Source organism: Schistocerca piceifrons, chromosome 2, assembly GCF_021461385.2.
Source record: "Schistocerca piceifrons isolate TAMUIC-IGC-003096 chromosome 2, iqSchPice1.1, whole genome shotgun sequence".
NCBI classification, from domain to species: domain Eukaryota; kingdom Metazoa; phylum Arthropoda; class Insecta; order Orthoptera; family Acrididae; genus Schistocerca; species Schistocerca piceifrons.
The window spans coordinates 806,427,226-806,715,583 of NC_060139.1; the positions used below are offsets into that span (position 1 = coordinate 806,427,226).

The window sequence follows — 288,358 nt, forward strand, 5'->3', positions numbered from 1 at the left end:
CCTTTCAATCTGTGAATGGTTACACATATTAAAATGCACTTTTTGGCAAATGTCAGAGTTTCAAGGGGCACATATGTTTTTGTTTGGTTAAAGTTTTTAGTGCTGGTATCAACGGAGACATTGAAGCAAGAACATTTTTTTAAATGGAACGATTTCCTTTTTATAGCTGCATTTTATAGTTCTTGAGGAGACATTACAGTGATATAGTGTTTGTCAATGTTGACACTGAAATCTGTCGTAAAAAATTTCAAGAAACATTCATGAATGTGACAGCATCATGGCTGGTAATGGCATTTGCAATGCAAACACTACCAAGCAGGCATCTCAGACCAGGCTGCATAGTTTTATACCATAAGGTAGGCCTGCACTATGAGAATAAAACTTTATTACCCCTTGAACCATCTTACAATCTAGACGCAGGTTCACCCGGAAATATGACATAGGCCAGAATCCAATGTATCACAGTGGGCTTCAGAAAACTATTTCACATTCTCTTTCCACCCAAATTTACGTGAGCTGAAAACAAGAACCCAACTGTTCGTTCTTCAAAAATAAAGAGATCTTATACACCTCAAAAAGCAGCTATAGTATTACATATCTAAATTTTAGAAGGAAGAGTTGACCTATCTTTTCCTGTAATAATAATAATAATAATTTTATTGTGATTCGGCTGATTACAGCAATAGACAAAGTCAAGAACATATATTTCTACATTAACTACTATATCGATGTAAATTGATTTACATAAAATAGGCACATGTTAGAATACAGTATTTTCATCTTCAAAAATTCATCAATGGTGTAAAACGGATTGTTCACTAGTAGCTTGTATAATTTAGCTTTAAAAATATCTACAGGCAGTTCTTTAAAGTCAGCACTTAGTCTATTAAACATCCTTAGTCCAAAAAAACAGGTAGGAGTTCTGCAATTTTGATAATCTATGATATGGCATGTCTACAGATGTTCTGTTTCTAATCTTGTGGCTGTGAATATCACTTCTCAACACAAAATTATAGACATTGTTTCTACTGTACAATAAAACATTGTAGATGAATAAGTTTACTACTGTAAGACACTGTAATTTAATAAACAGAGTTTTACAATGTTCTGTTTTATCAGAATCCATTATTATTCTTATTACTTCCTTCTGTAAAAGTAAAATGTCATTTACTTGACAGCTACTACCCCACAGTAAGATAAGAGATGATGCTTTGGAAGAAGGCAAAATATGCTGATCTCACATACTCATTGGGAACATGTCTTTTTAAATTTCTAATTAGATAAATAACTCTTGAAAGCCTAGCCAATATATTTTTAATGTGTGGTTCCCATGTCAATTTATTGTCAATAGTAACACCTTGGAAATCTACAGATTCTAATTCTTTGTAGTTAGGAATCTCTTTGAGGCTAAAGTAAAGTGTCTGGGTTTTGTTTTCCGTACATGGCTGTGTGCTTCTTAGAGGTAAAATACTTGCTGTCAGACAACTGTCTCTACCTATACTGATCTAAATTATATCATATGTGGTACATTTGTTGAACTAAACAATTTATTAGAAACAATTTGGTGACCACTTGGACATCACAGAATAAATATTCTTCTTAACAAAATGTCATCTCATGCTGAATGTTGGCACTAAATGACAGTGTTACCAACTATGCACAATACACACTGTCAACTTATTTGACATTGCAATGCAAGTTCATACTGATGTAAATGAAATAAACAATTTATTAACAATGATTTGGTAACCACCCAAACCATGTAACATAAATTTTGTCTTCCAAAACAATAATTTTATCCTTTATTTAATCATGTGTTCAAACTGTTGACCAATGGACTGAAAGGCGCAATTGCAAGTGCCATTCAAAAGAACAATGAGCAGATGTAATTACAGTGGATGACATGGTAGAGTGATCCCCAAATAAAGAAATCAAGAGGAATCAAATCCTGGGAACTTCCAGGCCATTTAACAACAGAATTTCATCCTAGCAAACACCCAGGAAAATTCTCATGCAGTTTTTGCATTGCTACATGGGACGAGTGAGCTGGACAACCATTCTGTCGCAGCCACATACATGGTCGAATATCCCAGGGGACGTCTTCCAGAAGAAGCAGCAGAATATTCATCAGAAAGTGTGTGTATGATTTAGAAAGCCTGAGATGAAGTAAGGTCCCACAATGACAGCACACCATACATTTACACTCCATGGCCATTGATGTTGCACCTGACAAAGCCAGTGAGGATTTTTAGCTGCTCAGTAGTGCATGTCATGAAAATTTACATTAGCATGATTAATAAATGTTACTCGATCAGTAAAGAGCAAACACTGATAAACATAGGGCCATCTCTCAGTTGCTGAAGGGAAAACCAACAAAGTTTTGTACAACATTCAAAGTGATGGTTGTCTAGTGTCTGATATGTTGACAAATGACATGGATGGAAATACTGCCGATGCAGGATACATATGACACTCGTCTGGCTGATTCCACATTCCTTGGCAATATGTCTTGGACCACAATGCTGATTCCTTAGCATTGTAGCCAGAACAGCTTCTTCTTGTTCTCTATCAGTTGCAGTCTTCTTTGTTGTCCTATTTCTGATGTTCAAGCAGCCTGTCTGCACTAGCACCTTAATAATTTGAGCAGCTGCCTAGCGTGTCAGACACTGGTGATCTGGACAGATAGCTCTATGTCACTGTACTGTTTTTATGGCATTTCTTTTACATTCACCATATAAAATTGGTATATCCAACTTCTCCTCATTGGTGTACATGTCTGCGGGCAACAAATGTTGAGGCAAAAATGAGTACTGCGGGCAACAAATGTTGAGGCAAAAATGAGTAGCCTGCAGTGTAGACAAGTAAACAGGCAAATGAGTTGACAATCTGACACAGGGTAGTACAAGAGCTCTGCTTGGCTAATTGTGACTCCAACCACCATGCTCTCAAATTTTTGGACATTTCTTGAATCTTTTTATGACATGTTTCAATGTCAACACCAACAAATGATATATCACTGTAATTGTTTTCTCAAGAGCTTTTAAATCTAGTTATAAAAAGTATATGGTTTAATTTAAAAAAACTTACTTACTTCAATGTCTCCATTGACACCAGGGCTAAAAATATTAACCAGACAAAAAATATGTGCTCCTCGATGCCCTAATATTTGCCGAAAACTGCGTTTCAATATGAGTAACCGTTCATGGAAAAAAAGGGGTGTTATGCATTATGTGCGTTACCCCATATGTTCCTGCAAGCAAGAATGTATTTTCCAGGTCAGAAGCGTGTGCAGTTTATTATTCTCCTTGATCATTGTACTGTGGAAACATTTGTAATGTTTCCCCTTGAACATTCAAACAATGCTACACCTAAAATCTTTCCATTTACTTTTATAAATACAAAAGACATGTCAGATTATTCAGTAATCAGGTACAATTTAACAGGCACAAACAGACTCCTGTCTTACAGTTCTTTACCCCACAATTGACCAATTCAGTGCACACTTTACGTCATCGACAATCCGTTAATCTACATCTACATCTACATCCATACTCCGCAAGCCACCTGACGGTGTGTGGCGGAGGGTACTTTGAGTACCTCTATTGGTTTTCCCTTCTATTCCAGTCTCGTATTGTTCGCGGAAAGAAAGATTGTCGGTATCCCTCCGTGTGGGCTCTAATATCTCTGATTTTATCCTCGTGGTTTTTTCATGAGACATATGTAGGAGGGAGCAATATACTGCTTGACTTCTCAGTGAAGGTATGTTCTTGAAACTTCAACAAAAGCCCATACTGAGCTACTGAGCGTCTCTTTTGCAGAGTCTTCCACTGGAGTTTATCTATCATCTCCGTAAGGCTTTCGCATTTACTAAAATGATCCTGTAATGAAGCACGCTGCTCTCCATTGGATCTTCTCTATCTCTTCTATCAACCCTGTCTGGTATGGATCCCACACCAGTGAGCAGTATTCAAGCAGTGGGCAAACAAGTGTACTGTAACCTACTTCGTTTGTTTTCAGATTGCATTTGATGGGGTTTCATGACCCCATTCCTTATGAGCTTTGGCTATATATTGGTTTACTTTGACTTACCTACAATATTAGTAAGCATGAACCAATAAGTAACAAATAAGTTTGGCATATCATGCAAACAACTATTTGAAAGTTCTGTTATTCTATTGTTTTTGTTGTTGTGGTCTTCAGTCCAGAGACTGGTTTGATGCAGCTCTCCATGCTACTCTATCCTGTGCAAAGTTCTTCATCTACCAGTACCTACTGCAACCTACATATTTCTGAATCTGTTTAGTGTAGTCATCTCTTAGTCTCCCTCTATGATTTTTACCCTAAAAGCTGCCCTCCAATACTAAACTGGTGATCCCTTGATGCCTCAGAATATGCCCTACCAACCAATCCCTTCTTCTAGTCAAGTTGTGCCACAAATTTCTCTTCTCTCCAATTCTATTTAATACCTCCTCATTAATTATGTGATCTACCCATCTGATCTTCAGCATCTTCTGTAGCACCACATTTTGAAAGCTTCTATTCTCTTCTCATCTAAACTATTTATCATCCATGTATCACTTCCATACATGGCCACACTCCATACAAATGCTTTCAAAAACTTCTCTTCTTCAGAAATGCTTTCTTTGCCATTGCCAGTCTGTATTTTATATACTCTCTACTTCGACCATCATCAGTTATTTTGCTCCCCAAATAGCAAACCTCATTTACTACTTTAAGCATCTCATTTCCTAATCTAATTCCTGCAGCATCACCCGATTTAATTCGACTACATTCCATTATCCTCATTTTGTTTTTGTTGATATTCATCTTATATCCTCCTTTCAAGACACTGTCCATTCCGTTCAGCTGCTCTTCCAGGTCATTTGCTGTCTTTGACAGAATTACAATGTCATCGGTGAATCTCAAAGTTTTAATATCTTCTCCATGGATTTTAATTCCTACTCCAAATTTTTCTTTTGTTTCCTTTACTGCTTGCTCAATATACAGATTGAATAACATTGAGGATAGGCTACAACCCTGTCTCACTCCCTTCCCAACCACTGCTTCCCTTTCATGCCCCTCAACTCTTATAACTGCCATCTGGTTTCTGTACAAATTGTAAATAGCCTTTTGCTCCCTGTATTTTACCCCTTCCACCTTCAGAATTTGAAAGAGAGTATTCCAGTCAACATTGTCAAAAGCTTTCTCGAAGTCTACATACACTAGATTCATAGGCTTGCCTTTCCTTAATGTATTTTCTAAGATAAGTCATGGGGTCAGTATTGCCTCACGTGTTCCAACATTTCTATGGAATCCAAACTGATCTTCCCTGAGTTCAGCTTCTAGCAGTTTATCCATTTGTCTGTAAAGAATTCGTGTTAGTATTTTGCAGTCATGGCTTATTAAACTGATAGTTTGGTAATTTTCATATGCCTCAACACCTGCTTTCTTTGGAATTGGAAATTATCTTCTTTAAATCTGAGGGTATTTCACCTTCCTCTTGCTCACTGGATGGTAGAGTTTTGTTAGGCCTGGCTCTCCCAAGGCTGTCAGTAGTTCTAATGGAATGTTGTCAACTCCCACAGCCTTGTTTTGACTTAGGTCTTTCAGTGCTCTGTCAAACTCTTCACGCAGTATCATATCTCCTATTTCATCTTCATCTACATTCTCTTCCATTTCTATAATATTGTCCTCAAGAATATCACCCTTGTATAGACCCTCTATAAACTCCTTCCACCTTTCTGCTTTCCCTTCTTTGCTTAGAAAAGGGTTTCCATCTGAGCTCTTGATATTCATGCAAGTGGTTCTCTTTTCTCCAAAGGTCTCTTTAATTTTCCTGTAGGCAATATCTATCTTACCCCTAGCAATATGCACCTCTACATCCTTACATCTTTCGTCTAGCCATCCCTGCTTAGCCATTTTGCACTTCCTGCCGATCCCATTTTTGAGACGTTTGTATTCCTTTTTGCCTGCTTCATTTACTGCATTTTTATTTTTTCTCCTCTCATCAATTAAATTCAATATCTCTTCTGTTACCCAAGGATTTCTATTAGCCCTCGTCTTATAACCTACTTGATCCTTTGCTACCTTCACTATTTCATCTCTCAAAGCTACCCATTCTTCCTCTACTGTATTTCTTTCCCCCATTCTTGTTAATTGTTCCCTAATGCTCTCCCTGAATCTCGCTAAAACCTCTGGTTCTTTCAGTTTGTCCAGGTCCCATCTCCTCAAGTTCCCATCTTTTTGCAGTTTCTTCAGTTTTGATCTACAGTTCATAACCAATAGATTGTGGTCAGAGTTCACATCTGCCCCTTGAAATGTCTTATAGTTTAAAATCTGGTTCCTAAATCTCTGTCTTACCATTACATAATCTATCTGAAACCTTTTAGTATCTACAGGCTTCTTCCATGTATACAACCTTCTTTCATGATTCTTGAACCAAGTGTTAGCTATGATTAAGTTATGCTCTGTGCAAAATTCTACCAGGCGGCTTCCTCTTTCATTCCTTACTCCCATTCCATATTCACCTACTACGTTTCCTTCCCTCCCTTTTCTTACTATCGAGTTGCAGTCACCCATGACTATTAAATTTTTGTCTCCCTTCACTATCTGAATAATTTCTTTTATCTCATCATACATTTCATCAATCTCTTCGTCATCTGCATAGCTAGTTGGCATATAAACTTGTACTACTGTGGTAGGCATGGGCTTCGTATCTATCTTGGCCACAATAATACGTTCACTATGCTGTTTGTAGTACCTATTTTCCTATTCATTACTAAACCTACTCCTTCATTACCCCTATTTGATTTTGTATTTATAACCCTGTATTCACCTGACCAGAAGTCTTGTTTCTTCTGCCACCGAACTTCACTAATTCCCACTATATCTAATTTTAACCTATCCATTTCCCTTTTTAAATTTTCTAACCTACCTACCCAGTTAAGGGATCTGACATTCCATGCTCCGATCCGTAGAACGCCAGTTTTCTTTCTCCTGATAACAACGTCCTCCCGAGTAGTCCCCGCCCACAGATGCGAATGGGGGACTATTTTACCTCAGGAATATTTTACCCAAGAGGACGCCATAATCATTTAACCATACAGTAAAAGCTCCATGCCCTCAGGAAAAATTATGGCTGTAGTTTCCCCTTGCTTTCAACCGTTCGCAGTATCAGCACAGCAAGGCCGTTTTGGTTAGTGTTACAAGGCCAGATCAGTCAATCATCCAGACTGTTGCTCCTGCAACTACTAAAAAGGTTGCTGCCCCTCTTCAGGAACCATGTATTTGTCTGGCCTCTCAACAGATACCCCTTCATTGTGGTTGCACCTATGGTACAGCTATCTGTATCACTGAGGAAAGCCAGCCCCCCACCAACAGCAAGGTCCATGGTTCATTGGGGTGTTATTCTAATGGTAGAGTTATGCCCAACATGTCTGGCTTTATAACTTTAATTGCAGTTGATTCTGGATCAGGGATCCTTATCTTCAACTGATACATTTGCCCTTCATTTTTATCCTCTACAGCAAAGTATTCCAGCTCTACTACCCACCTACAGGCAGCCGAGTGCCAGTGCGGAGCAGCGAGCAGGGTGGGCAGTCAATCAGTTGGGTGAGCTGATAGGCATCACAGGCAAGCTGATAGATGCCCATGCCCCCTGAAAAAGTGTTGGAACATCATGCTCTAAGGCCTGTATCATAACCATATAAACACTCTGCAGACCACATTGACACAACAACAGTCATGTATGGCAGTGTGATCAGCATTGCTGGTGCTGGAGTTGGGTAATTTCATGACAATTCAACAAACCACCCAGATTTCTTTCAAGCATGACGCATTCAATGACCTAGATAACAGATGAAAAACTACTAATTTGCAGAGTTGTATTGCACTCACGAGGAAAGTTACAGGTCTGCAAAGTTTAGAAATTGTGTGAGACTTAAATGAGTCTGTCTCAACATAAAAGACTATAATTATGTCTTTAATCCAGATACAGCAATGAAACATATATTATAGTAAAGTTAATGAGTAGAGCTTTATGTTAATATGCAACATCGCGGGTTTCTAAGAATTTTCACATGAAAGGTTATTGACCTTGATCTTGAATATCTCAAAACACCCCACTTTCATTATTTTGAAAAATGTGTGTTGTATTGTTCCGGTATGTTACTTGTTTAGTGATTTTGAAAAACTATAGACTGGTGCTGCATAAATGAGTGTGACAGGAACTGTTGTAAACTCGATACAAACACCTCCTAGAAATCTTTTGTTGATTTTGTTGTAGTCTCAAGAGCTACCCTGCCTGTAGTTAATCAACACATATGTAGTTTCAACAATGCAGTTCATAACAGACAGTTCAAACAAATACTAACAAAGAGATAGAGGGGCTGGCGAGTACTTACCTCAGCTCAGTACAGCCGATAGATACACATAAAACAGAACTGAAAATTTACATTCCTAGCTTTCGGAACAAATGTTCCTTCATCGGGGAGGAGAGAGGGGAAAGAAAGGGAAGAAGGGAAAGGAGATTCAGTTACTCACAACCCAGGTTATGAAGCAACAGGGAAAGGAAAATAGGGAGGGTAGCAAGGATGGAGGCATGGTTGTCAGAGGGAAGCCAAAGATATTCTACTGTAAGTACTGTGCCAGCTTCAAACCAAAGAGGATGCATACAGAAGTAAAGAGGTATATAGTATAAAGATAAACACAACTATGTAGGATGAAAAGATGCGTGAATGGCTAAAGAGGAAAGGGAAAGAGGAGAAGACTGAAGAGTGAATGGGAGTGAGGTTGTTTAACGTAGGGTCAGTCCAGGGGGATGGCGGGATGAAAGGATGTGTTGGAGTGCAAGTTCCCAACTCCGCAGTTCAGAGGGACTGGTGTTGGGTGGGAGAAGCCAAATGGCACATACGGTGTAGCAGGTTCCTAGGTCCCTAGAATTATGCTGGAGGGAATGCTCCGCTACTGGGTATTGGGCATCTCCTAGGCGAACAGTTTGTCTGTGTCCGTTCATGCGCTCAGCCAGTTTAGTTGTTGTCATGCCGATGTAAAAGGCTGTGCAGTGCAGGCATGTCAGTTGATAAATGACATGTGTAGTTTCACATGCAGACCTGCCTTGAATTGTGTATGTTTTACCAGTAGCGGGGCTGGAGTAGGTGGTTGTGGGGGGATGCATGGAGCAGGTTTTGCAGCGGGGTCGGTTACAGGGGTAGGAACCGCTGGGTAGAGAAGGTAGTCTGGGAATATTGTAGGGTTTAACAAGGATGTTACGGAGGTTAGGGGGGGCGACGAAAGGCAACTCTGGGTGGTGTGGGGAGAATTTTGTCAAGGGATGATCTCATTTCAGGGGTTGACTTGAGAAAGTCATATCCCTGGCGGAGTAATTTGTTGATGTTTTCGAGGCCAGGATAATATTGGGTGACAAGGGGGATGCTTCTGTGTGGTCTGGGGGTAGGAACATTGTTGTTGGACGGGGAGGAATGTATTGCTCGGGAAATCTGTTTGTGGACAAGGTCTGCAGGATAGTTGCGGGAGAGGAAAGCACTGGTCAGGTTATTGATGTAATTGGTGACGGGATTCGTCACTGGAGCAGACACGTTTGCCACGAATACCTAGGCTGTAGGGAAGGGAGCGTTTGATGTGGATGAAACTAGCACAGTTGGTGACGAAAATATTTATTTATGTATATATAAAACACTGAAGAAGAGAAAGTGTTAAGATGACAGACGTAAGTGATAGCTAACAAAAGGGACAAAACAATGAAGGATGTGGACCATATAGGTGATCTAAATGATTAATGGAAAATCTCATATAAAGATGTGTGCTAGTTTCATCTTCCTCCTATTATCTTGTTCCGTTTATAGTCCTCTTCTCTTTTTTATTTATTGATTTATTTATTCAACATTCCATAGTTTTAACGTTCGTTATTCGCTGTTTCCCAGCCAACAATCACTGCCAACAATCTCTTCCACACCTACCAGTATCATCCATTTCCGTCGATTTCTTGTTGCTGGCGATATTTTTGCGCCATTGGCTATCTTTCTCCGCCACAAGAAAACTTTTTGGGACATTTCTGCGGCACGCGCGATCTTTTTTGCGGCACGCGCGATCTTTTTTGCGGCACGCGCGATCGCTTTTGCGGCACGCGCGATCTTTTTTCGCCACTCGCTATCTCTGTTTTTGAGCAACGTGTGTTCTTTCCCCCTGATCTGGACACACTTGCTTGGTCTGGTCAACTTTTTCCGTATTTTTCTTATTTAGTGGTCTTCCTTTGGTATTGAACATTACCAACACAATTTCTTTCCTTCTCGTCCTTCCCTCCGTGTTTTATTCCTTCTTATGATTACTATTTCAATTTTAGTTATTTAATTTCCCTACCCACCAGTTACCCACTATGTACCCTAATCCTATACCACATTATTTACATTCATTCCGGAAACATGCATTCACCGTAGCCAAACTGCAATCCTACATACTTTTCCTCCGGTCCTGCTTAACCTTTGGAATTACCCCTAAAGGGATTACCTTAAAAGTTCCCATCTCCGGGTGCAATTCCTCCTTCCACCAGTCTCTCCTGGACTTCCAGAACCTTCAATCCTTAGCCCTTACCCAACTTGTCCTGAATCTCTACACTACTTCATGTAACCACCACTCCAAACAGCTCCTATCTCTCTTCAAAGTCCTCCACCTCTCAAACCTTTGCTTAGAGAACACACTCGGGAACATCATCCTAGAAGCCAGCTGCAAACTTGAGTTCCATGCCACACACCACCTGAAAAAACTATCCACAGTGCTAGTGCAACACCTAAGAAGTGGGGTCCCTCTCCCTATCCCTCACAAACACCAACCACAACAGAACCTTCAACAAACCCCCCTCATAGCCAACAAACCTAGCCTAGCCACCCTACTCAATCTCCCCATCCCAGCACATACCCCACACAGACCAAATCTCAACTATAACCACAGTCAAATGCCACATATCACCAATCCCAATTCAGTCCTAAACCTCTCATCCAGATCCCTCTCTCCTCCAGAGACATCTGTTCTATCAAAAGGCTTAACCTTTAGCCCCACACCTAAATTCAACCACACTGCCGTGGTTAAAGATCTTCTCTCATTCACCCGGAACCTCAACTGGAAATATCACTTCACTACCCAAACACAGCCCCCAAATACTAGACCCAGTGTTGAACCCTGTCTAGAACAGTTCCGACTGCCTTCTCAAAGGGATCCTCCTCCCCTCCCCCAAAACCATCCCTTGCAGACATTTCAGGAATTCCTCACATCCAGTGTTGCCTCCCAGTCCTTCTTGAAGAACATCCCGACAACCCCCAACATCACCCCAGCTGAATCCCGTGCCATTAAGGAGCTGAAAATAGACTGCTCTATTGTCATCCTCCCGGCGGATAAAGGCTCCACAACTGTCGTACTTGACCGTGTGGAGTATGTGGCAGAAGGACTGCGTCAACTCTCTGACACCTCAACCTACAAAGCTGTTACCCAGGACCCCATTCCCTCCATCCAGACTGAGCTGCAAAAAATCCTAAAAATCCAAGGTCCCTCACAAGGCCTCACAACGGCTTCCATAGACTTACTCACTCCACCTGAGCCACGTACCCCTACCTTCTACCTATTACCCAAAATCCACAAAGAGAACCATCCTGGCCGTCCCATTGTAGCAGGCTTCAAAGCCCCAACCGAACATATCTCAGCTCTGGTAGACCAGCACCTACAACCTATCACCCGCAGACTCCCATCCTACGTCAAAGACACAAACCACTTCCTAGAACGCCTCAAATCCATTCCCACTCCTCTCCCACCTGAAACCTTTCTTGTCACCATAGATGCTACATCCCTCTACACAAACATCCCACATACCCATGGTCTCTCTGCCCTTGAGCACTACCTCTCCCAACGCCCACCCGAAGATCTTCCAAAAACCTCGTTCCTTATCACACTTACCAACTTCATCCTCACCCATACTTACTTCACTTTTGAAGGCCAGACCTACAAACAAATCAGGGGAACGGCCATGGGAACCAGGATGGCTCCGTCCTATGCCAACCTCTTCATGGGCCACATGGAGGAGGCTTTCCTGAAGACCCAACAGCTGCTTCCCCTGGCCTGGTATAGGTTTATAGATGACATCTTTGTGGTCTGGACTCATGGTGAAGAAACACTCCTTAATTTCCTCCATAACCTCAACTTCTTTTCGAATCTGAATTTCACCTGGTCCTTCTCCAAAACCCAAGCCACCTTCCTGGATGTTGACCTTCATCTTGTTGAAGCTCACATCCACACCTCTGTCCATATCAAACCCACAAACAAACAACAGTACCTTCACTTTGATAGCTGCCATCCTTTCCACATCAAACGCTCCCTTCCCTACAGCCTAGGTATTCGTGGAAAACGTATATGCTCCAGTGACGAATCCCTCAACAATTACACCAATAACCTGACCAGTGCTTTCCTCTCCCGCAACTATCCTGCAGACCTTGTCCACAAACAGATTTCCCGAGCAATACATTCCTCCCCATCCAACAACAATGTTCCTACCCCCAGACCACACAGAAACATCCCCCTTGTCACCCAATATTATCCTGGCCTCGAAAACATCAACAAATTACTCCGCCAGAGATATGACTTTCTCAAGTCAACCCCTGAAATGAGATCATCCCTTGACAAAATTCTCCCCACACCACCCAGAGTTGCCTTTCGTCGCCCCCCTAACCTCCGTAACATCCTTGTTAAACCCTACAATATTCCCAGACTACCTTCTCTACCCAGTGGTTCCTACCCCTGTAACCGACCCCGCTGCAAAACCTGCTCCATGCATCCCCCCACAACCACCTACTCCAGCCCCGCTACTGGTAAAACATACACAATTCAAGGCAGGTCTGCATGTGAAACTACACATGTCATTTATCAACTGACATGCCTGCACTGCACAGCCTTTTACATCGGCATGACAACAACTAAACTGGCTGAGCGCATGAACGGACACAGACAAACTGTTCGCCTAGGAGATGCCCAATACCCAGTAGCGGAGCATTCCCTCCAGCATAATTCTAGGGACCTAGGAACCTGCTACACCGTATGTGCCATTTGGCTTCTCCCACCCAACACCAGTCCCTCTGAACTGCGGAGTTGGGAACTTGCACTCCAACACATCCTTTCATCCCGCCATCCCCCTGGACTGACCCTACGTTAAACAACCTCACTCCCATTCACTCTTCAGTCTTCTCCTCTTTCCCTTTCCTCTTTAGCCATTCACGCATCTTTTCATCCTACATAGTTGTGTTTATCTTTATACTATATACCTCTTTACTTCTGTATGCATCCTCTTTGGTTTGAAGCTGGCACAGTACTTACAGTAGAATATCTTTGGCTTCCCTCTGACAACCATGCCTCCATCCTTGCTACCCTCCCTATTTTCCTTTCCCTGTTGCTTCATAACCTGGGTTGTGAGTAACTGAATCTCCTTTCCCTTCTTCCCTTTCTTTCCCCTCTCTCCTCCCCGATGAAGGAACATTTGTTCCGAAAGCTAGGAATGTAAATTTTCAGTTCTGTTTTATGTGTATCTATCGGCTGTACTGAGCTGAGGTAAGTACTTGCCAGCCCCTCTATCTCTTTGTTAGTATTTGTTTGAACTGTCTGTTATGAACTGCATTGTTGAAACTACATATAAGTGTTGATTAACTACAGGCAGGGTAGCTCTTGAGACTACAACAAAATCAACAAAAGATTTCTAGGAGGTGTTTGTATCGAGTTTACAACAGTTCCTGTCACACTCATTTATGCAGCACCAGTCTATAGTTTTTCAAAATCACTAAACAAGAACTCAGTATAAATGAATATTTTGTTGTTTGTGGTTTTGCAGAGAATTGTCCCTTCACCATTCAAAATGAAGTATAAGGATTCTACTAGAACAATTCACAGGTTACAGCTAACCCATTTGTAGCTTGCTACATAGATGCAAACATTATAGAAATACATCATGTGTTGTAAGTGGAATTATCTGACTGCCTTCAGAATGATATGGAGTGTATGTGTATTCTTACCAGGGCAATTTCTTCAGTTTCTTAAAAATGTTATTTACCTACTACAAAGCACATTTATTACTTGCTGCCCAATACAAAAAACAGAAAGAATGTCATGAAGCTGTTCTACCATCAAGAAAAATTTAATGTTACAAGAGAATGGCATAGGGTTGCAGGGATTGGTGAAGAGATTAGCCATACTTCACAGCTTTAAGGGAACTCATGAAAACCAGATTTTGACCCCATGAAAATTAGTTCAATGATTCAATGAAAATATTCATGCCCGTTCTTTCCACTATACATATGCATCCAATCATGATGAAGATATTGCCAAGCTGAAGCAATGTTTGAAGAATACACGCATGATTCTAGGTACCCATAAGTTTCATTGCGTAAAGATATAAATAAAGACATATTCCACTTCTTTGGTGAGCAGAAAAGAGTCAGTGACTTCTATGGTGAATGAAATTCTGTTAACTGATATGTATGGATTTGTTGTCTGTGTGTATGAAAGTCATTGGTGGATTGCACATGGCTTACAAACTTATGAAGAAACGGATGAAGCTAGAGTTCTTGCAACCACATGGACTATCCCCATCATTCATGTTTCCTACCAAAGCAGAAACTTGTGTTCTCAGAAGATGTGACATTCCCAAAAACCGGATCCAGTGACACCAACTGAAGGATATGGACTCTCCCTGCATCAGATCTAATGAACATTAATAATTTAACTGGAGAATTGTGAGACCAGTTGTAACTAGACTTTATTACATGTTCACTGAATCTGCACTGTAAATGGTTCATAATACCACTACAATGATGTGAACTATATTTTCATGTTACATTAGTTACAGACTGTACTTTTTAATAATTTGTGTTTCATATTTATGTGTTACTGTACCTTCTGCATTTTGATAATGTACTGAAGCGACAAATTTTTGGGCATGATGCCTTTGTTGTGCCCTCTTGATATTTACCATGTTTCTAATAACAGACATTGGCAATACAGTAATTTTTCTTAAAAAAAAAATTGATGGTTGGGTGTTCTGAGATATTTAAGGTCAGTGACCTTCATTGTGAAAATTCTTAGACACCTGCCATGTTGCAATGCTGCACACAAATGTAAAGTTCTAGTCGTCAGCTTTCCAATGATTTATGTTTCATTGCTGTATCTGGATTAGAATCAGAAATACAGTCATTTGTGTTGAGACAAAAACATATAAATTACACACAATTTCCAAAATTTGCACACCTGTAACTTTCTTCACAGTTGTCATACACCTTTGCAAACTGGTAGTTTTCCATCTCTTACCTGGATCACTGGATGCACCAAATTTGAAAGAAATCTGAGATAATCTTGTTGAAAAAAATGTTACTTTCCTGGATCGAATGGATAAGGCATTACACAGTTAGCAAAGAACATCGTGTAGACGAAAGACTTACAGGTTAAATTTCACATGTACACTCATGATGATCCAAGCTTTCCTTATTAACAACTTGCCTTAGTGTCACTGACTACCTAGACACAGTGATTTAGCAATATGTTCATACACTGAAAATGTGACTGCATTGCAATTCATTCACTTAATACCTACCAATCTAAAAGAAAACTAATTAAGAAAGGTGTTCCACAAAATTCTATTTTCTGCCCAGTGTTGTTCCCGACTTTTATCAATGACCTAGAGTCATCCAGCAACTCCCAAAAAATATATAACATTTGCAGATGATACAAATGTATTGATAAAAGGCTAAACTGCTGCAGAAGTACAAGATGAAATACAAAATTGTACCTCACAGATTGCAGAATGGTTCGCCACTAACAATGTTGTCAACACAGAAAATTATTGTAGTGAACCTTCATACCACACAAAAACAAAAATCCATTAAACTCCACTATAAATCTCTTCAATAAACAATCAAAAATTGGAAACTCAACAAGTGTGAAGTGGGACACACACATCAATTACTTTGAGTCATCAGTCTTCTGACTGATTTGATGTGGCCCACCACCAATTACACAAGCAAGAAGCAAAGCTTGGTGTGGTATGGTGTAAAACCCTTGCTAGGTGTAAAACAAAATAAATATTTTTAAACAATTTGTATTATGCCCAATCAGAATCACTACTGGGATGCAGGAATACTTTTTTGGGGCAACTCGCCAATTAGCAAAAGCTGTTTCATAACACAAACAATGATCAATCATAGAAGCAACTGAAAATATTGCACGAAGAAACTCTTGCAAGCCACTTTCTAAAGCACTCCAGACACTACCACTGCTATGCCTATACATTTTGGAGTTAGTTAGTCACTTACATAAAGAAAATTTGAGAGGCTAAAAAAATTTAGTACTTACAATTCAAGCTGTCTGCACATACAACACCAGGCAAAAATTCAGTGGCAGCTGGTTATCATATACTAATTTACTACAGCACACTGTACATACTACACTAAACTTAAGCCATTCACTTCAAGTGTGAGCCAGAAATTGCAGTAAAATTACAACATTTCTCTTCGAAAGTGAGCCAAAAATCACACTAAAATAAAGCCATTTCTCTTCAAATGCATGATGGTATGCAAATAAAAAAAAAAACAGACAAAAACATGTTTTGTAGCACTCTCTACATTATAACTAGAAATCAGTGTTGAGTGCTGAAATAACTGTCAGCAACACTATGATCAGCTGAGAGAAGCATTGTAGCTATCTGTTTCTACAGTGCATGCTCTGATGCGAAGTCATTCCTTCTGGCACTATGAATGCTGAGTTGCTCACAGCACCAGATTAATATATTTTTTTGAAACTGCATGTAGCACATTGTGCTAGCGTAGAGTTGAGACATTTTTAAAGCTTCACTGTCAAAATTCCACTGTGCCAAGTGTTGCCATCATGGTAGCTCAGCATGTTTGGTCAGAGGGCTGGCTGTGCTCTGTAATAAAAAAAATCTAAGTGAAGTATTCGAAGATGAACTTCAAGGAGTGGTGTCCGCCCACTCCAAATGCCAAGAACAATTACGAAAACAAAAACAGAAAAAAGTAGCCCAGTAATAGACTGGTAATCCTTGGACCTGTGGCACTTCTTGGGGATAGCAGTTTTTTATATTTTTTCCTGCTTGCGATGTCAAACTATTAATTATGAAGTTTAAACATATTTAAGAAGTTCATTTTATACACATAGAATTAATATATTCAATTTAGATCTGATTTCTAGTATTGTAAGACGAAGTGTTATAGTCCATCACATTGTAGCACGATGGCATAACTTTGCATGAGCCATCACTGCGAAAATTGGACCTTCACAGCAAGTATGCAAACACAGCTCTCACAAGGAACCCCACTGAGTGAAGGCCCCTAATGGCCAATGACATATACAGCCTTTGATGTCCCACATATTGTCTACCATGTAACTGCAATATTGGCTCACATTCAAAGAGACATGGCAACACATTATACACCCATGGTCTAGGGGTAGTGTCTTTTATTAGTAATCAAAATGTCCTCAGTCCCAAGTTCAAACTATGCCACCACTTAAATTTTTAATAAAAATCATCAGTAATGGAGGTCAAAGACTTTCAGCATAAGAAGTCACCCTCATTCAGCCAATAGCATTGTCAATGAGAGTAGAGGAGCAGTCAGAGGTTCAGGTCACTCTCTTGCCCTCAGGGTGGGAAACAGCCTATAAGGGCAGAAGAATCAGCAGGAAACAGCCCATAAAGGTAGAAGGATCAGCAATGAGCAACAGGATTAGGATGCAGAAGGTAATGGAAACCACTGCACTAAAGATACATAATGTGTATCCACAGGAAATGTGCCCTGTAATTGAAAAGGTGTCATGATGATCTCTCCATTGGCAAAAGTTTCTAGACTAGTGCCCCATTCAGATCTCCAGAAGGGGGCAGCCAAGGAGGTGGTGATCGTGACAAAAAGACTGAATAACCAATGAAAGAATAACATTCTACAAGTCAGGGCATGGAGTGTTAGAAGTTTGAACATAATAGGGATGCTATAATATCTGAAAAGGGAAATGCTAAGACTCAATGTAGATATAGTGGGGTCAGTGAAGTGAAATGGAAAGAAGACAAAGATTTATGGTCACAAAGTACAGTGTTATATCAACAGCAGTAGAAAATGGTATGACCGATCTAGGATTTATTATGAATAGGAAGGTAGAGCAGAGAGTGTGACACAGTGAACAGTTCAGTGATAGGGTTGTTCTTAGACTAGTGCCCCATTCAGATCTCCAGGAGGGGGCTGCCAAGGAGGTGGTGACCATGACAAAAAGACTGAATAACCAATGAAAGAATAATATTCTTTGCTGTTGTTTCTTAGCAGAAACAATAGCAAACCAACACCAACAATGATAGTTCAGGTATACATTCCAACATCTCAGGCTAAAGGTGAAGAGAGAAAGTAAGTATATGAGGATATTGAAAGGGTAATATAGTATGTAAAGGGAGATGAATGTCTAATAGTCATGGGGGACTGGAATGCAGTTGTAGGGGAAGGAATAAAAGAAAAGCCTACAGGAGAGTATGGGCTTGGGGCAATGACTGAGAGAGGAGAAAGATTAATTGAGTCCTGTAATAAATTTCAGTTAGTAATAGCAGATACCCTGTTCAAGAATCACAAGAGGAGGAGGTGTTCTTTGAAAAGGTCACGAGATTCAGAGACATTTCAGTCAGATTACATCATGGTCAGGTAGAGATTCTGAAATCAGACATTGGATTGTAAGGTGTACCTAGGAGCAGTTAAACGTTCAGAACACAATTCAGTATGAAAAGTAGGCTGAAGTTAAGAAACTGTACAGGTAGAATCAATGTGCAAGGAAGTGAGATACAGAAATACTAAGGAATGAGGATATATGCTTGAAGTTCTCTGTAGCTATAGATACTGTAATAATGAATAGCTCAGTTGGCAGCTGAGTTGTAAAGAACTTTACATCCCTAAAAAGGGCAATCACAAAAGTTGGAGAGAAAAACATAGGTACTAGAAAGGTAACTGTGAAGAAACCATGGACGACATAAGAAATACTTCAGCTGATCAATGAAAAAAGATAGGGTGACTGACTGAGGGGAGTTATGGGACTAAACGGTGAGGTCATCAGTCCAGCAATTCTACAGTTATGTGCATAAGATAGAGGCATTCACTAAAAGTGAGTAGATCCAGAGGGGTCAGACTATAATGTGAGGAAGCTAAAAACACACACAGTAGAAGGGATTTAAGGATAGGCCAAACCTAAAAACTGGAAAAATTGAAGGAAAAAAGATCAGTCTTTGCATGGGGGAGTGATCATGGGTCCCAGACCCAGAAAACATGAAGAGAGGCACTAACCACAACAAGCCTGCTCCAGGAGGAAAGCAAAACCTTATAACTGAAAACACAAAGCACTTGCATGAAGGGAAGTCAGGACCAGTTCAAGCATCAGTGAATCACCTGCTTATATTAAAGGCAAGGAATCTGGAAGGTTATACTCAGTATGAAGGAACAAAAGAAGGGGACATTCTGCCAATATATGGGATACTGTCAGTCTTGTTCCACAACCACATTGTGGTGATGGCTCATTACACAAGAGAAAACAATAGGTGCGCTTCATATGACTGATCTGTAGACAACATAAGACAGTGGACTTCTTCCAACAGAAGCAGAAGGAAGAGTGCCAAACTGTGGTAGTCTCCTTGATTGTGCAGAGTTTATTACTGATAGCAGTAGTACATTGGATGTCATTCCACTTTTGGGCAAAAATAAATTTTATGTGAATCTGCATTTGTGCACCTGGGATCATGAAAGGGACTGGTGGTATGTATCTGCCTCTCTAGCCAAATGGCCAGCCCGTTCATTCACTGGGATGCCCGCATGTTTTGGGACCCAGAGAAAGACAACTGAGCATGCGGCACAGCCAAGGGCAGAGAGGAGGTCATGGACAGCAGAGACCAAAGGGAGATGAGAGTAACGTTGGTCTATTGCCTGCAACCAGCTCATTAGTCAGTTCATATTAAAACACAGTAGAGGGAGGCCTGAGTAAGAAACTGGAGAGCCTCTTAATAGCTAGCAGTTCTACTGTGAACATGCTACATAATTCCGGCAGTAAATGATGCTCCATGCCAGAAGGAAACTAAAAGCGTATTCTGCCTTATCTATCAATTTTAGAGCCATCAGTGTAGAAGATGGCAGCCCCTGAAACTCTTCCAAGGATGGAACATACAAGATGCCAGAATGCCATAGGTTGAAAGAGACCTTAGGATTTAGGAATAGATCAGTCCTAATCTGTGGTTGAGGCACCATACGGGGAGCTTGGGGGGGGGGGGGGGGGGGGGGGGGGGTAGGAGGGAAAAAATACACGGGGCACTTTCCAGTGAGTGGAGGTGGAGATCCCAACAGAGGGAAGTGAGACACATTCCAACCGGTAATCCTGCCCTCTAGTGAGAGACATCCCTCATTTGCAAAGAGGGTGGGGTACACGGGATGGTCAGGGAATCATCTAATGGTGATTGTGTAAGAATCCAGGAGCTGGATCCATCATACTTGTAGGGGGAGAAATCCCTGCTTCTGTGAGGAAACTGTTGATAGGACCAGTGCAAAAGGCACTGATAGCCAGATGCACCCCTTAATAACGATCAGAGTCAAGTAGTTTCAGAGTGGGAGGAGCCACTGAGCCAAAAACTTGACAATCTAGTCTAGTCTGGACAAAACCAGAGCACGGTAAAGATGGTGAAGAGCAGTATGATCTGCACCTCAAGATGTGTGAGCCAGGAGACAGAGAACATTGAGCTTCTGCATGCATGAAGTCCTTAGGTGGCATATCTGGAGCACCAACATCAACTTTTCGTCAAAAAGAATGTCCAAGAAACAGGATTATGCCACAAAATCTAGGCGCTTGTCACCTAAATAAAGTTCTGGATAAGGTGTACTATGGACTGATGGCAAAAATGCATAACCCATCTTTTGGAGGGAGAAAACTGAAAGCCATGGGAAAGTGTCCATGCAGATGTCCATCGGATCGCACCATGAAGCTGGTGTTCAGCAGATGCTAATGAGTTGGGAGCTGCACCTGATGTGAAAATCGTCAACATACTATGCTGGGGTAACCAGAAGATCAACAGAGGTTATTGATGATGATGAGAAAGAGTGTGACACTTAACACAGAACACTGTGGGATACCATTCTCCTGGATTTGAGGGCTGCTGAGTGAAGTGCCAACTCGAAGGCGGTAGAGCTGGTGGGATAAAAACTCATGAATAAAAATTGGAAGAGGGCCATGAAACCCCAGTCATGGAGGATAACTAAAATCTGGCGGTGCCAAGATGTGTCATATACCTTATGTAGGTCAAAGAAGGTCGTGGCATGGTGTCCTCGGTTAGTAAAACCGTGTCGGACTGCTGTCTCCAATCTGAGTAAATGGTCAGTTGTAGATCGTCCTTCCTGGAAGCCACACTGATATTGGGACAAAAGGCCCAACATTATCAGAAGCTAAATATCCTCTCAAGCAGTTTAGAAAATATGTTCGTTAGGCTAATCAGTTGGTAGCTGTTGAGAGATGTTGAGTTCTCCACGGGCTTAATGATGGGGATAACTATGCTGCCTCGCCATTGTGAAGGGAAGGCACCTGTGAGCTAAATGCTGTTGAAGAATATGAGTAGATGTTGCCTCAGTGTAACATCCAAATGTTGGCTCATCTGGTTGTGGATGGAGTTCGAGCCTGAGGTCATGTCTTGTGAAGAGGTAAGGGCCTGAAAGAATTCCCATTCAGTGAAGGGTTCATTATAGTATTCACATTGGTGGGGGTTGAAACAGAGGTAGGTTTCTTCAACTCATTGTTTCTGCAGGAGAAAGGTAGCAGTATAGGAAGAGGATGCCTATGCTGTCACAAAGTGTGTCGCAAGGTGTTCTGCAAGGACTGATGAATCAGTACACAGAGTACCCTGTAGGATAACACCCTGGACAATTAATTGTCACTGGCGGCCCAGAAGGTTATGGAACTTGGAACAAACCTGCAATGGAGAGGCATACATCCTCAGGGAGGAAACACAGCACTCCCAGCATTCCTCTTTGCTCCACTTAATAAGGTAACGAGCCTTAGCATGGAGATGCTTAAAAGTGATAAGGGTTGTCTGTGAAGTGTGTCTTTTAAATCATTGCAGTGCCTGTCAATGGTCCTGGATAGTGACTCCTATATCCTTGGTCCAGCACAGTACTGGTCAATGATGAGGGGGGCCTGTTGATAGGAGGATAGCAGTGCCAGCGGCACGAAGAACAGGGGTAGAGGTGCCTTCCACAAGCGCATCAGTGCAGTCCTAGAGAGAGGAGTTGCAGTTCACAACAGACTATATAAAGCCCAATTGGCCCTGCAGAATGTCCAACGTGAAGGCATGTCTGCCTGGCAGTGGCAGAGCAACAATAGAATCGCCAGGAAGTCATCACTATCACAAAAATAATCATGGAGTGACCAATGTAGGGAAGCCAAAAGAGCTGGGGAAGAGAACATGAGATTGACAACAGAAAATGTGCCATGAATGGCACTGAAGTGAGTGGGGAAATCATCACTGAGGAGACACAAACTGAAGTCTGTAATAAGTTGGTCAATTAGAAGACCCCTAGCCATCAAAGTGGTGTTCACCCTCAGGGAGTGGTGTGCATTGAAGACCCCGAGGAGGGGATATGAGGATGGGAGTTGCTGTATTAAGGGGCAGTTCAATGTAAGGAAGTGGCATACCTGGATGGAGGTAGACATTGCAAAAGATGATTGGTGGGGTCAATTAGACTCATACTGCTTGTGCTTCCAGTTTGGTAGGAAGGAGGACCCAGTCACCAAAGACATCGGTGCGAACCAAAGTGCAGATCCGTCCAGCTGCTATCCCAGGGCCAGCACGTTTTCGACAGAATTCCCAATAACCATGAAATATTGGATATTAATCATCATGGAAGTGCATTTCTTGAAGAGCAAGACAGGATGCAGAATAAGAGGAAACAAGTTGTTGTATTTCCAGCAGGTGACACTAATATCCATCGCAATTCTACTGCTTTATCATGTGGTGAGAATCCAGGTTAGACATAAAGAAGCTGAGGGAAGATCTTGTGACCAGGTCAGTGATTGTCATTGATGAGGATGGGCTGACATCCATAAATAAGATGTCAGACTGGGGTGGGGTGGGGGGGGGGGGAGGCTTGTCTGGGACTTATGTTTCTTCTTCTACTTCTCCTCCTCCTCCTCCTCCTCTTTTGGAGGAGGCACCCAGACAGTGCATCCCATGGCTGAGTTGCGATAGCAGGCTTCCAGCCTGAGAGATGCTGGAGGAGGGGGGTGGGGGTCCCAGGGGGAGGAGCACCATCACTGCAGTGCACCAAAGAAGGGGGAGGGCCACTACTTCAGCCTAGGAAGGGTAGTGGCACACACAAGGGAGGACATGGGAACCGCAGATTGGGGGGGGGGGGGGGAGGATGACGGAGGGGGCTGGGGTAAGGAAGAGATAGGAGAGTGAAAGGATGTAACTGGGGCAAAAGTAGAAGAAATCAATAAGGGGTGGGGTCGTCCATATTTCTGGTGAGCCTTAGCATAAGATAGACGATCCAGGGGCTTGTACCCTTGGATCTTATTTTCTCTCTTGTAAAGCTGGGCAATCTGGTGTGCATGCAGTGTGGCAGTCATGACTATTTACACACAGGTGGCGAAGTGCAAGGGCTTACCTCACGGAGTGGGTGTCCACAGCCACCACACAGAGGGTCCTCTGTACAGCAGGAAGACATATGCCCAAAACGCAAGCACTGAAAGCGCCTCATGGTGGTGGGGCGTCACATTCAGGTCACATCAGTAACACATAACCTTTATCGTCTCTGGGAGGGTATCTCCCTCAAAAGCCAGAATAAATGTGGAGGTATCAGTGCAGTTGTCTTTATGACCCTTCTGTACATGTGCAACAAAATGAACCCCGCATCACTCCAGATTAGCCTGGAGTTTCTCATCAAATTGCAGGATGGGGCCCCTATTGAAAATCACTCCTGGACCACATTCAGAGACTGGTGAGGGGTAATAGACACCAGGACATTACCACGATGATCACAAGCGCAAAGAGCTGCAGATTGGTTGGCAGAAGAAGCTCTCATCAACAGGGAGCCCAACTGAATCTTACTGAGGGACCCCACTTTGCCAAACTTGCCCTTGATATTCTCCAAAAAAAACAATGGCTTTGTAGGAGTGAGTGTGTCCCCATCCATCCTAGTACAGACCAGGCAGGGTAGTGGATAAAGTGTTCCATCCCAAGACAGTGAACCTGGCCCTCCTGCCAGAGTGTAGCCAGGGAAGGGAAGTCTATAGGGCCATATGAAGTAGCATTCAATGAACCTTTACCACTCAAAGGGGCGGCCCTTTGAGAACACTTCATGCACCAAGCATCTGACCTGAGACCACCTATTCTGATCAGGCTCTCTCCATGGGTGCCACCCAGCCACAGAAAGGGCTGTCTGGCACGGCAGCAGTTGCTGGGAGTTCTGATGCTCCAGGATGACAAGCAACCACTCCTCAGTGTACATGGGGAAGCAACACCTCAGGTATCAGAAGTGTGATCCCTGTGTTGTCAGGAGGCTCAGACAGATGGGTACATAACAGCCCCACCACATGGACTGGCTATACATGCTAGTGGCCTAGCGAGGTGGAGGGAGGCTGTGGTGGGAAAGGAAGAGGGGAAGGCAGAGGGGAGTGGAATCCACACTGTAGACACTGGGGAGGGAGTTTTTCCCCAAATGGCTCACACTAAAGACAGAGAATTTAGAAGTGGAGGTCAAACCCCAAGGGGGTACCAAAATGCCAGAAAGGATGAAAGAGAACAGGCAAGAGGAACATAACTGCAAGGAATACAGTGAACCAGACAGATAGCTAGGTTGACATAAATTACAACACCGAGAGGGGGGAAGGATGGGGAAGCATGGAAGAAGCAAGGATGGGGGGAGGGACACGGTCAAGGAAATGCAGCCTGGGAATGAAGAATAGGCTGCAATAGCTAGGGCCCTTGTATGCCACACATGACCTCACATAAAAACCGTGTGCCCCCTGAGGGGTCGATGAAAGAAGGAAGCACAAAAATATTCAGGGATTCAGAAATGTAAGTCACCTAGGAATGAAATACAGAGGAAGTGCAGAGAAGCTAAGGTGAAATGGCTGCATGAAAAATGTGAAGAAATTAAGAAGAAATTTCTTTCGAAAGGGCTCACTCAGTATGTATAGAAGTCAAAAGAACCTTTGGTGAAATTAAAAGCAAGGGTAGAACATTAAGAGTATGATTGGAGTTTCAATGTTAAATACAGGGGAGAGAATGGATAGATGGAAAGAGAACAATGAAGCTCTACAAGGGCAAAGACTTGTCTGATAATGTGAGAGAAGAAGAAACAGGAAACAATATAGAAGAGATAGGGGGATCCAGTAATAGATATGAGTTTCAAAGAGCTTTGAAAGACTTAAGATCAAATAAGACAGAAGGGATAGACAACATTCCATCAGAATTTTTAAAATCGTTAGTGGAAGTGGCAACAAAATGACTATTGCCGTTGGTGTGTAGAGTGCATGAATCTAGTCATATACCATAAGACTTTTGGAAAAATATCATTCACACAATTTTGAAGTCTGCAAGAGCCAAAAAGTGCAAGAATTATCACACAGCCAGCTTAACGGCAAAAGAAAATTAAGGATGAATTAGATGACAATCAGTTTGGCTTTAGGAATGGTAAAGGCATCAGAGAGGCAGTTCTGATGTTGTGGTTGATAAAGGAAGTGAGACTAAAGAAAAATCAAGACACGTTCCGGGATCTGTCAACCTGGAAAAAGCATTCAGTGATGTCAAATGGTGCAAGATGTTCAAAATCCTGAGAAAAATAGGGGTCAGCTATAGTGAAAGATGGGTAACATACAATGTGTACAAGAGCCAAGAGGGAATAGTAAGAAATGAAGACTGTGGATGAAGTGCTCAGATTAAAAAGGGTGTAAAACAGATATTTCATTATTGTCAATGAAAGAGATAAAGAATTACAGGATCTGCTGAATGGAATGAACAGTCTAATGAGAACATAATATGGACTGAGAATAAACTGAAGAAAGGCAAATGTAATGAGAAGTAGCAGAAATGAGAACAGTGAGACACTTAACATCAGGGTTGGTGATCACAAAGTAGATGAAGTTAAGGAATTCTGCTACCTAGACAGCAAAATTACCCACAATGGATGGAGCAAGGAGGACATAAAAAGTAGGCTACCACTGACAAAAAGGGAATTCCTGGACAAGAGCAGCCTATAGACCCTAATTAGAGGAAGAAGTTTCTGAGAATGTATGCTCTGAGCACAGCATTGTACGGCAGTGAGACATGGACTGTGGAAAAGTCAGAAAAAAGAGAATTGAGGCATTTGAGATGTGGTGCTACAGAAGAAGGTTGAAAATTAGGTGTATTGATAAAATAAGGATCATGGAGGTTCCCCAGAGAATGGCAAGAGAGGAATATATGGGGAAAAAATGACACAAAGAAGGGACAGGACTATAGGACATTATGGAATAACTTCCATGGTACTAGAGGGAGCTGCAGAGTGTAAAAATTATGGAGGAAGACTGAAATTGGAATACATCCAGCAACTAATAGAGAATGTAGGTTGCAAGTGCTACTCTGAGATGAAGAGATTGGCAAAGGAGAGGAATTCATGACGGGATGCATCAATAGTCCTACAGGGGTGGTATTGATACAAAGCAGAGCAATGGCATCATCAATAAACACAGCAAACATTGCATTACATCTACAACAACAGTTGCTGGAACTGATGTTTTGACCGAGCGAGGTGGCGCAGTGGTTAGACACTGGACTCGCATTCGGGAGGACGACGGTTCAATCCCGCGTCCGGCCATCCTGATTTAGGTTTTCCGTGATTTCCCTAAATCGCTCCAGGCAAATGCCGGGATGGTTCCTTTCAAAGGGCACGGCCGACTTCCTTCCCCATCCTTCCCTAATCCGATGAGACCGATGACCTTGCTGTCTGGTCTCCTTCCCCGAAACAACCAACCAACCAACTGATGTTTTGTCAGAAAGGAACCCAAAGAATTTCACAGGGTGAGACAGAATTGGCAGATGAAATATTAGCATTTCTGCAAGATGAGTCAGTGAAATGTATGGTGTCATATACACTTGACTGTGTAGGCAATGCAGATGAGGAGTGCAGACTTAACAAGTGAAAGTGATACTGAAACAGGTGCCAAGTCTTGTAGTTCATCATCCACATTGGACAAGGAGCCACAAATTCCATCTCCAGTGAAATGTAGTAAAGAACAATCATTGTCCAAGGGGCAACTACTTAACATAACTATGTACATAGCAGATCATTTGCAGCAGAGTAAAAAAACAATTATGAACAGATTTCAAAGAATTCAGCAGCAATATGACCATGTAGTGCATATGAAAAACTACTGATATTCAAGGGAGGAAAAGACGCACTTGTTACAAAATTGGTGTTTGCAATTTTCAAGGATTCTTGATACAATTTACAGGATGTGCATGATAGTGTCCCACTATGTTATGCACATCCAATTGCATGCAACATAGATTAGAGTGATTTCAAGGGAAGCAGTGGATGGTTGCAAAACTTCAGACAGTGTTACAAAATTGGAAGATGTAAAATAATGCAACTTCAGTCAACTTGATGCACAGCAATCTGTGGTATCGGCCTGAAAAACTTCACATGAGATAAACAAACTTATCTCATCATTCTGTATCGAATTTGTTTTCATCTCTGACCAGTTGGGATTTGAAGAGGAAATTCATATGAAAGGAACTCTGGAAATTAAAGAGAGGGTCTCAGAGAGGGTGCGGGGGCAACACATGGCAACACGGAACTCGTATGCGGGCCTTGTATGTATAAACACCACCCTGCCAGCCACAGGAAGAGCGCCCGAACTCTTCCAAAGGGAAATGGAACTATCGGATCTTCGAACAAAGTGGGATTCTCGCGCCACCTTGCCTTTTCCAGTGTAGCTGCGAGCGAACTATTTCCTGTGCATTGTGTTAGTTATTTTAGCGTGGGCTACAGTGAATTTTGAGGCTCAAGTGACAAGTGAATACGTGAAATAATGAATCAGGTAATTTCATTGCTCTCTGAACCCTTCAGTTCATGGAAGTTTAAAGAAAAATTAGAAATCAAGAGGCTAGGTAGGCCGACTCCTGCTTTAACAATTTCGCAGACCGTTAAAAAGAAAAGTCGTCAATTCAATAGGAAATTTAACTCTGAATTGTACAACAAGCATGAATGGGTTTGTGGTTGTGACATGAAAAATGCCTTATTTTGTTTTCTTTGTTTATTATTTGGAGGAGATCTTTCATGGTCTAAACACAGAGTCTGTGACATTCAACACTTCCATGACAAAATTAGAAAACACGAACTTTCTTTAGTCCATATAAATAGCGTTTTGAATATGGCAAGTCTAGGCAATGTTAATATAGCTACCCAATTAGACAGTGGGTACAGAGGGTCCGTGGCATTACACAATCAAAAATTTACCGATAATAGGTACATAATTAATCTAACTGTTAACTGTATTCGTTTCTGTGGTGTGTTGGAACTTGCCCTTAGAGGACATAATGAGACTGACTCATCTTCCAGTCCTGGTGTTTTTCGTTTCTTGATTAATTTTAGTGCAGAATGAGACTCTGCATTAAAATCGCATTTAAAGAAAGCTACAGTTTTCAAAGGAACCTCAAAAACCACCCTGAATGAACTCCTCCAGTGCATGCTTCAAGTCTGCCAAGAGGAAATTAGAAAGGAAATTAAGGGTGCTGAGTTTTTGGCCTTAATAGCTTACAAAAGCAGTGACGTAGCCTGTATTTTCCAGATGGTTATAGTATATAGGTACATCATTAATGGAAAACCAACTGAAAGATTTTGGGACTTCGTAACACCAGAAAAGCATGATGCCCAGTCCTTGGTAACGTCCATCATCGAATAGATAAATAATCATTTGGGGAATTGTCCACAATAGCGCAAACTTATGATGGTGCAGCAGTCATGAGTGGTAGGTCACGTGGGGTGCAGGCTCTTGTTAAGGGAAAGCTTCCCAACGCTTCATAGATTCATTGTTATGCCCACCAGTTGAACCTCGTTACGCTTGAAGCCGCTTCCATTAATAAAAATGTGCAAATATTCTTCACTAAACTTCAGCGACTTTGCAGCTTCCTTTCAGCATCTCCTCAAAGAATAGCAGTTCTCGGCGAAATAGTACGAAAACGACTGACACATTCTGTGCCTACTCGGTGGAATTTTCAGTCAAGGAGCGTCAATACCGTTTTCGAATATAGGGAAGATATTGTCACGTGCATAAATAATATGAACCAGGGAGAAAAACTGTGTAACGAGAACACGATCCTGCAAGTGGCTTAGTAACAGTATTGAAGGTTGAAAAGTTCATTTTTTGGCTTTCATTTTTTCGTAAAATCATGAGCCATGTGGATATTTTGTATAACCAGCTACAAAAAGGGATACTGACCCAACTTGCGCGCAAAATCAGCTGACAGTTTTTGAGTGTGAAATTGCAAACTTTAGGGAAGGAGTGAGTGAAAATTCAACAGGTTTACACAAGTACCTACCATAAAAGAGGGAGAACTGAAGATGGCGCAGCGATGTGTAATCTACTGCAGGAGGCAAAAGAAGTAGGTGATGTCATAAGTTACGAGGCAAAAGAAAGATTCAAGTTCACTGGACACCTAGTTGCAGCCCCTCTCTTTCTACCAGAGAAATTCGCTACTTACTCTTCCAGGTTTCTAGAAACTTCTTTCAGAGCTGCTATTGAATGCTACTCTTTTATTTATGGAAGAGAGGAGTTCAAAGACATGTGTGGAGCTTTGAGCTTTCTGGATTCACAACAGACAATAATCTTTGTGATACACTGACGCGAATCTGTGAAGCTCCTGAAAGTGATAATTACAATTCCAATGACCACATCAGAAGCAGAACGTTGCTTTTCTTCGCAGAAACGCTTCAAAACCTTGTTGCGGAATAGTATGGACCAAGAAAGACTATCAACGCTCTCTATTGAATGAGACTTCATTTTACAAATTGGAGACTTCAATCAAAGACCGATTGAAAGGTTTGCAAATATGAAGGAAAGGAGGATAGAGTTCCTGTACAAGTGATCACCACCACATCCAAATTCAGGGATAAAATCGAACTGCGTTAACATCAGTCCCTCCGCCCCATGAACCATGGACCTTGTCGTTGGTGGGGAGGCTTGCGTGCCTCAACGATACAGATAGCTGTACCGTAGGTGCAGCCACAACGGAGGGGTATCGGTTGAGAGGCTAGACAAACGTGTGGTTCAGGAAAAGGGGCAGCTTGCTCTAGTTTGGGAAGTAGGAGACGAGGTACTGGCAGAAGTAAAGCTGTGAGGACGGGGCGTGAGTCGTGCTTGGGTAGCTCAGTTGGTAGAGCACATGCCCGCTAAAGGCAAAGGTCCCAAGTTCGAGTCTCGGTCTGGCACACAGTTTTAATCTGCCAGGAAGTTTCATATCAGCGCACACTCCGCTGCAGAGTGAAAATGTCATTCTGGAAACATCCCCCAGGCTGTGGCTAAGCCACGTCTCCGCAATAGCCTTTCTTTCAGGAGTGCTAGTTCTTCATGGTTCGCAGGAGAGCTTCTGTAAAGTTTGGAAAGTAGGAGACGAGGTACTGGCGGAAGTAAAGCTGTGAGGACGGGGCGTGAGTCGTGCTTGGGTAGCTCAGTTGGTAGAGCACTTGCCGGCGAAAGGCAAGGGTCCCAAGTTCGAGTCTCGGTCCGGCACACAGTTTTAATCTTCCAGGAAGTTTCATATCAGCGCACACTCCGCTGCAGAGTGAAAATCTCATTCTGGAAACATCCCCCAGGCTGTGGCTAAGCCATGTCTCCGCAATATCCTTTCTTTCAGGAGTGCTAGTTCTTCATGGTTCGCAGGAGAGCTTCTGTAAAGTTTGGAAAGTAGGAGACGAGGTACTGGCGGAAGTAAAGCTGTGAGGACGGGGCGTGAGTCGTCCTTGGGTAGCTCAGTTGGTAGAGCACTTGCCCGCGAAAGGCAAAGGTCCCGAGTTCGAGTCTCGGTCCGGCACACAGTTTTGAATCTGCCAGGAAGTTTCTACTACAGTAGTACAAGTTTATATGCCAACTAGCTCTGCAGATGATGAAGAAATTAATGAAATGTATGATGAGATCAAAGAAATTACTCAGGTAGTGAAGGGATACGAAAATGTAATAGTCATGGGTGACTGGAATTCGATAGTAGGAAAAGGAAGAGAAGGAATCGTAGTAGGTGAATATGGATTGGGGCTAAGAAATGAAAGAGGAAGCCGCCTGTTAGAATTTTGCACAGAGCGTAACTTAACCATAGCTAACACTTGGTTCAAGAATCATGAAAGAAGATTGTATACATGGAAGAACCCTGGAGGTACTAAAAGGTATCAGATAGATTATATAATGGTTAGACAGAGATTTAAGAACCAGGTTTTAAATTGTAAGACATTTCCAGGGGCAGATGTGGACTCTGACCACAATCTATTGGTTATGACCTGTAGATTAAAACTGAAGAAACTGCAAAAAGGTGGGAATTTAAGGAGATGGGACCTACATAAACTGAAAGCCAGAGGTTGTACAGAGTTTCAGGGAGAGCATAAGGGAACTATTGACAGGAATGGGGGAAAGAAATACAGTAGAAGAAGAATGGGTAGCTTTGAGGAATGACATAGTGAAGGCAGCAGAAGATCAAGTAGGTACAAAGACGAGGGCTAGTAGAAATCCTTGGGTAACAGAAGAGATACTGAATTTAATTGATGAAAAGAGAAAATACAAAAATGCAGTAAGTGAAGCAGGCAAAAAGGAATACAAACGTCTCAAAAATGAAATCGACCGAAAGTGCAAAATGGCTAAGCAGGCATGGCTAGAGGACAAATATAAGGCTGCAGATGCATATATCATTAGGGGTAAGATAGATACTGCCTACAGGAAAATTAAAGAGACCTTTGGAGAAAAGAGAACCACTTGCATGAATATCAAGAGCTCACATGGAAACCCAGTTCTAAGCAAAGAAGGGAAAACAGAAAGGTGGAAGGAGCATATAGAGGGTCTATACAGGGGCGATGTTCCTGAGGACAATATTATGGAAATGGAAGAGGAGGTAGATGAAGATGAAATGGGAGTTATGATACTGCGTGAAGAGTTTGACAGAGCACTGAAAGACCTAAGTCGAAACAAGGCTCCGGGAGTAGACAACATTCCATTAGACCTACTGACAGCCTTGGGAGAGCCAGTCCTGACAAAACTCTACCGTCTGGTGAGCAAGATGTATGAGACAGGCGAAATTCCCTCAGACTTCAAGAAGAATATAATAATTCCAGTCCCAAAGAAAGCAGGTGTTGAGAGCCTCTCCCCGATGCTATTCAGTCTGTATATTGAGCAAGCAGTAAAGGAAACAAAAGAAAAGTTCGGAGTAGGTATTAAAATCCATGGAGAAGAAATAAAAACTTTGAGGTTCGCCGATGACATTGTAATTCTGTCAGAGACAGCAAAGGACTTGGAAGAGCAGTTGAATGGAATGGACAGTGTCTTGAAAGGAGGGTATAAGATGAACATCAACAAAAGCAAAACAGGGATAATGGAATGTAGTCGACTTAAGTCAGGTGATGCTGAGGGAATTCGATTAGGAAATGAGACACTTAAAGTAGTAAAGGAGTTTTGCTATTTGGGGAGCAAAATAACTGATGATGGTCGAAGTAGAGAGGATATAAAAAGTAGACTGGCAATGGCAAGGAAAGCGTTCCTGAAGAAGAGAAATTTGTTAACATCGAGTATTGATTTAAGTGTCAGGAAGTCGTTTCTGAAAGTATTTGTGTGGAGTGTAGCCATATATGGAAGTGAAACATGGACGATAAGTAGTTTAGACAAGAAGAGAATAGAAGCTTTTGAAATGTGGTGCCACAGAAGGATGCTGAAGATTAGATGGGTAGTTCACATAACTAATGAGGGGGTATTGAATAGAATTGGGGAAAACAGGAGTTTGTGGCACAACTTGACTAGAAGAAGGGATCGGTTGGTAGGACATGTTCTGAGGCATCAAGGGATCACCAATTCAGTACTGGAGGGCAGCGTGGAGGGTAAAAATCGTAGAGGGAGACCAAGAGATGAATACACTAAGCAGATTCAGAAGGATGTAGGCTGCAGTAGATACTGGGAGATGAAGAATCTTGCACAGGATAGAGTAGCATGGAGAGCTGCATCAAACCAGTCTCAGGACTGAAGACCACAACAACAACTACTACTACAACAACATATTTAATTTTATGTCAAACAAAACAGTCCTGCTGAAAAACGTTAGTAAGGCATACCTACCACTTCTTGAGCACATAGAGCTGCAGTTAATTCCTTTTATTCTGTAAAAGTAATACTCTTTTCTGTGTACACCTTTTGTTTTTATTATGAGTAGCTGCAGGAGTGACATGTGCGAGCGGTCTGTGTTTATCAGGCATTACAAAAACATGGGCAGTGTACTGATTTTCTCTCTTTTATTGATGTTTTCTTCGTGAGCAAAGTGCACCACCATCTTCTTTGGTTTCGAGGCGCCTCTGTTCGAAGGTATGAACGAAGTTTTTGCATCTCTTTTATCATGTATTACACTTTTTAGCTTATTTTTACAGTTTTTTCTCGGAAACCCAAAACACGTAAGTATGGTACATTAAATGGAAAGATCGAACTACATCGACATAGAATCGAATGTTTCGAATGAATGGGGGTCCATTCTAGCGTACGATTCCACTCGTCGGTTTTGCGCAATGACGTCATATCTAAGGCAGAAAGCCTACATAGAGGCGATTTTTGAAAGCAACTAATAATTTTCGTAAACAAACGAATTTACCTTACGATAAAATTACAATCACAGTTCATGTGATTAATTACTTAGCCACAAAGTATATCGACAATAATTAAAGGTAACGAAAATAAATAAGAACAGAAGTTATATGCCCGAATTAAATTATTACCGTAATTTATGCAAGTAAGAAAAGCCGATAACCTTTAAATACATTACAGTATAGCGGATGATGAATTCATAATACTGTGAAATAAAATTAACTTTTAATAATAATTATTAAATCTAACGAGACTAGTATATAAGAAACGAAAATTCCCAAATGTTTGGTCTAGCAAACATTGGAATCGGTAGGTAGAATTGACCTATATAGGTTAATTCTAGCTACCGATTCCAACCACCCCCAGTTCGTTATTTAGACCGTTTTAACGTCAAGTGTTTGCACGAAAGTGTTACAGGATTTCTACAAATGTAGGGGATAGTGGGGGAAATATACGGACCTAAGGAAAAATCGATGTGAACCATTCCTTACGTCATTAAAACCTACGAAAATAATTACATACCATACAGTGGACATTTCTCCAAATATTCCAATCGTCTGTAAATAGTTATAAACAGTATCTTAATTTTGAACATTAAAAAAAAGTGCAAATGCGTGGTATTCCCCACCCCTGGGGGTAATGACAAGCAAAGTACTGGGTAATAACACGTAAAACAAACAAACCATAAAAATGTACAATACTTGCTGCTTTTATTTTCTTATTAGTTACTACAAATAGTAAACAGTATATTTAAGAACTAAATAATGTGATTCTACAAACATCTCTTACAATTTTCGTTTTTTACATTTTTATTGGTGTGAAAAGAGTTCATTTTCTCACACAGCAAATATCGCACTTGTAACCTTTTGGAATGCTCCAGCCACTACATTCTTCATGACTCCATCTGCTACAAGAAATACATCGGTACCATAGTTTTCCATCTTTCCCAAACTCTCCACAAACTAAACAGACATCTGCTGAAATCGCCAATGGCTCAATATCATCCATTTCATCGTCATCACAAATGTTCTGCAAGTCCAGATTTAGGTCATCCTTGCTGCTACTTTCACTTTCTTGGTGGTGTTTCTTCTTATATAATGTCTGTTCCTTCTTCGAGACTTTTTTAAGTTGCAGATTTCTGCACTTATCTGCTTTATCCTTAAGATTTCTTGTTTCCTTCGGCTTTCTTTTCTATGGCTTCTTTTTGTTTCTCTATTGATAACTCCATTAGCAGTTTATTCTTCTCTGGAGTTGCTGTAAGTATCACTGACTTTCCCTTAGGCTTTCCCTTGGCTTGTTTTGTCTTAGGAAGAACTTGTTTTTTGTTTTGTAACAGGAGATATGTCAAATACACTAACGTGCTTGACACATGCACTTTTAGTTGATGTTGTTGTGACCTCTTCTAGGCCTACTAGAAGTGGAATATTTTCTGCTGAAGATCCAGGAAAATGTTCTTGACTCCTTTTGGGGATATGTTTGTAGTTGCAACCACTTCATTTCCATTTGTTGCATTCAGAACCTCTTCATCTTCAAGGACAACATCTCTGAAGATCTCACACTGTAGTTAGTCGTTATACTGAAATTTGTTTGGATTGAAAGGGCAAATCCCACATGCCTTAAACCCTGACAGCCCTTTGTCCATGGTAGCGACCTTAATATATGCCTTATTAAAAAATTCTGCTAACTCATATGGTGTAATTTTTTGATTCATCTGTGACTTCATATACATGTCACATTGAAGGCTGATTTCAAGCAAGAAAAGAATGTAACATAGTGGTTGAAGCTTGTGAGAATTGTGTGGAGGTATGGTCACGATTGAAGGCTGATTTCAAACAAGAAAAGAATGTAACATAGTGGTTGAAGCTTGTGAGAATTGTGTGGAGGTATGGTCACCATGACAATAGAATGTTTTTTACAAAATTCAAAAATATCAAGTGAAATGTGGCTGCTGTGATTATCTAAAATCAGCATGACAGGGTCATCAATAGTTGATTTTACATTGTTCTGAAAATGTTGGATCCATTCGAAAAATAATGACTCATTGGACCAGCCATTGACGGAACAACCATATATTGCTCCAACTGGTCCACCTTTAGTCTTCCTGGGGAGGATAAACATAGGGAGGATGTAGGTACCAGCAGCACTGAAACAAAATATCACAGTCACGTTTTTCCCCCTTTCCCAAGACGTGGCCCCAACTATTTGCTTAACACCTTTAGGAGCCAAAATTCTCTCGGGCTTTTGTACAGTATTTATGTCCATTTCATCGGCGTTGAACACTCGCCCCTCTTTAAATTCATATTTTTCAAAGATTTGTTCTAAGTTTTTAAAATATGCATAACCTCTTTTTCATTAAATGCCTGTATTTTGTTAATGCTAGTTGCTTCAGGTTTTCTCATGCTGATACTTGGGTTTCTTTTTAAAAATAGAGCTATCCAATCCTTTCCAACTGACCTAGATGACTTATCAAAATTGTTTGCAATTTTGTTAGCCTCTGCATACTCAAATGCAATCTTTTGCAGCTGGATGCATTTAATGCCATAGAACAGCTTGGCCATTGTAATAACATGATCCCTAATCTCATTTTCCTGTTCTGTCGAAAATGTTGGGTTTCGTCCAAGTTTTGGATCCTCGGTATTTTTAACGTTCATTCTCGTTCGCAGAGTAACTTCATAAATCCCGAAAGCCCTTGATATTTCTCTTATTTTTCTTCCAGATTTCATGGCATAAACAGCCTTACAAAGTTCCTCTTGCGTCCAATTTGCTTTCTGGGTTTTTCTTTTATAATATCTACCCATCTGAAATTATATTAAAAAAAAAACCTCGTTAGTATTGAAAATATAACCTGCAAGGGGGAATACCACGCACTTCAACAGCTGCGTGGCATTATCCCACTGTAAGTTCGATGACTAACCTAAGCATAACTCAGCACCTAATTCAAATAGTGGGACAAATCTACAATTAAATTAAAGGTTTCATCTAGGGTTAGTAGTTGATATGCAACAATTACATTATAGCAACTTATAGTAGCACTTACCTTGCAAAATACAGCTGTCCAAAATTACATGAGACACTCCAAAAATAAACAATACTTCACTGTTCCAACAACGCCACTGGAAAATGGTTAGCATAAGCCGCGTAGTAGTTGTTACTCCTGCCGGCAGGGTGTAGCACCAACTGGGAACAGCTTGCGCCATTCAAACAGCGTAAATCAGCCTGCATGGGATTACCCACATGTTGTAATTCCCCCACTTTCCCCTACTAATCTCTTCACTACTTTGAAAAGGAGAAAAATTTGGAAGCTGTACCTACAATATTAATTATCTTTTCGTAGTAGCTCTAATATCAATAAGAAATCTAGATATCCTATAAAAACATAGTCCATAGATCTACTGCAAAAAGTCCAAAATTGTGAACCACCGAATAGTTGGATTCGATATCTAGAACTGACCTCCTATACAGGTCAATTCTAGTTACTGATTCCAGCCATTCAGTGATGCATTAATTAGTTTTTTCAGTAGGTGTGTGCACTAAAATGTATGCTAACGGAATTTCTGCACTTGTAATTGCTCTCTGAACCACTGCAAAAAAAGTTACTAATATTGGAATCGGTAACTGGAATCGACCTGTATAGAAGCTCAGTTCTAGTTACCGATTCCAGTTTTTGCTACAGACCGCAGTAGTTTTAGAGAGTAATTAGAAATGCTATTACGTTTCAGTGCATACAACTCCTGTAAAAGTAATTTACATATGAATCATGGAGCGGTTGAAATCGGTAACTGGAATTTACTTACGTAGGTTCATTTTAGCTATCGATTACAATATTCATTAGCTTTTGTAGATATTCGTTAATTGTGTATTGACTTTTCTTTTAGAATTGTGTCTCGGTTTCCCCATATTTCATCCTACTGTTTCGTATTTGATGCCATTTCATTTTCCCTGTTTTTCTGTTACATTTTAGTTTCTCCCCGCCCAAAATCCCGACTTTCCTGCCTTCTTACATTAGATTCAATAATTAATAGCAAACTTAACGCTATTTTATAACGGTATGACTTTACCATGCTCTTTGCTGTAATGCAATTTAAAGGTCCTGTCTTGTTTTCTACTAGCATAAATTACGAGAAAACTTCTTATCACACATGAAAATTTGCTTTTAATTCTTGCTTTCAATTATTTCTGTTATCTTCAATTCGTTTGAATATAATTCATGATTAAGTAAATAACTGCGTGAACTGTGATTGATTATCGTATGCTACATTCATTTACGTGTACGATCCATTGCTTTTATAAATTGCTATTCGTTACGTCTTTGCCTTAGGTGTGACGCCATCGCTCATAGCCGACGAGTAGAATAGGACACTAGACTTTATCCGAAATAGCGGTATGGTACTTCCAAATTTATTAAGCACAACCTTGTAATCCCGTCTCTAAACATTATGTAGTAATTTTATGTTACCAAATAATTCAAAAAATATAGCTCTTATGTTCATTTTTACTTACGCGCCTCTGCTTCATGATGAATTCCTCCCAGTCAAACTCGAGCATACCACGAATAACAGGTTTTGAGAAGAGGTAAGGAAGATGGCGATGTAGACGCTAAAGAAACAGAAGTTATTAAATAAAACAATTTTGAATTGCGCAATAATGTTACTGTATGCTACCAACTATTTTCCATGTTCTAAATACTATAGCATACAGTCTTTTGAACAGATGAGCTTCAAACATTTTCATGGAAGCATGTAGCTCTGTCTCTTTCACTGTGTTAGCTTATATAAAGTAATAGGAGTCCATGATTAGTCACCATCTGACCACAAATCACGAGGACTGGTCAGGGTTATTCTCCTCGACAGATTCCGGGACGTGCTGGGACGGCTTACTTCTTGGGACAAACAAGTGCCCTCGTGCCAGTGGAGTATTGATCGAACAATTCTGTCACGAACTTCAATTACACAATGTCTCACTGATAGCACAGATCCCAAAATAAAGTTAACCAAAACGTAAGTGCACGTTATTAACCCCGATAAACCTTTAAAGAGTGACAGGCCTAATTTAATCGAAATCAAATATTCGTCAGACAGTAATATTGCCCATAGTCTCATGCGCTTTTCGAAGCTATGTGCCACTGGCATACACTACTATATATATTGTATAGTAACTCGCATTCCTGGTGAACTTTGCCCTTTCTTACGCCGTTTGGATTGGAACAGGGTGCTACACGGTCTGCTCAGGGATTAAATTACCGCGACTGATATCACTAATTCAAAAACTAAGCACACTTTTTGTTTACTTGTTTGTTTGGAAATTTGGTCGTTAATATTAAATGTTGCTTGTAAATATATAAACGACTATATTGTAGAACGTGACAACAAAGGATCAAGAGCCTGACAGACAGCTTTTAACATTTTCAGATTTCGCAAACTTTATATACTTACCTCGACACATAATTTGGCTTTCTGATATTCCACCGAAGTGATTAGACCAATAACATTTATCTGCACGGCAGTATTGTCTTCTGACTCCATGGCAAGCACTGTACATTACTTCTATTCTTCCTCCTCTTGTACCAGGATAAACAAACAAAAACAAATGATTTCGGAGAAGACAAAAAATCCATGGAAATTTATTGTTAGCCCCGCCCCCAGAAAAATCAAATATTTGTGCGTTCTGGGTTGATTTATTCAGGTTTATCTTAGGTGCATTCTGATTCTTTTATTTATTTATTTTTTCTGTCTCGGTCGGTTGAACCCAGAGAACAAAGGACCTCGTTCTTCCCTCTTTCCTCAAATCGAATTAGAAATATAAATTTTATAATAGTAGGGAATTTAGGGTTGTCACCTATCCCGATTTCGCAGGGCACTTTGCTGCTTTACTACAAATGCACCCTGTCCCTGCATGAGTATGACGGGATTCCCTCAAATCCCGATGTTTTTGGTTTACTTTTACGGTTTTACTTTTTATGTCATATTGTTATTCTTGTTAGCCAAAGCCAATATGTTTAAAATACACAAAAGAGCAACAAAACAGGTTTAAATGCCAGTTCTTCCACAGCCACGTATTCATAACAAGAAGTGGTTTTATTTACTGTTGTTCAGTGTTTGTAGTTTAGTTTTGGTGTGAGGATAAAAACTGACGAACATTAGTAAGAATGGCCTGCTTAATACATTAAGTGCTACCTTTTGTTTGAATTTTCCTACTTTTGACTTGCAATCCTAGTTGGAATATTTGCTCCATCGACGCCGCCACAGTCGAGTGGTTATTTACCAAGAAACTTCGAACATGTCATGAAATTCTGCTATGGAAAAATAACTGCTAATCTTTTCTTGAAACTAACAGCTGTGTTTATGGAATAAATTCTAGAAATAAGAATAAATTTCACAAAGATTTATCACTTACTTTGGTTCAGAAATATGTCTAGTATTTAGCAATACATATTTACAATAACATGCCAGCAGCCATAAAAAGTTTACCTAATAATAAAGTTTAGTTTCAGAAGAATTTAAAGGGTTTATTGGTCGCCAACAATTTGTCCTCCACTCATGAATTTCTTAGCAGAACAGATTGATGCGTGTATGTTAATAACATCACAGAACGTGAATATTGCGTACAATCTGACTTCTGTACACATTTTGCGCAGTATTATGTACATTGTTAATAAGTACTGAAAAAAGTTCTTTTTGTACGTGGCTACAAATAGCCTGAGAATTATGAAAAATGCACCTAAGTGTATTGAATATTATTTTAAATGTAAATACGCTTAAGTTGGAAAGATTCCACATCCCCAATGGGAATTTCATTAGGGATCTGTGGAAGACCTTTGCATACCTGTTCTAATTTTGTTGGCTGGTTGAATGATTTCGGGGAGGGGATCAAACAGCGATGTCATTAGTCTCATCGGATTAGGGATTGTTTTCTAACTTGTTGCACATCCTAGAGGATCTCCTTACCACACATCAGCTGGAAGGAAAAGTATAACTAATAAAATCTACGACAGTGGCAGCTGATCAGCGTATGTCGACAAAAAATCGTAAAAAAAATTAAAAATTACAGGTATCAAATTTATTAAATTTGTTCTGCAACACTTTTCTTTGGGGATTGTAAGCTATCGTTATTTTACAGAATACACTACATTTCTCTTCGGGACCAAGTATATTGCGTACATCACGTTTTAAATTCCATGATTTCATTTTCATTGTTTCACGGAAATGAAATGAGGGTATGGCATTTTTGGCATTTCAGTCGACACCACATGGGGCGACTTGCGTGCCGGTGATGAGGATGAAATGATGATGAGGACAACAAAACACTCATTCCACGAACTAAGAAAATCTCCAATCCGGCCGGAAATCGAATCCGGGCCCGCTTGCATGGGAGACGAGCCCGTTACAACCCAGCTAAGCAGGCGGACGTCTTTTCACGGGTACAGTTCCATTCAACTTGACACACCGGAAAGGGCGGAATGGAACATTAAAACATTCAACAATACATTTCAGCTGGTGGCATTCACACATATCAACGGAACGGAACGGGATATAAAATTCTAAACTTTCTCTGAATCAAAGTTTTGATGTCGTCAACGGTGAGGGAACGGTGTCGTCGTCTATTAATGTCGGGAAGTTAATCAATTTTCGCCGCCCTCACTCATGTTATAATAGCAGATTTCGTGCTTTTGCGACTTCACACTCATTTTGATTTGTTTTCGTGACACATAACAAATGTCCCACGACATCTTGGATATTTTTCACACTGAATATTCTTCCATTAAGAGAGGTCATATATCTGAAAGTGAAATATGATTTAGGTTTTACAATAATTTAAAAGAGCTGATAACCATACTATGTATAAGGAAGAACATAAGTTGGCGAACCGATTGTCATTAAATAACTTTTTTTTTTTTTTAAGTGAAAAGTCATCTCTATTGGAGGAGAAAAATACGGCTGATTCTGACGGTATTTGCTACGTAGCGGGGTGGGAGGGGCGGAGGGTGGGGGGGGGGGGGAACCACAAGTGATAATCAGGCTGTATTTATTCCCTTATAAATATTGTTTTTATGTGGGTCTTGTACTGAGGTGACAAACGTCATGGGATACTTCTTTAATAATATCGTGTCGGACCTCCTTCAGACCAGCATAGTGCAGGAAATCGATTTGGCATGCACTCAATAAGTTGTTGGAAGTCCTCTACATAAATGTTAAGCCATGCTGCCTCTATAGCTCTCCATGACTGCGAAAGTGTTGCCAGCGCAGATTTTTGTGCAGGAACTGACCCCCTGATTATATCCCACAAATGTTCGATGGTATTCATGTAAAGTGATCTGGATGGCCAAATGATTCGTTCAAATAGTCCAGAATGTTCTTCAAATCAATTGCGAACAATTGTGGCCTGGTGACACGGTGCATTGTCATCCACAAAAATTCCATCGTCGTTTGGGAACATGACGTCCATAAATGGCTGCAAATGGTCTCCAAATATCCAAACATATCTATTTTCAGATAACGACCGGTTCAGCTGGACCAGAGGAACCAGTCTGTTCCATGTAAACACAGCCCACACCATTAAGGAGCCACTATCAGCTAGCAAGTTGCCTTGTTGACAACTTGGGTCCATGGCTTCATAGGGTCAGCGACACACTCGAACCCTACCATCAGCTCTTACCAATTGAAATCAGGACTCATCTGATCACGCCACAGTTTTCCAGTTGTCTAGGGTCCAGGTCCAACCAATATGGTCGTGAGCTCAGGAGAGGCGCTGCACATCATGTCGTGCTGTTAGCAAAAACACTCGTGTCAGTCATCTTTTGCCACAGCCCATTAACGCCTAATTTTGCAGCATTGTCCTAACAGAAAAAAATGGTTCAAATGGCTCTGAGCACTATGGGACTCAACTGCTGAGGTCATTAGTCCCCTAGAACGTAGAACTAGTTAAACCTAACTAAGCTAAGGACATCACAAACATCCATGCCCGAGGCAGGATTCGAACCTGCGACTGGAGCGGTCTTGCAGTTCCAGACTGCAGCGCCTTTAACCGCACGGCCACTTCGGCCGGCTGTCCTAACAGATATATTTTTTTGTACATCCCACATTAATTTCTGTGGATATTTCACTCAGTGTTGCTTGTTTGTTAGCACTGACAACTCTACCCAAATGCTGTTGCTCTCAGTCATTAAGTGAAGGCCTTTGGCCATTGCATTGTCCACGATGAGAAGTAATGGCTGCAATTTGGTATTCTCGGCACACTCTTGACACTGTGGACCTTGGAATACTGAAATCCCTAACGATTTCTGAAGTGGAATGTTGTTCACATCCAGCTCCATTTACCATTCCACATTCAAAGTCTGTTAAATCCCATCATGCGGCCATAATCATGTTGGACGTCTTTTCACATGGAGCACTTGAGTACAAATGACAGCTCTGCCAATGCACTGTACTGCTCTTTTAAAAACTTGATTACGCAATACTACCGCCATCTGTATATCTGCATGTCGCTATCCTATGACTTCTTTTAGCCCCTTGTATAGAGGGTGTCCATAGTTAAAAGTTCCCGTTTCAAAATGCTGTAGAAAGAGAACAACTGCTCAGAATGACGCCAAATTTGAACAGCGTATTATTGATAGAGGGAGAAACGTCATGGAAGAAAAGAAAATTAACGAAAATTTGACCAATAGATGGTGCTGTAAGCATGAGCATATACATTCCAACAGCAGCCCCTAAGTTTGTGTTTTGAGACACCCAACATGACTGTATCCATGAAGCACCACGTGCTGCTGGTAAAGCTCTTTTACAATAGCGGAGACTGTGTGCCTGCATAACTTCCAGACACAGAAGGGTATGAAAAAATGCATTCCACGTCTACATCTACAAAGATACTTCGCAAGCCACTGTATGGCAGTGGGTCGCTCATACCACTATGAGTCATTTCCTTTCCTGTTCCACACGGAATAGATTTGAGGCAAAAACGACTGTCTGTGTGCCTCCATATGAGCCCTAATTTCTCATATCTTCATGGTCCTTATGCACAATGTACAGTATGTTGACAGGAGTAGAATCGATCGAGAGTCACCTTCTCAATAGTGCTCCTCGAAAAGAGCGTCATCTTCCCTCCGTGGATTCCCATTTGAATTCCTGAAGCATCTCCAAAACAATGACAAGTTGTTCGAAACTACTGGTAACAAATATAGCAGCCCACCTCTGAATTGTTTCGATGTCTACCTTTAATCAAACCTCATATGGATCCCAAACACTCTAGCAGTACTCAAGAATAGGTCACATTAGAGTCCTGCATGTGGCCTCCTTTACAGATGAAACACACTTTCCTCAAATTTTCCCAGTAAACTTAAGTCAACCATCTACCTTTCCTACCACAGTCTTCACATGCTCAGTCCATTTCATACCACATTGCAACATTATGCCCAAATATTTAAATGACACAAGTCTGTCAGACAGGACACTACTAATGCTGTATCCTAACATTACAGGTTTGTTTTTCCTACTCTATCACACTATCTTACATTTTTGCATATATACCACTAGCTGCCATTCACACCAACTACAAATTTTGTCTGTCATCTCGTATCCTCCTACAGTTATTCAGCTTCGATACCTTACTGTACACTACAGCATCACCAGCAAACAACCACTGATTACCACTCATCCTGTCTGCCAAATCATTCATGTGTGTAGAGAACAGCAGCAGTCATATCATACTTCCTTGGGGCATTTCTGATGATACCCTTGTCTCCGTTTAATCCCTTTGATCTACAAACAAACCAATGAATCTTGTCTCTGATGAACACTCCCTGTTGATGACAACATACTAGGTTCTATAACTTAAAAACTCTTTGAGCCACTCACACACCAGTGAACCTTTTCCATATGGCCGTACCTTCATTAACAGCCTGCAATGGGACACCATGTCAAATGCTTACAGGAAATCTAGAAATATGGAATCTGACTGTTGCCCTTCATCCACAGGGCAACATGAGTTTTATACAAGGGATGCTTTCTAAAACCATACTGATTCTTGGACTTAGCTTCTCAGTGTCAGGAAAATTTATATATTCAATCCTAGAACAATTCTATAGGATTCTGCAGCAGACTGAAGTTAGGAACATTGGTTTGTAATTTTGCAGGTCCGTTCACCCTTCCTATATACAGAAGCCACCTGCACTTTTTTTCCAGTTGCTTGGGACTTTGCGTTGGGCAAGAGACTCATGATAAATACAAGCTAAGTAAGGAGCCAATGCTGTAAAGTACTCTATGTAAACCAAACTGGTGATGTATTTGCTTTCAAATCTTTCACTTGTTTCTTCGCGCCATGATTGCTTATTACTATGTCGTCCATATGGGAGTCTGTCCAATAGTCAAATTACAGTATGTTTGCATGATTCTCCAACGTGAATGATTTCTTGAACACAAATTTTAAAACTTCAGCTTTCATTTTGCTATCTTGTTATGGAGTGTTGTGGTGGGGTAAATCTGAAACAGTGAATGTAAAAGGCATACAAACTCTTACTGAGAAGATTAAGACGAGCAAAGATAGTAAAGATGTAGTTTTGGAGAACAGTAGCCTACCTATGTTATTGTTCATGAAAAGTGCAGAAAATCTTATTACAAGGATAATTATGCTAGAACAGCAACAGTGGAAAATGAGTCCCGCATTTATCAGTCGCCAATTCGAAAATTTTACCTTTAAAGAAACTATTTTGTGGAGAAAATGTATCAGAGGATTACATGAAAAAATAGGTGTAAGAACTACTTTAAAAAAATTAAGTTCATTACTTTGTAAAAAGTTCTTCAAAATCAAGAATGGAAAATGTGACAAAGTGAAGTTGTATTTTTTGTATTTGTATTTGTATTTTTTTTTTTTCATGGAGACACCAACTGGTGTCTTTTGCAAACGTCATAGCATTTTTTTACGAGTTTAGTACAATATATATATATATATATATATATATATATATATATATATATATATATATATATATATATATATATAATTTATTTTAGTTTAATATTAATATTCACTTAAAGAGTATAAACATTTGTCGATCAAGAAATGTTTCAGTTTCACTTTGAATAAGTTCCCTTTGTGGCACCTTATAGAGCTTGGTAATCTGTTGTACCATATTTGACCACTAATGCATGGACTATGGTCTGTTGTTTTTAATTTTGTTCTTTGTCTCTAGTAGCAGTCTTTATTTCTTGTATTATAGGCATGCATATCAGAGCACTTTGTTTCTTTGTTTTGATGTGTCACAAAAATATAATTAATTTGTAAAGATACAGTGAGTAGACTGTGAGGTATTTATGATGAACAAAGATTTCCCTGCATGAATCTCTATACCCTAATCCATGGATAATTCTGATTGCTCTTTTCTGTAGGGTTAATATTCTGTTCATATGTATGTCGGCAGCACAACCCCATATCTCTATCCCGTAATTAATCTGTGGAAAAATGGTTCCATAATAAATTGTTTTTAATGTCTGATGTGGAACTAGTTTTGATAACTGGCTGATTAGATGTAATGAACTGCTGATTTTATTGCATACAAATTTGATATGGTTTACCCATCTTAGATTTTCATCTAGGGAATACCTAGAAATCTGCAGCCTTCTGTGTCCACTACTTCAATTCCACCTATGTTACTGATAGAGGTTTGGTGTGAGTTTGTAAGTTTAAATGGCAATAACTGAGATTTACTGATATTAACTTTCAAACCTTGATCTTGGAAATAAGCAGTTATTTGCTGTAGTCCCTCAGTGGCTACCAACGTTAACTCATCATTTCGTTTACCAAGAAATAACAGTGAGGTATCGTCTGCATAGGTTACCAATTGGGAGTTGAAAGGTTGCTCTATATCATTTATGTACACTAGGAAAAGGAAAGGGCCCAAAATTGAGCCCTGGGGTACACCTTGTGTGACTGTCTCATATTTGGACTGGAAATTAATGATCTGATTATTGATTTTGTAAGTCAGCATTGTACACTGCATGCGGTTAAATAAATATGTAGCCAGCAATAGCATGGATGCAGCATTTACATTGTATGACTCAAGTTTACTTAAAAGTAACTCATGGTTTACCGAGTCAAAGGCTTTAGTAAGGTCTAGAAATATGCCAGCTGTTTGCATTCCTTGATCAAGGGCACCATACGTTTTGTGAAGAAATTCCGTAATTGCTGTGATAGTACTATGATCTTTTCGGAATCCGTGTTGTCTCTCTGTTAGGAACTTATTTTTCAAGAAATAGTCACTAAGTTGTGTCAGCAGCACAACTTCAAATACTTTGCTGAAGACAGTTATTAATGATATGGGCCTGAAATTTGAAACCTCTTCCTTGGATCCTTTTTTATGCACTGGTTTAACTGTGCTCCATTTCAATACATTTGGAAATGTATGTTCTCTGATACTGCAGTTTACCAGGTGGGTGATTATTTTAACTAATTCCTTATTACATTTTTTAATCACGATACTACTTAAACCATCCCATCAAGATGAGAACTTATTCTTTAGGTTATTTATTATCCTGCCTATTTCTTTTTCACTTACTTGTTTGAATTCAAAAGGCGGCTCTTCAAAGGGGCAGAGCTTTACCTCACTACTCACAACTGTGTTATTAATTGGACTAACAGCTGCAGATATAAAGTATTTATTGAAAACATTGCAGACTTTATTAGGATCTTTAATTGTGTTTCCTTCATGTCTTATAATTAAAATTTCAGTTTCTGGCTTCGGTGCAGCTTTGCAAAATTGATTTACAATTCTCCATGAGGTCTTGGCTATATTGTCTGATTGAGCTATTTCACTGCCGTATATCTGTTTTCTTAGATTTGAAAGCTCTTTCTTAAAGATTTTCTTGGCTTCGTTGTATTTGGCTTTAAAAACCTGCAGGTTTGTTGACTTGTGTAACACATCCAGGTCCTGGATGTTTTGCCTGAGTTTTATCATATTTGCTGGAAGTATCAGTCTGTTGGTTTTTGCACTTTGGTTATGGTGAACACTCTTTGTATTTTCTTAACAGGGCAGCATCTGTCAAAGTGTCTTAGCATAGTATCATAGAATTTGGCCCATTTGTTTTCAGATCCTTCAGTCTGGTAAACCACATCCCAGTCCTCTATAGCTAATTTATTTCTTAAGGCAAGGATGTTACCCTCTTTTAGGATTCTTTTATTTTCGATAACTTTTGTCATTTTTGGGATGCTTGTGTTTACATACTCTACAAGCTGGCATTTGTGGTCAGAGTAGTGAAAATCCATATTCCAGCACCTAACACTGTCTTTAATATGTTTACATAGTATAACGTAATCAATTCTGCTAGATGTGGACTTTGTTACCCTGGTATCACTATTTACGAGATTATATGAGTTAAGAGTATCTATTAACCTCATATTACACAAACTGGAAGATTTTGCCTCAATATTCAGATCACCAAGTATAGCCACAACGTCCCACTACTCTACTAAATATGTCTATGAAGCTAACTACATCAGCCTTTGGTGGATGGTAAATCCCAATAACTTTATGTTTTCTCATAACCTCTCTACACTCTTTGGTGTGGAATTCAATGCCTGTCACTTCAATCAAGCCTTCTTTGTTGTACTGGTCTAGATAGTTTATTTTCTTGTACTCGAGATTCTCACTAATGTAAACTGCCACACAACCACCCTTATGTTGCTGTCTACAATAACTATTTGCTAAAGAGTAGCCCTCTAGTTTACAGTAAATAATTTCATCAGATTTTAATCCATGCTCAGTTAACACTACTATATGAGGTGACTGTTCACTTAAAAAAACCTGTAATATATTAAGCTTATTTCTAAGGTACTGTATGTTTAGGTGCATGAGCCTTAGTGGTATTTTTAACTGGTCACTCTGATTATCTTCCTTTAAAATGCACTGAGTTGGTTCACTTACATAAGTTCTGGATCCAGGCACTAAAAGTGCTCCTGTTCTTTGGCGATCTTGCATTTCTTGATCTACTACCCAACCTGGCTTCTGTCTGTCTAGTTGTCAAGGTAGCTGTTGAGGTGCCTTCTTGCTCCGTACAGTCCGAGGAGGTGCCGAGCTGCCTGGTGTTGCGGTAACTGGAGTTGTATACTCCACCACATTTGATTGAGTAAGTGATGCTGAAGAGTCTGCAGTTGATGCAACAGCTTCTGTTGTTTTAACTAGCTGGCTTGGCCAGTTGTTTTTACCCAGTCCTGGGAATTTGTTAGTTGCTTTACTTTCCCACAAAAACATGTCACTTTGAACTCTGGGTTTTATTGGTCTTGAGGATCTTCTAGGAGCACAATGTGTTTCTGGACTTTTGAATATCCTGTTCCTGCAAACTGATCTTCCTACTCCATTGTTCGTTACTGTCCTCTTGACAACATTGTGGTTGATTTCTGGTACTGTAATTTTTTCTTGCTGTGGTATTATTTGCTCAGTTCCGTCTGGATCCTTCCACTCAAGTGATATTGCAGGCTTTAGTTAATGAAGGTAGATACTGGTACCATGATATGTGCAGAAAGGTTTTTCAAATATTATGGTGCAATTTGCAGAAGCGTTGGACAATCAAAAGACGATTAGGTATCTGCCTGGGTGAAAATAATTGAGAGCACTGGGAAGCAAATGAAAATTAATTACAAAAACAGCTGTTGTAAAAGTTCTACGAAGATCTGTTATTCACTGGAAAAATAAATCAGCTAAAAAAGCATAATATGCTTTCAAAACACAGTCTATTCCAGCTTATCTAATATATGGTATGAGACCAGTAGCAAACACCAACAAGAGGAATGCATCTCAATTGTTGAAACTACTGCCGTAATCTGGAGGACATTAGATGACAAGTTTATGAAATAAGAGACATATCTCCTGTCAGACACATTCTTGGCTAGAATTGAAAGCGACATCCAGAGTCACTGAAATTACTTATCAGAATGTTCATTTGTCCAAAAATAAAAAAGAAAGAAGACCATTCAGAGTTAAAGATGACAATCAGCTGCCTTCCACATTCTGTTATTTCAGCTGCAGGATCGAGATCCTCCTTTTCTGCTACACATCTAGGGCTCGAGAAAGTGGTATAAAAATTTGGATCAAGAGATCTTGTAGATGTGCTATCAGCTTTTGAATTATGATGATATGAGGCAGTTTGAAGTAACCAGTACACAAAAAGCAGTATAAATCTGTCAAAGACAATTTTTTCATCAAGTTTGAATTCAATAGTGTGGAAGTCCATAATGACACAATAATAAAAGTAACTAATATCCATATAAGCAAACTTTTTGTCCTTTAGTTCATATTATTTGTAAATTTTAGTGTCTCCTACTATCTTAATGCATGCGATTTTTATTAAAATGATAAATGACAATATCTCCTTACCAGCCCCTAGGTTTTCATCAATTTCTTAGACTATTTGAAAACCCATTTGGTGTGCTACAACTTACCTCTTATACTGATTTGCATCAAACTGGCCAATCCTCAGATATTGCATGTATCATATAAATGTAGAAAAATAAAATAAAAAACAGATTACCATGTTGCGCACACTGGGCATTCCTCTCCCTTGCTTAACATTATTTGTAAGAAACATTAAGAAAAATACTTACTACGATAACAATAACAATTTATGTAGTTTCCAGGAAGCATGATGATGATAGTTCTAGCCTGCTGCCGTGTGAACAAATGTCTTCTCGCTGCACCTGGCCTCAGCAAGTGGGACAATTAATGTAGCTCTCACATGAGACCATGCTACCTGGACTTTTCCACTACAGACAAACCACATTCCTTTGAGGCTCAGACCACACACTGGACGCAACATTGTCACCTACGTTGGGTCATCACTGCCATATTCACTTTGCGTACTATGTGGTCATTTTTACTGTTCGCTTTTTATTTTAGCCTTGTCAATATTCTGGGGGGGGGGGGGCATTTAATCCCAAAAACTTCCCACTGGCTACACCCATGAAACGTATAATAATCACATAGAGATTTGTTAATGAATAGTTAGCAATTAACCAACACTGTTTTGTCAGGACAATGTCTTGTGATTTCGTCCCTGCATCCATTCCAACTAGCAATTCTAGAAAATTTTGGGCTTTTCCAATGGATCCACTGAAGGCTGAATTACAGTGTCAGTTGATGAGTGTATTTCACAGAGAACTAAGATCTTACTTAGTGACAAAACTGTAGCATTTCTTCGCTCAAATGAAGTTATAAAACTCCCAGTATTTTCTGCTGAAGTTATCCATTAATTCTTCTTACACTTCTCCTAATGCTATCAATTTGCCTTTCACATTCACTTATCCCTTGTCATTTTTCCCCCTTTTTCTGTCACACTCCCCAGGTACTTCAAAATTTCCACCATTTTCAGCTTCTACCCATCCAGTCAACTTTCTTATGATGTGCCCCTTTTTCTCGTTGGGACGACCAGCTCATTCCTATCTGCATAAACTTTTATATCTGTTATCGTGCACAATTTCTACCCTCACATCTAATTGCTTCTGTGTTATCTACTGTTTCAGCACAACAATCAATAAACAGTATCACTGTCATCCTGTCTCTTACCTTTCTTATTACACGTCATTATACCACTCGTTATCATATGAAGAATTATGGAGATAGTGCACATTTTTGTTTTAAGACCATTTCACTGCTCCAGCCATTTTGTTTTCTCCTTTCTTGCTCACACACAACTTACACTTTCCCAGTACAATTATTCTATCCTCAATATAGTCTGCTTCTCTATTCCTCTCCTCCTTACTACCTCCAAACCTTTCTTCCGTGTACAGTTGTATACATTATCTAACTCAGGAAGACCACCCATGGGTGTCTTTCTTACTCCCAGTGGTGTTCCTGTAGCTGTCTCACTGTAAATATGAGATCTACTGTAGATCTTAACTGGCCATAAGTCATGGTGTTCCTTCTTTCAACTGCTTTGGTACCATTCTTGGAATTCGTTGTCTCCAGTATATTCTCGAAAAGTTTAGCACTGTGCCATGTATGGGTAACATCCCTATAGTTTTTAAAAATCCTGTCAGCTTCCCTTCTTGGAGACAGGTACCATTATTCCTGTCTTTCAGCCTTCTGCTGTTTTCACTACTTCTGCTTGTCCAGTGATTTTCACATTTAGTTTGTTCAAAGCCAGTGCCTTTCATGTCCTTCAGTGCATTCTCCACGCCTATTCACATTAGATGTTCTTCCATTTACAGTTATTTCCTCCTTTCATGTTGTCCAGAGCCTTTCCATGTGTATTCACATAGATCTTTTTCCATTTCCAGTTAACACTCTCAGAATATGATTAAAACATTTCCTCCACAGCTCCTCGAGATCTTCTCCTCTACCTCAATCCTATCTCTAATATTACAAAAGGATTGATTGCTACTAAATGTGTTATCTAACTTGACAGTGAGTAGCAATCTATCCTTTTCATAACATTGATATTCCAGCATAGACTTTCAATTGTTCCATTCCTATCTTTCCATTACTTGATGGAGAAATACATCAGTGGTAGAGGCATGCGACCATTCAGATTTGGCACAACTTTGGAATGTGCAAAGATCTTAATCACACAATTCTTTATTAAGTGTTGGTAAGTTTCAAAATTTCATCATCAAACAGAAGCTGTGACAAAGCATACAAAGGAACTAGCTATAATAAATATACACATATTAGTCATTCATATACAGAATTTTCAATTAGTATTATACTTACATTTAAATCGAACTTTTGTAAAACACTCACAAAAGTGAGGACATAGATGGAGTATAATTCAGTCTATGTGCTCAATTTCATGAGCTTTTACTAAAGTTTGATTTAAATGTAAATATAATATTAACTGAAAAATCTGTATATGAATCACTAACATGCATATTTATGTTAGTACGTAAATATTTGCTATCATTAATTCCTTTATCTCACAGCTTCTGTCCGATGAAATTTTGAAACATGTAATGCTTAATAAAGAATTGTATGATCTAGACCTTTCCATATTTCAAAGCTGTAACAGTTCTATCTTTATCACCATTTTTACATATGCTGTCATTCCATACAATATTATCTGAGTTCCTTTCCTAACCAATAACATCATGATAGTCCATTTTTCCATCCACTTTTTGGGCCTTATTTTTCCTCATTTCATATCATTTCCTTGCTTCTAGTTTGTTTTGTTGGGAAAAAAGTACTTACTCTTCTTCAAAACTTAGTTATTATTCTTCAAAACTGCTTTTTAACTTCTCATGTGGACATCAGATGGCCTCGTGCTGGATGCTGCTTGAAAGCACTTCCATGGCAGGCGAGTAGTCAGATGGAATGCTGCTGACTTAAAATCAGACAAGAACAGGTATGTGTCACAAGAGAAACTGCTGCTGGGTGGTTTGTAGCAGTTCAACTGAGTGCTGGATATATTATGGCACAAGTCGTTATTCTTCTAATACAGGTTTCCAATCAGCCTGGAAGCGTATCACTGTAATGCACCTGGAACTTACAGTAATACAAGACTGGCAGCACTAACAAATACACACCTCCGGGGCTCTGGGTTTGCCATAGCTCAACACAGTAAATTTGTTTAGGACCAACCAAACAGCATGCACTGCTTAGGAATGCTACTTACATTATCTCAACTATCTATCTTTGAGACAGGTTTTGACAAATGGCAGAAAGGAAGATAGATTAGGTTTTAATATCCTTATTCTGGCAGTTTCTTGAAATGATTTGGAAACCACTGAAAACCCAAAGAAGGCTGGTCAGATGAGAACTTGAAACCCCCTTTTTTTGAACTCATGTACGGAATGCTACCCTCTGTGAGAACTAACTTGGTAGATTAACAGAATGAGACAAAATTCTGTTTCATCATATAAAATGAAAGACATGACATCCCAAATTTAGATATTGTTTTATTTTCACTACTTAGGAGTTCACAACAAAATACACAATTTTAGATCTTTAATTTTCTGAAAATTTTCTCACAATTATTGTAAAGCTATATCTGACGACCATGAAGCCTCAGTGCACAACCAATCATCAGATTCAGTAACACATGGTGTCTCCATAAGCTGCTTTTTCTCAGTTTTTAGGCTGAATGGGAATTGAAATTACAATTTCAGAAGATTGTGATGAAATGAAGATGACACAGTACAAAGGGACAATAGACTAGGGAAGAGAGTTCATACAAATTATAAATACTTGATATGTTCTTTACATTACTAACAGTACAGTATCAGTAATGAGCAGCATTAGACAGCCAGATTAATTTCATCATGGAAATATATTTTGTACATTCAATAATTCCTCAGAATAAAGATAATTTTCAAAGACACAACATACATAAAACATTAGTTAATACCTTTCAATCTCGAGGGTTTTTATTGACTGCACAACTAGTGTCAGCAAACACTTTGAATTGTGCTTATTAAACACATACACGATTAATAGAGATGCTGTGCTTCTTGAAAAAATACTGATATACAATGTCTGGTTTATCTTATAATTAAAAAGTAATATTACAATCATTTAAAATTATGTACATTTAAATATTATGTACAGTTGTTTAAATTTTACAGTAATTATGATACAAAACTGTGTTAAAATGATGTGTAAAAAGACGTTGGCTTTTTCCCCATCATGATGTCCTCTATGAGCCGAGTTACCTGGCATTCTTCAGGTGTTCCTTTCCCCTCAAAGAAAAATTAGTTTATTTTTGCAGATGAGGAAAGGGATTCTTATTAATACAGAAGAAGATATAAGAATAAAACAGGATCATTATATTAGCAATTTGCACAGAAGACTAGGAAAATAAATAAAGTAATTGACTTCTACAGGAAGAGACGTGGCTAACAGTTGTACATAAGTAAGGGACAACAACATGTAACTACTTTAACACACCTGTCATTGCTGAATCATAATTAATGGAAAAAAGAGAGAATTTCTGTTAAATTTCCACAACAATGTTAAATGTCGTAAGAAGAACAACATAACAGCCACAAATGCTTACATGTTTAATTATGTTGCATTCTGTTAGTCAGGTATAATGAAGATAATTTATTATGTTTTACTCAACCACAGCTCTCAAAGCAACACCTCATAACCACTCCCACTACACCAGCAATTGCTACAAATGCACTGCCTATTACAGCTGTAACAACTAACACAATCATCAGCACAAGCTAAGTCATGTACTCATAGAATATCTAGTGTTGTACCACAAAGATTTTGTTCTTAAAAGTTTTCCAGTTTATGTATAATGTATGTCACTAAGAGTGTTTGTTGACAATACAAAGAGTCACTAGCATCTCACACACAAATTATGATGCTATGAAATGCCCTGAAAATATTTATTGTCATGTAAAAGAACCATAAATTAATACTGTAGCAGTTACTTCACTGTGATGACAACTGTGGACTATTTTCACATCCTATTTTTCTTTGGTGCTGTTAATCAAAACAGAAAAAAATGTTCTGAAATGAAGACTATGAAATACACTGAAAGTTCAATAAGAGTGAAAATACTTATCTAAAAGCTGATGTAAGCAGAGTTATAAAAGGATTTACATTACACTATCAGTTAGGTCACATTACAAAAATGGCAGAAAAAATATTTAGAAACCTATAACCGATCTGTCTGTAATGCAACAATATAGTTCAGGGAGAAATGCATAGGACATTTAATCACAATACCAAGAAAGGAAGCACTGTTATTATTCAGATCTGTCATTTACTTTCTTTGTATCTTTAACATAGCCCAGACAATGTGTTTGAATTTAAAACTGAATGATGACCCCAGATATAAATAATCTGCAAAATAAGTTCCTTAAATTTAATCACTGCATCAGCTAGACAGTTTGAAATTGTTGCTCGTTTAAAAAAAAAATACACACAATGAAAAAGACATTTCCTTACAACATTTAAACTCTCCAGTTTTGTTCTTACAATGAAAAGTACAAATACACTGCAGAAATAAACGTATCACTATTCCAGATTACAACTATTACTCCAAGTGTCCAGCTTGTTGTTCATTTTTCTAATTACTCCACAGACACTGTACTGGCTGTAAACAGCACTGCACACAAACTATCATGCCTTTTTCACTGCTTCAGTGCTCTTCAACGTATAAATTTTTTTAATGAAACAGGAAAAGTTAATACAGCAAACAATTTGAACAGTTTTTTTTTTCTTACTTTTCAACTAAAGGTGTAATATCACTACCATTTATCTGAGAACTTTGTTACACATGAAAAAAATATTTTGAATTATTATTTGTGATCATAATTAATCACAGATCTTCAGTAACATTCAACAACTCTTCTCATTTTTTGCTAATGCTTCTAACAATCCAAAAGTCTGAAAACAGCAATAAAGAGATAACCAAGAAATGTGTCAACCAGAATGCTTTGTTCAAGATAACAACACACTGTTGCAAGAAAAGTCAACCTTAGAACTTACACTAGTCTATACATTCAGAGCAGAACAGATGAAAAAGTTGCAAATATACAAATGAATTTTTCCTATATAAGTTATTAGGTTTTGAACAGTTTCTTGTATTTATCACTTATATAATAAATTTGTTAAAAAGGGTTTAAGGTGATTTCCAAATCTTATATGATATTACAAATATATTAGCTGACTTATCTTGTGTTACCTTGCAAATTTTCATATGGTCAGTGACACATACGATTAGAATGAACACTGTATTCCTAATTATCAATGAAGACCATTCACATTTAAGGAAAACTATAATAAACCAAATCTTAAACAAGCCACAATATTTGAAGATTAAATGGTAATTAATTATCTTCTAGTCATTATGCCCTACAAATCTGAACAAATGCAAGTTGGAAATTGATTGAAATGTCTGCAAATATTAGTTTACCCATCAAATAACAGAATGTCATCTCGTACAATACTCCCTCTTCTTCAATTATTCAACATTTAATGGTGCTAAAGGAAACTGGCATTATCCGCACACAAGTTATTTGTTGCTATGTGTGAACTGTGTACAGTTTAACGTCTAAAATTTAATATTTTCCAGAAAACTCTCTAAAAACATTTTCACGCCAGTACAACTGTGTATTAAAAATAACTAATACTGTGTAGTTCCAATTAGTTTCTCCTGACTTTTCCACACTATGCTAAACACTTTATGAAGCTTACCGTAACAAACTTCATGGTCTACAAATACCTAACTACTAGTGTTATTCAGTTTTTAAATTTATTTATTCAACATTGATAAATTTCCTTTATTAAGCAAATTTAGCTTCATAACTTGTACCCCTGAATGACTGCTGCTACCATCCTTACCAGAACAAAATAGTTCAGAGCACAAGAAACAAAGTAATAAACATAAAAAAGTTACAGTAACTGAAATACGTATTTACTGCTATCAACAAAAGGAATTCCAGTTTCTCTGTCCATTAAGATGGCAAAGTTCATTACATTTTTTGGCTGGTGCACGACATCACGAATAACACACGAGGAAAAATTAGTTTTAATAGATATCAAAACAATTTTTTTTTTAAATTGTGTATCACATTATTGCTTGGAACTTGAATATACTCCACCAGAAACAATAAGATAGAAGTAAAACCAACACACGTACAAGAACTGAGAAATCAAACTTCAGTTTCACTATAATATAGGAGCTTTAACCAACTAACAAATTTAGGTGGCCTAAAAACACAAATAATAATTGCTATCTGCAGAGCTTCTCAAGTGTAGATGTCCCAGGGAGTTCATCAGGTTATCTTCCTCACACACACTTAATACAAGTTAAATAACAGTTTCATGAGCAGTTAGATTGGTTTATTATAGTGTTATTAGTTATCAAAGTTGACATGCTTTTCTTTGTTTCCATTCTCTTCTCAACACCATAAAAGTTAAATAATGTGATACTGATACATCAACAATGTATTGTTTTAAACTAAATTTGTTATAACAGTAGTTTTTAGTTCTCGTAATGTTTCACCATTTTGTAAATATATTAATATAAGCAGAAATGTATTGTACAAATGCATATTGGTTTGTACAAAAAAAATTCATCTCATGTTTTTTCAGATACATAAATTTTAAACTTTACAATATTTCCAATTGAACACACAAGAGTAGCTTCAGAGGAAATTAGTTAGATTAATTCAAATCAGAAAACACTAACAGTATCACATATTGACGAATTTGTGAGATTTTAACCATTAAAAATAGGTTATCCTCAGTACACTAACTAATCAAGTAACATCAATCATGTTCACAACAAAACTCAAATTCATTAACATTTATTGAGAGTTCCAACAGAAATGATTGTTTTTGATACAAAGTTTGAAGCATTTACATGACAAACAAGGGGAAACAACAAAATGAATAACAAAGGGAAGCGATACTTTTATAATAATTATACAAGTAATGAAATCACTTTCAAAAAGCTTGTGTGACAACACAGGCACTTCACAAGTTAGAAAAAAGCATCTCTTGCAAGCGTACAAGGGAGTGATGATAACAATAACAACAGCGTTAACACAGAGACAGACAAATGTACATGGGCAAATGACAGCTTATTTGTGTTCATGAACATGAATATCTAAGTCTAAAGGAACAAACGCACATACAGCTTGTCTTGAACATGAGTAACAAAAATTCACTGAGTATTCAAAATATAAACAATTATTTCTTAGTACAGGAGTGTACCTCAGGGATGAAACACATTCATTGCTTCTAGCAATAAAAACATTCAGAATGAATTATTGGTTCTTTTAAAAAATGATGAGCGGCTTACATATACTTCAGAAATTAACAGTGGCATAAAATGTGTTATTTTCAGTGAAAAATGTTGTCATACTTGTCAGCACAATAAAAACATTCTTGTTCCAGAACGGATGACTCCTACCTGCACACTAAAAACTTGAATCAATACGGAAAAATGTAAGCTTTACATGAAGAGAGAGATAGTGTTGTTTGAGGGTCAATATACATTTATGTTGAGCAGAAGTATGACTTCAAATAGAAGACCTGGGGAACAAATAATCGAAACAGACAGTGTAGAAATAACTAAGGGAAAAAATAAAGATACATCAAAGGAAAACTCAGAACAGAAAACTGATTTATGCTTATACTACTCTCTTGTGATTTGTACAAAAAGCTGCTTGCTTATTTCAACATTAAAATTCCAAACACTCTGAATATATTTTTTCACAGAAACAAAAGTTAAAAATCAGTCAATTCAGATTAAATACAATTTACGTATCATTATGAAAAATAAAAACTATTACCTTAAAATATACATCTTCGGAATAATTACTCTTCAAATATGAAAATGACTACCTGTACAATCCAAATGATACCAGTCACACATCTTTCTTAAAGACACTATACTGACATTTATTGAACAAGATTAGGATAAAACATGTTAAAACAGCCCTGTGGCTCTTCAGATCATTGTGGATGTTCCACTCACAATGTTACTATTAAGTGGCTGTGAATACTGCAAGGGTAATTGCATTCTGTTAACTTTTGGTTTCCCTGATGGATTGAAATTCGGCCGTCCTCGTTTCCAGTATGGAGCTGATCTTGGCTTACCTTTGCCATTCACTAGTCTATCCTTGTGCTTCCTAGAGCTTAGGTGCTGTGGAAAAAAAGTGTCATATAAATTGAGGAAAGAGAGACTTTAACTTTACAACAAATGTATTTAGAAGTGAGCATATAAAGGTAGAAAGAATGTAATTAGTACCTGCAACAATGAGCATTATTGTTATGATATACAATCTTAGAAGACTGATTGTCATCCCAAATCATAATACCTATAGGTGCAAATCAGCACAGCTCTCTAGACACGATTGTAATGATGATGGTATTTTGACAGTTTTCTTGGGTCTTTCAATAGGATGTTTAATGTGTGTTTGTATTGCCCAAAAACTGGTTGTACAAAGTTTCTTGTGGATATGGAAGGGTGTGGAATGAGAAAGAGGGAGGGTGACACTGGGTCCTGGAATGTATCCTTCTCTTTTTTGATTCACAATAAATATAATGTGCCCATCTGACAGATGGTTCACCATCAACAGTGTCAGTGTGATACTGTCAAAAACACTGTAGTTTAATCCAGAACATCAGTCCACAGTCTGGTGGTCAGAAAATGTATGCCATCACTTTGTTTATAAGCCAAACCTTTGTGATGAAAATCTATTCCAACATCATGATGTAAAAAGGGCAACCTTCAGATGTGGCTTAGAACCATCAGCTATACGGTGTAGTGATCTACACCTCCAACAATGTGGGTGGTGCACATCTCACATAAAATCTTACCACTGAATAATTGTTAATTAAAAAAGTCAGTCCATGTTTCTTCAAGGAGCTGCTTTATGGACACCATTACAGGTGACCAAATTTTGGTGCACCTTGAGGTAGATTAATATCTGATGAGACTGAAAGACGTAAGTCATCCTTAGAAGTCCTTGGGAGAAAAATGATATAGACTTTTTCCTCTTATCTTCCCAGAGCTAATTCATTTGTGGGCTGATGGCCTGCCTCTATTAATTAGACATCACTTTCCTAGTGTGACATTTTTGTTGCAGGGTAAGAAATTTTACAGTATTGATCAGTAGCCTAAAATTTTCTGTCTTTTAAGGTGTCTTCTGTGATGTCAAGTCCTCTCAAATCTCTCCTTAACTCTTCCAGCCATCCAATGGAGGTTTTTAAATTTTCGAAATGGAATTTTATTTTTTTTTTTTTTTTGTTAGCCTATTGTCAGTCTTTCTGTGAATATGATCATAAAACTTTACTCCTCCTTATTGTGTCTGTGCATGTTTCCATATTGCTGTACAAATATTCATATTTATCCTCTTTGTCTAGTTGAAATCTTTGTTGTTTTGTGGTCCTAATTTTTTTCTTTGTATTTTCCTTTATTTTTTCCAGTTCTTCTTGTTAATCTCCTTTATTCACAGAAAGGCACTCAGATTTGCTTCCCATTCAGTTACTGCTGGTAGTGTGTAACTTTTGCCTAGAACAATACTGATCTTTCATTATATCATTTTTGGGTGAGATTGTTTGATAATTTTATTTTCTTTAATCTTTCCTTGCTTATCATGTTATTTAATCCATCTGATTCTCTCCATTCGTCCAAATACCTAACTTATCAATTCTTTTTATTTTCCTTGGTGTGTTTGTATATATTTTTCTCTGTTGTGCTTATTTTCAATGTATTCCATTTCTCATATGATATTTATAATTCAGTTTTAGCTGCTATTTTGTAAGTGTTTCTGCCATTAGTACATTTCTGTCTAAAGTGAGACACTTCAACTTGAATTTTCTTCTTCCTTGGCGCAGTTGGATCCCTTTGATGTTTCTCTCTCATAGTTCTTTATCTCATTCTCTAAGAGCATCAGTGAGAGGCTACTGTTCTGCCAAACTCCAATGTTAATTCGAAAGGCTTCGGAAACTTGTTGCAGGATTTTTTTTTTAAAGACATGTCTGTTCAACTAACTGTTATACATGTTGGATCAGCTGTTGGGAATGATATGAAATGTTATATTATCCTGAAACATCAGGTATGTCAAGATCACTTGTAAACCTTTTCACTGATTACCGGTTTTGAGAGATCTGTTACAAGATTGGATGATGACAGCACAGATTTGTTGCAACTGGTAATCAATAAAAAGATTTACAAGCAATCCTGGTGTATCTGATATCTTAGAACAAAGTATCAATTGATTAACTCGTGGTTTTGTTGATACCTGCTTCTTCTAGTGTAGGTATACTGTCTGTCTGTCTGTCTATCTATCTATGGAATTGTGGTTGTTTATGAAGTAGATGAAGGCAACGACTCTGTTACATTTCTATATTGTCCTTTTAATGACACACTACACTAGTGGGTAGTGGAACTAGATGGTTTCAGAGAAAATGGCAAATGGCCAAAGAATCAAGTGGATGACGGCAAGCCAAACACCAATCCAAAAGAACAAAACCAACAGGAATTCAAACGTAAGGCCTACAATCGTCAACAGTGTACAACCAAAGCATGAATAGCAAAATGAGAGGAATCACCAAGACAAGGATGTCACTGTGTGTGAGTAGTAACAATGGCGATTGGAAAGCTTCAGATGCATAAACGCAACTGACCGAGGAATGCGCACTCACTTTACTCGTTACCTACACTGCCAGTTGCCAACTCACACAGTGTCCATGCTGCCACTGGCATGGGTGTGAAACCATACAACTCTGAACAGACAATGCTGGTGCATGCATCTGGATACTGATGTTAAAGTCAGCAATGATACCAAATCTCTGCCACCTTTAACAGGTGCACTGGGACAGAAATGACCAAATCTGTGCTTCATTTGCCGCGACAAGGGGGAGCATTGTGGGGTAGTGCTCCCAGTGCCTCTAATGGCATCTCAGTTTCCACGTTTTATTCCCATGGTGTCTTGTATGCCTGGTCCACTTGAGTCTGTGGTTGCTGCTGAGGCATTGAGACCATCAGTGACTGCGGTGATGGAGGAAGTGACTCAACCTTCATGTGTTGCCAGTCCTTACCTGGTTCAGCTGTCAGTTTCTACTGCTGGTGATGATGATGATATGGGTGGAGGTTCTAATGCCTCTGTGGCCATGTTCCAGGTAGAACCTGAGGAGCACCAGCAGTCTGTGAGGATGGCCAGAAAATGTGATCGTCAAGAGGGGTATGTGATGGCTGCAACTGGTTTCATTATTATTTAAATGATGAATAACAACTGCAGGTGTTCCAAAAACACTGAAATTACTGTGAAATTGAGTCAAACATTTCTGCTTCCCAATTATCAGTTTCCATTATATCAGTGGTTTTTATTAGATAATAAAACCATTAGTAGATAATAAACAAGTCCCAACAAGAGTATTTTGATGCCTATTACGTGCACATACATAAAGTGCAAAAATGCAATGAGGTATCCTATATATAACTTTATAGCTTAAAATGTCATTTCCCACATTTTACATTTTCCCGCATTTTACACTACTTTTTTGAAGTCCCTAGAAAAGTGTAAAAGTGGGGTTTCACTGTAGTTCAATGCATTCATCATCTACACATACTGTCTTTCCATTCTAGCATTAATAGTCTTATTCAGGTCTTCCATGGTAAACTGATTTAAAACATGGTAGACTCTTCTTCTTTCTCCTTTTTGTTGCGTGTAATCTCATCACATAACTGCACAAGTCCCTCTGAGAAAACTATTGAGATGTTTAACCAATCAAATCTCCCTGGCAGAAAAATTTGCATATCCTGTGGGAACATGATAGGAATGAAAGTATCAAAATGTCCATTAAATAAGACTGAGTAATCAGTGCACACCAAAATCTTAATTACAAAGATAAAAACTCAACAAGTGAATTTTGCCTGGCAGACAGAACTTGATATAATGGATGAAGAATAGGCTTTCATTACTTAAAAAAGATCCTTGATAATTGTCATAACTGATAAAACATCTGCTGAACTCATGTCAACTGTGCATTTTCTTTAAACCATGGCCAAAAGATGGAATACAGCTCTAATCATGCTATTTAATATGTATATCACAGTTCTCACATTGTATGAATGAGTGAAATGAAAAAAATCTTTTTCCTTTAATTCAGTAAAAACAAACAGCAAATGGCAACTAATTCTGTTCTATAACGAGGTTTCCTTTTAAAATAAAGTCCTTGATATCTGAATGTACTGCACTACTACTTTTTCAGAAGCATTTAACATCTCAAACATCATGTCACTGTAGAGGTGTATAATTTGGTTAATTCCCTTCTTACACGGAGTAAAATAGCTTTAAAATTAGATTATGCAAGCACTTTTTTAATGAAAACTAAGGAAAACGTAAGTCCCAATGGTATGGTTGGATCTGAACCATGCTCTTCCCAAATCCAAGACCAGTGTCTTAACAACTGCACTTCTTCATTCAGTCGAAGATTTGTGACTGACTCCTTTGATCGTATTTTTCCAACATATAAAAATACAACTGTTTGAAGTAACTCATAATATGTCATTAAGAAGCAGAATGAAAACACTGTAATCTATGACTAAGTTCACATAACATTGTGGCCAATTTATGCACAAGATATCTTTTGCATTTAATTTATTCATACAAGACCTTAAAAGGAGACCATCCGGCAATTGGATTTTTGTAATTTTTAAGGTTCCATATCAGTAAAATAACAAAACTTACAGGATTACTTTATTGTCCGTCTTTTATATGTCCATCTGACTTTTAAGAACCCTTTTTCTCAGGTATGGATGGAGTTATTAAGTTGAAATTGATGTTGTGCACTAAGGTATACAGCCCCTGGTGATGTGAAAAATTTAAGCTCCTGAGTCAAAAAGATATGGCTATTATGTCACATACTTCTATACTCGCAAACTCACTTATTGAAACCTAGAGGGGTACCTACCATTGACTAGAATCATAAAATTTGGCAAGAAGCCAGGTTTCAAAGTACAGGCAAAGGAGAAACTTGTTAATTTTTAATTAATCACAAAATAAATTTACACTTTGTTGTCTATCTCGTAAGAGCCCTTCTACTCGGAGAAGGGTGCAGGTAGCAAGTTGAAATTTATGTCAATTACTAAGGTCTATGGTCCCTTGGTGGTGTAAAACATTTAAGCTTCTAAGTCAATGCAATTGAAAGATACAGCCATATAAATTGATGGGAAAAAATCGTAACACTAAGAAAGAGTTGTGTTAAAAGTTGGTAGGTGTGTTTCTACATCTGAAAGATGATGTCTATTCAAATTTTCCACCAGTTGCATAAGAGTGACGCTACTAGCACCATTATGAGCATGCCAATATGCCAATGAGGTTTGCTTTAAATTCATGCTGTAACAGCCTTGAGCATAAGTCACTTTTGAGATTTGACTGGTGAGTTATGTTAGCCAAGAATGCCTTTCAGGTGACACAGACACCATTATCAACACCTCACTGTTTGAATGGGATCTTGTAATACAGCTACAATGAGCTGGACATTCCCTCTGTGATATTTGAGAAAGACTTGGCAGGAATGTAGCCACTTAGATGATTGCTGGCAGCGATGGTTACGAGAATATACAGTCGCAAGAAGACTGGGCTCCAGATAGTTACATGGCTCTACTGAGACGGAAGGTCATTTGTGTTCAGCGTATGGCTCTGGCACATCATACTGCATCTACAGCAGTAATTTGAGCAGCGTGTGGCACCACAGTGACACAATGAACTATTACAAATCAGTTCAGAAAGCCTACGTAAATGTAAAATCTATCAAATATTTTCTAATTATTGTCAATTAAGTAGTATATCTAATCATAGTTTTTATAAATCTGCATGTCTCCTTCTTTATTCTTAATTATCTATATTTTATAAAACATTACATACTAAATACATTTTACTATTAGTTGATGGCAGTTGCCTTTGCTTATTGCCTTTATGAAGAGTTAAAGACCGTTGACCAATTTAGAAGCTGCATCTTGTGAAATCATCTCGACAGGTGCTAACAGCTTTTTCAGCACAGTCAATCACAGTTAGCAGACAACAGTGTGTTCAGCGTGTCTACATACTTGTAAACAAAAGTGCTCCAATTAGTACAGTCTTGTGACATGTATTTTTACCTCAAGTAAAAAACTTCATTAAGTATCTATACAACTGATTGAAGCATCTGATAGAACAAGGATGTGAAATCAACGATAGAGAAGACTTCATAAAAATCCATTTAACTACTCATCCCCTGCTGTCCTCTCCAGGCTTCGGTGAAACGATCAGGTACGTGTGATTTGCTTCAAAACTTGCTGCTGAAAGAGATATCTTCATGAACATGAATAAGTCTCCTTTTCAATTGATGGATTGGAGGGCCATTGGAGGGGGGAGGAGGGTGTGGTTTCAGCAGCATTAAGTGTGAGCATAAAAATGCAACATTTGTACGGTGTGCTCGATGCCATGAAAACTATTGTTTTCACAATGTTTATCACTCTGGCACATGTTTGACCACATCTGTGGTATAAAACAAAGGCAAAGCTAAATATCAAGTATTTTATTTTTCATTTTTGATTTCAGAATTTAATTTGTGATGTTTCCTTACTTTAAAAAATCTTTATTAACAATGTTTTGTAAAATTTCAATAATTAAGAATTTGTATTTACAATAAAAATTGGAATTTTACAAGCTATAAATAATTTGAAACAAAAAGATGTGCATTTTCCATAAAAAATTATGAACAGAAGTGTTAATTGGCATATATTTGATAAATTTTATATTTTAATGATTTAAATTATGCAGATATTTGAACTGAAAGGGAGAAGGATGACAACTAGTGAGATTCAAACCAGTAAACCGTCAATTACCTGATTACCATTCTCTAAAGCTACAAAATGAGTCATGAGACTCATGGATAAAACATTTAGTGAATTAAAATTTTTCAGAAAACTTCAAAATTCATTTTCTCAAGTCTTTTTGAGAGTTGCATCAAATTACTTGGCTAATTGCTATTTGAGTTCTGAACTTCACGTACCATAAATACAGGGACATTCAATAAGTACAGCAACATATTTTTTCTCTTTCTGAAAGGGGGTTGGTTTTATTCAGTATTGCAATAAATCATATTATTCCCCAATCTTTTGGCTAAACAACCTTATTTTTCAACAAAATCTCTGTTCATTGTGACAGCCTTATGCCACCTTATTGGATGGACTTGTATCCCCGTCCCCGCATCATACCACTATACTGGTTGATATCGGAGCTAACATCTTGCTGCATCAATAACTTCCTGACGATCCACATATGGTTTCCCGTGGAATGCAGCCTTCACCAGACCAAACAGATGGAGGCCTAAAGATGTGAGATCTGGGCTGTACAGAAGACGAGGAAGGGCAGTCCACTGAAGTTCTGTGAGCTTCTTTTGGGTGCGCAGGCTTTTAATAGGCCTTGCATTGTCATGGAGAAGGAGGAGTTCATTTTATTGTGATTCATCGATTACCTCAAATGAGAGTGTTCGCATGTTACAACATTGCAAGAGTCACAGATAAGTGGGGCTGGCCAGCGCGCAGGAGTTCGGTTAGGTTTGCGTGACCTTGTTGAGATGATTACAGACACCTCAATGAACGACTCACCACACTGTTGTTCACTGCCAGGACTCCACAGACATTCTGCAAGTGCCTTTGAGTATCTGTGATGCTCTGGTTTTGTGCCAAAAGAAACTCAATGATACCTCTCTGCTTAGAGAGCACCTCTGCTGCAGACACCAAGCACTGCCATCTCTTTGAGCTTTGTGAAACTAAAGAAGCTAAAGCAGTACATTTGATGACGTCCCACAACAAATTCCACAATTTTTTAACTGAGAAGGTGTTGCATTACTTACTGGCAAAAAGAAGAAGATTAGTGGTTATTCTTTAGCAAAATTCTGATGATCTACATATTGCTTGTAACTGTTAGAATGTCTAATAAAAAAGTGTGTGAGATAATCAAGTCACCATCTCTGGTTTCATCATCGACAAAACAATGTTATCAAAGCCACAGAAGTAAAGTTTACAGTGTTATTTTCTATTAGCTCTATTCCAAATCTCTTTGGCCTATCATACTCCACTCCTGCTCAAAGTGTTTGTATTCTTCACAGGCTTGCCCAACTTTCATTTAACTATTTCTCTGGAAATTTTTTGTAGACAACATTTCAAATTATTTTTAATGTTATTTTCTTTGGTTTCACTTCTTATCACTACATTCAAGTGAAAAGTTGCTTAAATATAAATATGAAAAATTTATCTGCAAGTTTAAACATAATGGAAATTCCTGGCTGGAACAATATGTACAATAAATCACTCACCTATAGCGGATCAGCCGAGTACAGAAACACACAAACCAAACAGCTTCACAGTAGCTTTTGAGCACTAGTTCTTTTTCTAGTTAAAGAACACACATTCACACAGATAACTACACAGACATCTGAACTTTCACTCCCATGGCCATTGCAACAATGATTATTAAAAGCAGTTACCTAAGCTCTTGCAGGTGGAGATGGAGTAGGGAAGAATATGAGGAAGAGTCAGCAGGAAAAAAAAAAAAGAGAGAGAGATTCGAAAAATACAGGGTCATTTTATATTCGCAGATTAAACTATTTCCTTTGAGTTCAACATTTTTACATTGTTTAATGGATTATTATAGTGGCCTTCTTACATTATTTACAGATGAAGCTTTGGCCACTGAAGTCTGGTACAAAGTTTATTTTGAAGAATTCTGAAGGGTAGAGCTTAGCAAACAATACTTGTGTTTGAATAGGCTTGACATTTCCCAATACACTGAAGCGCTCAGTACAGTACTGATCTTCCTTGAACAATCACATGACCTATGATTTGTGGCGCTAATGCATGAGATAGTCACAAATCTGTGAACTAGACACTAAAACAAGCCAATGATCTGCTTAAAAATTGACAATTTCGTGAAACACATGATGAAATAGCACTAAATTCTATCATCTTACAAACTCTTGTTGTATGTGAACAACTTTGTAATAAAAGTTCTCGTACATATATGGATACTGTGTACAAACATTAATGCTGCTTTTTAAGTAAAGATAACATTCAAAAGCAGAAATGTTGTCCTTCAATAAACATTACTCGATTACAAACCCATATCAACATTTTACTTGATTATGTGAGACTGTAATGATTTACTAAGTGGTTTGCAAATGAGAAATTTGGTCACTGTTCATGTATTGGAACAGAAGGTGAAAATGATACCAGCTTTTAACCAGCTTTTGAACATAATGGTGACATTCAGATGAAACATGAGGGAAAATTAATACAGAATGAAATGTCTTAACAAACAAAAGAAATCATATTAAACTGACTCTAATTGCTGTCACGAGAATAAATTACAGCATCAAGACCCGTTGTGATGTTAGTACCAACAGATGTCACCAGATCATGAGATGAGCGAACGTTTGAGAATTGGACTGAATTGTGATTGCTACCTTATCATTACATACTGGTTGCTGTTGTTACATATGACCTACACACTAGAAGATATTGCCATCCGTGTTTCACTGTTGCTCAAGCATGGTGCTATGGAATAGTTACAGGGGAAACTAGCACCAACTAGGCTGAGAAGTGAGAACTACGACAAGTGTGGGGAGGAAGGGAGGGAGGGTGTTGTGCAGGCAGCAAATTTCTCCATGCTATCAACCATGGGAATCTACATTGTACACTTTGGCTTTTTGTGAACATCTGTCACATTTAAACTGCAGTTTGCCTGAATTCAATCATACTCAGAATTGAACTGGTATTAAAATTGGATACATACGCAAAAATATCACACATTTCTACAGGAAATGGTAAACTCTAGAGTGAAGCTAGCTGCGTAGATAGTGTTTCATGCAGCAATGTTATCGGCACTCATTGTGAGGTATGATGGGAACTATAAGGTGTGTGTCAGCTGTTTGTTCTACAAAGCCATTAAGAGAGCAGCAGGGAGACAATGTATTTGGAACCAAGAGACATTGTGGCATTCTCACGTCAGTACAGAAGCGAAATCTGCTGTTTATTACGAAAAAAGGAAGAAAGAGGCCGTGTTCTCAGGTCCCATCATAACCCCAAATTTAGAAATTACAACATATTCGGAAGAAACAGCCAAACATTAGTGGCAATGAAGAAATAAGTTTCACAGCTGTCCTGTTACGATGACGATGATGATTTAAAATAGCGATACCACAGACGACGAGCTAACTAGAAATGAAGGAGTTTAAATAATTTATATTTGTTTATTGCTGGTGAAGAATATGGTTGGGATTTTCTAGGTCAGGATGATAATGAGTGATCAGAGGAGTGCTGGTCAGTAGGTGGTTAACAGGTTTACAGGTGTCAGAAGAGAAGATGGCATGGGAGATTTATTTATGGATGGATAGGATATTGTGTGTCAGTAAAGGGTCTGGTAAGGTTATTGGTATACTTAAACAGCTTCTGCTTTCAACTAGATGCACCATCCACAGATAGTGAGGCTGTAAAGAAGAGACTTTTTGACATGGAATGAGTTACAGCTGTTAAAGTGGAGGTACTGTTGGTGGTTGGTGCATTTGTTATGGAAAGACATATTTATGGAGCCATCAGAGAGGAAGACTGACATTTAGAAGGTGGTTCAATGAGTTGAGAAGAACCAAATGAAGCTGATTTGGGAATACATGCTGAGGTTATGGAGGAAAGAGCAAAGGTTGTCCCTGCTGTGGGTCTAAACCATGAAAATGTCAATGTATCAGAACTAGATGAGAGGTTTTAGGTGTTGACTGGATAGGAAGGATTCCTGCAGATGGCCCATAAATAAGTTGGCATAGGATGGTACCATGCGAGTATGCATGCCAGTACCACATATTTGTCTGTAGATTTGGCATTGCAAAGTGAAATAAATGTGGGTCTCACAATGTGGCTAGCTAGGACGATCAGGAAAAAGGGTGCGGCTTTAGTTTGAGGCGGACAGTGGGGAAAGTAGTGTCCCATGGTCACAAGATGTGGGGGATGTTGGTGTAGTATGGGAGATGTTGGTGTACACTGATGTCGCATCCACAGTGACCAACAAGTGTCTGGTGATAACGTGACAGGAACTGTGGAGAGGTGGTGACGAAAGATTCCAATGTCTCGAATGTAGTATGGAAGGTTATGGACAACAGTTTGGGTTGCTCAACAAAGGACCATTATATGCAGCACCAATGGAATGACCAGCAGGGAGGTGTGAGGGGTTGGGTTGCTGGAGTTTGGGGAACAGGTAAAAGGTAGGTGGGGGATTGGGGGGGGGGGGGGGGGTTGCAGGTGTGTAGGAGCAGATGGATTATCCTGTGCCAACATACACTCCTGGAAATAGAAAAAAGAACACATTGACACCGGTGTGTCAGACCCACCATACTTGCTCCGGACACTGCGAGAGGGCTGTACAAGCAATGATCACACGCACGGCACAGCGGACACACCAGGAACCGAGGTGTTGGCCGTCGAATGGCGCTAGCTGCGCAGCATTTGTGCACCGCCGCCGTCAGTGTCAGCCAGTTTGCCGTGGCATACGGAGCTCCATCGCAGTCTTTAACACTGGTAGCATGCCGCGACAGCGTGGACGTGAACCGTATGTGCAGTTGACGGACTTTGAGCGAGGGCGTATAGTGGGCATGCGGGAGGCCGGGTGGACGTACCGCCGAATTGCTCAACACGTGGGGCATGAGGTCTCCACAGTACATCGATGTTGTCGCCAGTGGTCGGCGGAAGGTGCACGTGCCCGTCGACCTGGGACCGGACCGCAGCAACGCACGGATGCACGCCAAGACCGTAGGATCCTACGCAGTGCCGTAAGGGACCGCACCGCCACTTCCCAGCAAATTAGGGACACTGTTGCTCCTGGGGTATCGGCGAGGACCATTCGCAACCGTCTCCATGAAGCTGGGCTACGGTCCCGCACACCATTAGGCCGTCTTCCGCTCACGCCCCAACATCGTTCAGCCCGCCTCCACTGGTGTCGCGACAGGCGTGAATGGAGGGACGAATGGAGACGTGTCGTCTTCAGCGATGAGAGTCGCTTCTGCCTTGGTGCCAATGATGGTCGTATGCGTGTTTGGCGCCGTGCAGGTGAGCGCCACAATCAGGACTGCATACGACCGAGGCACACAGGGCCAACACACGGCATCATGGTGTGGGGAGCGATCTCCTACACTGGCCGTACACCACTGGTGATCGTCGAGGGGACACTGAATAGTGCACGGTACATCCAAACCGTCACCGAACCCATCGTTCTACCATTCCTAGACCGGCAAGGGAACTTGCTGTTCCAACAGGACAATGCACGTCCGCATGTATCCCGTGCCACCCAACGTGCTCTAGAAGGTGTAAGTCAACTACCCTGGCCAGCAAGATCTCCGGATCTGTCCCCCATTGAGCATGTTTGGGACTGGATGAAGCGTCGTCTCACGCGGTCTGCACGTCCAGCACGAACGCTGGTCCAACTGAGACGCCAGGTGGAAATGGCATGGCAAGCCGTTCCACAGGACTACATCCAGCATCTCTACGATCGTCTCCATGGGAGAATAGCAGCCTGCATTGCTGCGAAAGGTGGATATACACTGTACTAGTGCCGACATTGTGCATGCTCTGTTGCCTGTGTCTATGTGCCTGTGGTTCTGTCAGTGTGATCATGTGATGTATCTGACCCCAGGAATGTGTCAATAAAGTTTCCCCTTCCTGGGACAATGAATTCACGGTGTTCTTATTTCAATTACCAGGAGTGTATTTACAGGCCATCTGGAGAAATCCATTCAACATCTAAAACCTCTTGCCTGGTTCAAGCTCACTGATGACACTTTCATGATCTGGACTCATGGCAAGGGCAACCTTTGCTCTTTCCTCCATAACTTAATACCTATCACCAAATCTACTTTACCTGGTCCTTCCTAGATGTTGATCATCAACTCGTAGATGTCTCCATAAGCACATCTGTCATGTCAACTGCATCAACCACCAACAGTACCTACACTTTGACAGCTGTTACCCTTTCCATGTCAACACATCTCTTCCTTACAGCCTCACCATATGTGGACACTGCACCTATGGTGGGAAGCAGAGCTGTCAAAATATACTGATAATGTTACCAGAGCCCTTACTGACAGACAATATCCCACCTAGCTCATCCCTAACAAATCTCCCATGTCATCTTCTCCTCTGACACTAGTAAACATGTTAACCAGCCACTGAAACAGTACTCCTCTGATCATTTGGTATCACTCTGGCCTTGAAAAACCTTGAAAAACCATATCCTCCACCAGTGTTTCAACCACTTCTTGTTGTACCCTGAGATGAGGGACATTCTACACAAAAGCCTACCCAAATCCGCAAAGTAGTATTCCGTAACTCTCCCAACTTACGTAATATCCTACACCGCATGGGTCATTCCCTTGCTGTCAGTCAAGTTACAATACACAACACATACATTCACCCACCACCTCCTACAACAGTCCAGTCACAAGCATTTTCTACCCAATAAAAGGCAGGGTCATGTGGGAAAGTAGCCATGCTCAGTTACTGTACAGCTTTCTATGTAGGCATGACAAAGTAACCAACTGTATATTCACATTAATGGCCCCCACCACACTGTCACAAACTGCAAACTTGACATCTAGTTGCTAGGCACGCTGCACACCATATAAAAAATGTCTTCAATAACTGCTTCACTATGGGGGCCATTTAGTTACTCACTTCAAGCCCATGTCTCTCTGAACTATGCAGATGAGAATTGTCTATTCAACATATACTGCATGCTCACAATACCCCGACGCAAAACTCTGCTAACCTGTTCCCATTGCTTCACCTCACTTTTAACCTTCTTTCTCTGCGCCTCTCGAACCCCTACACCTCAGCAACTGCTTTCAATAATACAGTATCAATAACCAGTCTTGCTGTGGCCATGGGAGTGTACTTTTGAGTGTATGGGTGGTTGTGTATGTGAATGTGTGCATTTTAGCAAGAAAAAGTGCTAGAGCTCAAAAGCTGATGCGAATGTTGTTTTCTGTTACAAGCATATTTCTGTACTTCGACACTGATCTGCTATAGAGCACTCCTTAACTGCAACTGTTATCTTAAGAGAAACATATTTCTATAGGTTACAAATGCCACTGAATTAGTCTTACATATGTTAATTATACAAAAAAGAAAATTCCCTTGAGAAAAACTATAAAATTACAAGGAGATAGAATGGTAGCCAGTACTGACAACAGACACACATACAGCACAAAAAATTGTCCTACCTTTTTGAACTATTAGTTCCTTCCTCATCGCAGGATAGAATTTTTTTGTACTTTCACATATATCAATCAGCAGTACAGTAATTTTGCTCCCTGAAGGTTAGTAATGTCTTGTAATTTTATAGTTCTCACTTCTGTTTGGAATTCTACCCCCCCCCCCCCCCCCCCCCCGCCTTTTTTTTCTTACTAATACGATACACACCTGCTCCAGCTGTATCTCGGAGTTCAGGGAGACACTACAAGTATCACAGTAATATTTGTTCACCTTCGACCGTGTTCCATCTGGAAGTTTATGCACGCCGGGAGGAATCTTGAACTCCACATTTCGTACTGCACCTGTCAGCACCAATGATATCAATACTATCTATCTATCACATCAGGAGGTGGCTGCATAGAACAGCACTGATGGGATAATAAATCAGATTGATAGGCATAGGTACTGAATGAGTTAAAGAAAAAAAGAGAAAAAAATTCGAAGCTAAATTTTTAAACCATTTACACTGAAACTACAGACAGAACAGCATTTTCCAAGAAAGACACACAACATATAAACATGGCATGACTAATATCTGCAAGAAATTTACCCAACTATTAGTTGCTTCTAGCTGTAAATTACTGTTATGAAATTGACACAGATTTTAAATAGCAAATCATAACAAAAAGAATAAAAAATGTTATTTCTTCGAAACTAAAAAACTGTTGTGATTAAATACTCAAAAAAGTTAATTGAGAAAGAATTTGGTTTACTCTAAAAATTTATTTTTGCATATGACGATATGCAAATGATGCTCTGCAAAGTGAAAATTCCGCTGCAAGTAACTCTGCTGAAATGGGCTGGTTGCTGGTATTCTTCTTCTTCCAGAATAAAAGGTGAACTGACACCAATCTGCCACCAGTTTATGGGGGATATAAGAAAAATTACAACAACTCTTACAAACATCTTTCGCATGAAAGTCAAATACACACTGGTTTTTAAATTATCTATAAAGGTCAAAAGCTGCTGGAGCTAAACAACTATCACTTATTTCATAAAATGTTGGAACCATTGTCACTGTGTAGCTTTTGTGACTTTACAGAGTACATTTTTTCATTTACTGTTTAGAAGCATAAGGGAGAAGCAATTTTTTGATATTTTTGAAAAGTTAGTGGGCATTTTGTATTTTACTATATAGCTGTGATTACCAAGAGGGATATTGTTGAAGAACCTAAAAACCTGCCTTTTTTCAAGGCAGACAGAAAGCAGGGCTTATGTATTACAAAAAATACAAGTGAAATAAATGATTGCAAGCATTAACATGGTACCTGAATAAAACTTCTAAAAAATACATATTATTTGGGTCACACAATCTAGTTAAATGGTATACTATCTTCTTTTATATATTTCAGTTTATTCTGATCTACATTATATATATTTTGAATACTCGAACACATATACTAATCAGAGTAAATGGTCCATTCTGAACCACCCTTCGCTCGGGATTACAGAGCTGAAAAAGATGGCCAATTTTTAGAGCACTATTTGTGAGGACGTGACCAAGTAAAGTGACATCGTCAGTTCTTTCTACCACTTTTGGTCTTCTCTTGAGTTACTTTAACAGTCTCCTGTGCTTCCACTCCACACAAACACCTTGCAAGGTCTTCACGAGGACACTCCATTCTACTGTGTGAAACACACCTTCCCAATCAAAAAAACATACATACGTATTCCAGTAAACTTCTAGCTTTATCTGTCCTATCACAAACACTGAATATCATCTCTTGTCTCTTTCCTTCCAGGAATCCAAAACTGATCCCCCCTCCCAAACATATTTCACCTTTTGCTGATTACAATCAGTGTTAAGAGGGGGTGTACCCTTTGAAAAATGTGATGTTCAAATACTAGGCCTGTTCAAAATGTATCCAACCTTAATTCTTATTGTTGAACCAAACAATGGTATTGGGGCATTCATTCTCTCTGTGTCTGTAGGCATATTTAGTGTGCATGACTGATTATTTTTTCATGACTGTGGAAGCAACAAGTCTGTCTAACCGTTGGCAAGCGAATGCGTGTAAGTGGTAGTTGTTGGATTTTGCATTGTGGGTACTATAACAGAGAAACTGGAATAACATTACTGCCTCCAATTTTGTTTTAAGTTAACAATTCTCAAGTTGAAAAAAATCAACAAGTTCCTACAAGTGTTTGGGGACGAAGCAATGGGTACCACACAGGTAAAGACGTGGTACAACTGCTTCAAAGACGGAAACTCATCAGTGAAGAGTTGAAGCACGTTTAGGTAAGGCATTCAACATTAGCAAATGCAGGTATTATTGATCATGTAAGGGCCCTGGTGATGCAAGAAGACAAATCATGATCAGAGAACTTGCAAATAAGGTTAAAATTAGTACTGGATCCATTTATTCCATTTTAATAGGATACCTGGAGTTCAGGAGGATCTCAGCAAAATTTGTGCCAAAGTTGCTAAATTTTAGCAGAAGCGACTTCATTTAGAGATCACATAGAACATGCTTGATCACTGGTTACGAGTCTTGGGTTTACAAATGTCCAAATTTTCAGATAATATGCAATGTACAGCACTTTTTGAAATGCCTACTATCCCTCGCGCACTTTCAGTCGACGATCATCCAATACCGCTTTGTGGATTTTCTTCACCATTTCTGGAGTCGTCACCTCATTTGGTCGACCACTGCGATGCTCATCTTGGTAGCTCGTATAGCCTCGTTTAAAATCTACTACCCAATATTTCACTGTTGTCAACGAAGGAGCAGACTCTCGCAAAGTAGAATCGAGCTCAGCTTTAATATTGGTTGTGCTGAGGCCTCTCCAAAGCAAAAAATTTGTAGCACATAGCAATGATCAATTTTCTACATTTTCACAAGTTCAATTATAAAGTTCACTGCTGATGGCTGCCAAACAAATACTAAACAATGTGGTGTCTTCAAACTTGAAACATATGCTTCATAGATTGTATACTTTCTAATCCAGAGATATTTTTCAACAACAACTGCCATATCTCGGTCAGGCCGGGTACTTATGGGACCACTCTCATATACTGTGCATAGCAAAATAGCACTATCCAAAACAGTGCTGAGGTAGCTGTGGTGCACCATGGGCCACAGATGACAGGGGTGAACGATGGCTGCACAGATGTGTATGGGTGAACAGATGTGCAACTGCTGATCAATTGACTGCCTAGATGAACCAAGGGGCTACCAACAGTGTCTCCTCAATGACCATTCAGCAAATATTGCTGTGTACATGTCTCTCCAGCATATGCCTGGTTTAAGTACCCATGCTGACTGTTGTTCATCAGCAACAAAGTGTGGAATTTTCATGCCAATATCGCAACTGGATGTCCAATGAGTGGCGACAGCTGGCCTTTTCTGATTTATCATCTTTTATGCATTTTGGCAGTAGCAAGTGCCCAACCACACTGCTAGCCACTGTTCACTAGGGCATAGACGTCATCTAAGTATTTCCTCAGAGGAAATTATGTTGTTCAAGGAAGACACAAAAAAATAATTCTGTAACAGTAGATTACACCAGTTTTTGTACAGTTCAGAATGGTAATCGTAACTATCAGTTCAGCTGTCAACATGAATTTCAAAAAATCACAGAAACCAAGTAGATTTGAATTATTAAAAAAGTCAATACATAGTATTAATGCTCTACAATAATATTTATTTGAACCAGCTTTCGACCTATTAAGTCATCATCGAATAACTTAATTAAGTTATCTGATGATGGCCTAAGAAGCTGAAAGCCGGTTCAAATAAATATTATTGTAGAACATTAATACTGTGTATTCAAATTTTTAATGTGTCTATGTTCCTCCAAGAACAGATGGAATATTTCATAAATATCTGAATTAACTTAATTTTGATAAATGACAGGAAAAAACTGGGGTCACTGGGGAAATTGCTTATAGGAGTAGTAGTTCCTTTAGCCAAGCTGCTATATAAAATTCATAAACGAACAGGAAGCTTTTGAAAAGAAATTTAAACTCTAAAACTGCGTGCATTAACTGAAAATCTGAAATATTTTTCAACTGTTGATGGGTTCTCTCAGGTGCCCAGCTGGATATGATCATCGGATGCCCATGATAGTTCGGTGAATAACCGTTCTGCCATCATCAGGTGGTGCTAATGCAATGGTCTGTCCACTCTCTGCTGTTAGTATTTATCCCTCGTGGATCAGGTGCAATTCTGTGTACCGGCTGCGCACGGTGTATCGAGTGGTGGGGAAAGCGGAGGCTGCGGTATGTGGTGGTGGGGGGCTGCAGTATCTCTTTGATGGACATGGCAGAAAGATCTCGTATCTGATTGCACCGTGGCTCATTGGTAGAGCTTAGTACTGATATCCAGGCCTTACTGAATTGGTAACCAGTGTCCCTGTTGATGAGGTTGTCTGTTACGATTTCCATGGCCTCTTTGAAGATGCAGTCCTAGTAATTATTTGTGGAGGCCAATACTTTTTTATCATCATAATTCGCTATGTGTCCAATGTTTATGCAATGTTCTGCTATGGCAGATTGGCTTGGTTGGCCAAGGCAGTGTATCATTGGTGTTCTTTGCATTGATCTTCCACTCTATGAACTGTTTGACCGATATAGGATTTACCACAGCCACATGGAATATCGTATATGCCCGCTTTCTTGAGGCCGACATCATGTTTCACCATTCCTAGTAAGGCTTGCGTCTTAGCTGGTGGTCACAAGACTGTGTTGATCTTATGTTGCCTCAACAGTCTCCCTATTTTGGGCTACACACTGTCCGGTTTTTTTTTTTCTCTTCTTCCGTGCGTCTTCATCTTGGTCCCTACTTGGCTTCCGCTGCCGGAAGGCCCTTTGGATTTGCTGGTTGCTAAATCCATTCTTGCGGAACACAATCTCCAGTTGTTTGAGTTTTGTCGACAGGTTCTGTTTTTCCGAGATTGTATGTGCTCTGTGTACCAAGGTGTTAAGCACTCTGTTAATCAGAGCTGGATGGTGGCAGCTGGAAGAACATACATACAGGCCAGTGTGTGTGGCCTTGAGATACACACTGAGACCTAGCGAGTCATCTGACCTGCACTACATGAGGACACCAAGAAACGGTAGTTGTATATCTTTCTCAGTTTCCCTAGTGAACTGTATGTTATTATGGATGGAACTTAGATGATGTAGAAATATTTGTAGTTGATCCTTTCCATGTGGCCAGATTACAAATGCATCGTCCACACATAGGAAGAAACATACAGGCTTCAGTATGGCAGTTTCCAGGGCTACTTCTTCAAAACTCTCCATGAATAGATTTGGCTACCCCCAGAGAGAGAGCACTCTCCATGGCCATTCCGCCACTGAAGACAAAGTAGGTCGATGTTAGCACATACCTGAAAAGTTGTATCAGTACTGCCCTGAATTTCTCACTGGTTAAGTTGATAGAATCTTCCAGGGGAACTTTCGTAAATAGTTATGCGACATCAAAGCTGACCATGGTGTCGGATTCTTGTAAAGTCAGCTCCTTTAGACAGCCAATGAAGTTGGTCATATTCTGGATTTGCCCAGAAGCAAACCTGCCAGATGCTGTGCCAGGGGGGTACGTCGGTGGCCCTGTGTTCCTAAGTAACAGTCACACCCCGCCTTTGTGCATCTTTGGAAGGCCGTATATCCTCAGTGCTACCGCTGAGCGTTGGCAAAGTCTCTTGATGTCCTCACCTTGAAGCATGCCACTTTTCAGCAAGTCAGAGGTGCTTTGTTGTATCTTATTAGTCGTATCTGTTTTAATTTTCCGATATTCCGGATCGTCTAGTAATTGCAGCATCTTCTGTTCATAGTCACGTCTGTCGAGAATGATATTAACATTCCTCTTGGCAGCTAGGAGAACAACTATAACTGTATTTTCTCTGGGTTATGTAGTACTGTCCTTTCCACTCTGGAGATATTGCTCATGACCATTCTTGCTCTTGAAAGAATCCGGCACATTTCCCTCCTGAGTTCTTCAGCCTTGTTGTCTGGTAGCCCTCAGATAGCCTGTTCTACTGAAGATATTATTTCTATGAATGGGAGAGTTGGAGAGGTTGGTGCAAAATTGATCCTGTTTTAAAGTACGGCTATAGTTGTGTTGTCAAAAGGTTTCCCTGCGAGAGTGATCATGGTGCATCATTTGGTCTCTGTTTCTTCTTGTGATTTGTCAGGTAGCCATGCAAACTTAGGTGTTCTGCTTCTTCGCAGATTTTGAGCACGTCCAGTCTGCTTGGGCTCAAGTGACACCACCCACCCGTTCCCAGGTGTATTCTTGGAGCACAAACGATAATTTTAGGTGAAGGTGCAGCAGCTCCTTGATGTTCTTGTCAAGTTGTTGTCTGGTGTAGGCTGGCTCTCTGCTAGACACGATTCACTGCAGATTTGCGTATGTGATGTACAACTTTTGTGAAAGTAGTTATGGTGTATTTGTCCCTGCACCTTAACAAGAAGGCAAGAAAACTTAGCAAACTTCCTTTCTGGTTTCGAAGCTTATCCAGCATCTCCAACAGATGGTACATGTCTTCCCCGTAGAGGTTGGTGATCTGAGGCTTTTCTAGCTACTGTCATTCTTGAGAGACAGATGAACAGAAGATGCTGCAATTACTAGAAGATCCAGCATATTGCAAAATTAAAACAGACCTGACTAAGAAAATACAACAAAGCACATCCAACGTGCTGAAAAATAGTGTGCTGGAGAATAAGGACATTAAGAGGTTTTGCCAACACTCGAAGGTAGTACTATGACATATGGCCTTCCAAAGATGCACAAAGATGGGATACAACCTATAGTCAGCAGCAGAGGGCACCAATGTACCCCCTGGCACAGCATCTGGCAGGCCAGTTACGACCCTTCCTAGACAAATGTGAGCTCCACATCGGGAATTCGACCGACTTCATTGTCCGCCTACACGAGCTAACTTTAAAAGAATTTGACATCACTGTCAGCTTTGATGTCGTGTCACTATTTATACAGGTCCTCCTGGAAGATTCTATTAACTTAATCAGTGAGAAATTCATAGTAGTACTGACAACTTTTCAGGCATGTTTTAACATGGACCTACTTTGTCTTCAACAGCCAATACTACGGGCAGACCGACAGAGTGGCCATGGGGAGCTATCTCTCTCTCTGGATGTAGCCACTCTCTATTCATGGAGAGTTTTGCAGAAGTAGCCCTGGAAACCAATGAACTGAAGCCTGTATGTTTCTTCCAATATGTGGACGACACATTTGTAATTTGGCCACATGGAAAGGATCGCTACAATCTAAATTCCATCCATAACAAAATACAGTTCACTATGGAAAACAAGAAAGATGGGCAACTATCCTTCCTTGATGCCCTGATGCGACGCAGGTCAGATGGCTCACTAGTAACTGTGTGCACCACAATGCCTCACTCACTGACCTGCACCTATATGCTTCCAGCAGTCACCATCCAGCTCAGCCAAACGGAGTGGTACACAGAGCACATATGATCTCAGACGAACAGAACCTATAAATCGAACTCAAACACCTGAAGACTGTGTTCCTCAATTATGGATATGGCAACCAGCAAATCCATAGGGCTTTCTGACAACAGAAGCCCAGTACGGTCCATGATGAAGAACAAATGGAAGAAGAGAAAAAAAGGCTTGGCATTTCTACCTTTTGCAGGCAACGTGTTGTCCAAAATAGGGAGGCTATTGAGGCAAGATAAGATCAATACATCTTCTGACCATCGGCTAAGATGCGAGCCTTACCAGGAACAGTGAAATACAATGTTGGCCTCAAGAAAGCGGGCGTATACAAAATTCTGCGCGGCTGTGGTAAATCCCATATTGGCCAAACAGTTCATACAGTGGAAGATTGATGCAAGGCAGCCAAGCCCTTCTGCCCTAGCAGAACATTGCTTGAACACTGGACACACAGTAAATTATGACGAGACAAAAGTACTGGCCTCCACAAATAACTACTGGGACTGCATCTTCAAAGAGCCCATAGAAATTTGTGTAACAGACAACCTCATCAACAGGGACACTGGTTACCAAACCAGTAAGGCCTGGAAACCAATAGCAATCTCTATCAAGGAACACTGGGCAAGCAGACATGATCATTCTGCCATGGACCTCCTCCCCCCCCCCCCCCTCCCTTTTCACTCCCTTCACCTACCACAGCCTCAGCTTCCCCCACCACCAGATATTCCGCACGCTGCTGGCACACAGAATCACACCTGGACCTGCAAGGGATAAATACTAACAGCAGATAGCGAACAGACCACTGCATGCGCACCATCTGATGATGGCAGAACCGTTATTCTGCTGTAATACCATGGGCATTCGAAAATCTTATCCTGCTGGACATCCGAGAAACCTTCAAATAAAATAGATGCCAGGAAAGCCTCAGATCACATTCTTTTCAACTGCTTGAATGGTATTTTTGTTACTTTTGAAGATTCATGAAAGTAAGGGAATGATGAAAACATGATATGATTTAGAAGTTTTTTAGAAATCTATGCTGAAGTTAAAAGAGAGCTAGATGAAACGTCAGTATTATATTGCTAGAGAAGGCCGAAATGCCCGCTATAAGCTCACAAAGGATGGCGTGAGGTCTGAAACAGGATACGTAATGAATGCTATAAAGAAAAGTACGTAGCTTCTGGAATACTTAACTTTAATCCATCATTTGTATACATCGTTCTTGATGAGACATGCTTCATACGATAACTATCAATTGCTATGGCACCTTGCTAGGTCGTAGCCATTGACTTAGCTGAAGGCTATTCTAACTATCTTCTCTGCAAATAAGCGAGGCTTCGTCAGTGTTGCACCGCTAGCTAAGTCGTCCGTACAACTGGGGCGAGTGCTAGTACGTCTCTCGAGACCTGCCGTGTGGTGGCGCTCGGTCTGCGATCACTGACAGTGGCGACACGCGGGTCCGACATGTACTAATGGACCGCGGCCGATTTAAAGCTACCACCTAGCAAGTGTGGTGTCTGGCGGTGACACCACAGTCAGGAAGTGAGATTTTCTCTGTCAAGACCCACAACCAAAATACATTTTGTATTCTCTAACAGCAAAGTAAATGACCTGTTAACAAAGGAGCCATGTGATATACAGTAGGGAGTTCTACAATTGTTTCATTAACCAAATAAATAGCTTTTTCTCCACAAAATGATATGCACTGACATTGATCACTGGACTTTGTTCCTGGAAAATGTGGATGTATGTTACAATAAGTTTTTTCAATATAGTTAGTCTCCCTGATGCATAACTTTTCTCTTACTTTTCCAAATTGCATGCCATGCTGCTAAGAGCACATCTCCAGAATTTCTCTTTGTAGTCTCATTATTAGCCCCCTTCTTTATATTATCTTTTTCATCACTGTACTTCCAGGGTTCACTGTCTATGGACTTGTTACTTCACACCTCCTGAAATCTCTCTTTTTTTATATAATTTGCATTCATTTGCTAGTAATACAGTCAACTTTCACGAAATACTTACTTTTCTGAATGTCATATACTGCATTCTGTTCCAGCCAAGTACATTCTCAGGTAATGTGCAAGTGATGGGACCTCCTTCCACACCTTCAATTCCTTTGCTTTGTGTAACTTTAACACTCTTCTTACATTTTACAGGTACAACATTATTTTTCACCTGTAACTCATTACTCTGTAGCTTTTATTTTCATGATTAATATTCCTCTAATTTTACACCTCACTGGAAGAGTTATGAGAAATAAAGTTCTGTACTGGTTAATATTCAAGATGCTAAACATACTAACCTTTGTTTTCTTCAGAACTAACACCACCTCCATTATTAGCTGCTGAAGATATACTAGTGTTACTTAATGTGGATGAATTTCCAGCATTTGTTATCCCTTTTTTAAGAACCTTCTGTTTATGTTTATTGCCTGAAAAATGAAAATTTGTACAACTTGGGCAACAAAAGTAATATCTCAACTGAAAGACAGTAGAATAGAAGCATGCAAAATGTGACATGCACTTATGGTCAATATAGACAACCTAATTACTCAAGTACTTCCTACAATATTCTACTGTTCACTTTAACTTGTCCATGTACTAGTAAGTGCACAATATCCCATTTGTAAACAAACCAAACAGAGCTCCTATTGTAGCTACATCAAACATTAGCAACGTAAAGGCCTGTAGTCATGCAATGCACCAAGTTGCATTTTACAGTTTGCACAAACAGATCTTGAGGGTCCAAATCTATAGTGTGTTGTAGGGAACGTGCTGATCAATCACAGCTGTAGCTGCCAGTACTTCCATAGTATAAACTGAGCTCTCACAGCAGTGCTGGCCTGATAAGTGCAATGGGAAATCGCAGGAGCTATATTAGTCGAAGGTCACAGTGCACCAATGTCGATGGTGCACAGTCTGCCCATCAGATGGATGGCTCTGAGTTAACGAGGGTTTACCTTCTGGCTTTTCTCTAGCACTGCAGTATCCCATCAACCGTGTAGAAACAACTAAGGCAAGAGATAAGTACCCACAGTTTGTTTAAATTTTTTTTTGTCATAATGCTTCAGCTGACTCAACAGCTCAAGCCAGTCAAAATGAAGATAGAAATTTCAAAGTTTTGACCTGAAAATTGCAGTGAAGACACTGTAATTTCACAAGCTTAATTGATTTTAAATCAATTAAGTTTCTTAAGTACATAAAAATGATGAGTAATAATGATATGGCAACAGAGATAAATATAGTGATGTGCAGACATATAGAATATAGTCCTGACAATTATGTCTGTTCACTAAATTTCTACTGCCAGATATCAACTTACTAGTATTACGAGGTAATGAAATAGGTACCACATTTAAAAATCATACGGGGGTCAGGTTGACAAAGAGGAAATTTGAGAAAATAATGAAATATACCATCACAGAGCTGAACATTGCTTAACTTTTCAGCTTTTTAAAATTCTGTCATTGTTTTCCAGAGCTGGGAAAACTTACGCAATCTGAAATTCAAGCAAACCGCAACTAAGTTCCATGCATTATACTCCTTGCTATTCAATTACACTTTATGGAAAATAATAAATTACATGGTATTATATGAAAAGGTTAAAGAACTTTCTTTTCTTGTTTAATTTATCACTTTTTATAGGCCACAGCATTCATTAATGATATGTGAACATCAAGAAATGCAAGTTGTGATGGTACTAAGCAACTTAAAATATGCCCAGTTCTCAGTGGCACACAACACAATGTAGCAGTAGATGCAGTTGTCAACATACATTCACAAGTTCTGAAGTTAAAATATGAAATTTACATAGGTCATGTGCTATCTAAATTATAAATACCAGCCAAATGTGTCTGCAGCTGCTGTGAGGAATTCACGACGACATCACAGACTTCACACCTCAAAATCCTAGTCTTTTCATCACGAGTGAATGTCTGCCCACTGCTTTGCAACTGCTTCAAAATTTCTTGTGATTTTACCTAATTAACACAGAAACAGTCTATTACTGGTTTTATGCAATGAGTCTCAATGATACTATATCAACTACAGAACCATCTTCATGTAGTTCTTAAAAATAAAAGCCTTCATACTCTAATGCCTAACCTACTTAATTGTCCTGCAAAGATACCCTAAAATCACCCATTCAAAATGCTACAAAGTATGCAAAACGTATATTACATAAGTGGTATTAATAATCTGATATGGTCATCGCAAATGGGGAGAGGCAGTAACTTAATCTCAAATTCTACACTGAGTCTTAAAAAGGAGGTTGAGAAGTTAAAATTTCATTTTGGCTGCTTCCAGTCCTACTTCTCTTACACATGTACCCTCTAAATATGAATAATCAGTATTCAATAACGGCTGTTCTTTCTTAAGTCTTCTCCTTTTCACAATGTTTATTTCTCACTCCCCCCCCTCAGAATTTCCTTGAGGAAACCAGTAGCTCCAAAGTCTCAAATGCTGTGTCTCTGTTACTGTGGATCCAACTATAATTATGCCCACCAAGTGCAAGAACATTACTTATCTTCAATCTAGAGGGGGCGTTGTGACTGGGGGACGGGGAGGGGGGGGGGGGGTGATGGTGAAGGCATGAGGGTGAGAACAGAAAGGGGGGAGAGGGAGGCCTGAAGTTTCTACTGAATTCCACAGCTCCATTTCCTGTCTACATCTCATACCTAAAAGTAAAAGGTGTCAGGAGTAAAAAGCACAAATAGAGCCTTGCTGCATGTTACAATGATGAAGAAAGACTTATCCTTGAATTTCTGAGGATATAACAGTTCCCCATTTACATATTTTCTGGATAGAATTATTAATGACAAAGATGAAATCAAACAAAGGTAAATCCAGGATTGAAGAATGACAATATTATGAAAACGGTAGACTGTTGCTCACCATATAGAGGAGATGCTGAGTTGGACACAGGCATAGCAAGACTGCTAAACATTTGAGCTTTCAGCCAAAAGGTCTTCTTCTAAGATACAAAACACACACACAATCACATAAGCACAACCCACATAGATATGACCACTGATTCCGGCCACTGTGGCCAGACTGAATTGTAACAGCATCTGATGGGACCAGGAGTTCAGTATGGATGGTGGGGGTCAGAAGGAGGCTGGGCTGTGGAGGGAGAGGGATAGCAGAGTAGGGGTGAGAGAGGGTGTAGTGCTGTTTGTGGGAGCATGTAGGAACATGGTGGGCACAGTTTAGGGCTGCTAGATGCAGTAGGAAGAGTATTTTTGGATTTCGGGAGGGGGGGGGGTGAAAAAGGAGAGAAGTGGAGGAGGGGGAAAACACTAGTGGGTGCATTGATGGAATAGAAGGCTGTGAAATGCTGGAGTGGGAGCAGGGAAGGAGATAGGTGTGTGAAGGACAGAGACTGGCAAAGGTAGTGGGGACGGGGGAGGGGGGGGGGGAGGACTGCCTGATGTCACGGCAAATAGGATATATTGCAGGGAGACTTCCCACTTGCACAATTTAGAAACTGGTAACTGGTGTTGGTGGGAACGATTCACATGGCACAGGCTGTGAAGCAATCATTGAAGTGAAGCATGTTGGGTAGGTCAGCATTTTCAGCAACTGGGTAGACCAGCTGTCTGTCTGCCACAGTTTGTCAGGGGCCATTCATGCAGACAGACAGCTTTCCGGCTGTCATGACCACGTAGAAAATGGCACAGTGGCTACAGTTTAATTTGTAAATCACATGATTGCTTTCGCAGGTAGCCCTGGCTTTGATGGGTTTGTGATGCCTATGACAGGACTGGAATAGGTGACAGTGGGAGGATGAATGAGATAGGTCTATTGCATCTAGGTCTATTGCAGCTACATGAGATATGAGGGTTGGGAGCAGGGATGGAGTCGAGATGGACAAAGCCACTGATAGGTTTGGTAGATGGCAGAATACAGTTTGATATGGGTGGGGGTACTGATATAGCTATCCTTGAGGTGGAGGTCAACATTGCAGAATGTGGTTTGTTAGTTTGAGGAATAGCAGGTGAAGTGAATGGGGGCGAAAGCTCTGAGATTCTGGAAGAATGTGAACAGTGCGTCCTCACCCTTTTCATCCAGACCACGAATATGTCATCAATGAATCTGAAACAGGTGAGGGGTTTGGGATTCTGGGTGGTTAGGAAGGAGTCCTCTAGATGGCCCACGAATAGGTTAGCATAGGATGGTGCCATGTGAGTGTCCACTGCTGTACCACAGATTTGCTTGTAGATGATGCCTATAAAAGAGAAGTAACTGTGGGTGAGGATAAAGTTGGTTGCGGTTGTGGCTTTCATCTTCTTTGATGTTGACCTCCACCTCAACTATTGTTATATCAATACCTCCTTCTGCATCATATCTACTAACAACCATCAATATCTCCACATTCATAGCTGCCACACATTCCATACCAAGATGTCCTTACCATACAGCATAACCACCTGTGGCCATTGAATATATAGTGAGAAGCAGCCCCTCTCAAAATATACAAAGGATCTCATTGAGACCTTCCCAGAGCAAAATTATTCTCTCACATTTGTATAGAAACAGATCTTCCATCCCTTACCTCTCCAGTGACCTATCACCTCTCACATTCCCACCACCTGGTCACAAAGGAGCACTTCCCTTGTGACTCAGTACAACCCAGGATGATACCAACTGGATCACATTCTCCATCAGGGTTTCAAATACCTCTGTTATGCTCTGAAATGAAGAATATGAACTATCCTTTCCACCCCTCCCATAGTGCCAGTCCACCACCAACCGAACCTAAGCAATATCCTTCTACATCCCTACTCCACCCTTGTCCTCAACCCTCATTGCTCACATCCTTGATCTAGAGGCAAGACTTGTCCCATATATCCTCCCATTGCCACCTGTTTCAGTCTGGTCACAGACATCATCCATCCAATCAAAAGGCAGAGCTACCTGTGAAATCAATCATGTGATCTACAAACTAAACTGAAACCAATGTGCTGCTTTCTACATGAGCATGACAACCAACAAGCTGTCTGTCCACAGGAATGGCCACTGACAAACATGCCCAGGAGGCAGCTGGACCACCCAGATGCATAACACACTGCCCAACAGAACCTGCTTCACTTCAATGACTGCTTCACAGATGGCACCATCTGGATCCTTCCTACCAACACTAGCTTTTCTGAATTGCCCAGGAGGGAGCTCTCCCTGCAGTACATCCTGTGTTCTCCCTGGCATAAACCTTTGCTAGTCTCTGTCCTTCCCCCACATATCCTTTTCCCTATACCCACTCCAGTACTACACAGTCTTCTATTCCACCAATGCTCCCACTAGTCTTTCCTTTCCTCTACCTCTGTCCTTTCCCGGGCACCCCCCCCCCCCCCACCCACCCACCCACCTCAAACCTGCAGCTAGCAGTCCCACTCTGTCTCCACGACATCCCTTCATGCTGCCACAAGCAACGCTACACCCTCCTCCTCTCCCTGCCCAAGCCTCCTCCTTACCCCCACCACCAACAGATTCCTTCTCCCATCAGGCACAATTGTTTCTATTCCGGCCTCAGCGATCATCTGTGTGAGAGTTGTGATTGCATGAGTTTCCTAATTGACAAGAAGACCTTTTGGCCAAAAGCCCAACTGTATACAAGTCTTTTTGTTATGTGGTGAGTAGCCATATATCCTTTTCATAATGCTGTCATTAATGGCCAAGATGACTGGATGAAGTAAGAATAGATATCTTAACACCCACTTAAGCAAAAAGACAGTGAAAATGAGGAAAAGAGGTAGAGGAGGAGGGGCTCAACGGCATAATAAAACTTACTAGGTAAAATACTGTCCGTTGTAGTATTTAATACTGTAATCTGAGATCACCACTCAGTATTGACTCAACCATTATAAGCAACAAAAGGTTCTGCACAATAATCTTACACACGCAAGGCACTTTTTCATCAATGCAAGGAAAAAATCTAAAATGAATTATCAGTAAAATCAAACAAAACAACTTACCAATCAGAAAAGAGGCAGCAGACAAAACATAGTGAAAATATTTTGATTTTCGATCTTTTACAGAGAATTCTGTGCTGCCTTTCTAATGGTAAGAAGATATGCTTCCATCTTTACATTGTTGTAACTTTCTATTTTGCTTTAAAAGTTTACAATGTACTGGAATTGAAAACTGGTATTTTGGTCTCAGTTGCCAGAGATGGTGGTCAAGTGTGCTTGCTTGTGTGAATGAATGTGTATGTATCTCTTTCTTTTTCTGACGAAGGCTGTGGCCGAAAGCTAATGTGTAAGAGTCTTTTAATTGTGCCTCTCTGCAAAGTCACATGCCATTTTTACATTAAGTAGCAACCTGTCTTTTCCTTACACTGTTGATATTCCAACCTGGAGCTTCCATTGTTTGAACTGAAAATTCATAGGCAATGGAAAAATGGAAGCGAGGGTATGGGGGGGGGGGAGGGAAGAAAACAAAGAATGAACATTTGTTTTTATGTCCCTCACAACTTTTTTTTCTAGTATTTATTCTGGCACCTTCAGGTGTAAAACTCAACACTATCAATTTGACTGTGGAATGTAAATGTGCACATTTGTAACAAGCAGGCATATATGCTCAGTTCAGCACTAGAAAGTAGTAGTTTTTAACAGCAGTCATATAGGTTGGCTGTTCCACTTGCATAACACAATGCAGACTTTTACGACCAATGTTTGCATTCTTAGTGATTTTTGTTTTACGGGCATTGGGCTGTGGTCCCAGGCATCCATTTGTAACTTGTACACTTTTATCCCCAAAGATACCCTGTGCTCAACTCTCAGCTGTTGGCAACGATTATTGTCCACCAACATTTAGCTTACCAAAGAAGGTAAGGAGACACACACTCAAATTAAATATGAATGTAAAAATCAACAATGTTTATACTGCCTGCTAAGAATATATTGTAAAATGTTCTCAAAACATATCAATATATACTGATGTCCATGTATTAAGGTATCCCTAAGGTCAGCAAACGAATATTGAGTCACTGGCAACACTTTATGCACTATTCTATGGCATGACAATATGGAAGTAGTATGGTTTTGAATGAGTATTGTGTGTGTTTAACACATGACACATAGTTTTAAGAAAGGCAGAATGGCATAGCACATATTTTTTGACGACATGATGTATGGCTGATCCATTATAAAATTAGAGTCCAAGCCCAATCAGCAATAGTCGAATGTCACCCATATCTTTATTGTATGGCCATGCAGAAGATTTCACAATAGAGAAACACATTCAACGTCTATGTGGACAATGTAAATCATGAGCTATGGCTTGGTGCTTGGATTATTGTCTTGTTTTAAATGGCCAAAGAAACACAGAAACTGCCCTGGTTAAAGACCAGATGGTAGTCTCTGTGTCTTACATCTTTCACCAGAATGTGTATCGTCAACTTCAAAATGCTGGTTTCCCATACACCAGGGCGCATTCCTATCACAAAGACATCACACGGCGCATATTGTGTGCTTTCTACCCACTGTTAGTGAACACAGAAGCAGTGTAATTCTTTTCTATTCACAGATGAGCTATAGTTAGTCCCGGAGAGTGAATCTCACAATCTGACACGTAACTTAGCCCTGCGTCACGTCAAAGCCCGATCAATACGGTGAAAAAGTAGCCCATGACAGCACCTCCTTTCTCAGTCTATTAAGAAAAAGGAGGACATCCTAGTCTGGCAGGACTACTTTCTCTGCTGAACACATGCACCGGCGATTTGCTAATATTCATGCACCAGAAGAACCACTCTCTCACTAGAGAAGGGATACATGTCTTGCAGTGAATTACCAAACACAGAGGTGGAGTAACAAGGTTTCACCACAGTTAAGTATGGTATTTTACAGACTATAAAAAGCACCTTTTTCTGTGAAAAATTGCCTCCAAAATTCAGGTGCGTCTTATACTTGAAATTAATATAAAAATGTCCATTGTCTGAGTTATAGCTCTTGGCATCCCTGTAAAGGGCCATATATTCGATGTCGCGGGAAACCTATCTCTATCTGGCAATACTGGATTCAACTGGCAGCACCACAACACCATGCGATGAACATGAGTTGCAGGGATTCACAAGTTTGCTAACACAGTCTCCCTCCTGTCCCACCATCACAAACCCAGAATACTGTCCAGCCTATGATGTGTGATTACAGTCTATGGTGCCAGTGAACTTGAATGAAAAGTGGTTTGTGTTACCGGTAACAGTACAATAATTTTAGTAACTAGTTTCGAAATGGAAAAAAATAAAAGGTACAGAATTCATATGACAGGAGCTATAACCTGAAAGTAATAGCATATGAAGAACGACTTGGAAACAGAGCAGCTGAGCGGCATTTCAGGCCTCCACCAACAGAAAAAACCATTCACGATAGGCGGGCTAATAAAGAAGAACTGAAAAAAAAGTGAGAAAGACTGAATGTACAATGGCCAAAACTAGAAGCCAATGTATTGAAATGGATTCAAGGATACCGTCAAAATGGCACTGGAACTGATAAAAAAAAATTCAATTACACGCACACAAGCTAACACTACAGTGGAACTTAACAGACTTTAAGGGTGGAGTTGGTTGGTGCTACAAGTTTACAAAAGCATCATGGACTTAGCACGTGAACCAAAACCAAAATATCTCAGAAAATGCCACAAAAGTATGAAAAGAATATGCTTTCTTTCCGTCACTTTATTATTCAACATCAAAAGAAAACGATTGTCATGATAGATGCTAAAACTGTTAACTACAAAAACAAGTGAACATATAAAAAAGTGCACTACACTGTTGTCCTTTCATGTAGTACTAAACTTATCCAATGATCATTTTCAAGGGCATAAAATATCAAAATTTTCTGAAATACTGCCAGGACATGTTGTTGACGTACATGACACGGGTTGGATGGATGAGGCTGGTATGAAACTAAGGATTAGCAGAATGTGGGAGAGAAGGAAAGATGCTTTATTGAAGAAGAGTTCTCTTCTTGTACTAGATCAGTTTAGTAGTCATCTGAAAAATTCTGTGAAAGAGAAACTGAGACAGGGAAATTTGACCTTCTTGTTATTCCACGAGAACTTACTTCACAATTGCAACTCCCTGATGTCTTAATAAATAAACCTTTTAAAGTGTGTACAAGAGAGGAACAGAACAAATGGGTGGTGGATGAAACCCAACAATTTCACAACAAAGGGAGCTTTAAAACAACCTGCAATCAAACAACTGTGTCAATGGATAAAACAGTCATGGTCAAAAATGAGAGAAGACATCATTGCTAAATCTTTCATGAAGTGCAGCGTAAGTAACGCTCTCGATGGCAGTGAATATCATTTTATATATGAATAGGAAATCGATGACAATAAAGAGGAATATGAAGAAGAAGAAGAAGTTCAGATTATGATTTTTAGGGATTTTGAAGGTCAGTTCTGTTTTATAACTAAGAATTTTTTTAGTCTGGTTTTTGTAAAAAAATTATTTAAAAAAGAAAAAACTGCTTGAAAATTAAGGTGCATCTTGTAGTTCGTAAAATACAGTAGGTAGAAAGAACTTAACATAGTCATGCAGTTCGCTTTACTATGCACAAACTACACACTCATCATCTACACACATTGGTGCACGACCCCATACCTCAAAAGTGTGGTCAATGCATATAGAGCATCAATAAATTGTAGAGCTGTGTAGGCCTCTTTGGCTGTGTGCATCAGCCCCAACATCCTATATGGTGTGATACCAAGAGAATAATATCACCTTTCCTGCCATTTTTAGGCAGAGGAAAGCATCATGATTGGCCTGTACCACTCACTGCATAGCTTCAAGAACACTCATGGAGTTGAAGCTGTTGAGGAATTTATAACTCTAAAACATTTTGTGTGGTCCAGTACCCACTAAAATACATGAACCTCTGCATCACAAAAAAATGAATTCTTTAGGTAAGCAAATGATGAAAATGCTAAGAGTAAAACATTTACCAGCTGAGACTGTTCAGTTACTTAGTTCCATTAGTGTAGATAGGCATATGCCGAGTGCTCATTTAAAATGATATACCATCTCAATTTGTAAATCTAACCCAGAGAGTGATACATGTATCTGCAAAAGAAACTGTGCCATCAAAGACAAATGTAATAAATAGACTTGGACCAGCATTCATACACCTACGTGAAAATTGTCAGAGCCTGTAAAATAAAGCAAGTTGTTTGCTGATGACATTTAAAGCAGCAGAGACAAGAGAAACTAATAGTGCCTGATGGGGGCAAAAACTAGACATTCTAGCTGAAGAAGCCAAATATATGCCTTATAACTAGAGTGAAACACTATCAGTGCATAAAAATTGTAAGGAAAATTCTGGCAAAATGTAAATAATTTAGGAGTGAAGGAGACACCTCTCAGAGTAGCAGAAGCATTAAGTTGTCTATAGGCACACACATAAGAGAAAGAAAAATTGCTAACTTTTGGAATCTTTCTCTCTTTCACCCTCCCTCCCTCCCTCACTCTCTCTCACACACACACACACACACACACACACACGCACACACACACACACACACACACACACACACACAGATGCATACCTGTGTCCGTAACCCCCTACCCCTTCACTGTGCCAACTGGACACACACAACATCCAGCCGGGGGGTGGGGGCTCTGGCTCTGGCTCAACAAAGAATATATTCTGAAATCTAGCAAGTTTTCTTTTACCGTTGTGTGTGGCTGTCGACGACTCAACACTTTTCTCTTTTGTGTATGCCTGTTGATGACTCCTAAATCAAGTATTTAAAACTATTAGATAACATTAATACCGTAAAAACAATGCCTGCGCTAAGCACAGAAGTAAGAAAAAGGAAAAAGACTGCAAAACCAAAAGCAACACACTGTTAACTTCTCAACAAAGCAATCCTGAAAAAATGATCCATAGTTTTCTGTTGCCCATCAGAATGTCCATAGTTAATACAACTGGATCAGTTTCAGTAAGCAATTTCATCCCCAAACTGGCAGGCTACAATTTCAGTACGCAATTTCAGTGTGAAACTCCAACTTGGTTAAAAAAGGAATAAGGTCAAAGTCTATAACAGTGGTTCCCAACCCTTCTTAGACCATTACCCTTGAGTGCAATGAAATGCTAGCTAGTAACCCAGCTCCCCTCCTCCCCATACCGTCCTCAACATTAGTGCTAACTAAACTTTAAAATGAAAAATAATTTTCTGTTAATACTTTTATTTTTAAAATGTTGAAAGATAATTATATTTAGTTTTCGTAAGTGTTTTAGTTTGCCTCAATCTAATGAGACACTTGGTCACCCTCACCATGCACCCCATCCAAAATCAACCAAGCTACAAACTCTGCACTATTCTATCCAATGCTTTGTATCTGATTACTACTACTACTAATAATAATAATAATAATAATAATAATAATAATAATACTGTGTAAGCCCTACATCAGCGTAACAACCATTTCAAAGTTGCTGTTGTGCTGTGCTGTCAGTTGGTTCATTTATTGCTGCAAACTTATTAATGAACCAATTTTTGGTCTATTGCGTGAAGAACCCACAACTTGCACAAGGCATTTTCATGAGATATTTTAAATACTGTCATAGTTACATGGTACAAAGTAGAAAGTATGTGTTGTGTGGACTATGAGAGGAAGATGTTCATACATTTGCTTCACATCTGTAACATCCACCACACCATTTCACGTGCTAATGCTAGTTTTGAAATAAAAAAATGTAAGTATTGGTAACTTACGCAATCTGCATTACACTCTTATCGAATACTAAAAACCTCTTAATGATCCTATACAAGCAATGTACTTTCATGACCGAAACACAACGGAGCCTTTTCTTTTTACCCCTCAGTAAGCTACATTTTACCCCCAGGTTAGGAACCACTGGTCTATAAAATAAGTTATTAAATAGAGGAAAAAATTTAGAAATATCAGCTATAACAATATCAGCATTCAGAATAACACTGTAGTATTCTTACATGGCTCTACTGACGGGAGACAAAAAACTTTCTTCAAGGCTTAAAAGACATAAAAGCAAACTGTAAAAAAACAGCAAACTTTGCTCATTTGTAACTATTTTAATATGGACCATAGCAAATCAAGCAACACAAGAACTGAGATAATGCATCTGTTAGCATCTTATAACTGATACATTCCCCAGAGTTCGATCATTAGGTGACACACTACTGTGAACGTCTAAGAAATAAAATGATTTCTGAGCGGCTAATGAATGTCTCTTACAAAATCCAGCAAATTACACATTTACTCAGCGTACTGAAACTGCTTTTCTTTAGCAATTTCCAACAGCTAATATGTCAAATAACTGACTTATTTGCTGTATCTGTCTCCCCAACCATACAGACACGTACTGCAGGTTGCCGCAGCTCTGGTCAACTAGCAAACACTACCTCAAAAGATCGTATGAAAACAGTACGACAAAAAACGAACACGCTGGGTTGTTGTCTAATAAAACCAGCAGCTTTCATGGTAGCATGTGGCACCAGCCGTGCACCAGCAACATGAACATCATCGAAAACAGCACTACCATCACAGGCACTCACTCACTCTGCGAGCCATGTGCTTGCTGAATGTTGCAACCAATATTTTTTCACTGAGCATGTATTAAGGATGCCACGCGGCCACTCTGGACCAGTTCACATCACTAGGCAGAACAATGATCATCTCACTGCAGTGACCGAGCAGCCAAGCCATCACAGAGTACCTTCTGCTCATTGGACTTCCATCTTTAGCCCACACTCAAGCTCACTGCCACACTGGACTTTGTCTTCAACCCATCCCAAGCCAATGGCGTTGCTGGATTTCATGCTGAACCATCCTCGAGTTTATCAACTTGCTGGACTCTATCCTTGAGCAGCCAAGCGCATAGCGGCGACCATTGACTCACAGATTTAGTCAAATTAAGAAAATTCCAGAACAAAATCAATGATTGACTTTCAGGCAAGAATATGCCTTGCAAAACTACTGACTAACTTTCAGTCAATAACATTCCAGTATAATGTCAGGGATTGACTTTCCAGCCTGAAACAATCACAGCATGCTTGCTTCTCAAGAAACTGTGCTACTGTGTTCTGTTCATTGGGCTTAACATACAATTGTTCCTTGCTGCCTGGGCACATCTATTGTAGTGTAACATTTGCCTTGGTCATGAACACTAAAATTTTGAGAACGATATTTGGCTTAGGGATTACGTGCCAACAGTGACTAAAGACCAGACTTCCAGACTTATTGTGCTTTCTTGGTTGTCCTGAGCAGCCTTTCCATACCCATGCACTACTTAGAACTGGTGATCATTTTTTTGCAGCATACATCTGCTCTCAACACGCACAGTTTCTTTTCAGTATGGCATCACAGCCCTCAGATGTCTTGCACAGCTCCTGCTTCCCTTACAGTGTCTGTAACACAACTTTTGAGTTTCTCTTACAGAAGTTAACCTGCCTGGATGCTGATTTAACCCACATGTCGACGATGCAGCCACTGCTACTTCTGGAATTCAATGAAGAGTTGGAGCCATGGCCCACGTTTGTCAGATGGCTGGAAAAGTGCTTCATAGCCCGTGCAATTCAAGATGGCACTGGTCAACAAGTTTTTCTCCTTGTTTATTCTGGTGCTTTACCCATCTCAACCATTAGTTTCTTAACTCTAGTGTAGACCTTGGTACCAAGTCCTATGTTCACTTTTACAGGATCAACTCAATGCCTATTACAACAATCTTCATGCTTCCATGCACTTCCAGCTTACTGTAACGTATTCACCTGCTTTGACGATCTCCCGACAAATGATCAAGGTAGTATTACATTCAATCATTTTGTTGTTTTTTTTTATGCTACAGTTTCTGACATGTTCCACATCCACGAAAATCATCTCATTTTTGGGTATATGGAATGAAAAGTGAATCTAATCTAAATCATTCTCCATGCCACTCTTCACGCCTGCCAGTACTGATTCCTTACAAAAACACTCACAGCCTTTGGTGCTTCTGACACCTTCCGGCTCCTTCCCACCCTCCGGGTGCAACATCCTTCCTAGTCCCCATTCATCCATGCTCTCATACTACTTCCTTAACCTTTTTCGTTCCTCCTTTGGTGCCATACACTGGCACTACTGCCACCAGCGCCTTTGACACCAGCCCCATTCACACTGGCCGCAGTGCCACTTGTCCTGTTTCTGATGCTCCACCCAAATCTCCGGTGACCTCGCCACTCTTCTGGGAGCCTTCCCTTCAGGTGGTGCATCACACACCATCAGGGAGTGACATGTTTGATGCTCCTCACCCTCCCTCTGTTGCACCTTCTTTGACAGTCCTCTTCAGCCCTCCAGTCACATTCATGGCGCAAGATACGTACCTTCCCTCACTCCTTCAGTTGTCTCCAGCATTTCACAGCATAATGTCATCCTGTTCTCATATGCTATCCCCTTCCAGTTATTCCTACCTGTGACTCATTACTGTCAGTACCTTATGCACCATACTGCAGGATATCACATGCTTCTTCTATCATCTCATTATCTTTCCTCTGGGTGGGCCAACATTTTGCCAATGTAGTTTCGACTGCCGCAGAAATTTCACCTGTAAGCTCTTACATGTTCTCCACACACAGTCCTGAGCTCTCCAATGTGAGTTCCATATTTTTGGAGCTCTGAAAAAATACATCTGTGAGTGTTGATTTGCTTTGAATGAAGAGGTGGATGCTTGGGTACAATCATGGCTGCATAGGCAACTGTAAACATTTTTCCATGAAAGCAATGACTGTCTTGTCTCACAATAGGATAAATGTAGTTTCAGTTATGGTAAATACTTTTGAGACAACAAACAGTTAACTTACTTTTTTCCATCTATCTCATCTTCATTTGACTGCTCCCTATAGTAGAAGAAAAACGCAAGCAAGCAGAGAAAAGTATCATTTCTGCTGAACATTAATGCCATCCAAATAATTATACAAACATCAAAGTCATCTTAAATGTGTAAAACAAGCAGGATAGATACACATTTATAACAGTAAATGTGATTGGGCAATAATACAGTAGACTTTACTGAAAATACTTTTAATGCACACAAGAGTTTCAATAGTCACTTCTTTCCTTTTGAAACAGTTGCAGTAATGTAGAGTTCTCAATAACAACATTGTGCAAAAAGTATAAATAGAAAAACACACACACACACACACACACACACACACACACACACACACACACACACCTATGCCAGTACCTGGAAGAGGCACGGAGAAGTGTGAGTGTGTGTGTGCTCTAGCTTGTTAAAAGGATCTGCTATCCAGTGAGTTGTCTCCTTTACCGTTAAATTATTTACAGTCTGCCAGAACTTTGCATCAGCAATGGACTACGTTATTTTTATATTCCTTCAACATACACTGTATCTGTATAATTTCTGCAAAATACCAAGAACACTTTATTTCATTATATGACTTATTCACTGTATTTTAGCTTACAGAGATCCTAATGGATGTAGAGAAACGGCTAATCCTCATTTGTCGGGCAACATTCATGCAATGACTGCACATCAATAGTCTGCATGCACATACAAGAAATAGTACTGGGATTGTTTGGGGTAGGTGTGAGACATGGAGCATGGTTGAAGGAGCAAAGGATGAGAAGAGGGAGAAGGAAAATAGAGAAATTAGAGGAAGGATGGAATGGCCAGTAAACAGGTAGTGAAAGTCATGAGAAAGTGTGTAAATAGGAGGTGAGATGGAGGGAAATATGTAGGATGGATAGTTGTTAACTTCCCATTATGGGACAGTATCAAAAATAAGAATGTTGCTGAAGTGTCATTGCAGGTTACTGAAATGGCTTAAGGATGAGAATTTAAACAATACTCCAAGTATAACAACCCCATGTCATAACCCTAGTTCTAGATCACTTATTTGGTGATAGTGGACAAGAGAGGAAGGGATGTAGGTGTCAGCAAGAAAGAGGGGAGGCAGTGGAATATGTGTGTATGGTGGGGGAAATACAGACAATGGAAGGGGGTTATGGGGAGCAGGGCTAATGAGAGCAGAGAGGTGAGAAGGCGGGGCTGGTGGACCAATTACAGATTCTGTGAATTTAGAAGCAGTAACCTACAAGCAAAGAAGGGGAGGGCACACAACGTGTCAAAGCACTCCCCCCCCCCCCTCCCCGGACATACAAAATGAAAATTGTTGAATGTTTTAGCCATTTTTTGTAATTAAAAAAAAGTTTGTTTTCTCTTTACGTGGACACAAAACAAAGTGCATACATTTGTGAAAGTCTATGTTTGACAGTAGTACCTTTTTTGCATGCTTGGCTCCCGCAAGGTGCGTCTCAAGGACTACCATTCCAGAAAACTCTAAGCCACAGATCTCACATTTCAGACCAGCCTAAAAAGAAAAACAGAAGTGAAAGATATTATGTAACAAAACAGTAAAAATCTATCCACCCATTTCCTGACTGACATTATAACTTCTAAAAATTTATTAGAACGGGGATTTTCTCTAACGATACAAACTAGACCCTGGAAGCAAATGCTAGTAATACATGCAGCCTTGCAAAAATATTAACCAAATAGATTAATATATGAAAAAACCACAAAGTATTTGTTTGCTGTAGTAGTAAGTCAAAAGCTGTAAGTGTTATTTCGTGAAAGATAAATGTTATAATTCACTAAAACATGTCAACAAGTACTAGTTTCATTTTTTTCCCTGTGTGTAACTTGGCAGCTCTACAATAAGAATTTTCACTACAAAGCAGAATATCTGGAGGTATGACTACAGCAATACAATATTAAAACAGTTAAAAAATGCAGATCTCATGCATAATTGCAGCAATGCTCATATGGGATATGAAAATTTCACCACATGATAAAGTTAAAATGGCTTTCTTTCCCTCTTATTTACTCCTCGCTAAACTTTTTCAGTGCAGATATTTTGGCATCTATCATCAGTTACGCTTAGAATGGTGATAAAATACAGTTCAAACACGTTTCTGTTAAAATAAGTTTGCAAAACAGAAATGTGTTGAAGGAAAATGTGTAATAGTACAATTTTGAATTAACAAAGTTTTGAAGTGATATGTACAGAACACTCAAGAAGAGAAGAAAATATACTTTTATTTGTAAAGGAAGTGCATGAAGATATTTTGAAGATCATAGAAATGGGGTGTCTACGGCTGTTAAAGTGAAACATTTAAGTTGAAAACATATATATTCAGCAACAAGTGAGGTGCAAAAGGCATACAGAATAATAATAATAATAATAATAATAATAATAATAATAATAATAATAATAATAGACGTACTCATTTTTTCAAAGAATAACTGGAGCATTCTCTGAATGAGGCAACAGCTGTTGTCCAATAACTATGGACTATTTTGAAAGTAAGTCTACTAAGTGTCATGTCCTGTGGCAATCTGTGTCATAAAAATGGCCCAGTGTTGCTGTATTAACATATAAATTATTAGTTACTCAGCTCATTTACCACTTTCAGTGACAACAAATTTCAACTTGCTACCTGAGATACAATAATTTTCACATGGCCACTCTTCTTCATGATAATAGTCACTGAAGACATCAAAAATACTGAAGCATGGGTGACGTGCATGCAGTGATCTTTATTAAACCTATTTCTCAAATATTGTTTTCAATTAAAAATAAATTGTACCATGAAGGCGGATTCAGAACTGAACTTTTTTTACTTTGGAAAAATATTTAAAAACTGCCATTTTTTACTCTCTCAAATTAGCAATGAAAAATCTTGTTTTGCTACCTATAATACTGCATTGAACTTAACAGAAAAGGGATAACAACACAGGTTTCATTCAACATACATAAGCAGCATACAAGCTCATCTACGCCCCGCATCGCTTATGGTTTGGCTGCACCTGATGACTAATCCATAGACCCAAGCACATCATGCACTAAAACAAACAAAAATGTTGCTAGCATTGGACTTTATACATTATAGGTACAAAAACATAAAATTGAGTGCACTTCAAAATAAAAATAAGAGATATCCGAAATCAAAATGATGAAAAGTGAGAGGAACAGGTTACAAGGGGCAACAGGTCAATTTGAACTGAAAGTATTGGAATGTCATGAAACAGATGATAAAAGACAAATAAAACCAATAAAAACAATAAATCAAATAGGAAGAGTAGGAGTCTCTGATCAATGTTTAACTTTAATGTGAACTTCCAGTTACTAACCACACTGCAAAAACTAGCAGTGCCTCAAGCACGGCCTAGCCTCACAGACTATCCATGCAGAGTGATATGACATCGCTGTTAAGATTGTACACTTTTATCTGGAAAGAATGAATTTACTGCCTCCAGTCACATCATTTTGTATTTTTTTAAGTTGCATGTTGTCCACTAAAATCATTTTGGTTTACAAGCCTCATCATTTTGAATAAAACACTGAAACATTTGATAGCTGTCTCGGCATTGTCATCAGGAGATGAAATCACTGACTGCCAGCAGATGAAATCACTGACTGCCAGGGCTAGCACGGAGTTCTGTTTACATAGATGTTAACAGCAGCATCTGGAACCTTCCACAGGGGGCCAGAGTGGTGCATGTGCGGAAGGCAAGTTGGGCAGCTCCTGGCAGCTCTGTCCCTCTGTGGGACCGAGTGATGTCACTTGTTACAAGCGGCCAGCACGAAGTTTGAAACTGCTGCTCTAGTGTCCCTACAAGCATCAAGGCTAAGTCTTTGCTTTTGGCCAATGTCCAGAGGCCCCTCCCCCCTCCCCATGCCCTACTAAGTGTGCACCCCTGATCTCTGTTAAAATTGTTACTGTTATTCCAATTTTGCCCGCTTCTTTTATAATAAAATTCCAGTATGATGATGTTTTCTAGGCAATGTTCATACGCGGCGACTTTTCACATTCCCTTTGCTAGATATCTCATGTATGTGATTATGAAATGTATGCAAGAGAACTCGTCCTTTCCAGAAAATATCATGATCACTATCTTTTCATCATCAGTATCCCATGAAATCAAAAAAATTCTTTCCCATGTCAAGCTGTCATCTGAAAAAATCTCCATTAATAAAAGCAACCACATAAGCATACTTCTTATATGTTTTTCAAAACCCTAGCTAATAGCCCATTGAATAGAATTAACTTGCACATGCAAAAATTTGCTCCAAACGAGGTGCCCTGTTGTCATTATTTGCTTGCACGCAAAAATCCATAACATGCAACTGAGCTACAGTCACATACCTATTAAAATTTGGTAGTTATCCACTACTTCTGGTTACTGCATGGACCTGTGTCCAATTTACTGGAATCCTACCAAATATTTACTTTCATTTAAAGATTTTAAGAAAGGCGCAATATGTAATGCCCCCTAATAAAACATCAGATTAGTGTGTCTGGGCAGTTTCAGTTAAGAAATCACTATCACTTCCTTTCTTGTTGTGAAAGGTATGACTCAGTTTATTGGATTAGTTTACAAACCCACCAAATCATTTACTGGATAGTCATTTAAAAGAACTGTTTTAAGTAGACTGTATTTTACTGGTCCTGTTGTCAACAAAACAGGTTATATATAAAACACTGGACAAGTCAATTTGTAAGTATAAAGGTGAAAGCAATTTCTATGCATACTTATTTAAGGTTACACTAATGCACTTCATACAGTAAGTATTTAAATAGCACACTACATAAATTCAAACACTCTCAAATTGAGTAATAGCAGTGATGGTGTAAATATGACAAAAAGTTTTTCAAGCATTTTGATCTCAGTAATTGCTTTTATGGTTTCAGGAAGTTTGTTATAAAGTTTAACTCCGATTTGGAAAGTACAATTGTGGTATAAGGATGTGTTGATTTGGATTACATGTATGTTTTTGTTTTGTACGGTAAAGTGATCATGAAGATCAAAGTTTTTTTGCCAACCTGAAATCCTTATCTGTTACATTTACTTTAAAGGATATAAGGGTTTTTATAACAGATTCATCAGGAAAATGTGATCTTAAGCAGAGGTTTACATGAGTCTCTAGGTTTGCAGACAAACATGATTCTAATTGCCCAGTTTGAAAGTGTTGATAGCTGCTTTAGAGTTTCCTAAGAATTTGGCCCCATGTTTAAAGTGAGAATGAAAGTAGACATGATTGTGTTCATTACTGGTTTTTCACTACAGCAGGATTTCAGTGAGCAAAGGAGGTGCCATATCTTGCTCAATTTTGCATTATGGTATTCAATGTATTTATTCTATTTTGCATTGTTTAGCAGCCACAGCCCTACGAATTTGGTTTCGTACTGTTACCACATGATTCATCGTTGATGGAGACAAATGGGGTAAATGTGTCCTTGTTTGAAGCATTATGCAATTTTGGTGCGATTTTTTTATTACAAGCTGATTATTCATTGCTCAGCTGCTAAGTTGTTTTGTAACAGTGTTTACTGACTGCTGGAAGTCTCCCTTACTTTTCCCTTCTAGTAGAACTGTTGTGTCATCTGCAAATATGATATTTTATGCACATTCACATTTAAGCTTCGATCATTTATATACAGAAGGAACAAAAGGGGGTCCCATTACTGATCATTGGGGTACACCACTCCATATTTGTGTGACTATAGGCCACCTGCAAATATATGCCACACCTAAACTTTTGACATGAGATTACAGTAAAAAGTAAATCTTGAATAAGGGTAGCATTACAAATTTACGAGGAAGTTCAATTGGAAGGTCTGGTGATGTGACTAATTCTAGGGACAATGTAAGGAAGTTGAAGGCGAGAGAAAAGTTGATCTTTTGGCTTGTGAGTTTGTGAGTGAACATACCAGTGACTCGACGAAATTTAAACTTCAAGTTACCAGCTATGTAAAGGAAAATGGAAAGCATGATGCAGATTTGATGTACATGAAAAAACATTCGTCGGAGTTTTGCAATTGAACAGAAACTTCTAAATACTTTGAAATGTCGGCTTGCATTTCAAGGGCAAATGTGTAAATATCCAGATGTGGAAAAAGATTTGCCTCACTTTATAATTCAAAGTAGGAAATGTGACATGGCATTACAATGGTAATGATTCAAACTGGGGGTTGCAAAATAGTACACAGGAGAAACATTTCACCAGTAGAATTTAGTTTTGTATGGGCTGGCTCAGCAATTTATGCAACGAAACAATCTGTCTCTTTGTCGTAGAGCTACAATGGTGCAAAAACTGCCACAAACTTACAAAAACAGTTTACTATCTTTCCAGCATTATGTAATCCAAATCTGATGAAGAAATTATTTACTTCCCCAGATAGGGACTGCAGATCAAATGTCGATCTATTTTAATACAAATAACGTAGGCAAACATAGTGTGTAAATACATACATGTGGTGCAGGAAAGCATTGGTGTATAGTGACATTATGCATTACAGCTCATGGACAAAAGTGGCCACCGTATGTGTTTTTTAATCAGAGAACCCTCCTCAAAGATAGAAACAGCCCACTGGTATCACTGTAAGAGCTCGTGACGGTAGGTGGATGATGGGAAAACTCGTCCTAGACTGGATTTCTGCAGTTTGGAATAAGCAGCCAGGAGCTCTTCTTCACTCAAAATCAGTGCATGTGTTGGATAGTTTTTTTACAGGCACACTGGTGACTGAGTGAAACAAAATGTGAAAGAAGGAAACTGTGACAGTTATTATTTCTGGCAACATTACAAGTGCATTTCAGTATGTGGATGTTTTCTATAAATCATATTCAAAGCTAGTATGAGGCAATTCTATGGAGACTACATAATGTACAATGCAACTTTGATGCCAGGAGGTCGTATGCAACGTGCTTCTGTGTCACAAATGTGCCACTGTATAATCAATATCTGAAAGACTTATCAAAAAATGGAATTTCCAGTCAGCTTGACGGAACTGAAGATGATCGTCTTTATGATAGTGACTGAGCAGTGTTTTGGATCATCTAGAGATGGTGAAGATTCAGACAGTGATGATGCTGAGAAGTGATTGTGCATTATTTGAGTGAAACTGATAGTCCGGAACAAATCGGAGCAATTGTGGAACGTTTCGCTCTGTTCAGATTTAATGTAATTTTAGTTATATACTTTTGGCAAAAGCAATAAAAATTTATTGTTACCAGTGATCTACTCAATGCTGTGTGAACTTTACCTCTATCTGACTAAACCAGACTTGATAACAATTTTTTGTTTGTGTGGCAACAGTATTCTTAAATGCTTTATGCTTGTTGAAGGTATTTGAAATCCGTATTTGCAACTTCTAAAAATGTGGATGCAGATGACATTTCCAGATGTGATAGAAATCAGACAAAAATGCTACAACTGACAACATTTTCAATGGATAAAATGAAATGCATAAAGTAAAACTTATGCTTCTTTAGAAATAGCAAAATGGCTTTCAAATACTTTTAATTATAAATCTAACAATACCAGAGAAGGAAAGTTGCTACTCACCATATGGTGGAGATGCTAAGTCGTGATAGGCACCACTACATGGTGAGTAGCAACTTTCCTTCTCTGGTGATGTTACATTCCATCCTGGATTTCCATTGTTTAATTATAAATCTGATTTACACAATAACTGTTACACATTTTGTAGGCAAGTGTAGTTTCACTGAAAACATCATCAAACACACATAATCTTTCTGTTATTTGTATTTCTGTGTGTTACATAGGTCTCCACCCCATGAACCATGGACCTTGCCATTGGTGGGAAAGCTTGCGTGCCTCAGCGATACAGACAGCTGTACCATAGGTGCAACCACAACAGAGGGGTATCTGTTGAGAGGCCAGACAAACGTGTGGTTCCTGAAGAGGGGCAGCAGCCTTTTCAGTAGCTGCAGGGGCAACAGTCTGGATGATTGACTGATCTGGCCTTGTAACACTGACCAAAACGGCCTTGCTGTGGTGGTACTGCGAACGGCTGAAAGCAAGGGGAAACTGCAGCTGTAATTTTTCCCGAGGGCATGCAGCTTTACTATATGGTTAAATGATGATGGCGTCTCTTGGGTAAAATACTCCAGAGATAAAATAGTCCCTCTTTCAGATCTCCGGGCAGGAACTACTCAGGAGGACGTTGTTATCAAGAGAAAGAAAACTGGCATTCCACATATCGGAGCGCGGAATGTCAGATCCCTTAATCCGGCAGGTAGGTTACAAAATTTAAAAAGGGAAATGGATGGGTTAAAGTTAGATATAGTGGGAATTAGCGAAGCTCGGTGGCAGGAGGAACAAGACTTCTGGTCAGGTGAATACCGGGTTATAAATACAGAATCAAATAGGGGTAATGCAGGAGTAGGTTTAACAATGAATAAAAAAATAGGAGTGCAGGTAATCTACTACAAACAGCATATCTGCAGATGTCGAATAAATTGATGTAATGTATGATGAGATAAAAGAAATTATTCAGATAGTGAAGGGAGACGAAAATTTAATAGTCATCGATTACTGGAATTCGATAGTAGGAAAAGGGAGAGAAGGAAACATAGTAGGTGAATATGGATTGGGGATAAGAAATGAAAGAGGAAGCCGCCTGGTAGAATTTTGCACACAGCATAATTTAATCATAGCTAACACTTGGTTCAAGAATCATGAAAGAAGGTTGTATACATGGAAGAGGACTGGAGATACTAGAAGGTTTCAGATAGATTATATAATGGTAAGACAGAGATTTAGGAACCAGGTTTTAAATTGTGAGAGATATCCAGGGGCAGATGTGGACTCTGACCACCATCTATTGTTTATGAACTGCAGATTAAAACTGAAGAAACTGCAAAAAGGTGGGAATTTAAGGAGATGGGACCTGGACAAACTGACTAAACCAGAGGTTGTGAAGAGTTTCAGGGAGAGCGCAAGGGAACAATTGACAGGTATTGGGGAAAGAAATACAGTAGAAGAAGAATGGGTAGCTTTGAGGGATGAAGTAGTGAAGGCAGCAGAGGCTCAAGTAGGTAAAAAGACTAGGGCTAGTAGAAATCCTTGGGTAACAGAAGATATATCGAATTTAATTGATGAAAGGAGAAAATACTAAAATGCAGTAAATGAAGTAGGCAAAAAGGAATACAAATGTCTCAAAAACAAGATCGCCAGGAAGTGCAAAATGGCTAAGCAGGGATGGCTAGAGGAGAAATGTAAGGATGCGGAGGCTTATCTCACTAGGGGTAAGATAGATACTGCCTACACGAAAATTAAAGAGACCTTTGGAGAAAAGAGAACCACTTGTATGAATATCAAGAGCTCAGACAGAAACCCAGTTCTAAGCAAAGAAGGGAAAGCAGAAAGGTGGAAGGAGTATGTAGAGGGTCTATACAAGGACGATGTACTTGAGGGCAATGTTATGGAAATGGAAGAGGTTGTAGATGAAATGGGAGATACGATACTGTGTGAAGAGTTTGACAGAGCACTGAAAGTCCTGAGTCAAAACAAGGCCCCGGGAGTAGACAACATTCCATTAGAACTACTGATAGCCTTGGGAGAGCCAGTCTTGACAAAACTCTACCATCTGGTGAGCAAGATGTATGAGACAGGTGAAATACCCTCAGACTTCAAGAAAAATATAATAATTCGAATCCCAAAGAAAGCAGGTGTGACACGTGTGAAAATTAGCGAACTATCAGTTTAATAAGTCACAGTCGCAAAATATTAACGCGAATTCTTTACCAACGAATGGAAAAACTGGAAGAAGCCGACATCGAGGAAGATCAGTTTGCATTCCCCATAAATATTGGAACATGTGAGGCAATACTGACCCTACAAGTTATCTTAGGAGACAGATTAAGAAAAGGCAAACCTACATTTCTAGCATTTGTAGACGTACAGAAAGCTTTTGACAATGTTGACTGGAATATTGTCTTTCAAATTCTGAAGGTGGCAGGGGTAAAATACAGGGAGCGAAAGGCTATTTACAATTTATACAGAAACCAGATGGCAGTTATAAGAGTAGAGGGTAATGAAAGGGAAGCAGTGGTTAGGAAGGGAGTGAGACAGGGTTGTAGCTCTCCCCGATGTTATTCATTCTGTATATTAAGCAAGCAGTAAAGAAAACAAAAGAAAAATTCAGAGAAGGTATTAAAATCCATGGAGAAGAAATAAAAACTTTGAGGTTCGCCAATGACATTGTAATTCTGTCAGAGACATCAAAGGACTTGGAAGAGCAGTTGAACGGAATGGACAGTGTCTTGAAAGGAGGATATTATATGAACATCAACAACAGCAAAACGAGGATAATGGAATGTAGTCGAATTAAATCAGGTGATGCTGAGGGAATTAGTTTAGGAAATGAGACACTTAAAGTAGTAAAGGAGTTTTGCTATTTGGAGAGCAAAATAAATGATGATGGCCGAAGTAGAGGGGATATAAAATGTAGACTGGCAATGGCAAGGAAAGCGTTCCTGAAGAAGATAAATTTGTTAACATCGAGTATAGATTTAAGTGTCAGGAAGTCGTTTCTGAAAGTGTATGGAGTATAGCCATGTATGGAAGTGAAACATGGACGATAAATAGTTTGGACAAGAAGAGAATAAAAGCTTTTGAAATGTGGTGCTACAGAAGAATGCTGAAGATTAGATGGGTAGATCACATAACTAATGAGGAGGTATTGAATAGGATTTGGGAGAAGAGAAGTTTGTGGCACAACTTGACTAGAAGAAGGGATCGGTTGGTAGGACATGTTCTGAGGCATCAAGGGATCACCAATTTAGTATTGGAGCGCAGCGTGGAGGGTAAAAATCGTAGAGAGAGACCAAGAGATGAATACACTAAGCAGATTCAGAAGGATGCAGTAGGTACTGGAAGATGAAGAAGTGTGCACAGGATAGAGTAGCATGGAGAGGTGCATCAAACCAGTCTCAGGGTTGAAGACCACAACAAGAACAACAAGACCATCATACGTCTGCTTCCGTTTATGAGCACACCTTGAATACAATGCTTTTTGTGAAGTCTGGTTGGTTACATTGGTTGTACTGAAACAGGTGTCAGTACCAACTGAGGCCACTCGATTTACATCGGAACACTGACTCACATCAGTTGCCGCCCTGTGGCTCTTAGAAGGTGAACAAGCTGTAAAAAGTAGCTGACACAGTTTTGAGAAACGAAATCGTCATCTCCCCCCTCCCCCCTCCTCTCTTTTTTTTTTCTTACAGCGACTGTATTAAGTTTTCCAACCCACAAGATACATACATACATTTTGAAGTTGACAGTTTATGACAGAAGGGTGGAAAATCTTGATTATAGGTTGTACCATGATTTTTTAAAAGTGGTTTATACGCTAACAAGTGTTTAGAGAGAGTTTTTAGTTTGACATTAGTGCACTCAACGCATACTACTTGCTTACAACTGTTCAGGAAGAAAATTATACAAAATAAAATTGTCGAACACAGAATTACAAGAGAATTTCAAGTAACTTCTAGTCACAGGCCATCAACATTGCTCATTAATGAAGAGAACTTCACTTTATGAGACTACTTTGTCAAGTACAGAAACATCTGTCATCGTCCTTCAAGGCAATGCTTCATGGTCCGCATTTGATGTAGAAATTGTTATCCCTACAAAGCTTAACTCTTATACTTTCTCTCTAGTGCGAATGCTCTTCTAAATTCTCATTTGTGATTTAAGTGGTAGATTATTCTAATTCTGTTGCTACTATGGCTATTGCTGTTGCATTTCTGTTAACACACAAATTCTGAAACATCGCTGGAAATACTATGTGGGTGGTTTGAAAAGTTCTCAGAATCACCATGTGAGGTCAGTGCTAGCGCAATGAGTTGTTCACATGATAATTCATTGGACTGTTGCCTATAAACACGTGCCACGTCAGTACTCTTTAAACTGAGCTGTGGCGGTGACATGGCTCTGCTGCTGTTCCCATGTAGTAATTTGGGAAGATAGGGAAAAAAAATTCGAGATTTGAGCAGCGATTAAGTACTTCGCAAAGAAAGGTATGAAAGCAAAGGACATTCATGCCCACTTCCAGAATACACTGGGGGACGCCACTCCTTCACTGCAAAAGTGCACAAAATGGTCATGGAGGACTGCCGATTGAAAGTGCACGAAATTGTTCAAGCTTGCCACATGTCATTTGAAAGGGTATATCACATTTAAACTGAAGAATTAGAAATGAAAAAACTATCTGCAAGATGGGTGCCACGACTCTTGATGTGCGCCCACACACGTGCCATCACCATGGCAAAAATACACAAACTAAGGTATAAATTGTTGCCACACCCGCCTTATTCACCTGATATGGCTCCGTCAGACTTCTGTCTCTTCACAAAACTGAAAATTTTTCTTGGTGGATGAAGATTCACTTCAAACGAAGAATTGATGGCCAGAGTTGACAACTATTTTGCAGGCCTGGAGGAAACTCATTTTCGAGATGGGATCAAGGCACTGGAACACTGTTAGACCAAGTGCATTAATCTACATGGAGACTACATGGAGACTACATTGAAAAATAAAAAGAGTTTCATTGATGTAAGAACTTTTTTTCTTTTCCTTTCCGAGAACTTTTCAAACCACCCTTGTAAAAGAGAAGATTCTTTACAAATACTCCCCCAGTCAGTTACAATATTATGAAGTCATTAAAACATTCCATGTACTCCCAAAATCAACTATTACATCATTGTTATTTATACCAAATGAGATTTTATTTCAATCATAACAGGTACTCACCTCCCATCTGTTCATCTTTGTACATACTATTTTACATTAAAAAATGTGTGACATTCAAATGCTCACATTTCACTTGCACAGCTACTTCTAAGACTATATGGCGAGCCGAAACTTTGTAATGATACAGAAATTTATTGAGATATCTTAGAGGTTCAGTACAGGTGTCATTTTGTAGCAAACCACCTGACGTTCCATGTGTAATTTTGTAGCAAACAATCTCAAGTTTCACATAAAAGTGTCAAGTGTCACACATATTGCAGCAAATCATGCGTAACTTGTGGAACAGCAGCATAGATTTGATTTTTTATGTCAGCTATATTGTTTGGTAGGGGAGGAAATTTAGACCAACCAGTTGTTGGAGAGTTCACTTCATGAAACTGAAACATACGGAGTGCATGTTCTGCACTAATGAAAGTAACTATTTTAACTGTATACTGCACTGGTGCTACTGGTGACTGAATGAGGTATTGATGCACTATGTGAATCAAACTTGAGGTTGTTTGCTACAAAATGACTCCTATACTGATTCTGTAAGTTATCTCAATAAATTTCTATATCACTCCAAAGCTGTATTGTCATTTTTTACTCATCTTGTGTTATACACAGCAACTTATATAAAACAGGAATTCCAGGCTGGAAACATCTAACAAAAATTATGATAGGCAACACACACTATAAAGCTGGGTGATGTGTGGGGCATAGGCACTAAACATATCAACATGGAGATTTCACTAACTTTCTAGTGACTGCCTATAGCTCAGGCTGTCAGAAGTGGAAAGAGAGGAATGGTAACAAAATAAGAACTAAAAAGATGGTGATTGCAGAACAGCAGGGCGGAGAGGGAGGGAGAGGGAGAAGGAGGGGGAGAGAGAGAGAGAGAGAGAGAGAGAGAGATTCTAGCAATGATGTAGAATGTGAGAAGAAATAGAAAGTCGGGGTACAGATAGGGAAGTACTATGAGGGATAAAAGTATTTCCAAGGGCTGTTTTGTGGGCATGGGGCAGGATATCTAGGGCCCAGGTACTGAATCAGCTATTGAAATCATTGGTATGGGAAATCTGTTTCTGGACTAGCTGGGCAGGGTAAGGATTGTACCAAGGATGTGGCAATGTTATGGGAATACCTAGCTAGCTAACCCCTGCTTCTCACTGCAGATACAGAGCACGCAGGTGCCCTACTGTAGGGGTAGGGACTTTTTAATGAGTAATGGATGATAGCTGTCAATATGATGAAAAGAGAGAAAAGGGATCAGGCCATGAAGAAGTTCGCCAGACCAGGGGTCACATCAACACTTTCCATGCTGCATACAGTAGGAGGCAGGAGGGGGAGGGGGAGGGGGCGGGCGCTGCCATACTGCAAACCACTGTACTAGTAGCCACAACACTTATTTCAACATTGGAACCCATTTGTTTTATTGGTTTTCTTTTTATGTTCTACCGTTGATAGATGCTGTATAACAAAACTTTGCAAGCCCCAGTTTCTCAAAACATGCATATTTGTTTGCAAAAGCTATGTATGCAATGGCAAACAAATATGCATGATTTGAGAAACTGGGGCTGCACAGTTATGTTATACAGCATGTATTAATGGCAGGACATATGGAAGTGCATACATAGCTTTTACCTACACTCCCCATGAGCCATGGACCTTGCCATTGTTGGGGGAGGTTCGTGTACCTCAGCGATACAGATAGCTGTACTGTAGGTGCAACCACAATGGAGGGGTACCTGTTGAGAGACCGGTGAAACCTGTGGTTCCTGAAGGGGGACAACAGTCGGGATGATTGATCTGGTCTTGTAACGTCAACTAAAACAGCTTTGCTGTGCTGGTACTGCTAACAGCTGAAATCAAGGGGAAACTACATCAGCAATTTTCCCACAGAGGTATGCAGCTCTACTGTATAATTAAATGATGATGGCGTCCTCTTGGGTAAAATATTCCGGAGGTAAAATTGTACCCCATTAGGATCTCCGGGCAAGGACTACTCAGGAGGATGCCATTATCAAGAGGAATAAAACCGGTAAAGTTAGATATAGTGGGAGTTAGTGAGGTTCGGTGGCAGGGGGAACAGGAATTCTGGTCAGGTGAATATGCATTATTATAGCCAAGATAGACATGAAAGCAACACCCATCACAATAGTACACATTTATGTGCCAACTATGTCTACAGATGATGAACAGATTGAAGAAATATATTATGAGATACAAGAAGTTATTCAAGTACTTAAAGCAGGTAAAATTTAATTGTGATAGGTGACTGGAATTTGATATCAGGAAAACGAAGAGAATGAAAAATAGTAGGTACATATGGACGGGGGGAAAGGAATGAAAGAAGAAACCACCTGGTACAATTCTGCACAGAGCATAATTTAACCATCACTAACACATGGTTTAAGAATCATAAAAGAAGGTTGTATACTGCTTGCCCGTAAGTGCTGCCTGAAGCAGAGAAAATTAGCAAGCACTACTTGAAGGATATTCATTTTCCTCCGAGCGCTGCCAACGTCAAGCTGCCCTCAGATGCAAAGTATTGCAAAAGGCTTGCATCCACTAGCAAATAACTTCTGTATGCTTTTGCTGAGGTGTTTACATTAGAACAAAAGCTAACTCAAATTTACTTCTTCAAGTCACTGCTGCAAGTTAACTTCAGGAACTCGCCACACGTACTTGTTACAGAAGTGCAGTTATTCTTAAAAACTAGAGCAGTCGCTGCCGTTGTTGCATTATTATTAATGAATAAAAATCATGACAAAAATAAAAAAGGAAGATAAAATATTAGAGGATTATATACCAATGTTATGAGGAAACACTATTCAATTAATTGAAATCAGAAAACTTCACTTACATTAAAAACTCTGAGCATGTAGTATGCAAATTTTGAATATCTCTTGTCTATTGTACAATCAAGCATTCAATAACAGGAAACAAATGCAGCATAGTATCTCACCAAGAGACTGACTTTTAATTGTTGTTGTTGTTGTTGTGGTCTTCAGTCCTGAGACTGGTTTGATGCAGCTCTCCATGCTACTCTACCCTGTGCAAGCTTCTTCATCTCCCAGTACCTACTGCAACCTACATCCTTCTGAATCTGCTTAGTGTATTCATCTCTTGGTCTCCCCCTACGATTTTTACCCTCCACGCTGCCCTCCAATACTAAATTGGTGATCCCTTGATGCCTCAGAACATGTCCTACCAGCCGATCCCTTCTTCTGGTCAAGTTGTGCCACAAACTTCTCTTCTCCCCAATCCTATTCAATACCTCCTCATTAGTTATGTGATCTACCCATCTAATCTTCAGCATTCTTCTGTAGCACCACATTTCGAAAGCTTCTATCCTCTTCTTGTCCAAACTATTTATCATCCATGTTTCACTTCCATACATGGCTACACTCCATACAAATACTTTCAGAAATGACTTCCTGACACTTAAATCTATACTCGATGTTAACAAATTTCTCTTCTTCAGAAACGCTTTCCTTGCCATTGCCAGTCTACATTTTATATCCTCTCTACTTCGACCATCATCAGTTATTTTGCTCCCCAAATAGCAAAACTCCTTTACTACTTTAAGTGTCTCATTTCCTAATCTAATACCCTCAACATCACCCGACTTAATTCGACTACATTCCATTATCCTCGTTTTGCTTTTGTTGATGTTCATCTTATATCCTCCCTTCAAGACACCATCCATTCTGTTCAACTGCTCTTCCAAGTCCTTTGCTGTCTCTGACAGAATTATAATGTCATCGGCGAACCTCAAAGTTTTTATTTCTTCTCCATGGATTTTAATACCTACTCCGAATTTTTCTTTTGTTTCCTTTACTGCTTGCTCAATATACAGATTGAATAACATCGGGGAGAGGCTACAACCCTGTCTTACTCCCTTCCGAACCACTGCTTCCCTTTCATGTCCCTCGACTCTTATAACTGCCATCTGGTTTCTGTACAAATTGTAAATAGCCTTTCGCTCCCTGTATTTTACCCCTGCCACCTTTAGAATTTGAAAAAGAGTATTCCAGTCAACATTGTCAAAAGCTTTCTCTAAGTCTACAAATGTTAGAAACGTAGGTTTGCCTTTCCTTAATCTTTCTTCTAAGATAAGTCGTAAGGTCAGTATTGCCTCACGTGTTCCAGTATTTCTACGGAATCCAAACTGATCTTCCTCGAGGTCGGCTTCTACTAGTTTTTCCATTCGTCTGTAAAGAATACGTGTTAGTATTTTGCAGCTGTGGCTTATTAAACTGATAGTTCGGTAATTTTCACATCTGTCAACACCTGCTTTCTTTGGGATTGGAATTATTATATTCTTCTTGAAGTCTGAGGGTATTTCGTCTGTTTCATACATTTTGCTCACCATATGGTAGAGTTTTGTCAGGACTGGCTCTCCCAAGGCCATCAGTAGTTCCAATGGAATGTTGTCTACTCCGGGGGCCTTGTTTCGGCTCAGGTCTTTCAGTGCTCTGTCAAACTCTTCACGCAGTATCGTATCTCCCATTTCATCTTCATCTACATCCTCTTCCATTTCCATAATATTGTCCTCAAGTACATTGCCCTTTTAATTACTCTTCGATTTTTGCAAGCAGTATTTATCACTTTTATCAGAAATGTAGTAATTTATGTTTACAGTAACATTGAAAAATCAGTTAAAGTTTAACGACTTCTGTACTACCGCTCTACTTTGCCTTCTGGCGAAACAAATTGATTGGTAAACTCATTTCCCAGTTTCTTGACTGATAGTGCCAATTATTTATGTTTAGGGATTCCAACGGATATTTGTTTCGGCCCATCTGCCTTTGTGCCACTCATGTTTTTGACAATGATACTTTCACACTGGTACTGAACACACACAACTTCTGTATGTTTAAAGAGAGAACTTCCACAAAAAGACAAATTCTGCAAGTACTTGCAGCAAGATGCAAGAAAGTACAACAAATTTTCTCCCTGCAGTGGAGTGTGTGCTGATTTGGAACTTCCTCACAACTTAAAACTGTGTGTCAGGCTGAGACTCTAAGCTGAGAATCCATCAGGTACACAATTTCAATTTATCAGGAAGTTTCAGCGAAGAAACTGTTTCCACTAACTTGCAAACTTCTTGAATCTGACAAAACTGGCAGACATTATGGGAAAAGGGGGGGGTGGGGGGAGTGGCAGATATGGTTGTTTGTAATATTCCACCCACACCCATGTCTGTTGTTGTACAGATAACGCACCACACCGCAGCAGGAAGTTTGGCAGAATGCCTAATAAATATAATTTCTGGATTACGACTTTAAGAGTGGTTGCTAGAGGGGCAAAGAAACTTCAACGACTCAAGAGTAAAGCTGAACTGTTACCTACAATAAAGGAAAACAAACCAGCCATGAAAGTGTACATTGTGGATAAAATCGCTGAGAGCAGGGGCCACAAAGTAGAGTGTTTACCAACCTACAACTGAGATCTAAATCTGACAGAATTTGCATAGACCAAAATAAAACACAATTTCAGGGAGAACAATGTCGTTGGCGACATGTCAAAGAAAAGATTGCAGAATCTTGTTAATGTTACTTTCCTTTCAGTTACTGCACAGGAATGGCAAGGTTACTGCAGGAATTTGCAGCAGCTGAAGCAAGAGTACTAGACATGGGATGAAGTAACGGGAAAGGCCATTGGTGAAGTTATCATCAATACCGTGCCCTCAGTGATGATGAATATGAATATGATGATAAACACAATGTGCACACAGATTTCAAAAACCAGTTTTTTAATTTCTTTTCATAGTGTCAAAAGTTGAACATTCAGTTTTCATTGGTTTTGATACACAAATAACACATGAGTTATAGATAAAAGTCTTGAGCATGAATATGTCAACAAATCAATTGATTTCTGATCTGACAGAAGTGTCACTTAAATGGGCAAAACTTCTGTGGGTGCCACCAGAGATTTCATCTTAAGCACAGCCATGGTTAGTGGTGCAAGCACTGTTATATGCAGCTGGTACTGCATTCCTCTCACTGCTCCTCTCCCCTCGGCAGCCATAATGCAGGGGTACGGCCATTACCGACAGCCAACGTGCTAGTTGTCAACTCATCATACACAAACAGTACATCAAAGAGACCTGGAGACACAGGAAGGTTTCAGATTGATTATACAATGGTTAGACACCTATTTTGGAACCAGATTTTAAATTGTAAGACATTTCCAGTGGCAGATGTGGATTCTGACCACAATTTATTGGTTATGAAATGTAGGTTTCAAGGTAGGAAATTAAGGAGATGGAACTTGGATAAGTTGAAAGAACCAAAGGTTGTTGTGAGTTTCAGAGGGAGCATTAGCCACAGTTGACTAGAACAGGGGAATGGAATATAGCAGAAGACAAATAGGTAGCTTTGGGAGACAAAATAGTGAAGGCAGCAGAGGATCAAATACGTAAAAAATAAGGCCCAGCAGAAATCCTTAAGATATTCCAGGAGATATAGAATTTAATTGATGAAAGAAGAAAATATAACAATGCAGTAAATGAAGCAGGCGAAAGGGAGTACAAATGTCTAAAAAATGAGAATGACAGGAGATGCAAAATGGTTAAACAGAAATAGCTAGAGGACAAATGCACAGGTTTAGAAGCATGTTTCAATAGTGAAGAGACTGATATGGCCTACAGGAAAATTAAAGAGGCCTTTGGAGAAAAGAGAACCAGCCATACGAATACCAAGAGCTCCGATGGAAAGCCAATACTAAGCAAACAAGGGAAAACTGAAAGGTGGAAGGAGTATATAGTGGGTATGTACAATGGAGATGTACCTGAGGGCAATATTATTGAAATGGAAGAGGATGTAGATGAAAATGAGATGGGAGATATTGATACTGTGTGAAGAATTTGACTGAGCATTGAAAGAACTAAGTCAAAACAGGGGCCCGATATTAGACAAAATTCCATTAGAACTACTGATAGCCTTGGGACCACCAGTCATGACAAAAATCTTCCATCTGGTGAGCAAGATGTATGAGACAGGTGAAATACCCTCACAATTCAAAAAGAATATAGTAATTCCAATTCCAAAGAAAGCAGGTGCTGACAGGTGTGAAAATTACTGAACTATCAGTGTAATAAGTCACAGTTTCAGAATACTAACACAGGTTCTTAACAGAAGACTGAAAAATCTGGTAGAAGCCAATCTCGAATATAATATATTTGGATTCTGAGAAATGTAGGTACATGCAAGGCAATACAGATCCTACGACTTCTCACAGAAGACAGATTAAGGAAAGGCAAACCTACATTTATAGCACTTATAGGCTTAGAGAAAGCTTTTGACAATGTTGACTGGAATACTCTCTCTCAAATTCTAAAGGTGCCCGGGATAAAATACATGAAGCAAAAGGCTATTTACAATTTGTACAGAAACCAGATAGCAGTTATTAGAGCCAAGGGGAGTGAAAGGAAAGCAGTGGTTGAGAAGCGATTGAGATTGGTTTGTGGCCTGTCCCCGATGTCATTCAGTCTGTATATTGAGCAAACTGTAAAGGAAACAAAAGAAAAGTTTGGAGTAGGAATTAAAATCCAGGGAGGAGAAACAAAAACTTTGAGGTTTGGCAATGACATTGTAATACTGTCAGAGACAGTAAACAACATGGAAGAGCAGTTGAACAGAATGGACAATGTTTTGAAAGGACGGTGTATGATGAACATCAACAAACGCAAAGTGACAATAATGGAATTTAGTTGAATTAAACCAAGTGATGCTGAGAAAATTAGATTAGGAAATGACACACTTAAAGTAATAGATGAGTTTTGTTGTTTGGGCAACAAAATAACTGATGATTGAAGTTGTTTTTTGTTGTGGTCTTCAGTCCAGAGACTGGTCTGATACAGATCTATATGCTACTCTACCCTGTGCAAGTTTCTTCATTTTCCAGTACCTCCTTCTGAATCTGCTTAGTGTATTCATCTCCCAGTCTCCATCTACGATTTTTACCCTTCACGCTGTCCTCCAATACTAAATTGGTGATCCCTTGATGCCTAAGAACATGTCCTAGCAACCAATCCCTTCTTCCAGTCAAGTTGTGCCACAAATTCCTCTTCTTCCCAATTCTATTCAATACCTCCTCATTAGTTATGTGGTCTACCCATATAATTTTTAGCATTCTTCTGTAGCACCACGTTTCTAAAGCTTCTATTCACTCCTTCTCTAAACTATTTATTGTCCATGTTTCACTTCCATAAGTGGCTGCACTCCACACAAATACTTTCAGAAACGACTTCCTGACACTTAAATCTATACTCGATGTTAACAAATTTCTCTTCTTCAGGAACGCTTTCCTAGCCATTGCCAGTCTACATTTTATATCCTCTCTACTTCGGCCATCATCATTTATTTTGCTCTCCAAATAGCAAAACTCCTTTACTACTTTAAGTGTCTCATTTCCTAATCTAATTCCCTCAGTATCACCTGATTTAATTCGACTACATTCCATTATCCTCGTTTTGCTGTTGTTGATGTTCATATTATATCCTCCTTTCAAGACACTGTCCATTACGTTCAACTGCTCTTCCAAGTCCTTTGATGTCTCTGACATAATTACAATGTCATCGGCGAACCTCAAAGTTTTTATTTCTTCTCCATGGATTTTAATTCCTACTCCGAATTTTCTTTTGCTTCCTTTACTGCTTGCTAAATATACAGATTGAATAACATCGGGGATAGACTACAACCCTGTCTCACTCCCTTCCCAACCACTGCTTCCCTTTCATGCCCCTCGACTCTTGTAACTGCCATCCAGTTTCTGCACAAATTGTAAATAGCCTTTCGCTTCCTGTATTTTACCCCTGCCACCTTCAGAATTTGAAAGACAATATTCCAGTCAACACTGCCAAAAGCTTTCTCTAAGTCTACAAATACTAGACATGTAGGTTTGCCTTTCCTTAATCTTTCTTCTCAGATAAGCCATAGGGTCAGTATTGCCTCATGTGTTCCAAAATTTCTACGGAATCCAAACTGATCTTCCCTGAGATCTTGCAGCCATGACTTATTAAACTGATAGTTCGGTAATTTTCACATCTGTCAACACCCGCTTTCTTTGGGATTGGAATTATTATATTATTCTTGAAGTCTGAGGGTATTTCACCTGTCTCATACATCTTGCTCACCAGATGGTAGAGTTTTGTCAGGACTGGCTCTCCCAAGGCTATCAGTAGTTCTAATGGAATGTTGTCTACTCCCGGGGCCTTGTTTCGACTCAGGTCTTTCAGTGCTCTGTCAGACTCTTCATGCAGTATCATATCTCCCATTTCATCTACATCTTCTTCCATTTCCATAACATTGCCCTCAAGTACATCACCCTTGTATAGATCCTCTACATACTCCTTCCACCTTTCTGCTTTCCCTTCTTTGCTTAGAACTGGGTTTCCATCTGAGCTCTTGATATTCATACAAGTGGCTCTGTTTTCTCCAAAGGTCTCTTTAATTTTCCTGTAGGCAGTATCTATCTTACCCCTAGTGATATATGCATCTACATCCTTACATTTGTCCTCGAGCCATTCCTGCTTAGCCATTTTGCAGACTAGCAATGGCAAGAAAAGCATCTATGATGAAGAGAAATCTGTTAACGTCCAGTATAGATTTATATGTCAGAAAGTCTTTGTATGAAGTGTAGCCATGTATGGATGTGAGACAGGAATGATAAGTAGAGAATAGAAGCTTTTGAAATGTGGTGCCACAGAAGAATGCTGAAGATTAGATGGGTAGTTCATGTAACTAATGAAGAGGTACTGAATAGAACTGGGTAGAAACGATATTTTTGGCACAACCTGACCAGGAGAAGGGATTGGTTGGTAGGATACATTCTGAGACTCATGGGATCACCAATTTAGTACTGGAGGGAAGTGTGTGTGTGTGTGTGGGGGGGGGGGGGGGGTGGGGGGGGGGTAAAAATCGTAGAGGGAAACGAAGAGAAGAATACAGTAAGCAGATTTAGAAGGATGTACGATGCAGTCAATACTCAGAGATGAAGAGGCTTGCACATGATAAGATTAGCATGGAGAGGTGCATCAAGCCAGTCTTTGGACTGAAGATCTCAACAACAACAACATAGCTTTCAATGGGCACTTCTTCAATCATGTTTACTACTTTTAACTTCCAATCATTTATTTCTCACCATGTTTCTCTTTCCAGCCCAGTTACCATAATTCTTGTTCATTTTATCATTGCCAATTCGAAAATTTTCCTTCACCCTAGCAAGAATACCGTCAAGGGAGTCACCAGTGAAGGGCAGAGGGAGTAACTACAACACTGCTCCCCCCTACCCAGAAAAAAATCTTTACATCCTGACTCACCACACAGTCAGAAAATTAACAGAAATGGTTAGCAAAAGAATGCACTCGCAATCCAATGCACCAAATGTTAGCAACAATGAGTTCTGTACGATGCACATGTGAACTATATAAATTGTGTGGTGTCACAGCCAGACACCACACTTGCTAGGTGGTAGTTTAAATCGGCCGCGGTCCCTTAGTACATGTCGGACCCGCGTGTCGCCACTGTGTGATCGCAGACCGAGCGCCACCACAAGGCAGGTCTCGAGATACGGAATAGCACTCGCCCCAGTTGTACGACGACATTGCTAGCGACTATACGGACGAAGCCTTCCTCTCATTTGCCGAGAGACAGTTAGAATAGCCTTCTGCTAAGTCCATGGCTACGACCTAGCAAGGCGCCATTAGCCTTACATAGTTTGATAGTTATCGTATGAAATGTCTCAACAAGAAGAACGATGTATACAACAATGATTAAAAGTTAAGTATAAAGCAGCTACGTATTTTTCTTGCTACCATTCAATACTTATCCTGTTCCAGAATTCACACCAGTCGGCGTGTGTGTACGCGTGCCTTTCTTTCGGCTACCCGTCACTGTGGACTGGCTGCCTTAGCAGTCCACATCAAATTGCTTCTGAATTTGATTAAAGGCACATCATAAAATAATTCAAAATATGCTCTAGTGGGTTTGCACTTTCTTCCAACAGCTGCTTCAATTCAGTATAATTTTGAAGTAAGTCAGAATACATAATGGATACTGACTAGCAAGAAGTGTATCTAAGAGTCATTTGTCATCAAATCTCAAAACTATTCCGTTATTCACCATGAAACTACCATTAGTGTCACCTGCTGTTCAAGCCCTGGCTACACTCTTTAGTCGTGTTCCAAAGACTCTTCCTGAAGTACTGCCTGGCATTTTTCATCCCTCCTAAGGAACTTTGTCACCACTCTGGTCCGACATATACAGTGGGTGGTCCTTATTTTTCAAATTTCAGGAAGTTTAGCTCCCACCCCCTATTTTGTTCCAATAAATAAACAAATCATAATTTCATCTCAATCAGCAATTAAAAGACAACCCTCATCGACCACGAAGTTCTGAATTTTGTTATGCAGTTTCTCACTATCATTATTACGAAATAATGTCTTTTTATTATTTAATTGTAATAACCCTGCAAGATTTTTATCTGAATACTGTAACGTATAATACATCTATATCATAATTTGATTACAGTACTTACAAACAGTTGTACATTGTACATCGTTCTTTATTAACACTATTATGACTCACCCGGATAAGGCATCATCTGGTTGTATTAAAAATCAGAAATTTTCTGACAAAAAGCATCCATCAAGAAGACATAATACCAACTAAAATGTACTAAAAGACAAACTCATGGAGGCAACGACAGGCATAGCAACGCATAACATGACCTTGCATGCAAACTATAAACACAGCTGTACACTACAACTCCAGAAACCCGTCCGTATTCACATAGTGCATATGTACAAATGATTGGAGTTATTAATACTAAAACATTAATAGTGTTAGTAGAGATGGCTGCAGTAGCCAGGTGGGAGCAAAAGTGGCATCTAGTGGTGAACACCTGAAACCAAACAGGCTACTATGGTTCTTGTCAGCGAGTTTCGTGGCGATAGTTGCATGTGATCACCTATTGTGTTTTTGTTTCTACGTCTACATCTACATGGATACTCTGCAAATCACATTTAAGTGAGTGGCAGAGGGTTCATCGAACCACCTTCACAATTCTCTATTATTCCAATCTCGTATAGTGTGCAGAAAGAATGAACACCTGTATCTTTCCGTACAATCTCTGATTTCCCTTATTTTATCATTGTGATCGTTCCTCCCTATGTAGGTCAGTGTGAACAAAATATTTTCACATCCAGAGGAGAAGATTGATGATTGGAATTTCGTGAGAAGATTCCATCGCAAAGAAAAATGCCTTTCTTTTAATGATGTCCAGCCCAAATCCTGTATCATTACTGTGACACTCTCTCCCATATTTCGCGATAACACAAAACGTGCTGCCTTTCTTTGAACTTTTTCGATGTACTCCGTCAGTCCTATCTGGTAAGGATCCCACATCACGCAGCAGTATTCTAAAAGAAAACAGACAAGCGTAGTGTAGACAGTCTCCTTAGTAGGTCTGTTACATTTTCTAAGTGCCCTGCCAATAAAACACAGTCTTTAGTTAGCCTTCCCCGTAACATTTTCTATGTGTTCCTTCCAATTTAAGTTGTTCATAATTGTAATACTGAGGTATTTAGTTGAATTTATGGCTTTTAGATTAGACAGATTTATCATGTAACTGAAGTTTAGAGAGTTGCTTTTAGCACTCATGTGGATGACCTCACACTTTTCGTTATTTAGGGTCAACTGTCACTTTTCACACCATTCAGATATCTTTTCTAAATCATTTTGCAGTCTGTCTTGATCTTCTGATGACTTTATTAGTCGATAAACTACAGCGTCATCTGCAAAAAACCGAAGATGGCTGCTCAGATTGTCTCCCAAATCGTTTATATAGATAAGGAATAGCAAAGGGCCAATAACACTACCTTGGGGAATGCCAGAAATAACTTCTGTTGGGCTCGATGACTTTCCATCAATTACTACGAACTGTGACCTCTCTGACAGGAAATCACAAATCCAGTCACATAACTGAGACGATATTCCATAAGCACGCAATTTCACTACGAGCTGCTGGTGTGGTACAGTGTCAAAAGCCTTCCGGAAACCCAGAAATACAGAATCGATCTGAAATCCTTTGTCAGTAGCACTCAACACTTCACATGAATAAAGGGCTAGTTGTGTTTCACAAGAACGATGTTTTCTAAACCCATGTTGACTGTGTGTCAATAGACCGTTTCCTTCGAGGTAATTGATAATGTTCGAACATAATATATGTTCTAAAATCCTGCTGCATATCGACGTTAACAATATGGGCCTGTAATTTAGTGGATTACTCCTACTACCTTTCTTGAATATTGTTGTGACGTGTGAAACTTTCCAGTCATTGGGTATGGATCTTTCGTCGAGTGAATGGTTGTATATGATTGTTAAGTATGGAGAAAATGCATCAGCATACTCCGAGAGGAACCTAATTGGTATACAGTCTGGACCAGAACACTTGCTTTTATTAAGTGATTTAAATTGCTTCACCACTCCGAGGATATTTACTTCTACATTACTCATGTTGGAAGCTGTTCTCAGTTCGAATTCTGGAATATTTACTTCATCTTCTTTTGTGAAGGCAATGCCAAAGGCTGTGTTTAGTAACTCTGCTTTGGCAGCACTGTCTTCGATAGTATCTCCATTGCTATCATGCAGAGAAGGCAAAGATTGTTTCTTGCCGCTAACATACGTCACATATGACCAGAATCTCTCTGGATTTTCTGCCAGGTTTTGTTGTGGAAACTGTTATAAGCATCTCGCATTGAAATTCGCGCTAAATTTCGAGCCTCTGTAAAAGATTACCAATCTTGGGAATTTTGTGTCTGTTTAAATTTGGCATGTTTGTTTTGTTGTTTCTGCAACAGTGTTCTAACCCATTTTGTGTCCCAAGGATGATCAACTCCATTGTTTGTTAATTTACTACGTACAAATCTCTCAATTACTGCAGATACTATTTTTTTAATTTAAGCCATATCTGGTCTACAATTATATTATTAATTTGGAATGAGTGGAGATTGTCTCTCAGGAAGGCGTCAAGTTAATTTTTATCTGCTTTTTTTGAATAGGTATATTTTTCGCTTATTTTTCGAGCATTTGGGGATTACAATATTCAATCTTGCTACGACAACCCTGTGTTCACTAGTCCATGAATCGGTTTTGATGCTCGTTATTAACTCAAGATTATTTGTTGCTAAGAGGTCAAGTGTGTTTTCACAACCGTTTACTATTTGCGTGAGCTCATGAACTAACTGCCTGAAATAATTTTCAGAGAACGTGTTTAGCACAATTTTGGATGATATTTTATGCGTACCTCCAGAATTGAACATATATTTTTGCCAACATATTGAGGGTAAATTAAAGTCACCACCAACTATTATTGTATGAGATGGGTACGTGTTTGAAATCTAACTCAAGTTTTCTTTGAACCTTTCAGCAACTGTATCATCTGAATTGGGAGGTCAGTAAAGGATCCAATTATTATTTTATTCCAGTTGCTAATAATGACCTCTGCCCATACTAACTCACAGGAAGTATATACTTCAATTTTGCGACAAGTTAAACTACTTCTGACAGCAACAAACATGTCGGCACCAACCGTGTTTAGCCTATCCTTTCGGAACATCGTTAGGTTCTTCGCAAAAATTTCGGCTGAGCTTATATCCGGCTTTAGCCAGCTTTCAGTGCCTGTAATGATTTGAGCATCAGTGCTTTCTATTAGCACTTGGAGCATTGTGTTGCACTGGGATGGAAAGTTGTTTCCAGCCTCAAAGGTGCTGAAAAGGTTGATAAATTGGCAGTATTAATAATCTTTCAAAGCAAGGAACAATTGTTGGGAGTTCCTGAAATCCCAACAACTTCTGCAGACAATAAAGCCATGGCTGTCCACCAGGCTTTGGGGAAGTGGGGTGTAGCTGACAAAATTAAGGCATTTTGCTGTGATGTGACAGTAAGCGATACAGGTTGAGTAAATGATAGCACTAAATATCTAGAAAAATTGTTCTGTTGTGACCTGTTATATCTCCCTAACCATCACCACATATTTGAATTGGTGCTGAGGACCTGTTTCAACTCACTGATGGAAGCAACTTCTGGCCCAGACATAGAACTTTTCAAGAAATTTAAAGCTGCTTGGTCAAAAGTCAACAAGAATGTTTACATAACTGGTAGCAGTAAAGTATCTGATGGTCTATTATTCTCGGATTTCTAGAAAACCAAGTTTCTACACAGACGCAATCACAAGATCATCTTCCTTGGCCGCATTTTAAAGCGTGGGATATCATTTCGCATCCCATGAGCTGTAAGTTATTCTTGGTGGATGGCAAAAGCCATATATGCATTCAAGTAATGTATGTTTCAAGATCAGTTTCACTTGTCTGATTGGGAGAACAACTCATTAACAAGAATAGGTATTTTTATTGGACACATGTCCTTTCGAGTCTGGTTTCAGTCAACAGAAGCAATTAAAGCACCTTACAACTACCAAAATATCTGGATATTGATCTAGTAATCAGTAAGGCAGCAGTCTGCCTTGATAGCTGAGTGGTCAGCGCGACAGAATGCCATGCAAAGGGGCCCGGGCTCGATTCCCGGCTGGGTCGGAGATTCTCTCTCCTCCTCCTCCTCCTCCTCCTCATCATCATCATCATCATCATCTCATTCAATGGAGTGGCGACAGGAAGGGCATCCAGCCACCCCTTAACCATGCCAAATCCGACCGTAACCTTGCCGCCCTGCGAAAATGCTGGACCAAGGCACAAGAAAAAGAAGAAGAATCAGTAAGGCAGCTGCCAAAAATGTTTCAAATCACCTTTGGTACTTAGCTGCAGAATCTGTGGCTTTAGCTTTATTTTATGACAATGATCCAGCAGAGGTGAAGGAAAATATAGCTACAGTTTATCTTGGACTTAGAAAAATATGAAGAGGAAGAAGAGAGGGGGGGAAAATCAAGTGGTAAGGTACATTATACACAAAAATTAACTTTCTTCTTTTGCAAATACTGACTTTCATCTTTTGTAACACATGTTACAAAACCTTTCTTCAAGAGTTTTCTATCAGTACCGATTTTCTCCACAAAGATTCTTCAGCATGGAAAGGTGACTCTCCCTACAAAAGTGCAATTCAAAAACTTGAGGAGTTGGTGACTGTGAATGCTGCTGTCGAAAGAGGTGTCAATCCCAGTCAGAACTATAATATCTTTCTCACAAACTATGCTCACAAAATACAAAACAGAGAAAAAAAACTGTTTTGCATATTGTTGCTGGAGTGTGGGGTGCACTTGCTTGTGTGAGTGAATGATGTGTGTCTCCCTTTTACAGATGAAGGCTGTGGCCAAAAGCTATATGTAAGTGTCTTTTAATTGTGCCTGTCAGCAACTTCACATGTCTTTTTTATGTTAATTAGCGATCTGTCTTTTACTACATTATTGCATTATTGTAAGTAAGATAGTTTCTCAAATTGAAAATGTGTGCACCTGTATTGTATCTTGAATTCCTCAAGCGATATTTCCAGTAATATGAGCTAAATGATTTTAAATTAGAGCTACGTTTATTTGAATGTGCCACATACGTTACACTCACCAAAACCAAATACTCAGTGGAGATAAGAAAGAATACAATGTGTTCTAATGAAAACAGGTCTTGTGGATGCTATGTTCCAACTTTAAGTGTTTTAGGGTGGCCTAGAATTTCCTGGTTCAGACGAAGTTTTTCAGTCTGCTTTTCTGTCACTAAAACAAAAGTGTGATAGCTAAGGGTCACACTAACATACACATCACGCACATTTACACTACAATTGACTGCCTCTGTCTTTTTGCAAAATTCTTGTACTCTGCGCCAGTAGTTTCCTACATCTCATTTCTATGCTGTAAATTGTTGCTCTCCAACAGCAACTGATGAGATTATTTCAAATACATATGTTTTGTTCTTGCACCTACCCACAAACAAATCCATAACTTCTATAAGACACCTTTGTCAAGCTCTTATAGCCCCTTCTGACTACACAATGTTGACTGTCTTCTGTATCCCAAGAAACATTCTCCACCTCTCACAAAACACACTGCTTCTGAACACCCTCTTCAGGTTTCCAAATCTGTCATCAACTTCTCTTACAAAACTTTGACCTCTCCAGAAATCTGTCTCTTTTCAAAATGCTTCACTGTCAGCTTCAAACATGGGTTTGATCCTGTTGAACTAATAAATTTCTTCACCAGCCATTATACTAACCGTAGCATGCTAAAATTACATACTGAACCTGTTTCTAAAGGCTCAGTCCCCTCAATCTGTATTCCAGTGCCACATCTGTACAGTCACCCCACGACAATCTTCCTGGAATTCTTCATTACCAGCATAACTTCATCTTTCTTCTCACAAAGAAGCCAACATAATACTGGGTGGCCCAAAAAGGATGGTCGGATTTGAACTGCGTAGTACCATTGAAAGGTGAGGAGGGGGGACCACTGCCGGCCGTCTGCAAGTCGGCCATTACACCCAGTTTGCCACGAGATGGCGCAGTGGACGGTCGAGCATCGTGTTTTTGCTGTGGAACAGTTTTTCAGAAATGATGAATCGTTTATTACTGTGCAACGATTGTTTCGACAACGTTTTGGTGTAGCGCGTGATGGACCCATTCCAGATCGCAGATCCATATCACGTTGGGTGACTGCATTCCGGACAACAGGGTCTGTCAAAAGTGGTAAATCTACAGGGCGTACACGTACGGCAGTTACTCCACAGAACATTGATGATGTTAGAGCGTCAGTGCTGCAAAGCCCGCGTCGTTCCACTAGGCGTCGTGCTCAAACTTTAGGCCTCAGCCGTAGTTCGTTGCAGCGTATTTTAAGCCGTGAGTTACAGTTTCACCCATACAAAATTATGATCACGCAAAAGCTGTATGATCGTGATTTTGAGCAGCGAAGATGATTTTGTGAATCAATGCTTGACATTTTGTACTCTAATAATGATGTTGTGCTTCTTATGTCAGATGAAGCCCATTTCCATTTAGACGGCTATGTCAATAAACAAAACTGCAGGTATTGGGCAGCAGATAATCCCAGAGAATTGCACCAAAAGCCTCTTCATAGTGCTAAGGTAACAGTCTGGTGTGGAATTTCAAGATTGGGGATTGTTGGTCCTTATTTTTTTGAGGAGAACAACGCTACAGTCACAGTGAACTCGAAACGTTACGTTAACATGTTACGTAGCTTTTTGGTGCCGAAACTGCGAGAGTTACATGTAAATCGAGATCGAATTTGGTTTCAACAGGACGGGGCCACGGCCCACACAGCCAATGACTCCATGTGTGTTTTAAGGCGGATGTTCCCCCACCACATCATCTCGCGTTTTGGAGATGTCCACTGGCCCGCGAGATCACCTGACCTCTCAGCCTGTGATTTTTTTCTTTGGGGATACCTAAAGTCAAAAGTCTACGTACAGAAGCCCCGAAACTTAATTGATCTGAAGGAGGCAATCAGTGCGGAAATTATGGCAATTCAAGAAGAAACAGTAGTGAAAGTGATGGAAAATTTCGAGGAAAGACTTGTGGAATGCATCACCGAGGAAGGACACCATCTTCCGGAAGTCATTTTCCGTACATGATTTTTTGTGGTTAGTTCTTGTAATTGGGTGCCTGGGAGCATTTAGTTACGTAATTGAATAAAATTAATTTGTAAAACTGATGGAGTTATAGTTATTTAAAATGTGACCATCCTTTTTGGGCCACCCTGTATCTATGAACAAAAAGTCATTCATCAGTTTAAAACCAATCCAAACAATATTATCTTCCTGCAGACAAAGGTTCCACTGCCACTGTTATAAATAACAGTGATTAAGTTTCTGAGGATCTCCTCCAGCATCCATACAACTCAGCTTTTCTTACACACATTAGTATTTCGAACCTATCACAGGAGTCCAAGATGGCTCCTGGCAGCTCTTCAGAGTGCCAGGAACATCTCAAAACCAATCATTTGAATTTACCTCCCTCTTCATCTCACCAATCCCACATGCACCTACTTCTACCTGCTCCTCAGGAGCCATAGAATCAACTCCATTAGTTTTTTTTTTTTTTTTTTTTTGTGGCTACTTACAATTCTCTCTCTGACAAATCCTCTACCTTCACAGCCCAACAACTTCAACCAATTACATGTAGTCTCAAATCCTACATCCAAAACATTAATTTTTCTCCATCATCTGACCAGTGTTCCTCTCCCATTACCAACAGACAGCTTACTGATCATTATGGAAGCCACATCACTGTGCACTCACATTGAACCTCCATAAGCACGGTCTGGTTGCCAAGGAATATAGCCTTTCCCAGGGCCCTCCTGATACACCAAACCCAAAACTTTCTTTCTAAATATTTTGATGAACCTGTTTCTGAGCTCTGTGGCTAAATCAAAGCACAAAACTGTGGAGAAGCTATGAGTGTCCACATGGCATTACCCTGTGCTAATCTGTTTACTGAGCACTTAAACAAATCTTTCTCATCCACTTAACACTTAAAGCTCCCTTGTATGGCTTAGATTCATTCTCTACAAAATCATGATCTGGACGCTTTTCAAGGCAGCATCTGCTCTTTCTTTTTGTACCTCTCAGATGTATTTAGAAAAATTTTAGATTATTTGGGTCCATTCAACATTAAAAATATTTGTACCCTACGGACTTTGCAACCAAGGATATTTGCCTGAGCCTTAATAGACAGAAAATATCTTGCCCAGCCAGTCAAGCAATAGATATCCCCAGTCATCTCTTCCTGCAGCACCCAGGGAGGAGGAGGAGGACAAGGAGAACAGTGTTTGACGTCCCATTGACAGTGAGGTCATTGGAGACAGAGAGCGAGCTCAGATTAGGGAAGGATGGAGAAGGAAAGCAGCCATGTCCTTCTGATGGAACTATCCAGGCATTTGTCTTAATCGATTGAGGGAAATCATGGAAAATCGAAATCCAGATGGTCAGATGCAGGTTTAAACTGTCGTCGTCCTGAATGCACTTCCAGTGTGCAAACCACTGCGCTACCCCTCTTGGCAACACCCACAAACCCACATCATTGTGACCATTTACATACAGTATGTCACAATCATCCAATACATTCTAGGCTTTCAAAAACTCATGGACATTCTTTGCCAGCGCTTCAACTACATCTCACTGTGCCTTGACAAGAGGGACATCTGTCTACAGTCCTCATCATCAAATCTAAGCAATATCCAAAGATAGTTCTATCTCGACCTTGTTCCCAATTCTGCTCCACATACATCATTTTCCTGTGGATGACCCATGATGGAAGGCTCATCCTGTATACATGATGCAAGGCTCACCCTTTATACCCACAGACCATCTCCTACCACAGCCCAGTCATAGACATATTCTATCCTATAGAAGGAAGTGCCACATGTGAAAGAATCCACATCATATACCAACTGTGTTGCACTAATGTGCAATGTTTTTTATGGGAATGAAACTAAAACCATAGTAACAAATAAGCAAATTCGGTGATTCCCTGGTCCCAGTCCACAGCCTGCTATTACCGATTTATCCGCGATGTCCAAGTGACAACTACTCTTGCCTTTCTTAAGAAGGGTGTTAAATGTTTCTTTTTTGTAGTTTACTATGTACACTATATGTACATATTCCCTTCACACATTTCCTTTTCATTACAAGGTTCAGATCTTTTAGGGTATAGTAGTACGTCTCTGTCAGCGTAGAAATTTCTTTCAAAGGAAGTTCTTAAATAATCGAACTTGTCCTCCAAGTACATAGATTCTTTTAGCCTGGTCCACAAATTTTTTGATCTCTTCCTTTTTCTATTTGGGATGGTGACTGGAATTATTCTATAGATACCTATCCACGTGAATGGGTTTTCTGCAGAGACTTTGTGCTCTAAAGTACTGTCAGTGTTGCTACATTTCTGTACATCTAAAAATGAAATCTGAGCTTTCTCTTTCTTCATTGTGAACTATACAGGGTGTTTCAAAAAGGACTATACAACTTTGAAAATTCATATAAAGTAATTCCTAGTACCTACAGGGCTGCCTTCATCGAACCTGAGCATGCTAGCTGTGTTTTGGTTTGAAGAACAAAAGTCAGTGACAACAGTTTCAGTGTAATTTCCTTATCCAGTAGGCTAAAGATCCTCCTAGTAGGATCTACAGTTTATGAGTAGCATAAATTTTTTGTAGAAACAGGGTGCTCTGTAAGACGTGGGAAATCATCAGGTCATCAATCAACGGGATAGTGTACCTGGATATGTTACAACAATTTTTGATACCAGAGACCGATGAGGATGACCAAGAACAAAATGTTTACTTCATGACATCGTGCACCACCCTACTACCTGGCTGATGTCCGAGATTTTCTCAGTGATCACATTCCAGGTCAATGGATTGGCCATGATGCGCCAATTGCATGGCCCCCATGATCCCCAAGACCTGACACCACTGGTGAGTCATCAAGGATATTGTGTTTGTACCTCCTGTGTGGCTTCTCTGCATGAACTTAGAGCAAGAATTTATGCCACCACAGAGTAAGTTACACCTGCAATGCAACAGCAAGTTTGGGAAGAAATTGACTTCCGATGGGATGTGTGCAGCATAACCAACAACATACAACATCCTTAGTTTCAGGTAAAAAACTTGATGTGTTTCCCTACAAAATAACACTAAACCCAGCCTTGTATCTCCTTTCAATAAATTTATATGAATTTTTGAAGTTGTTAAGTCCTTTTTGAAACACCTGTATATTACAATTAATATCCCATCTGATGGGCTGCTTCTTCAAACTTTTCCACATAAAAAATCAGTACATCTGCACTGAGTATGTTACCCACAGCCACACCATCTGTTGCTTCATATAATCTATCGTACCACTGAAATTAAGCTGATGAGAGACAGCGTTCAGAGAGCTCTGCGATATCCTTTGAAAAATTGCTTTCCATTTATGACATAATCTCATTAGGAGAAACCATAGCAAATAGTGATACAATACCAAAACTGGCCGTATCAACATTCAGATTCAGCATAAAGGATTTTAATTTCTCCATAAAATGAGCAGATTCTTTAACATAAGTGTCAGTTCGTCTTATAAACGACTGTAGAAGTGTTTGGCAATTACATATATTTGGCGGGCAATCAATAGTGCTAACAACAGGATTTAACGGAACACCAGCTTTGTGAATTTTTGGTAAACTATACAATCTTGGTGGTCACTCTTCTGATTTAATGACTCCCTCTTGACAAAGGGAGAAAATGAGGAGGTTCTTATTAGCTTATTCATTACCCTAAGAATAGAAGTTGTGTGACCTCCATTAATTTCTGTACCTTCCTGATTCCAATGTGTTGTGAATTTTACTGCAGCAGTCTTCTTTTTTCATTACCACAGTACCACTGCCCATATCTGCTGGAAGAATTAGAATGTCTTTGTCAGAATTTAAATCTCAAGAAAGCTTTCATCTCACCTTTAGGTAAGTTACTGTAATGTGGCTTGCTCCCAAGATGCATCCTAGCTGTTTCCATGTATATTACATCTGCTGCTGGGTTAGGTAAAAAACTAATTCCAATTTTAATATTAGCAACAATGTCTTCCACTGGTATTTTCAAAGGTACAGCTGCATAGTTTCCTCCTTTGCACCTTCTAAAACTGGCTGTAAACAACACTACACTGCCACTAATCACAAACTTGACAACCTAGTTGCTGAAATATTGTACATAACAAAACCATCGACTTCAATAGATCCTTCAGTGCACACAGCACTAACACCCCCCCCCCCCCCCCCCCCAAGAGTATTAGTGCCTCTGAAGTACATGTCCTGTTCCCACACCCTTATCTGCATCCGCTCTTTCACTCTTTACCTTTCCTGTCATTTTTCAACAATTTCCTTCATCTCCTGGACTCTCCCTTCTCCTTCCTCCTGCTCTCTCAGTTTTGAAATGATCAACTTTCAATTCCGCATTTTATTATTTCTGTTGACACCCATCTGCCCCACCCTCTAAAATGCCTCCCACTGTCTCCTCACCAACTCCTTGCCCCACAGATCTTGCTACCTCTCTATTGCCTTTCCACTTAACCAACTCTAATCAACCTGAACAACCACTGATAAACACTGATTGCTGCTTGAGTGCAATGTGACTGTGTCTGGGAGTCTGTGTGGTTGTGTATATACACAACAGAAAAAGACTAGTATCTCAAGAACTAATTCAGTCCCTGTTCTCTTTGTTACAGAGAGGGACTTATCAGCAATAGATGAATGGCTGCCTTTCCTTATTTTTCTTTACTATGACTACTACTCAATTACACCTGCACCGGTGAAACATTGCACTTGACAGTTCACATTAGGCCACGTTATGTTGGCTACACTGCAATAGCGATGTTGCCACAGCAGCCTCTACACACATAGCAAATAATATTGTTTTCATTTTGATCTCATAAATGCAAGTTATTGAGCAATAACAATATATATATAAGAATTCATTTCCGGCTTGCTACCACAATAACAGCAAATAAACAACCGCATAAAAATGTATATATAATCATAACAAAGCACACGCTTTTGATAATGTTGTTGTTGTTGTTGTCTTCAGTCCTGAGACTGGTTTGATGCAGCTCTCCATGCTACTCTATCCTGTGCAAGCTTCTTCATCTCCCAGTACCTACCGCAACCTACATCCTTCTGAATCTGCTTAGTGTATTCATCTCTTGGTCTCCCTCTACGATTTTTACCCTCCACGGTGCCCTCCAATGCTAAATTTGTGATCCCTTGATGCCTCAAAACATGTTCTACCAACCGATCCCTTCTTCTAGTCAAGTTGTGCCACAAACTTCTCTTCTCCCCAATCCTATTCAATACCTCCTCATTAGTTACGTGATCTACCCACCGTATCTTCAGCATTCTTCTGTAGCACCACATTTTGAAAGCTTCTATTCTCTTCTTGTCCAAACTATTTATCGTCCACGTTTCGCTTCCATACATGGCTACACTACATACAAATACTTTCAGAAACGACTTCCTGACTCTTAAATCTATACTCGATCTTCAGAAACGCTTTCCTTGCCATTGCCAGTCTACATTTTATATCCTCTCTACTTCGACCATCATCAGTTATTTTACTCCCTAAATAGCAAAACTCCTTTGCTACTTTAAGTGTCTCATTTCCTAATCTAATTCCCTCAGCATCACCCGACTTAATTTGACTACATTCCATTACCCTCGTTTTGCTTTTGTTGATGTTCATCTTATATCCTCCTTTCAAGACACTGTCCATTCCGTTCAACTGCTCTTCCAAGTCCTTTGCTGTCTCTGACAGAATTACAATGTTATCGGCGAACCTCAAAGTTTTTACTTCTTCTCAATGAATTTTAATACCTACTCCGAATTTTTCTTTTGTTTCCTTTACTGCTTGCTCAATATACAGATTGAATAACATCGGGGAGAGGCTACAACCCTGTCTCACTCCTTTCCCAACCACTGCTTCCCTTTCATGCCCCTCGACTCTTATAACTGCCATCTGGTTTCTGTACAAATTGTAAATAGCCTTTCGCTCCCTGTATTTTACCCCTGCCACCTTTAGAATTTGAAAAAGAGTATTCCAGTCAACATTGTCAAAAGCTTTCTCTAAGTCTACAAATGTTAGAAACGTAGGTTTGCCTTTCCTTAATCTTTCTTCTAAGATAAGTCGTAAGGTCAGTATTGCCTCACGTGTTCCAACATTTCTACGGAATCCAAACTGATCTTCCCCGAGGTCGGCTTCTACCAGTTTTTCCATTCGTCTGTAAATAATTCGCGTTAGTATTTTGCAGCTGTGACTTATTAAACTGATAGTTCGGTAATTTTCACATCTGTCAACACCTGCTTTCTTTGGGATTGGAATTATTAAATTTTTCTTGAAGTCTGAGGGAATTTCGCCTGTCTCGTACATCGTGCTCACCAGATGGTAGAGTTTTGTCATGACTGGCTCTCCCGAGGCCATCAGTAGTTCTAATGGAATGTTGTCTACTCCCGGGGCCTTGTTTCAACTCAGGTCTTTCAGTGCTCTGTCAAACTCTTCACGCAGTATCTTATCTCCCATTTCATCTTCATCTACATCCTCTTCCATTTCCATAATATTATCCTCAAATACATCGCCCTTGTAGAAACCCTCTATATACTCCTTCCACCTTTCTGCCTTCCCTTCTTTGCTTAGAACTGGGATGCCATCTGAGCTCTTGATATTCATACAAGTGGTTCTCTTCTCTCCAAAGGTCTCTTCAATTTTCCTGTAGGCAGTATCTATCTTACCCTAGTGAGACAAGCCTCTAAATCCTTACATTTGTCCTCTAGCCATCCCTGCTTAGCCATTTTGCACTTCCTGTCGATCTCATTTTTGAGACGTTTGTATTCCCTTTTGCCTGCTTCATTTACTGTGTTTTTATATTTTCTCCTTTCATCAATTAAATTCAATATTTCTTCTGTTACCTAAGGATTTCTATTAGCCCTCGTCTTTTTACCTACTTGATCGTCTGCTGCCTTCACTACTTCATCCCTCAGAGCTACCCATTCTTCTTCTACTGTATTTCTTTCCCCCATTCCTGTCAATTGTTCCCTTATGATCTCCCTGAAACTCTGTACAACCTCTGGTTTAGTCAGTTTATCCAGGTCCCATCTCCTTAAATTCCCACCTTTTCACAGTTTCTTCAGTTTTAATCTACAGTTCATAACCAATAGATTGTGATCAGAGTCCACATCTGCCCCTGGAAATGTCTTACAATTTAAAACCTGGTTCCTAAATCTCTGTCTTACCATTATGTAATCTATCTGAAACCTGTCAGTATCTCCAGGCTTCTTCCATGTATACAACCTTCTTTTATGATTCTTGAACCAAGTGCTGGCTATGATTAGGTTATGCTCTGTGCAAAATTCTACCAGACAGCTTCCTCTTTCATTTCTTACCCCCAATCCAATTTCACCTACTATGTTTCCTTCTCTCCCTTTTCCCACTCTCGAATTCCAGTCACCCATGACTATTAAATTTTCGTCTCCCTTCACTACCTGAATAATTTCTTTTATCTCGTCATACATTTCATATATTAGTTCATCATCTGCAGAGCTAGTTGGCATATAAACTTGTACTACTGTAGTAGGCATGGGCTTTGTGTCTATCTTGGCCACAATAATGCGTTCACTATGCTGTTTGTAGTAGCTAACCCGCACTCCTATTTTTTTATTCATTATTAAACCTACTCCTGCATTACCCCTATTTGATTTTGTATTTATAACCCTGTAATCACCTGACCAAAAGTCTTGTTCCTCCTGCCACCGAACTTCACTAATTCCCACTATATCTAACTTTAACCCATCCATTTCCCTTTTTAAATTTTCTAACCTACCTGCCCGATTAAGGGATCTGACATTCCACGCTCCGATCCGTAGAATGCCAATTTTCTTTCTCCTGATAACGACGTCCTCCTGAGTAGTCCCCGCCCGGAGATCCGAATGGGGGACTATTTTACCTCCAGAATATTTTACCCAAGAGGACGCCATCATCATTTAATCATACAGTAAAGCTGCATGTCCTCGGGAAAAATTACGGCTGTAGTTTCCCCTTGCTTTCAGCCGTTCGCAGTACCAACACAGCAAGGCCGTTTTGGTATGTTACAAGGCCAGATCAGTCAATCATCCAGACTGTTGCCCCTGCAACTACTGAAAAGGCTGCTGCCCCTCTTCAGGAACCACATGTTTGTCTGGCCTCTCAACAGATACCCCTCCGTTGTGGTTGCACCTACAGTACGGCCATCTGTATTGCTGAGGCACGCAAGCCTCCCCACCAATGGCAAGGTCCATGGTTCATGGGGCAGGCTTTTGATAATAGAGCAAAGAAATACAGAAAAGAAGTATTTGATGATGACTGATATCTTGAAAACAATACGGTACACAGTTTACAAATAAGTAACAACCAAAATTGCAACTTTCCACTCTACGTCTCATAATGATGATGATGCAATAAATAACTAATATTCGTAGCTTTTCACACAATGGTGCAATTCCACCCAGCTCCCCATCGTTACTGTAGTCGGAATCAGCACCAAACTCAGCTTCACAATCATCATCACAAACACAAATCATGAGCCACAACAAATGTACATTTCCTAGCAGGACTTTGCATCGTTTAGCACTTTGTAATGGAAGTCCGTAATTTTCAGCACAATTTTTAGTAACTTTTTCCCGTCCCTGAAAAGTTCACTTTCTTTTAACAGCACTAGTAACTTTTCTGTTGTAGGATACTGCTCTAGTAAGCATAAATATGCTTGTGAATTGGACCAGTCTTTCAAAAGTCCAATTCGGTGATAGGGTGAGGCTGCTTTTTCCTCTTTCACTAAAAATACATTATCTGATCCAGACAGCTTTGAATTGTTAGGGCTCACACTACATTTTTCAACTTCTGCAGTAACACTCCCTCACTTACTACGGTCCTTGCACTAACTCCAAGAACTTTTGATGTCCATACCACAACTTTATTGGCAGGAACTGATGGCTTTTCATTAGTACTTGGGTATTCTTTCTCCTGCTCATAACACTCACGCGTTCTCTGTAGTAACTTCAGTGCCTCGCAACGTCTTGCTGCAAAGGATAAAGGATTCACTAAGCAAATGAAGCTCAGTCGGTAGAGCACTTGTCCGCAATACGCAAATGTCCTGAATGGGAGTCTCGATCAGACACACTGTTTTAATCAGCCAGGAAATTTGGTATCAGTGCACACTCAGCTGCGGAGTGAAAATCTCACTTTGTGAGTTGTCTGAAACTACTACTCAAGATTTAAGAGTAGTATTGTAATGTGCTCCTAAGTGGCTGCATCAGCTATTTTTATTTGTTCACTCTTCAGTCAATCACACATATTCCCATCTATTACATACTTTGCCTTAATTATAATATACAGAAAACAGCCACCAAAAAGAAAAAATATTAAAAACAAATAAATAATGATATAGTTCATACAAGCTTGTAAGATTTTCGCAATCAGCAGTATTGGTACTGAAAACCCTGTTACCAGTCTTTTGGACAATATTCTCACATCTTTTTTTTTCTTTCTCAATGGCTGACATTCCATCAAAAACAAGTTTGTTACAGCAAGAGAGTTTGGCCATATTACAATTAAGTTTGCATAAATTCTTGGCCTTTCACTTAAACAAATGTAGTAATGAGATAATACTCTACAAAATTAATGACTCTCCACTAACCCCTATTTATGGGATGCAAAATAATCATTAAATAATATTTGTCAACATGGGGTATGTTCATTTCATTACAGAAACTTTAATAAGGGCTGAATATCTCCTAATAGAAATATTTTCAAGTGCAAAAAATATAAATGTGTATCATTTGCATTTTAAAAAATACAAATAAAACTTACATTTTTTTCTAAGCCCTACTAATCTATGAGACAAAAACTTTTATTATTATTATTATTATTATTATTATTACTGATATGTGCTTTGCAAGATGAACTGCATGACACAAAAGAACATATTGTATTATTTTGTATGCAGACAACTATGAAACAGAGAGCATTCATTACATGAACTATTTCACTGATATAAGATAACAAGAAAAATTAATATATTATACATATAATTTAGAATTTATATTCTTGTTGCATGTTGTGGCAACTGTGTAAGACACACATACATATCTAAGTTGGCATCCAATGAATCCCCCTCTTACAGAACGTGACTGCAGCCAACACTGAGTAATTTAGACACTGCAAATTGATTTTTGTGATTCATGATGACAAAAAACTGAAATTATGGAAATGTATTAAAGATACTCATTTTCTGCACACAGTAACAGATCCAAGCAAGTACACTCAGACAAAAACTGTTGAACAAACAGCCAGTAGTTGTTATAACTGGAAAATGCTCACCAGTAAATACAAAGTAGAGATTAATCTAAACGGTGTTAAAAGACAATTTCTCACAATGAATATCCTACTTGTCCTATCTTCTTACACACTAGTCTCTGCTTACTTGTTTTTTTGTTGGCAATTTGCCCATAATGTTATCCATAACAGCTTTAGTGACAGGATCAGTGGCAGGGAAACTAGAAGCTGCAGCTTCAATAGGCTTTCTGTCCATGACAGCTGGAATAGGCATTGTCGTAACTACTGGCTGGCTTAGTGGGACAGCTGGTGCACTGCAAGAAAAAAAACCCACACTCAACATATATTAGAAATGCCATTGCAAGACACAGATAAAAGGGCAAATGAGTAACAGTCAGCTGCTGCTGAAGAATACTTTTCCTTTTACAGGAATGTATGAAGCCAGCAGTAACATGAATGTTATTCACAAAATATGGTCATATGTAAACAACTGCATTACTTTATCTTTTGGTAACTAAAATTTCTTCTCTCATTCCCTGTGTCCCATAATGCAAACTGACGAATACGACTTTATATTGCAGTTTCCTGTTTTAAATTTCAGCTGAACCCATTAAAAAAGTGCTAGGCTATAAACCAAATGTAAGATGATGTACACCTTAAATGTAGTAAGTATTTATCCTCCATTGCTTTAAAATATTGTAAAGTTTTGTTTGAGAATCCTTTATCTAAGCAACTCAGATAAAATAATTATGTTAATATGCTAACTGGCTCTCTAAATCAGCGCTAGCATCACAGGCTCATAAGCACAATTATTACTTCTTCAAGAATTAAATAATAATAAATACCATATGTGCCCTAATGACAATCTAAGACCAAATATGTAGATTTTGGAGAAAAAATAAAAAAGGTCTTGCAATTTGTAAACTCTGTTTTCCAAATAATCTCACTTTCCACTCACAAGGGAAACTCCCCATCATACCCCCCCCTCAGATTTAGTGGTAAATAGCCCCGTCAAAAACTGAACACAGATCAGGCATGAATGCAAGAAAAAGATGTACTGAACTGTGAGAAAAGAAGAAAAATAGAAACAGTGAACAGCCCAAGCTCAAGATGTATAACTTCAAGTGAACTGCGAGAACCATGGTGTTGTGTTTGTGTGATCACAGGGCTGGAATGCAAAGTGGGAGATCCGTGTTCACAACTCACTCGTACCCCCCCACCCCCACCCCTCCCCCCACAAAATTATGAACTGCCCATCCAGTCATTGACAATGTGTCTGTTCTCCTCCTGTAGTCTTGGCAACTGTCATACTAATAACTGGTTACAGAATATGAGTCATATGGTAAGAATATATTACTGTCGCAAGTAAATGTGCTGAACTGTGAGAGCAGGCAAGATGCCGCATAGACCTCTCACAGAAATGAAAGCAACAAATGAATAGATATGAATTATGTTACAACAAAGGAATTCAAGACTCAAAACCTCCAAAACAGAATGCAAGAGTAATAGTATGTGAACAAATAGGAGGTACATACGTCTGGAGGTCCCTTCCTTACACCTCACTTTGCAAATGGACATCACACCACAACACAGACACAAAACTGAATACAGCAAACAGACATGTCAATGACCAGATGGACAGTTCATCATTTTATGGAAAAAAGAAAAAGAGAAAAAAAAGAGGGCACAAGGGAGATTTGAACAGGGGTCTCCCTCTTTGCAGTCCAACACTGACAACATAACGGGCATGGCTATTCAAATTTGCTCAATGTTGCACATCTTGAGCGTGAACTGTTCACCATTTCTATTTAGCTTCTTTTTTCACAGTTTTTCCTGTTTTCATGCTTGATCTATATTCAGTTTTTGATCGGTTATCCAATGGACCATCTTACCACTAAATCTGAGGGGGGTGCATTTGGGAGTTTCCCTTGTCAGTAATAATAAGACCAACAATCCGTAATTATTTATGACTCTTCAAACATTCATAACAAATAAAAACATTACAGATGCTGAACTGAAGCTATACAAAAACTGAGATAAGCAGCTTGAATTAACTATTTCCAGATGCTGAGAGAGAAATTAAATAAAATCAATGAAAATGCCATAATTAACAAAAGCTTCTAAGGAGAAGTGTACAATGATGACAATGCAGGGTACTAATTCATCATATTTGTTAATAGTCTATGCACTACTTTGAAAACAGCACTCTGAAATCCTCAGGGAAACCTCAGATCACTTAACGCATCAACATTAACATAATATATTTTGAAAAGTTGGAAAATGTACCAATTTACACATCTTTATTTGACACTAGGAGCTCATATAGTAAAATCAAATTAATATGGAGCATCATTAACAGTTAAATAGGGAAATAAGTCATAGGAGATATCATTATTTCTATGAAACAAAATGGAAGCAATATATAAGACTTTAGATAGATTTTTAACAATTATCATTTAAATAAGTGAGAAAACTTGCTGCAAACATTTCAGAAAACAAAGCCAAGGTGTACACAGAAACAGTAATATGCAGAAAATTCTGTGCAATTAATATGGGGCTGATAATAATATTTCCCATAAGACAGTAAAAAGTTATGACCTTACTATAACTCATCTTCTATGGGACACATATTAATTCAGTGTAATTTCCTGTTCCGGAAAAAGAAGCCATTATTAGACCTCTTTCATATAATGGTGAGTATAAAAATTACTGAGCAGTTTCCTTCTACCATTTTCCTGAAAATATAACCCTTTGACTGCTTTGGAGATCTTAAGACATAGCTGTACTTCTATCCCATTCACCCAAAGATCTTCAAAGTTTGAGTTATTTAGTTGAAATATTTGCCAATGTTTGCTGTTTGGAGGGAAAATATCCTGTTGATATTTTGAACTTCTCTTTACGTTTCTGGAGTTTAGTCATACTGGCTTGTGGGTATTATTCTATTCGTTATGCTTATCTACAAAGGCAAAGCTCATTTCATTTTATCAAGAAAACAATACAGTTATCTATTCATTGAAAACAAAAAATTCTAGAGATAGTAGATTTGACAGTATGTCAGATTTTTCGATACTGAAAATGGTTTTGACTCTTTCCCGGAAACTCAATGCAGAAGTTCTGAACCGTATACTCATTCATCCTACAACAGATGTCACTGATTAATCATGAAAATACAAGGAATCTGAAAGAGATGGTGAAACGCTGGAGAAAGGAGCATGTTTTAGCAACACATTTCATTAAGAAAAAGTCATTTTTCTTCATTTAAGCAAGCATTTTTATGATCTCATCACCACATATAGTAGGCAGATAGTAGTCATATTTTATGATATTCCTAATACTAGACCAGATGATATCTGTAGAGGAAGAAACCAATCTATTTATCCACCTACCATGGCCAACAAGCAAGAATCACTGAATTCTTGGTTATTAAAGCTCAAAAATACAGGTTAAGTGTATCAAAGTAAAGTATATCGAGAAAATTAATAAATATGACACAGAATTACTGGCTAGTACTTAGTTAAAGGAGGTGAAATATTTAATGCTTCTAATACACACACGCAAAGATGGTATGGAGGAGGGAAGGTTTAAAGAGAAAGGCAGGATAATAGCAACCTACTTGTACAAAGGTGAAACGATCGGGGGGGGGGGGGGGGGGGGGGGGGCATTTGTGCCATCACCTTTTGTTCTTTCTGTGTGTTATCTGCAGTACTTGCCTGTCACATTTTTCATCAGTTGATGCCTACCTCCTCATTTTTAGCTACTTTTTGTCAGGTGTCCCCCTCTCATCCTGTAGTAACCTCACTCTATCCCTCTTACATCCCCTAAGAAGGAATTAATAGTTCTAAAAATTAGGACAATGTCATCACTTTTACTTTTATGTGAGTCTGTAGGCATTACTAAACATTTCACTTTCTGAAGCTAAGTACTGTAACGATACAGTACTTAAAAACAACTTATTGTTTCTTTTGTATTTTCCTTCTCATGGCTAGGGCAAAAAGTAACCATCACTGGTCAGAGTTGTATTTTTAAACCCTCCACCAGACATGCTGTTGTATTTTGCACAAAACCAGGCAGTTTTTAATTGCCTATCACTTCTCATCAGCTTCTCAGAAAATTTGCGCCAACTCTTCATCATGACAGTACTCTTACATGCTGCCTGCCCCTCCTCACCACTTTATTGTGGCTCTTTTTATGCCCATAAGCGATTTATTTAATATACGCCTGGCTGTTGTACAGAATACAATGTGCAATCGCTCTTTTTCTGATTGTTTTCAGTCATGTTTATTTTCCATAAAGTTGTTTTTTACAGAACATAAATACAATTCTTTTTATGTTTCACTTATTGTTAATTTTACTGAGTAGAATAGTACAAATTTTGAATGTTTTTATTATGTGGAGTCCAGTAAAACTTGAAGATATTCCTAGAATTTTGTAAAAATTAGAAGAAGAGAATGAAAAAACAGCTCAATAATAATCAACTTAAAATACTGAAGAAAGCGATTCCATCTTGATTGAGGAACAAATACCAAATGCTGACCACAATTCTGAAACTGAAGCAGAGGGTAACAGTGGAGAGGATGCAGATAAAACAAAAACTGAAGATTTTTATGTTGGGAAAAAAGTAGCTACAAAACAAAGCAAATCATGTTTACTGAAATTTTCAAAAATTATGGAAAAAATATAGGAAAAATTTTACTGTATTACCAATTGACGTATTTTTGAAAATTTTTGATGTAAACAGGACTGATGGAATTCTAAGAAACATTAATTCAAAAATTGAAAAATTATGTCCAATGTGTGAGTGGCCCTGAGATTCCTCTGATTGAACTAGGGAAGAACTATTCTTATTCATGTCAACTTGAAAAAGGGATGAATTGTTAATGTCAAAGAGTTGTGGGCGAAGAATTTGACAGGACTGACACTTTTGAGAGTGGATTTGAGTTCTCGCAGGTATCAATTGGAGGAGTCTTCAATTTGATGTCAGCACATCCCAGTAGGAAAGAAGGAAGCTTCAGAATGAAATTTTCGTTCTGCAGCAAACTGTGCGCTGATATAAAACTTCCAGGCAGATTAATAAGGTAGAGCACTTGCCCGCCAAAGGAAAGGTCCCGAGTTCAAGCCTCGGTCAAACAAACAGTTTTAATCTTCCAGGGAGTTTCAAGAAGGAAGCTTGATAAACTTGCTGCTGTAAGACATAAAGGTATTTTTGACAGCTTTGTTCAAAAAAACAAGAAAATCTTGCAGCATGAGTGAATATGTTACAGTTGAAGAAATGCATCCAATTCATGGACACTGTTCACAGATTCAATATATGCCATCAAAATCTGTCAAATATGCACCAAAATGTATGCAATGGCAGATGTAAAGAAATTTTAATGTGGAAATTTGGAGGTAGGATTCCACTGCACTTATATTAATAATATCATTATTAATTATATTATCTTGGTAAACAAATACTAGGCTCATGCTATGTTTCAAATTCACCAGAAGAAGTTGTAAAGCATCTTGTTGAGGAGTAGTTAATACAAATAGAAATATATCAACTGATAATTGGTGATCATGTACATTATAAAAGAAGTATTACACTTTTAGGAAATATAAGAATAAAAAGGCATCACTGCTCTAGAAGACAAGAGGTTAGATTCTTTAATATTTGGTTACTGAACAGACCAAACTTCTGTGTTTTATGTAACCAAGATAAGTATAGTAATTATTCTAATGTCTACAATGCATGGTGGTGGAGAAATAGATCTAGAAAGTGTAAACTAGGCATTATTCTGGAGTGTAATAGGACCAATAATGGAGTGGACATGCTGGAAAAATTATGTGGCACATACAACAAGAGGGTGACCCTCATTAATTTGTTTTGCCTTATAAATTAGCTGGAATGAATAGCCAGGTGACGTATGTAATGCTGAAAGAGAATGAATGACAAGTTTTACATAGATTTTTTTTTAATATGTTGTCCCTTGAATTAATGATGGAACAATTATCTGCCTCCCAACAGACCTCAAAGCATTTCTTCAACTCCAATATCCACAAGCCTCAAATTCAGCTTCATCAAGCCCTCCAATGACAAAAATGTGTGGGACATGCACCCTTTGTGGGAGGTCGAAAAACAGCTTTGCAACAATGACTTGTAGTATGTGTGGTCACACTGTATGTAAAACTCACTCTTCAAATAAACTGTCTGCAATAATTGTCAATACCAACAATTTATAACTGTAAATAATTAAATTCAGTTGTAATACAAAGAGCAACAAAAGTTTCTTGATTAAAATTCTTTTTATAGCATAACAAAAGTAATACAAATAGATACCAAGAGACCATTCTGCTTTTAACACAAAATGATTAACATATGTTAATTAATACATTTAATTTAAAATGAAAGCAGTACTTCAAGCTCAACAACATATTGTACTTTGTGTTATGCGTGACCTCTCATGTGATAGATACTGGCACAACCAGTGGAAGGTTAAACAGTCCTATTTTATATGAAATTAAGTTTCATCTGCATTTAGAGTTACTGTTGAGATAGCCTCACATAAGTGACAACTTTGCCAATACATGAACAGAAAGTTCATTCGAAATAAGGATCACTGTCAATAAGGATCATAAGGTGCCATGCAGTGAATCTTACCAACGAAATGATAATTAAATGGACACCCTAGCTGCAAACAGGCATTGATATAATTCATTGAGGACATGTTGAAAATGTGTGCCCCGACCGGGACTCGAACCCGGGATCTCCTGCTTACATGGCAGACACTCTATCCATCTGAGCCACCGTGGGCACAGAGGATAGCGCGTCTGCAGGGACTTATCCCTTGCATGCTCCACGTGAGATCCACATTCCCAACATATCCACACCACTACATTCGTAGTGCGCCTAATAGATGTTTGTCCATCATACTCATTACTCGTGGCAGATTAATCTACCAAGTCCCGTACGAGTTCGGGCATAGCGTGTGCGTTCGCACAAGAAGGTCAATGGTCAGGAAGCCATATTTTAACTATATATGACGGTAGTATCTGTTCCCGAAAGGACAGTTACTGTGGATGACCATGCAGCTTTGCTAGAAATGAAACGATAATTAAATGGACACCATAGCTGCAAACAGGCGTTGATATACTTCATTGGGGACATGTTGAAAATGTGTGCCCCGACCGGGACTCGAACCCGGGATCTCCTGCTTACATGGCAGATGCTCTATCCATCTGAGCCACCGTGGGCACAGAGGATAGTGCGTCTGCAGGAACTTATCCCTTGCACGCTCCCCATGAGATCCGCATTCCCAACATGTCCACACCACTACATTCGTAGTGCGCCTAATAGATGTTTGCCCATCATACTCATTACTCATGGCAGATTAATCTACCAAGTCCCGTACGAGTTCGGGCACAGCGTGTGCGTTCGCAATGAAGTATATCAACGCCTGTTTGCAGCTAGGGTGTCCATTTAATTATCATTTCATTTCTAGCAAAGCTGCATGGTCATCCACGGTAACTGCCCTTTCGGGAACAGATACTACCGTCATATATAATCTTACCAATGTTAAAAGCTTTTCACTAACAAAAGTCTACTTTAGTTGTTATAGTGTAAACAATTTATTCGAAACAAATGACATTCATCTTTCCACGACTTCACAGCCATGAAATCACTCCATGTGGTTCTATTCGCAGGACCAGATGCAACATATCAAAAACTAAACAAGAAACTGAGTTGAGGATGAGGCCAATTTATGTCCATAGATACACTGCTTGACAATCTCACAGCGGAAGAGAAAGGCACGTCCACAACCTGCAGTGCCATACACATACTGAGATGGAAAAGACCAGCCACACTGTTTGCTGATTAAAACTTTATCATAGGGCAATTTATTATACTGATAAGCTATTAAACTAAGCTGGTACATAGGACTGTGAAATGGTACAGAAAGTTCATTTTTCACATTCTGAATATGTATGTTTCAATTCCTCACACTCTCCACTGGATGTTAAAGAGCCAAAATAACAGAGTTTCTTCTATCTCTGGTAAGAGAATTGTAGGAACTTTTGCAAACGAACAGAGATCAGATGGTGGAGAAAAATTCTCTAATCAGAAAATCTTCCACCATCTACTGGAATGCAAATTCCAAATGATTTTCTTAGGAAACATGGCAAGAAGAGTGTTGACATATATGTGTGCAGCTTTTCAAAATCACCATCAAAACACATAACCTGCCATAACATGCTTCACTCTGTTTCTTGACTTACAATGCAAAGAAAAAGTACTAATTTCTTCAACTATGCAGGAGAGACAACATAGAGGCATTTCTCAAACCATTATTTATGAAACATAAGCTAAATACAAAATCATGAGACATGATTGCTCTGGCCAGTGCTTACTTTCCAAGACGTAAAATTTCCTCTTCTGAAGACAGGTTTTGGCCAATAATTCTATCTCATAATTTTAGTTCTCTTGAGTGATGCTTTCTTTTGATAAAATTAAATACAAACTGGCTTCTAATCTTTGCAAATGCTGGCCTGAAGTCCTTTTCAACTTCAAAGATGGATTATATATGAAGTGTGCATAAACAGTATTTTGACATTTAGAGTTTCTGATTTTGAACCTTCATGGCATATAAATGACTGTGCTAATAACTTCACAGATGGGCAGTTTCAGTTGTTGTATATTTCGTACATAAAATATAAAGGAAAACAGCAAATGCAGCATACATTACACCATTTAAACAAAATGTACAAGGTGCCATCATTTCCAGTAATTGCATATCAACAAAAATTATTCACATACCTTAACTTTTTGGGTTTGGCAGATTTTCTTGGATTGCCAATAACCGATCTGATGACAGATATAATAAGCACTCATTCTCCTACAGTCTAAGGAACAAATCATGCATGAAACAATCACAACTCTCACATTCAACACTGATGAAGCGAAGAAGTTATTTCAGTAGATGACAATCAATCCCAATGTGCTAGAGCATATATCACAAGCAGTCTGTATATCTCATTCACTGTAAAGGTTAGAGGATGTATTGCATACAAAAACACTAAACTACGCTGTGAAAAGGATGATACATGCTTCTCACATGAAACACAGTAAACAGTATAATTAGAATTCCATCAAAGAGTAGCCTATGACAAGTGGTTCATAAACTATCTTTGTAACTATTAACATATTTATTCATTTCTTGAGTTAGTAGATCATGCAGAGCAAATACTACAATCAGGTAGTGTGGACGGAGCAATGGAAAGAGAAAGGACTAAGAAGCAGCAAAACACTTTCATCACCGCCCAGTAGTCAAATCATGTAAGAAACTGCTGAAAACTGTGTAATTATTAATAAAAATTCAATTTTCAATGCCTCTGCAGTTTTACCATAAAAGTACGAAACTTTTAGAGAAGCTTCTAAGTCAAACATTAATGCTCTAAATAATGTTTATAGTCACTATATTTTGTTCATATAAGCAGCGGCCTAAGTCAAGAAATAATGCCAATTACTGCTAGCACTCCAGAAATACTTGACACTAGATGAGGGTTGCCACTTGGTAACTCAGCACCAGACAGTGGCTCCAATGCACAGAACTTGGCACTTATTTGATAGATTAGGTACATACAACTCAGCAGGGAAGACAGCATCTAACCAGCAGTCAAAGAGATAAGAAGGTAATGTTCTCCAAAATTTGTCACTAGCTGTGCAATAATGAAATATTCAGCCAATCATAGTCTGGCAATCAAAAGGGTCATTCTACTGAGATGCTATTAACAAATTCACTGAATAAATAATAAAATGTGTAAGAAGTTAAGCTCTATTACTTATCCTAAACATTTGATTGTGTGAATCACAAAAGTTTACTAAAGACGCTAAGTTTCTATGAAACACCTGGATAAGGAAGTGCCTGAATGGTTTCTTGTTTAATAAGTACAGAGTGATTAATCCTTAATGCAACTGTCTGGTGGGAATTTTGTTGCGCCATTGGCTGCCAGCCTGCCGTGGCACTGATAGGTAGTACATTTCTTCTCGGCTGAAAGGCCTTTGTTTCCAAAGATAGCAGATTTTTATTAGGTGATGCAGTACAGTATATTAAGTGAAAGTGTTTCAAGTGAAATGTCAAAATACAACTATTCTATTCACCAAAGAGTATTCATGTATCATTCATACAAGTGTGCAGAATCACAGAGTGCAGTAAGGAGGTTATTTCAAGAAAAAATTCCTGTAATTCAAGCACCTAATCAGAGTACGATTCATCAACTGATAAATAAATTTCACAAAAAGGGAAGTGTTACTTATCTGAAACATAGACAACTACGTACAGTACTCACAGAACAAATTCTGGATAAGCATGGGCATGCTCTGGAAAGAGCTAGAAAATCAGTTTGACATCTTTCTCAACAAATGTGAATTTCCTATGGCTCTGTTCAAACAGCTACAAAGATCAGATGTTACACCCCTATAAAATTACTGCTGTGCGAGAACTTTAAACAGGGTAGCCCTGCAAAAAGGTTGCAGTTCTGTGAATGTATTTTGAATAGCATGCATGATGGAGACACTGACCCTCACCTAAATCTACGTTTCAGATGTATCATGGTTCCAACTAAGTGGATACGTTAATTCACAAAATAGCCATTATCAGAGTTCTGAAAAGCTTAATGTAATACACAAGGCACCTCTGCATGATCAAAAAAATAGGAATGTGGAGCGCTATTAGCAGTGAGAGAATAACAGGCCCCATTTTTCCAGAAACAATTAAGTGATAGATAGGGGAAAACAATATGCAACCGTTTTGGGGAATTGACTGAAAGAGAATGTGCTTTCATGACCTTCCAGCAGGATAGCACATACAGCCAATTCTCATCATGTGAAATTCATGACTGATGTTTAATATGGTGATAACTCTAATATGTGGCCTCCTCGTTTCCCTCATTTAAGCCCCAGCAATTCTTATCTCTGAGCAGAGAGGAGGGTGAGGGGAGGGGGGGGGGGGGGCTTAAAAGAGAAAGTGTACAAATCAGATCCACACAATTTACATGAACTTAAAACTAGCATTTGTCAAGAAATTGCTGTCACTCACAGAGGGAATTGTAGAATGCAATGAACAGTTTCCTAATCAGGTGTCAAAATTGCTTGAATTATGAAGGGAGGCAGTTCCAGCCTCCCCTTGCTTAATATAGGTGAGTAATTTACTTTTATTTTTAAGTGTTTATGTTATGTATGTTATAAATAATTGACACGACAAATTGTAATATATTTACTGGGAACCTCCTGTCACCCACACTTAGGGCACAGAAACTGGCCTCACTGGCCTGCTGCAAGCCACAAAAGTAATTGCATTAATGACTGATCACCCTGTATGATGCAGAAACTTGTACTACACTGTTCAAGCAATTCAAGGCAGGATGCAGAAATATATATACTATATTCTTCAAGTAATTCATAGGATATTTTATCATCTACATGGGAAGAAGCGAGATTGGCTATTCCCCAGTGTATGATTATTGGCCCATTAATACTCTTGTCTCAATCTACTATTTTAGTTTAATTTTGTTATTTGCATGTTCCTTGGATCATAAATAAGACCTGTTCCTATGACTTTGAATGCTTTAATTTTCAAACTATAGTACACTTTCTATGAATATGAGGTGTGTTCAAAAAGTAAGGTGACTTTATATTTTTATGAAAAAATATTTATTTACTCATCAATGTTCATGATGTCCCCTTCAAAGTAATCTCCTTCAGATATAATACACTTATGCCAACGCTTCTTCCAATCTTCAAAGCACTTCTCATAAGCACTTTTCCCTACAGCCTTGAGTAATTCCAGTGATGCAGTTTTTATTCCCTCAGTCGTTGAAAATCTTTGTCTCTTCATAGGTCTCTTCAGTTTTGGGAATAGGAAAAAGTCACAGGGAGCCATATCCAGTGAATATGGTGGCTGAGGTATGATTGTCTTGTTGTTTTTGACCAAAAAAGACTCTCACAAGCAATGCTGAATGAGCAAGTGCATTGCTGCGATGCAAAAGCCATGAATTGTTTTTCCACAATTTTGGACGTTTTTTGCATATTGCATTTCGCAAACAGTGCATAATGTCACGGTAATACTTCTTATTGACCATACGACCTTGAGGCAAAAATACATGATGCACTACACCACGGTAATTAAAAAAAAACACTGAGGAAAACTTTTGTCATATGATCAAACTTGGCATGCTTCTTTTGGTCTTAACTCTTTGGGATGCTTCCATTGGGATGACTGGGCTTTGGTTTCAACATCATAACCGTAAACCCATGTTTCGTCACCAGTTATGGCCTTCTGAGCAAACCAGGATCATCATTGATGTCATTCAAGAGTTCCTGAGCGATGCTCGTACAATGGTTCTTCTGATCATAATTGAGAAGTTTCCGAACAAACTTCGTTGACACACATCTCATTCTCAAAACATCAGGAAAAAACTGCATGACTTGAATCAACCGATATGCCAATATCCTCAGCAACTTCTCTTACAGTAATCCAACGATTTTCCAAAACAATTTTCTTCACACCTTCAATGTCATCAATTGTTGAGGCACTGGGGTGTCCAGAGCAAGGTTCGCCATTGGCATCTTCTCAGGCTGTTGGAAGAGCTTGTACAGTCGTGGACAAAACGAGTGAGACCTCTCACCTTTTCGTTATGCTGACCTGCACAGCTTTAAAGTTTGCTACACAGCATAACAGGCAAGACGACAAAGTTAAGTTTATAAGTGGATATTGCAGACAACTTCAAACAAAATTTGAATGTAGCTTTGTAAAAGTTCAGTTATCAAACTATCTGAGTTGCTGGCGAATACAGTTTATCCTCAGTAGACAGTATATATTATCATTATACATGATGTGAAAAGGGGTTCACCAGGTGCAGTGGTTGAGCAGTTCTAGGCGCTTCAGTCACGAACAGCGTGGCTGCTTCATTCACAGGTTGGAATCATACCTCGGGCATGGATGTGTATGATGTCCTTCAGTTAGGTAGGTTTAAGTAGTTCTATGTCTAGGGGACTGATGACCTAAGCAGTTTGGTCACATAGTTCTTAGAGCCTTTTTTTGACCTTTCGCGTTAATTTTCTTTACATAAACGGTGGAATCTTTAGATTGCGTTGACCACCAGCATCCGCAACAAACACAGCAGAATGTTTCAGGGAAAGTCTTGAGCACATAGAAGATAAACATCAAAATTATCCATTAGTTATAGGTGGAGAAGTTCTAAGTCAGTGGAAGTTGCTTTGGGAAAGCAAATAAAAACTGTTATAAACTGATATCTTCATAGTCAGCTCCAAGCATTCACCGCATGACACAAAGATACTGAGCATCTTTGGTCAGAATTTAAAGGTATTGTCCACCACGTGATAGAGAAGTCTGTGCCTAGCAAAAATATAGGGGAAGGAAAGGATTCACCTTGGTACAACAAACATATTAGTAAGTTGCTGAGAAAGCAGAGAATTCTACACAGCTGACAAACAGAAATTATGCGAAATGATAGCAGCTGTCAAAAGGTCAATGAGAAATTCTTTTAACAAATTTTTAAGTAATATTTTATCTGCAGATTCTAAAAGTAACCCCAAAAAATTTTGGTCATACGTAAAATCTATGAATGCTACAAATAATTCAATACCTTCTCATGCTGACAGTACGGGTAATGTAACGGGTGATAATAAACAGAAGGCCGAAATTCTAAACCTAGCTTTCAAAAACTCATTTACGGTAGAGGACTGTATCACCATTCCCCCGTTCATTTATTGAACAAATGCAAGGATGACTGACATAGTGTTTAGTGTATCTGGGATTGTAAAACAGTTACTATCCTTAGGTGCCAGGAAGGCATCTGGCTCAGATAGTATCCCCATAAGATTATGTGTTGACTATGCTACAAATATAGCACCGTTCTTATACATCATCTATCAGAGATCATTGGAATAGTGGAAAGTTCCACGGGACTGAAAGAAGGCCCAGGTCATAGCAATCTATAAAAAAGGGGAGAAAATCGGATGCACATAATTACTGGCCAATTTCACTGACACTGATTTCTTGTAGAATCATGGAACATATTTTGTGTTCAGACATAATGACCTTTCTAGACTCTGAGAAGTTCATCTACAGAAACCAGCACAGTTTTAGGAAACAGCGGTCATGCGAGACACAGCTGGCCCTCTTTATGCATGATATACAACAGGCTCTAGATACTAGCTCCCAGGTTGATGCCATATTTCTCGACTTTCGAAAGGTGTTCGACTCAGTTCAGCACGGTCGCTTGCTCCAAAAAGTGCGGGCTTATGGTCTATCTGATAACATATGTGGTTGGATAGAAAGTTTTGTAACAGACAAAGAGTAATATGTCGTCCTGAATGGGGTGACTTCAATAGAAATAAGCGTAACTTCAGGTGTGCCTCAGGGCAGCGTAATAGCTCCGCTGCTTTATACGATTTACATAAACGATCTGGTTGATGGTACTGACAACTGCATTAGACTGTTTGCTGATGATGCTGTAGTCTACAGGAAAGTAGTATCACACGAAAGTTGTGAACAAATCAATGAGGATTTGCAGAAAATAATGCATGGTGTAATGACTGGCAGTTATCTCTCAATATTAGAAAGTTTAACCTATTGCGTATAACAAGGCAAAAATCCCCATTAAGAATACAAAGAAATGCTCAGTCTTTGGAAGCGGTAACATCTGTCGAGTATCTGGGTGTGACAATTCAAAATGATCTCAACTGGAATGATCAGATTACACAAGTAACGGCAAGTCGAACTCTAGATTGTGGTTTATTGGAAGAATCCTGAAGTGATGCAGTCCTTCAACAAAGGAAATTGGTTACAGTACTTTTGTTCGTCTGTATGGGACACTTACCAATTGCGTCTGATTCAAGAGATTGAGAGGGTCCAAAGAAGAGTGGCAAGATTCATGACTGGTACATTAAGCCATCGCGAGAGTGTTCTAAATCTCATAGAAAGTTCGAAGTGGGACACACCTGCAAATAGATGATACACTAAATGGAAGAGGCTGCTCACAAAATTCCGAAATCTGATCTTCGTTGAGGATGTAGAGCATATATTATTACCACCAAGTTTCAAATCGCGCAATGATCACCATTCAACGAAAGGGATATTAAAGCTCATACTGAGGCATACAGACAGTCGTTTATCCCTTGCACAATCCGGAAGTGGAACAGAGAATGGGGGGGGGAGTATGACTTTGGCGTGAATTGTACCCTCTGCCACACATCGCTTGATGGTTAGCAGAGTATATATGTAGATGTAGTTAGAAGCTCAGTTTTTTACACCACCAAGGGATTGTACAACGCAGGAAGTGCGATACATTTCCACCTATTATGCCTACCCGTACTTGAGGTAAACGGATTTTAAGGGTTGGGTAGACAGATGGATGGTCAAGAAAGTGAGACTAGTAGACTAGGAGGGTTCCATTTTTACCGATTTAAGTGACGAAATCCTAACAACGAAAATACTTACGACAGTTACTGAAGATGAGGGGCACATAAATAATTCCCCCTACTCTTTATTCAAAACGTTCTAGTTGCAGTCAATACATCAGCATATTACTCGTGGCTATGCTTTCAATCCAAATACCATTTACAGGAATGCAAATAAAATCCATTTGCCTATACACGTGGTAATTCGGATCCCAGTATTAATGCCACCGCATTTTAGAAGTGTGAGCTAGTTTAAGAAACACTTCAACTAATTAACGTTTTCTGGCTGTGGTGAGTCTAATGGAGAATTCTAAACATTGTAGAATACATTTGGCAGCTATGTAGCCATTTATTTCCTGGGGTGGTGCAGAATTATCCTACTAAATTTACTCGCTAATGACAGTATTTTGTTATTGTGATAAACATTCCTAATGCTTGTCATACAAGTGGTAGCATAAAGGTAGAAAATTCATGTTTTTGAGTCCAGAAAGCTCTATGCAACAGAAACTGCAGATCATTTTGCCAATTTCATTGCAAAATTGCCAGCTTATTCATGTCTGGGGTAATAATAGAGGGCCGTTTGCGTGGGTTGTCTGGTCTGCTAGTGTAGTGAATGGTGTTTGCTACTGCAAGGAAGGTCTGGTTTGTTTTCAGTTCTAATCTCGATGAAGGCAGATAGACTATCAGTAAAGCAATTTTAAGAAATTCTCGCGCCACCAATACATTTTAATGCTACCTTTATTCTGTACCGGCACCCTGTGGATGTAAATATGAAAATCTTGTAGAATTTCATACTTGTTACTGCCTACTTTTAGCGCTTCTGTCAATAATTGAATTGACTTAAGTGTGGCACTGAATGATATTTAGCTGAATTTCATTATGAATCTTCACGCATTGCTGAATTTGCACACTTTCATGGTAAGTCAGCAACAGTAATCCAGTATGGCTGGTCTGAATGTTGACACTAATCAGCATTAATATAGTCTTACAAATGACTGAAAAGAGTTTGGCAAAGTTCGGATAGTAGTTTAATTTCATGCCTGTGCATAGTATGTTGGCAGCACTTCGTCACCTTGACTGTTATGCTGGTAGCAGACTTTAAAGCTATGCAGATCAGCATAACGAAAAGGTGAGGGGTCTAGCTCGTTTTGTCCACGACTGTACCACTTGTAAACATTTTTTTACTTAGATCAGTCTCACCCCACTGTCAACATTTCAAGTGCTTTAGAGCACTTGATTCCATTTTTCACACAATATTTGATGCAATATCTTTGCTCTATTTTTTATAATCAAAAATCGCTGAGTACACTAAAACAAAAAATGGCTCTAAGCACTATGGGACTTAACATTTGAGGTCATCAGTCCCCTAGACTTAGAACTACTAAAACCTAACTAACTTAAGGACATCACACACATACATGCCCGAGACAGGATTCGAATCTGCGACCGTACCAGCAGTGCGGTTCCAGACACTAAAACACGTCTAACCTTTCAAACTGTCAAAAACAAAGTATACTGTACACTTGAAACTGTGAACATATGTTTGAGACATGTGTACCAACATAACAAAAAGAGATGATAATTGAACGTATGTTGCCTGTGCAATCTGAAAAGTCACCTTACTTTCTTCATAGCCCTCATAGAACATATTTCACCATGCAAGAACAACTACTGCCTGATATGTGTCAGTCAAGTAAACATGATTCCAAGAAATACATGAAGGTAGCCAACACCAAAGCCCCAAAATAACAATATAGAAACTGATTGTGGAAAACAACATGTATACAATATGTAATAGTAATTTCATGAAGCCAGACAGCCAAGTGCGTTCAGTCATGCACCCAGAACAAGACAGTACTGAAATTATAATGTACGGAGAGTTCTCACACACACACACACACACACACACACACACACACACACACACAGGGAGAAGGAGAGAGAGAGAGAGAGAAACAAATACAATTTGTGATTTTTTTTTTAGGAGGGGGGGGGGGGGGACAGCGAGATACCATAGGTTTAGGCCAGGGAGGTTACAGAGGCGAAGGATGTGTTGAAGAGTAGCTCCCATCCGTGCAGCTCAGAAAAGCTGGTGGTTGTGGGAAGGATCCAGATGGCACAGGTTGTGAAGCAGCCACTGCAATCTCCCATGTTGTGCTCTGCTGCATGGTGTGAAACTTGGTGGTCCATCTTGTTTTTGGCAACAGTCTGACTGTGGCTGTTCATTCTGGTTGACAGCTGGTTGGTTGTCATAACAATGTAATATGCTGTGCAGTGGTTGCAGCAGAGCTGGTAGATAACATGGCTGCTTTCACAGGTGGCCCAGCCTCTGATGGGGTAGGATAAGCCTGTGATGGGACTGGAGTAGGAGGTGATGGGTGGATGGACAGGGCAGGTCTTGCGCATCTGAGTCTTCCACAAAGGTATGATCCCTTTGAAAGGAGACTGGGGGTGGGAGTGACATAGAGATGGCCTAGGATGTTGTGGAGGGTGGGTGGGTGGCAGAACATCCCTTTGGGAGGGGATGGAAGTATCTTGGGTAGGATGTCCATCATTTCAGGGCATCACGATAGATAAAGCCCCGATAAAGGACAAATACCAGGGGGCACTTCTTTGTGGTTGGTTCTTGGGATGGATGTGAGGATCAGGTGTGTGTGGAGACATGGCACGGGAGATCTGTTTGTGTATTAGATCTAGGGGGTATTGCCTGTCAGCGATGGCTTTTGTGAGGGTTCAGCATACTGGGCGAGGGAGTTCTAATTACTGCAGATGTGTCTGCCATGGGTGGCCAGGCTGTAAGGAAGGGATCTTTTGGTGTGGATGGGGTGGCAGCTGTCAAAGTGCAGGCCTTTTGTTGATCGGTGAATGTGATGTGGACTGAGGTGTGGATGGAGCCATCTCAAAGGAGGAGATTGACATCTAGGAAGGTGGTACGATGAGTGGAGGAGGAGCAGGTGAAATGGATGGGAGAAAAGGTGTTGAGATTGTGGAGGAATGAGGATAATGTGTCCTGGTCTTGAACCCAGATTATAAAACTGTCATCAGTAAATCTGAACCACACCTGGGGTTTGAAGTTTTGGGAAGCTAGGAATTTTTCCTCTTGATAGTCCATGAAGAGGTTGGGGTAGGAGGGTGCCATTCAGGTGCCCATGGCTGTGCTATGAATTTGTTTCTATACCTTCTCTTTAAATGTGAAGTAGTTATGGATTGATATGTAGTTGGTTAGGTGTATGAGGAATGAAGTGGTGGGTTTGGAATCTGCAGGGCATTGGGAGAAGTAGTGCTCAATCGGGCAAAGCCAAGGGCATGAGGGATGCTGGTATATAAGGAGGTTGCATCTACAGTGAACAAGTAGGGACCCGGGAGGTGGAGAGCCAGTGCAGGAAGTGGTTGGTATCTTTAATATGGGAGACTAGGTCTTGGACAGTTGGCTTCAGGTGCTGGTCAACAAGGGCCATGATTCTTTTGTTTGGGGCACTGTAACCAGCCAAAATGGGGCACCCAGGATTGTTAGGTTTGTGGATTTTGGGCAGCATGTAGACGATGGGTGTGCGGGCTGTTCTTGGGGTGAGCAGGGAGATGGATTCCGGGGAGAGATTATGGGAAGTGCCTAAGGATTTCAGCAGGAATTGGAGGTTATGTTGGACTTGAGGGATGGGGTTACCTTGACAGAGCTTGTAGATGGAAGCGTCGGAGAGCTGGCTGAGGCCCTCTGCCAGGTGGTCACTCCAGTTCATCACAACAGTGGTGGAACCTTTGTCTGCCAGGAGGATGATCAGATCAGGATCTATTTTTACGCTGTGTCCTTGTCCAGCTTGAGAAAGGAATTTCATTCCCGACAGCTAGCAAAGTAAAGCTCTGTACCTTTTGTGTGTGTATCTGTTAAAGACGACGCAGTGCTCCTGCCTTTCAGTGAGTTGTCTCCTTTATTCCTAAATGATACAGTACTGAAATCATCACATTAGAGCAAAAGTACCTGCATAGTAATGTCTTTGTAAAAGCTTCCAAACAAATATTTTGAATTCAGCACAGCAGTAAACTTCAATAATCAAAAAGCAACTTCAACAGCCATAGTGACTTGCAGGGATATCAACAAGATACAAATGGAGATGCTCTGTTAGTCTGGACTGAAGCATATCCATGGTTGCCACAAGTTTTCCCAACTGAAATTCCCTGATTTCCAGACAAGTTTCAGCATTTTTCCCTGACAAATTTTGTCACACAAACAGACCCAGCCTGTGGGCAGATTAGTGAGACTAGATCCAACAGGTAGGCCCTTAGTAGGAAACGGATGGGCTTCAGATCAGTGGGCCCGATCCATTAAAGATACCCAAAGAAATGGCCTGCGGATTTGGCCCATCGTGGAAGTCTACTCGTGTGGCCAGCTATTCACGTGTCACAGACACCATGATGATGAAATGAAACTGCAGTGATCAATCTAAGCAAAAGGCAACTTGCGCGATTACTCTTAGAATCAATACTAATGAGGATAGATAGCAACTCACTGTGAAGATGATCACTGAGCCACAGACAGGCATGCAGAAAATACAATCACACTCTCACAATTAAACTTTTAGTCATAGCCTTTGGCAGAAAACGAGGGCACATACACTTTCACATAATCACTCGGACACAACTCATGCATACAACTGCCGTCTCCAGCCGCTGCATCAATAATCTCTGAGACTCAGATCCAAACAAACCACTCCTCACACCTCCCTACCTCTCGTAGGCAGCTGCTAGGCTAGTGGCAAGAAGTGGTGGCAACACTGACTGCAAGCTGAGGGGAATGGTAGGAAGAGGGGGGAAACAGTACAAATGAGGGAGTAGGGAAGCAGTGCATGTCCTCAGCTTTGCCCACCCAGCGACGATGCACATCTCGGTAAGCAAATCATTTCATCTACTGAGACAAAAACGAGACTTTTCCACACTTTTTTTTTTTTCAAATTTCCCTGATATGTTTGAAATACCCTGATATTCCGTGATTTCCTGAACTTGTGGCAACCCTGATAGCACATGTTCCTCCTCCACAACTGGGAACTTCCCCCATCCTTTTACTGTGGGAAATACGCATGCAAATACCAAATACATAGCATAACCCATTATGTCCTAAATTTTTGAAGCCATTCACCACCAAAGGTTGAATATGGCATAGATTTCAAAAAAGCAAACTAGCCAAATTTCATTAAGATGCAGATGTCGAGGTAATGTCTGAGAATCATGAGGTGCCTGTGGAAGCCAGTAAAATCTGTTCATTTGCTGCCATTTCCTGAGGATGCAGGACAAACTGCATATGAGGGCCTACTCTCAAAATAGCTACTTATTAACAGGAATACTAGATCTCTACATACAACATCACTTCAGCCAAGAAATCATCACAAAAGCTCAAAATATTACCTCTGGCATAACAGAGGCAATAAGGAAGGAACAATGGTTGAAACTGGTGAATGAACATATTATGAGAAGAAACTGTCAAAAAGCCTGGTTGCTCCTAAAATGTCTTGTCAAATATGCTACTAAAGTTACAATACAAAAAACATCAGACCTGATTAGATCATACTGTTATTGCTCAAGAGCGGCACAACCAAAGTGTCTAACCCCACAGGAAGAAAAGAAAACTTACAGTCAACCCCAACAAGATACAAAAGGTCTGGGAAAAAACGTTTAACTTGTGGGTCTCAAGAAAGCAATAAATAAATGTAAAAATCTTAAATAAGCAGGCCACAATGACATCCTCATTGAGAGAACTGAAAAATTTGGTAATACAACGAGGAAATGGCTAACAGAGTTCGTGAATAAATGTGACACATCATGCAAATTAGTAAAAATCTGAAAAAAAGCCCAAGTGATAGTCTTTTGAAACTGAGTAAGGAGCGAGATCATTCCAAGAATTATAGGCCCATCTCACTGCTCTGCCATATAAACTCTTTGAAAGAATGATACTCCATAATCAAATGACACTATCAATCTTTATTTTATCACACAACAAACTGACTGTAGAGTGGATAGGAGCTGCACATCTCAAGTTCTGAATTTTACATAGCATACCATGAATGGCTTTAAGGAACAGAAAATAATGGTGGTAGCAACTTCCTGGCAGTTTAAAACTGTGTGCCGGACCGAGACTCGAACTCGGGACCTTTGCCTTTTGCGGGCAAGTGCTCCAGCGACTGAGCTACCCAAGCACGGCTCACGCCCCATCCTCACAGCTTTAATTCCGCCGCCAGCAGCCTTTCAGATAATCAAACAGAGAATCCTGTCTAAAACAGTTTATGACATAACTAAAGACTTTAATTTTATCTGCACTGCAGAAAATCTCCTTCAGAACTGCAAATATTTTGTGAATTTTGAAGGACATACAAGTCAATGGAAGACACAACGAAATTTATTTCCCCAAGGAAGTGTTCTGGCTCTGACATTAGTTAATATACTTACTACCAGAAAACTCATATCAAGTTTAACCATGCCAAAACCTACTCCTGCACCCTGCACCTAACAAACAAACAGGTCTGAAGAACTTTGTACACTGACTGGAAGGGTATCCAGTTAGAACACCGTCCAACACCAAAATATACCTGGGAGTGACACCATACAAGGCACTTACATAAAGGCATTATTTTAACCAAACCATAAGGTTGCAGCTAGAAACAATATTATCTTCAGTTCTGAGTAACTACTGCAAACTTACTTGCATCTGAACCCTCTTACTGTATTCATGCCTCAATCTCTCTCTATGGTTCTTACCCTACTCATTTCCCTCCATTACCAAACTGACTATTCCTTAACGATTCATGATGTATGCTATCAGCCATTCTCTCCTTTTAATCAAGTTGTGCCTTAGATTTCTCTCCTCCCCAAATCGATTCAGTGCCTTCTAATTACTCGATCTACCTAACTAATTTTCAGCACTCTTCTGCAGCACCATATTTCTGAAGCTTCTAATCTCTTACTGTCTGAACTGCTTCAAAAACTAATAACTTCTGTACAAGGATACACTCCAGGATACCTTCAGAAAAAGCTGAATTTGTTTTCACTGTTAACAAATTTCTCATTTTCAGAAATGCTTTCTTCCTATTGCTAGTCTGCACATTAGACCACTCTAATACCGAAAAAAGTTGTTATTCTGCTGCCAAATAGCAAAACTCCACCAGCATCTCTACATCCATATTTCCACCTAATTATGTTCTCCGCAGGCCACCATACGGTGCGTAGCAGAGGATACCCTGTACCACTACTAGTCACTTCTTTTCTGTTTCACTCACAAATAAAGAAAGGGAAAAAGGACTGTCTATATGTTCCATATGAGGCTTAATCTCTCTAATCTCATCTTCATGATCCTTACGCGAAATGTAAATTGGTGCCAGTAGAATCGTTCTGCAGTCAGCCTCAAATGCCAGTTGGCTAAATTTTCTTAATAGTGCTCTTTGAAAAGAATGTTGCCTTCCCTCCTGTAATTTTCATTCGAGTTCCCTAAGCATCTCCATAATACTTGCATATTGCACGAACCTAACAGTAACAAATCTAGCAGCCAATCTCTGAATTGCTTCAATGTCTTCCTTTAATCCAACCTGGTGTGGATCCAAAACATTCGAACAGTACTCAACAATGGGTCGCACTAATGTCCTACATATGGACCCCTTTACAGATGAACCACACTTTCCTAAAATTCTCCTATTATCAGACCCTCTACAATAGATAGTGTCTGAATTTTCCAATGGCAAACATATGTCTGTCTTATGTGAAAATAACCAGTCTTTGCACGAGCTTAAGCACATTTGACTTTAGCACATAACACTTCCTCAAGCAAAAAATTCTTGTGTTCCAGGTGATGATGTGTGCTAATGTCACACTCGTGTAAGCTGGTGTGAAGATTGGTTATTTTCTTTTATAACATACACTTTATAGTATAGAGGGCCTGATGATGACATATTACATCAACTATACAATAAATTGGAGATGAACTTACAGCTGATGGTGTTCTTTATATTTTTTACACACATACACTATGTGTTTAAAAGTATCCGGAGACATGGCTGAAAATGACTTACAAGTTCGTGGCGCCCTCCATCAGTAATGCTGGAATTCAATATGGTATTGGCCCATCCTCAGCCTTGATGACAGCTTCCACTCTCACAACCATACATTCAATCAGATGCTGGAAGGTTTCTTGGGGAATGGCAGCCCATTCTTCATGGAGTGCTGCACCAAGGAGAGGCATCGATGTAGGTCGGTGAGGCCTGGCATGAAGTCAGTGTTCCAAATATCCCAAAGGTGTTGTATAGGATTCAGATCAGGACTCTGTGCACTCCAGTCCATTACAGGCATGTTATTGTCATGTAACCACTCTGCCACAGGCAGTGCATTATGGACAGGTGCTCGATCGTGTTCAAAGATGCAATCGCCATCCCCGAATTGCTCTTCAACAGTTGGAAGTAAGAAGGTCTTCAAAACATCAATGAGGCCTGTGCTGTGATAGTGGCATGCAAACCAACAAATGGGTGCCAAGTCCCCTCCATGAAAAACACGACCACACCGTAACACCACCGTCTCCGAATTTTACTGTTGGCACTACATACACTTGCAGATGACGTTCACCACGCATTCGCCATACCCACATCCTTCCAATGGATTGTACCCACATCCTTCCAATGGATTGCCACATTGTGTACTGTGATTCGTCACTCCACACAATGTTTTTCCCACTGTTTAATCATCCAATGTTTACACTCGTTACACCAAGCGAGGCATTCTTTGGCTTTTACCAGTGTGATGTGTAGCTTTTGAGCAGCCACTTGGTCATTAAATCCAAGTGTCCTCACCTCCTACCTAACTGTCAAAGTACTTGCAGTTTGGAATTCCTGTGTGACGGCTTGGATAGATGTCTGCCTATTATACATTACGAACCTCTTCAACTGTCAGCGGTTTCTGTCAGTCAACAGATAAGGTCGGCCTGGACACTTTTGTGCTGTACGTATACCTTCATGTTTCCACTTCACTATCACATCGGAAACTGTGGACCTAGGGATGTTTGGTAGTGTAGAAATCTCACCTACAGATGTATGACACAAGTGACACCCAACACCTGACCACCGTTGGAGTTCTGCGAAGCACCCCATTCTGCTCTCTCACGAAGTCTAATAACTATTGAGGTCGCTGATATGGAGTATCAGGCAGTAGGTGGCAGCACAATGCACCTAATATGAAAAACATAATTTTTTGGGGGTGTCTGGATATTTTTGGTCACATAGTGTATTGACTATTGTAATACCATTCAGCAAAGTGAGAATGTATGGACTTAAGTTCAAAGTTTCTATTTCTTCCACATAACTTTAATTTCCTTCCCAAATTTCTCTAATTTCCTTGACATCTTGTTCAAAATACAGATTTAATAACATCAGGGATAGGCTACAAACCTGCCTCATTCCCTTCTTAATCATTGTCTCACTTTCATGTACTTTGACATACTATAACTGCAGTTTGGTTACTATGCAAGTTATAAATCACCTTTCGCCTTCTGTATTTTATGCCTTCTATCTTCAGTACTTCAAAGAGTATACTCCAGTCAACAATATCAAAAACTTTCTCTAAATCTAAAAATGCTATAAAAGTAGGTTTGCCTTTCTTTAACGTATCTAAGATGAGTCATAAGGTCAGTACTTTGCTATAGTGACTTATTAAACTGAGGGTTCAGTAGTATTAATATCTATAAATACCCTCACACTTTGGAATTGGAATGATTATTGCACTGTTCTGCCTGTCTTACATATCTTTCAAGCTAGTTGGAATAGTTCTGTCGGGCTGTCAGGTAGGATCTCAATAATTCTGCGGGAATGTCATCTACTGCAGGGGCCTTGTTTCCATTTAAGTCTTTGAGTACTCTGTCAAATTATTCTCACAGTATCATATCTCTCATCTCATATCCACATATTTTTTCTTCTGTTTCTATAATACTATCCTCAAATTCGTTCCCCTTATACAGCTGCACCCCCCCCCCCCCCCCCCTCCCGTGAACCATGGACCTGCCATTGGTGAAGAGCATGCCTCAGTGATACAGATAGCTGTACCATAGGCGCAACCACAATGGAGGGGTATCTGTTGATGTTGAGAGGACAGACAAACATATGGTTCCTGAAGAGGGGCAGCAGCCTATTCAGTAGTTGCAGGGACAACAGTGTGGCTCATTGACTGATCTGGCCTTATAACACTAACCAAAACAGTCTTGCTGTGCTGGTACTGTGAACGGCTGAAAGCAAGAGGAAACTACAGCCATAATTTTTCCTGAGGACATGCAGCTTTACTGTATGGTTAAATGATGATGGCATCCTCTTGGGTAAAATATTCCAGAGGTATAACAGGCCCCCATTCGGATCTACGGGCAGGGACTACACAAGACGTCGTCATCAGGAGAAAGAAAACTGGCGTTCTACATATCGGAGCGTGGAATGTCAGATCCCTTAATCGAGCAGGTAGGTTAGAAAATTTAAAAAGGGAAATGGATAATTTGAAGATAGATATAGTGGGAATTAGTGAAGTTCGGTGGCAGGAGGAACAAGACTTCTGGTTAGGTGACTACAGAAGGTGACTACAGGGTTATAAATACAAAACCAAATAGGGGTAATGCAGGAGTAGGTTTAATAACGAATAGAAAAATAGGAATGCGGGTAAGCTACTACAAACAGCATGGTGAACACATTATTGTGGCCAACATAGATACGAAGCGCACGCCTACCACAGCAGTACAAGTTTATATGCCAGCTAGCTCTGCAGATGATGAAGAGATTGATGAAATGTATGATGAGATAAAAGAAATTATTCAGATACTGAAGGGAGACAAAAATTTAATAGTCATAGGTGACTGGAATTCGATAGTAGGAAAAGGACGAGATGGAAACATAGTAGGTGAATATGGAATGGGGGTAAGGAATGAAAGAGGAAGCTACCTGGTAGATTTTTGCACAGAGCATAATTTAATCATAGCTAACACTTGGTTCAAGAATCATGAAAGAAGGTTGTATACATGGAAGAGGCCTGGAGATACTAGACGGTTTCAGATAGATTATAAAATGGTAAGACGAAGATTTAGGAACCAGGTTTTACATTGTAAGAGATATCCAGGGGCAGATGTGGACTCTGACCCCAATCTACTGGTTATTAACTGTAGATTAAAACTGAAGAAACTGCACAAAGGTAGGAATTTAAGAAGATGGGCCCAGGATAAACCTACAGAACCAGAGGTTGAAGAGAGTTTGAGAGAGAGCATTAGGGAATGGTTGACAAGAATGGGGGAAAGAAACACAGTAGACGAAGAATGGGTAGCTTTGAGAGATAAAATAATGAAGGCAGCAGAGGATCAAGTAGATAAAAAGATGAGGCTAGTAGAAATCCTTGGGTAACAGAACAAATATTGAATTTAATTGATGAAAGGAGAAAATATAAAAATGCAGTAAATGAAGCAGGCAAAAAGTAATTCAAACATTTCAAAAATGAGATTGACAAGAATTGTAAAATGGATACGCTAGAGGACAAAGGTAATGATGTAGAGGCATATATCACTAAAAAAAAGCTCAGATGGAAACCCAGTTCTAAGCAAAGAAGAGAAAGCAGAAAGATGGAAGGAGTATATAGAGGATCTATATAAGGGCGATGTGCTCGAGGTCAATATTATGGAAATGGAAGAACATGTAGATGAAGATGAAATGGAAGATACTGTTTGAAGAGTTTGACAGAGCACTGAAAGAACTAAGTCGAAACAATGCCCCGGGAGTAGACAACATTCCATTAGAACTACTGATAGCCTTGGGAGAGCCACCCCTAACAAAACCATATCATCTGGTGAGCAACATGTATGAGATTGATTAAGGAAAGGCAAACCTACATTTCTAGCATTTGTAGACTTTGAGAGAGCTTTTGACAATGTTGACTGGAATACTCTCTTTCAAATTCCAAAGGTGGCATGGGTAAAATATAGGGAACGAAAGACCATTTACAATTTGTACAGAAACCAGATGGCAGTTACAAGAGCTGAGGGGCATGAAAGGGAAGCAGTGGTTGGGAAAGGAGTGAGACAGGGTTGTAGCCTCCCCCGATGCTATTCAATCTGTATATTGAGCAAGCAGTAAAGGAAACAAAAGAAAAATTTGGAGTAGGAATTAAAATTCATGAAAAAGAAATAAAAAGTTTGAGGTTTGCTGACGACATCATAATTCTGTCACAGAAAGCAAAGGACCTGGAAGAGCAGTTGAACGGAATGGACAGTGTCTTTAAAGGAGGATATAAGATGAACATCAACAAAAGCAAAACGAGGTTAATGGAATGTAGTCGAATAAAATCAGGTGATGCTGAGGGAATTAGATTAGGAAATGAGACACAGTAATAGATGAGTTTTGCTATTTGGGGAGAGAAATAACTGATGATGGTCAAAGTGGAGAGGATATAAAATGTAGACTGGCAATGCCAAGGAAAGCATTTCTGAAGAAGAGAAATTTGTTAACATCAAGCATAGATTTAAGTGTCAGGAAGTCGTTTCTGAAAGTATTTGTGTGGAGTGTAGCCATGTATGGAAGTGAAACATGGACGATGAATAGTTTAGACAAGAAGCGAATAGAAGCTTTCGAAATGTGGTGCTACAGAAGAATGCTGAAGATTAGATGGGTAGATCACGTGACTAATGAGGAGGTATTGAATAGAATTGGGGCGAAGAGAAATTTGTGGTACAACTTGACTAGAAGAAGGGAACAGTTGGTAGGACATGTTCTTGAGCATCAAGGGATCACCAATTTAGTTTGGAAAGGCAGTGTGGAGGGTAAAAATTGTAGAGGGAGACCAAGAGATGAATACATTAAGCAGATTCAGAAGGATGTAGATTCCAGTAGGTACTGGGAATGAAGAAGCTTGCACATGATAGTGTACCATGGAGAGCTGTATCAAACCAGTCTTTGGACTGAAGACCACAACAACAACAACAACAACAGCAACAACATATACAGACCCCTTCCCATTTCAACTTTCCCTTCTTTGCTTACTACTGGCTTGCCATCTGAGCCCTTTCTATTCATACAGGCACACTTTTACAACCCTGCATTTGTCCCCTAGCCATTCCTGCGTAGCCATTTTGCACTTTCTGTCAATATCATTTTAGATGTCTGTATTCCATTTCATTAACTGCAAGGAACGTCCGAGTTTTGAAGGATAATTACATTGCACCAGAAGGAGTGGCACTGAAGTTATGACTGGAGCTGAATATAGGCAAAAAAAAGTACAGTACAAGCTTGATACACCATGGTCCGATATATCGTGTATTCAGATATAATGCGGCATAATGTATGTCCCCAAAACAAAATATCATTTATGAATTATTTCTGCACTCTCAGAATATTTCATAAACTGGAAAAAATCTAATTAAAGCCTTACTGTTGCAGCTTCCAAGCTCTCAAAATCATAACCAAAACAGATGAACATAATTAAACTCAACCGTTGGTTTGTCTTATCAATATATCAGGACTGTTGCTGGACACAATCTTTGAATATGCATCTCACAGTTAACATTGTGATGCAGACAAGAAAGCAAATATGCAGAAGTGCTTGGCAATAATGGGAATGAGCACAATCATCATGTGGATCATAAACTATCCGTTCATTGTTCTGTGTGCTTGTTACGATGTCACAGAAACAGGAAATGTATTCTGTGAGTGATAAATGAAAAATTATTGATTGTGTAAAGAATAGTGAAAATAAAGCAAGTTTATCAGACGAGTGTGGTGTACCTGAAGGAACAACCAGGGCATGAGTAAAAGTAGAGACTAAACTTAGAAGCTTTGTAAAAACAGCTGAACATGATTTGGGAATGGACAGAAAAAGGACTACCCTATAAAAAGACAGTGAACTTCACAAATGCCTTTACAGGCAATTTTTGACAAAGAGAAGTCAAGGGTCACCTTTCAAGGCAATTATTAAAGCCCGAATTGAAATATTTCATTTTGATTTACATGGCAACAAAGATTTTATAGCTTCTGATGGATGGTATTCGAGATGGGAATGTCACCGTGCAGTTCACCAAACAACCACTGAAGAAGTAGTAAGGGCTAGCGAAGTGAATCTGCTTCACAGTTTCCTGAAATTCTACACAAAGTAATGGTAGATGAAAATTTAAATGATCATCTAGTGTATAATTGTGATGAAATGGCACTTTATTAACAATTGCTTCCAACCAAAGCTCTTGATACAAAAAGCATCAGCAAATAAGATATTATTTGAGAATAAATAAAGACAGAATAATCCTTCTCTTTGCCATACATAAATCAAGCAATCATAAGCTGAAACCTCTTTTTACAGGTAACAGGAAAAGCCAAGAGATGTTTCATGCAAGTAAATATGTCATCATTACAATTCACTTTCTGGCATTTGAAGAAAGCTTCAGTGATGTGTGAAATTTTTACGAATTGGTTTCAAGAAGAGTTTGTTCCATTCATAAGAAAGTTCCTATGGTCACTTAAGTGAGTCAAGAAGCTCTACTAATCTTTGATCACTGTCCAGCTCATCCACTTGCTGATGTGTTGCAATCATAACCACTTGCTGATGTGTTGCAATCATAAGATGGAGAAATAAAAACTTTTGTTTTTGCCAAAAAAGCACAATGGCATTAATTCAGTCACTGGATCAGGACATCATACAAGTATTTAAGGCTCATTATTGCCTTGAGCTGCTCACTTCAATGGTAAATGAGGAAATAAAAGTGTTCTTGAAACCCATAAATCTTAAAAGAGTATTGCATATTCAGTAGGCCTGGTGTAGCAAAAGCATCTTTCCGACCACTATTAGGATTTGTTGGTATAAGTGTTACATTGAAGAAAATGCAACACTTTAGAGGTATGTTTCAACAACAGTGAAATCCCACCCGCACTTGATATTCTACAGTGCAATACTGATATTAAGGAATTGAACTGTCGGATAGTCACTGACAATGAAGAACCAATTTTGGAGGCCATAAATGACAAGGACATTATTGATGCTGTTCGAAATGGAAAGTAGTGAAGCAGTGAGGATGAGAAAGCTGAAAAAGAAACTGTAGGCGATGTTCCCAGTACACATGAAATATGGGATAATATAAATAAAGTGATTGTGTGGTTGGAGCGGCAAAGTGACTTGTCAAAGAAAGCTAACTCATTTCTTTAAAACAGCAGAATAATGGTGTACTGTAGCTTGCAGGCAGTGTTGTAAATCACCATACTGTATTTGATAGTGTACTATCGTTTGGTTGATGTTTGAGTGAAGTTTGTCTAATTGCTGTATCCTATTAGGCAAGTTTTGAAATGTTTTACTTCTAATGTTCTTTAAATTTAAATACAGTATAGAACAGTATGTATAATATTACATAATATGTTCTTCCTAATTTTCCATGAGTGGTTTGTCATTATACAGCTCACTCTCAATATATTGTGGGTGCCCTATAACACCAGAGCACATTACCTGACAACCATGTTATATCGGTACGGATAGAAAAGAGACTTCAATAAAAATCAACGGGAAAGAATATCAAAGAGTGGAAGCATTTAAATATCTATGTTTAATAACAACAGAAGATAACAGGATAGCAGTAGAAACTCAAGAAAGGATAGCAAATTGAAACTGATGCAACTATTCCTTGCAGAATATATACTAGTCCATAAATGCTATTAGGATACAAAAGCCAAAATGTATTTGACTACATTAAGACCTATAGTAGTGTATGGATTGGAAGGCTAGATGGTGGTAACAAAGGAAGAAGCACGGTTATTGAGAAGAGAAATAAAGATTTTGAGAAAGATATTTGGGGTAAGGAGAGAAGAAGAAAGCTGGAGAATAAGGACAAACATAGAACTACAAAAATGTTTTGGACAGATGAATATTTTAGTGAAAAATCATGCATGGAAGAATAAGATAGGTTGGTCCCGTACAGAGACTGCCAGAAACTCTGATTGTTAAAGTGGTTATAGGGAAGCTCAAGGGGAGAAAGAGAAAAGGAAGAAACAAACATGGCTTGAAACTATGGAACAGGACCTCAAAGCAGTGGGAGTCAGAAACTGAAGAAGGAAAGCAATGGACAGAGAAGAGCAGAGGCAGTTGACAAAGAGGTCCAAGATCTTACAAGGACTGTAGTACCAACTGGTACAGTAGTATTCCATTTCATCTGCTTTATTTGCTGTATTTTTATACCTTCTGTTTTCATAAATTACAATCAATATCGCCCCTGTTACCTATGATTTCTGTTTATCTATTTGATCCTCTGCTGTGTTCAATTTTTCACCTCTCAAAGTAATACATCTGTCTTCTACTATATTTCATTCTCCACTTTCTGATGATTGTTGCCTAGTGCTCCCTCTGAGACTCACAACAATAACTGGTTCTTTAAGTTTATCCAGGGGCCATCTCCGTTAGTTCTTACCTTTTCCTACACTCTTAGCTTTAAAGTACAGTTCATAGACAATGAATTATGGTCACAGTCCATATCTGCCCTGAACATGTCATACATTTTAAAATCTGATTTCAAAATCTCTGTCTTATCATCATATAAAAAATCTAACTTTATAAGGGAGTGAATATGCTGTGACACTAGGGTCATTATGTCCAACTGGTGTAAGAACTGACTACATTAGGTTTCAGAGTGAATAACACATTTTATCCTATCAGATGATCATGTGCAACAGAAGATTAAATACAGTAAGACAAAAATAATGTAGAGTCAGAAGGGACATAATACTGGAAATGCCGACAAACAACTACAAATTTTACATATAAGTACACAGATTTTCAGCAGAATTGATGTTTCATATACTGAAATCGAAGGAAAAAGACAAACTCTTTAATGAGCAAACTGAGTTTATAACAGGCGCATTTATTTTAATGTTTACGACAATCTATTCGGGTGAGGTAGTCGCTGCAGCCTACATGTGTGCTGCAAGTGATACTCTCTGTGACAGAGGCACTATGCTGTTTGGACTGCATCTTCATTTTTGAGCATCTGCACAGTTAATGCAAACACTTTGCAGCCACAATAGGATTGCTAGCTTCCTGCAATGGTATTACACTCTGTGCCATGTTATCTCTTCTGAGTTCATGGGCAGTGATGTAAACATCTCATGACCACTCTGTACCCTGTTGCCTCTTAAATTTATGGGCAGTGGGGTAAACAATAAGACTTTGCTCTGTTTTAAATACAGTTTTACTGTCTTAGTAACTTTCATTAATAGGATTCCAGCCAATAAATTTACATTTTGAAGATACAAATGGAAACATGGTTTTAAACAATAAAGAGAACTACGAACTTTTAGCTGAATACTTTGAAAATTCATTAAATTATGAAGAGCCTATTGATAGATTACAATTTCAAAAATCACAACATGAAAATCCACCACAGTTGAAGAAATAGAAAAGGTTATCAAGTTTCTGAAGAATAACAAGGCACCAGGAGAGGAGAGGAGAGGAAAGGAGAGGAGAGGAGAGGAGAGGAGAAATGTGGAAACTAGAGGATTTATCCATATGGCAGAAAATTCACAAGGTAATTACAGATATTTGGACAAAAGCAATCAAATCCAGGGACTGGAAACAAGCACTGATCCATCCTCACCACAAAAAAGAAGAGAAAACAGACACCAACTACAGGGGTATCTCCGTGTTACAGTAACATACAAAATATTATCTAAAGCATCTCTAAATACAAAAAAAGAACAAGTAGGATCTAATATAGGAGAGTACCAAACAAGTTAGATCATGTGCAGAACAGATTCTTAATTCAAAAAACGTTTTGAGAGTGAGAGCTATACAAAATAAAAACACAGTAGTTACTTTCATAGACTTCAAGAAGGCTTATGATTCAGTTGACAGACAAACACTATTTCAGATACTTTACCAATCAGGCTTCGATGAAAATACCAGAAGACTTGTTGAACAAACGCTCACAGGTACAACATCAAGTATTAAGTTTGAAGGCGAAATTTCTGAACCGTTCAAAATCAAAACAGGAGCTTGACATGGAGATGGACAGTCCCAATTCTCTTTAACTAGGTTTTAGATAAAATAATAAAAACATGGGAAAACACATTAGAAAATTGAGGCATAAAAGATATTAATGTGGGACAAAGAAAGACCAAATATGAAGTAAAATGTTTAGCCTTTGCAGATGATATAGCATTGATAAGTGAAAACCTAACAGACGCAAATGATATGCTTGATCTATTACTGTTGAAAAGACTAGGCTAAAAATATCTTATGAAAAAACCGAGTACATGGAACACAAACACAATATAAAAAAATTATGAAAACACAGTATGGAAAAATTAAAACAGTTAGTAAATTTAAACACCTTGGAGAATGCATCCAAGCCAACAGAATGCATAACACAACAAATAAAGAAAGAGCAGGAAGTTAGAATTTGCATACAAATTAACACATAACTACTACGATAAGAAACCAATATCCAATCAAGCAAAGCTAACACATTAAAATTCAGTTAGTATGACACAAGCAACATATGAATCAGAGTGCCTTAACATTGAATTAGGAAGGCGAGGGTGGGGGGGGGGGGCAAAAAAAGGGGGGGGGAGAGAGAGAGAGAGAGAGAGAGAGAGAGAGAGAGAGAGAGAGAGAGAAGAAATCTGTAGAATGGATAGAAGCAGTGAAGAAAGCTGCAAACAGAGCAGGTGTTACAGAAGTTGGAGCAGAGATACGGGAAGATTTCAATTAGATTACATCATGGTCAGACAGAGATTCCAAAATCAGAAACTGGATTTTAAGGCGTACCCAGGAGCAGATATAGACTCAGATCACAATATAGTAGTGATGAAGAGTAGGCTGAAGTTCAAGACATTAGTCAGGAAGAATCAATACGCAAAGAAGTGGGATACGGAAGTACTAAGGAATGACGAGATACGTTTGAAGTTCTCTAATGCTATAGATACAGCAATAAGGAATAGCGCAGTAGGCAGTACAGTTGAAGAGGAATGGACATCTCTAAAAAGGGCCATCACAGAAGTTGGGAAGGTAAACATAGGTACAAAGAAGGTAGCTGCGAAGAAACCATGGGTAACAGAAGAAATACTTCAGTTGATTGATGAAAGGAGGAAGTACAAACATGTTCTGGGAAAATCAGGAGTACAGAAATACAAGTCGCTGAGGAATGAAATAAATAGGAAGTGCAGTGAAGCTAAGACGAAATGGCTGCAGGAAAAATGTGAAGACATCGAAAAAGATATGATTGTCGGAAGGACAGACTCAGCATACAGGAAAGTCAAAACAACCTTTGGTGACACTAAAAGCAACGGTGGTAACATTAAGAGTGCAACGGGAATTCCACTGTTAAATGCAGAGGAGAAAGCAGATAGGTTGAAAGAATACATTGAAAGCCTCTATGAGGCTGAAGATTTGTCTGATGTGATAGAAGAAGAAACAGGAGTCGATTTAGAAGAGATAGGGGATCCAGTATTAGAATCGGAATTTAAAAGAGCTTTGGAGGACTTACGGTCAAATAAGGCAGAAGGGATAGATAACATTCCATCAGAATTTCTAAAATCATTGGGGGAAGTGGCAACAAAACGACTATTCACATTGGTGTGTAGAATATATGAGTCTGGCGATATACCATCTGACTTTCGGAAAAGCATCATCCACACAATTCCGAAGACGGCAAGAGCTGACAAGTGCGAGAATTATCGCACAATCAGCTTAACAGCTCATGCATCGAAGCTGCTTACAAGAATAATATACAGAAGAATGGAAAAGAAAATTGAGAATGTGCTAGGTGACGATCAGTTTGGCTTTAGGAAAAGTAAAGGGACGAGAGAGGCAATTCTGACGTTACGACTAATAATGGAAGCAAGGCTAAAGAAAAATCAAGACACTTTCATAGGATTTGTCGACCTGGAAAAAGCGTTCCGACAATATAAAATGGTGCAAGCTGTTTGAGATTCTGAAAAAAATAGGGGTAAGCTATAGGGAGAGACGGGTCAATACAATATGTACAACAACCAAGAGGGAATAATAAGAGTGGACGATCAAGAACGAAGTGCTCGTATTAAGAAGGGTGTAAGACAAGGTTGTAGCCTTACGCCTATACTCTTCAATCTGTACATCGAGGAAGCAACGGTGGAAATAAAAGAAAGGTTTAGGAGTGGAATTAAAATACAAGGTGAAAGGATATCAATGATACGATTCGCTGATGACATTGCTATCCTGAGTGAAAGTGAAGAAGAATTAAATGATCTGCTGAACGGAATGAACAGTATAATGAGTACACAGTACGGTTTGAGAGTAAATCGGAGAAAGATGAAGGTAATGAGAAGTAGTAGAAATGAGAACAGTGAGAAACTTAACATCAGGATTGATGGTCACGAAGTCAATGAAGTTAAGGAATTCTGCTACCTAGGCAGTAAAATAACCAATGATGGACAGAGCAAGGAGGACATCAAAAGCAGACTCGCTATGGCAAAAAAGGCATTTCTGGCCAAGAGAAGTCTACTAATATCAAATACCGGCCTTAATTTGAGGAAGAAATTTCTGAGGATGTACGTCTGGAGTACAGCATTAATGGTAGTGAAACATGGACTGTGGGAAAACCGGAACAGAAGAGAATCGAAGCATTTGAGATGTGGTGCTATAGACGAATGTTGAAAATTAGGTGGACTGATAACGTTAAGGAATGAGGAGGTTCTACGCAGAATCGGAGAGAAAAGGAATATGTGGAAAACACTGATAAGGAGAAGGGACAGGATGATAGGACATCTGCTAAGACATGAGGGAATGACTTCCATGGTACTAGAGGGAGCTGTAGAGGGCAAAAACTGTAGAGGAAGACAGAGATTGGAACACGTCAAGCAAATAATTGAGGATGTAGGTTGCAAGTGCTACTCTGAGATGAAGAGGTTATCACAGGAAAGGAATTCGTGACGGGCCGCATCAAACCAGTCAGTATGTGTGTGTGTGTGTATATATATATATATATATATATATATATATATATATAAAACACACAGAAGAACTAATACATGACAGGAATCGCTGCAGGCTACTGACAGAAAATGCAACCTATGAAGAAGATAAAGCAAAACTTCAACCACAGAAAGTGTTGACAGATGATCAGAGATGAGCCGTTGGAGAGAATATGAAGAAGTCTAGGAAGAAAAAGAAACATCATAAGTCTTAGGTTGTATGTGGTCCATAGCTGGTCAAATTAAAAAAAAAAAGAAAGATATGAATAAAAATTAGAATTTTCTATACAACTCTAATATAATACATGGTTTTTTTTCATTTGAAGATTTGTCACAGGGCTACAGAGGACATGCACATCCAGCGCAATGGGTACATAAAGCAATGCACACTTGGTTTTACCTAAGTAATTCCTTGATTTTTTGTTAGTGGTCTGGTTTGACAAAGTATGTAATGAACATTGTGTCACCATATGCCACCCATGACAACACATATGAACCACATACATTTCAATTTTACTTTACTTAACTCTGAAATACAACTGTCCATCCCCCTCCCCCGTCCCCCCCCCCCTCCCCCTCCCCCCAAAACAAGTCCGAGACATTAATACAAGCTTTTCTCTTGTTTCCTGTTGTAGCATATGAGGATGGCCAATGTAGGCTGATTGTATCTAAAATAAAAGGGATGTCTCATTTTTAATTACTATATTTGCCAGCTTATAAAATGCACTAGCATAAAAGATACACCCCAATTTTAAGACTTTTTTTGGGAAAAAAATGTCTCACTTAATAAATCTACTGAAAAACAGTTATAATACATATGTGCACATACATAAAATATCTTGGCAGTAAGAGTTAGGTAAAAGTGCTTACATTTTAATTTTCATTCTCAAATCTGCAAAATTCATCCTCATAAATGAAGGTAGAAATACTTGAAGCCACTAGGTCAGAATCTGAATCCTCATATAATAAATTATTCTATGTACTATCCAGAGAATTACTATTTCCACACTTATTAAACACTTTAATCACTGTTTCAGTTTTAAAGGAGTCCTGTGAAGCTTTGACTTGCTCACAAACTTGAAAACTCTTTCTCCTTCCTGACAGTGTAACTTCAAAATCTGTAGATAGCAATCAGGTGTTTCACTGCTCCTTCATAAGTACCTTAGTAACTTGCAGTCAATGTTTATACATTTAGAATTTTCAATGTAACTTTGATGGTTAAAGTAAACTAGTTAGCTCACCTGGAATTACAGCTAATTTCAGTTCACTCACTCAATTTTTATTGTCTTCTGTTCTGTAAGAAAGAAACTGGTCCCATACTAACAGGGTATGTATCCTCAGTGGGCCTCCAGGTCATTTACACCAAATTTTACCTATCCACGACCTTATTCCTCCTCTATCCATCCACCTTTTATACGGTACATGGAAAAATACTCACTTCAGCAATTATTCGTTAGGAAGTGTCTTTCTTTTAAAAATCAAAAGTTGTGGTAATTTTTTCCCATAAGCACAACAGGACAGAACGACTGAGTAATGAGTCTTTCCGTCTCCTGAAGTTTTAACAATAATGCTTTTTGTAGCCACAGCTGTGTTAGAAGGCACATCATAGGTTAGCACAATCTTATCCAGGTCTCCAATTTTTGAAAGTTCAAACTTTTCTCTTTTTCTTGCCTTGATGACAAACCAATGAAATTCAACAATTTGTTCTTCGTACTCGGCTGGCACCTTCTGTGATATTTTGTCTTGGTCCACCCGCAAAGCCGATACCTCTTCTCAAATGTTGAACTCCACAATATTGATCCAGTCAAGTCGGCAATCCATTTGGTATTGGCTGTTGCTTTCACTTGATGAATGATCATTTTCCTCGAAACTGGAGCCTTTCTGCAGCCCTGTTTCCATCCTCTTTATCACATGCAATCATTTGCATATTATATGCAATAGTACAGCAGTTCCATTTTTCAGTCATAATTTGCAAATAAAATCACAATATAGCTACAAGAAATGTGGATCTCCACACTAAACACATCAATGACCAAAGATTGAATGAACAATATAAAAACTGTTAACAATGGTGCATGTGCAACTACTGAACTCTATACAATTGGAATGCTCAAAATTTTCAAGGAAACTAACAATGAATTCTTTCAAGCCAAAAGCATAGAAATTTTGAAGAAGTAGATTTAGTGCTTCTCAGCAAATTTCACTAGCATGCCTTCTCTATCATTTCTGGCATCTAATTCAAAGTTGTCTCTTTAAGAATTATTTTTTTAACTTCGTCATTATCTTTGCATTGATGTTGTCCTACAATGTCAATTACTTTTGTTTAACTGTTCTAATAGCTCCTCATAAAGATTTTCAACTTTCTTCATCAGGGGGTAAGATGGCTAGGGCATAAACTTGTATTATTTGCAGTGAGTATTTTTTAAATTTTTTTATTCTATTCTATTGAGATTCCTTCATTGTCAACAATTTATAATTCGATCTGCAATTTTCTTGTAGTGATGAAACTTATTCACGAGTATCTGCCTTTGTCTGTGCCTCTATAGTAAAAGACATTTCCAGACAGCAGCTGCACAAGATTCTCTTTCTTTCTTCATAATTCTAATGCTCTCACTGTAGTCCCAGGCCCAAAGAGTTTGGTGAAACACATGGCCAATGCTAAATCTCAGTGAAGCACAGTTCAGAGCAGTTTCAGACCAACTGCTTGTTAATGTTGAGGATGAAAATATTCCTTCAAAGGGACAATCAGTTACGGTCAGTCAATGTTGGTCTGCCAGTCAGACAGTTTTCTATTGCAGAAAATAATGTGGTCCATCTTGAATCTGAGATACCCACTTTCCATCTGTCTGTGATGCAGATTGGAGAGCTGCCCTTCTGAGTCTTTTCACCAAACTGATTTCTGAGGGGGGTTTTGTCGTACAGGGCTTTGGTGTGGAGGCTTAAGGTGCACTGGATGGCACATGACAGTAGCGGGGCACATACTGTATGGTTCATCTGTAATGGTTCTTCCACTTGGACAGTCCTACCAATGACTATGCAATTGCTAGTATAGCTCTCAGCTTCATGTAACTGGCAAACCTCTCTATCCAAGTAGTCATCTGCTAAAATAAGGTGATGTCATCGAAAAGGCTGCCCTACACATTGGCATACAATGTTACATTCAGTAATGCCTTTTCTTTAATGCTGCATTATAAATATTGGTGTCATGTGTTAAATTAATACTGTCTGTCTCAGTTTGCCATTGTTCAACAGCCACATGTTACAGACTACTAAATAACTCAATTATTTTTTTGAGCACCAAAGTCAGTTACAAATGTGCTCATGTCAAAGGGCAGTGAACTGTAATGTTTCTAAACAGTCTATACCACACTGTGAAACTCTGCTTTTACAATTAGTTACAAGCAATTGTACATACGCAACAACCATGCAGTGAGGCATAGCAAGACATCAAATAATCAAAGCAGTGTCCAGTGCATGTCATATAATAGTTATAACTCTGAATTGTATGGCAGTTAAAAAACAACTTTACAGTTATTATGAAACAATAAAATACAACAGAAGAGAACAGATACAAAACCACAAAATGTAATTCTGTGTCATATGCCAAATGATCTACACAAGTTACAGTTCTGTACTTTTAAGTTCAAACTATAAAACACAGAGGAACTTTCCACATGAGGATTTTAAAATATTTGAAGACCACCCATACCACAAGATGTTGCAAAATATCCCAGATATTAAAAAAATGATGCTGACAAAAGTGTATGTTCACAAGATGACAAGTTAAAAAAATTATGAAAGATTAACAGAAGATAAAATCTTTTGAAGCTCTTCTAAGGGACATAATAGTACGCTCGTAATTACCACTAACCTGTAATTCACCACTGTAGCCACTGCTGGGAATAAAGGGGCTCGGTAGAAACTCATAGCAGATTTTGAACATATAAAAGTTCAGCGAGGAGGCTAAGATGATTCACACTGCCTAAAACAAATAATGCCCAGTTGACTGTTGGTTCAGTCACATATGTCATTATTGTATTAAAATCAGTGGTAGGTGAAGGTGCTGCAGAAGCTTAGTACACTAATTTAAGAAATCAATGTCAGAGATGACAATAAAGACTATATGGAACAGACTCAGACTGTTATTCCACAAGACATACTGATTATTCTTTAAAGCAAATTAGAATATGCACAGATGAGATGAGGACAAACTACTTTGCCTCCAGTTCTCATATTTTCCATCAGCAAAAGAAGATCTACCTTCAGTATAGCTTTAGAAATCTCTCAAGATATACATGATAATGAAAGAAGAGAGTCCTTATGTAATGTACAGAACAAGTCTCAATATAAATTTTTCATCCAATTCTAACGTGTACTCAATAAAAATATGACTAACACAATAGATCTGAACTACAGTCTAATGGCAGCTTGCAACAAACAAGGATTTCAATGACAGATTCGATACTCTAAATCCTGGTAGGTTCAGCTACCATTACATACAGTAAAATTTCTTATAGCTTAAGCTAGAAACACCACTGAATGTCCACAGTATCTGATTGGAAGATGAAAGGATTAATATACAAAAAATCCAATATCTAAGCTTAAGGCAAGTAGTTGCCATAATTTGCAAAAGTTACAGAGACAAAACTTGTGAAATGGCAACCTTCTAATATTAATAGGGACATTAAACAATGCAATACTTTCATTACTGTAATAGACCATTATTTACTTCCCAGAAGCAGAGCAATTCACTTTTCATATCTAGTCAACAACATAAAAGACTGCCTATTCAACCAATTTGAGAAAATGTTCCAGCTGATAGTCTCAGATTTGGCTGAAATTTAGTACACCAATGCTACCAAGTGTGGAACACTCATGTACAAAATTTTAAGTTCCCCTGCCAATTAGTTCCAGAATTATGGCTTGTGAAAGAAGGTGGCATGACCTGGAAATTACAACCTGCATCTGGCAATCTATCTTCAGACCCAACTTCAGGTCTTAATAACTTTGGAACTATTCCGCACAGTCCAGTGAAATTTTTACAACCCAGTAACATCCACTTAGAGAACACGTTCTATGAATCAAAACACCAACAACATATTTCTGAGGGAAAATAAAAAATTCCAAAATGTGATTTAAAAAATGTTATAAGTTAAAAGGTACATGTTGTAGGTGCCCTCTATGCCAAATATAATTCACTCAAAAAGGTTATAAATTTTTTTCTGGTAAGCTTAATGTGGCCTAAACACTCACAGAACTCATCTTGCCCGTATCAGTCACACAAAAATTTGAAAAATTACCTGAAAAACATGGATTTTGTAAGTGTGGTAGCACAAAAGGGACAAGTGATATCAAAGCTAAATTTCAAACACTGCATAAGTAGACCATAATGTAATATGTGGCAAAATTTCAACTTGTTATTGCAAGGCATTTGTGTACAATAAATGTTGACAGAGATGTATTTGGTTACTTTTCCTTTAACACGATTTAGCAAGTAATAGTGATGACGCAGACAGCTTGTTTCGGATAAAGCTGCAGCAATTGTTGGGAACCATTAGGCAACAGAAAGTTAAACAACGGTAGTTTTTAGGGACAGAATGAGTCATTGTTAGGCAGGAACAACAAAGGAAACAAGCAACAATTACAGGTTACTCATGTTTTTAAGATTCTAGTTCAGACTGGTCAGTACTGTTGTGGAAGTCAGTATGGAGGCAGAAGAGTATACTAGTGGTGCTTTTGTTCAAACAAGTTGCAGTATTGGTAGAGCACAAGCATCTGAATGTCATAAAACAACATATGGAACAAAATGTGGCATTCGCTTTGTACTGTATGATTTAGATGAATTGGACCAAGATTTGTTGCCATGGAGATCCGGGATACACCCTGTGGGCACAAGAAGTACAGTTCCAAGAAACTTTAGTGTTTGTTATCATCATATGAAAGTATTTCAGGATAAGTATTCTTTCCTACAAAGAAGTTATTCTGATCCATTTCGGATTCGTAAGAAGACAGTGAAGTGTAGCCTCAGAGAAATTGATATGAAATCGGTATTGAAAGTGAATCAGTGCATGAGACTTAACATGAAACCAGGACAAAAGTTATGTTCCAAGTGTGTTACACTGCTAAAAAATGAAGAATATTCTGATAATTTACATGACAGTGATGAAGAGTATCAGCCACCTACAACCACAGCGGATGAGAAATTAAATACTTCAGTGACTGCTCTTGGTTTGTCTCTCACGCAGACACACAAAGTTGGGAAAAGAGACAGGCCCAGCTACGGTAGAAGAAAACTACAAGAAGCTCAAATGAAATTAAAACACAAAATAGCTGACACACTAATGGTGGAGTGTGTGGTTTGAGGTTTTCGGGCACTAAACAGCGTGGTCATCAGCGCCCAGACGCATAGAAACAGGAACACATGCGGTGAAGGGATGAAGACGGACAGCGAACAAGGAGAACGGCTAAAAGACACAGACCTGACGCAGTTCCAAAACCTCACATACAGAGGCAAAACAAGAGGAGAAGAAACACACTAAAAAAGGAAAGGAAACACGAGGAAAAGAGAACAGAAATCGAAGTGAAACAAGTAGGTAATTGTGACTGGCGGACCTCTTAACTAATGGTGGAAGAGGAAGAACTATCTGCTCCAAAGGAACAGAAATCATGCCAGGAATGCTCTGACTTGGACAAAATCGTGCATGATTTGAAAGAAAAATGTTCCATATCCACATGCCAGAAAAAAAAGTATCTATTCTTACCCTTGCACCTTCCAGCTGGTCTATTGACTACACTGCAAAGGAATTCAATGTTTCTACATATATGATAAAGCAAGCTAGGAAAATAAAGCAACCCAAGGAGTGCTTCCACAACTTCAGCAGGCTCAGGGTAAGCAATTGATTTCAGAAATAAAGGTGCTAGTGTCGGAGTTTTATGAAAATAATGACTACAGCCAAATAATGCCTGGAAAAAAAGACTATGTAATGGTGAAAATGGGAAATGTATGTGTACAGATGCAAAAAAGACTGTTGCTATGCAACATATCAGAACTATATGTAGAATTAAAGGAAAAGTATCCAATACCAAAGTAGGTTTATCACCTTCTTCCAATCTTCGGCCAAAATGGGTTGTGCCTGTAAGTGCAAGGAGCACGCACAATGTTCGTGTATCTGAGACCCATCAAAATGCTAAGCTGATGTTTGCTGCTATAAAGGATTCTGGTCTGGATTACAAATGTGCAATGAAGCTGCTAGTATGTGACATCAGTTCTACCAGTGCATGATACACAGGTGTGAAAAGTGTCCTGGTAAGGCAAATCTTGCAGAACACATGAATAACAAACTGTATGGTGAACTCGTCCCTATGGGTGATGATGGGTTGGGTTGTTTGGGGGAAGAGACCAAACTGCGAGGTCATCGGTCTCATTGGCTTAGGGTAGGACGGGGAAGGAAGGCGGCTGTGCCCTGTCAAAGGAACCATCCCGGCATTGGCCTGGAGCAATTTAGGGAAATCACGGAAAACCTAAATCAGGATGGCCGGACGCGGGATTGAACCGTCATCCTCCCGAATGCGAGTCCAGTGTGGATGATGATGAACTTGTTTCTTATAAACAATGGACACACATGGATCGCACAAGTCTTGAAACAAAGCAAAGTAGTGGAAGATTTTGTTGAAATGTGTTGTCAAAAAATGGACAAAATGACCACACACAGCTTCACAGCAACAGCACAATCGGCTGATCTACAGTTTTGTAAGGATAATTTGAAACAAGATGAAATTATAGTAATACTAGACTTTTCTGAAAATTATGCATTTATAGTTCACGATGACATTCAAGGATATCACTGGGACAACAGTCAAGTAACTCTCCAGCCATTTGCGATTTACTATAGACGTGAACCAGGTGATGTGTCTGTCATGAACCTGTGCATTTTTAGTGACTGTTTAATTCATGATGCCATTGCAGTTCACGCCCACATTCACACTGTCATGGCTTATGTGAAAAACAAGCTGCCTCTCATACATTTTGCGAAATACTTCAGTGATGGGGCAGCTAGTCAGTACAAAAACTGTAAAAACCTCAAAAATTTATGCATGCATTACCATGATTTTCAGATTCACGCAGAATGGAATTGTTTCGCAACAAGTCATGGTAAAAATGAATGCGATGGTATTGGTGCTACCATTAAGCGCATGGCATCACGAGCTAGTCTGCAGAACCCTACAGAAGGTCACATTCTAACACCTCTTCAATTATTTACCTGGGTACAGAAAAATATCTCTGGCATACAATCATTCTATGTTTCGAAAGATGAGGTGAAATCAGTCGAAGAGTTGGTAAAAAGCAGACTAGAACACGTTAAAACTGTTGCAGGCACAAGAAGCCATCATCACTTCTCTCCAGCAGACTCTTGACAATGTGCAGATGAGCAGACTGTCGGGTCATTACTATAGGTTCATGCACAACATGTGTCTTCACAGTGTGTCTGACTCAGGATTCAGAAGCAAAAGCAGCAACACACAACCAGTTTGCTATGTTATTGCTGCTTATGATGACAAATGGTACTTAGGATGTGTTTTTTTTTTTTTTTTTTTTTTTTTTGTTTGTGGTTTTAGGGCGCAAAACTTCTATGGTCATTAGCGCCCAGCCTGTGACGTAGAAAACAGGAAAAAAAACGAAATTTAAAATCAGCAGCAATGGAAACAGTCAGAAAATTGGAGAAACTAAAGGCAGAAGGAATGCTTAAAAGTCCACTATAGAAAGGGGTTGGTTGTCCACAAAAAAAAAAGCTTCAAATGACTGACGTCATTTCACTGTCACTAATAAACTGTAGAACGCGGTCAGCTGAGCGCGTGTCATCTGCTAAAATCGACGATAGATCAGGCGATAGCTGTAGACGGGAGCGTAACGGATTAAAATAGGGGCATTCAATTAAAAGGTGTCTGACCGTCCACAGCTGAGAGCAGTGGGGACAGAGTGGGGGAGGATCACCGCTTAAAAGATGTCGATGGCTAAAAAGACAGTGCCCTATCCGGAGTCGAGCTAAAATTACTTCCTCCCGACGACGCGTTCGGGAGGAAGAGGTCCAAGCGCAAGGAAGGGCTTTCACTTCCCGCAATTTATTGTGGGGAAGTGTTGACCAATGCGCATGCCATAAATGAGTGACTTGGCGACATAAACCGCTCCGTAGATCGGTAAACGGAAGAGACTGAAGAGCTGGCCGAGGAAGAGAGACTGCAGCCTTGGCCGCTACATCGGCCGCCTCATTTCCACAGATACCAGCGTGTCCCGGGAGCCAGAGGAACGCCACTGAGACGCCCCCCAGGTGGAGCAAGCGCAGACAGTCCTGAATCCGGTGGACCAGAGGGTGCACAGGGTAAAGAGCTTGGAGACTTAGGAGAGAGCTGAGAGAATCTGAGCAGATTACGTACTGTATCCGCTGATGGCGGCGGATGTAGTGGACAGCCTGGAGAACAGCGTAAAGCTCCGCAGTATAAACCGAACACTGGTCGGGAAGCCGAAAGTGATTTGGGGTGTCGCCAACAATATAGGCACTCCCTACACCTAACGATGTTTTCGAGCCATCGGTGTAAATAAACGTGGCTTCCGTCATTTGTGCACATAGAGCAGCAAATGCCCGACGGTAAACAAGTGTAGGGGTACCATCCTTGGGAAATTGACATAGGTCTCTGAGCAAGTCAATCCGGGGACGGAGCCAAGGCGGTGCTGTACCCCAAGTTGTCAAGAAGGTTTTAGGAAAGCGGAAGGAAAGAGAATGGAGCAGTTGACGGAAGCGGACTCCCGGGGGTAGTAGGGAGGAGGAGCGGCCTGCATACCCGACATCAAAGGAGGCGTCGAAAAAAAGGTCATGGGCTGGATTAGCAGGCATGGAAGACAGATGGCTAGCATAACGACTCAGAAGGACTGCCCGCCGATTGGACAGCGGAGGTTCAGCAGTCTCAGCATAAAGGCTTTCCACAGGGCTGGTGTAAAAAGCTCCAGACACTAAACGTAATCCACGGTGGTGGATAGAGTCGAGACGCCGAAGAATAGACGGCCGAGCAGAGGAGTAGACTATGCTTCCATAATCCAATTTCGAGCGCACTAAGGCGCGATAGAGGCGGAGAAGGACCACTCGGTCCGCTCCCCAAGAGGTACCATTCAGGACACGGAGGGTGTTAAGGGAACGCAGACAGCGAGCCGAAAGATAGGAAACGTGGGAGGACCAGCATAGTTTTCTGTCAAACATAAGACCCAAGAATTTAGCGACGTCGGAAAACTGAAGGTTGACAGGACCTAGATGTAAGGTGGGCGGAAGAAACTCCTTACGTCGCCAAAAATTAACACAAACGGTCTTACTGGGTGAGAAACGGAAGCCGGTTTCGATGCTCCACGAGTGGAGGCGATCGAGACATCCTTGAAGACGTCTTTCAAGAAGGCTGGTCCGTTGAGAGCTGTAGTAGATCGCAAAATCGTCCACAAAGAGGGAGCCCGAGACATCAGGAAGGAGACAATCCATAATTGGATTAATGGCGATGGCAAACAGTACAACACTCAGCACGGAGCCCTGGGGTACCCCGTTTTCTTGGGAGAATGTACGGGAGAGAGTAGTGTTCACCCGCACCCTAAATGTGCGCTCTGCCATAAATTCGCGAAGAAAAAGGGGCAGCCGGCCTCGAAAGCCCCAAGAGAACAGTGTGCGGAGGATGCCTGTCCTCCAACAGGTATCGTATGCTCTCTCCAGATCAAAAAATATTGCTACCGTTTGGCGTTTCCGTAGAAAATTGTTCATGATATAAGTGGAGAGAGCAACAAGATGGTCAACAGCAGAACGATGCTTTCGGAATCCGCATTGGGCTGGTGTTAAAAGACTGCGGGACTCCAGCCACCAAGCTAAACGGTAATTCACCATACGCTCCAAAACCTTACAGACACTACTCGTGAGAGAGATGGGGCGATAGCTAGAGGGGAGATGTTTGTCCTTTCCAGGTTTCGGAACGGGAACGACAATAGCTTCCCGCCATCGCCTGGGAAAGGTACTGTCGGTCCAAATTCGATTATAAAGGCGAAGGAGGTAAGGCAGGCTATGGGTTGATAAGTGCAGCAACATTTGGACATGGATACCATCCGGTCCTGGGGCGGGGGAGCGAGAAGAAGAGAGTGCATGTTGGAGTTCGCGCATGGAGAAAACAGTATTGTAGCTTTCGCGATTTTGAGAGGAGAAAGCAAGATGTCGCACTTCCGCTGCACGTTTCTTCGGGAGAAACGCCGGCGGGTAATTTGAAGAGCTCGAAATCTCAGCAAAGTGCTGACCCAATGAGTTAGAAATTGCGACGGGGTCCACTAAGGTATCATGCGCGACAGTGAGCCCAGAGACCGGGGAGAAACTAGGCGCGCCTGAGAACCGTCGAAGCCGACTCCAAACTTCCGAGGAGGGAGTGAAGTTGTTAAATGAGCTAGTAAAGTATTTCCAGCTTGCCTTCTTGCTATCGCGGATGACGCGACGGCATCGCGCACGGAGCTGCTTATATCGGATACAGTTGGACAAAGTTGGATGGTGACGGAAAATGCGAAGAGCACGTCGCCGCTCACGTATTGCGTCACGGCATGCCTCGTTCCACCAAGGGACTGGAGGGCGCCGGGGCAATTCGGAGGTGCGTGGTATTGAACGTTCCGCAGCTGTGAGAATAACGTCGGTAAAATGTGTGACCTCATCGTCGACGCTGGGAAAGCGACGGTCATCGAATGTCGCTAGAGACGAAAAAAGTGTCCAATCGGCTTGGCCAAACTTCCAGCGTCGCGAGCGCATATATGGCAGTTGAGGCTGCAGTCGAAGAACACATGGAAAGTGGTCACTCGAGTGTGTATCATCAAGGGCGAACCATTCGAAGCGCCGAGCTAGCGGAACAGTACCGACCGCAAGGTCCAAATGGGATAAATGTGCCGTGGAGGCAGACAAAAATGTGGGGACCCCAGTGTTGAGGCAGACTAAATCCGCTTGGTGGAAGACGTCTAGCAATAGTGAGCCACGTGGACAAGGATGTGGAGATCCCCAAAGCGGGTGGTGGGCATTGAAGTCCCCAACCAGCAAATAGGGGGGTGGAAGCTGATCAAGAAGATGAAGGAGATCAGCTCGTGTCATTGATGTGGACAATGGAATGTATACCGTACAAAGAGAGAACGTGTATCCAGAAAGGGAAAGACGGACGGCGACAGCTTGGAAGGAAGTGTTTAAGGGGATTGGGTGATAATGGAGAGTATCATGGAGCAGAATCATGAGTCCTCCATGGGCTGGAGAGCCTTCAACAGAGGGGAGGTCATATCGGACGGACTGAAAATGAGGGAGAACAAAGCGGTCATGGGGACGCAGCTTTGTTTCCTGAAGACAGAAGATGACCGGCGAGTAGGATCGTAAGAGGATCGACAATTCCTCCCGATTGGCGCGAATTCCGCGGATATTCCAGTGGATAATGGACATAGGGTGAACAGAAAATGGAGGAACGTGACCAAGGGTGCTGTCAACTCAACGACTGCTCAGAGCTTGCGACCGACAGCATGGAATGGCATTCAGTCGAAGGCAGAAGATCCTGATCCATAGGTTGGTCAGGAGCAGCTCCTGCCACCAACGATCGGCCAGTTGACCGGCCACCAACAGTGCGCTTCGGCGACACAGAAGATGGCCGAGGGCGATTTCCGCCAGGTGGTGCTGTAGATGGGACACGCCTTGGCGGAGAAGGAGAGGAACTGTGTTTCTTCGTAGCCTTCTTGGAGGTATGTTTAGATGATTGAGGAACCGATGGTTGTGAAGTTGCAGTACGTAAAAACTCTTCACGAGAATGCTCTTTTTTTGAAGACTTGGCGTCTGACTTTTGGGCTCGAGATTTAGCAGAACCCGACGAAGGGTGAGCCATAGAGTGGGCAGGCGAAAGAGGTGAGGTTGAACGGGCGATCTTTGCGCTGGCCGATCTGACGACCGTGGTACTAAATGTGAGGTCGCAAGTCTGCGTGGCCGCCTCCTTTGTTGGCCGAGGAGAAGCAAGGACAGTGCTGTATTTTCCTTTCTGAGGCACGGTGGGCTGTCGACTGGCGAGTAACTTCCGAGCAGCAAAGGTCGACACCTTTTCCTTCACTCTTATTTCCTGGATCAGCTTTTCGTCCTTAAAAACAGGGCAATCTCGAGAGGAAGCAGCGTGGTCACCCATACAGTTGATGCAGCGAGGGGATGGAGGTGGACAAGCACCCTCATGGGCATCCCTGCCACACGTAACACATTTGGCCGGATTGGAACAGGACTGGCTGGTGTGGTTGAACCGCTGACATCGATAGCAACGCGTAGGGTTTGGGACATAAGGGCGAACGGAAATTATCTCATAGCCTGCTTTGATTTTTGATGGGAGTTGAACTTTGTCAAATGTCAAGAAGACAGTGCGGGTTGGAATGATGTTCGAGTCAACCCGTTTCATAACCCGATGAACAGCCGTGACGCCTTGGTCAGACAGATAGTGCTGAATTTCTTCGTCAGACAATCCATCGAGGGAGCGCGTATAAACGACTCCACGCGAGGAATTTAAGGTACGGTGCGGTTCCACCCGGACAGGGAAGGTGTGGAGCAGAGAAGTACGCAGCAATTTTTGAGCCTGGAGGGCACTGTGTGTTTCTAACAACGGGGTGCCATTCCGTAATCTGGAACAAGACTTTACAGGACCCGCAATTGCGTCGACACCTTTCTGAATAATGAAAGGGTTGACCGTGGAGAAGTCGTGACCTTCGTCAGACCGAGAAACAACAAGGAACTGTGGCAACGATGGAAGAACCGTCTGTGGCTGAGACTCAGTGAACTTACGTTTGTGAGCAGACATAGTGGAAGGTGAGGAAACCATTGCGGAAGAATCCCCCATGATTACCGGCGTCTCCGATGGCGCGCTCCTCCCTTGTGGGGGCCCTCACCGAGGGCACACCCGCCTTAGGTGATTGTTCACACCTCAGGTCACACCTCCCGACATACGGACGGAGGGACCAATCGGCACTTTCGGAAGGTATCAGCTCGGGTAATCACCCCTCCCTGGGCCTGGCCTTTACCAGGGGGTACGTACGTGTCCTACCTGTCTACCCGGGGCGGGGAATTACGCGTTACCCCGTCACCGGCTACGCATGGAAGTGCGTGGGTCGGCCTTCAGACACGCACAGGGAGGAAGAAAGAGAAAGGGAAAGGAAAGAAGAGGGGGTCTCAAACGCCGCAGCGGAGAAAAGGGTAAAGAGAAGAGGTAAGGAAAGGAGATGGACAAAGGAAGGAAGAAGACATACAAGCAAGGAAGAAGAAGAATGCAGTACATTTACAAGCGTCCGTCTCCGGACGTAGGCGCAAACCATACTCCCAGAGGGGGAGAAAGTGAAGGAAAGAGCAAGAGGTGAGGGGGGGGGTGAAGACAGGGGATGGGGAAGGATGCGGAAAGGGAAGGTATGCAGCCCGGAAAGGAAGGAAGGCCACATTAGCTCGGGGGCCCGTGCTCGCTACGCACGTATCCACAAAAGAGTTGTGGATCCCCTGGGGGGACTTAGGATGTGTTGCAGAGTGCTGTGAAGCAGAAGGTGAGGTATTTGTGAACTTCATGGCACCAGCAGGACCAGTAAAATCATTTCATTGGACACGTTTGGCAGACAGGTGTTGGATTCCTTTTGAACAAATTCTTATGACAGTTCCAGTTCCTACCACAGTGTCAGGAAGACAGTACAATTTGCCACTCAATGTACAGAGTACAGTAGCTAAAGTGTGGGAGAACTTCTGTTCGAAGCACAATTGACTAGTTTTTAGCAGTTAAGGTGCAGTAAACATTAATGATAGGTTGTGTTAATCTGTCTATATGTTGTTGCTTAGTGATTAAACAGTTGTGGGAAAGGATAAGAAGAAGCAGAACAGTTTACGATATGTTTTTAGAAAATTGTGTTGTGGAACAATGGCCACATCACCAAACACATCTGTCAACTTCCATTGTACACAAATGCCTTGCAATAACACGCTGAAATTTTGAGATATATACCATTATGGTCTACTTATGCCGTGTGTGAAATTTGGCTTGGATACCACTTGTATCTTTCGTGCTACCACACTTCGAAAATCCACGTTTTTGAGGTAATTTTTCAAATTTTTGTATAGTTTTTGTGACTGATATGGGCAAGATGAGTTCTGTGTGTGTTTAGACCACATTAAGCTTACCACAAAAAATTTTATACCATTTTTGGGTGAACTATATTTGGCATAGAGGGCACCTACAATATGTACCTTTTAACGTATTACATTTTTTTAATCGCATTTTGGAATTTTTCATTTTCCCTCAGAAATATGTTGGTGTTTTGATTCATGGAGAGTGTTCTCTAAATGGATGTTACTGGGTTGTAAAAATTTCACTGCATTGTGTGGAATAGCTCCAAAGTTATTAAGACCTGAAGTTGGGTCTGAAGATACTTTGCCAGATGCGGGTTGCAATTACTGGGTCACACCACCTTTTTTCACAAGTCATAATTCTGGAACCAATTGGTAGGGGAAACTAATACTTTTGTACATGAGTGTTCCACACATGGCAGAATTAGTGTACTGAATTTCAGTCAAATCTGAGACTATGAGCTGGAGCCCCTGGTTGAACTGACATGGAATGACCCTATGACATGTATTTTTAATAACCAGTTTCAGCCATCAAAATTACCACCTTACATGAAAATAGGTTGCAGCCACCTTACATGAAAATAGGTTGCAGCACCTCTAATACACTAACAAGACAGTGAACACTCAAAAATTTAATGCAGGGGAATGGGATGAAGTGGAACATGTCTCTTTTTTTGACTATTCAATTTAATTTTTTTAATGCCCTTAAAGAAGAACATGATTCACACATCCCAATGGGGTGAATGTCTACTGTAGACATCATGTTCACTTACTGAAACTATGTAGTTTATTTTAATCTATAAGAACCCAAATAATTTATTTTGTAATTATTCCATGCTACCTTACCAAGAACTTTCTGGTTATGCTTCTATGGTGGCTTGCTTGTTACGTGTAACTGTTTTAGGGAAGGGGAATGCAATGGGTGTATATGGAATGTAGTGTCACAGTCGGGCCACTGATAGCAGTGAAAGAGAAGAGAAAGTATGAAACCTGATGCCTGGACATAATTTACTTATCTCAAAAGCACCAAATGGTCTGCTGCACTTAATATTTGTATCAGACCAAAACTTTAAACGGCCCTCACTACAGGTATACAGCAGACAGGATTGGGAATTAACCCAGGACAATTATGCATATCCTTTCTCCCTTTTACAGTCAAATACTGGCAACAAGAATTTCTTCTGCCAACCGAATTCGAAGCAGCTACCATTTAACAAGTCTGCAGGGATGGGTTGTCAGAAAAGTTATCTGATTTGTATTTTAACTGTGAGAGTAATTTTACATTTATAAGCTGTAGTGCAAAAAACAGCCAGGTCATTCCATGTTAAGTCATGCAATAATTCTAGGATTTGTATTCCACCATCTCAGATTTTCACAAAGCTTTGCATATCTGCTCAGAATTAAGAATTAGGAGAATTTTTGTATAATTTTTTGGTCTAAAGACAAACTTTCTTTTATACTGAATTTTCAACATAGTGATGTTATGATAATTTGGCTTTGCAAGAATGTCCACAGAAAGTGGAACTTACCTATAGAAATACTCATAACTCAGATCTTTATGAAGCTTTTTTGCAGAAGTTAAGAGAGGCATATAGTTAAAAGAAACATAATTATTGAAGCAGTAAAGTTAGAAAGAAAATTACAAAAAATGTTAATGTATGTTGCTTTGCCATTTCTGGAAAAATTACAGAGGCATCGAAAAATGCTTATACCACATTTGTCCATCCTGTTCAGAGCCTAGTTTTGGTCTTAAATAACCCAAAAACTTGTAAATATTCTAATAACCTACAAATATTAATTGGTTTTCTATTAATGTAGCTACACAAATAAATAGGAAAGCAAAATACTTTTCGCTGTGATGAAACGGCCATTCCAAGTAAGTCCACTCAGGCTTGAAGTCCACTGCTTCAGATACAGTGTTATAAAATTTACATGCTTGAACATCAATTATTCTAGGCAGACAAATTAACCTTATATGTGAAAAATTTATTTCATTAATTCCTGAAAGACTATAATATATTGTATTTATCTGTGCAGCTACCCACCTGATCACAGTAATAAGAAAGTGTTTTGTGAGCCTGCAGTAGCTTGCTTGGAACCTTCACAGGTATGAAAAAAAGCAACAATCATTGACATGTAATGTTCAACATCAATGACATGCGACAGTCAGTCCATTTGGCTCAGTTGCTCTTTGTCTTTCTGTGAGACAGGTAATATTTATTTGCGGTGCAGCCACTTATCATTCCATTTGTAATAAAATACATTTCCAAATGACGTAGTACTCAGTTAATTATGAGAGTGAGTCAGAAAAATTTTGCCCCTATTCTTTTTTTAGCCATATTATGACTGTAAATGGAAAGTCAACGTATCCACTCCCAATGGTGAACCTTCTTGGACTGGCCCAGTCTTATCTACTGGTAGCTTCATGGCATAGTGCTGCTGTCAGCTATTAAGATGGCTGTTATACTTCACACATTCAATGAGTGCTATTCATTTTCATTGGAGCAAGGGATGATCACTCTTCAGAATCAATGCGGAAAAACAGCCCACCTATGGGGAAATGCGTGTCACTTTGAGACACACGAGGAGGAGGAGGAGGTTGTCGTTGTCGTGGTGGTGGTGGTTGTGGTGGTGGAGGTGGTGGTGTGAGTTCACAAGAGATCGTGAAGACTTGCATGACAATAAGTATTCAGGGAAGCTGCATTCATCACTGACTGGTGACAACATTTCCTGTATGGATGCAATGGTGAAATCGGATCTGCGTGTGCACCTCACGGTCATTTTCTAGGAGCCTGATATTTTGTATGGAAGTGTTTACAATGACATTAAAGATTCCTTACAGTACCAGAAGGCTTCATGATGGTGGATGCCTAAGCAATTGGATACAATGAATCATCTGCAACAGGGCAGAGGATGATTTCCATGTTTCTGATCTGCTTCCTGGGAGTACAGTTATTCACATACAATGTTGAAGCCAAGATAGGAGTCCGATGGTAGTTCCACAATAAATCAATTGAATTCTACCACAGGGGCATCTCAAATTTAGTGCCCATGACGGGACAAGTATCTGAGCTGATGTGAGGACTATGTGGAAAAATAGTGTAAGGCACACAGAACAGCGAACATGTTTGCAATTACCTGTGTGAACCTTATATTGGCTAATAAAAAAAAATATGAATTTGTGTAGTGTCGAAAATTACTTAGAACACCACATCATTTAATGACCTACACATCTGTAAAAGAAACACCTCAAAAATTTTTCAGAGCTGAGTGGAGACAGCAAGATTTGATATTGCTAAGGTCCAATATAAACGTTTCGGAAGAAAACATTACGTGCTACAAGAATCAATGTAAAACAAGGTATAAAACTGTGTATGTGTTATAAGATTTGTGAACAAAAATCTGAAATCAGTGGACATGAAAGTGGTGCATGTGACCTGGAGGTGAAATTTCATGAGTCAGTACTAAAAGGTCAAAGTATCAAGGATGTAAATAAGATTTTAGATGATCTGATGTGCTCTCCCTTAAAACTTCATTCCATTCAAAATCACAGTATGGCCTTACAGGGCAAATGGAAGCTAGAAAAAGAGAGGCATGTTTTGGAAAAAAAGTGTACTTGTCATTACATTACAGTGCTGAAGTTTCTGACGGTAGGGATGATAAAATGGATGATGAAACTGTCGAACAGAATTGGTAAAACAGTCTGCAACTGATGATGAGTGCACTGACATGTTGGTAATAAAATTACAAGCATTTAAACTGCATTAATTTATGTCTAAGTGTCACAAAAGAGCCCTAAAAAATTGGAAAAAATCTAACACACTAAAAAGCAATTCTGTTCGCTGAAAATCCCAGTTCTGTAACTCAGAATGAACTCAAAATTACCACTGAACAAGAAGCAGCCATATAACCCATCCTGTTCATGTTCATAACAACATTATGAAAAGGATAGATTGCTATACACCACATAGAGGAGCTATTGAGTTGTAGATAGGCATGATGAAAAGGCTGCTAAACATTCAAGTTTTCAGACAAAAACGTCTTATTCAGAAATAGAAAAAAAAGCACACACACTCACACACAAAATTACACGTGCATGCAATCTGGGGTGGGTGATGCGGTAAGGAGCAGGCGTGGGGTGTAGAGTGGAAAGGATAATTGGGTAGGGGTGGAGTAGACGATGTGATGCGTTTGAAAGCATGCAGGTAGGTTGTGTGGACAGGCTAAAGCTGCTATGTGCAGAGTCGGGAAGCTGTCATTGAGATGAAGTACATCATGTTAGGCAGCATATTTAGCAACTGGTGGTCCAGCTGTCTCTTGGTTACAGTTCTGTGGTCGCCATTCATGCGGAAAAATAGCCTGTTAGTTGTCATGTCCAAGTACAAAGCAGCACAATGATTCCACCTAAGTTTGTACATCACATCCGTCCCTACTCCACCCCTGCTCCCAACCCCTCATCTCACAGCTTGTATCCCTACAACAGACCTAGATGCATGAACTGCCTCATACATCCTCCCAGCTCCACTTACTCCAGGCCGGTCACAGGCATCACCTATCCCATCAAAGGCAGGGCTATCTGTGAAAGCAGCCATGTGATCTACAAACTAAGCTACAACCACTGAGCTGCCTTCTATGAGGGAATGACAACCAACATGCTGTTTCTCCATATGAAACGCCAAACTGTGGCCAAAAGTTAGCTGGACCACCCAGTTCTGAACATGCTGCCCAACACTACATGCTTCACTTCAACGACTGCTTCACAGCCTGCACCATCTGGATCCCTCCTATCAACACCAGCTTTTCTGAATTACAATAGTGGGAAATCTCCTGACAACATTTCCTTTGTACCCATAAACATTTGTTGGTTGGCTGATTTGAGGGAGGGGAGCAAACAGTGAGGCCGTCAGTCCCATCAGATTACGGAAGGATGGGGAAGGAAGTCAGCCGTGCCTTTTCAAAGGAATCATCCTGGCATTTGCATGGAGCAATTTAGGGAAATCACAGAAAATCTAAATCAGGATGGCTGGATGAAGGTTTGAATCGTCGTCCTTCCGAATCCGAGTCCAGTGTGCTAACCACTGTGCCACCTCACTCGGTGTCCCATAAAAGTGTTGGCCTCAACCTTCGCTACTCCCTCTCCTTCACTTACCAATCACCTTCCCCACCCACATTCCAGCATTTCACATGTCTTCTATTCCACCAATGCACCTACAGCCTTTCCTCCTCCTCACCCCCCCCCCCCCCCCCCCCCCCCCCACACACACACACACATACACAACTTAGTACAGCTGCCCAACCATACATAACAGCCCTATACTGTGTCCACCACCTCCCTGCATGCTCTCATAGGCAGCACATCATCTACCCCAATCCCTGTCCTACTATTCCTCCCTCTCCCTGCTCCATTCTGAAGGATGACTTTTTTTGTCCAAAAGCTTAAATGCTTTGCAGTCTTCTTCATTGTGCCTGGTCCATGAACGTGTGGATAACCTCTTAAGAATAAAGTGATGTTTTATTCCAGTATGTCACACTGTAATTTACTTATTTTGATATTTACTCACAATATAAAACAACAAAACAAATGTTTCAAATTGCTACAGGAAATTTCTCATAAGATGAACCTTATTAAATTTTTTAAAAACCTAGCACTGGTTGTGAATTTGAAGAAAAGCACGAAGCTCCACGTACACAACTAGTAGTTGGAAGACTACCACCTGCCACTGGTAAAGATTACGGATTTTGAAACTAAAACAGAAAGAGATTTAAAAAGGTACTCTGCAGGAACATGAATGCCACAGCTAACTCAATCACATCAAGCAAAATAATACTGCACTGTATAACTTCTATATTTAAAATGTAGCTACCCTTTAAATGTAATGTATGGAAAAGAAAAGAGCTAAAGCTTACCTCATTGTGTTTTCCATTTTCCCAAATTATCTGCCTTCAATTTCTGTTTAATGGAACATAAACAGAACGAACTATTAGTCTATTCAAACAGTACAGAAGTTCTTCTAAAGTGATACTCATTTTTATAAGGCTAGTTTATCAGTAAAACAAAACATTGCCTACAAATATTAATTATATCATTAGTGAGGACCACACCATCAATGGGAATTCAAGTCAGATCACATATAATTTTGAAGAGGATTCAACCAAAAGATTTATGGATCATTATAACAGAAAACTATAGTGTATGGCACACACATTCTTTGCTCCCTTTCTTCTTAAAACATTAATAAAACCTGATTAGATTTTCACTTCATTATTTCTCACCTTTGCTTCATACATACACCAGTTTTTTTTAAAAAAAAAAAAGATTAAGCATCAGTAATACGAATCAGCATTAAATGATCTTTCTTTTGTTTTCCTTTTACTGCCTACAACACTGGAAATAAACTGAAGACCATACGAAATTTCTGTATTACACTGACACATTATCAAAACTTTAGACTAAATTTATTATGCAACATTAGTGAATTTACAAATCGGCAAATATAATAATCCAACAGTACCTCCCAATGAGTTCTCCAGTAATGATAACTAAATTTAGTTAGACAATGTTTGTTAACTAATCGGACCTGTCATTACATTTTGGCCACTTCTGCTCAGATTTAATAAACACTCTCAACACAAAACTTCTAGTGGTCTTTCATAAAAGACAAATTTATTAGGACTTTTATGTTTAGAAAGTTATTGAAACGTGTATTACAATGAAAATGCTTAGGGCATGACACTTGTAATATCAGTGAAAAATGAGACTTGTAGGCAACAAACTGGTGAAATTGACTTAAGTTCAATTAATGTGTATTTCCTGTACATATGCCATGTAAAATGACACTAAAATTGAAACTCTTATGGAGAAATACCACTACCACATCAGGAAACCAAAATCTGTCTCGCAGTCAGATTCAGAACACAATCTTGCTCTTCAGAATATATGGTTCAACCTAAATCAATTACAGCAAATGCTGGGACAGGTCGATATCTTTCACTATTTGATACAATCAAAGCTTGTGATGTCAGGTTTTAGAGATGTTTCTCAGCCGATTATATCAGATTTTGCTGTATTCCATGAACGTCTACAACTATCAAATGAAGTTTCAAATGAAACTTACTATTTTGGGCAGCGTGTTCTAAAATTTAACACTAGCAACTGGAGAGCAGTAGGAAATGCATGTACAAATTCGGTATACCTTTGGGGTTTCTCTAATTTTTAAAAATATATTTGTGAGCTTTCTGACAAAGGGGGTTGAACAGATTATAGACTAGGAGGGATAACTGCATCAAAATAGTCTTTGGGCTGAAGACTGCAACATCAATAGACAAGGAAATGAATCTGGCTTCTCCTGAATGCCATCCAGGGCAAGATCACTAAGTCACCTCAAACAGTAAAGTACACAACCTCACATGGAGCAACAAGCAGACAGAAGAGAGTGCCTCCCTCCCATCTGCAAGATTTTTTAGTCACAAGCATGATGAAAAAGAAACCTCCAAGATAAGTAACATTAAATCTCTAACAGTGCTTCACCAAAACATTCAGAGTATAAAAAGCAAAGTGCAACAGCTAGAAGTTGAGTTACAATCCTTAGACAGTCCAGTTATCTGCATCACAGAGCACTGGTGCAAAGTCAATGAAATTCAATACATAAATTTGCCCTCATATGTACTAGCTTGTTCTTATTGCAGAAACTCAATGAAAGGTGGAGGATCATGTATTTTTGTTAAGAGTGGTATTTCATTTAAAGTCAGGAATGATATTATCCTACTAAGTGTAGACAAGCATTTTGAAGTGTCAGCAGTAGAGATACCAGCTGTAGATATGCCCAAAAAACTAATTGTACTATGTGTATACCGTTCTCCCAGTGGTGATTTAGAAACATTCTTTTCAAAACTTATGCAAAGCCTAGAACAAGTGTCATCCCTGAAAAGTAATATACTCTTGTGTGGTGACTTAAACATTAACACAGCTAAGGCAGATGAAACCAGTAACACTTTTCTGAATATTCTGAATAGTTTTGGCATGTCCTCTTTAGCTAATTGTGCAACAAGAATAACCAAACACTCAACATCTACCATTGACCAAGTAGCTACAGATATAGGTGGGGAAAACTGTGTCATAACTATCAAAAATCTTGGACTGTCAGATCATTTATGGCAAATCATAAAAGTAAAAGCTTCTGTAGAAAAACCAGTAAACCTCCACATGTTTAAAAGAGTCTACTCAGACGCAGCAATACAAAAATTTTGCTTACAATTAAGACATGAAAGACGGGAAGAAGTATATTCAGAAAATAATGTGAATCAGAAATTCTCCAAATTCATGTCGGAGTTTAAGATAATATTCGAAGAAGCCTTCCCCAAAGCACTAAGTTCTACTGGAACATCCACCAAAAATAAGTGGATTACCACAGGAATTAGAAAATCTGCCCAAACTTTTAAATACCTAAACTCTATAAAAAACAACAACAGTGATCCAGATTTTCTTCATTACTACAGAAACTACAAAAAAATCTATAGGAAGGTGCTCAATGTTGCAAAAAAAAGGCCAATGATAGACTAATAAATCTAGCTAAAAATAAAAGTAAAGCTACATGGACTATAGTGAAACAAGAGACAGGAACAGCAACACAAAGGCAAATAAACACCCAAATCAGGAACAAAGAAAACCTAACAAGTACCCCAAAAGAACTAGCAAACTTTGTTAATTCTTACTTTAGTAGTATAGCTACAAAGTTACAGGAAAATTTTTCAAAATCTCATAATCCACGAACACGGGAATATACATCAAATTCAATGGTATTGCTACCCACTACTGAGGAAGAAGTATGTAATGTGGTAAGGAAATTAAAGAGCAAAAATTCAGCAGGTTTAGATGAAATTCCAATGTCTGTGCTGAAAAAATGCATAAATAGTATCAAAGCCCCCCTAACCAATATCATAAATGAATCTTTCAAAGCCGGTTGTTTCCCTGATTATCTGAAACATGCAAAAATTTTACCTCTACACAAAAAAGATGATGTAGAAAACATTGAGAACTACAGGCCAATTGTCCTACTGTCATCATTTTCCAAAATAATAGAGTCCATAATGAAGAACAGACTTATGAGCTATCTAAACAAATACAACCTTCTTTCAAATGACCAATTTGGTTTCAGACCAGGCATAGATACAGAAATGGCAATAGCACGTTTCACTAAAGTGGTTCTAGAAGCACTGGATGAAGGCAACTATGTATCTGGCATATTCCTTGACCTGTCAAAGGCCTTTGATACAGTTGACCACCAGAATCTATTACTTAAGTTAGAAGCACTAGGAGTAAGAGGGGTAATCAACAAATGGTTCCATTCATACCTTAAAAATAGAGTACAGTGGGTAGAGATCTCGCATGTCTCCAGTAGATCAAAGTTCATAGAAAAACACCTGTCAGATCCACAGCATATTAATATTGGGGCCCCTCAGGGAAGTGTGCTGGGTCCGGTGTTGTTCTTGATTTATATAAATGACTTTCCACAATATATCCGACATGGAGAGAAGATATTGTTTGCCGATGACAGCAATATTATAATCACCAGTGAGACATCAGCACAAATGTTGGAAAATTGTAATGAATCACTGAAAGATGTCTACAAATGGTCTACAGAGAATAAAGTGACCTTAAATATTAAGAAAACAAATAGCATACGCTTTAGAATAAACAGAAAAAACAGTCCCCTAAAGTTAAAGCTACATAACACCTCTGTAGACGAAGTGCCCACCACAAAATTCCTAGGGTTGCATATTGACAGCCAGCTTAGGTGGAGTGAACATGTTAAAAAACTCACAAAAAAGATATCTACAACGTGTCACGCACTTAGAGTTCTCTCCTCAGTATGCAGCGATGAATGTCTAAGAACTGTATATTTTAGCTATGTACATTCAGTCATAAGCTATGGGATAATTTTCTGGGGAAATAATGTACTCAACTTACAAACAGTTTTTAAAGTGCAGAAGAGAGCAGTGAGAATTATAACTAAAAGCAGTAAGTGGGCTCACTGCAGAGAACTATTCAAAATACTTGGTATTCTAACTGTTCCCTGTTTATTTATGTTCCACACTATAGTATATATAAAGAAAGATATAGTGAATTATAGTACAAACAGCATTTTACACAGCTATAGCACAAGAACAAGCCACTGCCTTCATCTAGATAGGAGAAACAAGCATAAGACCCAAAAAAGTTTCTTGTATCAGGGTGTAAAATTGTATAACAAGCTGCCACAGGAAATCAAAGAAATTAACAGCATGTACTGTTTCAGAAAAACTCTTAAACTGTATTTTCAGGAACACTGTTTTTACACAGTAAGTGAATATTTAAATGTTTGAATGTAATTTAAGTGACATAATGACATTGTATTGTATATTCTGTAAATGTATAACAAGCTGCACAGGACATCAAAGAAATTAACAACATGTACTGTTACAGAAAACCCTTAAACTATATTTTCAGGAACACTGTTTCTAAACAATAAGTGAATATTTAATTGTTTGAATGTAATTTAAGTGATAAATGTCATTGTATTTGTATACTCTGTAAATGCATATAATAGTGTCAATGTATCTGCAAAAATCACTGTATCCAAACTGACAACATCCATACATTGCAAAATGTCTACGGATGGCTAATCAAATAAATAAATAAATAAATAAATAAAAGTAATTTGGAACAAGGATAGGGTAATGTCAGACCACCTTAAAGAAAAGTCACATAAGTTTATGTTGTATCACTGAGATAAATTTTGCCAGCATTTTTAAGTATTCGACTGACAGCTGCTAGCCCCACTACAGTACTGACCTCATTCATAGGTGGCAAATACAGGTTTATGGATTACCTACAATTGTCTAGGTCACTGGAGGTGGAGTATTAGTTTGTATTGGGCACGGATGGAGACGAAAATCAGCCCTGACCTACTTGAGGTAATCAGCACCATTTACTTCAAGCATTTTGGTGACTTCATATTAAAACCACATTAAGCAGTATGGAAATAGACTCAAATCCCTTTCTTACTGAATATGAGTCCGGCGTCTTAACCACTTCACCTCCTCATTATGTACCATTCATGGTAGCTGTTCATGGCTCTGTTTGTCACTGGAGACAAACTACTGGCAATTACCTATGATATTGTTTCCTTTCAATTGTTCAGCAAATCCGTTCCAAAAATGGAATATTAATGTCATATGGCACACCAGCTTGGAAAAGGAGAGTCGGGAAATCTGGCACGCTGGTGAATTAGTAAATCTCATTTACCAGATGGATGGGGAAAATCAACAGAAAAAAAACTACTTCATTGAGAGCTTTCAACAATTATGAAAAACTATTCTTTCCCTTGTTTGCACAGATTTTTATTGTTCAAATAAATGTGGTTATGATCACTTTCAATATGATTGTTATTTGTGTCACATTCTGCTCAATGGCTTGTTCTCACCAACTGTATGGTATTACTATAGCACACATATGTAAATTTTTGAATATTATGCTACATGCCTATCAACTGATGGAGGCCATCTTTAAACTACACACTAAAATTGGTCTAAATGTATGAAATTGGACATTTAGCACACTGCTACACAACATTTTCACTTCATTGTCTTCTAAATGGCACTTTATTAAATACGGTGAAATTTAAAATTTTTCCTCAATATCTATAAAAAAATTTCCCAATAACATTAAAATGAGCTGAGCACACCTCTTACACATAATATTAACAATATTCTACCAGTATGATGTTTATAGGAAAAGCTTGCAACTCACCTAGGGCTGGGGGAGGGATGCCGACTCAGTTTTCAACCAGACACAAGTGAAGACATTTAGATGCAACAGAGTTGTGGCAGCAATCACATGTCTGTGGTGCAAGCTGGCAACTAACCTTGGGTTAGGTGAGGGAGGTGGCAGGTGGGATGCTGATTCAGTTTTTAGGCAGTTTTAGTGAAGATATTTAGATGTAATAGAGGTGTGATTGCAATAGCATGTTTGTGGTCCTGAAGTCATGTGTAAAAGTGAATGGTGTGTGAGGTGATACATGTATAGAGAGAGAGAGAGAGAGAGAGAGAGAGAGAGAGAGAGAGAGAGAATGAGCAGTGTGTAGCAATTTTAATGTGGAATTCCATTATGCTGACTTTTAACATTTCTTGGAATATTCTTGGAATTGCCAAGAAAAAGTCATTTCAAACTGATCCATATATTTGAGAAGTTGCTGACAAACAGAATCAATAAGTTTTAAAAGGTAATATTTTTACAACTTGACAAGTGTTTCCTCAGAACTACAAAAATCCATTCCACTGTTACACTTATTTATTTCAAAAATTTTACTTCTGCACCTCATCTTTCTGTCGGGAGAAAGATCACCTGCAGCACCTCATGAAAACAATCACAAAAATGAGTGGTGTCAACAGTCCAAATTACATAACGACAAGAGATGTAGCTCTAATGGGTTAATCATAAGCAGGATGCTCCTACAACACTTGTTACGAGGGCAGGTTCGTTTTGAGACTTGAAATATTAGAAGTGTCTATCATGATGGTGTTGAACATCTAATGCACAATCCCCAAAATGTCCACAACCTTCTTCTTTCTTGATTGAAGAAGTGTATCATTTCATCTAATACTTAGAATAGGAAGGATCTCGCATCATTTATTTACTACACATTTGCAATACATTTCCCTCAAATTATAAAGAAAGACACCCTAACAGCAGAGGCAGGAACTTCCTGAAAACTATTGTAGAGTGTTAATGAAACTGAAGGCCTGTCCCAGATTTATAATGGAAGAATAAAAGATAGATTATGTTTTCATGAAATTGCAACTCCTAACGTTAGGATGTTTGGACACAAATGAAACATTTGATATTTACATTGATGTACTCATGATAAACTTGTTCTTTACTATCTTGCAGTACTTGTCTTACATGAGATTAATAGTTTTCTTGCAAAAGAAAAAAGTAACGATATTACGTATGATCACAACCTGTCAAAGACGACTAAATTGTTTGTTTACACGACAACAGACGAGATACAAATATTTCTTCTCGTGGGAGAAATTGTTTCCTTAACATTCAACACACAGAAATTGTAGAAGTGCGTAGTACAGTCTTATGTGACTTACGCTGGATGTTTCGATTTCTTTTGTCTTCTGCACGCCTCAATCATCGGTACGAACATTCAAATCCCCACAAAAAACACGGTTTCCCAGCAAAATAAAACCCACGGGCAATCTCCTGTTACTTAATTCTGCTTAAGATGGCCTTCTTATGGGCTTAAGACTTTAATCAACAAATTATTTGCCTTTAACATTTGAAATCAGAAATACATTTCACTCACATCGAAAGAAATTCCTTTCAACGACGCACCATTATTAGCCGACGTGTGGAATACAACAATATTACTCAGTATTATTCGATAGTAAAATAACTACACAATCAAGAATGTTTAAAAACAGCTACAAGTTCTGATATTTATTTTCTGAATCAAAATCGTGCATAACGAAAGACACCGGCAAAACCAAACAAATGTCAGAAATTGCATTGTGGAACTTCCAATGCATTCCCTATCATTAAGAACTAATGATGCACTTAATACACACCAAGTTCAGTAGATCACTTGCCACCTGCTGAAGCACTGCTGACTATTTACTTATTTATTTATTTATTTCGATTCAAATCAAATCCTGCAACAAACGAAACACACTATCTTTGACAATATGACAGACGATACTCTTTTCGACCAATAGTGCAACAAAGATATTCTGTGGCCGTAACCCCGCAGATTGACAGGCCTGCCATTGTACGTAAACAAAACTACAACCACTTTCGGCTTATTTGTCAGTTTTCTATATTGTTAGTGACTCGATAGGTCTTGACGTACGTAGCAAAACAATTAATAACGTAGGAAAAAGTTTAAATGACAGAAACCGAAGGGTCGCATGATGTGACTTTAGTATAAAAGACATACAAAGACATCGTCTAATGATATTACGTTTTCAGATTTCAATTTAATAATATGCTACTTACTTTTGTTTCACGTCCATGCATACTAGTGATACAAAAATCCAGTTATACTTACAAGTTTAAGGAACATTAGTATTGACAGTGGCAGATTTAGACCAGTATGTACATTAGTTGGCAACAGTCCAAAATATGACCCTGTCGATGTGCTGACCTGAACGGCCCCGCGATTTCAAATCTACAACTTCTGTTAGGACAATATCTGGATTTTAAACTGTAGCCGTTTGCAATTAAAAATACACGACAAAATCTGTATTATTGCGCACTAATGATATTAGCAGTAATTCTCAGGGCATTCTGATAAATGAGAAAATAATTCAGCAATGTCACGAGCGCTACAATTAGACTGTGGCAACAACAATTGGATTAGAATAGATGAGATTTACTTTCATTCCTATTGATCCGTAGTGAGGAGGTCCTCCAGGATGTAGAATATGTCAGAAAAACAATAATACATGACATATATTTACAACTAAAACAAATAAGCCATGTACCTTCCACAGGTCCCCAGTGGAATGATCGTCCTTTTTTTATGAACGCTATATGAAAGGATCATTTTACAATATTCATTTACTAAGATAGCATCAATGCACTGAATTTAAAATTTTAAAAATGTTTTTTTTTATTTATAAGTTAATAAACATACAATGGAACTACAAAATTACTTATATACAATGAACTCATTACTTCACTGAAATGCTGCAGGGTTAGATTGTACTTCAGTGCAGTAATGAGAACTAACTGATATATATATATCAGTTAGTTCTACTGAGAAATTTATCAATGGAGTATAAGAAGTTGGCCACCAATAAACCCTTTAGGCTTCTCTTAAACTGAATTTCATTGGTTGTTAAGCATTTTATGGCTGTTGGGAAGTTATTGAAAATGTGTGTTCCTGAATAATGCACACCTTTTTGTACAAGAGTAAGTGACTTTAAATCCTTGTGAAGATTATTATGAATGAATTTATTCATTCATGACGCAAAATAAGGGACACTTGGACTACCTCCACTAACCTAAGTCATCTGTCCGCCACCTCTTCCTAGGGATTGGTGAGAGAAGGACTCAGCCTGCATTGGGTTAGTGGAGAGACGAAAGTGTGTACTATATTTATTTTGGAACAATTTATTAAGAGAAGGAGTATATTTATTACACTGACACAAAACACACACTCTGACATCCTTGGGTTCACATCACACAGCCTACAGACATGCAAACCACTAAAAAGACTCTGTAAACGTGCTTGCTAATCGTCAACTGTCAAAATCGTTCACCAGTCTTTATTTAAACAATTTGAGCCACTACCGCCATCTGGTGCATTCACCACGTGGTCCAGAGCCCAACTGAGCTAGTACACAGTACTGGCACCAGAGGGCACTGTCATCTCTTACGTCATGTGCTCGACCTCTTTCTCTCTCTATCACCATTCTCACGGGACACATCTGACGCATGCTACTGACGTGACAGCATATAGCCCACATACATATACAGGCGTAACATTTGTGCAATAGAAGTCTGTGCACAATTCAAGCAGAACACGTGGGCGCCACTGCCCCTGCCCCAGATCCTGCCCCAACTGCAGCCGGGCACTCCCCGCAGTCCCACACGCATGTAGTGGCAGCATCCCCATCATACTTGACACACCTGAGAAATTCCTCTCCAAATACGTGATCACCAAGGTGCCTTCGATTACATGATTGCATGGGAGCGAAGACCTATTTTCAAAGTGCAGATGCTCTAGGGTGGCCCATGTGCACGTGCATGCTTGCGAAAACACCCTTAATTATAAGAGCATTCTTCCTGTTTGGAAACAGATCACTGTCTAAGCACAGACGGGGCTGATCATCGCATGCACATCTAACAATGTTCTCAACCTTATACTGATTTCACATGACTAAGTAAAAATAAATGGCTCAAATGGCTCTGAGCATTATGGGACTCAACTACTAAGGTCATCAGTCCCCTAGAACTTAGAACTACTTAAACCTAACTAACCTAAGGACATCACAGACATCCATGCCCCAGGCAGGATTCGAACCTGCGACCATAGCGGTCGCGCGGTTACAGACTGTAGCGGCTAGAACCGTTCGGCCACCAAGGCCGGCATGTAAAAATAAGAACCAAGTAGACATCCCAGAAATTGTATAGTGTGCCAGAAATAGTTAACGCTCGCTTTATGGATGTCTCAGATTGTACGCATGGAAATTCTTGCCCTAACAGAATCTGTTGACGAAAATAGCGCAGAATAACGTCGAATGCAGTCTTCCTCATTGACCTAGCGAAGTACCCCTCCATCACGTGTTACCCATCCTCCTTTCATCACACACAAACGTTCCCTCCGCTGTGTAGAGGCTCCTATATCCCAGCGCAAAGTATGTGAATAAATCGACCATTATGAATGGCTCTTATCGAATTTACCCTCCAAATTACTGATGCCCCCAGTATCGAAGCACCATCCACCTTTTCTTGCTGGGACTTTCAGCGGTAAAATTATTTTGCACAGACCGCTGAATTGCATTAACATTTATATCCGCAAAGTTGTCTACAGATCAACCAGGAAGATATTTACTAGAGTAACTACAATTAAGTATTACGATTGCTGCTAAAGTCTGTCACCGATTGATCTACACATAATGTCTCCTCTTGACAACCGTGCTTCAGTATCTATAACGCATATAATTTTCCATGTAAAAAGTCTCTCTCATACCCTCACACATATCGATGTGATGAATCTATACGTCCTTCACGATAGGACACACAGTCATCCTCTCTAGTCATGCCATAACATAAACCTTAGTAACTTCATAATGTAATATATAGACATTTTACACAACGTGAGCCACAGTAACTTTACAATACAATATATACACATTTTAGACAAACAGTGCAGTTTCTTTTATATCTGTACAGCTCCAAAAAATTGTGGTACGCCTACACTCACACTGGCTATATGTCACGATGCTCCCCAGTCCTAGGGAAACACCGGCAGCCTTTTCTTTCTTTCTACAGACGAGACTTTCAGTGGCAATAAACTATTTAACACTGATTACCATATTGCAATGACAACTAAACCTCGCAAAGTGCCATAACATCAAATACGGGAAGACTCTTACTCGTTTACACTGTTCTCCCACCGAGGAGAGGAGCTTGAATATTAGTCCACTAAACCGATCTCTAACCTGGCAATATATCATCGCCTACCGTGTCGATGCAGTAAACATACAATTCATAGTCTCCGCCATACAAAATCATCCCCTTTACATAATTCATACATATACCTCGAAGATGGACAGTACCATATGTATACTTCTCTCAGCACTAGAGCATCTACGCCCGACTGATGTCCACAGCACCTCAGAATTGTCCTACAAATTAGGGATCATTTCCCCTCGGCACAAACGCGTTACTGTTTTTGCTCCTTGCTTCCTCGCTTTTCTACGCACATCTCCGGACTCTGGGATTACAAGAACACACGTATTTTCGCCATAATATTATACCATTTTCGCGAAGCGCTAGGCAGCATCCTACTGGTCGTTAGCGCAACATAATTCCCAAGATACAGACTGGAAATTATTTCTCTACAAACCCCAAACTTTAGCAAGGTGCAGCATGCTTTAAACCACTGAGTAACTAGAAACAAATAGAAGAAAGGCATATTTCCACTCTCAAATACCAAAGTAGGTGATGTAACAGATTCCAAATTATCTCTGTAATTTACAACCCAACTAACGTCTTTCCCATGTCTAGAGAACAGGCAAACGTGTCTTCCACATGCTAGATGCACACACCACAATCGATCTTCTCTCAACTAAATAAAAGCCCAAAATTTACAGAAGCAGTCAACCAAACAATTTACGTGTGAGGGAATAACGGTTCAGAGCAAATGCACCTCCATACACAATCTTCTCAAATTTCCACTTGATCACGAAAGCCCCCCAGCATATACTAAGTATTAGTTCGCTATTCGGTCATCTAGACGAGGGCAAATTTAACTCAGATACATTCCTACACTCCAACAGGCCTCTGCATTCAGACGGCTGCTGCGATTAACAGGAAACGTGAATCATTACCTTCACTGGCCATGCATTCATGTAATCATTCTGGGAAACCGGTCACATATATGTTTTATTATTATACTTACAATTAAATGTTTTGATTGCGGGCTCAAGTGAACGGTATTCGTCAATGAGCGAAGTATCGGAAATACACCCTGTTGAAGTCTGTGGCTCTGGAAATGGAAGTATCTTTACCTTTCTTATGACTGGACATGCTGTCCCCTTTGCTGTCACAGTACTCCAAGTCAAAGCCATACCCTCCTTACGACTGGACAAAGTCATTTCCTTTCCACAAACACATACTTTATGAACGCGATGCTCAAATTCGAACATATCACGCACCCACCACTACAACTAAGTATAATACTTCGTCAATAACTGAATGGCTATTATACGAAATAATACTGACCGAAACTTGGAGATGTGTCTCATAAGTTTTATTCTTGCAAGTCCTACCACCGTGTCCTAGAAAGAGAGACATAATCGATCAGATGTTAAAAAAACTCTATCGCAACAACTACTGCATGTTACTGTTACAAGGAGAAATACCGTGACAATGATCCTCGGAATGTGCATTCATCGGAATGTGCATTCATTATCAGCCCACTACGCAACTTCGCTATAAAATCATTGAACTTTGAAAGTGATTTGGCTAAGGAACGTAGTATGTAAACGGTATTTGCGACTCCCTCACACCACCTCAGCTAGGTAATTCTATAGTATTTGTAGTGCATTCTGTCTCGAGACCATATCAGAGGTACCACGATATATCCACTGAGTTATAGGTGGTGATTGATTGAGAAGGAGCACAAACAGTGGTAGTAGATGATGTGTCAATTGAGGTCATAAGAAAATGTACACTAGCTTCTCAGATCTCTAGTGTTATGCTATCTGCTAGAAATGTTGTCCATGATTTGGAATCGGGTCTTTCTATTCAAGAACATAGATGCAGTGGATCCTACTGACAATTATTTTAATGATTACAAACCACTACTCAATCATATTTCTGGCACTCCCATATCTCGAAAGGAGTCACCTTTCCCGAACCTACCTGCTACAGTAGAACTGCATCCTGCAACTGCTTCCATTTCTACAGCTTTCCGCATGTGATCGTTCTAATTTAAGTCGGAACTGAGCAGAAGTCGGAGAAACACATATCCATCACCTTCTGCAACCTGTGCAGAAACAGAACGACCTGAGTTAGTGCAACAGGACTGTGTTTTGACCATTCAGCGGAAATGCGCGCAATGTGGTACGTCCCCAAACTAGATACAAGTACTACAGATCCGCGTCCATCCAAATCAGTCAGCCCAACATGCTATCATCGCTATTCTCTACCCTCCAACATAGAAAAATTACGAACTACAAAATCTCATCCGATTTAGGAGTCACCTAGGCACCGATGCGGGAGCAATGAGTCCGCAGCTCGTGGTCGTGCGGTCGCGTTCTCGCTTCCCGCGCCCGGGTTCCCGGGTTCGATTCCCGGCGGGGTCAGGGATTTTCTCTGCCTCGTGATGACTGGGTGTTGTATGCTGTCCTTAGGTTAGTTAGGTTTAAGTAGTTCTAAGTTCTAGGGGACTGATGACCATAGATGTTAAGTCCCATAGTGCTCAGAGCCGTATGAACCATATATATGGAAGCAATGACGCATAGGTGCCCGAGAATAGCGCAGCGTACAGCCATCCAAGCATTCCTAACGGTATACCCAGTCCTTCACCGAATTTACACATCAAACTGCTGCTGATACTGCTGCCACCAGTATGACACCATCCTATTAAATATACAGGCACCGCAGAGGCCACTTTAAAGTTTGATCACCTATACTCTAGGCGATTGATCATATCCCATATACTATACTATATCGCATGAGGTGCTCCCTCTGGTTCCGTTTAGTTGTTTCAAACACTGTTTTCTAACACGTTTTTGTACAATGTCAAACATCTCCTTTTTTTTGCCATGACTTCGAGACCTTTCTAGGTTCTAAACTGACATTGAGAAGTTCTGATCCACGGCCTTTTGCAGGAAACTAGACATCGCACGATGTAAATCATATTCTTACGGCAGATAGAATAACATACTAAACATTGGTTGATTTTAAATAAAAGACAGTTACAATAGAAGCAAACTGGAAGAGTTTTACGGCGTTGGCGTAGGTTTCCAAACTACAGTCCGAAGGTGATTCACGAGCTCTACATTTAGACTTGTCTCTCACACTGACGGAATAGCTGATGGCTCTATTTTCGCAAGAAACTAGATGTTGCACGGTGTAAATCATATTCTTACGGCGGATAGCAAAACACACTACACATCAGTTGATTTTAAATCGATTGAGATAGAGCTGTAACCAGGTACAATGTAATGGTTGACTGATTCATTCTAGAGAAGGAGAAGTTGCTTCAGGTCAATTTTTTTCCAGCGTTCTGTCCGGATGCATCAGTCGTGTGATATAGCGTGCATTCTACTCGTATACAGACACGTGTTATGTATGTTGTTTAAAGCACTATCTACTTGCGATCGTTAACGGTAAACCCGTCGATCATCAGAGGACTTCCATCTCATGTGTGTTGAAACTTGACACATTCCTCTAAACGATCTTTGATTTATGCAATCCCCCCCCCCTATCGCATCTTAGGTGTAAAATCGAGACTTCAGCGTCGTAACTAAGTTAGCGATAGGAGCTTGTGAGGCACTGCAATCCCCGTGTACACAATTGCTCAACAGATGTGCTGTTTACAGATTTAGTGACGGAATGACTTGTAATTTTCACATGTCGGACGCTACTGCTATGCGTTTATCTGTTTCCTTGTAGGGTCTATCCCCCGCCACTAACGATCATTTTATATAGAGCTGATATAATTTCTGAACTGTGATCGGATGTGAACAGTTAGATTAGATTAGATTAGATTAATACTTGTTCCATAGATCATGAATACGACACTTCGTAATGATGTGGAACGTGTCGGTTAATAAAAGATGTCTGTACAAGATATTACATTACACAAAATATTGCATGACACTAATGTTTAAGTTTTTTTTTGCCCCCCTTAATTTATATCTAAAAATTCAGCCAATGAGTAGAAGGAGTTGTCATCTAGAAATTCTTTTAACTTATTTTTAAATGTTAGTTGGCTATCAGTCAGGCTTTTGATGCTGTTTGGTAGGTGACCAAAGACTTTTGTGGCAGCATAAATTACCCCTTTCTGTGCCACAGTCAGATTTAACCCTTCATAGTGAAGATCATCCTTTCTCCTGGTGTTATAGCTATGCACACTGCTATTACTTTTGAACTGGGCTGGATTATTAACAACAATATGTCTCCGCAAAGCTATATTGTGCTCGTATCACGCAGAGGGCATGCAGCTTTACCATATGATTAAATGATGATGGCGTCCTCTAGGGTAAAATATTCCGGAGGTAAAATAGTCCCCCATTCGGATCTCCGGGCGGAGACTACTCAAGAGGACGTCCTTATCAGGAGAAAGAAAACTGGCGTTCTTCGGATCGGAGCGTGGAATGTCAGATCCCTTAATCGGGCACGTAGGCTAGAAAATTTAAAAAGGGAAATGGACAGGTTAAAGTTAGATATAGTGGGAATTAGTGAAGTTCGGTGGCAGGAGGAACAAGACTTTTGGTCAGGTGAATACAGGGTTATAAATACAAAATCAAATAGGGGTAATGTAGGAGTAGGTTTAGTAATGAATAAAAAACTAGGAGTACGGGTAAGCTACTACAAACAGCATAGTGAACGAATTATTGTGGCCAAGATAGACACGAAGCCCACGCCTACTACAGTAGTACAAGTTTACGTGCCAACTAGCTCTGCAGATGATGAAGAAATTGATGAAATGTATGATGAGATAAAAGAAATTATTCAGGTAGTGAAGGGAGACGAAAATTTAATAGTCATGGGTGACTGGAATTCGAGAGTAGGAAAAGGGAGAGAAGGAAACATAGAAGGTGAAATTGGATTGGGGGTAAGAAATGAAAGAGGAAGCTGTCTGGTAGAATTTTGCACAGAGCATAACCTAATCATAGCCAGCACTTGGTTCAAGAATCATGAAAGAAGGTTGTATACATGGAAGAACCCTGGAGATGCTGAAAGGTATCAGACATTGTATAATGGTAAGACAGAGATTTAGGAACCAGGTTTTAAATTGTAAGACATTTCCAGGGGCAGATGTGGACTCTGACAACAGTCTGTTGGTTATGAACTGTAGATTAAAACTGAAGAAACTGCAAAAAGGTGGGAATTTAAGGAGATGGATCCTGGATAAACTGAAAGAACCAGAGGTTGTACAGAGTTTCAGGGAGCTCATAAGGGAACAATTCACAGGAATGGGGAAAGAAATACAGTAGAAGAAGAATAGGTAGCTTTGAGGGATGAAATAGTGAAGACAGCAGAGGATCAAATAGGTAAAAAGACGAGGGTTAGTAGAAACCCTTGGGTAACAGAAGAAATATTGAATTTAATTGAGGAAAGGAGAAAATTTAAAATGCAGTAAATGAAGCAAGCAAAAAGGAATACAAACGTCTCAAAAATGATATCGACAGGAAGTGCAAAATGGCTAAGCAGGGATGGCTAGAGGACAGATGTAAGGATGGTAAGGCATTTATCACTAGGGGTAAGATAGATACTGCCCACAGGAAAATTAAAGAGACCTTTGGAGAAAAGAGAACCACTTGCATGAATATCAAGAGCCCAGATGGAAACCCAGTTCTAAGCAAAGAAGGGAAAGCAGAAAGGTGGAAGGAGTATATAGAGGGTCTATACAGGGGCGATGTTCTTGAGGACAATCTTATGGAAATGGAAGAGGATGTAGATGAAGATGAAATGGGAGATATGGTACTGCGTGAAGAGTTTGACAGAGCCTGAGTCGAAACAAGGCCCCCGGAGTAGACAACATTCCATTAGAACAGGGCTTAACAACTGGCCGGTTTTGAGCGCGAGTACTCGCGTCTGCTCAGGCACGTGCTCGCGAGCAGGTGCAAGGTCGCGGAGTAGGGAGGGAGGGGAAATGCGCGCGCACGTTTGAATAGGGCCGCAGCGTGCCTATTGAATTCGCGCCGACTGTGTTAACGTTTAAAGTACTACGATCGGCTCTAACAGTCACTTCGCTTGTTAAGAATCACGTCAAGTCGCCGTTGTGTAACCCCAACCATGCTTTCGCAGTTCAACCCCCATTGGGAGGAAATGTATCTGTTTACAGAAAAAGATGGTGTTGCAAAATGTTTAGTATGTCACAAAACGCTGAATTCTTTTAGGAAATTTAATTTGCAGCAACATTATACGTCGTACCACGCGAAAGACTACGGAAGTGGAAAATGTGATGGACCAGATCGTGCACAGGAAGTTATTAAACTTAAAAGGAAGCATCTGAAGAAGATCTGGGCGACGAAGAAAAATCAACTGAGGCAGCTCTCAGAGTGAGTTACAAAATTGCTTTGCTTTTAGGAAAATCCCTGCGCCCCTTCACTGATGGCGATTTAATAAAAGAATGTTTGGTAGTTGCAGCGGAACATTTGTGTCCATCTCAAGTTGAACAGTTTCGAATTGTGCCATTATGTAACATGACCATTATGCGTCGCATACAGGACATGGCAGACGACGTCCAGAGCCAGCTTGCAAATATCTGTAAAGATTTTATGGCGTATTCTCTAGCTCTGGACGAAACTGTTGATATCAGTGGAACAGCGCAGCTTGCCATATTTATTAGAGATGTTAATAGAGATCTTCAGGTGAGGGAGGAACTCCTTAATGTAGTAGCCATGAAGCACACTACAACCCGAGGTGATATTTTAAGTAGTGTTGCAGAAAGTGTTGAAAATATAGGATTGTCGTGGAATTCTTTAGTTTCAGTGTCTACAGACGGTGCACCAGCGATGACAGGGAAAAAATCAGGTTTCGTTGCGCTGTTGAAGGAGAAAATGCAAAAACTGACCCTGCCGAATGTGTGATCCACCAGGAAAACTTATGTGCAAAGAGTATCACTCTAGAAAATGTGATGAGTGTTGTTGTTCGTACAACCAATTATATACGGAAGCATGGGCTGGAACACAGACAATTTAAAAGCTTTCTTGGGGATGTAGAAAGCCAGTATGGTAGCCTGCCTTATTACAGCGAAGTCCGCTGGCTTAGTCGTGGCGAATTATTAAATCGATTTTTTCCCCTATTAGATGAGATAAATATGTTCATGGAAATAAATAACACGTGTGTTCCTGAATTGAAAGAGCCTTCATGGAAATGTGATCTCACGTTCTTAGGAGATTTAACTAGCCATCTGAATGCTTTGAACATTTCACTACAAGCTAAAGATCTGCTAATTACTCATTTCATAGATCGAATACGAACTTTTAAAATGAAATTGACACTTTGGGTGAGTATGCTGGGAACAGGAAATCTTGCTCATTTTCCTAAATTATCATCCATGCAAGATGTTCACAAAGACTGTGAACGTTATTCACATAGTTTAGTTGCCCTTAAGGAAGAATTTGATCAACGCTTTCAAGATCTAACAGCACTAGACAGTGATTATGATCTGTTCTCCTCTCCATATTCAGCGAATATTGAAGAGATTCGTCCTGAGCTGCAACTAGAAATTATTGACCTGCAGTGTGACAGAGAATACAGAGACAAATTTCAGAACAAGAAAAACATTTTGGAATTCTACAGACACTTCCCTCAGGATAGATTTCCTCGTTTGCACAAACTGGCGGCTACAATAATTTCAATGTTCGGTTCTACGTATGTTTGTGAACACTGTTCTCTGCACTGAAATGTAACAAGACGCGCCTGAGAAACGCATTGTGTGATCGAAATTTAAACTGCACGCTGCGCTTACAATGCACAAGAACAATTACTCCGAACATAGACGCAATTGTAAAGGGCAAAAAGTACAAGATAACCGAGAATCCCACACTTCAGTGACACCTTTTATTGTGTAACAGTTCACAAATTAATACGAATGTAGAGGCATACACTAAGCTAATAAAATTATGTGGCACGTGTACAATCTCCTTTATTTGTTTCATTTGTCGCAGTAATAACTCGTGAGTGATATCCCTGCAGGTGGCCGCGGATTTACATTGACTGGCGGCAGCTGTTGTGTGCCCCATGTGACTCTCCCCACTCTCCGCTCTGGTCCGGTAGTGGGGGGTAGCGTGCTCGCGCTGCCCCGTGCTCGCGCCTTGCTGCTCACAGCTTGCTACGCGAGCACGTATGTTGTGAAGCCCTGCATTAGAACTACTGACAGCCTTGGGAGAGCTAGTCTTGACAAAACTCTACCGTCTGGTGAGCAAGATGTATGAGACAGGCGAAATACCCTCAGGCTTCAAGAAGAATATAATAATTCCAATCCCAAAGAAAGCAGGTGTTGACAGATGTGAAAATTACCGAAACATCAGTTTAATAAGTCACAGCTGAAAAATACTAACGCGAATTCTTTACAGACGAACGGGGAAGATCAGTTTGTATTCTGTAGAAATGTTGGAACACGTGAGGCAATACTGACCCTACGACTTATCTTAGAAGAAAGATTAAGGAAAGGCAAACCTACGTTTCTAGCATTTGTAGACTTAGAGAAAGCTTTTGACAATGTTGATTGGAATACTCTCTTTCAAATTCTGAAGGTGGCAGGGGTAAAATACAGGGAGCGAAAGGCTATTTACAATTTGTACAGAAAGCAGATGGTAGTTATAAGAGTCGAGGGGTATGAAGGGGAAGCAGTGGTTGGGAAGGGAGTGAGACAGAGTTGTAGCCTATCCCCGATGTTATTCAATCACTATGTTGAGCAAGCAATAAAGGAAACAAAAGAAAAGTTCGGAGTAGGTATTAAAATCCATGGAGAAGAAATAAAAACTTTGAGGTTCGCCGATGACATTGTAATTCTGTCAGTGACAGCAAGGGACTTGGAAGAGCAGTTGAACGGAATGGACAGTGTCTTGAAAGGAGGGTATAAGATGAACAACAACAAAAGCAAAACGAGGATAATGGAATGTAGTCGAATTAAGTCGGCTGATGCTGAGGGAATTAGATTAAGAAACGAGACATTTAAAGTAGTAAAGGAGTTTTGCTATTTGGAGAGCAAAATAACTGATGACGGTCGAAGTAGAGAGGATACAAAATGTAGACTGGCAATGGCAAGGAAAGCGTTTCTGAAGAAGAGAAATTTGTTAACATCGAGTGTAGATTTAAGTGTCAGGAAGTCGTTTCTGAAAGTATTTGTATGGAGTGTAGCCATGTATGGAAGTGAAACATGGACGATAAATAGTTTAGACAAGAAGAGAATAGAAGCTTTCGAAATGTGGTGCTACAGAAGAGTGCTGAAGGTTAGATGGGTAGATCACATAACTAATGAGGAGGTATTGAATAGAATTGGGGAGAAGAGGAGCTTGTGGCACAACTTGACTAGAAGAAGGGATCGGTTGGTAGGACATGTTCTGAGACATCGAGGGATCACCAATTTAGTATTGGAGGGGAGCGCGGAGGGTAAAAATCGTAAGGGAGACCAAGAGATGGATACACTAAGCAGATTCAGAAGGATGTAGGCTGCAGTAGGTACTGTGAGATGAAGAAGCTTGCACGGGTTAGACTAGCATGGAGAGCTGCATCAAACCAGTCTCAGGACTGAAGACCACAACAACAACAACATCACGCAGAGCCAGTGTTTTACGGAAGTAGTTTGTGTTTCGTTTTACGGTTCGATAACATAGTTTATCATAGAGAAACCGGGAAGAAGGATGTATGTCAGCATTTGAAATATTTTTCTCACAATTTAATATTAACAAAGCTACATTCCATAGTCTGATAGATCGGAAACGCATGCGGTCTAACATTATAGGCCCGTTTTAAGTGCTGAACGTTGTAGCCCTAGGAGTGCATGTGTTTATGTTCTCTCTCTTACCAGTACCTTCCAGGTACCGATCCTAGACTCTAGAACAATACTTTAGAATTAATAGCGTGCTTGACTTACGTAAAAATGCGTCAAACTCTATCCGTCTGGAGCTCCATCGCGTATAAAAATCAATCGTTCCTTGTTCTTCTCAACTGTCTGCTATTACATCACGGCACTTTGAAATCTGTTATTATACATCGATAAGGAGTGCTAAGCTCCTCGACATGGTTGCATCTCGAGAAATCTCGTGTACTTGGACGGGTTAGGACTCGGAAAGCTCCATTCATTCACAAGACGTGGAGTGTAGCAGTCTTCTTCTGACCAGTTGCAGATTAATTCGGTAACAGTGCTGCAGGGCGGGTTGGTCAATGACAGTGTGAGGAGGGTCTTTCACTCTCTAATTTTACCCTAAGACAGCGAGAATGCTCTGTGCCTCCCATACACAGAGAGATGGATCGTATATTAAGCACTATGCTCGATGTGTTAGATATATGTAGATTTATGTATTCGAGAATTAACACTGAATGGACGTACTGAGCAGTCTTCTATCCATGTTCGCAATGATACACACGAAGTAGAGTGTGGTGTCACCGCCAGACACCACACTTGCTAGGTGGTAGCCTTTAAATCGGCCGCGGTCCGTTAGTATACTTCGGACCCCGCGTGTCGCCACTATCAGTGATTGCAGACCGAGCGCCGCCACACGGCAGGTCTAGAGAGACTTCCTAGCACTCGCCCCAGTTGTACAGCCGACTTTGCTAGTGATGGTACACTGACAAATTACGCTCTCATTTGCCGAGACGATAGTTAGTATAGCTTTCAGCTACGTCATTTGCTACGACCTAGCAAGGCGCCATTACCAGTTACTATTGATGCTGTAAAACATGTACCGTCAAGAGCGATGTTCACCAATTATGGATTAAAGTTAAGTATTCCAGCAGATAAGTACGTTTTTTGCTAGTCTCATTTCCTTGACCTGTTCCAGACCTCACGCCAGCCTGCGTGAGCTAAAACGCGTGCCTTTCGGCTTCCTCTCATAGTGGGTTGGCTGTCTTGCCAATCCACAACATAGAGAAGAGGTGGTTTAGCTGTGATACTGAAATTGGGGAAACATGCTGTCACATCATTGACCGGTGTTGGAGTTACTGTAAAATTACTAAAATTCTTCATGCTGTCAACAGTGTTTCTTATTATTACAGTACATTGGCGGTGTCTTTTCCATCCCATCCATGCACTGGTGCGCTGTTTGTTACCACGTAATGATTGACTGTCAACGTTTGTTTGAGTTGGGGAATGAGTTTTGTTTATGAGTGACAACTTCTGGGGGTTGCTAGCAGCAAAACAGTGATCGCGTACATGAGTGCAAAATGAGGAATCAGTCGAAAGGGAACTCAGAGCCATCAGCTATTCGGTCAGTGTGAGAGATGAGTCTAAACATAGAGCTCGTGAATCACCTTCAGACAGTAGTTTGGAAACCTATGCCAAGGCCGTAAAACTCTTCCAGTTTGCTTATGTTGTAACTGTCTTTTATTTAAAATCAACCGATGTGTAGCGTGTTATGCTATCTGTCATAAGAATATGATTTACACCGTGCACCGTCTAGTTTTCAGCGAAAGGCCGTGGATCAGAACTTCCTAATGTCAGTTTAGAACCTAGCATAGGTCTCAAAGTTGTGGCAGAAAAAAGGAAATGTTTGACACTGTACAAAAATGTGTTAAAAAACAATGTTTGAAACAACTAAACAGAACCAGAGGGAGCACCTCATGCGATATAGTATAGTATATGGGATATGATCAATCGCCTAGAGTATAGGTGATCAGACTTTGAAGTGGCCTCCAGTCGTAAGGAAGGTACAGATATTTCCACTTGCAGAGCCACAGACTTCAACAGGGTGTATTTCCGATACTTCGCTCACTGTCGAATACTTTTCAATTGAACCCGCGATCGTAACATTTAATTGTAAGTATAATGATAAAACATATATGTGAGCAGTTTTCCAGAATGATCTGTGTATGCATGGCCAGTGACGGTAATGATTCACGTTTCCTGTTAATCGCAGCAGCCGTCTGAATGCAGAGGCCTGTTGGAGTGTAGAAATGCATCTGAGTTAACTTTGTCCTCGTCTAGATGACTGAATAGCGAACTAATACTTAGTATGTGCTGGGGGGCTTTCGTGATCAAGTGGAAATTTGAGAAGATTGTGTATGGAGGTGCCTTTGCGCTGGATCGTATCCCCTCCCACGTAAATTGTTCGATGACTGCTTCTGCATATTTTGGGCCTTTATTTAGTTGAGAGAAGATAGATTGTGGTGTGTGCATCTAGCATGTGGAAGACACGTTTGCCTGTTCTCTGTACATGGGAAAGACGTTAGTTGGGTTGTTGGGTTGTAAATTACAGAGATAATTTGGAATCTGTTACATCACCTACTTTGGTATTTGAGAGTGGAAATATGCCTTTCTTCTATTTGTTTCTAGTTACTCAGTGGTTTAAAGCATGCTGCACCTTGCTAAAGTTTGGGGTTTGTAGAGAAATAATTTCCAGTCTGTATCTTGGGAATTATGTTGCGCTAGCGACCAGTAGGATGCTGCCTAGCGCTTCGCGAAAATGGTATAATATTATGGCGAAAATACGTGTGTTCTTGTAATCCCAGAGTCTGGAGATGTGCATAGAAAAGCGAGGAAGCAAGGAGCAGAAACAGTAACGCGTTTGTGCCGAGAGGAAATGATCCCTAATTTGTAGGACAATTCTGAGGTGCTGTGGACATCAGTTGGGCGCAGATGCTCTAGTGCTGAGAGAAGTATACATATGGTACTGTCCATCTTCGAGGTATATGTATGAATTATGTAAAGGGGATGATTCTCTATGGCGGAGGCTATGAATTGTATGTGTACTACATCGACACGGTAGGCGATGATATATTGCCAGGTTAGAGATCGGTTTCGTGGACTAATATTCAAGCTCCTCTCCTCGGTGGGAGAACAGTGTAAACGAGTAAGAGTCTTCCCGTATTTGATGTTATGGCACTTTGCGAGGTTTAGTTGTCATTGCAATATGGTAATCAGTGTTAAATAGTTTATTGCCACTGAAAGTCTCGTCTGTAGAAAGAAAGAAAAGGCTGCCGGTGTTTCCCTAGGACTGGGGAGCATCGTGACATATAGCCAGTGTGAGTGTAGGCGTACCACAGTTTTTTGGGGCTGTACAGATATAAAGGAAACTGCACTGTTTGTGTAAAATGTGTATATATTGTATTGTAAAGTTACTGTGGGTTACGTTGTGTAAAGTGTCTATATATTACATTGTGAAGTTACTAAGGTTTATGTTATGGCATGACTAGAGAGGATGACTGTGTGTCCTATCGTGAGGGACGTATAGATTCAGTACATTGATATGCGCGAGGGTGTGAGAGAGATTTTGTATGTCGAAAATTATATGCGCCATAGATACTGAAGCACGGTTGTCAAGAGGAGACATTATGTGTACATCAATCAATGTCAGACTGTAGCAGCAATCGTAAAATTTAATTGTAGTTACTCTGGTAAATATCTTCCTGACTTCCAACATTCTTGTGAGTCTCGTATATACAGGGCTATTACAAATGATTGAAGCGATTTCATAAATTCACTATAGCTCCATTCATTGACATATGGTCACGACACACTACAGATACGTAGAAAAACTCATAAAGTTTTTTTCGGCTGAAGCCGCACTTCAAGTTTCTGCCGCCAGAGCGCTCGAGAGCGCAGTGAGACAAAACGGCGACAGGAGCCGAGAAAGCGTATGTCGTGCTTGAAATGCACTCACATCAGTCAGTCATAACAGTGCAACGACACTTCAGGACGAAGTTCAACAAAGATCCACCAACTGCTAACTCCATTCGGCGATGGTATGCGCAGTTTAAAGCTTCTGGATGCCTCTGTAAGGGGAAATCAACGGGTCGGCCTGCAGTGAGCGAAGAAACGGTTGAACGCGTGCAGGCTAGTTTCACGCGTAGCCCGCGGAAGCCGACGAATAAAGCAAGCAGGGAGTTAAACGTACCACAGCCGACGGTTTGGAAAATCTTACGGAAAAGGCTAAAGCAGAAGCCTTACCGTTTACAATTGCTACAAGCCCTGACACCCGATGACAAAGTCAAACGCTTTGAATTTTCGGCGCGGTTGCAACAGCTCATGGAAGAGGATGCGTTCAGTGCGAAACTTGTTTTTAGTGATGAAGCAACATTTTTTCTTAATGGTGAAGTGAACAGATACAATGTGCGAATCTGGGCCGTAGAGTATCCTCACGCATTCGTGCAGCAAATTCGCAGTTCACGAAAAGTTAACGTGTTTTGTGCAGTCTCTCGGTTTAAAGTTTACGGCCCTTTTTTCTTCTGCGAAAAAAACGTTACAGGACACGTGTATCTGGACATGCTGGAAAATTGGCTCATGCCACAACTGGAGGCCGACAGCGCCGACTTCATCTTTCAACAGGATGGTGCTCCACCGCACTTCCATCATGATGTTCGGCATTTCTTAAACAGGAGATTGGAAAACCGGTGGATCGGTCGTGGTGGAGATCATGATCAGCAATTCATGTCATGGCCTCCACGCTCTCCCGACTTAACCCCATGCGATTTCTTTCTGTGGGGTTATGTGAAAGATTCAGTGTTTAAACCTCCTCTACCAAGAAACGTGCCAGAACTGCGAGCTCGCATCAACGATGCTTTCGAACTCATTGATGGGGACATGCTGCGCCGAGTGTGGGAGGAACTTGATTATCAGCTTGATGTCTGCTGAATCACTAAAGGGGCACATATCGAACATTTGTGAATGCCTAAAAAAACTTTTTGAGTTTTTGTATGTATGTGCAAAGCATTATGAAAATATCTCAAATAATAAAGTTATTGTAGAGCTGTGAAATCGCTTCAATCATTTGTCATAACCCTGTATTTAATTAACTGTAGACAACTTTGCGGGTTTAACTGTTAATGCAACTTAACGATCTGTGCAATATAATTGCCGGCCGGTGTGACTGTGCGGTTCTAGGAGCTTCAGTCTGGAACCACGTGACCGCTACGGTCGCAGGTTCGAATCCTGCCTCGGGCATGGATGTGTGTGATGTCCTTAGGTTAGGTAGGTTTAAGTAGTTCTAAGTTCTAGGGGACTGACGACCACAGATGTCACGTCCCATAGCGCTCAGAGCCATTTTTTTGCAAAATACTTTTACCACTGAAAGTGCCAGAAAGAAAAGGTGGATAGTGCTTCGATACTGGGGGCATCAGTAATTTGGAGGGTAAATTAAAAAAATGGCTCTGAGCACTATGGGAGTTAACAGCTGTGGTCATCAGTCCCCTAGAACTTAGAATTGCTTAAACCTAACTAACCTAAGGACACCACACACATCCATGCCCGGGGCAGGATTCGAACCTGCGACAGTAGCAGTCACACAGTTCCGGACTGTGCGCCTAGAACCGCGAGACCACCGCGGCCGGCGAGGGTAAATTAGATAAGAGCCAATCATAATGGTTGATTCATTATCATCCTTTGTGTTAGGCTATATGAGCCTCTACATAGCAGAGGGAACGTTTGTGTGTGTTGAAAGGAGGATGGGTAACACGTGATGAAGGGGGTACTTCGCTAGGTGAACAAGGAAGACTGCATTCGACGTTATTCTGCGCTATTTTCGTTAACAGGTTCTGTTAGGGCAAGAATTTCCATGCATACAATCTGAGACATCCAGAAAGCGAGCATTAACTATTTCTGGCACGCTATACAATTTCTGGGAGGTCGACTCGGTTCTTTTTTTTTACATTGTCATGTGAAATCAGTATAAGATTGAGACCATTGTTAGATGAAGCATGCGGCGATAGGCCCCGTCTGTGCTTAGACAGTGATGTATTTCCAAACAGGGAGAATGCTCTTATGATTAAGGGTGCTTTTGTAAGCGTGCAGGCGCATATGCGCCACCCTGAAGCATCTGCGCTTTGAAAATATGTCTTTGCTCCCATATGATCATGTCATCCAGGCGCCTAGGTGATCACATATTTGGGAGGAATTTCTAAGGTGTGTCAAGTATGATGGGGTTGCTGCTGCCTCGTGCGTGCGGGACTTCACGGGGAGTGCCCGGGTGCAGTCGGGGCGGGGTCTGGGGCGGCGGCAGTGGCGCCCATGTGTTCTGTTTTACTCGCGGGCAGATTTCTATTGCACGATCTGTGACATCTGTATACGTATGCGGGCTATACGCTGCGATGTCAGTAGCGATCATCCGTTGTGTCCCGTTAGAATGGCAATAGAAAGAAAGCGGTCAAACACATGATGTCAGGGATGACAGTGCCCTTTGGTGCATGTACTGTGTACTAGCTCAGTTTTACTATAAGAAGGGGCAATTCAACATTTCTTTAACACTGTCAATTTGTATCGCAGTATTCCTACCTACAGTTGTATGAGAGCTATACATTGCTTAAAAAGCATGGAAATGTTGTACTTAAGTCTATTGTGCAAAAAGCTTCAGCTAAAACAATAACATGCATCTGTAATTGATGGGAACAGTCGGTGCACTGGGCTCCTAGATGGACCACTGAGAGCAATTGATGGGGTATGGCGGCTGCGTCTCCCATGGTTACATGGAGCTATCCCAGTGGCTGTAGGGGGAGCACGAGGAGTCGTCCTCAGCATTAGTGGTGGTGGCCAGCTTCACCTCTTGGTCGCGTGGGCTATCTGAAGATGGTCTAGCAGCTGACAGGGGCGACATGTCTCAAGGATCCATTTACAGATGGACTGCATGTGCAAATGACTCATTTTGTTCATCACCAGTCCACTGGATGGCGTCGAATCATGCACCAGACACTATCGATTGTTTTCTATTGTTGGAATGCTGCTTACTGTGACTAATGTGAAATCACGATCTTTTTTCATCATGTATATTTGCGATGCTTTCAAGGGTTACGATTCGATAAATAACTATAAGCGTGTTTCATCTTAGTTATGTTTGATATGTGGTGGGGTGCATGTAAAATGAATGAGTTCATGGCAGAGCTAAACTCCATAACAAATGCGACACTGCTCCGAGCAACAGCTGCATAGCCTACAGAAAGAATGCCCTCTCTCCTTCCTAGAAATCGTAGCCACCCTCTGTAACATAATCATTCAAATGGGCTTCTATCCTGAGCTGTGGAAAACCTCTTGAGTCCTCCTCTCCCCACACCTAGTAAACTTGTCACTGACACCTCCTTTACCATTCCATCAGCCTCACTTCCATATTTAGCAAGGTTTTTGAGTCCACCATATCCTGACATATCCATAAACACCTGCAACAAGACCTATCAATTCCTGGCCACTAATGACTTCTATTTCTGCTCCAGTGACCTACTTTTGTACTTTACTCACCTCCTATCCCTTCAAATCAACAACCACAGGTTCCCCATTTTTGTCTCTCTTGATCTCGGAAAAAGCATATGATCATGTATGGCATTCTGTCCTCCTCTTTAAGCTCAAGTCTATACAGTTCCCATAAATTATGTCCACCTCACCACATGCTTACTCTCTAACCGCCTGTCTTATGTTACCTTCAACATCACCAAATCACATTTTTTCACCACGAGGAGTGGCCGTGTGGTTTGAGGTGCCATGCACGGACTGCGCGGCCCTTCCCGCCGGAGGTTCGAGTCCTCCCTCAGGCATGGGTGTGTGTGTTTGTCTTTGCATAAGTTTTTTTAAGTTACTTTAAGTAGTGTGTAAGTCTAGGGACTGATGACCTCAGCAGTTTGGTCCCTTAAGAATTCACACACATTTGAACATTTTCACATTTCTTCTATCCCACCGCAAATGTGTTCCAAGGTCGTGTCCTTTCTCCTCTCTTGTATGTCCTCTACACCACCAATATGCCAAAACCCCCTCCTCTTGTTCATCTTCTTCAGTATGCCAAAGACAGTGCCTTCCTCACCCCCTATCCTACCCTCCAGAAATGTCGACTATCCCTCCAGCTGTATCTCAATCAATGCGCTTCCTACTGCAACCAGTTTCTCCTCAGAATCAACTCTTCCAAAGCACAGGAAAAAATTATAAGCTGAGCCACTTGCAGTTTCCACTCCCACACCTTACCATTTATGACCATACTATACAGTTAAATAACACACTAAAACACCTCAGACTAATACGTCATTGCCGACTAACATGGAAGCCCCATCTACTTACCATTCAACAGAAGGCCCACAGTATACTAGAATTACTATAACTACTAACTGACTGAACATGTAGACAGTACCCTTCCACAATCCTCCACGCCTATTAAGACCTGATCTGAACCATCCTCTGCTATGCAAATGTGGCATGGACTTCGGCTCCTTCCTCCTTTTATCATATCCTGCAGATCCTCGAATTCCATGCACTTCACTGAGCCTTTTCGATCCGCTTTCCCATCTTGAACACGTCTGAACATCCTACAGTACCCATAAACTCGACTATCCTTTTCCTCACCACTCAATGATCCAGATAATCTGCTGTGCCTCTACCACCACATTCCACTAACACTATACCTCCACACCCTTCATGTCCTCTCCTAGTGAAACATTAATTGCCTTTCCTTACCTAACCATGAAATCTGTGCTGATATACACCTGTCCTACCACATATAAAAGAACCCACTCTACCTCCCTCGGTCAGGGCTCCCTTCCTTTCCACTCCTCTGCACCCACACCCTATAACGTGCTAGTATTTTGCACCTTACAATGATTTAATTTCCATCCCTTATCATGCGATTGGCAATGGAAATGCCGTGTGGCTAGGGCCTCCAGTCGGGTAGAACATTCGCCTGGTGCAAGTCTTTCAAGTTGACGCCACGTCGGCGACTTGCGTGTCGATGGGGATGAAATGATGATGATAAGAACAACATAACATCCAGTCCCTGAGCGGAGAAAATCTCCTACCCAGCCGGGAATCGAACCAGGGCCGTTAGGTATGACATTCTGTCGCGCTGATCATTCAGCTACCAGGGGTGGACACCATGCGATTAATCTCAACTAGGAAACATTTGATAAGTTCTGTATCGCTTATGATGACATTTGAATGTAACTGACATCATCATTTCGACTAATTCTTAATTCTCATGGGTGATTGGTTTTATTATCACAGGCTGTGAACTAAACTGAAACTAAATTCCGAACTGAACAGGTATCGGAAGACCCAGCGGTACCGACTCGCCGCCGTGTCATCCTCAGCCCACAGGCGTCACTGCATGGGGATATGGAGGGGCATGTAGTCAGCACACGGTTCTCCTGGCCATATTTCAGTTTACCAAATTGGAGCCGCTACTTTTCAATCAAATAGCTCCTCAGTTTGCCTCACAAGGGCTGAGTGCACCCCGCTTGCCAACAGAGCTCGGCAGACCAGATGATCACCCGTCCTAGTGCCAGCCCAGCCTGACAGTGCTTAATTTCGGTGACCTGACCGTTGGCTCAAAGACTGTGAGCTCAGTGGAATAAGGGACAGATGTGGAGCACAGGTCTCTTGGTGTGTGTATGTGGGCAGCCCTCGCCGGCCCGGAAGTGGCGAGTAGTGTGGGAATGCGGCGGCACAGCTTTCAAAAGCAGCTTCCCAGACCAGCTTATCGCGGGAGGTCCCACTGGGACATGCAGAGCGGCTCATGGTCTTCCCATGTTAGAGCGATCGCCGACCTCACAGAATGGATTGCGAGAGTGAGGACACAATCTGCACCTGAGCTCGCGCCTTGTAGTCGCGTTGGAAATCTTGTTGAAGAATACAGAGGAACTTAGCTCGGCGGTCACGTATGCCAGCCTGCTCCTCGCGAATTCTTACTGTCTGGTCTCTAATAGATGGAATTTTGTTTAGACAGTAAAATAGGGATGAATTCCAGAAGTTCCGAAGCAAAAATTAACTTAAGTCGGTGGTTGGTCGGCGGTCGGGATGTGGGCAGAGAGGGAGAATGTGCAGGGAATTCTATGATGAAGATTCGACGCCCGCACTTAGGGGGCAGGAAATCAGAAGTCTGCAGTCGAACTTGTATTGTAGCGAGCATTTAGACCACTGTACTTGTTGTAAACTTAAACGATTCTGAACTTCGGCTTTCTGGCTGGGTGTTCTCGTCTTTTATGCAGCGTACGGTGACCTTGAGAGCCCTTCTCTTATACTCTCACGCTGAACGTTTCACGTTTCTAAACTTCGCCGTTCTGGCTGGGAGTACACGTTTCCCATCTGTTGTGTGCAGAGAAGCTACAAGACAGTATTCAGATTTAGTAGTTTGTGGACCACAGTCTGCTGTCCAAGCTCTTGTATTTTGACATTCAGAAGAGCTGCAGTTTTGTCGACGGCACAGATTTCTTCGAGAATCGTCATTCGGTTTCGCCTCCACGCTGTAGTCACGGTGACATTGTGATTCGCTCTGGCACTGTAGAAATGTAAAAGTAAATTGGTGATATCATTATTAACATATTTTTTTTATCTCCACCGAGGTTTCACACCATATGTTTGCGAGCAGTTTCTTCTAGAATTTCGTACAGAGGTGTTCTCACTCATTTCGCGTTTCATTTCACAGATCAGGAATCGAAAACAATGCAGAATTTGGCAGTTGATTGTTAGTATTAATCTAGAGTGACGGCTATTTTTTTATATGTCCGCTGGACGATTATGTCATTGTTTCATCTCCATTTAAATGGTTTCTAACTTAAAATAAAAATGTATATTGTAAAATTGCGTTTGTTCTTTCAATTGAGTTTAGTTTCCCCTTGATCACTGGTTTTATTGTTTTGTTTTATTTGTTCACATGCGGTAGTTAATTTGGAGGAGCTTGAAGACCAGAATACAGTCTGGATATTCGAGAAAATTGCTTAACAGTCCTTGGGATATGATTTAGATGCAGGCTAGCCATTGTGATATAACTTTTTTCGCTGTCGGTTAGCTACTCATTCTCACCACTTCCTCCAGGGGCTATTTATAAGTGAAAGGCCATTCTTCATATCGTTTTAATTAAGCACCTTGGCGCAACTTGGGGGTTAATTAAACACACACACACACACACACACACACACACACACACACACACACACACACACAAACACAACCCACAAACCAAGAGCGGTGTTATAAAGGAATGGCAAGTATCTCAGATCATCAAAAATCTACAAAAACGCAACTCTTAGCAATGGACTTACCATACGGACCTAAGAGGTCAAGGCATTAACTTTTTTTTCGTGGTTCTCTACTCTGTTACACGCTTTTTCATTTGTAGTAATTTTCATTTTTAAAATACACATTTAGCTTCGAAGAAAAGACACTATATTAGACATAATGAGAAATTTTTGTGCAATATACGTGTTATACGTCACAAACTGAGTTTTCTATGTAGTTAAGAACCTGTACTCAAGGGTGCCCATACCCGGGAGCAAGGGGCAGGTGACTGCGGTCCACCCCTCCTAGCTCTCAGGAAAACGAAAAAATGTAATGTAGTCGTGTTTTAATTTCAAGAAAATGATTTAAAAGTCGCTATTACGTAGTCTTTTAGCAGGGTCTGACCTGAAACTTTTTTACGTCTTAGAAGTCGACGTTCGTCTTTCAGAATATTAAAAATACTTCATACACCCAGATCTTGCCCCCCCCCTCCCTCCCTCCATAAACTAATGTATGGGCTCTCTTGCTTTTGCCGAATTAAGTATCTATTGAAGACGGGAAGGGGTGTTTTTGTTGTTGTTAAACATTGGCAATTAGAAGTGCCTAACATCAAAAACCTGCGCTTTTCGCCACTTTTACGCAGCCTTAACAGACATGACCATCCCACGGACGGTAAGGAGATGGGAGGGGTTCTTAAAGTTAAGCACTGATCATTACAGGCTATAATTCTGAAATCTGTATTTTTTGCCATTCTTTGGAAAATTTGACGATTCTCTCCATCATTTTAAGCTCTTTATCTCTCTATGTATGTGATGTAAAAATACCGTTAATCAAAGGAATGTCAGCGTCCTTTACGTCGTAGGATAAAAACAAAAAATTAGAAAAAAACTGAAAGAATGTCAAAATATCTCGGTTTTTACTCTGCCAGAAATTTAGCTCACAGTTCTCGAGGACGAAAATTTGGATTCTATACTACATACAATCTACATATAGCACACCATATGTTCATAAAATTAGGACCTTAGGTCCAATGACATGCCGACTTGAGTGTCTTGTCCATTGTGCAGTCTAATGTTACGCTGACCGCCTCTGGAAAGTCTTGACGAGACCCACGTCACATAACATACAGAACTATTCCACTCGCCTTACAAGTAGGATTGGTCTCTTCCCAATGGAGAAAAAAATGGTTCAAATGGCTCTGAGCACTATCAGACTCAACTTCTGAGGTCATCAGTCCTCTCGAACTTAGAACTACTTAAACCTAACTAACCTAAGGACATCACACACATCCATGCCCGAGGCAGGATTCGAACCTGCAACCGTAGCGGTCGCGCGGTTCCAGACTGTAGCGCCTAGAACCGCTCGGCCACCCCGGCCGGCCCCAATGGAGAAGCAGTTGTTAATTGAAGTGATCATGAACGGAAATAGGCTTTAAGAGGCGATGTCAAATCACCGCACAAGCAAATAAACGATGCTGCTACAGCTTTAAATATGAAGGCGCGAAGGAAAAAAAGAGCTGCTGTATATGCTAAACCTATGAGCAAACAGTCTCCTGTTTGAAGTGACTGTCCGGCTTGGGAAGTATCGACAGCAGATATAACCAGAGTCCGTCGTGTATCCGGCGAACAGTTACAATCTGCCATCAACGTGCACAGTTGATCGCGAGATGAGTTCGTGGCGGCGGCGACGGCGCCGGAGACACGAATCGTTTTGCAGGCCGAGACGGGGGATTACGGTACTGAGGCCTCCGCTCTCGCGTTCAATTAACCGTGACGCGCTCACCCGTAGCGAACTCCGGCATTTCGCACTGACAACCTGACAACTATAATAAGCTCTCTACATCTACATCTATATCGCGCGAGCTACCTTACGGTGTGTGGCGAGGATTGCAGGGTGTTTCAAAAAGAATGACCCGACTTCAAAACTCAATATCCGTTGATAAAACGTACTGCAAACACAGGATGGATTACAGATACTCACAAAATCTGAAAGTTCTAGCTATGCTAGTACAAATGCTCTATTTATACACCAGCAGCAGCAGCACGAACAATATCTGTACGATAGCTAAATTCGTCACAAACTTTACGCAACGTGTCTGTTTTTACAGAAGTTTTGGCAGCTATTGTTCTTCACTCCTTCCGTGTCACGAGGTAAAGGGGAGATGAACACATCTTTCTTCATACCCTGAATGGCCAAAAAAAATGGTACACCTGCCTAATATCGTGTAGGGCCCCAGCGAGCAGTAGTGTTTCTGGAGCCACTCTGTAGCAATTCTGGACGTGTGGGATGTCGCATTGCCCTACTGGAATTGCCCATGTCCGTCGGAACGCACAGTGGACATGAATGGATGCAGGTTATCAGAGAGGATACTTACCCACGTTTCATCTATCAGAGTCCTACCCAGACGTATCAGGGGTCCCATATCAATACAACTGCACACGCCCCACACTATTACAGAGCCTCCACCAGCTTGAACAGTGCCCTGCTGACACGCAGGGTCCATCGATTCATGAGGTTATCTCCAAACCCGTACACGTCCATTCTCTCGATACAATTTGAAACGAGACTCGTCGGACCAGGCAACATGTTTTCAGTCATCAACACTCCAATGTCGGTGTTGACGGACCCAGGCGGGGCCTAAAGCTTTGGGACGCCCGTCATCAAGGGTACACGAGTGTCTCCGAAAGCTCTATCGATGATGTTTCGTCGAATGGTTCGCTCACTGACACTTAATGACGGCCCAGCAACGAAATAATGCAGCAATTTGCAGAAGGTTTGCACTCCTGTCACATCGAACGATTCTCTTCAGTCGTCGTTGGTCTGTCCTTACAGGATCTTTTTCGGACCGTAGCGATGTCGGAGATTTGGTATTTTATCGGATTCCTGATAGTCACGGTACACTCGTACGGGAAAATCCCCACTTCATCGCTACCTCAGAGAAACTGTGTCCCATCGCTCGTGCGATAGCCTGCCATTGTAGCAGTAGTAACCGATCTAACAAGTGCGCCAGACACTTGTCGTCTTACATAGGCGTTGCTGTCCGCAGCGCTGTACGAGGTGCATTCAAATTCTAAGGCCTCCAATTTTTTTTATCCAGACTGGAAAGAGATAGAAACATGCGCATTGTTTTAAAATGAGGCCGTGTTCATTGTCAAGACGTCCCAGAGATGGCAACACTGTACGGCAGATGGAATTTTACCGCCAGTGGCGGGAATGAGAACTGTTTTAAATACTTAAAATGGCGACGTTTTCCTTACTTGAACAGCGTGCAATCATTCGTTTTCTGAATTTGCGTGGTGTGAAACCAATTGAAATTCATCGACAGTTGAAGGAGACATGTGGTGATGGAGTTATGGATGTGTCGAAAGTGCGTTCGTGGATGCGACAGTTTAATGAAGGCAGAACATTGTGTGACATCAAACCGAAACAACCTTGGGCTCGCACAAGCCAGTCTGACGACATGATCGAGAAAGTGGAGAGAATTGTTTTGGGGATCGCCAAATGACTGTTGAACAGATCGCCTCCGGAGTTGGCATTTCTGTGGGTTCTGTGCACACAATCCTGCATGACGACCTGAAAATGCGAAAAGTGTCATCCAGGTGGGTGCCACGAATGCTGACGAACGACCACATGGCTGCCCATGTGGCATGTTGCCAAGCAATGTTGACGCGCAACGACAGCATGAATGGGACTTTCTTTTCGTCGGTTGTGACAATGGATGAGACGTGGATGTCATTTTTCAATCCAGAAACAAAGCGCCTGTCAGCTCAATGGAAGCACACAGATTCACCGCCACATAAAAAAAATTTCGGGTAACCGCCAGTGCTGAAAAAATGTTGGTGTCCATGTTCTGGGACAGCGAGGGCGTAATCCTTACCCATTGCGTTCCAAAGGGCACTACGGTAACAGGTGCATCCTACGAAAATATTTTGAAGAACAAATTCCTTCCTGCACTGCAACAAAAACGTCCGGGAAGGGTTGCGCGTGTGCTGTTTCACCAAGACAACGCACCCGCACATCGAGCTAACGTTACGCAACAGTTTCTTCGTGATAACAACTTTGAAGTGATTCATCATGCTCCTTACTCACCTGACCTGGCTCCTAGTGACTTTTGGCTTTTTCCAACAATGAAAGACACTCTCCGTGGCGGCACATTCACCAGCCGTGCCGCTATTGCCTCAGCGATTTTCCAGTGGTCAAAACAGACTCCTAAAGACGCCTTCGCCGCTGCCATGGAATCATGGCGTCAGCGTTGTGAAAATGTGTACGTCTGCAGGGCGATTACGTCGAGAAGTAACGCCAGTTTCATCGATTTCGGGTGAGTAGTTAATTAGAAAAAAAATCGGTGGCCTTAGAACTTGAATGCACCTCGTATTATGCCTGTTTACATACCTTTTTATTTGAATACGCATGCCTACACCAGTTTCTTTGACACTTCAGTGTTTATACCCACAAGCGATAATAGCATGGGCTCATGTTGGCGATCTTGGAGGGCAAGAATGCATGGTAGTATCTCGGGTCCCTTGCGCCCTGTCAAGCGTTGAGGAAGAGTGTCAATGGGAAACTGACGTACGTTGTTGAGCCAGTGTGACGGGGATCCATCCTGTTGTAAGACGAAATTATTAGAGTCCTTGTGGAAAAACCCAATTCTGCAGCATCTGTAGACAGCTCATTCGGTCACTGCATTTTCCTCAAAAAAGAGGATACCGTACAAAAATGGCTCTAAGCACTATGGGACTTAACATCTGAGGTCACCAGTCCCCTACACTTAGAACTACTTAAACCTAACTAACCTAAGGACATCACACACAACCATGCCCGAGGCAGAATTCGAATCTGCGACCGTAGCAGCAGCGCGGATCCGGACTGAAACGCCTAGAACCGCTCGGTCACAGCGGCCGGCGGGACAGTATACTTTTTCACTTTAGGTGAGTCTCTTTAGTGTTCAATAATGTCAACGTGAAATGTTGTTTAATCACTAAAAATTCACCGTAGGAAAAAAGTAAAAAGATATTGTTCGTGCTGCTGCTGGTTGATACACAGAGCATTTGTTACACCAAAAACTTTTAAGAGTTTGTGAGTATTTTGCAATTTGTTCTACGTTTGTAGTATCAATAATTATGGTGTTTTGAAATCAGGTTATTCCTTTTGAAACACTCTGTACTTGAGCTACAACTGGAATTGCGTCCTGCCAAAACTTCAGTTCGGTAGTTTTGGTACACTACATAAATGACGCAGTAAATGGCAGGATTACCAGTAGTATTGATAGCATTAGTGGGGACGAAACATAAATGATCGTGTAAGAGAGAAACTGAGAATCGACAACTTCTGTTCGTTTTTTGTTTGTTCGTTTTGGACATAATTAGAACCGCACACCATTCAGTGTTAGTCCTTTCGGTATTTTATATCTCTACAGAACATAAATTGCACTTTATAAGCAATAAAAATTAGCTGATCGCGTAACATCTGCGGTTTTATGTAACCAAATCTATTGTTTTTGTTCAAGTGCAGTTCACATGCACAAGCATGGAAAAATATACACTACTGGCCTTTAAAATTGCTACACTAAGAAGAAATGCAGATGATAAACGGGTATTCATTGGACAAATATATTATACTAGAACTGACATGTGATTACATTTTCACACAATTTGGGTGCATAGATCCTGAGAAATCAGCACCCAGAACCACCACCTCTGGCCGTAATAACGGCCTTGATACGCCTGGGCATTGAGTCAAACAGGGCTTGGATGGCGTGTACAGATACAGCTGCCCATGCGGCGTCAACACAATACCACAGTTCATCAAGAGTAGTGACTGGCGTATTTTGACGAGCCAGTTGCGCGGCCACCATTGACCAGACGTTTTCAGTTGGTGAGAGACCTGGAGAATGTGCTGGCCAGGGCAGCAGTCGAACATTTTCTGTATCCAGAAAGGCCCGTACAGGACCTGCAACATACGGTCGTGCATTGTCCTGCTGAAATGTAGGGTTTCGCTGGGATCGAATGAAGGGTAGACCAACGGGTCGTTACACTTCTGAAATGTAACGTCCACTGTTCAAAGTGCCGTCAATGTGAACAAGAGGTGACCGAGACGTGTAACCAATGGCACCCCATACCATCACGCCGGGTGACACGCCAGTATGGTGATGACGAATACACGCTTCCAATGTGCGTTCACCGCGATGTCGCCAAACACGGATGCGACCATCATGATGCTGTAAACAGAACCTGGATTCATCCGAAAAAATGACGTTTTGTCATTTGTGCACCCAGGTTCGTTCTCGAGTACACCTGTCTGTGATGCAGCGTCAAGGGTAACCGCAGCCATGGTCTCCGAGCTGATAGTCCATGCTGCTGCAAACGTCGTCGAACTGTTCGTGCAGATGGTTGTTGTCTTGCAAACGTGCCCATCTGTTGACTCGGGGATCAAGACGTGGCTGCACGATCCGTTACAGCCATGCGGATAAGATGCCTGTTTCTGACTGCTAGTGATACGAGGCCGTTGGGATCCAGCACGGTGTTCCGTATTACCCTCCCGAACCCACCGATTCCATATTCTGCTAACAGTCATTGGATCTCGACCAACGCGAGCAGCAATGTCGCGCTACGATAAACCGCAATCGCGATAGGCTACAATTCGACCTATATCAAAGTCGGAAACGTGATGGTACGCATTTCTCCTCCTTATACGAGGCATCACAACAACGTTTCACCAGGCAAAGCCGGTCAACTGCTGTTTGTGTATGAGAAATCGGTTGGAAACTTTCCTCATGTCAGCACGTTGAAGGTGTCGCCACCGGCCCCAACCTTGTGTGAATGCTCTGAAAAGCTAATCGTTTGCATATCACAGCATCTTCTTCCTGTCGGTTAAATTTCGCGTCTGTAGCACGTCATCTTCGTAGTGTAGCAATTTTAATGGCCAGTAGTGTATATAATTATTGTTGGTTCTTTTACTCAGTAGAACTTTCTTCATCATGAACAAAGCCAAGAGTTTCCTGTTACTAATAATGAGTAATAATAATAAAGAGTAACCGAAACATATTTATATAAAACTTCCTGACAGATTAAAAGTGTGTGCCGAACGAGACTCGAACTTGGGGCCTTTGCTTTTTCACCGGCAAGTGCTCTGCCGACTGAGCTCCCCATCCACGACTCGCGACTCGTCCTCACAGCTTCAGTTCCTTAGATTGGCAATGGCTAAGCCATGTCTGCACAATATCTTGTCTTCCAGAAGTGCTACTCTTGAAAGGTTTGCGGGAGAGCTTCTATGAAGTTTAGAAGGTAGGAGGTGAGGCACTGGTGGAACTGAAGCTGTGAGGAGCAGCCACGAGTCGTGTCTGGGTAGCTCAGTTGACAGAGCACTTGGACACGGAAGGCAATGGACCCGATTTCGACTGTTGGTCTGGCACACAGTTTTAACCTGGCAGAAAGTTTCATATCAGCGCGCATTCCGCTACAGACTGAAAATTTCATTCTGGATGTTTTCTGTAAATTCGACGAAGTATTAAGGTAATGTTTGGTATAACATCCTGGCAGGTTAAAACTGTGTGTCGGACCGAGACTCGAATTCGGGAACTTTATCTTCCGTGGGCAAGTGCTCTACCATCTGAACAACCCAAGCACGACTCACGACCCGTCCTCACAGCTTTAATTCCACCACTGACGTATTTGGATTGAAAGTAATATATGATCACTCTCAAAGCTTATTGTAGCACATGATACGTATTTCATCGTTCCGCCTGTGTAACGAAAAAGGTCGTCACTCACGAATTTGCGTCCTCTCGGACCCTGTAGGAACGTCCAGTGAGAAAGATGTTAAGAAACATAATTACAGATTTCAACATAATTTTTTGCATCGTGTCACGTATAAATGCATTTTATGTACGAGAGACTCCGTGCTCGACAGCCTCCGCTAGGATTTCAATTCCGACGGCTTGCGTTAATACTACCGGGAGTCCTCCCTACCTCCTGAAACTTTTTTTATTTGCAGCTCTTCACTTCGTCACTTCACGCTACGCCCCAACCGCTGGTATACGCTATACAAAAGTAATTGCAGGTACTTTCAGGCCAATATTTCCGTTTAAGTAGAGAAAAATATTTTTGCGTGTTATTTGTGAAATCACAAGTCCATCGAAGTATACCACAAGACTATTGTCCTCAGAACGCAGTAAGTGCATTTTACACAAAACTTCGTTTTTACTGATGCAACCTCTATGCATTCCATTACATATTTCTGAACCAAAAATCAAAGGAGCAGAGAAGACAAAGAAAGGACTCTGAGCCAGAATAATTAATTTTTTCACGGAGATCACTCTATATTGTTCTAGCCGTCGGATACTTTCCTCTTTCGTAGTTCAAAATGGTTCAAATGGCTCTGAGCACAACGGGACTTAACATCTGTGGTCATCAGTACCCTAGAACTTAGAACTACTTAAAACTAACTAACCTTAGGTCATCACACGCATCCATGCCCGAGGCAGGATTCGAACCTGCGACCGTAGCGGTCGCGCGGTTCCAGACCGAAGCGCCTAGAACCGCTCGACCACAGCGGCCGGCTCTTTCGTAGTATCGAACTACAGTTCCACACATTAAAGTTTTGTCAGAATCGTCAAATTCCATTAATTTCTGTTTCCGTTTATATTCTTTTCTTGGATAATCAAAACACGTGTCCACATATACAGATTCTGCGGTGTTACTGCACTGTTAACGCGGAATACAATCGATTCGGAAATACCACAAGGTTTTGTTGTCATTTTATGACACTGCTCGAATTTATATTTTTCATGGCTTTTTCAGTACATTTGATACTACAATGTTAGATTAATTTCCCATGTCTTTTCCCCCTTAACGCACACCGACCAGAGTAGCACCAAACAGCTTGCTACCATACACACGTACCTTTCCACAGAAGACTTAAGCCACATATAACACTCGAGATCGCACTGAAACACGGAACATTTAACTGGTGCTGATCAAGTGCACTGTTAAGTGTACATCGGCAACAAAGCTACACTATGTGATCAAAAGCATCCGGACACCTGGATGAAAATGACAAGTTCGTGGCGCTCTCCATCAGTAAGGCTGGAATTCAATATGGTGTTGGGCCACCCTTAGCCTTGATGACAGCTTCCACTCTCGCAGGCATTCGTTCAATCAGATGCTGGAAGGTTCCTTCGGGAATGGCAGCCCATAATTCACGGAGTCCTGCACTGAGGGGAGGTACCGATGTCGGTCGGTGAGGTCTGGCACGAAGTCGGCGTTCCAAAACATCCAAAAGGTGTTCTATAGGATTCAGGTCATGATTCTGTGCAGACCAGTCCATTACAGGTATGTTACTGTCGTGTAACCACTCCGCCACAGGCCGTGCATTATGAACAGGTGCTCGATCGTGTTGAAAGATGCAATCGCCATCCCCGAATTGCTCTTCAACAGTGGGAAGCAAGAAGGTGCTTAAAACATCAACGTAGGCCTGTGCTGTGATAGTGCCACGCAAAACAACAAGGGGTTCAAGCCCCCTCCATGAAAAATACGACCACACCACAACACCACAGCCTCCGAATTTTACTCTTGGCACTACACACACTGGCAGATGACGTTCACCGGGCATTCGCCATACCGACACCCTTCCATCGGATCGCCACATTGTGTACCGTGATTCGTCACTCCATACAACGTTTTTTCACTGTTCAATCGTCCAATGTTCACGCTCCTTGCACCAAGCGAGGCGTCGTTTGGCATTTACCGGCGTGATGTGTGTCTTATGCGAAGCCAGCCGCTCGACCATGAAATCCAAGTTTTCCCACCTCCCACCTACATCTACATCTACGTGGATACTCTGCAAATCACATTCAAGTGCCTGGCAGAGGGCTCATCGAACCACCTTCACAATTCGCTATTATTCCAATCTCGTATAGCGCGCGGGAAGAATGAACACCTATATCTTTCCGTACGAGCTCTTATTTCCCTTATTTTATCAAAAAATGGCTCTGAGCACTATGGGTCTTAACTTCTGAGGTCATCAGTCCCCTAGAACTTAGAACTACTTAAACCTAACTAACCTAAGGACATCACACACATCCATGCCCGAGGCAGGATTCGAACCTGCGACCGTAGCAGTCGCGCGGTTCCAGACTGTAGCGCCTAGAACCGCTCGGCCACCCCGGCCGGCCCTTATTTTATCGTGGTGATCGTTCCTCGCTATGTAGGTCTGTGTCAACAAAATATTTTCGCATCCGGGGGAGAAAGTTGGTGATTGGAATTTCGCGAGAAGGTTCTGTCGCAACGGTAAACGCCTTTCTTTTAACGATTTCCAGCCCAAATCCTGTATCATTTCTGTGACACTCTCTCCCATATTTCGCGATAATACAAAACGTGCTGCCTTTCTTTGAACTTTTTCGATGTACTCCGTCAGTCCTATCTGGTAAGGATCCCACATCGCGCAGCAGTATTCTAAAGGAGGACGGTCAAGCTTAGTGTAGGCAGTCTCCTTACTAGGTCTGCTACGTTTTTGAAGTGTCCTGCCAATAAAACGCAGTCTTTGGTTACCCTTCCCCACAACATTTTCTATGTGTTCCCTCCAATTTAAGTTGTTCGTAATTGTAATACCTAGGTATTTAGTTGAAAATACGGCTTTTAGATTAGACTGATTTATTGTGTAACCGAAGTTTAACGAGTTCCTTTTAGCACTCATTTGGATGACCTCACACTTTTCGTTATTTAGGGTCAACTGCCACTTTTTGCACCATTCAGATATTTTTTCTAAATCGTTTTGCAGTTTGTTTTGATCTTCTGGTGACTTTATTAGTCGATAAACGACAGCGTCATCTGCAAACAACCGAAGATGGCTGCTCAGATTGTCTGCCAAATCGTTTATATAGATAAGGAACAGCAAAGGGCCTATAACACTACCTTGGAGAACGCCAGAAATCACTTCTGTTTTACTCGATGACTTTCCGTCAGTTACTACGAACTGTTGCCTCTCTGACAGGAAATCACAAATCCAGTCACGTAACTGAGACGATATTCCATAAGCACGCAATTTCACTACGAGCCGCTTGTGTGATACAGTGTCAAAAGCCTTTCGGAAATCCAGAAATACGGAATCGATCTGAAATCCCTTTTCAATACCACTCAACACTTCATGTGAATAAAGAGCCAGTTGTGTTTCACAGGAACGATATTTTCTAAACCCATGTTGACTGTGTGTCAATAGACAGTTTTCTTCGAGGTAATTCGAACACAATATATGTTCTAAAATCCTGCTACATATCGACGGTAACGATATGGGCCTGTAATTTAGTGGATTAATCATACTACCTTTCTTGAATATTGGTGGGACCTGTGCAACTGTCGTAGTACTTGCAGTGGATGCTGGTGCAGTTTGGAATTCTTGTATGATGTTCTAAATAGATGTCTGCCTATTACACGTTACGACCCTGTTCAACTGTCGACGGTTTCTGTCAGTCAACAGACGAGGTCGGCCTGTACGTTTCGTGATGTACGTGTCCCTTCATTTTTCCATTTCACTATCATCGGAAACAGTGGACATAGAGATGTTTGGGCGTGTGGAAATCTCGCGTACGGATGTATGACACAAGCGACACCCAATCACCTGACCACGTTCGAAGTCCGTGAGTTCCGCGGAGTGCCCCATTCTGTTCTCTCACGATGTCTGACTACTGAGGTCGCTGATACGGAGTACCTGGCAGTAGGTGGCAGCACAATGCACCTAATATGAAAAACGTATGTTTTTGGGGGTCTCCGGATACTTTTGATCACAAGTGTATGAGGTGGGCAAGTCTCAGTGCTTAGTGCCGGTGGACTGCAGGAAGCGGGTGTGACTTAGAGGTGTCTAAATTCTTGACGGTCGCTCGAGGAAAAGTACCGTAATCTAGGCTTCTGATAGTCTACAGTAACCTACTGTAGTTTTGAAAATTTCGCTACAGCTGTCTCCTCTTCGGATTTCCCGTTCCCTCCGCAAATGGTGCTTGCTGAGAACGATTGTCGACAGGCCTCTAATTTCGCTGTTTCTCGTAGGGATAATTTCGAAAGACGAACATGGGAGTAAATAACAACTTGTCTGATGCTCCTTGAAATGAATGCTCTCGGATTTTTGACAGCAAAACTTTTTCTTGATGCACCACATCTCTGTATAAAATGCATATTTGAATCATCAGTTGCTTTTATTTTAAACCCACACATCTACCGGTTTCGGTCTTGGACCATCTTCACGGATGAAGGATTAAAATGGTTTAAGCCTCCATTTGCATTAGTCATTACTTAAAATGTGTAGTGCTTGTCATAAATGTAAATATACGACACAAGATTTTAAAGCAAACATACGAATACTAAATGTATACGGAGCATTATAAAGTCCTGTGTCATATATTTACATTCATGACTTGCACTACACATTTTAAGTAATGACTAATGCAGTATGGTGGATTAAAACATTTTAATCCTTCACCCTTGAAGATGGTCCAAGACCGAAACCGGTAGATGTGTGGGTTTAAAATAAAAACAGCTGATGGTTCAAATATGCATTTTATACATTACCTAACGACTGTTGACAGTAACCTTCCAAAAATGTTTATCACAATATCTCTCTTGTAGTGCCTGCCCCTGCAGTTTGATGAGCATCTTCGTAACGCTCTCAAACTTATTTGTCGTACGTCACGAAATGCGCTGCACACCATTGGGATTATCGCTTCTTTTAACCTCATCTAGTAAGAGTGCCAGACTGATAGACAGTACTTTAGCATGGATCGAACGAGTGTTATAGAAGCTTCTTCTTTCCTTGATGAATTACGCCACATTATGATTATTCCAGTGAATCTCAGAATGGCATCTGATTTTCCTACAATTAGCTTTCTGTAGTCATTCCAATTCAGGTAGCTATGGACAACTATCCAGAGTCATTTTACGGTTATTTCTGCGTCCAGTGATTTGTCGCTAATAGCGTAATCGTACAGCAAGAGTAATCGCTCCGCCTCGAGTCAACTGTCCGCCACACGTTTTCCTAAATTTCATTACAGATTTCTAGCATTGGAAATTTCTTGTGTATAACAGCATTGACCACAAACAGCCTCACACAGGTTCCGACATTATTTGCTAGATCCTCTATTTATACTGTTGAGAGTAGGGGAGCTATACAACTTCCTTGGTGTATTCCCGAAGTTACTTGTACACCTGTCTGCTCCGTGGGGTTAAGAATGACTTGTTGAGTTCTGTCTGCTAGGAAGTCCTGAATTCAGTCGCAGACCCCGTCAGAAACTCGGTATGTTCGTATTCTGTTCACTAAATGAAAGTGCGAAACTGTATGTAACCTCTTCCGATTTCAAGTAACATAGCGTCAACCTTTCTTGTAAACCTGGCGTATCGCTCCATGCACAAGTTTTGGAAGTGTTCGAATCTAGTGAATTGCACGATGTGAGGTAATCAGTAATCACGGGAAACTCAGTGTTTTGATATCCTGCCAAAACTGGAGGACAATGACAGATTTATGGGTCGACCTTGATTCAAACACTGTTTACTGTCGTCAAACTAGTTTCGGCGAAAATTTCGTCATCATCAATTATTTTTAAATAAAACATCACCTAAAATCACATTTTTTTAAGAAGTTAAAGGCGTGCCTTTTGAATCACTCCTTCAATAAATTCTCCATATTGAATTGGATTGAAAAGGATTGAAAATTATGTGAAACCCCTGTGTTTCTGAAAGATTGTGTCTTGGAATTAACTTTGAGTCAGGTCCACTCTCAAGAAGCAGTGCTGTGTTAAATGTGCACAATGAGTTTAATTTAGACTTTAGATGACTGCGGCTCTAGCAGTGAAACTTAAGTTGGGGTATTCACAATTTTTTATTCAAATTTATTCAAAAACATTCATCGTGATAGAGGATTTGCTAACTATCTTAGTCAAAGGCATGATTTACATTAACTCTGATTTTATTGCAAAAGTTTAAATTCACAAAAAATGAAAAAAAAGCATAACATGAAATTACTTGATGCACAGTTAAAGATTTATTTCGACGAAATTCAGATAATTCAAATAACGGTTGGCAAAGTTAGTTGGCGATGAACTGAAATTTTCTAAGCATCATCTCCCTTTGCTAATGAATTTACCATAACTTGCCTACACATCAATATAACTAATTGTGTGGCTTGGAAGATAAACTGAATTCATCCATGCAACTGTGACTGTACTGTCGAACATCGTAGGCTAAAACCTTCATCCTTAGGTGCCGGTGCTGCAAGTTACTCTCGCCATACTCGTTGATGCACCGTGAGCAGACCGCTGACAACGTGCATCAAGTGTGCACCTAGAAGTGTTCTGCTGTGAAATCAAACATTGGACTCCATCATTTCTGCTGCAGATGAGAGCTGCTTTTGAAGTTCGCCATCTCGGTTGAGAGTGAAACCAAGTCTCTACAGTTTCGTACCGCCTCCAAAGCCTGAGCTCACACTTTTTAAAAGTTAGAACGAAGCCTCTCTGCATTTCACACCTAGAAGATTTCGTCTACCAATTCTTAAGTAGTTACATTTTCTCCACCAATGCCATAATTGTTTTGTTGTTAAAAACATTCCACCAGAAGAAAGAAAAGATTTCAAATCGAAAAAGTTTGCTTTCCACTCCTCTATTCTCAAAGAAACTAACTCAGACACTATTTCATAATGACATCACACGACACCCACCAATCAGTGGTCCTTTTTTAGCTGCTAATGTGACTTTACTCTAGCCGTGGGTAAAGATTAAAGACAAAAAGTAACTTTAGTCCCTGACAACGGTTCAATGGTCTCCTGCAAAGCTTCAGTTTTTTAGAGTCCTGTTTCTGTATATTTTAGGATAGCTAAGAGATGTGTATCTTACAGAGTATTTCTTTTTGCAGCAGGTCCGGCTGCTGCCCCCTGATTCGCCGAATCCCTAGCTGCAGGAGTAGAGCTTTCAGGGGGCACCATTCTCCAACAGGTATCTTTCCCCAGTTGGACTACGTCTTTTTTCATGTGTTTGCGGCCTTGGCTCACGTTGTTCCAGAGTCACTGGCACTGTCACAAAGACACTGCTGAGCCTGCATCTGGTCCTTGGCTTTCACATGGATAATTCGTATGAACCCAGCTGTTGTACCAGTGTCAGTAACCGCTTCTACCAGTGTCAGCCAGCTGCCAATTCTCAGGACGGGTTGTCCCTTATCTACACGGGTTCCATTTCAATTGCGTTTCACTATGAATGTTGTGTCCCGCTACCTGAAGCACGCCATCTGCTTCAAAATTCACTCAAAGAAATAATTGCGACAACATGAACTAGGTTAAATGCAGTACAGTAAAAAAAGAAAAAAAAGGGAAATGTAATAGCCCCTTACAATCACTAATATCGCTTAATCCTACCCGAAAAACGCGTTTTTATGATCAGCATAAATTTAATTATGTTAAATCGAATCTACATACCAAAGGGAATTAAAATTGACCAGCCAAAACGGCATGGCACTTTTCAGTCACAGTTCTTATATGGCAAATAACAGCGTTCGTTTTAAAGTGTATTGTAAACAAGTCTCAGACAGGGTAACAATTATTGAACTGTATGAAAAAAACGTAAATTAATTACAAACTGCGGCGTGTACACACTTTATTCAACACGTAAGCGTCACTACAGATATTCGGATTTAGGTTGTGACATGTTCGATATGCCTGCCGTCCTCGGGGATGATGTGGCGCAGACGAATAGCGAAATTCTGCGTGGCCCAGTGAAGTGTCGGAACATCGATGCTGTCGATTACCTTCTGAATGGTTATCTTCAGCTCAGCAATGGTTTTGGGGTTATTGCTGTACACTTTGTCTTTAATATAGCCCCACAGAAAGGAGTGGCATGTGTCAAGATGCGGAGAACTTGGCTGCCAATCGACGCCCATGCCAGTGGCCTCTGGGTACCCCAAGCCAGAATGCGGTCCCCAAACTGCTCCTCCACGATATCAAACACTCTACTGCTTCGATGGGGTTGAGCTCCGTCTTGCATGAACCACATCTTGTCGAAACCAAGGTCACTTTGGATAATGGGGATGAAATCGTCTTCCAAAACCTTCATGTACCGTTAGGTAGTCATCGTGCCGTCTAGGAATATCGCACCGAGTATTCCGTGATTGGACATTCCACACCACACGATCACCGTGGGTTGAGAGTGAAGAGGCTTCTCGATCGTGAAATGCGGATTCTCAGTACCCCAGCTGCGCCAATTTCGCGCATACTAATTCACATCATGTCCCGCAGCCAAACATGGAGTTTGAACGTCCTAACGCAAACCGTTCAGAAGTTATGACGATGTAATTTCATATATTTCCATAGCTGTTACCCCATAGGTAACTATTTTTATTCAATGTTTCATTACATTCATACAAATATTAAGCTGCCAGCAAGAGGTAAACAGCAACTACTTAATACAGCTGAGGAAGCAGCAGTTGTTCAAAGCAGTTTCTCCTGCTAATTAACTGGGTCACATTTAGCTTGCGTAAGCACACAACATTAACTAAAATACTGATACTTCACTGTTAATATAGTCTACTGATTAAATTGATGGGAGATGCTTCTCGCTTGTTAATATAGGGGACAGTGTTGCATCTTTGTACAATTAACAGACTTTTACCTCTAGGCAGCGCTGTAAGAGAAGTTTAAAATATTTTGTTATTCTATTCTTAGTTATGACATTTACTTTTTCTGAAATTACACAAATTACTCCAAAAAAATTAGGTTTTTTCCAAATGTGACCTGTTCCAAGGTAGAACAAGTCATGTCAACGAATATTCGACTGAAGGTTAATTGGCTTGTTGGTTTGTGGGGAGGGGATAAAAAGCGAGGTCATCGGTCCCATCGCATTAGGGAAGGAAATCGGTCGTGCCCTTTCAAAGGAACCATCCCGGGATATGTCTGAAACGATTTAGGAAAATCACGGAAAACCTAAATCAGGATAGCCAGACGCGGGTTTGAACCGTCGTCATCCCGTTATGTGAGTCCAGTGCGCTAACCACAGCGCCACCTCGCTCGGGTCGACTGAAATTTAAAAGCGTTGCAATCCAGAAAATCTTGACAATACTGTATTTAATAGTCATTCTGTTACATTATTACTTCAGTAAAAACAAAATCAAGCAGAAGTATGATCAAAAATCAGTTACAAGTTAGGAACATTTTGAAATAGGAGTTACTGGAAACTAACACAAATTTCCATTTTCAAGATAGGCAAAATTGTTAAGATTTAAAGAAATAGTTCATTTGCAAGTATCACATGTTCCATGTTACAAGACCTTCTTCTGTTTCTAGGGACAAGATGATGCCTGAAAAACGAAGTATAGCTTAACTGTCCACATGTAACTTGCCCTTTGAATATAAAGAATTATTGTGCTGGTAAACTTCTACGTTATTTGATACTGAAAGAATTATTGTGCTGGTAAACTTCTACGTTATTTGATACTGAAACAGCTGAGTAAAACAGGACGTACTCAGACAGTCTTCTCTTTACTTATTCTGATCATCACTAAACTGACACACAATATTTTTAGCGCAACGCAGTCTGACTTTCAGTAATCCCCACAAAAGAATAGCTCTGACTAACAATAACCTATACCCTTCATGAATCACTTACTTCACAAAAATCTTCGTTACTCGAACTACTGCAATGGAGCGAGCGCCAGTACTGCCAGCTAAATACAAGATTCTAACTACTGAAGGCACTAACAACTGATAAGCATATAGTTAGTAAATGAAAGATTTTGATAGAGAACAAACAATGTATTTACCTTAATAAAGTTCAAAAGTCATAATATACATATATATCAATTCGTGACATCCAGTTTGACAAATTTCCTTTTTCTGACGGCCACACGTCCAGATCGTCCGCTCATATTAACAACTCAAAACTCTGGCATCTCTCTCCCCACATCCACCACTGATGGCGGCTCACCTCCACCTGCCCAGCGCTACGCGCTGTTCACATCCAACTGCCCAACACTACACTAGCCAATAATCCAACAATGAGTCCAATTAGCCACAGACTGCGCTACGTGGCGTCACCAACATAAAAACCTAAACAGCCTACTTACACACATTATATACGCTCCAGACACATCTTACTCCTGGTCATTGGGGCTCATCTCGAAGTGGGACTCATCACCGAAGAAAGTTCTACTTCGGTCAATGAGATATTTGTGCAAGGCCGAAGGCGTGCCTGGAGACGCCCTGGACAGTGGTGAAAGACCAATTTGGCTGTCACTCACCATACTACCTGACAACCAGGAGTGATAGTCTGGGATGCCATTTCCTTTCATAGCGGGACCCCTTTGGTTTCATCCACGGCACCCTTACGGCAAAGGGGTACGTCGACGACATTCTATGCCCCATTTTGTTGCCCGTCATGGCATGCCATCCTGGGTTTACATTTCAGCAAGATAATGCCCGCCGGCACACGGCGAGACTTTTTAATTGCTTGTCTTTGCGCTTGCCAAATTCTGATCTCTCGCCAGTTTAGATCGGTTGGAGCATTATGGGCAAGGCTCTCCAACGAGTTCGGGAGTTTGACCATCTAACGCACCCGTTTGGCATGATATCCCTCAGGAGGTCATGCAACAACGCTGTCGAACAATGCCAAGCCGAATAACTGCTTGCATAAGGGTCAGAGACGGACCAACGCGTTATTGACTTGCTCAGTCTGTGAAGGTCTTTCTTTGGTGGCGCGGGGTAGCCGCTTGGTCTCAGGCGTCTTGTCACGGTTCGCGCGGCTCCCCACGTCGGAGGTTCGAATCCTCCCTCGGGCATGGGCTGTGCCCGCATCTCGTGGTCGTGCGGTAGCTTTCTCGCTTCCCACGCCCGGGTTCCCGGGTTCGATTCCCGGCGGGGTCAGGGATTTTCTCTGCCTCGTGATGGCTGGGTGTTGTGTGATGTCCTTAGGTTAGTTAGGTTTAAGTAGTTCTAAGTTCCAGGGGACTGAAGACCATAGATGTTAAGTCCCATAGTGCTCAGAGCCATTTGAACCATTTTCGGGCATGGGTGTATGTGTTGTCCTTAGAGTAAATTAGTATAAGTTAAATTAAGTAGTGTGTAAGCTTAGCGACCGTTGACCTTAGCAGTTTGGTCCCAGAAGACCTTAACACAAATTTCCATTTTTTTTCTTTCTCTGTAATAAATCATACAATTTTTCTGAAACTGTAATAATATCTATTGATTTCCCTCCCATTCGGATTATTTCTTTGTGGTGCGTCGTCTTTTTTATTTGTCTTAGAGTGTATAAATAGTTCTAAAAATATATATCGATTTACTCACTATAAAATTCTGTACCTGAAGAATTCCAAACAGAGTTAATATATTGCGCAGCACTCAAATGAGTAGAATGGGAAATATTTACAAATGCTGCGCAAAACACAACCTCATGGCTGGCAACAACAAAAACTTTAGAAAATAGCGGAAAATGGTTATGGTGGTCTCTCGTGCGCATTAAGCCTAGTTTACACGACGACACTGGGTTGCGCCACTCGTTGCGTGGAATGATTTGCACGCAAATAGTTTCATATTTGACTGTAAACACGGCGAAAAAAGTATATAGGCCTACTTCAGTTTCGTCGTTTTTTTGGGTTCCTGAGTCGTGTCTGAAATGAAAGTTTTGGCAGCTGCACGTCGCACGAGTTGTGATGGAGTTAAAGCTTCTTGCGTGGAATCGCTGCATAAGACAAAAATAAGAAACGTCTTTCGATTCGTGACTGGATGAAGAAAAGACGTCAGCTCGGTTGCTCAGCATCGTTGCTGAAATAATTTGTAATAGAAGACCCAAGAAGTTCTTTTAATTTTCTTAGAATATCACCAGAACTATTAACGTTTCTTCTAAATAGAGTTAATTATGCGTTAAGGAATAAAGATATTGTAATGCATGAAGTACTGTCGCCTGAACTGAAATTACATATTACATTGCTCGCATTACAATTGGGAACACTCGGCATGCTATAAGATGCGGTTTCAGTTGGTGATGAGGCTTTTCCATTAATACCAATAATTATTAACTGTAATAATTATTAACATTAACAGCAGTAAATATTCGAAGCAGGCCAGATTTAAGAAGAGAATGGTTTGCAGCCTACTCTCTTGAAGATGGCAATGTTTCAAAATTGAAACATATGTGAATGGGGGGCACTGCTGCGACGTTTTAAGTAGATGAATATTGAATAAAGAATGTAGCTTCTTGATACGCGTAGCCTTCCCTCCTGTCAACAATATTCCTTAGAAAAAAGAGTGGGCCAACTCGAACGATGGGATTTTAGTCTTGTAGCAAGAGCATTTCTACAGCTAGAATTACATTTGCTTGTATTTTTCTTAATTCAGTTGCATATGTGCTCCTAATTCAATAAATTTTGCCCTGCAGCTCACATATTGTCAAACTATATGTTGTGATCGCACATGACGGTCTCAGGAGCAGCAATAAGTTGCTTATTTTTGTAATCAGCATCACTGAAATCCCACAAACACCTATGCAAAGCATATATATGCAAAAAGCGAACATTATTCTCCGTTCCCCACTTCATATTTCAGTTTGTCTACATTTACGAACACACATAACCTCAAAACTCATGCAACTAGAGTGTGGCCAAAGTTGGAACACGCCGAAACTGTTTAGTTTCACCGACGAGTTGCGCAAACGCGCGGCGCTCATGCGGAGTGGCGGGTAGCGCAGTTGCTTGCAACCTCGTGTCGTCGTGTAAACTAGGCTTTACTTCATGCTGTTCTAAAATCGTCACTAGACTGACGTGCCGACCAAAGTGCATTCTGTGTTTCTGGATATACTACCCTCTAGGTACAGCACTGTTCGCTATACTTTGACTCGCTCCACATTCCTGCAGGTTTCGCTTTTGATGGGGTGTGTCAACACTCTGAGTGAATGAATGTCTGCATACACATTTCATGTATGCTGTCTTGGGAGCTAGTGTTAACACGATACTTGTACTTATCGTAACAGTTTGTTAAGGGAACTACAGTATACGAGAATAGTAACCAGGACACTTTCCGCTTTATCAGCCACTCAGGCGCAATTAGGGACAGGTCTGATGATATAGTGATTCAAATGCCAGCTTACCGAGTATCGCTCAGACTGAATTCAGGACTTCATAGCAGGTAGAACTCAACACATCGTTCTTAATGGGATGAAGTCGTCAGATGCAAAAGTAATTTCGCAAGTGCCTCAGGGAAGTGTTATAGGGCGTTTATTGTTTACAAATCCACTGGATAATGTCTTGGGCTCCATGAAGCTGTTCATGTGCAATGCTGTTGTCTACAGGAAGGTACAACAGCTACAAAACTGTAACGAAACGCAGGGAGAGCTGCAGCGGTTCGACGAGTGACGCGGGGACTGCCAGTCGTCCTTGAAGACAAACAGATGCAACGTATTACACATGAATAGGTGGGGAGGTTCAGTTCTGTTCGACTACGGTTCTGGGGCTAAATCACTACAGATATTGGCCAGGTGCCAGTAGGACTCGTGTACTCAGGGTTCCGTACAAACTTAATGATGTAAGGACACAGTTCATACATTACGGGAAACGAGAATCTCGAAGATTTTTGCCTGTTATCGACATTGATACTGGCAAGCTATCGGTCCCAGGGATTCCAGGACTTTCGGGAATGTCTTAATTTCAAATCTGAAGTTAGATAACAACATTTTTTCCCTTCTTATATTCACAAATTAACAATTTTCTGATTCTTTTCCTTTACTTGTACTGTGAAGCTTTTGTTCTTGCCAAATTTCACGATTCTACCTCAAGGGAAAGTACACTATAGGTTTTAAGGAGTGAGTTTTCGAGTATCAAAATACAGTATTTGACACAAATGGCCATTTCTTTCGATTGCATTAACTTCGAAGCTAACGTTTGTTCTACAGCCTAGTGACCGACCACAGATGACCGTTTCTTTTGAGTGCACTGACTTCGAAGCTTACGTTTATTGTACCGCCAAGGAACCGTAGACCTTAGTATGTGACCCTCGCGCCGGAGGTTCGAGTCCTCCCTTTGGCATGGGTGTCTGTGTTGTTCTTAGGATAAGTTACTTTAAGTTACTTTAATAGTGTGTAAGTCTAGGGACCGATGACCTCAGCAGTTTGGTCCCTTAGGAATTCACACACATTTGAACATTTTTAGTATGTGACATAAATTTCAACTGGGTACAACTTCCGGTTCCTGAGAAAAAGGGGACTTTAGAGACGGACTGACGGACAGTCAGTCTAAAAATATATTACAAATTTTTTATCGTGTGATTTAATTGCAGACTATCAATTTTCGGATTTTTTCCTTTGGTAGTGGTGAGGAACCTTGCATCTTGGTAAAGTGCATGATTCTAGGTCAACGGGAAGTACCCTGCAGCTTTTGACGAGTGAGTTTGCAAGTGTCAAAATATGCGACATAAATGGTCGTTTCTTTTGACTGTATTGGCTTCGAAGTTAACGTTTATTGTACCGTCAAGGAACTGTAGACCTTGGCATGTGACATAAATTTCAACCTGGTACGTCCATCGGTTCCTGAGAAAAAGGAGTCTTAACAGACGGACGGACAGACACACAGTCGGAATACAAATGAAAAAAAAAGTTTTTTTCGTGTGACAAAACTAGAATTTAACAATTTTCGGAATTTTTCCTTTGGTTGTAGAGTGAAACTTCGCTCCTTGCCAAATTTCGTGATTGTTTAGCAGGAAATACCCTACAGGTTTTGACGAATGAGTTTGTGACTCTCAAGACCTGTGACATAAATGGCCGTTCCTTTTGATCGCACCGACTTAGAAGCTTCACTTTTTTACATCATCAAGGTCCGCAGACATAACTATGTGACAACAGTTTCGTTTGATACGTCCGCCTGTTCCTGAGAGAAATGGTTTTCAACAGTCGGGCAGACAGACTGAGAGACAGAGTGGCAACTGAGTGATCCTATGGGGGTTCCGTTTCTAGCAATTGAGGTACAGAGCCCTAAAAATAACAACAGTGAGAAACAAGTAAAAAAACAAAAGAAGAAGAAAAAAAACTGGAGCAGCTGTTCAGAGTGACCTAAACCGTAACGACCACGTAACTACTGGTTATAGGCAAAGCAGGCGCCAGGCTGAGATTCGTTGGAAGAATGCTGGGCATTACTTCATCCATGAAAGAAGTGACATAAAAAAAATTCGTTCGAACCTTAGCAGGTAGGATTAACTGAAGAGACAGGGACGATCCAACGAAGAGTGGTGTGGGTGAGTAAGAGTAAGACCGTTGCGGCGACGCTCAGCAAGCACCAGTGGCAGGAGATAGAAAAGAGGCGCTGTGCATCGCACGTCCCAAGATGAGTCTGAGAACATACACTACTGGCCATTAAAATTGCTACACCAAGAAGAAATGCATATGATAACCGGGTATTCATTGGACAAATATATTATACTAGAACTGACATGTTGTTATATTTCACGCAATTTGGGTGCATAGATCCTGTGAAATCAGTGCCCAGAACAACCTTCTCTGGCCGTAATAACGGCCTTGATACGCCTGGGCATTGAGTCAAACAGAGCTTGGTTGGCGTGTAGAGGTACAGCTGCCCATGCAGCTTCAACACGATACCACAGTTCATCTAGAGTAGTGACTGGCGTATTGTGACGAGCCAGTTGCTCGGCCACCATCGACCAAACATTTTCAATTGGTGAGAGATCTGGAGAATGTGCTGGCCAGGGCAGCAGTCGAACATTTTCTGTATCCAGAAAGGCCCGTACAGGACCTGCAACATACGGTCGTGCATTGTCCTGCTGAAATGTAGGGTTTCACCACAGGGATCGAATGAAGGGTAGAGCCACGGGTCGTAACACATCTCAAATGTAACGTCCACTTCAATAAAATTCTTCAGGGTATCAGACCGCATCGTCATAATTTAAAATGCGCCAACGTTTCGGCTAGCGTTGCAGCTAGCCTTCATCAGGGCCTTACGTAAGGCCCTGATGAAGGCTAGCTGCAACGCTGGCCGAAACGTTGGCGCATTTTAAATTATGACGATGCGGTCTGATACCCTGAAGAATTTTATTGAAGAAGACAACGGCCGCGGAAGCCTACGCTTACATTTAACGTCCACTGTTCAAAGTGCCGTCAATGCGAACAAGAGGTGACCGAGACGTGTAACCAATGGCACCCCATACCATCACGCCGGGTGATACGCCAGTATGGCCATGACGAATACACACTTCTAATGTGCGTTCACCGCGATGACGCCAAACACGGAACCTGGATTCTTCCGAAAAAATGACATTTTGCCATTCGTGCACCCAGGTTCGTCGTTGACTACACCATCGCAGGCGCTCCTGTCTGTGATGCAGCGTCAAGGGTAACCGCAGCCACGGTCCCCGAGCTGATAGTCCATGCTGCTGCAAACGTCGTCGAATTGCTCGGGCAGATGGTTGTTGTCTTGCAAACGTCCCCATCTGTTGACCCAGGGATCGCGACGTGGCTGCACGATCCGTTACAGCCATGCGGATAAGATGCCTGTCATCTCGACTGCTAGTGATACGAGGCCGTTGGGATCCAGCATGGCGTTCCGTATTACCCTCCTGAACCCACCGATTCCATATTCTGCTAACAGTCATTGGATCTCGACCAACGCGAGCAGCAATGTCGCGATACGATAAACCGCAATCGCGATAGGCTACAATCCGGCCTTTATCAAAGTCGGAAACGTGATGGTACGCATTTCTCCTCCTTACACGAGGCATCACAACATCGTTTCACCAGGCAACGCCGACAACTGCTATTTGTGTATGAGAAATCGGTTGGAAACTTTCCTCATGTCAGCACGTTGTAGGTGTCGCCACTGGCGCCAACCTTGTGTGAATGCTCTGAAAAGCTAATCATTTGCATATCACAGCATCTTCTTCCTGTCGGTTAAATATTGCGTCTGTAGCACGTCATCTTCATAGTGTAGCAATTTTAATGGCCAGTAGTATATTACTTCCTCCTGCACGCGTCCACGAGGGAACCGACATGCTAGAGCTCACTTGGAGACTCACCAATAGTCGTTCTTGCCTTACACCATTTGCGAATGGAACAGGAAAGGGGAGAAATAAAAGAGGTGTTGCAAGCTGCCTACGTCATACAGTGATTTCACAAATGTCATTGGATACCGCCTAGCATCGTTTCGGACCTCCTTTTGTCCAGCGTAGTGCAAGAAATCGATGTGGCATCAGCTCGACAAGTCGCTGGACGTCCCCTGCAGAAATACTGAGCCATGCTGCCTCTATAGCCGTCCATATTTGCGAAAGTGTTGTCTGTGCAGAATTTTCTGCACGAATTGACCTCTCGATTACGTCCTAAAAATTTTCAATGGTATTCATGTCGGGCCATTCGCTCGAACTGTCCAGAATGTTCTTCAGACCAATCATGAACAAATGTAGTCCTGTGACAAGGTGCATTGTCAACCACAAATATTCCATAGTTGTTTAGAAACATGATATCCACGAATGGCTGCAAATGATCACAAAGTCGCCGAACACAAGCATGAGTTGGACAATATGACCCACTCCATTCGAATAAACATAGTCCACACCATTGCGGAACCATCACCAGATTGCACTGTGCCTTGTTGACGGTCTGGGTCCATGGCTTACTGGGATCTGCGCCACATCCGAACTCTGCCTCCATCTGACCAGGCCACGATCCTTCAAATGGTTCAAATGGCTCTGAGCACTATGCGACTTAACATCTGAGGTCATCAGTCGCGTAGAACTTAGAACTAATTAAACCTAACTAACCTAAGGACATCACACACATCTATGCCCGAGGCAGGATTCGAACCTGCGACCGTAGCGGTCGCTCGGCTCCAGACTGTAGCGCCTAGAACCGCACGGCCACTCCGGCCGGCGCCACGGTCCTGCAATCGCCAAGGGTCCAACCGTTTTGGTTACGAGCCCAGGAGAGCAGCTGTAGGCGATGCCGTGCTTTACCAAAGGCACTCGCATCGGTCGTCTGCTGACACAGCCCATCAACGTCAGATCTCGCGCCCTGTCCTAGCGCAAACGCTTGTCGTACGTCCCACATTGATTTCAGCGGCGATTTCGCGTAGTGTTGTTTGTTTGTTAGTCCTCACAATTCTAGGCAAAGGCCGTCGGCAACTGCTTTGTCCGGCACACACTCGACATTGTGGATCTCGGAATAATGAATTCTCTAACAATCTCCGAAATGGTACGTCCCTTGCGTCTACCTCCAATTAACACTCCGTGTTCAAAGTCCGTCAATTCCCGTCCTCCGGCCATACACCTTTTTACATGAACCACCTGAATCCAAATGACAGCTCCGCCAAAGCACTGCACTTTTATAGCTTGTGTACGCGATACTACCGCCATCTGTATATGTGCATATCACTACCCCATGAATTTGTCACCTCAGTGTACACTGTAAGGGCTTTTTTCTTTATTAGTGTTACAAGTATCAAACAAGAGAGATATTGAAAATAAAGGATATAAAACACATATTAACAAATTAACGAGACACAACTTATAAACAAAGATATTAAAACAGAAGGATATAAAGCGCCACACACTACATAAATGGACACAATAAAATATCTACACTACATATACCGGTGCGCAAATCTTAAGGTCGAAAATAACTTCCGCATGATGCGTCACAGCCAAGTAACGTAGCTCGATGGAACCTTGTCCATACACAGAAGGACGTCGTCGAACACAACCACCAATTGGACCATACGACCCAGTCCATTCCAAGTAAACAAGGCCCACACCATCAGCTTGCACTGTGCCTTATTGACGATCTTGGTCCATGGCTTCGTGGGGTCTGCGACACACTCGAACTCTACCAACACCTCTTGTCAACTGACACCGGGTCTCATCTGACTAGGTCAATACATAATGAAACGAACAACAATGATACTTTTATTCAAATACAATTATTAAGCTCAGGTCACCGCGATTTATAATGGTCCTCAGGACATTCGAAAAGGCAGGACATGGTTATTAATAGGGTATGGGATTGAGACCACAATGGACGGCAATGCATGTTTTGTAACGTACTCCATTGCTGACTACAAGGTCGGCAAGGAGTTCTCGTGGCAGAGCGTTCCTTTCCTTCACCGACAAGGTTAGAAACTGTTGGATGGTCGTTGGTGCATGTGAACGTGCCTAAATAGGTCTCCTCAACGCATCCCAGATATACTCGAAGGGATTTAAGTCGAAGAAACGAGCAGGCCAGTCCATTCGCCGAATATGCTCAATTTCAAGACTTCCTCCATCAGCGCTGTTCGATGTGGTCGTGCACTGTCATTCTTAAAAAATGCAGTCAGGGGCGAACGCCACCCCCCACCCCCCCCACCCCCTCGCCCTCTGAAAAGACGTTGATGGGAAAGGAGTACCGTGTCATAATAATGGTGACTGGAGAGAGTGCCGTGTCCACGCATCTGGAGGTCAGTATGCCCTTGTAACATTATGTCTTCCCAAACCACAACATCCACACTACCGAAACGATCATTTTCGACAGTGTTCCTGAGTGCACTGTGTGTTCCCACCTCTCGCCATGATAGGGTACGTCCAGAATCACTACTCTGACTGAATCTGCTCTCATCCGAGAAGAGCACGCGACCCCACTCCTCGTTGGTTCAGTGTCAGTGCTCTTGGCACCATTGTGAACGGTGCTACCTATGTGTGGGTATCAACGGAACACAAAGTACTGGTCGTCAGGCAGAGAGACCACCCCTTTGCACTCGGTATGCCTCTGTTGAGCGTGACACTGTGTGCTTTGCAGTTCTGTTAAACGTGGTTGCAGTTGCACCCGCAGTTTGAAGCAAAGTAACGAGCACCTCCTGCTGTAGTTGACTGTGGTCAGACATGTCCTCTCCTTCGGGCAGCGGTGCATGTGGTTCTGAACGTTCCTTATGCTCGTGAAACAGTGCTGTAAGCAGTACCTAACTTCTGGGCTACATTTATCACATTTCGTGCTTCTTACAGTTTTCCGACGAGTCTTCTTCGTGTGGAGTTATTCAAATGCTGTTTCTGGGCCATGTTGTAAGGAAGAACACCACCACAGCGCACAGTGACTGCTCGTTCGCTGATTGACAGCCACACATACAGTCTTTTTCCGTAACTTCAGCTTCCTAGTGTTGCGGGACCTGTCCCGTCGGCACTACACTCACGCTGACCTTGCGCCATGTGACGTCCAGATTTCTGCACACGACTGCGGGACCTATGGCAACATGCTTGCGCACTTTCATTCAATAGCACTGAGTAGTTAATACGTTACAGTACTTTATACATCTCGTCCTTCAGTTTTGGACAGCAGTGTACAGTATTTATACAAGTTACCACCATTATTTGGCTATATTAATGGCATTGATTTTAGCCAGTCCTGCACACAAAGCCGAATAATGGTGACACTTGATAAGATGGCTAGAAGTTTGTTCATCCCCTCATTCGCACAGTGAGTCTCCATGCCCCTTTTGTCGAAGTTGTCCTTGGATCTTGCAACGCCTGTGCGTAGCCTGCTTAAGGACCTCATTGTACACCATCCCACTTCATGTCCAGGTGGCAATACTTCTTCACTTTTGATAAGATCCAGATGACCACGATATCTCTGTTCCTGTAGTTCAACCTTTGCTTTTCGTAGGTCTGATTGAAATGGAGCAGAAGATTGTAAGAAACTCTTCCTGAAATTCAGCGGAGGTGATGCTGGATGAAGCTCATAAATGGAGTGGGCTGGGATGTTACAAACACTTTGCCTCTCTATGTTAGTAGTCATGTCCTGCCTGATAGCAGCCATCCAGATAGCTGTGCGAGGTAAAGTGACCGCTTTTGCAATGGGGAGGCGCACTGGCCACTGGTGGAACCTACCAGTTGGGTTAAGGACGAGGGTCAGTGTGCCAGCCAGACTGGAAGTGGTTTTTAGGCGGTTTCCCACATGCCGCTAAATGAATATAGGACTGGTACCCACGTCTGGACCAGTTACACGCTACGCAAACATTCAGAAAAATTTCTCACACTAGCACATAGAAAGTAGTCTAGACGCATATAAACGGGATTCACTGATTCGTCCTGGAGGATTAGTAAAAGTCTGATGACCTTAGATGTTCAGTAATTAATAAAACAGCAAAGATTGCAATAATCATTTATTTAAAAATGACGACAGGTTTCGTCATTTATGTTGGCCATCTTCAGATTTAATGTACTGCAAAGATGTACGGAGTGCCAAATAAAACAGGGAAGTCACAACATAACATAGTGTGCGAAAAAAGGAAGAAAAGAAAGACGAACAAAAAATAACGTAGCATTTCCTATCAGCCTGCAGCCGGCAGTGCGGGGAACAGTTACTGAAATAACAGTCTTTTACTGCTGCTGATGGCTAATCTACACGCAACAGTAAACGACTGTGATTTCACGCAACTGTTCCGCGCACCACCGGCTGCTACCTAATGGGTAACTGCTACGTATTTTAACTCTTGTCGGTCTTTCTTTTTTCGTACAGTATATGATTTAATTTGGCGCTCGACAGTGGGTTAGATCTGAAGATGGCCAACATAACGGCCGAAACTGGTCGTCATTTATAAATAATGATTATTGCGATACTGAATGTTTTATTAAATGATAATTTATAATGGTCACTGTCAGATCTCCAAACCATGTTGTCTGAAATTAGATGTTTAGTCTCTTTCAACCCATAGTCAGCAGTACACGTCTGATATCGGTCGGGGCTATTGCTGCAAACGAATACAATTTCTACGTAGGTGTTGTTTCAAACGGCCTGTGGTTAGCTGTAAGTTTCATTCGGGATAATATCGCATGGGAAGATTTGTACCACACAAGACTAACATATTCAGCGGCGAGTAGCAGTGCTAGGGCACTTGCCCCTACTATGTGAGTACGGGCACCAACTCCATATGCCGGTGTGGCCGAGCGGTTCTAGGCGCTTCAGCCTGGAACCGCGCGACCGCTGCGGTCGCAGGTTCGAGTCCTGCCTCGGGCATGGATGTGTGTGATGTCCTTAGGTTAGTTAGGTTTAAGTAGTTCTAAGTTCTAGGGGACTGATGACCTCAGATGTTAAGTCCCATAGTGCTCAGAGCCATTTGAACCATTTGAACTCCATATGCAGTTATATTACGAAGCAGACAGCAAAGCTCTAAGAATAAGCAGTACTCCAGCAGCGATTCAGTAGCGCTGCATGCCTGGCGGTAGTAGTCAGCAAGGGCAATGGCAGTGCCGTCGTCGCTGCTGTAGTACCGGCTATTTTTGGGGTTTTACTGTTCCTGCTAATACACATCGATGAAACGAGTTTCTCAACAGATGAATCTGAAGCCGCTCTATCGATGGGCACGAAAAATACCACTTTTAAAATCATTTTATTTGTAATGGGAAACAAAGTGACGATTTCTGTCGACACTGTGCATCGCATGAAAGATGTGATCAGTAGTGTTTGTTTGGGCGGACTTCAGATACACAATGCGGAAACGAAATAATATCTGCTGAAACACCAAAGAAATTGCGCCTGACGACTCTTAGACACCCTTTATAGTTCCACAGTTCGGTAATGCGGGAAGTGTCCGTAAACATGACCCTCCTGTATGAACTCATAACGTTGCATAATGTGAACGATGACAGAACGAGTGGGCTGACGTTCTGAATGTTTCCTGCACTGTTCAGTGTTCCCTCAACAAAGAAGATTACGTCACAGAAGGCTATTTCTTCCCTCATATCTTTATGTCTGCAGTTGGGCCTATATGTCGCTGCCCCATACACTCCGCTGGCTGGTCGGAAGATACAGTATTGACGTACACACGGTGTTTCAGAACTGATGGTGAACATTCAGGGATATGACAGGAATGATCATTCTAAACAAAAACGTCAAGTGAACATGGGGTCTAAAATGCATACCTTAAGAGATAAGAGCAATTCTAGATCATAGATACTGTGAAACAAATCTCTTCTAATGCAAGCTCTGTGCTTTCCACATTTTGGGAAATGTCCAATAAACATGTGCTCCAAAACGCATACCTTAAGAGCTATGAGCACCTGTTCATCTTCGCTACTTTGAAACACAACTCTTCTAATGAAAAAGTGCTCATAATATTTCAAGTACGTATTTTAGAGTACATGTTTCCTGTACCTTTTTTTTCTTGTTTTGGTCCATGCTATCACTCCTAAAAATATGGAAAGCAAAGAGCTTTCAGCAGAAGAGATGTGTTTTACAATACCGAAGATCAAGAATTGCTCATAGCTCTTAAGGTATGCTTTTTCGAGCCCATTTTTACCTGACTTTTTTGTTTGGAAAGATCATTCCTGTCATATCCCTGAATATTGACCATCACCTCTGAAGCACTCTGTATACATTGAGAAAGTGAGGGAGAATATCAAGACCTGTTGAATGGAAAAAACAAGCCTGCTGGGCACTGAATATGGACTGAGAGTGAACTAAAGAAAGGCGAAAGTATTAAGAAACGGCATAAATGAGATTCCAGGCAAACTTAAAATCAGAAGCAGAGACCATATACTATACGAAGTGAAGCAATTCTGCTACTCTGGAACAAAATAGCGCTTGACGGACAAAGGACGGACGATATAAGAAGCATTCTAAGCACGGGCAAAGAGGACATTCACCGCTAAAACAAGTCTAGCAGTTTTCAAACATAAACCTTCACTCCTGAAAGAAATTTTTTGAGCATGTACAACTGGAGGACAGCGCTATATCAAAGTTGCTTATTATTTCATTATATTTTACTGTATCGAAGTTCATAGTGTACTAAGGGAAAACTGAAAGAAAAACATAGCGTTTGAGATGTTAGCTAAATATTAAGCGGACTCAAGACAAGAAATGACTAGCTCCTCCGTGAAATCGGCAAGGAAAGGAATATGTGGAACAAACTGACTACAAGAACGGATGGGATGCTGGAGCATATCGCACAGCAGCAAGAAAAGTGACCCAAGTCAAAAAAAGGCAATTTTTTTATTTATGTCGCTGAAAAATACCTGTGAAGCGCCCTAACGTGCGCGAAGAAAGTCACATCTCTTTCTCGCAATTCGTACATTTCAGGGCAGTTGTGTCAGTTTTGTTGAAGGTTACTTCATGATTCGCCAAAGCAAGAACAGTGTCGTTTCAGCGTTGCTACTGGCAGGTGTGTGTGAGTCAGTCAAGAAGAGCGGCACATTCTGAGTTTGACACTTTTCATGTACAAGATAAGATGAGGGCAATTTTTAATATGACTGATTATTACAAAGTCGGTGTTTATACAGTGTCTTTATCTTACATTACAATGTCCTTTAGATGAGTTTAGATATGTATGCATGTCTAAAGAGATAGACAGTGTTCTGACGCTTACAACTGCTGTAAGTATTACGAAACTTTCGTGCGTTTCAGTAAAAAAGAAGGAAATTTCTGCTATAAAGAAACTTTATATTGAATACCTTTACTCGAAGAATTGTATTCCTAAGTTTTATAAGCCCATTTATGATTCTATGTTATCGTAAATCGTGTACCTTAAACTGTACCAAATTGATGTTCCTTATTAGATTGTATTTATTTTCATAAATTACAATTTTGTCCTTGGTATTTTTCTAATCTAACGATTTCAGTTCGTTTTTATTTCAACATGAGTGTTAGTTCTGCCTGATGGAGGTTCGATGGCGCATTATATTACAGTAAGTGAAAAATAAGTAAAAATCAGTGTATTATTTGGGGTGGAAAAGTGGCAAAAGTATTGCATGAAGGGGAATAACAAAAACAAAGCAGTTTATAGAAAATGAATGAAAGTGACACAACTCGAATAATTAACTAATAATTACCTGATAACGCCTCATATTCGACGAGAACAGGACTACATGTCCATATTACTATTGCATGGACTCTAATGGAATTTACTAGCAAAATTACTTAGCCTACCTGAAATTTAAAAGACGCTTATAGACTTTCAGTATAAATTTTATAGAATTCTCTAATTCGATTTTTCTCAAATGTTGTATTTATGAGTTCTGTCATTGTTCTTGCCGGGTGCGATACACTGTGTGATCAAAAGTATCCGGACACCCCCAAGAAATAACGTTTTTCATATTAGGTACATTGTGCTGCCATCTACTGCCAGGTACTCCCTATCAGCGACCTCAGTAGTCATTAGAAATCGTGAGAGAGCAGGCTGGGACGCTCCGCGGAACTCACGGACTTGGAACGCGGTCAGGTGATTGGATGTCACTTGTGTCATATGTCTGTACGCGAAATTTCCACACGCTTAAACATCCCTAGGTCCACCGTTTCCGATGCGATAGTGAAGTGGAAACGTGAAGGGACACGTAAGGCACAAAAACGTACAAGGCGACCTCGTCTGTTGCCTGGCGGGGACCGCCGACAGTTGAAGACCGTCGTAATGTGTAATAGGCAGACCTCTACCTAAACCATCACACAGGAATTCCAGATTGCATCAGGATCCACTGCAAGTGCTATGACAGTTACGCGGAAGGTGAGAAAACTTGGATTTCATGGTTGAGCGCCTGCTCATAAGCCACACATCACGCCGGTAAATGCCAAACGACGCCTCGCTTGGTGTAAGGAGCGTAAACATTGGACGATTGAACAGTGGAAAAGCGTTGTGTGGAGTGACGAATCTCGGTACACAATATAGCGACCCAATGGAACAGTGTGGCTAAGGTGAATGCCGGGTGAACGTCATCTGTCGGCGTGTGTACTGCCAACAGTAAAATTCAGAGGCGGTGATGTTATGGTATGGTCGTGTTTTTCATGGCGAGGGTTTGCACCCCTTGTTATTTCGCGTGACACTATCACAGCATAGGGCTACATTGATGTTTTAAGCGCCTTCTTGCTTCCCACTGTTGAAGAGCAATTCGGGTATGCATCTCTCAACACGATCGAGCACCTGTTCATAATGCACGGTCTGTGGTGGAGTGGTTACGCGACATTAACATCCCAGTAACGGACTGGCCTTCACAGAATCATGACCTGAATCCTATAGAACACCTTTGGGATGTTTTGGAACGCCGACTTCGTGCCAGACCTCACCGACCGACATCGGTACCTCCCCTCAGTGCAGGACTCCGTGAATTATGGGCTGTCATTCCCCAAGAAACCTTTCAGCATCTGACTGAACGTATGCCTGCGAGAGTGGAAGCTGACATTAAGGCTAAGGGTGGGCCAACACCATGCTGAATTCTAGCATTACCGACTGAGGACGCCACTAACATTTAAGTCATTTTCAGCCAGGTGTCCGGATACTTTTGATCACATAGTGTGTGTTAAACCATTAGGAAATAACTTCCGCGTTGCGAGAAGCAGCCACCGAATGCAAAAATTGTAGGGGAAGATGTACAAAAATTATCGAGAGCGTAGGGTGTAAGTCGCGGGGAGCCACGTCAATAAGTCAAAAAACCACTAAAAACGTTGGCGATTGGTGGCCGGCGTGCCACCTGCGAATGACCACCGTTGACAACACGACATAATCAGTTGTCCTCAGTGATCACAAATTCGTGTGTCACTTCTGCAGTTGCATCTTTCTCGTGGCCATCACAGACGGGCTGTATGCTGACGACACATGCGGGGAAACTTGGAGATCAGCACCCTTGCTAATAGCACAACTATAATGTACAGTTCCTGGTGATCTTAACTGTGAGCAACAATAACTGCTCGTCTGATTCGGCGGTCGAAACGAAAATCTCTCTTCCGCTGGCTTCCATAAACTGCGAGACACGCAAGTTCTTTCTAGGCGCTCCACCAAATCGAAGACAGTTTATTACAAGCATTTTTAATTTTATATATCTCCATCGGAACGGACAAGAACGCCTAATCCAGGAAGTGGAGAAGAATTTCTAAATTTCTAAACTTTTCAGTCAACTTTCGAAGAATGAAGCTGCATGGAAACTAAGGGTCATGCAAATGGCTAGGCGTGTTCAGTAAGTAATGCAACACTCTTTTTTCTGGAAGCTGGTTGGTTTTATTCGGAATTCCCATACATCATATTCTTCCTCACTCTTTTGGATACAAAACCCTATTTTTCAACATAATTCCGTTCAATGAGACGGCCTTACGTCATCTTACGGGAAGGGCCAGTGTGTCCGCGTGGTACCACTCTACAGGTCGGCATCGGAACCAACGTCTTACTATAACAATAACCCTCCAATCATCCAAGTTTTGCTTCCCGCGGAGGGCATCCTTCATTGGGACAAACAGACGGAAATCGCAAGGTGCGAGTTCCAGGCTGTAGAGTGGATAAGGAAGAACAATCCAATGAAGTTCTGTGAGCTGCTCCTAGGTGTGCAGACTTGTGAGAGGCCTTGCGTTGTCGTGGAGAAGGAGAAGTGTTTGCATTTTTGTGGCGGCGAACATGCTGAAGACGTTTCTTCAGTTTCCTGTGGGTACCACAGTACACTTCAGTGTTGAGCGTTGCATTATGAGGGAGGACTTCAAACAGAATAACCCCTTCAGAGTCCCAGAAGGCCGTCACCATGACTTTACCGCATGAGTGTGTGACTTTGAACTTTTTCTTCTCGGGAGAGGTGGTGTGGTGCCATCCCATGGATTGCTGTTTTGTTTCTGGTTCGAAGTGGTGAACCCCCGTTTCGTCGCCTGTAAAAAATGGAAATACCGTGTGGCTAGGGCCTCCCGTCTGGTAGACCGTTCGCCTGGTGCAAGTCTTTCGAGTTGACGCCACTTCGGCTACTTGCGTGTCGATGGGGATGAAATGATGATGAAAGACACACAACACCCAGTCATCACGAGGCAGAGAAAATCCCTGGCCCCGCCGGGAATCGAACCCGGGACCCCGTGCGCAGGAAGCGAGAACGCTACCGCAAGACCACGAGCTGCGGACTCGTCGCCTGTGACGATGTTAGACAAAAAATTCTCACGATGCGCCTCGTAACGCGGAAACAATTCCGCGTAGATGGTCCTTCGGTGCTCTTTATGGTCTTCCATTAGGCGGTGAGGAACCCAGCGGCACATACCTTTGAGTACCCCAATTGGTGGGCGAGTGTCAGAGACGCCCAGTTGAGCAGCGAGCAGCGAGGTTTTTCATTATGGTCTGCCAGTCACCTCGAATGAGTGTGTCCACACGCTCCAACGTTGCTTTGTGCGACCGAATGGAAAGTGGGGGATCGGACAGGTTTACGCGACCTTGTTGCGATGATGGTATACGCATCGCCCAACGACTCACCGAGCGTTTTTCACTGCTAGGTCTCCACAGACATTCTCCAAGTGCCTATGAATATATGCGATGCTCTGGTTTTCCGCCAAAACAATCTCAATGACGGCTCTCTGCCTGAAACGCACCTTCGTTACAGGCTACATGTAGCCCAGCCACCAATCAGTAATTCATGAAGCTATGGGGGCTGAAGTGGAAATATTACAAGATTTCCCACAAAAAGTTCCACATTTTTTCCAACCGAAAATCATAGAGAAAAAATGTGTCGCATTACTTATTGAAAGACCCTCGTAGAAAAATACAAGGTATGTTTAACACAGAAAACTTTCAGTTGTTTGCCTGAAAGATGGTGCACGTGTATGGCATGGGATTGCACTTCATTGGCTGCAGATATGATGATTTTTCTTTTTTAGATTTAAGGACTTTTCTGGCGCATACATCTGTAATTGTGCGAAGAACGGCTGCAGTATGTAAATGCCTGTTCCTTTTGTGGAACAGAAATTCAGAATGTCCTCGGGTACTTGGAAGCTCCATGTCTTAAAATTCCTCAATGTCTGCTTGAGATCATCGAGACATACAGCAGTTAACTGTATCATTGCATTAACAGCGTTGAAAAAAATTGGCCACACTACCAGTTTGCATTGTAACAACAGTACAGTGCACATTTTCAGCCCTTCATTGCTTCGAGATTTGTCTTGTAGCAACCAGAGGAGAAAAAGGAAACTCTGATGTTGTTTTATTGAATATTCAACGGGACATTGAGATTGGTAGTGACGAAGTTGGTACAAGATTCGCAGAAAGTAATAAGGCGTGACTTGAGTTTCCTCTGTGCCTTGTATCTACTAATATTTCGAAGAAATTATGCGTTTTATTGTCACTATTATTGCAAGCTTAGTCATCTGTGGCACGTTAAAACTAGTGTTAACTGCAACTTAAATTGGAGGTCAAGAGGGGTGGGGGGGAGCGCGAGAGGGCTTAGTAAGTGTAGACATCGAGAATATACAATGAAAGTAGCTTGCAAACAGACCAAAAAAGAAATAGTAAACAGAGATATTGATGATAAAATGTAGTTATGTTAAAAAAATATCCTGAATCACGAATAGCGACGAACTCCCTCCTTCCGGAAAACGGATCCTGTATCTGCATATGGCTTCCCTGCAGAGTGAACATTCATTCTGGAAACTACCAACCAGGCTGTGGCTCAGCAATGTTCCCGCAATATCCTTCCTTAAGGGATCGCTTGTGCCGAAAATTATGCAGGAGAACTTCTGTGAAGGCTGGAATGTAGGAAATGAGGTACTGGCGAAAGTAAAGCTGTGAGTGATGGTCTTCGGTCGAGGGTGTGTAGCTCATTCGACAGAGCGCTTGCTCGCGAAAGGCAAAAGTCCCAGACCAGAGTGCCGCTCTGGCACACAGTTTTAATCTACCAGGAAGTTTCAAACACTTACGAATTATTTGAGGTAACAGACGACCTGAAATATGCCATAGACAACCTTGAGGCTACAATACTGAGACTGCTAGAGTTCAGCAACACAGTCGGTGGCATCAACATACTGCTCAGAAAAGTACGACAGCTGAAATTTTAAGGATAATACGTTGAAGTGGACCAAACGGATATTATCATGTCGTTCGTGGGAATTAAAAGTTGTACTCGAAGCATTTTATCTCAGGATTTCCGCAGGGGTCAGTCTAGAGCCAACTATTGTTCTCCTTGCATATCAATGACATCTCCTCGGTTCTATAATGCTGTAAAAATATCATTTCTACGCCGACGACCTCCAGCTTCATCTAACCGCCAGACGTGCAAACATCAATACAGTAGTCCTTGGTGAATTTAGTATTATGGGCACTAGGCCGTGGTCCAAGGCATCTTTCTGTGCCCAAAATTTCATTTCCTAATACTAGAGACGTCCTCAGGGGCTATAAAGACTCAGATAGCAGTTTCAAATCTAAAAAAGCTCAGCGAGCCGCACTGTTTATGTGTATCTACAGAAAGATCTGGCTAGACCGCTGCCTAAAATCGTGGAGTCGCGCCGACGTATGTGTGGAGCTTGTACTTGGGAAAGAATTGACGCTGATTGTTTTATTTAGCACTAAGGACCACAGACTGATTTTAACCCTTAATCTTTTATTTAAAGTCGTATTTGTGCTTTTGTGTAACATAGTAGTGACTGGATCTTGATGAACCCATAGTACCTGAGAACGAATTTGATGGTTCCCTGGTCCCAGTGTGTGATATGCTGTTCGATAGTAGGCAATGAATTGCAGTTAAACAGGTGCATTCCGGCATCTAAAATTTGAGAAATTAAACACATCCGCCCGTCGAACGAGTTTCAAGGTTGATTTTACACCTGGCGGATAAGAGCGACGTCAGCGCAGTACCTACGGTGGCAGCTTGAACCAACAACTGTAAACCACAGACGTCATTCACCCAGTCAGTTGTGAACAGGCAGTGTTGAGTAGTGAATGACCGAGCGTAGTTGTGTCAATGTTGTTGTATCACAAATCGCGATGGAGCAGAATTTCTAAATCAAATGTCCACGACATTCCCCAGACGAATTGAAGAAGATAAAAGCGTGTCCAAAGCTTGTCCCGTCCACCTTCATTCACGAACCAAACAAGGACGCGCAGAGTTGATTGAAATGCAAAACGCAGACAGTTTGTTTCTCGAAAGAATCTTCACAGGTGACGAGACTGGGTGTTACCAACACAAACCTATCACAAAACGTCAAAGTGCAGAAATTCATATGTGAATTCAATCCCTTGATTACATAACCGACATTAAAGCTGAAGTGACAAACGAATTGAAGAAGATCCCAAAGGACTTTTCTGACAGTATCACAGAGTAGCTTGAATGTTCTGTGCGTTGTACTCAAGTAGAGGAGACTTTATAAAACACGGGAAGCATTAAAATCACCATCTTAACGTTTCTCTATTTTTTTATCAATCGATTCGTGAAACTTCTCTGTCAAAATGGGTACAAAACCCGAGACTTAAATTAAATGCTATAATTACCAAGTTAGTTTAGTAACTCATCAGAAATTTATTGATTTTGAATTCCTGTGAGAGTTGTCCTCTATTGTTCTCGACGGCATTCCAGTACCATATCAGAAAACAGTGAATAACTTGGGTATAAGTTTGGATGAACACTCGAACTGTGCAGAAAGTACTGTCATCACGTTCTGGGAGACTTCCGCTTACCGCTATACTCCCCAGAAGTTTCGGAAGATATTTGCACGTACGAAACGTAAACTTGTGCAACCATTAGTTCTACCGAACCAGCACTATTGCGATGTAACCTAACACAGTACGAGTAGCAGAAACTAAACGTGAATGCTTATCTATGCACCATCCGTATTTTGGCCGTGTTAGTACTTCGTACGCCCGGTGAGCGCAGTTGCTGTAGAACAAGTGACGCGATTACCACACACTGTAGCAGTACTGTACTTGAGAGACGAATCTAAATTATTTTTGAAAGCTAATTACTATTAATACAGTTTTTAGGACTCTAACTTGGTTATATATACACTCCTGGAAATTGAAATAAGAACACCGTGAATTCATTGTCCCAGGAAGGGGAAACTTTATTGACACATTCCTGGGGTCAGATACATCACATGATCACACTGACAGAACCACAGGCACATAGACACAAGCAACAGAGCATGCACAATGTCGGCACTAGTACAGTGTATATCCACCTTTCGCAGCAATGCAGGCTACTATTCTCCCATGGAGACGATCGTAGAGATGTTGGATGTAGTGCTGTGGAACGGCTTGCCATGCCATTTGCACCTGGCGCCTCAGTTGGACCAGCGTTCGTGCTGGACCTGCAGACCGCGTGAGACGACGCTTCATCCAGTCCCAAACATGCTCAATGGGGGACAGATCCGGAGATCTTGCTGGCCAGGGTAGTTGACTTACACCTTCTAGAGCACGTTGGGTGGCACGGGATACATGCGTACGTGCATTGTCCTGTTGGAACAGCAAGTTCCCTTGCCGGTCTAGGAATGGTAGAACGATGAGTTCGATGACGGTTTGGATGTACCGTGCACTATTCAGTGTCCCCTCGACGATCACCAGTGGTGTACGGCCAGTGTAGGAGATCGCTCCCCACACCATGATGCCGGGTGTTGGCCCTGTGTGCCTCGGTCGTATGCAGTCCTGATTGTGGCGCTCACCTGCACGGCGCCAAACACGCATACGACCATCATTGGCACCAAGGCAGAAGCGACTCTCATCGCTGAAGACGACACGTCTCCATTCGTCCCTCCATTCACGCCTGTCGCGACACCACTGGAGGCGGGCTGCACGATGTTGGGGCGTGAGCGGAAGACGGCCTAACGGTGTGCGGGACCGTAGCCCAGCTTCATGGAGACGGTTGCGAATGGTCCTCGCCGATACCCCAGGAGCAACAGTATCCCTAATTTGCTGGGAAGTGGCGGTGCGGTCCCCTACGGCACTGCGTAGGATCCTACGGTCTTGGCGTGCATCCGTGCGTCGCTGCGGTCCGGTCCCAGGTCGACGGGCACGTGTACCTTCCGCCGACCACTGGCGACAACATCGATGTACTGTGGAGACCTCACGCCCCACGTGTTGAGCAATTCGGCGGTACGTCCACCCGGCCTCCCGCATGCCCACTATACGCCCTCGCTCAAAGTCCGTCAACTGCACATACGGTTCACGTCCACGCTGTCGCGGCATGCTACCAGTGTTAAAGACTGCGATGGAGCTCCGTATGCCACGGCAAACTGGCTGACACTGACGGCGGCGGTGCACAAATGCTGCGCAGCTAGCGCCATTCGACGGCCAACACCGCGGTTCCTGGTGTGTCCGCTGTGCCGTGCGTGTGATCATTGCTTGTACAGCCCTCTCGCAGTGTCCGGAGCAAGTATGGTGGGTCTGACACACCGGTGTCAATGTGTTCTTTTTTCCATTTCCAGGAGTGTATATATATATATATATATATATATATATATATATATATATGATCAATTAATTACTTTTTTCTCCGTTAGTAGTATTAACGCATGACACTACATGGAGAGAGTTACAGGTTCCACACATAGTACAGACATACTTTGTGCTTGTTTACACACATGGACAAGGGTAGCCCGCATCTCGTGGTCGTGCGGTAGCGTTCTCGCTTCCCACGCCCGGGTTCCCGGGTTCGATTCCCGGCGGGGTCAGGGATTTTCCCTGCCTCGTGATGGCTGGGTGTTGTGAGATGTCCTTAGGTTAGTTAGGTTTAAGTAGTTCTAAGTTCTAGGGGACTGATGACCATAGATGTTAAGTCCCATAGTGCTCAGAGCCATTTGAACCATTTTTTTTTTTTTTTTTTTTTGACAAGGGTACAAGTGAGGCATAGACGTAACAAACACGAAATATCTCATGAAAATCTCTTCTCCAAGCTGTAGGCAATTACTACAATAGATCAGATATTACTTAGTTACTCACTTCGTCACAGATAAATGAACCACACAATAACTGTTATAAAGCTGTACACAGTATTATTATTGTCACTATTACTACTACTATTATTGTTGTTATTATTATTATTATTGTTAGAGTTGTGAAACGCGAAGCATTAACAGTCTTCCAATTTTTTCCAGATCGGAAGTGAGGAGTCCTGGGATCTAGAAATTTACAAACAGGTGTTGTGCACACATTTGAAATCGACTGATTTCAAGTGGGCGTGCAGGATGCAGGTGACAGGTACCGTTAAGGAGAAGCTTGTACACACTACTCTAGCACACCACATGGAAAAGAAATTTGGACTTAAAGGCTTATAGATGCGAAATTTGATTATCTGTGCTGTGACAGCAATGAAAATATAAAGGTGCAACTTTGGATTTGGAGAATGATTTGTAATGTGCACTGACTGAGAACAGCTCGGATGTCAAAAAGATTGTTAGATATAACAGTATCAATTGCCTTAGTGACTCATTAGGTCATAGCTTAATAAAACACCCTCAATAACTAAATATGATTCATCTTTCATCATTTTGAAAATAAATGTGTTTAAAGAAAATTATCTTTCATTCTTATTTCATTCTAAAGCTTTGTAAGGTGTTAAAGTTGGTGATGGTGGGTGGTGGGCCGAGCATCAGTGGTGGTGGGGGATGGTACTAATATCTAATTGCATTCAGGGGTAACGGTCTAAGAAAGGTTGGGAACCACAGCACTACACGCTCCTCACTGCTCATGCCGCTCACTCCCTCGCATCAGAGATTAAGTGCCTGTCGTCTCATTGTAATAGAAACAAAAGCTCGCACTTATCTAGAATCCTAGCTGTGTACGTTCATAAAACAACAGAATTCGCAATCTTCTTCTCTTCTTTGGTTTAGAGTTCAGATAAGGAGATATACTCATTTTGCTTTAAAATAACAGATGAGACCAGAAAAAGTCGTGTTACACTCAATGGACATATAGAGAGAACGAAGGAAGACAGATTGAAAAAGAAGATCCACACATTCTCCCCAAACAGGAAACTGACAAAGAAATGGGTGAGGAGGCAAGACAAAAGTCTGGATAAGTGCGAATGGGACTCGCGCACCGAGCGTTCCGTAGTACAAACTTAATTATGTATACAGGTAGTTCATCCATCCATCGCGGCATCCGAAAACATCGACTATTTTAGCCTGTTGTCTACATCGATACTGACAAGATATCAATATATGTGATATAAATGGCTTTAATTTTTTGACAGCATTGATGAAGAAACTTCTATGTTTCACAACTCTAAGGGACTGTGGACTTCAGCATGTAATGACAAATAGAGTTGTTAACAGTCGACCATCAGATACCAAAAAATGATTAACAATATTTTTGTGTCATATATTTATAAATAAACAGTTTCGGATTTTTTCTTTACTTGTACTGTAGAACCACGCTTTCTACCAAATTTATTTATTCTACGTCAACGGGAAGTGACCCACCATGTTAGACGAGAACACTAATGTGCTGTTTCCTGGACTCGGGTAGGTACGCTGGCCCCGGATCGAATCCGCTTGGCGGATTAACGACGAGGGCCGGTTTTTCACATCCCATTAGGTGAATACCAGGCTGGTCCCTATGCCCCACCTCAGTTACACGACTCACAGGCATTTGAAAACGTTCACACTATTTCATGGCTTACACTAGATGCATACAGCTGGGGTACCCTAATTCCGTCCCTGGGGGTACGGGGTGGCTACAGGAAGGGCATCTGGCCACCCTTTGACACCAACATTGCCAAATCCATAGTAACAGGGGACGACTCCGTGTTGAAGTGCAACAGAGGCCCAAAGAAATGATGATGATAGGTCAACGGGAAGCACCCTACAGGTTTTGATGAGTGAGTTTGCAGTATCAAAATTTGTTACACAAATCGCCGTATCTTTTTATTGCATTGACTTACAAGATTTTTTTTTCACCACCAATGGACAGACCTTTATGTGACAAATTTCAACTTGAAAGTCCACCCGTACGTAAGAAAAAGGGGTCTTAACAGACAGATGGACAGACAGAATGACGGACAACAAAGTGATCCTTTAAGGTTTCCGTATATACCGACTGATGCACGGAACCTGAAAAGGGACTCAGAAATCCAAATTGAAAGTGAAACTTTACTCAACAGAGATAAATTCATAGTAAACTTCAGGAAGATAAAACAAATATAGAAACAACTAGAGTCAAATATTCAGATGAGAGGAAAAGAGCTCATTCTGATGCTCGGTCCACCACCCACCATCACCGACTTTAACGCCTTCGAAACTTTGGAATGAAATTAGAATGAAAAATAATTTTATTTAAACACATCTATTCTCAAAATAGTGAAAGATGAATGATAGTTAGCTATAGTTTGTGTTTTATTAAACCATGAACTAATGAGGCAATGAGGCAATTAATACTGCTTATGTCTAACAATCTTTTTTATATCTGAGTTGTTCTAAGTCAGTGCACATTAGAGATCATGCTCCAAATCCAAAGTTGCACCTTTATATTTTCATTGCTGTCACAGTACAGAAAATTTACTTTCACATCTATAAATTTTGAATTCCACATTTCTTTTCCACGTTGTGTGCTCAAGTAGTGTGTACATGCTTTCCCTGACCTACTCTTCTCCTTAACGGTACCTACTTCACCTGCACCCACATGTGAAGTCAATTGAGTTAAAATGTATGCTCAACGTCTTCTGTCTGTAGATCGTTAGATTCCTGGTCTCCTCACTTTCGAACAGGAAGAAATTGGAAGACTGTTAATGCTTTGTGTTTCACAACTCTAATGATGATGATAGTAATATTAATAATAATAATACTGTGTACAGCATTATAATAGCCCTTGTGTCCCGATGGCAATTGTTTCATTTATCTCTGTCGAAGTGAGCAACGGATCAATATCTGATCTAGCGTAGGAATAACCTACACCTGGGAGACGAGATTTTAATGAGATATTTAGTGTTTGTTACGTCTACGCCTCACTTTTACCCTCATCTATCTTTGGAACTATGCACAAAGTACACTCCTGGAAATTGAAATAAGAACACCGTGAATTCATTGTCCCAGGAAGGGGAAACTTTATTGACACATTCCTGGGGTCAGATACATCACATGATCACACTGACAGAACCACAGGCACATAGTCACAGGCAACAGAGCATGCACAATGTCGGCACTAGTACAGTGTATATCCACCTTTCGCAGCAATGCAGGCTGCTATTCTCCCATGGAGACGATCGTAGAGATGCTGGATGTAGTCCTGTGGAACGGCTTGCCATGCCATTTCCACCTGGCGCCTCAGTTGGACCAGCGTTCGTGCTGGACGTGCAGACCGCGTGAGACGACGCTTCATCCAGTCCGAAACATGCTCAATGGGGGACAGATCCGGAGATCTTGCTGGCCAGGGTAGTTGACTTACACATTCTAGGGCACGTTGGGTGGCACGGGATACATGCGGACGTGCATTGTCCTGTTGGAACAGCAAGTTCCCTTGCCAGTCTAGGAATGGTAGAACGATGGGTTCGATGACGGTTTGGATGTACCGTGCACTATTCAGCGTCCCCTCGACGATCACCAGTGGTGTACGGCCAGTGTAGGAGATCGCTCCCCACACCATGATGCCGGGTGTTGGCCCTGTGTGCCTCGGTCGTATGCAGTCCTGATTGTGGCGCTCACCTGCACGGCGCCAAACACGCATACGACCATCATTGGCAGCAAGGCAGAAGCGACTCTCATCGCTGAAGACGACACGTCTCCATTCGTCCCTCCATTCACACCTGTCGCGACTCCACTGGAGGCGGGCTGCACGATGTTGGGGCGTGAGCGGAAGACGGCCTAACGGTGTGCGGGACCGTAGTCCAGCTTCATGGAGACGGTTGCGAATGGTCCTCGCCGATACCCCAGGAGCAACAGTGTCCCTAATTTGCTGGGAAGTGGCGGTGCGGTCCCCTACGGCACTGCGTAGGATCCTACGGTCTTGGCGTGCATCCGTGCGTCGCTGCAGTCCGGTCCCAGGTCGACGGGCACGTGCACCTTCCGCCGACCACTGGCGACAACATCGATGTACTGTGGAGACCTCACGCCCCACGTGTTGAGCAATTCGGCGGTACGTCCACCCGACCTCCCGCATGCCCACTATACGCCCTCGCTCAAAGTCCGTCAACTGCACATACGGTTCACGTCCACGCTGTCGCGGCATGCTACCAGTGTTAAAGACTGCGATGGAGCTCCGTATGCCACGGCAAACTGGCTGACACTGACGGCGGCGGTGCACAAATGCTGCGCAGCTAGCGCCATTCGACGGCCAACACCGCGGTTCCTGGTGTGTCCGCTGTGCCGTGCGTGTGATCACTGCTTGTACAGCCCTCTCGCAGTGTCCGGAGCAAGTATGGTGGGTCTGAAACACAGGTGTCAATGTGTTCTTTTTTCCATTTCCAGGAGTGTATATGTGTTGTGTGAGTACTATGGCAGAAACCTGTAACTCCCTCCACACAGGCCATGCATTAATGCTAGTAATGGCGAAAAAAGTAAATAATAGATAATATATATAATCAACCTAGCAATAGCAGTAGCAATGATCTTCAAAAAATAATTTAGTTTCATGTCTGAAATACAGTTGAATCCTTTTGGTTTTTACTCCTCGGGAAATTTCGTTTTACCCCTTAGCGGGTAATTACCCCCACGTTAGGAAATCTTCCGTAACTCCTGGAGAGTATAGGGATAAGCGGTAGTCTTCCAGAATGTGGTGAAGGTATTTTCTGGACAGTTCGAGAGTTGGTCAAATGTGTGTGAATTCCTAAGGGACCAAACTGCTAAGGTCATGGGACCCTAAACTGACACTGCTTAAAGTAACTTATGCTAGGAACAACACAGACACCCATGCGCGAGGGAGGACTCGAACCCCCAGCAGTCCGTGACATGGTTCCTGAAACCGAGTGGCCTCTCCGCAGTTCGAGTGTTTGTCCAAAGTTATACCCAAGTTATTCACTAATTTTTGATATGGTATTGGACTACTGTCGAGAACAACTGTCACACGAATTCAGAATGTATAAATTTCGGATGGGATACTAAACTAACTTGGTTATTTTAGCATTTAATTTGAGTCTCAGGTTTTGTGCCCATCTGAACCAGAAGTTCCACGAATCGATTAATACAAAATATTGTCTCGGAGAAGGCTGAAGGAACAGAGAAATTAACTTTTACCTTGTTGCATTCCTCTGCTGGCCTGTAACGAATTAAAAATAAATAAATGGATTGAAATCCATACATAATATGAAAATAGATCTATGTATGTGTGTGTGTGTGTGTGTGTGTGTGTGTATGTATGTTGCACATCTCCTACTAAACCACTAGAGCCATTTCAACCAGATTTGGTACACATGTCCCTTACCGCCAAGCAACAATCGCTGGTGGGGTAAGAACCGCCTACCTATCATAGTTCAGGAGATATGACGCCATAAACAATGAGATGCGTGGAAAACTGCTACATCGTTCATGAAGTTTAAATTTGAACTCTGTTCGCACTCGATATAGCAGACAGTATCCACATATACCGCTAAATGCAACAATAAAATTATGTCATACTGTAGTACCACAAATAGTTCAAGGGACATGACGTCATAAACACTGAGATGAGTGAAAAACTGCCGCATTGTACATGACATTTAAATTTATTACTTCTTTGGTACTAATTCTATTCACAACATATTTCCGCTTCCTGTACCTACAAAATTATGTCACTGTATGACACACAGATCAGGAGATACGTCATAAACATTGAGATGGGTAAAAAATGCCGCATCGTGCATGAAGTTTTAGATAGTTTGTCTTTACAATAAGACAACCCTACAGTCGAGTCAACTCCTCTCAGCGCTTTTGACACCTTTCAACTACGGAGCGCAAACGGCTGTAGGCGAAACAATAGCCGCGTACAGAGCTATGAAGTGGCGGCATTGCCACACAAACGTTTACAAAATCCCGTTGTTGACACGCGAAGCAGCTGTACTTACACATTCGTACATTATGCACATTTCTTTGCACAACTGTTACATAATTTCAAAGGTGTTTTCACGAATACATGGAAGCGAATTATTTTCGATTTTAAACGACAAACACAGTTTATTTTTTTGTTTCCGGTTGTAATAGAAAACTGGCAAAAGGAAAACCGGGGCAACGCCGGGTTTGTCAGCTAGTCGATAAATAAAATTTGTGGAGTATGTATAATATGAAGACGGAGGTGAAGGAAAGCGTGGAGTCTCGAGTAGGTAAAAAGAAGCTGTCGTGGAGGACGAAAGTTGAGGAGTGTGCGGCGCGGTAGTCCCTGAGTTTTTTACTCCAGCCGTTCCGATCCGTCGCCCCTGCCTTCTCGGGTGCGTCTACCGTTTTTTGTGGCAGCCAATTTACGTAGCCTGGCCACAAAGGGTTAAAAGCAGCTCGTGTGCGAGGAATACAACCTTCCGGGGATAAAGTGGCCAGGAATCTTTTAACTTTTTGCTGCCTCGGGAGCTACTATCTAGGTCTGATACATGTTGCGCCCTTTCCCAACAAAGAAACTGGGTCCTAAAAAAAGTGTGGATCTTTCCAGCCTTCTCATTTTACTTGCGTAGCAGGTACGGCTGGGAGCTGCGGGTGCCTTCAAATAAAAAAGGGAAAGTGGAAGGCGCAAACGAAAGTGTGTAGGGCAGGGGCGCTACATGGAGAATGTTAACGGTGTTGTGTTTATACGTGCAGAGATATTCTAATTAACAAAAATGTTCAAATGTGTGTGAAATCTTATGGGACTTAACTGCTACGGTCATCAGTCCCTAAGCTTACACACTACTTAACCTAAATTATCCGAAGGACAAACACACACACCCATGCCCGAGGGAGTACTCGAACCTCCGCCGGGACCAGCTGTACAGTCCCTGACTGCAGCGCCTGAGACTGCTCGGCTAATCCCGCGCGTCTTCTACTTATCAATTAGTAATTACAGTCCGGTACACAGACTACCTGCTAACAGAGAAGAACGTGAAGCTGTACACTTCGCGAAACGGAAAAAAGTAATGGCCTTCGACTACTGAAACGATGAACTGCAGTTTAAAGGCTTTAACCGTGCGCCGACATGAAATGGAGCGGTGTGGGTACAGCAAGTTTATTGGAAGGATATTGAGAAACTGCAGTTTGTCTACGAAAGAGGTTGCTTAAGAAGCAACTGCAAGCTGTGTGCTGAAACACTGTTCAAGTGTGAGGGACCATAACTCGGCTATGGGAGGATATAGAGGGATTACAAAAAAAGGGCTGAATACAGCGTGGGATATTGTAATGTAAGTACAGAGAAATTTCGACTGACAGATAGTCGAAGAAAAAGTCAAATATCTTGGATTGCTATCGTTTTGGAGATGTGCCTGACATGAAGTAGATAATACTAGGAGTCTTTTGCTCAGTTATCGTTTTTCCTGGTCTATGAATGAATTGCGTATCTGAAAAATGCCAAGTTGCATCATGGTTCAAAATCCACGTTAAACTGTGGGCTGGATACGTTTGTTAAAGGAGGGAGGATGACAGAGGCAGATCTTATCCAATAGGGCCATGCCTATTAAAGCACTGTCATGTTCAAACCAACCTTGTGGCAAACAAAACCACTATGTTAAAATGATGATGTGGCGATGTGTCACGTCTCATTTCCTATTATTTTTACCGCTTGCGTGTTTACATATTTTATGCCAAACCAAGTGGATCTAAGAGCTACATTTAGAAGCTGTTATATAACAGATTTTTTAAAGTGACATATTAACGACCCCCTGGGATTCTTTAAGGTGTAAATAACCAAATAACATCACCACCTTTTATTTATCTACGAGGGTAAGTCAAAAGAAAACCTTAAATATTTCTTTAAATACTATTTATTGTGCAGAAGTGTACAAAACCGTATCACTTTTCAATAAAATCTTCCCCACGCTCAATGCAAGTCCTCCAGCGCTTACAAAGTGCATAAATTCCTTTAGAAAAAAATTCTTTTGGTAGTCCACGCAACCACTCATGCACCGCGTGGCGTACCTATTCATCAGAACGGAACTTCTTTCCTCTCATTGCGTCTTTGAGTGGTCCAAACATATGGAAATCACTTGGGGCAAGGTCTGGTGAGTATGGAGGAAGACACTCAGAATGCAAGTCTGTGATTGTTGCAACTGTTGTACGGACAGTGTAGGCCTTGCATTGTCATGTTGCAAAAGGACACCTGCTGACAGAAATCCACGTCGCTTTGAGCTGATTGCAGACCGCAGATGATTTTTTAGGAGATCTGTGTATGATGCACTGATGGTCCCTCTAGGCATGTAATGCTCGAAACTGACGCCTTTTTTTGTCCCAAAAGAGAGTCAGCATAACCTTCCCTGCTGATGGTTCTGTTTTAAACTTCTTTGGTTTTGGTGATGAGGAATGGCGCCATTCCTTGCTCGCTCTATTCGTTTCCGGTTGGTGGAAGTGAACCCAGGTTTCGTCCCCAGTAACGATTCTTGCAAGGAAGCCGTCACCTTCTCGTTCAAAGCGCCGAAGAAGTTCTTCAAAAGCATCAACACGTCGTTCTCTCATTTCAGGACTCAGCTGCCGTGGCACCCATCTTGCAGACACTTTGTGAAACTGGAGCACATCATGCACAATGTGGTGTGCTGACCCATGACTAATCTGTAAACATACTGCAATGTCATTCAGTGTCACTCGGCGGTTTTCCTTCACTATGGTTTCAACTGCAGCAATGTTCTGTGGAGCCACAACTCGTTATGCCTGACCTGGGCGAGAAGCATCTTCCACTGAAGTCACAACATTTGCGAACTTCCTACTCCATTTGTAGACTTGCTGCTGTGACAAACATGCATCACCGTACTGAACATTCATTCGTCGATGAATTTCAATAGGTTTCACACCTTTACTACGCAAAAAGCGAATAACAGAACGCTGTTCTTCCCTGGTGCAAGTCGCAAGTGGGGCGGCCATCTTTATACCGATACTGCCACGGTATGTGTTCATCTGCACTATGCTGCCACCTACAGGCCATTCTGCACGCTGTTTGTAGCAAGCTTACCAACTTACAGGATAACGGCGCGAAATTTTGATTTGTTATTACAAATTTAAGGTTTTCCTTTGACTCAACCTCGTAACTATTTTTGCATGCACAACCATCACCTTAACTGAGAATCATGTTATTCATACTACTGCTTTACAACATGATATTCTAGTAAGAAAGAAAGGAAAAATGAATACTCTGAGCAATGTTTCCACATGAACGACATTTTATTCTCGTACTAGCCGAGTTCTCGGCATTGCCGAAGTATGTATTTATGCCAGTCTTCTATTAGTCCATCTCCTCCTTCCCTGTCTCTCTTTCGATCTCCACCATCCCCTCTCTCTGTCCACCTCCTCCAATCCCCACTCTCTGTCCATCTCCTTCTCCCCCTCTCTTTGTCGATCTCCTCCTTCTCTTCTCTCTGTCCATTTCCTCCTTCTTCCTCTCTCTGTCCATATCCTCCTATCCTCTCTCCCTCTTCCCTTTCCTTTCTATCTCCTCCAGTCCCCTCTCTCTGTCCAACTCCTCCTCTTCCCTTTGTCTGTTCATTTCCTCTGCCTCGCTATCAGTTCGTCATCTTCCCCCATTTCTCTGCCTTTCTCTTCCTCCCACTCTGTCCATCTCCTCTTCTTTCCTTTCTCTGTCCATTTCTTCCTTTCACCTATTTCCTCCTCCCTATCTCTCTCCAACCTGTCCTCCTCCTGTCTGTACCTATCTCCTTCTTCCCCTTTGCTGTCTGTCCATCTCCTCCTCCACACTTCTCTCTTCACGTTATCACACTCACCCCAGTAGGAGGCCGGTGGTTTTTACCCTTGTAGTATTTTTTCCGGATTATAACTAGTATGTGTACCAAATGTGATTCAAATTGGTCTAGGGGTTCAGGATGAGCTACTTACCCATGAAATTGCCTGCATACGCACATGTCAAATTTATTTTACACATACCTGTTTTTAACAAATTTCACATATCTCACCTGTACTGGTATGTCTAGCGAATTTCGACCAGCAGTTTCTTCTTCACTCGGCTCAATGTTTATGACATCGTATCTCCTGAACTGTGTGTGCTGTACAATAAATTTGAAGTTTTGCTATTTGGGGAGCAAAATAACTGATGATGGTCGAAGTAGAGAGGATATAAAATGTAGACTGGCAATGCCAAGGAAAGCGTTTCTGAAGAAGAGGAATTTGTTAACATCGAGTATAGATTTAAGTGTCAGGAAGTCGTTTCTGAAAGGATTTGTATGGAGTGTAGCAATGTATGGAAGTGAAACGTGGACAATAAATAGTTTGGACAAGAAGAGAATAGAAGCTTTCGAAATGTGGTGCTACAGAAGAATGCTGAAGATTAGATGGGTAGATCATATAACTAATGAGGAGGTATTGAATAGGACTGGAGAGAAGAGGAGTTTGTGGCACAACTTGACTAGAAGAAGGGATCGGTTGGTAGGGCATGTTCTGAGGCGTGAAGGGATCACCAATTTAGTATTGGAGGGCAGCGTGGAGGGTAAAAATTGTAGAGGGAGACCAAGAGATGAATACACTAAACAGATTCAGAAGGATGTAGGATACAGTAGGTACTGGGAGATGAAGAAGCTCGCACAGGATAGTGTAGCATGGAGAGCTGCATCAAATCAGTCTCAGGACTGAAGACCACAACAACAACAATCTGTATGGATTATATAAACTTGTAAGGTGGCTACAATTTCGCATCTTAAAAGCACTCATCTACATACTTTGCTGTGATTTACAACCAGAATTAGGTATGATTTGATAGGTTGTACATCGTATATATGAATATTTAAATAAGACTGACATTATCACGTACACCTCGTAATTAGTTCTTAATCATAGAAGGAAGTGGCACATTTGTTGACACTTCTAGAAGTGTATGCTCTTGGAACGGGTAATATACAGCGCGCCTCTCTTCCAGCATCAGGCACTGGAGCTGGCTGAGTTTTCCCTGACGCTTCCGCACTTACTAATTGAACCTGCAAGGAGACGTGCTGCTCTTCTCTGTTTCCTATATCAATCCTTTCTAAAGGGTACCAGTCTGCGGAGCAGTATTCAAATATTGGTCGAACGAGGGTATTTTAAGCTTCGTCCTTTGTTTATGTCTTTTTTTTACATTCCAGAGGATTATACCAATTAATTCTGTCTGGCATTTACCTTACCTGCTATTAATTTAAGAGGTCGTTCCACTTTGAATCGCTCCGTACACATACTCCTCGGTATTTTCTGGAAGTAACTGCTTCCACTGAGTGTTCTGCAATCGTGTAATCATACAATAGTGGGTCTTTCTGTCTATGTATGCGCAGTATGTTACATTTGTTTACGTTGAGGGTCAGTTGCCACTCCCTGCACGAAGCGAGGATGCTTGGCAGGTCTTCCTGCATTTCGCTTCAATTTTCTAGCGTTACGACTTCTCTGTATATAACAAATGTCTGCGAAAAGCCTCATGGAACGTATTGTGAAAAGTGAAATACACTCCTGGAAATTGAAATAAGAACACCGTGAATTCATTGTCCCAGGAAGGGGAAACTTTATTGACACATTCCTGGGGTCAGATACATCACATGATCACACTGACAGAACCACAGGCACATAGACACAGGCAACAGAGCATGCACAATGTCGGCACTAGTACAGTGTATATCCACCTTTCGCAGCAATGCAGGCTGCTATTCTCCCATGGAGACGATCGTAGAGATGCTGGATGTAGTCCTGTGGAACGGCTTGCCATGCCATTTCCACCTGGCGCCTCAGTTGGACCAGCGTTCGTGCTGGACGTGCAGACCGCGTGAGACGACGCTTCATCCAGTCCCAAACATGCTCAATGGGGGACAGATCCGGAGATCTTGCTGGCCAGGGTAGTTGACTTACACCTTCTAGAGCACGTTGGGTGGCACGGGATACATGCGGACGTGCATTGTCCTGTTGGAACAGCAAGTTCCCTTGCCGGTCTAGGAATGGTAGAACGATGGGTTCGATGACGGTTTGGATGTACCGTGCACTATTCAGTGTCCCCTCGACGATCACCAGTGGTGTACGGCCAGTGTAGGAGATCGCTCCCCACACCATGATGCCGGGTGTTGGCCCTGTGTGCCTCGGTCGTATGCAGTCCTGATTGTGGCGCTCACCTGCACGGCGCCAAACACGCATACGACCATCATTGGCACCAAGGCAGAAGCGACTCTCATCGCTGAAGACGACACGTCTCCATTCGTCCCTCCATTCACGCCTGTCGCGACACCACTGGAGGCGGGCTGCACGATGTTGGGGCGTGAGCGGAAGACGGCCTAACGGTGTGCGGGACCGTAGCCCAGCTTCATGGAGACGGTTGCGAATGGTCCTCGCCGATACCCCAGGAGCAACAGTGTCTCTAATTTGCTGGGAAGTGGCGGTGCGGTCCCCTACGGCACTGCGTAGGGTCCTACGGTCTTGGCGTGCATCCGTGCGTCGCTGCGGTCCGGTCCCAGGTCGACGGGCACGTGCACCTTCCGCCGACCACTGGCGACAACATCGATGTACTGTGGAGACCTCACGCCCCACGTGTTGAGCAATTCGGCGGTACGTCCACCCGGCCTCCCGCATGCCCACTATACGCCCTCGCTCAAAGTCCGTCAACTGCACATACGGTTCACGTCCACGCTGTCGCGGCATGCTACCAGTGTTAAAGACTGCGATGGAGCTCCGTATGCCACGGCAAACTGGCTGACACTAACGGCGGCGGTGCACAAATGCTGCGCAGCTAGCGCCATTCGACGGCCAACACCGCGGTTCCTGGTGTGTCCGCTGTGCCGTGCGTGTGATCATTGCTTGTACAGCCCTCTCGCAGTGTCCGCAGCAAGTATGGTGGGTCTGACACACCGGTGTCAATGTGTTCTTTTTTCCATTTCCAGGAGTGTACATTCCTAAGGCACGCTCGAGTTCCGTACGCTCGCATTTTATTGATTAGTTGATAGTACGGAACTGTATCGACTGCCTTACGGAAACGAAGGAACACAGAATACACCAGGGCGCCGGTATCTACTGATTTCTGTGTTCCTTGAACGAACAGAGCGAGCTGGGTTTCATACGATCGGTGTTTTCGGAACCCATGTTGATTCCTACAGAGACAGAGCACGGATGATAGGGAAGACGGGTAATACGCAATATGTACAAGAACCAAGAAGGTAAAATGAGACTGGATGACCAAGAAAGAAGTGCTCCGATTAAAATGTCTATAAGACGAGCATGTAGTTTTTCGCCTTGCTGTTCAGCCTGTACTCTGAAGAATTAATGACGAAAATAAAAGAAAGCTTCGTGAGGGGGATTAAAATTCAGGGTGAAAGGATATCAATAACATTCGCTGATGATATTGTAATACTAAGTGAGAATGAGGAAGAACTGCAGAACCTATAAAATTGAACGAATAGTGTAATGAGCGTACGCTATGGACTGAGAATAAACCTAAGAGAGACGAAAGCTATGAGGAGTAGCAGATATGGGAACAGCGAGAAACTTAACATCAAAACTGGGGACTACGTGGTAGAGGAAGCGATGGAATTCTTATATCTTGGAAGGAAAAGAAAAACAACATATGACGAAAGAAGCAAGAAGAACATGAAAAGAAGATTAGCACAGACATAGAAGGCATTCGTGGGGAAAAATGTCTATTAGTATCAAGGATCGATCTTGATATGAGGAAGAAATTTATGAGGATGTACAAGTCGTTCACGATAAGTTGACGGATTTGCTTTGTCGGGAACGTTAGGAGCCGTACCTTGGCCCCGCATTAGGACTGCCCCGCATCAGGACCGCAGGGAGAGGAGTGCATCGTCGGCCGCTTGCCACACTGCTGACAAAATTATCCCTAACAATGTGTTCAGTAATACTTCGTGTCTAGTGGCAGTTTAATATTAGCAGTGAAAACTGAATATATTTCAATTAACGCCGATTTTCTCAGCTTGTGGTAGCCCCACTAAAATCTACAAGTTATCGTGGACGAGCTGTATGTTTGGCGCACAACATTTTATAGTAGTGTTTCATGGATGTGGAAAAACCGAAAAATAATAGAATAAAAGCGTTTGAGAGGTCGTTCTGTAGACGGATGTTGAAAATTAGCTAGACTGGTAAGGAATGAAGAGGTTCTCCACAGACAGCAAAGTGTGAAAAACATTGATAAGAAATAAGAACATGATGATAGAACACGTGTCAATAGATCAACGAATAACTTCCATGGTAGCTGAGGAAGCTGTAGAAGTAAAAAATGTAGGGGAAGACAGACACTGAAATACATCCAATAAATTATTGAGGACATGGCGAGCAAGGTAGCTCTGAGATGAAGAAGTTGACACAGGAGAGAAATTTGTGGCTGGCCAGATAAAACCAGTCTCTGACTGATGACAAAAAAAGAAGGAAATCAGCCACGTCGTTTCAAGTGGAGCCACCCCTGAACTGAACTTCAGTGATCAAGGGAAATCGCGGAAAACCAAAATCTGGTTGGTATATTACAATAAAGGGTTGCACAGCCATTATTTTCAGTGAAAACCTCCGAGCGACGTTTGGTTCCCATATACGGGCGACATCATCAGAGGTAAATCGGCAACTACATTGAAAGCTCAAGGGTCAGGGCGACCGTCAAATATATAGGCACAATTCGAGCAATATAGAGAGTGTCCTATGAAGAATGCAGTTTTTACGCCTCTTTCAGTTTGCTCGCTTGCTGGACCAGAAATTGAAGCGACTGCCATCTGCTGGTATTGCGATTACCGACTGTCGTTGTCAGTTGGCTTTTGCGCCTACTGTTACCAGCTAAAATGGAGCGATACACGATGGATCTATGCATCCAGATTTTGAAAGTGCATTTGAAGTACGCCTTAAGGCACCACGTACCTGGAATGTTACCAGGCGGCGGACAGCAGTCATACTGTTTTGGCTCAGGAGTGTATTAGGGCATCAGTCAAAACATTGATCGTACAATGGTAAAATGCAATTAGGTGAACCCTCAAAACAACAACCGACGTCTCTGAAATTGTCTCTGTGCACGACTCCAAGACTGAATTGTAGCTACAGGAGGCTACACACTATACCAACACAGCTCTCTGTTGGTATGTGATTGGTAATTACGATCACAGATAGTTTACAGTTTCCAAGATGTTACTCCAGACGGGTGCAAAATGAATGTGCGCGACGGAAAATGCTGAACGCGAAAATGAAGATTTGGTCCTGTCTGCTTATCCCTTGAAGCAGATCTTAGGAGCTCTTAATGGTGATATTATCTCCTCCTTCTTGCTTTTTAACATATAAATTACAACATAAAGATAAATGAATAATTAAGGGACCTAGTAACTACAGAATGATAAATGCTCTTTCCGCTTATACATTTATTGCAGATTAAAATCCATTTATATATTATAAATATTTATGTCCAATGGACATAAAGAGACGCAAATGAATTTCCTAACTAATACTAGTGATCAATTGTCCAAATCTGCCTCTTTTTTGTGGCTACGCGATCTAATATAAACAACGCGAGATGATTGACATCATCTACGTACCAAACACTAGAAGACACAACTTTTAAAGATGATCTACAGTGGTGTGCAACCTCAATGGAAATAAAAGTTATGTGATCATAGCTGTTAAGCTTTATAGTCCTAATAAGCCGAAGCAGTTAGCAATATCACCGTATGTACTGCACCCGGTGCGTCGGAGTGATGGTTCTCGTACACGTCTGCGACGATGAATGAACTCCAGCCACAAAATATAAAAAACAATTCATTCAAACACTAGGATAGGAGAAGATGGTCCTCTGACTGGTATAATCTAATACTGTCTTCTCCTCTCTGTCTTCTACAGACGAGAAACGCGAACTCCCAGCCTCAAGGATGGAGTTCAGATAATGGCTGAACGTGAGTGTAGGCAGAAGAAGTGCTCTCAATCACCGAACGCTGCGTACTCAATGATGACTTCCTGCGCAGAGACGAAGTCCAGAATCGTATAAGCTCGCAACAGTAAGTACCTAACCGTTCTAACTATAAAATCTCCTGAGAGCAAAGACAGCAAGTCGGTCTGTACCAACAAAAGCCGATACTAAGTGACCATCAAACACGGACACTCAAAACGGAAGATGCTGGCTTCCCAGCAAAGCTCGGCTCCCCTCCCTCATAACTGCAGAAATCGAATCATCTTCTCGAAACCACGGAATATTCTCCCTCTCTATAGATTCTTCCAAACGCCGACCAACAAAATTTTAATCTTTAGTCGTCCTGCGTGGAAAGTTTGCGAGGAAATACCTATCCTCTTTAATTAGGAATACATACAATGGTACGCTTCTCACAGTAAGAATCCTCGGAAATAACCCAGCCTGCGTGATTTCCGAGGCAACGCTTCCTCGTTCCTCTCTGCTGCGTCCAAAATTTTGTTTCCGAAGTGTTATCCGGTTATCCTTCCGGCCCCACTACAAACCAGCTGGCCGCCGCTGTATTGTTCTTCAGCACTCAGGTGCCCCGACCGTCTGTCTTGGGTACTTCCTGTGTCAAGCATGACCAACACACCTGCGGGTTTTGCCACCCAGGGCTTGAGTTACGCCTGCCGTTTCATTTCCACTGGCGCTCCAACGTCTACGAGTATAGGCTATCATTCATTATGCCATTTTGATAATAAAGACACTCCATCACCTTTCATGCAATAAGCGTTAACAACTATTTACGAGGTGTACCAGTCTTCTGACTGGTTTGATGTGGCCCGCCACGAATACCTCTCTTCATCTCAGAGTAGTTCTTGCGACCTACCTCCTCAATTACTTGCTGGATGTATTCCAATCTATGTTTTTCTTTACAGATTTAACCCTCTACAGCTCCCTCCAGTACCACAGAAGTCACAGCAGATGTCCTACCATTCTGTTCCTTCTTCTTGTCAGTGTTTTCCATATATTCCTTTCCCCTCCGATTCTGCGCAGAACCTTCTAATTCTTTACCTTACCAGTCCACCTAAATTTTTAACATTCTTCTGCAGCGCCATATCTCAGATGCTTCAATTTTTCTGTTACAGTTTTCCCAGAGCCCATGTTTCACTGCATACAATTCTTTACTCCAAACGTACATTTTAAGAAATTCTTTTCTCAAACTAAGGCCTACATAGATGCCAGTAGACTTCTCTTCGCCAAGAAAGCCCATTTTGCCAGTGTCGGTCCGCTATTGATGTCCTCCTTGCTCCGTCCGTCAAGTGCTGTTTTGCTGCCTAGGTAGCAGAATTTCTTAACTTCATCTACTTCGTGATCACTAGTTATCATGCTAAGTTTCCCATTTCTGCTGCTTCTCATTACTTTCGTCTTTCTTCAATTTGCTCTCAATCCATATTCTCTATTCACTGAACTGTTCATTCCATTCAGCAGATCCTATAATTCTTCACTTTCACTGAGGATAGTAATGTCATCAGCGTATCTTATCATTGACATCCTTTCACCTTGAATTTTAATTCCACTCTTGAACCTTTCTTTTATTTCCGTCATCGCTTTTTCGATGTATAGATTGAACAGTAGGGGCGAAAGACTACATCCCAGTCTTACACCCT

At 40.8% G+C, this 288,358-nt stretch overlaps 1 protein-coding gene and 2 non-coding genes across 6 annotated transcripts; all 3 read right to left on the minus strand.

Annotated features, from left to right (window-relative positions):
• Window positions 1-58,110: 58,110 nt before the first annotated feature.
• Window positions 58,111-204,795, minus strand: LOC124777478 (zinc finger protein 346-like). 4 transcript variants are annotated; one of them, XM_047252909.1, is made up of 9 exons: window positions 204,668-204,762; window positions 196,961-197,003; window positions 179,764-179,874; window positions 139,627-139,792; window positions 99,318-99,407; window positions 84,901-85,039; window positions 83,363-83,491; window positions 73,806-73,939; window positions 58,114-59,492 (listed from the first exon to the last, which is right to left on the minus strand). In XM_047252909.1, exons 3-9 carry the CDS (start codon window positions 179,817-179,819, stop codon window positions 59,298-59,300), a joined length of 909 nt encoding a protein of 302 aa, XP_047108865.1. In that variant the 5' UTR covers window positions 179,820-179,874; window positions 196,961-197,003; window positions 204,668-204,762; the 3' UTR covers window positions 58,114-59,297. The 4 variants fall into 4 exon arrangements, with proteins under 4 accessions (XP_047108868.1, XP_047108869.1, XP_047108867.1 ...); XM_047252912.1 differs by lacking the exon at window positions 179,764-179,874 and having other exon boundaries at window positions 58,111-59,492; window positions 204,668-204,794; XM_047252911.1 differs by lacking the exon at window positions 196,961-197,003 and having other exon boundaries at window positions 58,113-59,492; window positions 204,668-204,789.
• Trnat-ugu lies at window positions 146,195-146,269 on the minus strand. The gene has a single exon. It is a non-coding gene; the product is annotated as a tRNA-Thr (tRNA).
• Trnat-ugu lies at window positions 146,635-146,709 on the minus strand. Its single transcript has one exon. It is a non-coding gene; the product is annotated as a tRNA-Thr (tRNA).
• Window positions 204,796-288,358: the final 83,563 nt, after the last annotated feature.

What these genes read in the sequence shown, in the direction of transcription:
- LOC124777478 (XM_047252911.1), bottom strand. Translation starts at nt 179,819, where the DNA reads ATGAGTTTCTACCGAGCCCCTTTATTCCCAGCAGTGGCTACAGTGGTG. An exon ending in AATTGCCAACAAAAAAACAA is followed by an intron (nt 99,408 to 139,626) that starts GTAAGCAGAGAC and finishes TTTTCTTTTTAG; the next exon opens with GCTGGTCTGAAATGTGAGAT. An exon ending in GAGCCAAGCATGCAAAAAAG is followed by an intron (nt 85,040 to 99,317) that starts GTACTACTGTCA and finishes TGTGTTAATTAG; the next exon opens with GTAAAATCACAAGAAATTTT.